Source organism: Genypterus blacodes, unplaced genomic scaffold, assembly GCF_046128005.1.
Source record: "Genypterus blacodes isolate CSIRO-AG114 ecotype Tasmania unplaced genomic scaffold, CSIRO-AGI_Gbla_v1 ptg000107l_1, whole genome shotgun sequence".
Lineage (NCBI taxonomy): Eukaryota > Metazoa > Chordata > Actinopteri > Ophidiiformes > Ophidiidae > Genypterus > Genypterus blacodes.
In genome coordinates this window covers 493,977-755,000 of record NW_027466911.1, presented here as the reverse complement: position 1 = coordinate 755,000, position 261,024 = coordinate 493,977, and the positions used below count along the sequence as shown (strand labels likewise).

The 261,024-nt window shown below is 44.9% G+C and overlaps 17 protein-coding genes and 1 long non-coding RNA gene across 31 annotated transcripts; 15 read left to right on the top strand and 3 right to left on the bottom strand.

Annotated features, from left to right (window-relative positions):
* The first annotated feature begins 2,305 nt into the window (after positions 1-2,305).
* fpr1 (formyl peptide receptor 1) lies at positions 2,306-5,546 on the top strand. Its single transcript, XM_076160756.1, has 2 exons — positions 2,306-2,367; positions 3,135-5,546. Exon 2 carries the CDS (start codon positions 3,145-3,147, stop codon positions 4,267-4,269), a length of 1,125 nt encoding a protein of 374 aa, XP_076016871.1. The 5' UTR covers positions 2,306-2,367; positions 3,135-3,144; the 3' UTR covers positions 4,270-5,546.
* A 311-nt stretch (positions 5,547-5,857) lies between these two features.
* Positions 5,858-13,635, top strand: LOC143008813 (uncharacterized). Its single transcript, XM_076160742.1, has 2 exons — positions 5,858-6,004; positions 10,410-13,635. Exon 2 carries the CDS (start codon positions 10,594-10,596, stop codon positions 12,508-12,510), a length of 1,917 nt encoding a protein of 638 aa, XP_076016857.1. The 5' UTR covers positions 5,858-6,004; positions 10,410-10,593; the 3' UTR covers positions 12,511-13,635.
* A 3,877-nt stretch (positions 13,636-17,512) lies between these two features.
* On the top strand, positions 17,513-33,330 carry znf1035 (zinc finger protein 1035). The gene is made up of 3 exons (XM_076160722.1): positions 17,513-17,870; positions 24,112-24,172; positions 24,275-33,330. Exon 3 carries the CDS (start codon positions 24,321-24,323, stop codon positions 32,784-32,786), a length of 8,466 nt encoding a protein of 2,821 aa, XP_076016837.1. The 5' UTR covers positions 17,513-17,870; positions 24,112-24,172; positions 24,275-24,320; the 3' UTR covers positions 32,787-33,330.
* Positions 33,331-34,596: 1,266 nt separating this feature from the next.
* LOC143008843 (uncharacterized) lies at positions 34,597-39,855 on the top strand. The gene is made up of 2 exons (XR_012964628.1): positions 34,597-35,071; positions 36,427-39,855. It is a non-coding gene; the product is annotated as an uncharacterized LOC143008843 (long non-coding RNA).
* Positions 39,856-41,102: 1,247 nt separating this feature from the next.
* LOC143008815 (uncharacterized) lies at positions 41,103-44,112 on the top strand. The gene is made up of 2 exons (XM_076160744.1): positions 41,103-41,261; positions 41,721-44,112. The coding sequence occupies exon 2, from the start codon at positions 41,764-41,766 to the stop codon at positions 43,348-43,350; it is 1,587 nt and encodes a 528-aa protein (XP_076016859.1). The 5' UTR covers positions 41,103-41,261; positions 41,721-41,763; the 3' UTR covers positions 43,351-44,112.
* A 256-nt stretch (positions 44,113-44,368) lies between these two features.
* Positions 44,369-51,851, top strand: LOC143008806 (uncharacterized). Of its 4 annotated transcripts, none has more exons than XM_076160728.1 (4): positions 44,369-44,861; positions 46,909-47,014; positions 47,372-47,494; positions 47,609-51,851. In XM_076160728.1, the coding sequence occupies exons 3-4, from the start codon at positions 47,381-47,383 to the stop codon at positions 51,029-51,031; spliced, it is 3,537 nt and encodes a 1,178-aa protein (XP_076016843.1). In that variant the 5' UTR covers positions 44,369-44,861; positions 46,909-47,014; positions 47,372-47,380; the 3' UTR covers positions 51,032-51,851. The 4 variants fall into 4 exon arrangements, with proteins under 4 accessions (XP_076016843.1, XP_076016845.1, XP_076016846.1 ...); XM_076160730.1 differs by having other exon boundaries at positions 44,369-45,194; XM_076160731.1 differs by having other exon boundaries at positions 44,370-44,861; positions 47,372-47,505.
* Positions 51,852-52,020: 169 nt separating this feature from the next.
* Positions 52,021-53,448, bottom strand: LOC143008829 (trypsin-3). Its single transcript, XM_076160764.1, has 5 exons — positions 53,264-53,448; positions 52,947-53,109; positions 52,569-52,822; positions 52,344-52,480; positions 52,021-52,239 (listed from the first exon to the last, which is right to left on the bottom strand). The coding sequence occupies exons 1-5, from the start codon at positions 53,301-53,303 to the stop codon at positions 52,090-52,092; spliced, it is 744 nt and encodes a 247-aa protein (XP_076016879.1). The 5' UTR covers positions 53,304-53,448; the 3' UTR covers positions 52,021-52,089.
* Positions 53,449-54,705: 1,257 nt separating this feature from the next.
* LOC143008838 (trypsin-3-like) lies at positions 54,706-55,471 on the bottom strand. Its single transcript, XM_076160779.1, has 3 exons — positions 55,230-55,471; positions 55,005-55,141; positions 54,706-54,900 (listed from the first exon to the last, which is right to left on the bottom strand). The coding sequence occupies exons 1-3, from the start codon at positions 55,357-55,359 to the stop codon at positions 54,751-54,753; spliced, it is 417 nt and encodes a 138-aa protein (XP_076016894.1). The 5' UTR covers positions 55,360-55,471; the 3' UTR covers positions 54,706-54,750.
* Positions 55,472-56,869: 1,398 nt separating this feature from the next.
* On the top strand, positions 56,870-61,263 carry LOC143008816 (uncharacterized). 2 transcript variants are annotated; one of them, XM_076160746.1, is made up of 4 exons: positions 56,878-56,979; positions 57,610-57,954; positions 58,889-59,314; positions 59,427-61,263. In XM_076160746.1, the coding sequence occupies exons 2-4, from the start codon at positions 57,699-57,701 to the stop codon at positions 60,296-60,298; spliced, it is 1,554 nt and encodes a 517-aa protein (XP_076016861.1). In that variant the 5' UTR covers positions 56,878-56,979; positions 57,610-57,698; the 3' UTR covers positions 60,299-61,263. The 2 variants fall into 2 exon arrangements, with proteins under 2 accessions (XP_076016860.1, XP_076016861.1); XM_076160745.1 differs by having other exon boundaries at positions 56,870-57,954.
* Positions 61,264-61,897: 634 nt separating this feature from the next.
* LOC143008805 (uncharacterized) lies at positions 61,898-67,447 on the top strand. The gene is made up of 2 exons (XM_076160726.1): positions 61,898-62,310; positions 62,586-67,447. Exons 1-2 carry the CDS (start codon positions 61,917-61,919, stop codon positions 66,029-66,031), a joined length of 3,840 nt encoding a protein of 1,279 aa, XP_076016841.1. The 5' UTR covers positions 61,898-61,916; the 3' UTR covers positions 66,032-67,447.
* A 1,119-nt stretch (positions 67,448-68,566) lies between these two features.
* Positions 68,567-77,513, top strand: LOC143008866 (uncharacterized). 2 transcript variants are annotated; one of them, XM_076160816.1, is made up of 3 exons: positions 68,567-68,942; positions 70,826-72,376; positions 76,172-77,513. In XM_076160816.1, the coding sequence occupies exons 1-3, from the start codon at positions 68,846-68,848 to the stop codon at positions 77,029-77,031; spliced, it is 2,508 nt and encodes an 835-aa protein (XP_076016931.1). In that variant the 5' UTR covers positions 68,567-68,845; the 3' UTR covers positions 77,032-77,513. The 2 variants fall into 2 exon arrangements, with proteins under 2 accessions (XP_076016931.1, XP_076016930.1); XM_076160815.1 differs by lacking the exon at positions 76,172-77,513 and having other exon boundaries at positions 68,568-68,942; positions 70,826-75,786.
* A 244-nt stretch (positions 77,514-77,757) lies between these two features.
* Positions 77,758-87,877, top strand: znf576.1 (zinc finger protein 576, tandem duplicate 1). Of its 2 annotated transcripts, none has more exons than XM_076160843.1 (10): positions 77,758-77,813; positions 78,376-78,864; positions 79,291-79,803; positions 79,957-83,645; positions 83,822-84,089; positions 84,253-84,432; positions 84,545-84,625; positions 84,742-84,925; positions 85,347-85,554; positions 85,632-87,877. In XM_076160843.1, the coding sequence occupies exons 2-10, from the start codon at positions 78,471-78,473 to the stop codon at positions 86,919-86,921; spliced, it is 6,807 nt and encodes a 2,268-aa protein (XP_076016958.1). In that variant the 5' UTR covers positions 77,758-77,813; positions 78,376-78,470; the 3' UTR covers positions 86,922-87,877. The 2 variants fall into 2 exon arrangements, with proteins under 2 accessions (XP_076016958.1, XP_076016957.1); XM_076160842.1 differs by having other exon boundaries at positions 84,739-84,925.
* Positions 87,878-88,929: 1,052 nt separating this feature from the next.
* Positions 88,930-92,646, top strand: znf576.2 (zinc finger protein 576, tandem duplicate 2). Its single transcript, XM_076160861.1, has 5 exons — positions 88,930-89,030; positions 89,721-89,895; positions 89,982-90,097; positions 90,517-90,660; positions 90,759-92,646. Exons 2-5 carry the CDS (start codon positions 89,769-89,771, stop codon positions 91,683-91,685), a joined length of 1,314 nt encoding a protein of 437 aa, XP_076016976.1. The 5' UTR covers positions 88,930-89,030; positions 89,721-89,768; the 3' UTR covers positions 91,686-92,646.
* A 680-nt stretch (positions 92,647-93,326) lies between these two features.
* Positions 93,327-97,226, top strand: LOC143008897 (uncharacterized). Its single transcript, XM_076160863.1, has 4 exons — positions 93,327-93,686; positions 93,772-94,306; positions 94,561-95,513; positions 95,869-97,226. The coding sequence occupies exons 2-4, from the start codon at positions 93,781-93,783 to the stop codon at positions 96,598-96,600; spliced, it is 2,211 nt and encodes a 736-aa protein (XP_076016978.1). The 5' UTR covers positions 93,327-93,686; positions 93,772-93,780; the 3' UTR covers positions 96,601-97,226.
* A 269-nt stretch (positions 97,227-97,495) lies between these two features.
* LOC143008787 (uncharacterized) lies at positions 97,496-101,624 on the top strand. The gene is made up of 3 exons (XM_076160696.1): positions 97,496-97,681; positions 97,873-98,122; positions 98,587-101,624. Exons 1-3 carry the CDS (start codon positions 97,655-97,657, stop codon positions 100,170-100,172), a joined length of 1,863 nt encoding a protein of 620 aa, XP_076016811.1. The 5' UTR covers positions 97,496-97,654; the 3' UTR covers positions 100,173-101,624.
* Positions 101,625-101,833: 209 nt separating this feature from the next.
* Positions 101,834-110,368, bottom strand: LOC143008786 (discoidin, CUB and LCCL domain-containing protein 1). Its single transcript, XM_076160694.1, has 15 exons — positions 110,178-110,368; positions 107,696-107,917; positions 107,174-107,311; positions 106,044-106,095; positions 105,876-105,948; positions 105,661-105,794; positions 105,470-105,507; positions 105,126-105,290; positions 104,880-104,992; positions 104,589-104,763; positions 104,248-104,337; positions 103,965-104,058; positions 103,784-103,821; positions 103,578-103,688; positions 101,834-102,389 (listed from the first exon to the last, which is right to left on the bottom strand). The coding sequence occupies exons 1-15, from the start codon at positions 110,281-110,283 to the stop codon at positions 101,947-101,949; spliced, it is 1,992 nt and encodes a 663-aa protein (XP_076016809.1). The 5' UTR covers positions 110,284-110,368; the 3' UTR covers positions 101,834-101,946.
* Positions 110,369-110,423: 55 nt separating this feature from the next.
* LOC143008788 (glucocorticoid modulatory element-binding protein 1-like) lies at positions 110,424-118,575 on the top strand. 8 transcript variants are annotated; one of them, XM_076160699.1, is made up of 12 exons: positions 110,424-110,503; positions 110,607-110,700; positions 112,301-112,382; positions 113,005-113,148; positions 113,496-113,554; positions 114,324-114,445; positions 114,617-114,720; positions 115,397-115,581; positions 115,810-115,959; positions 117,087-117,224; positions 117,306-117,419; positions 117,492-118,575. In XM_076160699.1, exons 4-12 carry the CDS (start codon positions 113,027-113,029, stop codon positions 117,965-117,967), a joined length of 1,470 nt encoding a protein of 489 aa, XP_076016814.1. In that variant the 5' UTR covers positions 110,424-110,503; positions 110,607-110,700; positions 112,301-112,382; positions 113,005-113,026; the 3' UTR covers positions 117,968-118,575. The 8 variants fall into 8 exon arrangements, with proteins under 8 accessions (XP_076016814.1, XP_076016816.1, XP_076016819.1 ...); XM_076160701.1 differs by lacking the exon at positions 112,301-112,382; XM_076160700.1 differs by lacking the exons at positions 110,424-110,503; positions 110,607-110,700 and adding an exon at positions 111,407-111,757 and having other exon boundaries at positions 112,306-112,382.
* Positions 118,576-122,502: 3,927 nt separating this feature from the next.
* ptprub (protein tyrosine phosphatase receptor type Ub) lies at positions 122,503-254,116 on the top strand. The gene is made up of 29 exons (XM_076160814.1): positions 122,503-122,698; positions 160,949-161,080; positions 191,442-191,713; positions 198,415-198,496; positions 200,585-200,700; positions 203,331-203,505; positions 205,967-206,260; positions 211,240-211,557; positions 212,752-212,861; positions 214,498-214,699; positions 216,764-216,866; positions 216,956-217,229; positions 222,607-222,643; positions 226,087-226,225; positions 227,485-227,639; positions 228,161-228,348; positions 233,038-233,113; positions 233,239-233,315; positions 237,675-237,711; positions 238,621-238,718; positions 239,733-239,849; positions 240,693-240,847; positions 241,255-241,390; positions 242,064-242,213; positions 244,496-244,810; positions 246,667-246,792; positions 248,911-249,068; positions 250,674-250,809; positions 250,917-254,116. Exons 1-29 carry the CDS (start codon positions 122,587-122,589, stop codon positions 250,977-250,979), a joined length of 4,353 nt encoding a protein of 1,450 aa, XP_076016929.1. The 5' UTR covers positions 122,503-122,586; the 3' UTR covers positions 250,980-254,116.
* The last annotated feature ends 6,908 nt before the right edge of the window (positions 254,117-261,024 follow it).

The following is a 261,024-nucleotide window of genomic DNA, read 5'->3' as shown; positions in this document are numbered from 1 at the left end:
AACAGTGCGAGCGATGCACTTCTGCAGATTGTTCTTCATGTTCTACACTTATTTCTGCAGCTTTGGCGTGTTTTTGTCTCTTTTGTTTGCTTATTTACTTAATCTGGTTCAGGTTCGTGATCATTTTGAGGTCTCAGATTACAGACTAATTTGAATTTGAGTGAATCTGAGCACATGATGGAGACAGATTTCAAGTACAAAACAAGCAAGGCAGCAGGAAAGTCTCGGCCATGTTTCTTAGAGACGGAACAGCTGGGAAACAGAGGAGATGTAGCCCCTCTAACTCAGTCATTTGTGTGTTTGTGTGGCTGTGTCTGTGTCTGTGTGTATGTGTGTGTTGTGTGATCTCTCCACACAAGTGCCATTTGTTTTTACCCTGAAACTTAAAACCTGCACATGAATATCCAGCATTTTATGAATGGTCCAATATCTTGCAGTCAATCCATGGGGCCTGAGAGTATTCAATCACATTCAGCAAGAAGACGAGGAAGACGAAACCAGTCGAGTAGAAGAGCAAACAACACACATTGAACACAAGGGAAAATACAGCTATCATTTCACAATCGCTTTTTCTATGTTTCATTAGAACAGGGGTGGTGAACCTCTGGCCCGCCCACCAAAACTGATGGTGCGACTGATGGGGAGTAACAGGGAGAAATAAGATCTATACAACTGACTGAGGTGGGACTTATTTTCAGCCCAGGAGTTTGGCTTGTGATGAACTTTTAATTAATCATTTTTTTAAGGCCAGTCTCTCTTATGATGGAGGAATCAGAATCAGGTAAACACGAATGAATGACAAGATGAAATAAGAAAATATTTTTTTTTTAAATTAGGTTTTTCAACATGGTTTGTGCCGCTGCATGATAAAATAAATTTTAGTTTAAATGTTGTGCTGTTTACATTTAAATCAACCAATTCAATGTCACTTCTCTACACAAACACTGTTAATCACATAACACGCCTGTTTCAATTAACAGGGACATTAACGTCACTACAACAACGTGGTTAACTTATTTGATGATACTCCCATGAGCCTTTGCACCTCATTAGCGTTGAACAATCAGTGACCAGAGCACTAATTATGTCTGTGATCAATTGATTGGAACGCAAACCTGGGCTCAACCAATTTTGAGATTTGGGAGGGGGGTGCTCTTGTCCCCCTGTCAGCATCTATGTTTTGGTACGAGCTGCAGCGGCTTTTCTGTGTGTGTGTATGTGTGTGTGTGTTCACATGTTTGATTTTAACAGTCAACACTGAGCAATTATGCTGAACCTCAAGCTAACATGAGCTCAACACACACGGAGACAAACACATGACGCAGTCTGCTGGATCCCTGGAGGCCCTGAGAAGCAGCTGCTCCGCCCGTTCACAGGTAGTCCACTCAGAAACCCACAATTGAGGGGTTTAGTTGTCTGGTGACTTGGTGTTTTTGCTTTCGGACTCGTCCGGGAGACAAATACTCGATTGTGTGTCTTCATGTGGAGAGAGGAACCTGTCACAGCCTGGTTCACACATACTTAGACTCAGCGTGCACATTAGTGGGTTTTAGAGACTCTGCAGTGTTGTATGTTGTATCTTAATTGCACCGTGTGACAAAAGAGTGTGGGCATGTGGCTTCACTGTGTAGCAAGCAGGTTCATCAAGGGTTGTTTTCTCTTCTTTAAATCCAATTAATTATGGGTCACTGAAAACAACTATATGATATGTGAAGTGGTGTTAATGTCATTTTTAAATAAGAGATTCATTTGAATTGTCCCAAAATTCTGCTGTTTTTTTTAATGTTATTATATAAGATTTCATTGAAGTCCATTATCTATCTTGATGGTTGTCTTGATAGTTTTCAAATGTTTTAGTTTGTACCGGCATCAACCAGCAGCCGACCTCACTGAGACTCTAGATCTGCTGCATGTTCTCCATCTCTGCTGCTCTGCTATAAAGTTAACACATCTGGTTAAGCTGACATGCAGAGAGCAGAGCCAGAGGAGGACGAAAGCACAACAAAGCAGCCAGGTTCAAACTCTAAAGGGGGCCGACTCCATAATATAGCCCTTAATGCTCTGCAACAGCATTTGAATGCAGCATGTCAATCTGTCCATAGAAGCTCAGTGGGAATGGCAGAAGTGCTTTTTTGTGCAAGTGCTCTTGCACAAAGCCTGAAGAGTAAAAATGGAATTTTGCAGAGAGGGTCATAGAAGGGGGAAGGAGGGGAGGGGTGTGGGGGTCCGAGTGGTTCCGCCTCGACGTGGGCAGTGACGTCACCCATTTGAGGAGTCAGCAGTCTGAGTCTCTGGGGCTCCAGTGAGCGTTCAGCCTCTGATCAGCGCGGCGCCTCTTCATCCAACCAGCCGGACCGAGACCCAAAGGTACCGAACCGCTTATACCGCCACAGTCTAACGTGTGTGTGGACTCTGACAAAGTTGTGGTGGGTTAATGAGGAGAAAGGCGCTTTAATTCCAGAGTTTAACGCTTTATTGGCTTAGAGACTAAACGCGTCCAGAGATGAAGACAGACTGAGAGTAGATAGAAGTAATGGATTTCATGTGTTTCATGTGTTTGCATCTCGACAGAACTTCTAATCATCAAATTAGGAGTGCTCGCGCGTGTGTGTGCGTTTGTGTGTCTGTGTGTGTGTGTGTGTGTGTGTGTGTGTGTGTGTGTGCGTGCGTGCGTGCGTGTGTGTGTGACTATTATCGTGCCTCAGTGCGCTGCTTGCATGCTTGTGTACGGGTCGGACTGTAAAAACTGCAACATTAACATAAAACGTTTAACGATTGAAAGAAATCTAAAATCTCAGCCAAGAGGTGTTTTCACTCAGACTGCTCATTATGATGGTCAAAGTCGAGACTCGCACAGAAAGATGAGAATCAGTTTTCATAATGTCTTTCAGCTTTGTCTCCACTTACAAGAGGATCCATGCAAGTTAACTCTTTATGCCTGTTATACATTTTAACGTATAGAATCCTGATTGTATTTTTATATCGCATACTTAACAGTAATTTCATTCTCGGAACATAAGATATAAATTAATTTCCAGTATGAGAACAATTGCATATTGACCTCTAGGTGAAGATAAAGACGATAATAAGTTATTTTAATGTGTTTTTCTTGTATTTATTTGTTATCATTGCAGGTCTGAAGACATGATGGAGTTTATGACCTCTACACCCGTCTATCCCCTTAATGCCACAACTGAGAAAAATGGCTCTTTGTACGACGAGTATGAAGAAGACGAGCACGCAGAGCTCCGTCAGTCACTCAACATCATGTCCCTCATCGTTTACTGCCTGGCCTTCGTGCTCGGCGTGCTTGGGAACGGGGTCGTCATCTGGGTAACAGGCTTCAAGATGAAGAAGACGGTGAACACAGTTTGGTTCCTCAATCTGGCAGTTGCTGACTTCCTCTTCACCGCCTTCCTTCCTCTCAGTGTGACCTACACAGCTATGGATTTCCACTGGCCTTTTGGCAAGTTCATGTGCAAGATCAACAGTACAGTCAGCTTTCTCAACATGTTTGCCAGTGTCTACATCCTGGTGGTCATAAGTGCAGATCGATGCGTGTCTGTGGTCTGGCCGATCTGGGCCCAGAACCACCGGAGTGTCCGTAAGGCGTCCTGTGTGAGTCTGTGTGTGTGGGTGCTTGCTCTGATCCTCAGCTCTCCATACTTCATCTTCAGGGACACCGGGCCGTCCTTTGACGATGAGGACATCATCAACTGCTTCAACAATTTTGCCTTTTCCGATGACTATGAAACACCAGCCATTTACGAGCTGCGTCAGTTTCGTCACCAGGCCATGACCATCACTCGCTTCCTCCTGGGCTTTGTGGTCCCCTTCACTATCATTGTCTCCTGTTATGCTATGATAATCAATCGTCTCAGTAGGAATCGTACCCTGGCCAGTCAATCAAGTCGCCCCTTCAAAATAATCGCCGCCGTCATCACCGCTTTCTTCCTGTGCTGGGCTCCGTATCATATCATGGCTCTGATTGAGATGGTGAATCATGTGGCTGTAGAAATGAGTGAAACATTAAATCACGTCACCACTATTGGGATCCCTATAGCCACCAGCCTGGCCTTCCTCAACAGTTGCCTCAATCCTCTGCTCTATGTCTTCATGGGTCAAGATTTCAAGGATAAGGTTCGCAAATCCATCCTGAATGTGCTGGAGTCTGCCTTCCAGGAGGAGGCGTCGCGTTCTTACACCTACACAAACTCCATGGTCACCAGCCGCAGCAAAGACAAATCATTTTCTGATGCTGAAGTGTAAGTCTGTCTGTGACACGGGTGCAAATGTCATGCATCTGTACAAAGCAAGGAACTTTCGTCAAATCGCAAATGTACTTTTGAGTCCAAGGGATTCCTGTGTACATTATCTGAGACTAGGAGTCATTATTTTGGGGCATTTCCATTATGAGTCACACACAAAGATCTGTGTTATGAATGCAGTATGTGGCAGAGCGGGTTTGTAATATAATACACAATGGACATTATCTTTGATTTTCTTGCAGTACTGTCTCCTTTACTGCTGTGAATTTGATGTTATGCCTCATTGCTGATCCTTTCTAATACACCTTTATTGTTATTTGTTGTTATTTGCTGTTATAGCCGATTGGACAGTTATGTAAACATGACATGGCATGTTTAACAGACTGGATCAGGGTTAGTGTCATGATGATGCTGTAAACAAAAGCAAGCAAAGGTGTCCTACTGGGCCATAATTGTAAACTACATTATAACAAAAGTTAAAAGTGTGGCACCATAGAGAGAAGGTCCTTGAAATCTACCCACACTCCTTTAAATGCCTATTGTCTCTGTTTATGTGTATCAGGTTCTCACGTTTAAGTTAATGCATGTATTGTTTATCATAAATTTTGTTGTAATGTGATAAAACCGCTGAGGTGCAATGGTTCATTCATTCTGGCTTTGGTTAAGGACAAGTGTTCATCAGTGTATATCATCATTTCATTAAATTAAATGAATCTTTGTACTTAGTACTAAGTTCACAAGCAGGAAGGATGATTATGATATGATGGTGATGATGATGATGATGAGTACAGTAATGTAGGTGTGTACTGTATGTATATGTGAGTGTAGTCTGTAGGTCTCTCTCTCTCACACACACTCACACACACAACTGACATAACAACTCATAACACCCGACAACAGGGTTTACTTCTAAACCAAAGCAATTATGATTAATCTTCCGTTGCCATCTATTGACCAGCAGAGGGAGCTGTTTTACACAATATAGTCAGTTGGATAGACAGATTTTCTACTAATGTAGTGGCTTTCCTATTATTCCCCACTGTTTTTGGTAACTCAAATGTGGTAACATACATTGTTTTTAAGGGTTTGATTATAATAATGCAATGTTTTAGTTATTATATACAGTTCTGGTAACTACTGCAATTAAAAACACATGTACAAATGTTTCAAAGCTTTTACTTTTAAGATAAGAAAATATTATATTGTGAAATATATAATTACCTGTTGTAAATGTAAAATATTTTTATACCAATGTTTGTAATTCCCTGTCCTTTTTTATCAGGTATGTAACATGTTGTCTCTATTTGATATAATATTTCAATAAAGACATTTGTGACAAAAATTCTGTGCGAATAAGATTTTGTATAGATTCATATTAACACATCATTTTAGGATATTCTGCTCCTAGCGAAATATAAACGCTCTTGTTTTAAGCATTGATTATTGTGGAGTGAGTTGGTGAATTAGTTCGCTGCAATATTAATTCTGCATATCAATATTCTCATTTATCGATAACATGGAAACACTATTTAGAGCAGAACGAAACCAGATAAACGTCAGTGACGTTATGGCGTGCGTGATGACGTCGTCGCTACGCCTCTATGTGCCGTTTCCATCTTGTACCGCTCCAAGATCCTTAGCAGGGGCCTACGGCACAGAGCGGTCACTACAGAGCGACGTCTGCTTTTATGCTGCACACCACACGCACCGGATTTTAACCTGCACTGCACTTCATGGTAAGACTCAGCCACGTTGATTGCTTGGGCTTACTGGCTGTCTGACAACAAAACTTCTGGTTTGGTAGAAATCGCGGTGCTTCTCTCTTCTTGTCGTGTAGCTATTAGCTAGCTAGCGCCCATTAAAGTTTAATGTTCGCATCTATGCACAGCGTCGCCAGAGCTGCCAGTTGTTCCAGGCGTCACATAAGAAAGCTCACAGAACAAATCTGTCTTGTTGCTCTTATTTGCTGTATTTGCTTTAGTCAATTTTGTAGGCTCGTGCTATTCAGCTACTCAACTACTCTAGCTGTCTGATGGGGACGGTTTAATGCGCCCTCTGTTGGCATTATGTTGTTATTATTATTATTATTATTATTATTGTTGTTGTTATCCTGTTCCCTTTCTGTTGGATTACATTTGAAAGTTTACTTTAATTTTTGTTATCGTGTCGTCAATCTTTCAAAGTACTATCGCCTTTGTAACTTAAGATGCATTGTTAAATTGACACATTTTGACTAAACACCACCGATTTCATTCACTCTGGGTGGCGTGGTAAGGTAGAGCAGTCGTCTTCCGGTTGTTGTTAACTCGGTGTATCAATGGAGGGTCATCCTGTTATGTTATTAGCACTTACTGAACTTGTGAGCTTGAACTTTGTGCTTCTCTGCTTTGTGTCGAAACTGTGAACCGTAAAAACAGTATTCCTATAGATATATTTTAGATTTTGATTTTGCTTGCTTGGATATGAGCACACTAGGGCTGGGGGATATTAATATAAAAAATATGAATCAAAATATTTTTCAACCCTTGGCAATTTTTTCAATATCTCAATGTTAATTGCTGACCCATGCAGCTTAATGCATTATTTGTACTGTAAGAGATGCTGTTTGATAATAGGATGCTGTTGAATAGATCGCTGTTGCTTCCAGATTTGTTGGCCGCCTTCTTTGTACATAGATTACAAGTTCATGGTTTGCTCTGAATCCATTAAAGAGTGTTGGAGCTCTTATATAACAGTATCTCGTACTGTTCTAGACAGCTGGACAGAGAGGAGCTCCATTATTTACACACCAGTCCAACAACAACAATACCACATTTCCAGCCAAAGTGAGGCGACCAGTCACCAAGTCTTATGATTGGTTCTTTCCCATCACACAACATCGTCTTTCACTTGAAGGGCATAAGTCTTTACGAGACCATGCAGACACGTTTCCTTACCAGCATTTTCCCAGCATTGTTACTTGGTCTTGAGGACAGACTAAGCTGTAACAGATATCCCAGCATATCAGTCATGTGCCCAACTGGAACTATCCAAACATTATGTTGGGATATACTGCATGTGTGAATGGGGCTTACTGTACAAAGTCTACATCTGTTGCACTGGTCTCATGCCCTATCTACACTATCTGTGGATAGGGCACTGTCTATTTTATTTCCATTGCTTGTTTGGCATTTCATTTAGCTTTATTAACAAACAAGCACAAAAGACAAATGTCTGGACGGACAGATGGACCTGTGTTTCTCTATACCGGTGCACGAGCGGTTATATAGGATGTGAAAAGATCGTTTGGACCATTGGACTTGTTTTTTTTGTCGATATAGTGACTTTGGATATAGTTTCTCAGTCTTCTTTACTTGCAACCTTTACTATTGACTATTATATCGGCCCGAAGACATCACTTTGCCATCTTGGCTAAGCTAACCTTTCCAGAATATGTTTCCAGTAAAAAAGATTAGGGTTATTCTATTCTTGAGTGGATACCTTGCAGGCTTGAATGGATACCTTGCAGGCTTATTATTGTGATAAAGATAGCTACATGGCAGCTAGTTGCTTCATCTTCACTCTGGCATTGCCCCAAATGACATGTTTTGTTTTCAAATGAAATAATGTGCTTTGATTTTAAATTGCATCCCAAAGTGTTCACAACCCATGGACCGGAATGCAGCCACCGTTGGCCAATCCCACATTTTTATGTTGTTGTGTTCAGGCTTTCCTTATCATCTTCAATGCAAACTTTCACACTGCTGACTGTCTTTCCCCTGAAGGCTGTGTAATTCAATTCAATTTATTTATATAGCACTATTTGTGCAATGTGAAATCAAAGAGGCATTAGTGTGCATCACATTTTGTTTTATGGTAAAAGACCCTTGAGGTTTGCCATATAAATGTAGCGGAATTCTTTTGTGATATGAGCCAGAAAGGTCCAAAAATTGACCTGTTTCCCCTAAAGTCCTGTGTTCTGTGTTGTGTAAGAAAGCAGACTTATTGATTAATTGGGTTGTGTTTATTACCCACTGCAGTCACCCAACCTAGGCACCTCAGTAAGTGCGGTGTGTCTGTGGCTTTGTTAGGCCAATGTGATGAACCATCAGGAAAAGTGCAGAAACTTTCATCGTGGGAATGGAGGTTCTGTGCCTTGTATGAGTTCATAGACTTCCAGTGGAATATTCCACAGACCCTAACACTGGGTGGAAAAGTGCAAGTCTCTGTACTTTGTGTATTCCTACACAACTTTATGTAGTGAAAAAGACACAAAATACCACATTCATGAAATGTTTCTGATGCATTGATTTTACCTTTCCCCGTTTGTCAGTACTTTGGATTTAAACCCAAAGAAAAGGGAGAGGAGGAGGACGTTGGTGGAGGTTGATTTTGTAATGTTTGCACTCTAAGGTCATCGTATTATTATGTCCAAAAGGACGTCCTCCATGTGCTTGTCTCCCATGAATTTGAAATGGGTGCTGCTCTTATAATGTAGATAAGTCTGTGTTCGCCTCTCTCCCCTAGCAACCTTTCTCTTATGTCCTGAATCCACACCTGAAGTTATTGCCATGAAGATTAACAGTCACAACTTAGGTTTTGGACCCAGAAACGTGAATTGGACCAAGCAAATTAATGTCTACATCCAGACCTTCAACTTTTTATTATATGCCAGCATCTTTACGGTTTACATCTAGTATACGTTGTTTTTGAAGTTCACAAGTTGAATATACTTAGAAATGTATGTCTCTGTCAATGATGTTTGAAACTAGACATAATAATACTACTACAATAATATACAAATTATAATACCATTTATTGGTGGGGGAAGAGGTTATGGTTGGGGCCTTTCTAAAACTTTCAAACTTATTTCCTGCAACTTCAATCTGTCAGGTAGGGTACCCTTTTCTCTGAAAATGATTACGCAGGGCCTTTCTAAAACTTTCAAACTTCTTTCCTGCAACTTCAATCTGTCAGGTAGGGTACCCTTTTCTCTGAAAATGATTACGCAGGGCCTTTCTAAAACTTTCAAACTTCTTTCCTGCAACTTCAATCTGTCAGGTAGGGTACCCTTTTCTCTGAAAATGATTACGCTTGAGCTTGACACTTAGACAGTATGGTAGGTTTAGAATATACTGTATATTTTAATGTGGGCACAGTGGCCCAGTGGTAAGAACTGCCTCACAACAAAAAAGGCCTTAAGATTGAATTGCAGACCTTGGTTCTTTCCTGTGTAGTGAGCATGGTTTACATGGTTTGTGTAGTTTCTTTTGCCACAGATGATCTCGACAAAGGCACTTTGCTGCAGGTCTGGAGTTGCTCCCCTGGTGTTGGACAGGGCTGGCTGTCCACTGCTCCTCATAGTTTAGATGGATTAAATGCAGAAAACACATTTCACTGTATAGCAATACAATGATAACTAAAGCGTCTTCTTCACTGCATGCTAGAATTGTGACAAGAATGAATGGGTGAATGTTCTGTTTGACTTGAACTGTTTCCCCAGCCCACACTGTTGGCTAATGACTAAGCTTTTAAGGTAGATTCAGAGTTTCTTAATATATTTACTCTCAGCAATTCCTGTATGTCTTTATGTAACTCCTGTGTAGAATCCCCACTGCAGCTTAGTTTTTCTCAAGAACCATACCTGCATTTTTAAATATTTTAGTTCATTTACTATAAACCACAAACTTCAAATTCCAACTCACCGGAATACCAAAGGAATCATTATGGCGGCAGTAGCTCAGTCCCTATGGACTCAGTCCATAGGGAAGGGTCTTCAGCGTCACTGGTATGGACCAAGAAAGTGGACTTGCAGCTGGAGAGTTGCCAGTATGCCTCCAGGGCATACTGGCAACTCTCCAGCTGCAAGTTGCTCGGCACTGTATCATGGCTGCCCTGCACTGACCCCTCTGTAATTCGTGTGTGTGTATGTAAGAGGGGCACGCAAGACAATTTTCAGATTGACATGTTTGCATGGTGACGTGTGAGCATGTGATCTGACCCAATAAAGTTTCTTCCTCTTCTTCTTTAATAGTGGCATTATTCACTTTTTCAGAATTTATGGAAAGCACTTTAACATTGTCAACATCATTATTCAATGGTTTGTGATATAAAGAACCATGGCCTAATTGGTTGCATAAAACACTTTCTTTATTCCCCCAGGTGCCGCAAAAGTCAGAAAAACCTCAGCAGTGCAGTGGACATGAAGATCACAAGGACATGCTTTAGAGATTATGTCTTCCAAAGTGAATCACATGGGAGTTACTTCATTTTGAACTCAGTCACATATTGAACCAAGCATTGAGGCTGTCTGAATGGAGACTTGGCCTTACTTCCAGATTGAAGAATGATGCCATCAGCACATGGAAAATACTGTTTCACCATGGAAAAACAAAAATCGATGAATGCTGTTGCTTTAAAACAATCTGAAGAATCAAGTACCTTCATCTGCACGGAATGTGGTGATGGGTTTATAACATATTCTAATTTGTTAATGCACATGGTTGTCCATGGACCTTTGGAGTCATTTCCTTTGGATGGTTCATCGAATGGATTTGAAGTCCCCCGAGAATATGTGTTACAGGAAAATGGTACGTTGGCTGTTTTAAATGGCTTTGCACAATCTCAGCCCTCCAGTGTCAAACCACTATCGCCTGGAGTCCTTCCATCACATTTTTCATCTCATGTCAAACCAGTATCTCCAACCTTACGACCACAGCCCACACCTCATAGAGATATCTTCAGGCCTAAGCAAGCACATACGGAATTGAACTCTGACAAGGCTCGTCAGGGCCATTACCGTTGTGAAACATGTAGCCGATCATTTAACAGCCTGCTGAGTTTACAACGTCACCAGCAGTATCGAAACACTGACCGTGGTTACAAATGTACTTTGTGCTGTAAAATATTTGAAGGTAGACAGGACCTTAAGACACACCTCCTAGACCATGCACAGGAAAGGTTTTACTGCTGTGGTCATTGTGGTAAGCGTTTTCTTAAAGTAGATGCACTGGACACACATCAAAAAGAAAATCATCAGTCCCCGAAATCTATAAACATTGGTAAAACAGAAAAGAAACAGGTGAAGAGGCTTGAGAAAACATATCCTTGTAAGAAGTGCAAGCTACAATTTTTCTGGATGTCAGATTTTCAGACCCATTCACTCTACCATTGTAAAGGAAAAGAGCCTGGTGCTACCTTTAAATCAGAAATTGAACTCACTTCTAATAACATAGAAAAGGCAACACAAGAACATTGCCACAGCAATGGCACATTGATTGATGTAAGGAATGCTGATAGTGAGACTCTCAAAAATGCTGACATCAAAGTTGATGTCAAATCTTCTTTTACACCGTACAGATGTGGCTTATGTGGGGATCGTTTCCAAAACCTGACTGCATTAAAAGAGCATCATCTCACACATCAAACTCAGGAAGAAATAGACCAGCTGAATCAAGACTCCCAAAAATCATTTAAGCGGAAAATGGGGCCTAAGGGCAGGCGAAGAAGAAGTAATCCAAATGGCAAGCTGCATCCTTGTAAACATTGCCATCGGGTCTTTAATCACTCTAGTAGTTTATCACGGCACATGAGATACCATAAAGGTACTATGCACACATGCGTTTTTTGTGGTAGACATTTTCCTCAACGCTGTGATATGAGAAGGCATATAGCCCTGTACCACAAACTTGAATCAGAAAATAAACCAGACTTAAACACCTCAGCAGTCAATACAATTGCCCAAAATGGATCTGCCCTTGACTCTGTTATTGAAGCAAAACTCAAGAGCTCTTCAGACAATGAACAAACCGCATTAGAAGAGCCTCAAAAGGGGAAGCAAACAGGAAAACCAGGCAGGGCAAATTATAGGTGTCAGGAGTGTGGAAAGAGATTTGGGCTGCTGTGCGTTTACCAAAGGCACTTGCGCTACCACAAAAAAGAACCAAGCGAAGTCCACAAGTGCCCCCAGTGTCCAGCTAAATTCAAAAACACCACAGCACTTTGGCTCCACCTTCAAAATCACCCAAACCATGAAGAAGCAGGTCTGGGACAAACAGCTCCCAGTGCTGCTGCCAGTGAAAATGCTGCCCTGCAAAAGACTAATGCAGAGTATGTAGAGGATGATGATATGGACCATATTCAAAATGATAAAGGACCTTCCGAAGAGGCTCTTTATGAATGCACTGAGTGCACTGAGACATTCTCATGCTTGGAGACTTTTCTTCAACACCAGACTTCTCACGGCTCAGAAAACACAGGGTAAATATACCGTTGGAGCTAATCCATTTTCAAACTTTACCCACTCTACATTGTCATTGCCAAGAATGACTCGTAATGTGTGCGCAAATGAAAATAATGAAACAGTTAACTGTATAGATATGGGTGTAACCGTTTTTTAATGTATCTAATTACACTTTTACCATGGCAATGAGAAGCAAAAGTGTGTTTCTTGTTGTATTCAAGACATTTCATGAGCAGGAAGTACAAGGTTGGAAGCATACCAAATCTTCTTGAATTTTTTTTTTTTTTAATGGTCAACTATGATATAGCAGTCTGTTGTGGATAAAACATTGTCAAATAAAAGGTGAAGCCCGGTATTCTTCCACAAGCTCTCAGGATTAATTACTTTTTTGAACACAAGATGGTTACCATAGATGGAATGACATGTTGATTTTGTCGCCGAAAAGGCTACCTATTGTTTTTTTTATACTGTTGCTGCCTATATACATGTTTTTAAGAACCTGCCAATACACTTTTTTTTGTTCCAATGTGTCCTACATTCAAAATAATTACCAGCTACAGTCATTACATAGTTTTTTAATTGTGCCATTAAAGTTGTGCATAGAAATTACTTTCTCTGCTTTCAGTGTTGTTTTGACTCCATTTTATCTGCTCAGGGGGCAATTACACCTGAATGAACATGAACTATCCTTTTACACATAATTACCATGTATTGTATATTTTGTTTCTTCCCCATTTTCTAGTTGGACCTTCTAGGACGGTCTAGGTCGCTGGCGACAACAAAACATCCCAGCGCTACAAAGTTAGCTGGTCCAGATTGGAAGTTTTAAGACTTCTTAATACTCCATACCTCTTGTGCTCCTTTTAAGAAGCTGTCAGTAATGGGTATTGACAAGGTTTTTATTTGGTACTTCTACTTTTGAATTATGGACTTCCAAAGGCACTAATCCTACTCAATTTATGCAAAGTTGTCAATGGGAAGCTAACAAGTTCAAGCTAAATTTGTACCCACATTTGTGCCCTAATTTCTTGATGCAGTGTCACTATCATAATACATAAATAAAAATGACATTAATGAAATTAAGCTGTTAATGGGCTTTGCCCCTTTACGCATGTTCATGTTCTTACATAAATGTGTCATCCTGCCTCACCATCTGGGATTTTATTTCATTTTCTTTCCTTGATATCTTACCACGCCTTTCTTATTCTTAAATTCTCTATCTTGGTTAAGTCTTGAGTACCATTGGAAAGGTTGTTCACCTACTCGGACCTCTTATAGGTAAATTCTGAAGCTGAGCTCCCAGTGGTCTGGAATGGTTTTTGCTCTTTGACGCCTCATTGGCGGACTGTCTGGTTACTTCAATATATGCTAAACAACCAACTATTTTAAAACATGCCATTCATGAAGTTCTGTTAGTTGAAATATGAAAATCTAATCCTGTTTACATTGAATCGAACTGATCTCACGCAGGTTAAATCTTAGGGATGTGTTTGCTATGACAAGTGTTTAGAAGAATTGAGTTATACTATCATCACAAATTGTCAATAAAATCCTGCCAATTTATTAATCCACGTACCAAGAACAGGCCTCTTGTTAGATAAATCCAGCAGGTATTCAGTTGTCCAGTAAGTGTTGAGCCAGAAAATCCAATGGTGTTGCCGGCTTAAGCCTGACCTAGTTGTCCAATCAGAGCAGAATAATCTTTTATGACAGGGAGACCTTAAAGAGACGGTTCCTAAATAGATCTATTTTCACGCTGTGTACGCTGCAATTATGTATTAATAGTGAATAGTGGTCAATCAACTTGTGGTACGCACATTAACACAGTTTTTTTAAAATAGGCCATCATTTAAAGAATAACTGGGGCTGCTCAAAAAAAGGTGAAATTCATTTTTCTTTTTTAAAATTCTCTGCTTCCGTCTGATGGCCTCCTCAATCTGCCCGGTATCAGTCACAACACATGCCATTTACATAAAGCATTACTCAATGAGTAATAGGTCATTCTATCCTGGTACAGAATGCAATAAAATATACTAACGGGAATGCCTTGTATCCCAAATAGTTGGTCCCATGTATCTCAGGAACAAAAACATAATTTAGACCCCTTCCTTTGCTTTGTAACAAGCTTAAAGGTTCCATTACAACATCTCCCATGTACCACATTGTTTCCCTATCTGTATAAATTGTTTCAGTGAATTATTACTACTATAACTATTAGCAATAACTATCTAACCATCTGCACTCTATGGGTAGGGGTAAACGGTTAGCATCAAGCTAAAGCTGTTTTTAGGGTGTCTCAAAGATAATATTGATATATCTGGAAAATAGGTTATGTAAGTAACGACAAAAATATGCATAAACACAGTAAACTGTTCCAAAATGGGTGTATTACATGTTAAGAAGTATGGTGGCTTCAGGAAAGGCTGATATCAGTATCTAGCTGAGGTCAAAAAAGTGGTGGCCAGGATGTGATGAGATGGTGACGATTTTCCTATTTCTATAGCACAGCCATCACTCTCTTCGTCATCGGTCCCTCTGTCTACTTTTCATTTTGTTTTCACATGCATAGAACAGTCCCCCAAGATGACAAACAAATATGGCTTAATTGATTCAACAGGATACAACGGGGTAACTCAATATCAGAAATTTTAGAATGGCAACTTTTAATGGTGTATTGAGTTGAATGGTGTATGCAACGTTCAGGGCCAGTGATGGTGGAGTTTTCTGTGTCCTATGGTGAAAAGTATTGAACTTTCATTTTTCCATCTACTGCACAGAATCAGCATATGGGTGCAAGTCCCACTAATCACCCATCCCATGGGTAAGCGGCAGAAGACAGAGAAGGAGCTGTGCCCCGCCTGCTTGTTCCTTACTTGTGACACAGGCATGTGATATTTAGACCAGATAAGGGCAGTGGAAGGTATCGTTTGTATAAAAGAAGACAGACTCAAGTTCGCTTTAGCGAGGCCTGCATGAAGAACACCGAAGAGCCTGAATCACTGCGTCTTGAAGGCTGCAGTATGCTTTAACCAACCTTGCTTTTCCAACCACGTTGGAGAGGCCAGGTTTAATGCAACCATGTTTATACCTTTTCAGATTGCCCACAATGGAAGGTGGGGCGATTAGTGAGGGTTGTCTGTCTTTGTGATCTCAATGTCATTGATCATATTAACAGGGATAACAGCACACGCTTTCACTTTTAACTCTCTCTTTGGAGTCACAAAGAAAAAACAGTATGAGAGACCAATTATGGGGTTCCTCTGTCACACATGAGCACACCCAGCCAATCATGAGCTAAGCAGGTGTGTGTAGAGCTGGGAGAGATGATGTTCGAGAAATTTAGCAGTGTTGTGGGTTCCAAAGGCCAGTATTGAAAAACTAAAAAAAATATTGAAAGGCTGAAACTCTAACATTGTATTATGTAAATGAGGTCAAATACCCACTCTTGCAATCTACATCAAAAATAACATTAGTAATACTTCTAAAATAATTAGCACACATGCATTATTACAAGATAATAAAGGAAACCCCAGCTTTGGAGGTGTTTTTTTTCTTAAGGCCACAGCATGCTCCATCCAACACTGGTCGGGCAGGTACAAACCCTTTAGCCAATTTGTGGTGGGGGCGGTGGTTCCTTCAACCAACTCTGCTAAGGACACAGGTATTGGGGTAATGAAATTTCACAAATTTTCACACCTCACCACATTCAACCACTCTGTCCACACTCCCTTGTGAGAGGGGAAACTCAAACTTTGCATTTATACCCATTATGATTGCTGATTATAAAAGTGTGGAAGGTACAAATACACACAGGAGACACATAATAACTGTCAACAGCCCCTCCCATATGTTAAAGTGAAACTTTGTGTCACTCCCCCCGATTAATAACATAGAGTTTACAGAGACAATGACCCCTCTCCCGTTGTAATGGCTTGCTTTTTGCTTCATGTTGCGGTGTGGGCATTTGGAAAAGGTATGAATCTGTTTTTTCCATCATACCTTCAACTGGGTCTCCAACCAAGTTGGCCCGGCTACCTTTAGTGTTGTTACGGAACTGACATAACACTTGACCAGCTAGGGTCACTCTTGCAGGTCCTGCTATTGCAGGCGCTGAAGCTATTTGAAAGTCATTTTTTTTTTGGGGGGGGGGGGGGGGGGCTACCGACTTGTCAGTGTGGCAATTTAATACTGATAACTCACAGACACAAGCCTTCATCTGGCTACAAAGCTACATATGCAAAGTTATTTCCCCTTTCAAGGCAGGATGTAACCAGCTCTTTTACATTAGTGATCCTTTTTATTTCTATTCATGTCCAGATTTAATGTGAGACATATTGAGGCTTGGTGTGAATTTGTATATGCATGCACACAAGGAAACATCTCCAGATTTCTGTATTACGAGAGGAAAGGGTCAAATCAGATGCTAACAGTATGGTACCAGTTATGAGATGTGAATTACAGTCTGGACTCACATCATATCCACCCATCTTGTCTAAAGAAACATCCAATATATTTTCTCTCAATAATTCGTCTTTTCCTGTGAGCCATAGATCCTTACAAGGGGCCACTTCAGCCACACAGGTTTTTATGGTGGATCAGTGCAGGAAGGTGATGCCATTTTGAGTGTGGAAGGGAACTGCACACAAAATGGTCGAACATGATTCCTTAACCCTTTAATGACCAACCAGGATGCAGCTGCAGCAGCAGCCCAGGGTGCAGGTATGGGTGACCGCCTCACTTACTGAAGATTTCCCTGCAACGTGAACAGAATGTTGTGGAAACACCTCGGGGCAGCACTCATGCACCACTGAGGACTTGACAGATCAGCACAGGGTCTGAGGGACCAAGCAGTACCACCTGGCAGCCACAGCACAGGGGCGCGCAGGAGCACAGGCAGCAACGAGGCGGCGCACTGCTGTCGTGCCGGAAGGAGTCGAACCGACCCGACCGACCCTGGCAGCCATAGAACGCAGAGGGGGGCGGGCTCTGCTGGGTCCGCGCACCTCCTCATTGGCTGCAATCACATGATTGTGTAACGCACGTACTGTTTCTGACGCATTGTCTGAAATTGCGCAAATAAACATTTTGATGGAGGAGGACCTGCAGCTACCGCCACCACCCGTAGCACAGCACGCTACGTAGGCAACAGCAGAACAGCCGCGGGCAACTTAAGGTACCGGACAGTGGTTCAACGAGTTTTTGACCAGAAAGAAAGGTTATTTTCCAAGGGAGACGGAAGTCGTCGATTTCGGGGAGACCGTCTCATTCTGCACACTGACAAAGAAAGCGGTGATTCATTGTCTTTGACCACCGTAGACCATGTAGCCGGCGGAGGAACCCAGCGTTTACAGCGAAGCACGCCAGAGGAACACGGAGTTCTGGTAAGAGTCTCGGTGCACATTAGCCACGAGTTCGTCCTCTTCGGTTGTAGCTAGCAATGTGCTAGTCACGACGCTAGCTAGCTGTCTTTTAAATAGCGCTATTAGATCCTAACATGGGATTGTCCCACATGTGTCCGCAGCGCTGCAATGGATGTGTGTTTTCCACATTGTAGATGTGAATTCGCTATCATTGTGTTCCTCTCTGTCCCGCTCGTCCCAGGCTGTCAGGTCTAGCCGGCTAAAGCTATCTCACAATAACAAAAGCGCCATACATACTGCGTCCAGAAATCAGACAAGCAAACGTCTTAGTGATTACGTTACAGCTATTGCAAAAATAATAACGAATTATGATTGTATTTTTATTCTATTTTATGGATAAATCACTCCTGGTCGCAGAACAAAGGATACGGTTTGATATTGTATGAAACATCTTATTGCACTGGAACTGTCCCCAAGTTTCTGGATTGTGATTCTTGATTGGTTGACTACTTTTAAGAATAGCATAAGCCATATGGATAATTGAACGAATGGGTGAATGCAATACTACTTTTTTGGAAAGAAAAATGTCTGTAGGATCACTGATCATGATGATGAAATTGAATCCTCGTTTTTTTGATAATCCTCATCCCTAAACTTGTTTCTGAATCATGGCTGATGGTCCTGTGACAGTTGGTAACCAACATCAACAAATTTCCGCTTTCCCAGTTGCTGTGTAAGCAGGGAGAAAGAACTTAAGAAAGACAAAACAAATGTGACAGCACATATCTAAATAAATTGAGTTAGAATGAAGTATATGTTGGGTTTTTTTTTGGCTTAGTGCTCACACGGACAATGCATCTGAATGCTGTTAATGCACAGTATTGTGGGAAGGGATGAAAACGTATGGAGGCAGAAGTGGAATTTTTCTTTATAAATTAGAAGAAGAAGAAGAGCTGGCTACTGTTTCCATACTGAGCTGCCACTCCAGCTTCATTTAACACCTGGATATATTTAGTTTGTTGGGTTTGCTTCAGTTTCCCCCACTGTACAAACATACACAGCCATGGTGAACCGGCAACTCTTGATTGCCTGTGAGTGTTCCCTCTCTGTAGTTCCATTTGCAACTTACATTATAATAATGGTAATGAGGTCACATGTTAATGCAGTATTTGACGTACTTGGAGGACAGGTCATGATAAGAATGCTATACGATCTGACCACATACATACGGTATATTATGATTTGTAATACTTTCTATATACACTGCAGTTGGGCTGGATGATATGGGCAAACAGCATTCATCCTGATATATTTCTCTCCTTGGGCAGTATTCGGCATATATCAAGATTAATTGACAATTACTAACACAGTAATATGCATATTGTACTCTATACTGCATAGACTTGCGATTCCGGCTTTGGTAGCTACTTGCTCTGAATCCATTGTTGTAAACCCAAAGAATCTCCTCTTTAGATTGTGTATTTTTCTTGGGTACAGTCTACATCTCTTGCTGCAGCGCTCTCATGCCCCATCCACACTAGCACGGATACATTTGAAAGCACATCTTTTTAAAATGACAGAACTTTTTCAAAATATACCTTCAGACTGCCACACGATTCACGCTCTAGCTGTTACACAACTAAACGAGGGTGGCATTGCTCAGGATGGTAGAATGGTCGTCTAAGAATCAGAACTCTAGCTGCTCCTGACGTGCAGGTTGGGTCCTTGCATGATATGCCACTGCCATCATGAATGGGTGAATGTAAGGTCATTGGAAAACCTTTTGGACCGTCAGCATTTCAACATTTGTGAAATAAGAAAACTTTGATCAAACCCAATGTACATCTACACTCTAATGTGTCCATTTCAAGTAATGCTTCACTTGGGCCCCTTGGGCCTCGTCACTTGTGGTAGATGTGTGACCATGCAAGACAACGTTGCAGAGGCTCAGGGCAACACTTCACACAGCTGGTCTGCACAGACCTGGCATGTTGGTTTAGAGAAATATCTTTAGTGTTGGCATTTAGTAAGTGCTTTATTGTCCCTGATTTAGCATTTTGCATACTGGCTTAAAGTGGGTAGGGTGGTAAAGAGAAAGAAGCATGATTTAATTCCCATGGAATAAAGAGTAGGGGCTGTGAATGTAATGTCCATTCCCCATAATAATCAGTGCTAGGATTTTTTTGATTGAACAGTTTAAATAATAATACAAATGAAAATGTCACGGACAACAGTATTTGCACCCTAAATTGTATATATCGTGGAACACCCCTTTGAGGCAATTGAGCGCTCTCTATAGCTCGGGACGTCTACACTTCATCTATGACAGTGGTTCCCAACATTTTTTGTCTTGTGTACCCCCTGAGCCTTTTGTCATACCATGAGTACCCCCTCACTCATACGTGCTGATGATCCTTCACAAGTAGAACGTAACTGATTATTGAATGAAAATAACTTTATTTCATCTCCTTAATTTGAACATCTAATTCTCAGACATTTTCTTAATGTTAACTTAAATCACTCAATACAAATAAATAAAAATGAATATGTTGCCTTGAAAATAAATAATATAATCAAATAAATACATATGAAATCAAAATAATCAACTTATCTTTGCTATATATATCTTGTAACATTTAGGCTTAAACCTGGAGCCCCTTTGAATAAGTCCCCTTTAAACAGGCATTTAAACTTTAATTCAGGAACAAAACACTTTGCAAAATAATATCCAGAATCAGTATAGGCCTAGCAGTTTCTTTTCACCAGTCATGTGAGCTTTAATGAGACACTTGAGCTTGCTTGTCTTTCATAAGCTTTGATAGTTCTGGAGGCAGTGTGGAAACGGCTGTGACCAGGCTGGTCTCCACATCCAGTCTGTTCCTCTGCTTGGTTTTGATGTGTGGTAAAGCTGAGTAGAAGTAGAACCAAAAGGCAAAAGTTCAATCAGTGCATGTTTTCCCAGTTCAGGATATTCCTTCTCCGCGTAACACCAAAACTCAGTCAATGTCTTCTCAGCATATGCCATCTTCAGACCACGGTCAGAAGATAATTCCATCAGAGGCTCCTGCAGCATTGCTGGAAGGCTGTTGCTGCTCTCACTCACAATGAATGGGTTCCTCACCCAATCCAGTCTTTTTGACTTATTTTCAATGTCCTGAAAAAAATGGCTGAAATCAGTGCAGAGTTTGGACAGGTGTGCTTGCACCAGTTTGACCACTGGACCCCTGGCAACAGCAGTGGTGGCAAGATGGGCATTGAGTAGTGGGAAACAGCTCACGTCTCCCTCATCACATTTCCTCTCCCATAGTTTGAGCTTTTTTATGAATCCTTGAACTTTGTCATACAATTTCAGGATATGTGACTCCTTGCCCTGAAGTGATAGGTTGAGCTCGTTGAGTTTGGTAAAAACATTAGCAAGATATGCCAGGCGCGCCACCCACTTGTCATCCTCAAGCTGCACAGCAAGAGGATGCAGATGCTCCGTCAACAACACAAAAACTTCATTGCGAAGTTCATAGAGTCTCAGTAGCGTTTTCCCACGAGACAGCCAGCGCACGTCTGTGTGAAGCAATAGCTGATCGTGCTCTGTGCCGTTCTCACGACAGAGTTTCAAACAGCCTGTGATTCAATGGCCGAGATTGGATGAAATTTATCATCTTCACAGCATCATCCATAACAGCACTTAAATCAGGGCTCATCCTCTTGCTAGCTAGTGCTTCACGATGAATAATACAATGCATCCATTTAATGTCGGGATTTACCTTTCTTACGTGCCCAAAAAGTCCCTTTACGCGCCCCGTCATCGCAGCTGCTCCATCAGTACAGATGTGGCTGCAGGTTTTCCACTGCAGATCATGTTCTCTGAAGAAGCTGTCGATAACCTGGAACAATTCTTCCCCAGTTGTCTTTCCTGGTAGCGTTTTGCAAAATAAAATATGCTCGTTTTGTCCGAAGCATCTTTGTAACGCACGAAGAACAGGAGCTGCGCTTCTCCACTCACATCTGTCATTTCATCCAGCTGCCAAGCGAACTGACCGGCTAGTTTTATTTTGTTCACCACTTGTCCAATTATATTAACAGACATATCATTGATCCGACGGGATACGGTGTTATTTGACAGGGGAACTTTCTTGAGTGCTTCGGCTGCTTTCTTATCTATCATAATTTCGGCCAACGCAGTCGCTACAGGGAGAATGAGCTCCTCAACAATAGAGTGAGGTTTTTTTGATTTAGCCACAAGCAGGGACATGGCATAAGATGCCTCGAGTGCTTTCATTGACACATTCGTGGCCTTCATCATTATTGTCTGGCTCGACTTAAATTCAGACAGCTTTCGTCGGTGAAATGCTTCACTTTTATCGACACTTCCCAAGTGTTTGGTGCTCTGGTGTCTCTGTAAATGCGCTGGCGTCATCGCACTATTAGCCAGGACTTCACCGCAAAAGAAGCACTGAGGCTGCGGTGGGTCTGCAGAAGTAGAAATGAATCCAAATAATATATATGTTTCACTGTACTGCCTTGATTTCAGTTTGGCCTCTTTCTTACGTTTCTCGGCGGGCTCCTCTGAACGCTGGCCTGAATCCAGAGCAAGCGGACGTTTCAGCCATTTATCCATAGCGCAGACAGTATTTTTCTGGCTGCAGGTAAGCAGCTGGTTTGATTTTGGCGTGGTTGTGCCACAGACTATTCTCTCCCCAGGGAAACTAATCGCGCACTATCATTTGTGACGGGTTTATTTTATTTTCTACTTGTCACCTTGGAATTCCACGTACCCCCTGGAGTTCCCTCGCGTACCACTAGGGGTACGCGTACCCCCGGTTGGGAAAGACTCCTTTAAGATGTAAGTTTTGGGTCATTATCGTGTTGTAGCCATGACCTGCTACTGAGACGGTGTGTGCATTTTCTGCCTTACTGTCGCTGCAAGTCTTCTTTCCAACAACAATAAAAACATGACCGGCACCTAAATGTATTTCTAATGGGAAGCATAAGAATGTTATGTCTCAATCCATAAAGTCATTTTTTACACAAACAGAAGCATTGGTCTTACAATCTTTGAACTTTGTGTAGGGCTCCAAATCAACTTTGCCCTCAGTGTCCCACAATTGCCCCAGACCCTACTCTCAACTGTCCCAAACTCAATCATAAATTTGTCCCAAAACTTCATCTTACACATTTTTTACATAAAAAGGGTACATTTACATTTCATTTATAATTCAACAGATCAGACATTATAATTAACAAATGATGATATTAACAAGCTCAACCAATGAGTCTTGCCCTTTCCCTGCCTAGCAGGGGCCCTTTTTTACTTACTCACTTTATTATGTACATTTTGTATGTCTTCAGTTTTAATGATTTGTGCGAGATATCTGGATATGCCTTCAAGACTTAAATTTCCACAATGTGTAACTAGCTAGCTAGCTTGCTTGCTTGGTAATTGGTCATCATTGCCAGGCATGTATGGATAACATTTGCTAGCCTAGGCTACAGCGTCTATTTTAGCTAGTTTAGCTAGTATAGCTAGTTAGACGAGATTAGAGAGATCCGTCTGTGTTCAAGTCTCCCTGTAAGTGAATGAATGAAAATATTGTGATCCGGAACTCATGTCTACTGATTGTTTTGGAAGTAGTGGAATAGTGCAGGGACATCTGAAGAAGGGTAAATCTTTAATGAATTTAATTAATAGGTTACATCCTGGGAATCCTTGTCAGTTAGTTCTGAAGATGCCAATCATACTTTTAGCAATTAGAAAATAGATATTGGTTTGACAAAGCGTATTTGGTGCAGATGCCATATAGTTAACTCCTGTTGTCATTCTGTAGAGAATATGCTGAGTCCGCAGCTTCTCAGACACAAGATTGCCATCCTACCTTGGTGAATACTACACCTTTTCACTCTACGTTTCTGTCTACTGCTCCTCTCTTACTGGCTGTTCTCTTCTGATATCATGCGAACTGTTGTTAACAGCCTTTTGCCAGAGTTCACCCTACTGACTGGACTGACTTCTTACAAAGTTAAAATTAAAGTGGGATCCCTGGTCTCACGTATCTCTTCCTCTGTGTAACCTCTATCCCAGGACCCTTACTAGACCTTTAGCTTTTTCCAATCACAAGGGTATACCTTGAGCGGTTTCCCTCTGACTCTGATCCTGGGCTTCAGGGTCATAGTTTCTCTGTCATTTTTGAACACTTGGTCTAGTTCTTATGACGCTTGCCTTGCACAAAATTCACAGTTACAAAATTGTTCCACTTTATTTCACCAGGTTGCCATCCAGATGTGACCAAACATCGTCCATGATCTAGTCCATGTACAACCAAGTGAAGGTTAGACCACTTTTTTCCCCGAGGATTGTGTTAATTTGATTTTGTACATTGTCACCATTATCGGTGGATATTTGTTTTACAATTTAATTCCTCTGTTTTCAGGATTGTGTGGGGAGACCTAAGCTCCAGCTTCCAGTCCTTACAGAGAATGGCCCATGGGTGGGATTCATATTTTCAAAGTCTTGAATCGCTACCATCAGATCCAACAGCGCTGAGGGGGTCGTCGGAGTCAGAAGGTAGTTTTCCCCAGCATATAGAGAACTTAATTGGAGATCATGACTTCTCCAATACAGCAGCTTCACAAGAGGCTCCTGCGAAAAACTCTGACTTCAACACACACTTTTACACAGATCCCACTGTTGGAAATGCAGATTGTGATTATCAAAGATACTATGGGGAAATGCCATGGCAGGCCACTGGAGAACAAATGATGAAAGACTGTTTGCCAAGATGTGCAAATAGCAACATCTCAGATTTTGCCCCAGATGGAATGTCCACAGCTGGATTTCATTCATCCTTTGCACCAGATTTTCAAGAACTTAAGCAAGACTGTGAAATGCTGACTCCATCTTTTCATGGTGACTACTCAGATGTCAACAGAGACTCAGATGCAGATGTTGGTGAAACAAGGCCCTCTTGTAAATTCATGACAAGTAACTCAGGCCAAAACCCTAAAACTGCTGATACTAAAACAATACCATTAAAACATACCTCTTCAGAATGGCCATTCACCTCTACAGAAAATACGCCATTCCCAAATGAGAGTCTGTGCCCTTATATGTCTGAGACCACTTCACTTTTGTCAAATACATCAGATGTTGAGGGGGAAAATATGGTTCAATGTTCACAAGGTGAAATGGAAAGTTTAGAGAAACCTTGTACACAAAGTGATCAGTTCCCAGCCATGTCTAATATTGTCACAAATACAGAGAATGAGATCTTTGAGGGAAGTAATGTGGATGGTGGTGGTCAAGAGCAATGTCAAGAGGATGCAGGGGAGGAAATGGCTGTCACTCAAGGAAAAGAGTCAGTTCCCCCAAAAAGCTGCCATGAAAATGTAACCAGTCAAAGAGTAAAGGAGAATCCAGATGACTGTGAAGATGACCATAATGTTGTAATTGCTACAAATGGTGGTGGTCAAGAGCAACAATTTCAGGAGGATGTGGGAGAGGAAACCGTTGTCACCCGAGGAAAAGAGTCGAATCCCATGAAAAGCGGCCATGAAAATGTAGCAAGTGAAAGAGAAGGAGAGTATCTGGATGGCAGTGTGGAAGGCCATATTGCTGGAATTGCTGCAAATGTTTGTGGTCATCAGCAACAATGTCAAAGGGATGTGGGGGAGGAAATGGCTTTCACTCAAGGAAAAGAGTCAGATACCCTAAACAGCAGCCATGAAAATTTAACCAGGGAAAGAATAAAGGAGTATCTAGATGATGGCGAAGAAAATCACAAAACTGTTATTGCAACAAAAAGCATGGCTATATCTGACGGTGTTGAACTGGATGATTTAAAAGTCCTCAGACCATCAAAGACAGACTCAAATAAACAAGGAAATGATGAGTTCAATAAGGAGCAAATCCGAAGTCTCAGCTCCACATACGGTCAAGATGGTGAGGATGAGAATGACGTTCAAGACAAAGAAATCAAGACACTTGCCTTTCAATGGGGTAACAGTGAGGAAGAGCAAGTTGGTGACATTTTTCAAAATAGCATGGATACATCTGAGAGTATTGAACAGGGTTGTAAAATCCCAAGAGATGGAAGGAAAGAATCAAATAAACAAGCAGATAAGGCATTTGATAAGCAAGAAACGCCACATCCCAATTCCACAGATGGTCAAGATTTAGATATGAGGAATGCTGAAGAGGACAAAACAATTCAGACACTTTTCCCTAAATCTTCCGACCTACACGGTGTCATGGTGTTGGCTTCCGAAAATACTGAGCATGAACTGAGTGAAAGCACAAGTGCATGGAAAAGCAGCAATCAAGATGTTGAATCTTGTTTGCAGCTGCCTAAGCATCAGTCCATGGAAAGTAAAGCTGTAAACAGTATTTGTCGCAATCCGGCCGATGGCAGTGACAGACATCCTGTAAATCCCAGTGACAAAGAGCTCAATTTCTCTGATCGTCTTCCGTGCTTACTCACAAATGCCTCAAGCATGGACACAAGGCCAAGCAGTGAAAGCAAAAATACTGCACACAAGACAAATATAACCTCTCATCAGTCATTGCAGCCAAGTCCAGTGGCAATAGAGACAGAATGTCTTTGTCGAGATGTTTCTGAAAATCCAACACAATCATTTCACCTGGATGCCCAAACTAAAGAGAAAGAACTGTTACCTAATGTGCTGCATGGTGAACATCTGCCAGAAGAAGAGACCTGTGAGGCTGATCAGTCTAAAACAAGGCAATTAAAAGAGTCATCTGATCCCAGACTTGAAGATGATAGCATGAGTCATGTGGAGAAACAAACATCTCATCTGAAATCCTCTGCACAAATGAGGAAACGCCTTCAGCCTATTGTAATTATGAAGACCCCAGAACCAACAAGCGCAACAAATACTTCATACCATTGTGCAGGTTGCCAGCACACAACCCACAGTGTAGATCATCTAATCAAACACTATCATTGTAGTCACTTGAAGCACAAATTTCAGTTTTGCCAAACTTGTAATATCTACATGATACGTAATGAACACACAGAACAACATTTGTGTGGTGTACCTAATGCAACCACTCAGCTCCCTTTTGATTCTCACTTGCAAAAAGGAAAAAAGCGACATGGCAGGTACACATGTAACAGCTGCATATTAGTGTTTGCGACAATTAATGATTATGTCAGGCATATGCGGGCTCACACTGGTCAAACCCCCTACAAGTGTAATCAGTGTGGTAGTTATTTTTCTCAGAGCTGTAGCCTTAACAAACACAAGCGTATACCTGGTCGATGCAATCGCAAGAGAAAAAAGAAAAGTCTTGTTACAGACTCTGATGCTGTTGTCAACCTAACAAAACCAAAAGAGATTGAAATTGAAACAACTGAGGACCTGTTTGAGAAAAGCCCGGTCCCAAGACTAAAAGAATGCTATGTAAAACTTGTTGACATTTACAAGCGTCATGTTTGTCATGTTTGTGGAAAACAATACTCAACCGCAAAACAGGCCAACAAACACTACTATAATTTACACAAGCACCCATGCTCCAAAGAGCATACCAAAAAAGTCACTATTGACGAAGCCACCCAGAAAAAGATGATTGGAAAATACAAATGTCCTCTCTGTCCACAGCTTTTCAAGTACTCACACAACAGGGCTCGTCATCTGCAACAATGTGTCAGACGGGTGATGTATGGAGGAAAGGGAAAATTTGGCACCAAATATAAGTGTCCATTGTGCCCCGCTTCCTTCACTTTATCATCCAACAGGTATAGACATGTCAAAAACTCTTGCATCAAAGAATGTCTTATTCAACTTGCAGTGCAGAGGGCAAAAGAAACTGCAATTCAAACAGCACTTCAAAAAAAGAAACACAATTGCAGTTTCTGTCCAGCTGTTTTTGCTCATAAATCTGGAAAGTACAGACATATGAAGAAACACAAGTTGTTTCAAACCACTGGTAAATTGTTCAGCAACAGGAAATTAATATTTTCTCCTGCCTCTATACCAGCGGCATCAACTGTGCCAGTGGCATCAACTACTGTGAAGACTGAAGAGTGTAATGAAACAAGTCTTTCCGTGAGCTGTCGCTTTTGCGGAAAAGGTTTCAGCACATCAGCATCACTAAAAAAACATCAGTACTATCACAAAGGTGAAAAACCATACCGCTGTTTAGAATGTGGAAAGAAATTCAAGAAACATGCGTACTTGATTAGTCACAAAATGGTTCACCAGCGAAGGATCCAATGCACCGTTTGCAGAAAGATTCTTCCAACTATTGGGGAACTGATCCAACACAGAAACTCCCATCTTAAAAAAGGAACGCTTCAGTGCCCTGACTGTCCAATGCAGTTCCAGTATCCTGCATGTCTGTTGAAACATTCAGCCTCCCACAAAAATGGAAAAGACCAGACGCAGCAAGCAGAAGAGAAACCACGTTTTCAAACAGAGCAGTCCTTGGCATCTTTGAAAGAGAACGATGAACTAAATCAGCACCAGTGTTCCTTATGCAAGAACGTATTTGATGACGCTCAAGCACTACGAGCTCATTGTTTGAAACATATATCTCAGTCCTCCTCATACAAGTGCCCATTTTGCAAAAGGGATTTCACTTGTCGTCACACTTTGCTGCGCCACATGACTATACATACTGGTGCAAAACCCTTGTCCTGTGGTACCTGTGGAAAACGATTTTTCCGCAACTGGAATTTTAAACTCCACCTCAAGAAGTGTTCACCCATTGAACTGAAGCACGTTGTCACCAGCGAGTCTAACAAGAAGTCTAAGGAATTTAACTGTTCCATTTGTCCACGGACATTTGGTAGACGGCATCGCTTGAGGAATCATCACAGAGGTCACAAGGAAAATTCATTGCTCTGCTGCTTAAACTGTGGGCGATTCTATGGATATACAAAATTAACTTCACATCAAAAAAGCTGTCTACAGACATCAGAGGGCAGTACTGGCTTTTCTAGAGATGAAGATGAGAAAACAAACAAACAAACAAACAAAGACCAATGCAGCCAATACTTGCAGTCCACTGCAACTGAGATGCTTAAGCATAAATGCCCTCACTGTCCACTGAGGTACAAATACAGATCAGTACTCTTAAGACATGTTGTTTCACATACTGGTCTTCAACCCTATTCGTGTATGCACTGTGGCCAAAGATATGCTTCTCAGACAATGTGTTTGCAGCATGAAGCTTTCTGTGATGGTGTTTATAGACAAGAGCAGACAATCGTCAAGAGTAATGCTGTAACACTTTTGCCAGCAATGTCCAGTTTTAGAGAAGCGCAGAAGCCACAAGCCGAAGGTGAATTCAAGTGCAAATTCTGCACCAAGACTTTCATGAAACCCCGATACCTGAGACGGCATATATTGACACATACCGAAGTCAAGCCCTATCACTGCAAAGCCTGTGATTGCTGTTTTTCGAGATACGATCACCTTAAAGTCCACCAGGCTCACTGTAAAGGGAAAAGACAGCGCTTACAAGTCTGTATACCCAAAATCAGCTTGGATGATGTTGGAAAGGGTTGGCAAAATACATTTGGTTCCCACTCTCTGGAAAAGCGACAGGCTTTTCAGTGCAATGTTTGTTCAAGAACATTCTCAGTTCAGTCTGAACTGTTGCGACATGTCACCATGTTTCATGCTACAAAGTCATTTCGGTGCACACACTGTGGCAAATCCTACTCTCACGAATCATCTCTGAAGAAACACAAGAAACAGAGAAGGTGTCGAAAACACTCCACTAAGAGAAAGGCTGCTGTTGATCCGCCAACTGAAGACGTGACAAAAGTGGTGACAAATCGAATACTACAGAGGATCCAGCCATCGTTTACCAAAAAGTATAAACATGTCTGTAGTTACTGCCCCCGAGCTTTTCACAACAGCTGGCAATTAAGAGTGCATACTCGCCTCCACACAGGTGAGAGGCCATATAGCTGTGATGATTGTGGTGAGAAATTTATACGAAATGATTATTTGCAGCGGCATTGGCCAAAATGTACTAAGCGAGTGGTGCAAACAACTCGTGTGCTCTGTGAACGGTGTGGAAGTCTGTTCTCAAAAGACGAGATTGAAAATCACAGGAAAATCTGCATTGCACCTGCAGTCTCAAAGCCCAAATCTTCCCAAATGAGTCACTCAACTCCACTAAAAGGCTATTCCTGTGCATACTGTTCCTCAAATTTTTTGCTGTTTTCTCAGCTCCAAGAACACTTTTTAAATACACATAAACTAGATACATTATCAAACCCAGCGGCGTCTGCTGTTCCTCTACAACAACATCTATCCACTCTAAGAAGAATCAAAGAAGAGCCTTTGGAGGAGAAATGTGACGAACACCACAGTGATGGTGCTAACGTCTTGTGTAATCTTGATCCCTGTCTTAAAGCTGAGATCCAGAAGTCATTTGTCTGCACACACTGCAATTTGAGATTTATAAATAAAGCTGGACTACATAGTCATCTGCGCACCCATTCAACGTCCAGGCATCATTATACCTGTACAACTTGTAAGAAAGGCTTCTGGAATAAATGTCTACTACGGAATCACTCCAGGAAATGTCTTACACTTGTAGCTCGTACTGGGACTACCTTAAAGCCAACCTCTCTGGACCTGAATGAGTCTTTTTTGGTTTTGAAAGAAGAGGCCCAAACAACTGGCACGGGACGTTTGCAGACAAATTCTTTATGCAACAACGACACGCCATCACAAAAGTCAAAAGGAGACCAGAACCAAAGCAACTCAAGTGTACAGAAAGTTGTGCAGTACCAATGTTCAGAATGTGAAAAGAGCTTCACAGATGGCTTATTGCTAATTAGTCACCTCGAAGACCATGGAAGACAGGAACAGGAGAAAAAGCGCAATACATGTTCAAAGTGCAGGCGGGTATGTTCCAGTCAAGCCAATCTTGAAAGACACATGAGGATGCATGGCATAAAAGAGAAATATTCTTGCCCTGACTGCTCTAAGAAGTTTGACACCCGAGTTCAGTTTGAAGCTCACAGAACATGTCATGACCCAAATAGATCATTTGCTTGCAGAGTATGCAACCAGAGATTTTTGACAAAACAAGAGTTACTGAGTCATTACAGTGAAGAACATCCAAATGAAATATTTAGTTGCCATATCTGTAAGAGGATCTATTCTGCCAAAGAAACGCTGTTAAAACACTACAGAATGTGGCATAAAGATGAACAGAAGGATGACAATATTGACAATACCGTACATGGGATGGGCAGCATTGATCATCAACCCAGCAGTCCAGACAGCACCACTGATGAAAGTGATGGAGATGGTCACGGTGAAAGTAGTGGTAGTGATGACAGTGACACGGCACCATACTTCCCATGCCATGTCTGTGGAAAGACATTTACAACATCAGAAAGCCTTGAGGATCATCAACGATGTCACCTCGGCGAAAAACCACATGAATGTGCAGAATGCGGTAGATGTTTTTACCAGGCATCCCAGTTGCAACAGCATCAACGAATGCACAAATCTGAACACCAGTGTCAGACATGTGGCCGGGGCTTCGTTTCTCTCTTTGCGTTGCGTAAACACAAGCACAGTCATGGCAAGAGTCGTCCACATCGTTGCCCCAAATGTCAGCTCAGTTTCACAGGACCAGCACAGTTGGCAGAACACATGTCTACCCACCGTGAAGAGACATTTCCTTGTGACATATGCGATCGCATATTTTCCTCTAAGAGTAGTCGAGCAGAGCACCGAAAAATGCATTCTAAGGCAGGTGGTCGTGTCCTATCTTTAGTGCCCCCACAAAAACAGGAAAAGTCAACTTCTCCATCTGGGAGTTCTTCAGTTTCAACAGAACTTAAATATCGCTGTGGAATTTGCAGTTCGCGTTTCAATGACCCAGAGGAGCTTTCTGAACATGGTTGCCTAGCAGCCAAAGAGCGATCATACTCATGTCTGGACTGTAAAAAACACTTTCTGCACGCATCTCACCTGAAAAAGCACCAAGCCACCCATCACTGCATCCCATCACACTCTGGTACATATCCGTGTAATCAGTGCAGCACTAGTTTTTCCTCCCATCAGCATTTTCTCAACCATTTGAAGAAGCATGATAATGCTGATGGAAACTTCACAAATTCAGAAAAGCATTCACGTGTGTTCAAATGTCCAGTTTGCCACCAGAATTTTGCCAAAACTACCGATTTGATGCGTCATTTCCCTGTGCATTCTCAAGGTGCCTTTGAATGCGAAATTTGCAAAACGACATTCTCCTCCAAAAGTAAGCTTGATGAACATGGTCAATGCCATCTGACTGCAGTCAGTCAATTTGAATGTACAGTGTGTGGCCAGAGCTTTTTGGGTAGGGATGCTTTCCGTCAGCACCACTGTTCCCATAAACACTCAAAAAATGAGCACTTGAACCCGTCAGCTAGGAAGTCACCTGTAGCTACAGATCAAACACCAGGAGAGGATGAGGAGATTGATGTTACTGGGTATGACCTGCATAACTGCCCTGTTTGCTCTAAGTGGTTCCCCTCCCAGAGTGGGCTCTTGGAGCATCAAAATAAATTTCATCCAAATGAAAAGCCATTTAAGTGCAAGCTTTGTGGAAAATCCTTTGCCTTGAAGCATTACCTCAAAGAACATGAGCAGAGGCATCGTCTGAAATTGCCAGCTCCAAACGAAGACCACCCAGAGCAGAGCAAGTTTGAATGTTCTTACTGCAGCAAAATGTTCAACACGGAACAAGATCTGTCTTTGCACATGCGGATGCATGCTGAAAAAGACGTTGGAGCATATCGTTGTGATATGTGCTACAAGTCTTTTACTCAGTGGTCTCGTCTTAAGCAGCACCAAGAAAGTCATGTTGGACAAGTTGTATATGAGTGCACAGAGTGTGACAAAGCCTTTGCTTTTCCTCACCTACTGGAGGAACATCAACATACTCACAGTCAGACTTCTGTGTAATGTGTTCCCTAGTTTAAGAAAGCTAAGATCTTGGACTTTGTCATTATAATAACCTTGTGTAAGGGTTTTTAGCGGTTGTATTAAAATTTGTATTCTAATAACCAGCCACATTGTTTCTTGATGGTGTTTGTAAATCTATGAGCTCATACACAGTGTAAATTTCAATAGTTCAATAGTCTGTGCGACAGATACAAATTTTGATGGTTCAAGCAATGTTTGGGGAAAAATAATTGTTTTGATCTGATGTCATGTTTGACACTTGTTTTGTCTTGTCATTTTGTTAATACTGTAAAATAAACACCAAGATGGTGATTTCAATTATTTGTATTTTCTATAGTATGACATTTACTGTAGATATCATTTTGCTGCTTCCAGCTTATTGGTTTCATAACTATAAAGACTCATTGAAGTTGCAGTTTTTGATTGAAAAGTCTCTTGACATTTAAAATGCGTTCTAAAGGAATATTCTTTTCACTTGAGTATTTCTTTCCTTAAGAAATATCAGTTGCTTTCTTTTATGTAATAAAAATGTTAACTGAATGAATACATTGTGTCCTTTATATGTTTTCTCTGCCATTACTATTCTAATTTGTAGAGGACAGTTTGTATTTTCCATAACATAACTTCTTGCATATCACTGTATATCAGTATATCCTATATTTAGCAGGAAAGAGGAAATGTTTTTGCTTTGTATATACTGTTTCTTTAAAATTGTGTTGGTAAGCCTCACAGTTTGGAGTAGTCATTCAGAAGTTACACAAGCACCCTGAATTCGTGAGATTTAGCATTGGTTCCACAAGAAAATTAATTTCAATCCATTTAAAACTTTATATGGGAGATATGTAGTTTGATGTATTTTAAGTACAAATGGCACAAAGATACAATTTAAGTAATTAACTTTGGTTGAACTATTAGTTTTTGGCTCCTGAGGCCGTCAGATGGTAAATTATACCACCCCTATGACACTTTGGCTTGGTTTGGGGATATTTGGCCTTCACCTAACAGGTCTGTAGGCCTATTAATGGATCCATATGGAACCCTGTGCTATTTCTTCATTGATACAAAATTAATCACAATCACAATAAAAGCAAAATGTATCTGGTGGATTCCTAAATAAAACTATGTTATGCTTGGCCATTTTGTTTGAGTGCAATTTTCCTTAGAACAACCTGTATGAAATTCTCTAATCTAATTTAGTTAGTGTTAGTTTTAGAGATGTTTCATCGTTAAATGTCATAGGGAAAACCCTTGAATCCCCACCAGTCTGCTAGAACTAAAGAAACCTTTCGGATGAGAGATGAAACGCCTTTAAGCCTTTTCCAGCAAGTCCAGTTACCTGATTTACTTTCCTTGGATACCATGACCTGGATGACTGAGAACCTTCACAGACAACGGTGAACATATTTGTATCAATGTGAACTTTTTATAGAAGATCTTGTACAGGCTTCCACAACAGACTTTTGAAAGGCATGAAGACCTGTTAAGTGAATGCCAAATATCCTTTAATGCTCCAACTTGCAAATAATACCAGTGACCTAGTTTGCATGTAAATAACCTGACAAATCATGCAAGCACAGGTTGCAAATTAACTCAACTCAACTAGTGCCAAATCACACATAAAGGTTCTCATGGCACTTAACATACAGAGCATTTAAATAAACCCAATGTCCTGATGTTGTGCATCTGTAAAGCCCTTTGAGACATTATTTTTGTGATATTGGGCCATACAAATAAATTGACTTGGCGTCAGTGGCAAGGAAAAACTCCCGTTAACCAGGAAGAAACCTCAGGCAGAACCGGGACCTAGTTGGGCGACAATCTGCCTTGACCAGTTGGGTTTAGGGCGGAATGGAAGAAAGAGAAAGGAGAAATACACATAGGGGCACAACAACAACAATTGAATGATTCTTATAGGAATAGAATGCCTGGGTCAATGACAGGATCTCGTCGTGGCCATGCGTTCTTCTTTATCAACACAGGATGTGACCTCTTCTCTTCCGTTTTCAAAGAAATGACAACAAACTTCGCAAAGTAGGCGGCAGGCGTCCGTCCATTGGAGCGGTTTGCGCATGCTCCGTGCAGACATGCGGAGTGTGTCCCCACTGCTGCTCCGCTCCTGCAGCTGCTCCTCCTGGTCGCGGACCAACTGAACGTCCGTGCGGCACGGAGCTACTTTTCCCTGACAGAGTGCAGGTCTCGCGGACAGATGTGGACTCAGACGACTGTTCGTGCCCCGCCAGTCCAGAGTGTCCCTTCTTCTTCGGAGCGCACTGCCGCTGTGGCCGGTGAGTGACTCCAAAACGTCGGATTATTGTGCAGGAGCCGCTTGGTTGTTCGTGCGGGGAGCAGCCTGCTAGCCGCCGCCGCTGTCTCGGCCCTGTGCTGGAGCGTGGCCGACTGCCGCCCCTCGGTTAGCATCGCTTAGCTTTCACTTGCCAACTCGCTGCGATATGAGTACGGCGCTCAGTCTGGAAGCTGCTATACGCCACCAAGGTCTGTAAATAGAAGAGAAAGCCAAGGTAGATAAAGATTCACGGATGCAAAATGAAGAGAGGTGTGTGTTTGGAAACAGAAATTCCCCTTTTTCGAGCGGATCGTCGCTAACAAGCTAACCTTGTTGTGCGGTGTTTTTGTATCGAGCGGCTTTTTATTAAGAAAGCGTTACTACCGCCGCTGTTTGCGTTGTTGTGTTTGTGACATCAACGTGGAGTTTGTTGCTTTGCTGTTTCCTCGCTGGACTCGTCATGTGCTGCCTGCTGAGCTAAGCGACGCTAAGTGCTAATGTGTCTCTCCATTGAATCGAGCAATGTTTTGCAAGTGTTGCATACCTGAAAACACACATCCTTAACTTTGTAATTCAGATATAAAGGCAAAACGATTCTAACGTATTTCCTTTAAATTGTGTTTTATTGTGCCTACTAGACTTCCTGTGCTTCATTACTTTGGGTCTTCTAAACCTCCACATTTACTAGGAAGCCCAAAGCATATATTTGGTATATTCAATTCTATAATTCTTCTTCAAAATTGTGTATTTTTGTGGTAAATGACATGCAATGTTAGACTAATGATTCCTCTCACTCATTGTGCAAAGAATCCCACAGGCATATGACACAATAACAGGAAGTCAACTTAGTGGTGAGCAGTGAATGCACCTCTGGACCAGAGCGCCAATGAGCCTCTGGACCTGCACTCCTGGGATGTTTTCTCATTTCTCAGCAGGCCTGATGAACATATTGCCATTCTGCTCATAGAGGAACATGTCTCCTGATGATCTGCACTGTTGGTGTTAGTTGAAAGAAAACACGTTCAGCCGAGTGCTAAGATGAAGCCTTTGTCCTACACCTCGCTGTACCTTAAAGGGTTTAGTTAAGGTGGACTGATTAGACATTGCTCCATAGAATGATTTTTGTGTGATTAGAAACTTGTCACATGTTTGTGTTTTTATTTGACTAGAAATGCTGCCTTTTCACACATATTTGCATTGGTTTTTAATATATTGTGCAGTCCCACACATGACATTTAGACAGAGTTAAAGAAACTGGACGGATGCCATCACAATGTATTGAGACTATTTAACTTGATGAACTTGTATCTTTGAATTTCAGTTGGTAACAGCATTTTGTTTTTGCGTCATTTACAGGAAGCTACCTTGCATGACCAACACACCTGGATTGGTTCGTATGTTTGGCTGCCATGATGCTTGGTTTGCAGGGAAACACCACATCGCCCAAAGTGTATCGTTGTGTGGCGTGTTCTGCCACCTTCAGCGGACTGGCCTCCTTGCTAGTTCATCAAGCAAGCCATGCAGGTACCCTCGCAAAGGTCACTGGTCCATCTCCAAGCCTGCCTTCCATCAACCCACAGGAAACACTGCGTCAAAGAATGGACTCATCCAGCCGGCACGCAGTTCCGCTCACACACGTCCCAGAGAGTCCAGCCACATCTTGTTATATTTGTGACTGTGGTGAGGAGTTTCAGGATTTCAGTCTTATGTGTGAGCATAAGCGTTCACATGTGTCTCCAATTCAGCTACAGCAAACCATGGATAGTGAAAGTGTTCCGGCTAGTAAAGCTGACTGTGATAAAGTTCTTCCCACCTTACATAAACCATTTAGTCCACGTGTGACCCAGCCAATTTTGGGTGGTCTTGGGTGTTCCTCTACCTCAAGAACGCCTGCCGTTGAACTACCCACTTTGACAGACCAGAAAGCAGATGCAAGCCTGGAGGATGGCGTTGACATAGCAACCACTCCTCAGGGTCAGTGCAAGCCCCACCAAGACCCCAAGGAGACAGAACTTGAGAAGATGACGTGTGTACAGCCATCGCCAGGAGCTGAGAAGGAGACGCCTCTCCAGCACAAAACCAATTCTGTCCTGGGCAGCACACAAGAAGAGGGAATACCCAAAAATAACACTCTAATGAAGCTGCTGGCATCTGCCTACATGAAAACATTGCCTTCTGCTAAAAAATCTTCTTCTTCTGATCAAAATAACAAAGCGGTCGTTCCTAAACAAGAATCCATACCAGTTGATATAACACCAGGAGCAAAAACTGAGGCGTTGCCTATCAAGGATATGTCTATTGTACAGTTAAGGCGGCTACTCACAAAACCCGGCATAAAGACAAAAGCTCCATCTATTGGTAGGATTCTTGAGTCCAGTAAGAAGAGGATTGTGTCGCTCACCAAGACATTTTCACCTGTTGTGATGCTTGAAACTCGTCAAAAGCTCATGGACCCGAACAGCGCTGGCAAAGAAGGGAGGTATCAGTGTGGTCGCTGCCGCAGGGTTTTTCAGAACTTGGACAGACTGACGGAGCATCATTTCCTGCACAAAAAAGAGAGAATTAAGTGCTGCCGTCGCTGCAAACAGCTGATAATTGGGAAGCTACCTTTTACAGACAATCACGTATGCCCTCAATCTGCAGGAAAGGCCAAGCTCAAATCCAGCTCATTATCAAGCAAGTTACCTTTTGCCAAAAAATTAGAGCCATTCCATAGTTTGAATTATACTAAAAAACTTTTTTTCTGTCCTTTGTGCAAGCACAGCTACTCACGGAGGTATAACCTCAAAACGCACAAGTGTCAGGGCCCGCAGTCATCTTTCACTCTGCATACTGATCCTTCTATTCAGAAAGTGCTATTTTTTAGATCAGACAGTAAAGCCAATGCTGACACGAATGTTACAGATGGACCTCAAATATCTAAAAATGTTGCTGTGGGCACTGACATTACCTGTCATGTCAAGGAAGAAGTGGCCCCACCAAATTCAGAGCAGTCCACAGTGTCAGAGTCGGTTTGGTGCACTGAGGCTCAGAGATTATTGCCTTTCTCCCCCCAAGCGTCTGCTGAGCAGCAAGGTGATCCTCCCACAAGTGCAACTTCACCACCACAGGACGATGATGGCAGTTGGGATACCACAGCAGATAATGATGAAGACAGTGATGAAGGGCAATGGACGATGCCCTTGGACGATGAAATGGCAATGCTTAGTTCTGCAGTGTGTGCTGACGATGACAAGGGGAAACCTATTAAAACTGAGAATACAGAGACGGCTCACACTAGTTTGCGCTTCTTCATCAGAGATGGTGTGAAGCGTTACCCTTGCAACAGGTGTCAGAAAACGTATAGTCGGCAATCTACCTTAAGGCGACATCTACGGCTCTGTGGGTTTAGGCCACATGGGTTAGGGACACTATCACAGAGTAGTAGAGTGGGAGCCATTCCACTGAACACCAACAATACCAGACCTATGTTTGATTGTTTTGTCTGTGGCAAAAGCTTCAATCGCAAAGATAATATGATGGTGCACAGAAAGAGATGCCAGTTACAAAGGACTGTCCAAGTAGGTATAGCGAGAGGGACTGTGGACAGAGGAACGTTACAACCAAGTTTGTCAGGCAGCGCAACAGAGAGTCAGACCCAGGAGGATGATGGAGGGAACTGGGGCATCATGTCACTGCCCTCTGTTCTTCCAAGGAGGGTGACGTGCGAGTGCGGGGTGGGATTTACATCTCCAAGGCTTCTCCTGGAGCATCTGCAGAAGCATGCACAGGAATCGTATACATGTCCAACTTGTGGAGAGACTGTAAACTCCTGGGCAGACTATGAAGTCCATCTGCAGATCCATATGCACCCGCATAATCAGCTATTGAAAGGGCTGCAACCGCAACGATCACAACCTCTGCTGCTAAGATTCCGACAGCAGCCGCCTCAACAGCAGCCAGCTCAGCCAGGACCTCAGTCGCCGCAGAAGCAGACAAGCTTGGCACAACTTCCAAACGCCGATAAAAACAAACAGCGGGTCACATGCATGCGATGTGGCAACTCCTTCTCTGGTCGCTGTTCACTGAGAAAGCATATATCTTTGAATCGTTGCAAAGGCGGACGGGTTACAAATTCACCAAAAACTTATCACTGTTCCCACTGCAATACTGACTTCCCAAACACAATCAGTCTGATTTTTCATCAAAGGAGTGGGGTTTGTAAGCCCGCCATCAAACCTGTGCGTTGCCATCTTTGTGTGCGCTGGTTTGGCACAGTGGATGATTTGCAGAAACACATGCTTACCCACAAACAGTCCTTTTGCTGTGATGTATGTCAAGGTACGTACCCAAACCTTAAATCCCTTAAAAACCACCGCAGAAGGATTCATCGCATCTTGGTTGGAAATTCTGTGCCAAAAGCAGAACCACTGACATCTTAATGGCAGTTGAGTTTTCCTGATACTTTTGTGAAATTTGTAAATATAACACAGGAGTGGCTGCATTTGTGTTAACTTGTCACTTGAATGATTTTTTTGTTTTTTACTGATTGGGACCGATTTTGACATTGCACAGCCACACAGTGCTAAAATACCCTTTGATTGTGTTGTAGATGCTGGCTTTGTAAAAACAAAAGTTTTCCAAAAAATGTTAAGTTAACCAAAATCACCCATATACTATGTAGGCTCTTTATCCTGTAAGTATTAACTAGTACTTGCTCATGATAGTTTAGGCTTTAATACAGGTAGTGGTGTCGGTTGTTTTTGTCCCTGATGGTAATAAAAAATAACTGCATTAATTATGTAATTTTCCTTTCATGTGGTCTTGATTCCTATAAATAAGATTCAACGCAAATCATCTTTTTGCTGCTGTTAAATTTTATTGATGATGCTAATGCAATAATTTTCATGTTTGACATTCTATACAGATCTAAAATGTTTTTTTATCGTGTATATATATATCGTACATATTTTTTCATATTTAAGTGTTGGCTGCAGATGTATCGAAAATCTATTTCAGTATAAAAAGTCAACACAATCACTGATTGACGTTTTTTGGAATGAGAAGCCTGAAGTAACTGAAAATCTGCTGTACTAAATGAGGGGGGTGGGGTGTAGAACATGAAGGATGCAGAACATCCCTTCAAAGTTGATGACAGCTGCAGGAACCGGTTTCTCCACGCATGGAAGAAAATCATACAAATTGCACATCTGGGTGGTTGGAAGGTTGGTACGATGAAAGACATTTCTTACAAAAAAATATACACAGAATGTCTTCTGGTGGGATGTCTTGAAGTGGCAAAAGTAAAATAGATAAGTTGTAGGAGTATGCATTATGTTGTTAATACTCTTAAATTTTTCACAAAAAGGGTCTGTAACCTTCACTGGTTTTATGTAGATTTATTTGATCAGGTGTAAGATGACAATAAATTACAATTACAAGTGAATACGTTTTGACCAGTTTAGCTTTCAGCAGCATGCTTCAAGTTAGAGAATGAAACAGATATTCATGTTAATTTTGGGTCTTAATATATTTTACAAATTACTGGTAAATTGCCACATAATAGTTTGAGAATTATGCGCTCCACCCAAATACATACTGAATTGACTTAGATGAGTGGATTGTGATTTGATTTTACAGTCAGAAACGTAATATAACGTAATAACGCAATCGCAATCGTGTTATCTATTTTTAACAAACATGTAAAAGTTCAGCTAAACGACTCGGACTGCAAACATCCACCAATGTTGTAGCCTCGCAATGACGATAACGGCACCCACACATGATGTTGTCAACATATGTTCAACTTCTCACATGAGAGAAACGCCTCTTTGAGTAAGTATGTAACGAAGCATCCACACAGTAATTATAAAAGCTGCGGTTTAAAGCAGAGCTGAGATCAATTAAATTAGACCTCATGTAACTCACCGGAATACGTGGAATTGCTTCGTGCCCTGCCCACTCCATTCCGGTAGAGGTCAGTATGGCACCACTAGAGCGAGATGGCCGGAAGAGGACTGTGTTCGGGCGCCACTCGTAGAAGAAGCAGAAGCGTTCGTCTTTATGTTTTTGCCGAGGCTAACTAACTGCAGCCCGCTCCCGCTGAGCGCCGGTGCGTAATAACGCGGTTATGAATCCTTCCCGCCGCGTCAGGCTTGGCGCAGAGACAGAGTAGCGCCTTCGGACGACGCTACTTTGGTTCCCGTGTGCAGGTAAGCAAATGTTATCATCAAAATTCTCTTCATCTGGCGAAACCTGTGAGTTAGCATGTCGGGCTTCTGCTTAGCTAGACGGGCGCGCGCTATACAAAACAGTTGAATGGTAGTTTGCCTTGAATTCGTGTTACAACAGTTAAAATATATGACGTGTTAATACTGCGTATGTTTGTGTTCAGGTTCCCTCAGTTGTTTTGCTTTGTCAGGAGCTGCTTTAGTAGCTTAGCCTGCAGGTTCAGATAACAAGTTTGAGAGTCGAGCTACCAACATAGACAATCCGACGAGTTGATGTTTTCACTCAGCGTGTGAATGGATGATGTTGTATTGATGTTGCCGTCATCCTCGTCAGCTTAAACACTGCGGGCTCCTTCCAGCTGTGCAGCATCAGTTGTAACTCATGACAAAAATGTATTCGAAATGCTACAACATTGACCACTTTTTTGTGTTTCTCATTAGAAATCGGGCTGCAAGCGGCTCTGCATCCACCGTGAATAGCTCAATGCCCAGCTTGATCATGCAGAGAGCACAACCCAAGCTGCCCGGGGTGCTGGCTACCAGCACCGGCTCAGCAGGTTCCCCCAAGGTGGACCCCCAGTTCTGCTTCAGCTGTGAGAAGGTCTTTCCAAACCAGGAGCGGTTGGAGGAGCACACGTGTCCTGCTGCCAGCCACATCTGCTCGTGTGGGACTGAGTTTCCTTTATACGTTGACATGTTGTTGCACAGCACGACACATGAACCGGGACATCAAATCCTCGATCATCGGATCATTAAGAAGCGACGGTTTGAGAAGTACCAAGAAGTGGAGGAGAAGCTAAGAAGACTGGAGTCGGTACGTCATGGTCTGACTAACGTGCCCAGATTGGGTGCAGTGCCAAAAGCCTCTTTCACCATGAATACTAATGTGCACGCACACATTGCATCACCAGTTGTACCACATGTTTCTAAACAGGCTGCTGACATTTCTAAATTGTCGAAGTTGCTCCCAAATCCTGCTAAATCAACAGCGGGCACGCGTGACAGCGTGTTTGACAGCACAGTCGCACCGACAGTGGACCTGTGGACGCTGTATCACCCTGTGGTGCTGGTGAAAGCTGGTAGTAATATTGCGTTGACGAGGCCGTACAGTTGTGGAAAATGCGGGGAATGTTTTGTAACAAAGAAGAGTCTGGTCGCCCACCACAGTCTCCATGCTGTAGATAAGGTTGCTGGTTGTGTGGGATGTGGTTTGCTCCTCTCCAGCAGGAAGATGGTGCCTCGTTTACATCAGTGCAACGTACTCAGCTCCTCCCCCAAACTCAGACTCATCACTGCTAAACCTCCCATCCAAGTGAACCTAACGAAAGCTGCGACAAACAGTCATCGGAGTCTCGGTGTGTTTGGGTCCCCCAGAATCAGTCGGGGGGGTCACTTCAGTCCGTCCAGTCGTGTTAGTGTTACCAACCGCAGTACACCTGATAGAAGCATCCACAGACTTCACGTTGCCTCCGCTCAGCAGTTGAAAAGCCACAATCCCGGTGCGTCCAATAAAAGCAGTCAGGGGTTCCATACCAGTGTGTCTCCGCAGTGGAGGAGGCCGTATCCGTCCCTGTTTGCTAAGAAAGATCTGGCTCTCCATATCGGTGCCCCCCAGCAAGTGAAGAAGTCCATAATCTCTGCACCAGACGCATGCAACAACCGTGCACTGGAGCCCGCTGGACCTAACGGGTTCACGTGTCGCGTCTGTCATATTTCATTTCTTACCTCTCAGCTGCTCCAGAGGCACAAATGTGTCAAAGCACAAGAGTTCATGGTAAAGCACAGACAAGCCAGCAAACAAGCAAACCGGTACAGAAAGGTGGCGCCGGCAAGCAGCCCTAATATTCATGTCAACGGCGAGAGGAAACTCGGGGCCCCGGCGTCCGGCAACATAAAGACAAACCAAGTGGCGGGCGTTGTTGTAGACAGAGAAAACGGCGTGTTTAATAACATCAACGGAAAACCAGGAGCGGATTTAGACGACGACGACTGCTTTATTGTTGAAAGCAACCCAGCAAAACCGGCCGAGATGATTTACCAGGTAACGTCTTCCCTTCCTGTCAAGACATGACGACACTATGAAGACACTAGACACTCACGCACGTCACACATACTGTAACTGCTGGACCAAGAGCATTTCGGTGTGTTGTCCTCCATTGTGGCAGGGACGGATCGGTTCCCACCTGTCTCTACTGTAAAAGGAGGCCAGTGATATTCATTGATGTTCTCAATCAACACAGCTGCCAAAATGTGGTCTCCTGCCCTAAAAAGAAGACTATCAGAAGTACCTGAAAGTGTAAATAAGTCGTTTCAGTCTCAAAATGTATTCTGCGTCGATTCACCAGGTTGGGATGAGATAACCAAGTAGTGTATTATAGCTTTTGATATAAAGTTTTTTAGTATATTCCAAATTTGTTGTGAGTCTGTGAGTTCTTTGCAATGCCTCGTGTGTCCTTACTAGCATTGTGAGACCTTCAGAATATGTTATATCACATTAAACTATATTTTCAAACTGACTGAGTATGTTCATGTTATAACTTTTATACAGCACTTTTCACACTGTTGATGGAGTTCAACGTGGTCTAATATGCACACAATGTACAGTATAAGAGAATGAAATAAAAGTGAAAGTTCAGTATTTCATTTTTGTAATGGATCAGTTTTGTGTTATCTCCTGGGTTTCACTAAATCAATTTACATGAGTCAGCATAGTACCTATTTTGTTAAGATAAAAAACATTTAACAGGATAGATATTTACCTTTTTTAAGTTTAATCCTGAAATGCAACTTATCTTATGTCATTTGCACTTTTTGAATACCTCTGAAATACATTAGGCAGATATTTGTTGCATGTATTGTGAAATTTTGATTAAATGTCAACTTTTATTTATTTGTACAGTTTCTGCATTATTCCTCTTCGAGTGTTTTTAAAATGTAAACACGTAAACAATCTCATGAAATCCAATTTAATCATGAATACTGAATTAGGTAGCTGCTTTGTCCAGCAGGGAGCGCACTCTACAGAAAACTGCGCTTTTTGGGGTCCATTTATGATCACGTAGTAGGGAGTGGAATCCACTTGTGCTGCTTTCAGTGACTCTCTGTAAATTTGCCTTTTTAAGTAACGTTTTGCTTTCCGATAGATAAAGCAAAACCACTCCAATGCTGTTTACGTAGCACGTTTGCTTATTCGATGTCTTAAAAGTCATCTCACCAACTCGGTAAACAAAAACATGCCGTGTTTGGCATTTAATCAGCTCTTTTTTTTACCAGTTGTTTCTGTGTGGCGGCTCTGGATTCCCACAGTTTTTATGTAGGCAGGATGAGCGCGCGGCGTGATTAGCATTGTTGCTGTTGCTTTGTACGTGGATACCGAGTGTGTAAGCGCCGCTAACCTGTCGAGTGAAGAAGCTGGACGAGGTGTTACCATGGTTAGCTTAGCTCCCGGGTGAACACACGCTGCGGGGGAAAGCCCGAGCAGTCGCTTTAACAACACTGCACGTTAGCTCCGAGCTAGCCAGCTAACCCGTCCATCAGCAACCAGTGCATGGCTACGAAGAGACCAGACTGACTCCCACACAGGCAAGCGCTTTGTGTTTACTAGCGTACCTCCTCCTATGTGCCCCTCATCTGCTACGCATCTGGCCAGGGTTAGGCGGCACGTTGACACCGGGTTACTTAAGTCTGTGTGGCCCGTAAAGAACCACAGCTAGCAGCGACCAGGGCCGATAGGTTAGAGCGACTCTGTGTGTTTGTTTGTTATGAGGGCATTTGGTGGTTGTTCAGGTGGAATGCGGTGCTCTGGTTGTGTTTACATGAAGTATGAAGTGTTACTTTGTCACTCTGGAGCCGGTTAGCGTAGTGGCTAATGGACGAGCTTTGTGTGTGGGACTGAGATGTGCATGGAGGATGAAGGTGAACAGATAAAGGGACGAGTTTATAGCTACATTCTTTTGATTCAAGAGCACAATTCTATGAAGTTTGTTTACACTGCCATGGAGGCTTCATCATCATTATTATTTCCCAAAAGTTCTGAACTCGATATTTTCTGTAACGTATATTCTCTCTCTCTCTCTCTCTCTCTCTCTCTCTCTCTCTCTCTCTCTCTCTCTCTCTCTCTCTCTCTCTATCTACATGTTGGAGTGTTTCAGTGTTCTCCTCATATGCTTACTCACTCGTGTTCAGCTAAAACATTTCACCTTTAATTTTTTAAATGTTCCCTGCAGTAATTCCCTGAATTGTGCGGCAAATAATTTCGATTGTCTTTCTCCATTAATCACAACTTTTACACTGCACAGTTGAAATAGATCTACATGACAAACAAACACAAAAATATGCAACCAACAACCTTCATTTTCTTGTGTCACCTGGACACATTATCAACATTCTAAAACCATCATCTCGTGTTACCATTAGGTGGTTTAGAAATGTAAGTAGATATATTGGTAGGACATTTTTACAAAAGCCAGACAGATTTAAACATTCCAGTACATCATCATAATCATCTTACACAACAGGGAGGGAACCCCCGGAATCGCCCTCCTGTGTGCGCCCCTGTTGCTATAAGTGCTCCCCCTTAGAAACAGCTGTTATGACACCATGCTCTCAACTCCACTGTCCCCATCCTCAACTACAGGCCTTACACAACAAACCAAACACAGTCAAGTTGCCAAGCTATATGTGATGACAGCTGTGTTTCTGCGCTGTTCTTTAAATCATTTGTATCATAAAGTAAAGCAAAAAAGTTTACCTTTTCTTTTTTCAACTTGTGTACGTCGGATTACATTGAAAGAGGAAATGCCCACTCGTCCCAAAGTCAGTTTAGTGAATCCTGAAGACAATGGTCCATTAGCGGGAAAACGATTGATCAGTCATGCATAAGTTTGACATCATTTCTGTGACGTGTTAGTTTGATGACATCACTATAGACATCTGTATAACACAGTTTTTTGAATATACACTGCCTGGCCAAAAAAAATTGACCACCTGGATTTAACTAAGTAAATAGGTAAGAGCCTCCTATTGGACAATTACTGCATGGGCAATTATCTTTCAGCTGGCAACAAGTTATTTAACCCCAACTGATGCAATGAGTAGCTTCTCATTTCTTAAACAACCATGTTGAAAGACACATCCCGTGGTCGTGGAAAAGATGTTAGTCTGTTTGAGAAGGGTCAAATCATTGGCATGCATCAAGCAGAGAAAACATCTAAGGAGATTGCAGTAATGACTAAAATTGGGTTAAGAACTGTCCAACGCATTATTAAAAACTGATAAGATAGTGGGGAAGCATCATCTTCGAGGAAGAAGTGGGGTCGGAAAAAAAATCCTAACTGATCGCGATAGGCGATCACTTAAACTTTGGTGAAATCAAATCGCAGAAAAACAACAGTAGAACTCAGGGCTATGTTTAATGGTGAAAGTCAGGGCATTTCCACACGCACAATGCGAAGGGAACTCAAGGGAGTGGGACTGAACAGCTGTGTAGCCCTAAGAAAACCACTAATCAGTGAGGCTAATCTGAAAAGAAGGCTTCAATTTGCTAGGGAGCATAAAGATTGGACTCTGGAGCAATGGAAGAAGGTCATTTGACTTTCTACTTCTGTGTTTTCTCATGAAACATTTAAAGGGAAGTTATGGAGTGTGGACTTATCGCCTGTGTGACAAAAGCTGTTTGCCATCTGTGCTGAAGAGGAAGCAAGACGTCCTGATACAACCACTTTAACTGACTGGGTGTGAGTAGAGACGGCAGAGATGGAAACTATGCAGCGCTGCACTCATGTTGGTGATAGAGTGGCGCCATGTGTTTGCTTACAACAGGCCTTCACACTGGTCACATGCACTGATAAATGAGTCTACACAACTATAAGCAGGAGTTATTCTAAGTTAATGGGCCAAATGGACATAATTAACTGTGTTTATAACTCCACAAATGTTTTGCTCTTGCATAAGGCCGATTTTTTTGACATTTTTATTCTGATATAATTTATGTAAGACAGTCTTATCGGAGGCATTGCCATCCAGTAGTATGTTCTTGACATTTGTGCAAATAATTTTCATGAATTGTAATCTTGTCACTGTACAATCCACAGGCTCTTGACATGGGGACTAAAATGTCCAGCAGCAGAAGCAATGACCCAAATGCTCTCTCTGAATTAACTTCTGGGCCGTCCCACACGCTCAGTCCCTCACACGATGCTATGGACGGCAAACAGGTAGACAACAGGCAAGCAAGACAAAATAGACCTTAGGCCCGTCACTATCGACTGTCTTGAAAATCAGCGAATCCGCTCATTAAATGTTGTGACAGTATTTTATTCCTTCCACAGATAACTGAAGACAAGCGATGCAGTGAGGAGGACAACAGTCTGCAGTCGAGGTGGGAGGAAGGTTTTGGAATGAAAAAGTCAGGATTAAATGAGCCTGTGTCTGAACCTCCTTCAACAGCCAATGTCAAGCCTGAAGACTTTGTTCAACCGGACACAGCAGGTGAAACAAATTCGCAACTGAGTAAATGCATCACATCACAAGTAAAAGAGGAAGAAAAGTGTCCGACACCTATGAGTCTGTGCAATTCTACTGCAGCTGTTCCACTAAAACGTGGACGTGGACGCCCGCCGAAGAAAAGAAAGATGTTGATCGATACAATAAATCAAGATTCTGCTGATCTGGGTGCTCTTAAACATAACAAGGACACTAATGTAGCACCCTGTATAGTTAGCATCGCACCTGTACCAGCATGCTTAGGAAATCCCAACAATGATGATGTGCCTGAAACTACCGACAGCTGCACAATCAGCGATCCACCTCATAATAACACATTGGTCACTCGAGTGGAGGGGAAAGCTGATGATAGTAAGCCGGAAGATAATGTCTGTGCGCCGCCAAAAAAGAGAAGAGGAAGAAAGAAAAAAGAAGTAGGTACAGATTTGAAAGAGGACGTTGCGAATGTCAGCTCTGCTAGAGCTGCTGCTGCTGCTGCTGCTAGTGCTCCTGTTGAGAATGCTGGTGGGCCTTCACGGAGACTGAGGAGCAGAGGAGAACTCCAGCCTTCGACGCCAGCCGAAAAGACAGATTTGGGTGTTAAGATAGACCTGAAGCCAAATGAGATGATCCCCAGAGTGCCTGCAACAAGTAAGAACAAATCCAACTGTCAAGGCGTTAAACGAGGCAGACCTAAGCTGGCTGATCAGCAAATTCCAGCTAAAGTGTCCAGACTTGATGTTCACCAAGTGGCCTTATCAGAACAGAGCAGTGACACAAGCTGTGCAAAGAGAGCGGAAGCAGATGAGCCCAGCAAAGCGGTAGCCGACAAAAGTGAGGTAGACGATAATGGTGATGAAGAGGAGAACCATCTCGTCCCTGAAGCTGGAGTGGCACAGGAACTGTCACAGTTGAAGGTAGAAGCATTTCCACTGGTGACATTGCATCCCCAGGCAGCAGCTCGTCCTCCTTCCATCAGTCAGAGCTCGGTCCACCCTGTAGGTGAATTTTTCGTCAAACCCAAGTTGTCGGCGGACCCAACCTGCAGCGAGAAGCTGAAGCCACATAGTTGTGTTGACACGCCAGAGAATATCATCATTCCAGACAAAACAGATCCATGTAGAAGGGATATTGTAACATCTTGCATAACTGAGCAACCACAGAAACCAGTCGTGGTCCTGCCTGTTATCAAAGATGAGGATGTGGAGAGAGAGTTGGATGATTTCCGTCACTTGTCAGAGTCACATTGTAACACGTCTGTACAGCGCAGCGATGAACATAAAGTAAAGGGTCGCAACCCCCCAGTGCGCAAGAGAGGCAGGAGGCGAAGACAAAAACGGAAGGCTTTATTACCAGCCGAGCACCCAGAGGAGCCCAACGCAAACGAGCACAAGAAGAAAGGCCTGCTGAGGTGTGACTACTGTGGTCGTACGTTCAAATATCTCTCTCAGTTTACCATCCATCAGCGCATTCACACAGGTGAGAGACCCTTCAAGTGCCCCGAATGTGATAAAGCCTTCACGAAAAATTCAAACTTAACGCTTCACCTCAAAGTACACAAAAAAAACAGCGGCTATCAGAAATGCCCTTATTGCAAAGTCAAGTTTTCCAGCAGCGAGTATCCATCTCACATGAAGGTTCACTTGGATGTAGTGATTCAAACCTCAGAACAGAACAGTGACTCTGTCGATCCGCCCAAAAGTCAGGTCCTGAATGCGTCACTCGCCCCAGTAAAGAAGGAAAGTAAAGTGTGCCAGTACTGTGGTAAGACGTTTGCCTTTCGCTCCGCTCTAATCAGACACGTACGTGTCCACACTGGAGAGAAGCCGTACAAATGTGACATCTGTGGGAAAGCATTTGGTCAGGCGTATTTCCTCCGTGTTCACGAGTTAACACACTGGTCTGTGAAGCGTTACAACTGCACCACCTGTAAGAAATCATTCACCCACTACAGCAACGCAAGAAATCACACGTGTAGAGTTTCTGGGGACGGAGAGGACAGTCAAAGTAACAGACGAGTGAAGGCCTCGCTCACCTACACGTGCCACATCTGCAAGAATATATTTGACAACCTGTACGAGTTCAACGGCCACATGAAGGCCCACACGGGTGCAAAGCTTTACCGCTGCCTGTTCTGTGACAAGCTGTTCGGCGTTCTGTCGGAATTCAACGCGCATCACAGCACCTGCAGCCAAATCAGAGGCGATTCGGAGGTCAAGGCAGAAGACAACATGACCCTGATACAGTACGCAGTGCCTCAGTACACGGAGAGGCCGGGGCGCAGGTCGTTTGCCAGATGTGAGATGCAGAACAAGAGCAGGGAGACGTCTGAGCCATTGCTGCCCACCCGCCGGAAGAAACGTAGCGCTAACATGAAGAAACCTTTCCAGTCAACAAAACCAGCTCCCTCTCACCTCGTGTCAACATTAAACAAACTAGATAACAGATCGGATCCCAGGAAATATTTGTGCCCAAGCTGTGGACGGTTGTTTCGCCACATCGGGCGCCTCCGAGCCCACATGCTCACTCATCCCCGTGGTCAAAGCTACATGTGTAGCTGCTGTGGTAAGACCCTTGAGAACTGGAAAAAACTCTGGCATCACCAGAGGGTTCATAGACACCGACATGGCCGCTTCACATGTCCTCAGTGTGGTCAAGGTTTCCGTTTTGTTGAGGCCTACAAAAGGCACATGACAGAGCATCCAGAGTTCCAGTGGATCGAGCAGAAGCCGAAGAAAGTGTTTCTGCCGTATCAGTGTGAGCAGTGTCGAGCTAGCTTTAAGACTCTTGATCTGCTGTTCAGTCACCAGATTTGTCATCCCTCAGACACGCACAAAGACTCTGATTTCGATTTATCCATAGAAGCTCATAGTTTACAACCTGCTGATAGGATCAACCATGTAGCAACTCCTGAGACAAACTTGTCACCTCTAGAAACAAGAAGCACTGTCGAGTACCTTCTGCCAGAGTCGCAGGAGACACCCGTCTTTGATCCACATCTTGACTCGTGCAAATCCGTCCAGCATCCCAGCAACACACTGCTGATCCAAGACGGAGACGCCACCTGTGACGGAATAGAGGAAAACGCTAGGAGAAAACCCATAACGCCTTCGAGAATTGCAAAAAGACACAAGGAGCAGCAGGGCAGCAGGTCCGACGAGTGTGAAGGCATTCAGGGCAGCACCAAGTGTGCCATCTGCGGAAATGCATATTTTGCCATCTCAAACCTTTATCAGCATTATTTGGAGCATGCGAGAGGACAGGTGTGATGAGCTTAATGAAGAGCGTCGGACCCTTCCTAATGGACACGTTTGCAAAAGATAAGTTATCACAGGGGCCCTGAAGTCCTACAGAATAAAGACAGAGTGGCTGGGAAGAGAAAGTCTCTGAACATTGAAAAACACTTTTTCGCCAACATAAAAAACACAATGGTATTAATCTTTGTTGCCTTACATCTTCATGGCTGCTTTATGATTTACACTGCATCGACAAGAATGTGTGAGGATGAGGTGACAGGCGTGTGTGTATTTCTTGAAATTAGGTCAACCTGAACACTGCAGCATTTTTCAACTTGTTTTGATGTTTATACTGTATTGATAACACTATGTACCATGTTTCTCCCCGTAAAAATCAAGACGGCAGAAGTATATTTTCTGTCCGTCACAGTCACTGTGTAAAATCAAAGTAAATTTTCTATCCAGATTTTTGTCCTTTGTCATACAGATGGAATCCTTTCAGAGGAAGCGTCACATTCTTTAAAATGTTAACTGTTCTTATGTCTGGTCTACAGCAGGAATTTATGTCTGCATTTTGTATTTTAACAAAATTCAGTTTCAACAGTTGGCATGCATGTATTCATCAAGAAATGTCCGATGGATTTGCACCGCTGTCGACTTAAAATGCTGAAACCCTCCTGCAGACGCACATTCCACGCCTTCAACGGCTTCAATCACGTTTGGTCCATTGGTATTGGCCTCAGTTTGAGTCCAGCTGGAAGAAAAGACTGTGAAAGATGTTGCCAAAATGGACGCTCTGTTGTGTATATAGCTTTACTTTGTCTTAAAACAATAAAAGTCACTTTTCTATTCATATGGAACTATTTTTGTGAACATTATTGTACATTTGTGCTTTGTTTTCACCTTCGCCTTTGCTCCACAGATAAATAACCATGTGGGGTTCACATTGCAATCCACACTATCAGATTCAAACTGCATGCTCTTTTTTAATGAATTAAAAGACAAGGAACCACCCTAACAAGGAGACTTTGATTCATGTTTTTATTTCATATCAATATTTCAGTTTGTAATCAAATGACAGTTTAGTGGCTTTAGTTGTTGGCCATGGTGCTTCGGATCCAGGAGTTGTAGTTGCAGACCTTGGCGTAGACACCAGGCTTGTTCCTCTGGGCGCAGCCGTAACCCCAGGACACGACGCCCTGCAGCTGACCGTTACACACCACGGGGCCACCAGAGTCACCCTGACAGGACACACACAGCACAGGGTGAGACCACATATAAGCTCACAAAGCTGATGGGAGGTTCTGCTGTAGATTTGGAAGAATTCAAAGCTTTGTGTTTGTACCTGGCAGGAGTCCTTGCCTCCCTCCAGGTATCCAGCACAGAACATGTTGGAGGTGATCTGTCCAGGGTAGGCGCTCCTGCAGCTGCTATCGCTCAGGATTGGAGCATTCAGGCACCTCAGGCGATCAGGGTAGCTGTCTGAAAGACAAGGAAAGACATTTCCTATACATTTTCCTACGGCTTATACCAAAGCTGTTCTACTTCAGACTGGCTGTGGTTTACTGACTGCCAGAGCCGCTGGTGTTTCCCCATCCAGAGATCAGACATGTGGTTCCTGATCCAGCACAGCTGGAGGGCAGGGACACGGTGCGGACGTAGCTGTTCAGGGTGGCGGGTTTGCTCAGCTTGATCAGCATGATGTCGTTGTCCAGGTTGCGGCTGCTGTACCTGGGGTGCTTGATGACCTTGGCAGAGTTGATGAACTGTTCTGTGCCCTCATTGACGGCAATGTTGTGCTCGCCAAGACGAACCTGAACACGGCTGAGGGGAAACACATCATGGTAAGATTATGGTTCCAATATAAAACAAAGGTTTTGGTTAAGTGTGGCTTCACTGTGAATGCAGAGCTAATCGGTCTGTCTATTTGTCAGGTGTGTGTACTTACGACTTGTAGCAGTGAGCAGCAGAAACCACCCAGGTGCTGGAGATCAGGGAGGCTCCACAGAAGTGGTATCCAGAGTTCAGAGAGACCTGGTAGGGCGCAGAGTTCTTTCTGCACTCATAGCCTCCAACAATCTTGTCTTCCTCATCCTCAATGGGAGCGGCATCTGATGAAAAGAATGCAACAAAACTTACTTTTTTTCCAGAAAAGAAAAAATCCAGACAAGGATATGAATTCTACCCACAGACAAAATGGTGAATATGACTGAGGAATAGTCAATTTGGAGGTTAACAGTAGACTTGTGAAGTGTTCACACTCACAAGCCACAGCCAACAGAGCCAGAAGAATGAAAGCCTTCATGATGTCTGAGCCTCAGTGTTGCCTTGTCCACACTTCAGCCCTTTATACTCACTCTGTCCCTTTGCTATCTGAGCTGCCAAGGACAGACATTTACATTTTCACCTTTTCAACCTGTAACGTGTGTGAAAACACATCTGGTAGCCAAGAGCCAACATATCGATGATGTGTACTTTAGTCACCCTCACTGCTGACATATACACAGATTATGACACATTTTTATTTGTTTTTACACAGAGTAATTTACTGACCCCAGTAGGAAATTGCAGTGTTACAGCAACCAAGTCACCTAAGGTTAACAAAAACCAAGTAACAAATAAGTAGGACACCAGTATTTACAAAGGAAAAAATATCTATAATGTAAAATGTAAAATATAAATACATGCCTCTGGTGCTGCAGCAATTATTTAGCATTTCACCAAAAAATCTCTTTATCCAAATGAAGTGCCCATAAGGGTTTATATATTGTTGGACTTAGTAGATGCTATAATTTGGATGGTGGATCATTCATTTCCACATCATCAGTCTACATGAATAATCCAGGTTTTCATCGCAGACTTGATTTCTTTTGTCTACACTCCTGGTTCAGTTATTTCAGTTTTTCTCTCATGTTTGTGTTCAAGCTCAAAATAGGTCAGACTCTGCTTAAAGATCTTAAAAGACAACTGATGGTAATAAACAGGCAAAGTTCATTTAAATGTCATGTTTTTCATTTACATATCAGCACTTTCTAAACATGTTTGTGTGTTTTTCCAGGGAGGGGGGGCATGGGACAGTCAATCTCTGAGGTTCGTACCAATATTACATCGTAATTTCGTGGCATTTCCTCAACGTATTCATGTTGTATTTGTAATGGTTGTTGTTCTGTAATGACTCATCACAGCCGCTGAGTCTTCAGGTGAACTTATCAGCGTTCATCTCGTGTTGTGTTATTTCCTCGAATGAAGCAAAATGAGCACAACGGCTACTTTGTGTCGTCAATATCCAATTAATGTTGATATAAAGAAAACATTGATCATCCACTGTGACAAGGATAGACATATGTTGAATTGTTTTACAGGATTGTATTGATTTTGGCAAAATTATATGTAATGCATTTATGAAACAAGAAAATGTTCCCTCTATTTTTTGGGGTGTAACTCTTTGTTTCATGAAGGAGCTTTTCTCAGATATTAGTGAATTTATTCTTTGGTAATAGTTTTGTATTTACTGCTTTAATTTAAAAAAAAGATGATCTTCAGCTTTATTTTGAAATTTCACATTCCATCGATTTCTCACTGAATAATCACATTTGCTGCTTCCTGTTTATTGTGTTCATGAATATATTTTTGTTTTATTCAACACTGGAGAAGAATACAAGGTAGAAACTGATTTTACTGTTAATATATTTATTGAAACCATTTTATGTTCGTGGTTGTTAAGAACAGGTGTTCCTTTCAGTAAAGTGGCTTTAGTTGTTGGCCATGGTGCTTCGGATCCAGGAGTTGTAGTTGCAGACCTTGGCGTAGACACCAGGCTTGTTCCTCTGGGCGCAGCCGTAACCCCAGGACACGACGCCCTGCAGCTGACCGTTACACACCACGGGGCCACCAGAGTCACCCTGACAGGACACACACAGCACAGGGTGAGACCACATATAAGCTCACAAAGCTGATGGGAGGTTCTGCTGTAGATTTGGAAGAATTCAAAGCTTTGTGTTTGTACCTGGCAGGAGTCCTTGCCTCCCTCCAGGTATCCAGCACAGAACATGTTGGAGGTGATCTGTCCAGGGTAGGCGCTCCTGCAGCTGCTATCGCTCAGGATTGGAGCATTCAGGCACCTCAGGCGATCAGGGTAGCTGTCTGAAAGACAAGGAAAGACATTTCCTATACATTTTCACACTGCTTATACCAAAGCTGTTCTACTTCAGACTGGCTGTGGTTTACTGACTGCCAGAGCCGCTGGTGTTTCCCCATCCAGAGATCAGACATGTGGTTCCTGATCCAGCACAGCTGGAGGGCAGGGACACGGTGCGGACGTAGCTGTTCAGGGTGGCGGGTTTGCTCAGCTTGATCAGCATGATGTCGTTGTCCAGGTTGCGGCTGCTGTACCTGGGGTGCTTGATGACCTTGGCAGAGTTGATGAACTGTTCTGTGCCCTCATTGACGGCAATGTTGTGCTCGCCAAGACGAACCTGAACACGGCTGAGGGGAAACACATCATGGTAAGATTATGGTTCCAATATAAAACAAAGGTTTTGGTTAAGTGTGGCTTCACTGTGAATGCAGAGCTAATCGGTCTGTCTATTTGTCAGGTGTGTGTACTTACGACTTGTAGCAGTGAGCAGCAGAAACCACCCAGGTGCTGGAGATCAGGGAGGCTCCACAGAAGTGGTATCCAGAGTTCAGAGAGACCTGGTAGGGCGCAGAGTTCTTTCTGCACTCATAGCCTCCAACAATCTTGTCCTCCTCATCCTCAATGGGAGCAGCAACTGTAATGTAAAAACAATTTTATCTACGTTATTTTGAGGGCTGAAAGTCCCACCAGAGCATAGCTATAACATGGAGGACAGCTTAAAGGGTGGATAAAAAGAGGAATGAAGAAAATCAGCTATGACGCATAAAGAGAAGACTAGAAGTGCTCACATGCTGCAGCGAACAGTGTCAGCAGAATGAAGTACTTCATGGTTGCGTCCTGAAACAATAGCTGCAATGGCAGTGGGTTTATATAGCCGAGCCAATGCTTCTTTATCTCACTCTTCCCAGGATTTGTACCTTTCCATGTACTTACATATTGATTTAACGTTTTCCCACCTGGGAAACAGCAGCATGTCCACAGAGAGCTGCACGTGGAGCCACACAACTCATATACATTATGTGAATTAAACGCTGATCCTTCATGGAAATGTAAAGATGCTTCTGCTCATGTCTTCGTTTGTTACAGTTTATGTTTCATACTGAATGTTGAAGGTATATAAAGACAACACACAGCCAAATCAAAAATATTTTTACTGTCTGTATGTATATATAACATTATTATTATTATTATAATTGTTATTAGTAGTAGTAGTAGTAGTAGTAGTAGTAGTAGTAGTAGTAGTAGTAGTACTAGTAGTAGAAGTAGTAGTAGTTTTGACCTTTTAGAGACTGTGGCATTACTATGAATGTAATGTGACCTAACCTCTTCCTTCTTCAAATTTGCTAAATTCACATTGTGGGGGATTGTATTATAGTAACAATAATTATAATAACAACAACAACAATAATATGTCGACATTGTTTTTTAATGTAATGAATAACTGCCATTTAATTATTTTTATTTTTATTATATATGTTATTGTTATCAGGTTTTTTGTATCATTGGTATTGTTTCTATTCTTACTATTGTTGATACTATTATTGTTATTCTTTTTCTTTTTATTATTCGTATTATTCTTATTCTTCTCTTTATTATAATTATCATTGTTATTGTTGTTATTGTTATTCTCTTCGCGCGTAACCACCTGTTATTGACTGTATCTATAACACCGTGTTATATTAATAGATAGGATTGACACTGGCAACATATCTGGACTCTGATTGGTTCTGACCCCTGACGTCAACAGAAAGCGACAGTCAGTAGGTTTGTGTATCGGTTGATGAGCAAAGAGCAGCAGCGACCATGTTTTGGTTGTTTCCCCCCTGTGTGTGTTTACCGTGAGGTAAGAAACGGACCGTGTCGCGTCTGTGTTCGTGTCCGCTCAGGTGTCGCTCATCTTCCACACACACCGCGTCCCTCCCAGCAGCCGTGTAGCCTCTTAGCTAGCTCCAGAGCAACATCAGCACCTAATGTATGCGGAATGCGCAACCATTGCGGATGTGGTGCAGACGAAAATGCGCATCGATGCGACAGAATACAGGAGTCTGCCCGGCCGCTAAGTAGGAGAGATGCGGACGTTCCGTAGTTAAATGTGGCGCAGCGTTAGACCCACGCGTGTGTTTTGTTGTGTGATTCGAGCTGTCGGGGCGATCCTGTCTGGACGAGCCGCCGGCCGCTTCAATGCAGCGCTCAGCCCGCTGTAGAGGCTCAGCGTGTGTGTGTGTTTGTGTGTGCTCTCACTTACATGTGCAACACCAATCAGTGATCAGGAATGTCTTTAAAGGTCTGCAGCTAGATGTCAGTGTGTTGTGATCTGGCAGAGGATCAACAGTGTTTGTGTCTGAGCTGCACAGATGACTGGGCCATCAAAACATCAGTTCACATCTGCGTTCAGCTGCATATTTCACATTGTTACCCTGTAGTCTATGCCAGCTTCACCCTCCACGTTGTTATCTGATCATCATGGACTTAGACAGGAGTCCAGTGGCACCGTGAGCTGGTGTGGATGGAGCAGAAGCTGGCCTGCAGTCACTTCTGTGGTCACCCAGCCCGTCCTGCCTCATGACTGAGTACTATGAAGAGGGGGGGCTGCTGTATGAGCAATCGCCTCCCATGCACATCAAAGTGGAGTCTCCTGAGGGACCTTTTGGAGGGGGGGCCTCAGAGAACGGCTTCCCCAGGGAGGACGATGACTCGGACGCCAGCTGCGACCAGAACCCGGGGCTGCCTGGAGGACTCCCCTTCAACGTGGTAGTGGTACATCCCAACATCATGGCACCTGGAATGTCCTCCGACGACCTCCTGTCCATCGAACAAAGTACGTTTGAACAAGGTTAAGACTTTGATATGTAAATGGTAAACTACTTTATTTGGGTACAAAGTCATATTATATGTAGTTTCGTGGAATTATATTATAGTATCATTGTTTTATTAATGTTCAATATGCTAACTTGCTGTTTCCGTGCTGAGTTATAAAATTATATAGCGTCTTGAATCACCACCGCTTTATTTGTTTCCGCTTCAGTCGCCTCTCACTCGTCTATAAGCTGCAGATATTTTACACAATCAATGTTGGTATCAGTTCCACTATTTATCAGATGAGTGTAGACTTTGGTTGCTTATTTTGTAGTCTGACGTGGTGCCAGAGCTCCAGCTGCTGCTGCTGCTGAGCGGTTTGCTTTGGTAGTTTTAAAACTATCTCCGTCATTCAGTTGTTGTGTTGTAATGTTGATGAGTGGCAGCGCAACACTTCATGTTTATATATAATATATTTACCCTTGCAGTATCCGTTAATGTAACTGCACTTAAATCACATTTGTGAGAGAGAGAGAGAGAGAGAGAGAGAGAGAGAGAGAGAGAGAGAGAGAGAGAGAGAGAGAGAGAGAGAGAGAGAGAGAGAGAGAGAGAGAGAGAGAGAGAGAGAGAGAAGATCTACACTAACTAAATTGCAGGAGCAGCTTCTGTGGGTGAATCACTCTTGGATCCTCATCAAACAAGCCTTTGACGTGTAAAGTTGCCTCTACATTAACAGAGTAAAGTGCTTTTGTGAGAGGAGCTTCAAAGTATATTTAGCGACAGTATGGCCACTTAAAGAAAGACTGAAGTGCTACTTTAGCTGAATTTAGGAGACCTGCTATGAATCCCTTCTTTCCAAAATGTGATACCTTGCTGTTTTTCCCTTAGCGTTAAAGCACATTTATTTGTTTACCTTCACTTTATCTTTCTGACCTGTCCTTGACTTTGCGTTGCAGACAGAGCCATGTCAGCTGCTTTGGCTGCTGGTGGTGCAGGAAAAAGAAAGAGTCGATTCAGTGGAGCCGAGCTGGAGGTGTTGGTGTCAGAAGTAACCCGGTGTGAAGGGGAACTCTTCGGTCCTGCGGGAAGACTCCGGAGGCGGGAGAGAGAGCGCATCTGGGCGGGGATCCTGGAGAGAGTCAACGCTGTGTCCAGAGTGCCACGGACCCTCCGAGAGGTTAAGAAACGCTGGGATGACCTGAAGAGACGCAATGGAGGTCGGCTAGCGGATGCACGCCACCGTAGCTGTTATCTGCCATCCAGCAGAGGGGCCTCGATACTCGGTCGGCCTTCGCAGGCAAGCCCGAGGCTTCAACAAGCCAGGCAAAAGCAAAGCACCAGACCAAAGCCCAGTTTCTCATGTTTCCCTGACTGTGATCCAGGTAAAAGGTCTTGCTAAGGAATCACCTGCATCTTTTCCCGCGTTCTTATGATCGCTCACAGCGCTATTCAATCATTTGTGTTTAAAATGTCTTCTCGTAATCCTTTTTACAGTTGGAGGTGAAGGATCAGAGAGGGATTGTTTGGAGAAAGATGATGACAATCCTGAACGTGAGCGAGAGGTGGGAGAACCTGATTGTGACCCGGCAGAGAACAGCATGGAAGACAAACTGGGATTAGGACTGGGTCTGGGAATAGGAGCACCGCCTCCGTCAGAGCGATGGCTGCCTCCTTCCCCCCTCTACAGTGCTCCTTTTCTCAATGGCAGCCCTCAGCCAAGCAGTCCTCAGCCATCACTTGGAGCGCAGCAGGGTCCCCTTGAGGCGCCACTACGCGGCTCCTGGCTTGAAGACGAGTTACGGGGGTTAGGTGAAGCAGCAATTCAACTTGGAAATCGTGTGGAGAATAGTCTGCGGGACTTCGGGGAGGGTTTCAGACAGGACATGAGAACACTTGTGGCTTCCCAAGAGGCATTAGCAGTCAGTCTGCAGCAAAACAACGTCCTCTTGCAAAGGCTTTTAGGAGTTCTCGAGGCACAGAATCAACCCCAACAACAGTCACAGCAACAACCTCGTGTTCAACAGGCACATCAGTCACAAACATCTCAACAGCACATACAGTCACAGCCAGCCCAGCAGCATCAGCTACAACAGATAGAACCACAACAGCAACAGCAGCAACACCAGCGCAGCGAACCACCACAGCAGCCACAGCTACAACATCAGCAGAAGACACAAACACAAATACAGCCGCCGCAGGTCAGCCAGCGTTCAAATAATCATTCAGTAACAGCTGCAGGACCAGCACCTTCACCTCCTGATGTTCATAGCTCTTTTGCACCCGATCCACACACAGACATGAATGCAAACGTGCAAAGGCCACGACGAGGAAGAGCTGTCGATCACAGGCGCAGAAGGCGGCGCTGACAGGAAATGACTTCATGAAAACTTGACTTTCATGTCTTGCATTTATTCGCTGGGACAGAATACTCGTTTTTTTCTAAAGACAGTTTTCTGTAAAAACAGATGGTTTGGAATGAAAGTCTAACTTTTCACTCCAGTTCAGTAAACCATCTGAGACAAGTTTTCCTAAGGAGAAGATGGATGTCATTGGGGGAGAAAATAAGACACATGGCACCACAGTGGTGAATTTCTGCTTGTCCCTTTACATAATGTGCTAAAAAACTTCCTTAAAAGCACTTATGAAGTGAAACTTCATATTTTATTGCCCAGACAATAACATGCTCTAGGTGCTGATGTTCAATATGCATGTCATAGTACATGCTTTGCAGCAGAGCTGCAGGGTTCATGATGCTCTTACTACGCCAGTACTGTCTAAAGACTATAGATACACTAGTTACATTGTCATAAAGTACTTGTAATCTGCAGTTATTACCATATATTGTAGACTTATATGGCTATAATAATTACATGCCAATGTATGCTTGTGCTTTTTAATCAGTTTAATGGTACATGTGTCACAGCTTTGAATGGACAATAAAGTAAGCCTGTCTTCTGTTCAGTGTGTTTTCAGAAAAACATGTGCGATTTTACAGATATACAATGTTTAAGTTATATGAACAACAAAGGACAATGATCCCCCTTCAGATCTAATGTGTTGCTTTTTGGCAGATGGGTCACAGTATACTTCAGGTTTCCATTCACACGTTTCTGGTGGAAAACAAACAGCATTCATCAATATGTAAGGCTACTATAATCTTGCATGTCATAAGGTGGACGTGTTTGTAGATAGTTGCAAAGAAGCAAACAGTAAATGAACATTATCGACCTAGTTTTGCACCAGCTCTATTTTGTAGATAGCCACTGTTCTGATGAACTGTCACTAAATTTTAATAAACGCCAGATATGGAATACAAATAAATCCAGTTTACTTGTGGATTTGTTTTATAGTTTTACATTATATACTATAATGTTTATATTATATATTAGTGGATGTGTCCATATGTTGATGAAGTGAAACAGTAACATACTTGAATGCAGCTTGAGCAGAGTTGATTTGATTTGAGTGCTATGTGTGCTGAACAACAAGGCATTTAGAAACAGTGGTTTTCTGTATTAGAAAAGCCTTGGGAAAACACAACACAGAAAGTTTAGGAAAGTCATGGAATTCAAATTGATATTGCTTATATTCTATTTTATAATTCCATGGGCAATAACTGGATGGAAATCAAGATATGGGCCTGGACCAAACACTGAATCGATGATTATGCCAACTATTTATATGAAAATGTCACATTATTTATTCACATAATATAAATGTTGACTATTACAAATCAAGCTATAATGAGGGTCATTTATGTTAAGTAAGGTTTATGTTAGAACACATTTTCCAATGTGTACAAATATTTGGACGCACCACAATGGAAGCTAACGTTTGGAGGTTTAGTTTAAATAAGTGGAATCAAAATGTGATGAAAGTTCCCGACATTATCTTATTTTGAAAGTCACACCGGAAGCCTCGACCCTCGCTCTGGTTGGCTCGCTCGCACTCAGTCTTCTGGGCAAGGGGGTGCATGGGTGAAACATGGCCGCCGTACACCCATCGGAGTCTCCTTTGCCGGAGAAATCCCCGGCGGAGGGGGTGGAAACACCGAGCGGGCGGACCGACGCGAGCCCCGCGGCCTGCAGCTCCACCCGGGCTCGTGCGATAACCCGCAGCGGAGGCACGCAGAGTCCCGGACGCGAGCACGGAGCCGCGGCGGGCAGCGACGGCGGATGTGTCTCCAGGCTTTCTGGGGCTCGAGTCGAGCCCGGAGCCGGAGCCGACACGGCGACAAACAAATCACCAGAGGAGCCGTCAGCGAAGCGGAGAACGGGCCGCGGCACGGGGGCGTCTCGAGGCAAACGGCGGGGCTACGACTCGTCTGAGGGCGACGATGAAGAGGAGAAAACACGCGAGGAAGAGGAGGCAGAGTGCGGTGAGCTAACGTTGTTTCCATATGCAGTTTTTGTTCTAGAATTAGCCTCCTAGCTAACATTAGCTGTAGCTTTCACTGCCAAGTCAACTGAGTGAAACCGTGGCTCGTTTATTTCCATGACACAAACGCACACAAACACAGAGACGCCTCAGTGTGTCTGCTTGTTGGCTGCTGTTCTGCTTCCTGCAGCTGTTGTTGAGTGAGCCGAGCTGCTTGCTTTGCAGCTGCTTGTTTTGATGCTTTCACTAAGTTGCTGCTCCGGTTTCTCCCCTCAGACCTCAGTGATGTCATGGAGCAAGCTGAGGACACTCATGAGGACATGCCTGAAGCCTCCGCCATCTCTGACACTGATGCACAAGAAATGAGCGACCATGAAGAAGGTGATGAACAGGCGGGAGAAGCTGACGGGCTGGAGGAGATGGAGGAAGACGACGAAAGGGCAGACGGAGGAGAGGAAGCCGATTCGCCGTCGAAATCGAGAAAGGCGATCTTGCAGTGCAAAGACTGTGGGGAGCGGTTCAGCCGGCGCGAGACCTTCAACCTTCACCGACACTTTCATGCACACGGGGACGAGCTCACCCAGCTGACCTGTAAAGAGTGCGACCTCACCTTTGAGCACCGCAGCAGCCTCATCAAACACAGGAATGAGCATAAAGGAAAAGAGGAGCCGGTTTTAACGCAGAAGATGGACGTTGGTGTGATGGCTGAAGGCGCTTTTAAATGTGCCGAATGTGAAAAGTTCTTCTCTACTGTGAAAAAGCTGAGGGAGCACAACTGCAACAACGTCCCAGAGAAGCCTTACCACTGCCCCCTGTGTCGGCAGGAGTTCCAGCATAAGGTGGCGGTCACGGCGCACATGAAGTACCACTCCCTGGGCAACATCTTCCCATGCCAGGAGTGCTACCGCATCTTCCCGGACAGCGTCACCCTGCGTGATCACCAGCGATGCCACGCCACTCTAAAACCCTATGAATGTCCCGAGTGCGGCATGGTTTTCAAACACTACTCTGTCATGGAAGACCACCGTCGTAAGCACACGGAGAACATGCCCTGTCACGTGTGCCACATCTGCGGGAAGTCCTTCAAGTACAGCAGCCTCCTACATCAGCATCAGTATCTGCACACGGGCCAGAAACCCTTCAGCTGTCCCGAATGTGGCAAAACGTTCGCCTTTGCTCAGAACATGAAGGCTCACTGCCGGCAGCACAGACTGCGAGAAACCAACTCGCTCTCCTCCGCCGATCAGCCCAGCAAGCAGCCCCCCGTGTGTGCGCCGGAGGCTGTGAGGCGACCGGGAAAGGAGAACACAAACGAGAGTGAGGAACAGAAACGCACACTCAGTTGCCCTGTTTGTCAGCAGAGCCACAACACACCAGCGAGCCTGAGAGCGCACATGCTCGTTCATGAGGCAGAGCACGAGACGGTAGACAGAACAATCAATGCGCAAAGTGAGGAAATCAACAAAGACTGGGAAAAGGGCCACGCTTGTCCACATTGCCCAAGTATTTATCGTGACGCTGCAGGTTATAGACATCATCTTATCCGCGCCCACTCACACTATATTAGAAAGTCTATGGTAGCGCCTATAAACCAATTAGCTCCTTTAAGCAGTGATAATGTGCAAGGGAAAAGGAGAAGCGATGGCACAAGTGTGAAGTCGTATAAGTGTTCAGAGTGTGGCAAAGTGTTTCGCCACCGCTCAGTGCTAGAGCTGCATATGCGTATACATTCCAAGGAGAGGCCTTACCAGTGTAAGGTATGTAAGAAGGGCTTTAGATTCAGCAGCTACTTACAGCAACATATGATCATACACACTGGCAAGAAGCCATACAAATGTCCTGACTGTGGGAAGGAGTTTGGCTTCTTGCAGAACATGAAGACGCATCAGAAGTTGCATCAGGAAAAACCATTCCGTTGCAGCAGCTGCCGCAAAGGCTACAGTGATGAGATCCAACTCCAACACCACATGCTTTCCCATAATGGAGAAAAACCTCATAAGTGTCACCTGTGCGACAAGAGCTTTGGATTAGCTTATCTGCTCCGCGATCACTTGAACACACACACAGGAGAAAGACCTCATCGTTGCAACGAGTGTCAAAAAAGCTTCTCCTGGTTTAGCAGCCTGCTCGTACACCAGAAGATTCATGCTCGCAAGCGCCAAAGTTTCAGCCAGCATACATCCCTTCTGTTGACTAGCAGGACAAGAGGCAGAGGGAGCAAGATGAAGAGAGGGGGGAGGCCCCAGTGGGGCTGGTCTAGATCAGGCTCAGGGACGGCTTCATCTCAGCTGCACCCTGTATATTCAGTTTCGTCACTGAGAGATGTTGAAGTGCAAGTAAGAGCTGCCCAGTCACTTTCCACCACCCCCTCCTCTCTCATGGAAGTACAAGGCAGAGAGCAGAAGGAGTCGGGGGTACCCGAGTTACACCATCCAGTCCAGTGGAGGGTGGACGATGGAGAGTTGATGCCTGTTCCATCATCGCAAAAAACACTTTTGACTCCACAGTTTGACGATCTGTCACAGCCCGCCCTGCATCAACACCATCAGAGGGGTCCGGGCTTGGCGGACGGCCCTTTGACATCTCAGCCAGGCTCCATTTCTGTTCATAGCTTAGAGTCGGCACATTTGAAGGAGGGTGCTGCTTCAGGTGTTGGCTCCCTTCCACAAGCAGTGCCAAACAAACCCAGTCCACCAGCAGTGGGCGAGATAGAGCAGCACAGGCAACCAAAGCCTCTGTATGATATTTCCCTCCCCGCTAACTACATTGATGGGGCGGCACTGTGGAGCATCAGACCTTCTGTGTTGGCACCTTCACAAAACTCCTCAAATAAGCTTGGTCAAGACCTTCAGCTGCTCAGAAGACCCAGTGGTGCAGCGTCGACACAAATGGAGCCATCGGCACCCCCTAAAGAGGAGGAGAGTGCAGCGTGGGACTTGAGTAACCATCAAGGAAATGTATCGACTGTTAGCCAGCCAGAGAAGCAGCGGGCTTCTGGGGCGTCCACCTCAGCTCAAATAGACCAAAGCAGTGCTAAGCCAATTTCATCCCTTGCATCACATGGGGTGGGTAGCACCTTGTGGGACCTCCAAACACCACCAGGAATTCCAAAGAATGTAAGTCCCGGGGAAAAAGTAGGTACAAATCAGCAAAAGCAGGTGTCAGCTGGCTGGGCCAGTGTACAAAGTCAGGCAGCCACACAGAAGCTTCCCATCGCCATACAATACGAGGCTGGAAGGGGTTTCACCCAGGGGATTGCAACACCAGTGTGGAGCTTCCAAAACAATCCTGTGGGTCCTCAAACCCTGATTGCTGGGCAACTCAAACCAGGAAGTGGACAGGAGCAACAAAAACCAATGGTAACAACCACTCAAATCATCATCAATCAGCCTTCTCCCTTCTTCTCACATTCACTTACTCCACTCACCCCCATTGCTCTGCCTGGCGCTCATCCTCTCCATTCTGTTACAGTAGGCGCACTCACAAGACCTCCACACCCAAATATCTTTTTCACACCGCAGGCGATCATGAGCGAGCGGCCACACTTGACACAGACCCTGTCCCTACCTCAGCTCACCCCACGGACAGAACCTCACAAACTGGGACCCCGTTTGCCTTTTCCCCCAGAGCGTCTTCTTCAGTGCATGATATGTGGCTGCTCTCTTCCCCGGGAGTTGGATCTACAGATGCATTACTTGCAACATGCACAAGGAGAGATTTGACTGTTTGCCACTTGCAAGAAGACATTTTCTTTTCTACTTCTGTTCAGTAGAACCTCATTTATAGAATCCTCGTATGCTATTTTGACCAGTTAACTAAATGGGTATTACATATGAAAAGATGGATATAGTTCGTGATTTAATTGGTTCTGCACACTTTATGGAGTTCTCTTGTTGTCTTACATCTCCATATTAGACTTCACAGTGTTGTTTGGGTGTATACGTGTGCCATCAAATTAGTTGTCAGTCTTTTTATTTAAATTATCCAAATATTTTACTGGTTTCAGTTTGAACAACTTCCGGGTGCAGATTTGTAATTTTTTTACTGTTTACATTTCATTTATTGCCAATTTCAAGTAGGTCTCAGTTAGGTCTTTTGTAGTTTACTTCAGACGTCATAAAGCTTTTGAATTGTGTTTCTTCATGTACAGTATACTGTGTGCCTTTGAGTACAGCCTGCATGTCTACTGTCCTGGTGTTTCTCTAAAGGTAGACTCAACAATGTGACCTCACTCCCAACTCACAGCAACTTTCTACCATACTGGAAAGAAACGTAAGTTAGCGTTTGCGTGAGAGGGGGTGTTGTGATCTGTATCGCATATTCTATGTCTCAGAATATAAATGTGACCGGGTATAATCCAGTTATAGGAGAGACGTCTGTCCAGAGCCACTAGCTGAGCCCTTCGTCCTGTTCAGTTCACCAATTATGAACCAGTCCCAACAATCATGTCCGTAAACTAAGTATGTCACAGTTAAAACTTAGAGCTCGTAGTAAGAGTTGTCTAGCAACATTGCATAATATTGCAGACACTGTTGTCAAGTACTGAATTTTGGAATATGTTATACTTGGATTTATGTTACATGTTGTTCAACATTTTCCACATTATCCAGCCAAACATGAAAGTGTATAAACATAAATTCTGGCAGTGTCACGGCTACTACATTCCATAGGAGGATTTAAAATGATAGTGTAGTATCTCATAGAGTCTACTGCAGAGTGCCATGTGCTATACTGTATATCTCTTAACCAGGTACTGGAATAGGAATTTTCACGGCCACAGAATGGAATGTACACCAGTAACTCCAGCTCACCTTCATCGTATCGTATCTTTGTGAAAACAGAATGAATGAATTAACTCCATAAGTGTAGATTTAGCTGGGTACAGATTCCAAACATTTCTGGTAATGGGGCATTTGGGTCTGATTTGTTTTTGTTTTTTTAAATGGGGAAGTAAGTGACTACATTACTGACTACTGTAAAATAAAACATGGTCTATTTGTACAGAGCTTTCTGTCCCTCAACACTGTCTTAAAACTGACAAATGTGCCCTACTACCTCTATCCATTGGTTTAGCATGGAAAATGAATCCCATGATGTCTACATATTTGATTTAATAAAACCAATTTGTTTGATTATAATGTGTTGTGCAATACTTCTTAAGAAATTTGTGTTGTGTTTTGAACATAAGTCAAAGTCTAAATGAATGAATACTGGATGACTCAATATTGATTCTGAAGTTGGGATATTTGTACTCTTACAAGTTATTTTTTTAAACAGAAATCTTTGCAAAGCTGCTCTCACTGTTCACATGGATCCATATACAGTTGTCTTTCTGATATTACTGGTTCATGTTCTGCAGGTCTTTGCACTGATCTCTGTTGTGCAAATTCACACGCACACACACACACACAATCTCTCACAACACTGCCACCAGGTGGTCAAGATATTGTAAAACCAAATCTGTATAGAATGAATAATAAATGTATCTTTAAATACTATTGCACCACAATTTTACGCTGGGAACCAACACCAAAATGTCTGTTTATGCATTAGATGCTTTAAAATTTTGTGGAAATTTTATTCAATCCAGCTATCCAGCTACATGAAGAAATACAACATCAGGTATTACGTCACACAGAATGGGTATTTTTGGTATTTACATTAGATTTTAGAAGGGTCAGATATGAAGCATTATTATCACAATTATTTCTTCTCAGGCACTTTCATCATCAGCTGTACTCAAAACGTTCACATTGTGGCTCTTTGCCCCAATGAAGGCCCAACACAGCCTGAGGAAGGTAGATGCAAACTGGCTCCTTTGCTTGACCCCTGACCTTTGTGAATGGTAGACACTGACGCTCCCTTTTTCTTTAGCGTGATTAAACCGTTAGCACTTTCGCGATGTTTTTCAATGGACACAATACAATCAGCAACTGTGACATCATCCATGCTGTCATTACAGGGGTGACATGCTCGGGTAGTCCCATTCATATCTCCCAATGCTATAATTTATCAATGCAAATAAAAATGACGTAAAAATGTAAATGAAATAAAATGATGTCGGTCCTCTGAACGATATTTCTGCCAAGTGTGGAGGCGATTAAAGGAATACTGCGCGTTATTAAAGTGCATTCACGCACACAATTGTGTATGATTATTATTATCATTATTATTATTATTATTATTATTATTATTATTATTATTGTTGTTGTTGTTATTGTCTGATTGTGGCTCATTCAGCCCTCACGGAAAGGAAGCAAACAGAAGAAGAAGAATCAACTTCCGTCATTGGAGGCGCCCAGGATGAACGTGCGTCAGCTAGCGTGGGAACTGTGGTGTCGATCATTCATGCCATCATAGGCTGAGGTACAGTTCCGCTGTAAGAAACTGCATAATACGCATCAGTGCTCCATCTTCACCTGGACTCTTCGCCGGCAGCGCAGAAGACAAAGGCGGCTTAACGCGCAGCTATTAGCGGCCAAAGCTGCTCTTCGTTAGCCACCGAGCAGCAGCGTTAGCTAAGCAGCTACATTAAGATGGACGAAGCTGCAGCCAGTGCGACCAGAGAGGACGGAGATCGGAACGAACCGGACCGCCCGGACCGCGGCACCGCTGCCCCCGGCGAGACCGACAGTAAGTATCAGCTGATAGTGAGCTTATATGACTGAGAGCAAGTGTGTTTACTTCAGCTCCGTGATGGGACAAACAGGATGTTGCACGATGCAGATCAGCAGCAGCAGCCTGTGTTTGTTTGTATTGGTTCGGTTATTGATTTAGCGATCAAAGTCGAGCCACAAGTCTGCGCCTCTTCGATGAACGTAAAGATCGAGACACAGCTGCATAACAACACAGAGTCTCATCCTCTGCCCGTCACGACACGAGGCTTTGATCTCATCTCATGCGTTTTATTTCATTATTATTATTCTGTGGGTTTTTTTTCCACCTTGTGTTGTGCATTTTACGTGTTCTATTCTCATCTTTATTTTGATCTTATTTGTATTAAATTTAAATACATTTTTTCCTTCTAGTGTATCAATATATATTTTTTCAATCTTTGCTTGCGTGCACAGAACTATTCAGCCGACGCCACAAGTCTTACATTTTGGCAGGTTTGCAAGTAAAGGAAGTCTTGCTCATCTGTGACTGGTCGTGAGTTTGACATCTGCATGAATGATTGTAGCAGATGCTGAAGCTGAACAGTGGCATTGCGTCCAGGTGTGTGTGTGCTATGATGTCAGATTAAGGGCTCAGTTAGCCAACTTCAAATTTTTCTATGTCATGAACCTGTGTCAGTTCTAATCGCACTAGTATGTCGCCATAGTAACTTGTGCTTGATGGCTTTACAAGTACAGAGCAGCGCTTTACAAGTACAGACTGTGATGATGATGATAATGATGATGATGTTTGCGATTAGTCGGGCTGAAGTCTACCATTCCTGCAGGATCCCATTGAGCTGAGTGCCCTTATCAGTAGGGTGTCATAGGATGTTCACATTCTGCTTTTGATGCTGCAGTGGTGTTGCCCTTTGCTGTTATAGGAGCTTTATATTCTCCATATTACTCTACTATAATCCTTTATTCCTCAGACAGGAAAACTGCCTCACTTGACCTCGCACATCTTGTTCCTGTAGACTCTGCCCCTTTTATGAGAGCATGCATTAAGAAAGCCGGTGTGTGTTAACTAAGTGTGTTGATTAGCAGCCTCATACCCATGAAGCCTAATTGCAATTTTTAGGTTTTGTCATATCGGGTAACCCAAACAAAGCCAAGGTCTGTTGAGCTTCCTTTGTAGTGCCAAGTGTCATTTGTTCACGTTGACACTTTGATGCCAGAAACAGTTGTTGTCAGTTGCTTAGCCTCAGCATTTCCATTCATTTAACTGCTTGAACTCAAAAGTATATTATGTGCTTCACTTGCTCCATGTCAGAAACATGAACTCACAAGTGCCACTAGAAGGCACCAGCAGATTAGCTGAAACGTTGTCAGGTGCCATCATGTTGACGTGGAGTGAAGATGTTCTCACTGGAGTTCAACTCCGCCTGAGCTGGTTCATTTTTTACTTCCATTTTATTTGTTATTTTAAAGTTTTAGGTATTGCATTGGATACGCAGGTGCTGGACTCTGGGCTGTAATCTAGTCGTGATGTCAGTTTAGAGCTTTGTGGCACATGAATGAACTGAAAATGTGAAGCATCATTTTCAAATTTGCACTACGAAGCATTGTTGTCATGGAAGCACTTATAATGCTTTGTGCACTGTCACTGACTGCTGGCTGCTCAGGTGTTACACACAACCACCCACCCAGCTATTCATATATATAAATTAGCCTTTACATCTCTTCTGGCATTTCCTGCTGTTGTGTCCAAGTGTACCTGCTGCCCCGCTGCCAATAATATTTATTTCACACACATACTGTGTATATAGTAAAATGTATATCTTACAAATATAGTAGCTGGCATGCATGAACTCTATATGAATCATTCTCATAATATAAATCATCATCCCTCTCTGTTTTTAGGGGTTGGGGCCTTCGTCTGTTGGGATTGTGGAGAAGCCTACAATGAGGAAGCAGCCTTCTTGGAGCATCGCCACCAGCACTCTCGAGAAGACTCCAAAGAGCATTTACATATCAAGTCCGACACTTTAGAAGACACTGAAAAAGACTGTGAAAGGACTAATTTCTGTGATCTGTGTTCACTCTCGTTTGCTGAATCGAGTGAATTACATTCGCACATGGAAAAACAGCATGGTCAAGCCCCTCAGAAAGGTTCTCTTAGTCAGGCAAATCCTGGGGCGACAAAGCAGCAAACGTATGTGTGTCCAGAATGTGGGAAGTGTTATGGTGTGTACGGACATTTTCTTAACCATGTGCGCGCACACACGCCAGCCCCTAAATCCAAATTTTTTTGTGATTTGGAAGACTTGAAAAAGAAGCCATTCGAGTGTGAGACGTGTGGACGGTGTTATTCTCGTGCATCGGCTCTCGACGCGCACCGCCGTTGTCATGAGGAAAAGTTAATAAAGCGGCAGTATAGGCGTTCGAGAGATGCGCCCGCCACTGAAGAATCAGCAGTGGACCCTCAGGATGGTGAGAAACATACTCCTGAAAAGAGCTTTACGTGCCCATGTGGGAAAGCCTTCGCCTCCCAGTCCAGTGTTAGAACACACCAGCGATTTAGCCACAACAGCCAATGCTCATCAGGAGAAACGCAGGAAAAAAAGAGGTACCCCCATAAGTGTACTGAGTGTCAAAAGGTTTTCCAAAGTAATGTTGCCTTGTTCAGCCATAAGCGTTGGCATTACTATCGTTCAGAGGGTTATAGACAAAAGGTTCCGTGTGAGGAATGTGGAAAAGAGTTTCAAACTTTGGCTTTCCTCTACAAGCATCAGCGCTCAGCACACAGGGAAGCGGAGGACAAGGAAACTGCAGCAAAGTCGTTCCTTCATGAAGTGTGTCAACTGCAGAAGAAGGCCTTTGAGTGTAAGGACTGTGGGTTGAAGTTCTCCAGGGCCTCTGCGCTTCAATCCCATCAGCTTCATCACACAGATGTTTTCCAAGAGGTAGAGGATGTTAAAAATCCACTACCTCAACAGAAGCTGTTGGTAAGCAAAACGGAAGTTCCTGAGATCCCGGAAGTAGAAGTTGATTTAGACAATGTCCTTCCTGCTGATTTGACTGAAGCTGATGTAAACGAGACTGATGAAGAGATGGACAGTTATGAACCTGGGGACTTTAATGTACAGGTGATTAGTGCAAGTGAATCGGAAGACGAAGCCCCCCAAGACCAGAATCCTGATCTTGAGCTGCTGTGTGAATCTGATCAGGATATAAAAGTTGAAGCTGAGAACCCCAGTGGCCTCATTTCGAAGCCAGAAATGGATCTGAAAATCGTCCAAATAGACTTGGAGCAAGCCGAGGACCTGCGTGCCCCAGCCGGACCCGAGGATCACGCCACAGACGTCAAACATGCTTGTCCCGACTGCTATCGTTGGTTTAGTACCTCGAAATCGTTGAGTGTTCATAGAAATTGGCATGACATTCAGAAAAGAAGACGAGAAGGTCAACCAGGTCAGTCGGCGTCCATTTTTACATGTGATATCTGTGGCCATGAAACCAGTAGCCATTCAACACACTGCAGTCACATAGAGAAACACAGGGAACATAACGCACACACCAATGTATTGTACCAAACAGATGGTTCAGAAAAGAAAAGTTTACAGTGTGATGATTGTGGGAAATGCTTCTCTCGTATGTCTGCCTTGATCTCCCATCAGATGCATCATCCTAAAAAGAAACCTTTCCAGTGCCCAGATTGTATGATGACATACTCGTACGCAAGTAGCTTATTTAACCACATGAAAAATTGCTCTGCACAAAAGAGAGATGATGCTTCAGTCCTTACGAAAGAGTTCAATCCAAAGAAAACCCTCCTAGGTCCGAAAAGTTACCATTGTGAACAGTGTGGAAAGGGTTTTTGGTCTTTAGGCGCTTACTCCCATCACAAGCAAAGTCAGAGTGAGTGTGCGGACATTAGGCAGAGGAAAGGGCTTACTGCGTCGTCGCATTCTGCTCCTGGACACCCGCGCTCCATTTTGAAGGTAGCGTGTCCAGTCTGTGGGAGGAAATTCCGCCACAAGGGCATTATGACTTTGCATATGCGGAAACATGAGAACGGAGATCATAAGTGTGAACTCTGTGACAGGTCTTTCCGTCTGTTCACGAGTCTCCTCAGACATCAGACGGTGCACAATGAGCAGCCACTGCCGCCGCCGATTAAGTCCTTTCAGCATCAGGTCGAGCAGTTGAAAAAGAACACGTACAGCTGTCCTGATTGTGGGAAGCTTTTCTCGCGGGCCAAAGCTCTTCAATTTCATATGAAAAGCCACGGCTACGAGACCGGGCATTCACCTTCAGGCTCCACTGTCGTGCTGGAGGGTCTCCAGTGTGCAACATGCCTCGCACATTTCAGCAACAAGTCCTCCTTGCGAGTTCATCAAAAGCTTTGCGTTAAAAAAGATGTTCAAGCCGTCGTTATTAAGGCCGAATCCTCAGAAAATCATACGAGACAATGTCAGGTGGTTGTTGACACACAAGGAGACTCTAAGCGAGGGACAGTGGACCGTGAAGTGAAGACTGAAATGGACACTGGTCGTGAGCTAATGATAGACAATCACACGGCAGCAAGCAGCTTAGAAAGCCCGAACACAAACGATTTGAAATATAAATGTCAAAAGTGTGAGAGAAGCTTTTCTGTGATTGGAGCTTTGAATTTACATAAAAGAATCCATGCCAGACGTTCCAGTTCTTTCACAAAAACAAAATTGGCTATGCCTGTAATCCTCAAGACGCCTAAACGGGAGGAGCAAGATAAAGGATCGTTTCATTGTTCAGACTGTGGGAGGCAGTTCATGTCTAAGTCCGCCCTCAGCTCTCACAGAAAAAGATGCAACTCAGAAAAGAAATATGTCAACGATAATCGGCAGAGGACAGAAGATGGAACCTTTCAGTGTAACAAATGTAGCAAAGCATTTTCTAATCAGTGCGATCTGCAGCAGCACCAGGTGTGTAATCCTCAGTGTCAGACGAACACGCCATCTGTGGACGATGTAAAGAAAACTCCAGGAAACAACAGCACATTGGCACATCCAGAGTTTTCATGTCCGGAATGTGACAAAATATTTTTGCAAGATTCATTCTTGGCGGCCCACTATGAAAGTGAGCACTGTGACACCCCCGAGTCTGCCCATCTTCAAGCAGACGGGTCCCAGATCACATCATCAGACCAGATCCCAGAACACGCTGATGTCACCGTCAGTGGGAGCGAGGTCTTCACCTCGTCAGTCCCATCAAAACGTCACCGGTGTCCCCTCTGCAGTATGACCTTCGTTAAAGAAAGAGGCCTGCGTGCTCACACATGGCAAGTCCACTCACAGACCGTGAAAGAACCTGTGAGTGCAGATGAATCGATTTCTGCGTGTGTTGAAGCAAAGACGGAGGAATTGTCAGATGTGAACAACACAAAAGTGTTTAACAGGGGCACAAATGCAACTGGAGGGAAGAAGAACGTGAAAGCAGACCTACCAGCTTTGAAATGCACGTCTGCAGATGCAGTTGTCAAACTGGAGCCTAAGCAGGAGATGCAAACTCCTGAAGCCTTGCCTGCGGTACTCCCCCCGCTGAGCCGCCTGTCGGAACACACTCCCAGATTCCTCTACAAGTGCAGAAAGTGTGGGAAAGCCTTTGAAACGGAGGAACACTTAGATGCTCATAAGACCAAGGCGAAGAGCCGACCGTACTGCTGCGCCCTCTGCTGTCACGGTTGTTGGACTGAGACCCAGCTGAAGCAGCACCTCGCCTGGCACGACGAAGTCCGCTGCCGTCTCCCCATCGAGGTTCGATACAGGCTCAGGGCGGCCATGACCTCCAAGCCCAACATCCCCGCTGCCGACAGAGCAAAGTCGCTTCCATCATCTCCCTCTGGCCGACCTGCGCTTAACGCAGACTCACAGTTGCAAAGCAGCCATAAGTGCCAGCACTGTGGCAAAGCCTTTCTCTCACCCACTGCATTACAAAACCACGAAGCTCAGCATGGAAACAATGACACGTACTGCTGCTCTATCTGCCCCAGGACCTTTAGTGAAATACAAGACCTGATCGATCACCACCAGGAATGTATGGGTGACTTCAAGTGCAGCAGTGATGCTCCTCCTCCAGTCACTTCAGGAGATACCAATGGCCTTACTTGCCATGAATGTGGAATTACTTTTTGCCATGAAACTGAGTTACACCAGCACTCTATGGAACATGGCTGTGTAGCTTATTAAACAGAGCGAACTCAACAGAACTAAAATGAAGTCGCATTAGATTGTGGAATTGTTTGTAGTTTGTAGTAACTCGCGCGTCGACATACAAATTTCTTTGATTGACCTCATGTAAGCTTAGTCGATCAGATCATGAAGGTTCTGTAGTTTGTCAGGCTCTTACTTAAAGCTTAGCTTGTTGTTCTCAGGCATTACTTTACACTGGCGTAGTATACAGTATGTGTAAAAGTTAGATTTATCAAATGTAACAACGGTCAGATATGATCATCACTGTTAATATTAACAGTTTGACGTTCATTCAAATCCCTCAGTGATCACTGGCTGATGTGCAGCAATTAGCTCTATTTTCTAAGTATATATGGTAATGCATGTACATGTCTGTGCTTATGAGTCAAAGTGTAACCTGAAAAATAAGTTAAGTCATCCAGTTAAGATTGTGAACAAAGAAATCTAATGAATGAGTTCTGCACAGAAAAAGTCATGCAGCTGCATTGCCTGAGGTTTGGGAGTATGAGGCCTTTATCTAATATATCAGTACAAATGTAAATATCCCAAAGCTAATGTTCACTTTCTCTATCATGTATGTAGGTTAAAAACTGCTGACCAATATGAGCAGACATTGTTGTCACTACTATTAAAGAAACGATCACATTAAAATAGATCCGTTGCAAGTCTGTTGCTTTATATGTTCTCATGTGAATGTAAAGTGCCTCAACACACTTATTACTACACTGGAACAAACATGAATACGTTTCATGGAAGAGGTTTTCATTTGTTTACTCTTGTTGCTGTGTAATGTATTTATTAACTATGCTGAAAGTAAGTTTCACAGTTGAATTCTTAAATTTTCCTTCATTCAAACTTTTTATGCATAGAGCTGCTGAAACATTATTGAATTATTATATATATTATTGCTGAATGAATATTATTAGCGTTAGAAAACACATATAGATAACTGGCCCGTGTAGTTGAACTGTCCACACATTCATATGAAAAGTGTCAAGTGTCTAAATTAATTCTGCTCAATTTTCTCCTTTTGCAGCCAAGACGCTCAAGATCACTTGTCTCAAATGTGGACTGAAGTTTGCATCTTGGAAAAGATTAAGGATTCACACACAAGACCATCACCCAAAAGAGAAGTGGGGGAATGAGACACCTCATACTTGTTCCATCTGTGATAAGAGTTATGTCTACCTAGAGTCGTATAGAAAACACCTTAAGGTGCATAGACTCCAGAGATTCAGACCTAAGCCCAAAAGTTATGAGTGCCCAGATTGTGGGATGTCATTTGTTCGGCATCACGCTCTGATTCGTCATCAGAAAAGTCACACAACAGTTGTTCCACGTAAACCGCAAAAAATGTTATACAAATGTAATCAGTGTCGCAGACAGTTCAGTACTGTAAGGACTTGGGGAAAACATGTCAAGTTCCATCAGGAGAACCAGTTTTGGTGTTTAAATTGTGCCAAAGGCTTCAGCGATGAGGAGGCACTAGATAGACACCTGTGGGTCCTTCATAAGAGTTATTACGTTCCAACTGGGATAAGTAAAGGATGGGACAAAGTCAATGGTGTGACAAGTGATAATGAAGGGGTGAGTGGGAATACTGACACAGGGGATCTTGAAAAGTCCGATTATGGAGAGTCAGAGCAGAACCTGAAGCCCTCGGAGCCTCTCAGCCAAGCCAGAGCCAGCTCACATGATGACTCCGAATCACTGAAGAAAGAGCCACAAAATGAAGAGGTGACGGTTGGTAGTGAGCTGAATGAAGAGCGGGAGCTTTGGGAATGGGAGTGTGTAGAGTGTGATATGGGTTTCGATGAAGAAGCAAAGCTGCATTTGCACTACATCAGACACGCCTCTGGAGAGCTGCCTATGAATCAGGATGACTGCATGGAATGAATCCTTTTTTACTTCTAGTAACGTTCCTGCCTTAAATAATGGGTCTTTTGCCACAGACACGTTAAGATTAATAGTTAATAGTTATGTAGATTAACGTTAGTCTGCATTTTGGGTTGATTGTTTTCCTAGTAGTCTGAGATGCTTGTGTATTTGCCAATCCTCATTGTGTTCTTTCCTTTCTTAATCACTATGGAACTACTACTACAATTAAAACTACCTCCTTGGTAAACAAAATGCTTATGAAAGTTTTTGAGTCGGTTCGAGTCAAGAAAGTGGACTGCAGCTGGAGAGTTGCCAGTTTTCCTCCAAGACACTACCGAGGTGCCCTTGAGCAAGGCACTGAACCCCCAAAGCTGCTCCAGGGGCACCGTATCTTGGCTGCCTTGCGCTGACCCCTCTGTCAAGCGTGTGTGTGTGTAAGTGGGGCACGCAAGACAAATTTCAGATTGTTGTGTTTGCATGGTGACGTGTTCGCTTGTGATTTGACCCAATAAAGTTTCTTCTTTTTCTGAAATGTTATTGCAGTGTTGAAACAAACGGTTAGCACAATTATAACTAAATGTTTAAATAATGTAATAAAACAAGCTCTACAAACGCATTTTGTTACCATTTCACACACATGTACATGTTTCTGCGTGAGAATAGAAAGACGGTGTTGAGTATTGTACCAACAACTCCAACTCCCAGGATTCCACGCGCCTATCATAGACGGTGACGTCACGATGTCTGCAGCTCGTGTGTTGCTTTGTGCGGAACGACGCGAAGATGTTTGGGCGGACTAGGTAACCTTACAACACCATCCTTCATACAGCTATGCAGCGTGTGTGTGTGTGTGTGTTTGTATTTGTGTGTGTATGTGACAGACAGAAATAGAGCGTCGGGTCGCAGTGAATAAACCAGTAATTTGCATCCTTGAATTGTAAAACACGTAGCCTCATAACAAGGAAAATCAGTGACTAAAAGCTAACGAGGCTACGTTAATCTTTAGTGTTATTATGGAGGGGTTGTTGGAGGAAACTGCTAGAGCGTTTATATCCAGCACAGCGTCTTATCACAAATCATGAAGTGTAACATTCTGGTTGTTGGGTTGTCCTCCTCACCAGACGCTGCTCCTTTGTAATTCAGTGGTTATAAGCTCATTCATTCTCTGCTCTGCCATCTGCCGCTGTGTGTGCATAACAAAGATCACGGCTTCCTATAAAACATCGTGTGTACAGTAAAGCCTGATATGACATAAAGAGAGGATGACTGGCTTATGTGTTTCAGTACATGTTGATGTATTTGTTGGTGTAGCTGAGTAAATCTGTGCTTGAGTATTATGTGTGTGAAACTTCTTCTTCAAAGGCTCCTGGTTCCATAGAGACCAAGAGGCAGGGGGCCATGCAGAGTCCAACCAGAACATCAGTGAGCCAAATCCAGTGACTGCAACCCCTGCAACCATGGAACAGCCACTGGAGAGCAACACTGGGACCCAGCCAGTGCAGAGTCAAACAAATGCACAAGTAATGGACAATATGCCAGATAAAATGGACACCACGACGCAGCAGAATGAAGCAGGAGTACAAACAGCAGAAACACCAACAACAGTGACAGTTACACAGTCTGTGGGAAAGGAACCTGCTCCTTCTCACCACATGGATCACACTGGAGAGACGGTGAAAGACTCCAGCGCCCCTGTTGAGTCTATTCCTGCAACAAATCCAAAACCTGGCTCTGGTGTGCAACAGGCAACAAAACAGGATAAAGGACTGAAGAAATATACTCCTTCAAAGAAGGCCATGATAGACCCGCTGAAGATAGACATGTCCAAGGCCGTGGTTATGCCCCTTACATGTGAGTATTTTAGCTTTTCTGTGCAAAATTCAGTTTGATCCTATTCTCATAAAACCGGTGGACAATTATAAGGTACATACTGTCTTGACTCAGAATTACCCACTTCATAATATAACAGCAGTGTTTGTCAATTTGCCTTTTTGAGAAAATAGATGTTCTTCACGTTGTCTTTGTTAATTGAAGAACACGGCGAATAACAAACAGCTAAATACAGTGCTTGAAGCTTCTGAACATACAAAGAGAGGGAGGAAAGAGGGGGAAGTGTGTGTGCACACGCAAGCTACATGTATGTTCTAAAGGATGGCTGGGTGTTTCTCAGCTTTAGTTTTAATGTCTCAAAATACTTGCCATGCAGACATCTTTTTTTAATATTCCTCACGGTAATTGGTGTGATACTTTCTCCCCTTGCTGTTCTTTTCCCTCCAGCATCTCAGCTTTCCCTGCAATGTATCGAGTGCCACATCATTTTCAGCGATCACAAGAGCAAAGAGCGTCACTTAAAGTTGAGTCATCCAGCAGAATATGAGCAGTGTATACTGAGGAATGCCCTTTTTGCCTGTTATGTTTGTGACCGGCACTTCACAAACTCCACAGAGCTCATGGCTCACCAGAAAGCCCACATAGAGAAGAAACCATTCAAGTGTCCCATATGTGGCCAAGCCTTCAAAAAGTCATCTGAGCTCACGCAGCACAAGAAAGTTCATTTTGGCCAAAATGGTTATGCCTGCACAGACTGTGGCAAACCTTGCAAAACATTGACCTTGCTCAAGTACCATCGCCGCACACACACCGGAGAGAGGCCTTATGTGTGTAAAGAGTGTGGAAAGAGGTTCAGCATGCCCAAGGCTCTCCAGAAACACGCAGTGTCCCATTTACCAGAGGGAGCTGAAGAAGATGGAGGAGACACCAATGTCAAAGCACAACCTAAGAAAAAAGATGGTAAGAAAAATAGTTTATATGTAAATCTTTGTCATAATGGAGTGCTTCTCCATATTGCATAATATAAGCACATTAATACTGTTATTTTCCATTTTTTTCCCTTTTTTACTGCATCATTGTATTATAATGTTCTTACTTTAATACCATTCATAGGTGTTTCTACAATAAAATATCCCTGCTCAATATGCAAGGCCATGTTCAAGACTACCAAGACACGACTACAACACATGAAAAACAAGCACAACATGGTGCCTGCAGGAGCCACCACCAACGCCATCCCAGCTGGGCAGCAACTGAAGCAAATTACACCTATCATAACTCCAATATCTATTTGCCAATCAGCGCTGCTACAGGTGGAGCCGAATGGACCTCTGCAAAAAGTTGATGCCAACATTGACACAGAGCAGATTCGCAAGCTAATTGAATCTTTGGGAAATGTACAGAAAGTCAATCAAGTTGTCATATTGGGCCAGGTGCCACTTCATGCCCCACCACTGGAAGTGCAGCGGGTTTCAGAACCAGCAGGACCACTTCATCTGAATCTCAATCCACAGCAATATGATTTTATAGAACTGAAACAGACAGAGTCTAAAATAGTGGGACTGGGACCCTCAGACGATCCAATGGAGCAAACAATTATACTGGAACCTATTACCCCAGATGGACAGTTGGAGAACCCTTCTTTTTCACAACTTGCTGCCCAGAGCAACATAACCACTGCTGAAAACATGGGGCTAACACCTGTTGAAATCGAGCAAACACAGAGACAGGAGGGACAGAAGGTGACACATCAGATTATCCAGCAACCTGAGATTAATACTTCAATAATTCAGCTCGAGCCTTTGGATCAAATGGTTTGTCAAAGTAAGCAAAACCTTGACCAAACAGTCATTTTAGAATTCACCTCTACACTGATGCCAACAATGGAGCTGGAGCAATCTCAGATTGTTTCTGAAAATGAAGTCCCTTCCTCCTCAATGGTGCCAGTCACTGGACTGGAGATTACCTCTGAAGAGACAGTAATAGCTGAGCGGGAGACCGGCCTGTCCGTTCCTCCACTCATGCCTATAGTAGAGATGGAATTGACACCTTTACAAACACATCAGCAGGACCTCCCTGCTTGCCCCTTTGTTCCACCAGAAACACTTACACAAACAGCTGATGGATGTGAAACCAATCCCAAAGGAGAGGGTGATTCACAGGTGGAAACAGTAAATCTAGATCAGGCAGATCGAGTCCATTCTGTGATAGATGGAGTTGTGAAGGAGTCAAATAAGAAGACCGAACAACCATCAGAGAAGTTACTAGTTGATATCGGAGAGACTTGGGAGCAGTTGGAGAAGTTGCCAGAAGCGGAGGGCTCATCTGCTAAACATTTAGAGACCAAGGAGTTGCAAGAGACCTCAGGTTTACCCATAAATGTAATGTCAGCACAAGAACTGGTGAAAGTACGGAAAAGAAAACCTGCCAGGACCTTCTTCTTTCAAGGACATATACAAGAGCTGGTAGGGACCCTAGAACAGGATGATTTCCAGATTGATGGCAAACCAGCTAAACGCCAAAGAACAAGAAAGTCCCACCTTGTTGTTAAATTTAGTCCGCAAAACAAAGAGAGGAAAAACAAAAAACAAAAACAACCATCACAGCAACACCAGTCAACGCAGGAGGAGGCGATAAGAGGTAAAACAGAAACCACAAATCTTTCAGAGAAAAAGATGTCACCACCAAAGAAGGGTAGAATGGGGAAAAAGGGCAAAAAAGTAGGTCAGCCACTATCTGTAGACAAACTCAAATCATCCTGCAGAAGCCAGGATCAACAGGTGCAACAAATCAAAGAGGATACAAAAAAAGCAAAAATGAAAAAGCAAAAAGATTTGGTTAGTGACAGTGTGAAGCCTGCGACTGAGGAAACGACTCAGACAGCAGGTTTATTTAAGAAGAAGAAACAGCCAAAACCTATTGAAAAAAAACAGACCAAGAAAGCAAAGGATGCAAAGATGACAATTAAAAACCAAGCGAAAGGTCTGGGAAAAGAGCAAAAACTCAGTACAAAAACAAAAACGACTTTTACAAACATAACACAAGAGACTCTCCTTCTACTGAAGGGTCATAAACAGCCTCTGCTGAAAGTTCACAAATTAGACCCAACAAAGGCATCTGGCCAGACACCAGAAGCTTCACCTGACAACAGCCCAACATCCATGAAACAGAATAAAGACGGCACACTTAAACAGAGAAAAGATTCGACAAAAAAGTCTGCAAACAATCGCAAAACAGAAGGTAAGAAAAAAGGAGGTAGACCTAAAAAGAACCAGAAAAGTCTTTCATTGTTGTCTTCTCTCCAAGTGTCACACCAACCTTCTGAAACACCCATCAAGCCAAAGACCACCAGAAAACGTAAAGCCCCTGCTAACGTGGAGACTGAGGGGGTGATCACCTCTGCTCATTCCAGGCGGGCGTTAGAGTGTAAGGACTGCGGCGAGAGATTTACTGAAGTTGCTTCGCTTCAGAAACACAAGGCACAAGTGCATATTGTGGAGAGTCCTGGACTGACGTACACCAATGGAAACATCTTTGAAGGTGTGTCTAGTTTAGATCTTTTCCAGCTTCCAAAACAGCACGAGAAGGTCACCGGGGTGATGAATGCTGCTGCAGATTGGGACACTGAACCTGAGATGGCAGAAATATCTTTAGAAGACAAAGAGCAGAGTGTCTCTTTTCCAGCTTTGAATCCATCCCCGTCCTTACCTGTTCCCCCATCTGATGTCGATAGAGGCTATGGAGATGTTGCTGGAAATAAAACAGTATCAGATGGTCAGTCTCTTAACTCCCCTGACATTGTTTTACCCTGTCAGCAAGTAAAAATACTCAAATCAAATAAGGAGTCTTCTACATGTGTCACATCTGAAAACCCTTTGAATACATCTACAGAGACAAAGAGTTCAGAAGAGGACGAGTCTTTGGCATCAGCTCAAGGCGAGACTTCCCAGCCTAGTATTAAAGATTTGTCTAAGACTCCTGCACTTGCCAGCATGCAATCTGAGGTTCAGGATACCGCAGATGAAGACATCAAGGAGGATTTGCTGCTTAAGATAGTCACTGTTGGGGAGCAAAGTGATAGAGATGATCCAACCTTGTCTCTGGACAATGTTTCAGAAAATGAAAGGAATGGAAGCACTAATCCAGAAGGTGAAAGTAATGATACGGCCATAGTTACTGTTCAGAATGATCATAAAAGAACTGAAGAAAGTCCATCTTTGCAGACGGTGTCATGCTCCACACATCAACAGGATATCAAAGAAGAAGAGGAGGAAACGGTGGTGCAGAAAAAAAAAGTAGTGAAAGGAACCGTAACAAGGTGGGCAACAAGAGGTAGGAGAGGAGGAGCGGGCCGCCAAAAGAGGAGTGCGTTATGTAAGAGTAACTCAGTTGAAGTTAACACCAGAGAAACAGTACAGGAGAAAGAACAGGGTGAATGTCAGGTTGTTCACCAAAAAGCAGCCTCTGATTCTGAAATGATCTTTGAGTGTGAGACCCACACGGATCGCCATGATAAACCCACATCCCAGAGCTCACCAGCGGAGAACACCACTGCTAAATTTGACGCCAATGAAGGGACCCTCTCAGACTCTCCTGTAGAGCGAGTTGTGTGTGAACTGGAGTCGGTCACAACCAGTGTCGAACAGGTAGCAAGGTCAGACGACAGTAGAATGGAGAGAGCAGAGGATCCCGAGAGAGAGACTGACCAGTCTCCAGGCATCATACTTGACAGGATCATCAGCTCTCAACGGAGAGACACTAACAAGGAGTTATCCCTGATACTTACAAGGAGTCCAAGACAGGTAAATTGCCAATCACAGAACTATCAAATGTAGATTAACTCTAATTGTACCTTTTACAGTGAGAAAAATCGTGTGACAATGTAAGTGTAACAATGAGATGAGGCCTTGTCACCTTAGCATTAATTTGGTACATTGGCCAGGTATTATTGCTCAACATTTGAATGTCTTCATTCCAGGGATTGGATGACACTGCAGAGAGTGAAGCAGAAGTCCAAGAGATCAAGGTGGAAGAGAATACTTTGGATCCACTGCATCTGCTAGTTACACTCGACTGTGAAAGCAGACAGGGCAGCAGCATTCAGCCGCAGCACCGTCACGGCATCAGGACTGTTCTTGTGAAGGACGAGAGCAGTCCAATGTCGGATGAGGCTGAAGCCACACAAGGCAACAGACATATCCGATGGAGTGTGGAGCAGATCAACACTGAAAACAGCTCCAGTCCATGTAAGTATTATAGCAAATGCATTCCGATTCATGTCGTCTTATGTCCAATGTTGTATGATGACAGAGCTGATCTGTGCTTTTATAGAGGATAGGTGATTATTTCATTGTGGATTACATTAATGACAATTGACAGTTCAAGCTTTATTGGGCCTTTCATTTTCAGTAATGGAGATTGGAGAGAACACGACAGACTCCAATATGGTTGCAGACTTCAATGCCAACCAATGTGTCTTCTACCCAGTGAAGGAGGAGGAGAGGGAGGTACTTCTGGGAGCCACTCCGAGTAACACCCTGCTACCAGATGGAATATCCAGTGACGCCCAGATTGGCCTTCAGAGCAATGGTGATTTACCTTATTGTGTTATCTAGATATGTTCTGGTATGGTAGTATGTCAGCAGTAGAGGAATACTTCAGAACACTTTGTATTATAATGTTGAATGTTGTGTCACAACAGATGAAGGGAGCTATGCCACACAAGACTACCAGGAAACTAGAGTGTCAGGAGAAGGGCACCAGGAGTTTGCAGAAGCACACGGTTTGTTTTTAATGTGATAATATCAAGAGCAATATTCATACAAACAGTATTATGTTCTTCAACTGCAGATTTAAAAAGCCCAAGATGATCACTTAAAATAACTTATCTTCCAGCAGAGGCAGACAGTGAGTGGCATCATGCAGCAGGCATACAGGACTTCCTCCTGCAGAGTTCTGATGAAGAGGACCTAAGTGGTTCTGAATTGCCTGATCCTCAGCTTGAGTCGGAAGCAGAAGTCATGGCTTATTTCTACAAGAACCAAACCAACTGCCCACAGCAGCCAGATGCAACATGTCACAAGTAGAGTACAGCTTTTTTCAGACCATAATTGTAATCTACTAAAAGCATGCAATTGAGTTTGTTAGAGACTGGTAGCTTTCTCACCTAGCAGGTGAAGTAATACATCCATGATTCTATTTTCTAAACGTCTTGTGGCAACTTAAAAGTTGGTCAGGTTTGTCCAATATTAAGTATTGTTACATTTGTGGCCCATCAACTTACATTTGGCTCTTTTAACCAACTGAACACACATGTACCACATTCTTCTTCTTCTCATCATCATTATAAATTAATACTATTATTATCCATACTCATTTTAAAGTGGGAGATTAGGGTGCATGGATCAATCTATGGTATAAAGCCCATAAATCTTGGTAACCTCTGGTCATTTTGCACATTATTATAATTTTTACTCTTGTGTTTTTTTTTTAATTTCTGTTAGCTTGCCGACATCAGCAAATGAGCTTCATTCCCAAATACCAAGCGAGGACAAGAGGAGCAGAGAACCCATTGATTACTTCTCAAATTATTTTGGCTGGGATACCTGGGTAGAAATTGCCCGGTGCACAAATAAACAGCCCAACACTCCTGTAGCAGCCAGAGTGGTTGCACAGTTTGTCGGAATCCACATTGCGATGGGAACTTTGAAGGTTTGTGTTTCTTTGTGACATGTTTTTTGATTCTGTTTGATTTTGAAGTCATTAATACCATATTTGTCACTTTTCAGTTTCCCAGTTTGAGGCTGTACTGGGAGGACTTGACTAAGGTACCCCTGATTGCTGAAGCCATGCCACTTTCCCAGTTCCTCCAGCTGTCTCGCGCTTTGAAATTTGCCTCTCCTACAGTGTGTCCAGGAAAAGATAACTCTAGGGAAGAAAGACAAGACTTTCAAAGTGTACAGGAAGCAACACCTGGCACAGTGAGCTTTTCTAACAGAAGCAGCTCTCTGATTAATGAAGCACAAAGGCAGGGGGACAAGTCAAATGATCAAAATTGTCCCAATGTACATACTGATCCCCTTTGGAAGGTTCAGCCATTGCTGTGCCGTTTCCGAGCAGGGTGCCAATCACTAAGACAAGATGCTGAATATGCTGTCGATCAGTATCCACTCCCTCTGACCGGTAAGACAAACAATAATAAGCGCTCCCTCTACTGCACTACATTAATTGGATTTGGTGGTCTGATGATGCATGTGGATCTTAAATTGAATCTCTTAGACAAAGAGGATGCTGTTGAGAAAATGGCCCCGCGAGGTAGCATGGTGTTTCTTTGCAGGCAGGAACTATCAACCCCTGCGATGCTGGAACGTCTGTTAGTTGCCGGGGTTCACGGTGCAGGTCGGGTGGGAGGGGCAAGAGGGCAGATTGGAGACGAGTTTGTAAGCTCAGACGGGAGATTGATGTTACGCAGATCGCAATGTGGCTTCATACTTTCTACAGCAGGAAACAGCCAGAAAAACATGCCATCTCTCATTGACAACTTTGAGAAGGCCCAGATGTTGACTCGCCTCAACAGAGACTTGCAAAATCTTTACCGTATCCCGCTCACTGCCTTAGCCCCAACCTGCTGGCCTCAGGCTGTTCTCTGGTACCTTACTGACACGGCTCTGGTGAACTCATGGCTACTGTACAGGCAGGATCATCAGTCAGTATCTGAACCTCTGACGCTCATGGCTTTCAGACTGGAGGTCTCCAAAGCTCTGATCCGCTGTAGTGGCTCAGATACCCAAGATTCAGTTCCCCCGCAACCCCCCACAGAAAAAGCTCATGTGACAAGTGAAACCCCCAATCCCAACGTGATACAGGAAAGTCCTCTCCCAGACGCAGCCACGCGGTACGACGGTTCTGGCCACTGGCCGGAGCAGCTTGCGGAGGGAGAAGGAGGCAGGTGCCGTTTTGGGGACTGTCAGAGAACATCTCGGGTGCTATGCCTAAAGTGCTGTGTCTTTCTTTGTATCTCACGCAACCACAACTGCTTCTTGAATTTCCATAATCAAGGGAGTTCGGGAAACATGTAGAGTTCATCACAGAGGTCCTCCGTTCATTGTGTCTAATTTAATCTGGTTTTCGGATTTAGAATGTAATGGTAACGACATGGATGACATGTTTGAGATCTATACAGATGTATAATGTACACGTCAATAGAATGTGCTCTAAACAGATAATAATGCCATTTGAAGGGGAGCAGTAATATTTATTTTTTGTTTTTTTCTTTTCTGTTTTTATTGTTAAAACCTGTTTACAGTGTTAATGGGAGTAAACAGCATACATTTTTGTAGAATTGTTGCAATCTAAAAACAAATGCTTTGTCTTGTGACTTGCAATGGTTTTCCTAATGTTTGTCAAATGTGAAATGATTTGCCTTCAGATTGAAATGTGAAAAGAGTTATTGCCACATTCAAAATGTGTTCTTAAAAAATTGCTATTTCCACAAATGTTTTTTACGGTTTGTATTAATTTGATTTTACATGTAACAAAGAGCTTGTTTTGCCTCTTTGTGCATTTTCATTTGTTTAACCTTCCGTTAGAGAAAAATAATTAAATATAACTATTAATAATTTATTTGAGGACTTTTGAGAGATCTCATATCCCAATCTACTACATTTCTTATTTAAATACAATAAAGTACAAAATTCTGAATCCATTTAAGTTATTTTTTATGTCTATTATTAAAACCATCAACAGAGAATGGCTAATGGGAACCAAATGAGATGTACATGGTTAAAACTAGAAGTGCGAGATTAATCCGAATGAGGATGAGATCAAAGGTGGGGGAGATCCGCTTAATGGTTTATGAATTTTTAATGACATATTGCCAACTGTAACTGATATGCACTTGTGAAAAGTACGCCTGCTGCGTTATACCTATTTTTCCTGTCTATGTAGGCGTTTTTGTTAATGCTTCTGTTTGCTTTGGGAAAGTCAAGAAAACAATTATATACTGTGAAGATTAAAATTAAATGAATCTCTTTCAGTTTGTTTATTTTTTACAACTTTGTCACACCTGGTTCCTGAATGAGGGTAGTGTAGCTGAAGAGTTGCTGGATTATCCACTCACAAACCATCAGAAGAATGGAGAAACAAATTACCTTTTCAAATAAAGTAGTGTCCAGTAGCGTTAAGAAAATGTATTGAAATTCCACAAAAATAAGTATTAACAAGAAAAAGAAATCTGGTTCTACATTTCCGGCTCATCTCTCTTACAGAATAACAGCTGAGGCCATTTTGTCAGGAGCTTATTTCATAGGTGCATGGCCCCTCTGCTATGTTGTCTATCAACTGAGACAATTAAACACAATATATTGCAAGTAAAGGCTTCTGAATGCAACATACAATCAAAAGAACATTCATGATAGATAAGCTATAATACTTCCATTAATAGTTGTGCTCATTACCATTCAGGCACTATACCCAAAACGGATAACTTCGCCAAACAAATCATATTGGATACAGCTGTGTGCCACACGGGTCCAGAGTGCAAAAACAACAGTGTGCTGAAACTTTGCATTATTCAAAATGTAATCAAATGTGTCCAATGAAGTGGGGAGTGCAAAGACAACAAAACACAACAGTTGAGTCAGAAAACCAAATGTAAGAGAGAAGTTCTTTATTTATTAGCATCAGTTTCTTCTAATATCGGTAAGTAGTATTTTCCAGTCACTCAGTAATGTCAAAGTGTGAACATGTGAAATTTGGGTTCCATATCTGGTGTGGAAACACACCAAAAAAATAAGGATGTCAACAAATTATTCCAGAGTTCATAATTGCATAACTTTAAATAAATACAATTAATTCCTGTTGGTGAATTGAAATCACAGAAACACTAATTTCCCCATTCAATAACAAAAACGACAAATATGAAGCACTTTGTGTAGTAGACTGTCCCTAAAATATTTGAACACTAAATACGTGTTTAATAATTAATGACATTACAATATCAAATTGATAAATTTGGTCCCGCTCTTTGTCAACAGCGCGCCTTGCAAACATGTATCAAACAAGACTCGGGAAAGTGGACGGCGGCCATCTTAGATGTACGAGTACCATCATGCACCAGGAAGTGTACGATCTATGTGTTTTACTTCTCTGTGGGGTCAACTCAAACTGCGTTCAAAAGACGCTTGGAGGTAACTGAATTCTATGTTTTCACGCGTGTGTTTGCACTGTAGGCCGATATTGATGCGCGTTATGCGGATCCGTGTGTACGTGCGAGCGGCAAACAGTGAGTTAAAACTTGGGAGAAGCAGGGAAACTCTGGGTTTGTTTGAATGGCAGCCGTGTGAGCCACTGTAGCTAGCCGTTAGCTGCTAGCTCCTTTAGCCTGCTCGGTAGCGGGTAGCGTTACTTTACGTTCACTTTGCCGAGCACACAGATTAATGAGTTATGTTTATATATTCGTAAACCGCTCCGGATTAATTACCGGATGAACCAGTGGGCTCGTTCTTATTTGTAAAGTGTAGCCCGGTTGTCTTGTGTGATACATGGAGCTAACAGGTGAGCTAGCGGCCTAATACGCAGCGGTAGCCGAGTTGAAACTTGCCAGATTCCCGAGGGGGGAACCGGGAAAAGAGTTTAACATTATTCCAGACGATTGTTTGTTTATGTGTACAGATACTGGGCCTATTTAGCAACGATGACTGTGCTATGCGGTTATCTGTGGCGCCAATCCGATCGGTTGTTTTATCAGTTCTTCTGGAATCATGAACTAAACTGAATGTCCAGATGTTAAATAGTCACTTTCCAAAACAGAAGATGAAGAAGAAGCTTGTGTCGTGTAATGTGTCGTGTAATGTGCTTCCTTTTTAAAAAAACCCCAGATACATCATAAGTATTGCAGCTACCTGCTGAGATCAACCAGTCCCAGGATGGACTCGAACATTCTGAACATAGAGGAGATAGTGATGGGACGGGCTCTGCCAGATCCACCTCCACAGGTTCCACCTGAGAAGCCCATCGCACGGAACGGTCCTCCTGCACCCTCCATTCAGCCCTGTAAGTGTGCTGATGCAGCCACTGCTTTGTTTGGTAACACAAACCCAAACACTGACCTCCCTCTCTCCACTCTCCTGTTGCTGCAGACCAGCATGAAAACCTGCAGTGTTTCCAGTGCTTCATCACGTTCTGCAGTGCCAAAGCCAAGGAGAGGCATATGAAGAAGAGCCACAGGGAGGAATACAAGCAGCAGCTCCAGCAGGTCTGGTTAAAAATGTATTGATGTAATATGCATTTTTCTTGATACTGTATGTGGTAAACATTCAACTGTTAATGATTTGTATGAGCCCGATGCTGGACTGTCCATCTTCTCCTTCCCTGGCCCTGTTAGTGTGTTTACCTGCTCTTTAAAACTGCAATTAACAGCAATTAAGACAAACCATTTTTTTAAGTTCTAAGTTTCAGAGGATATATTATGATGTATTATGCAAAATCAATCTCAAGACTTTAAAACATCTGTGCCTTTCCTTAGCTCATACTGGGGTTACTATTGAGTCCATCCATGTGTACAGCTTGATTACATTTTGTGCCTTTAATCACAGTAAAGACAACTTTGCTACATGGAGTATGCTGTGCTTGTAAATATACTGAGATTATGTTGGTCTTTTAATTTCTTCACAGGGAAACACTTTGTTTACCTGCTACGTGTGCGATCGCTCGTTTCCCTCGTCGGAGGAACTGACACTGCACCAGCCAACGCACAGCAAGGACGACAAACCCTTCAAATGTGTCCACTGCAAGGAGAGCTTTAAGATGTTCTCAGAAGTGAGTGAAATGGATTTGTCTCTAATTTTCTACCCTTTGAGCATGTTTTTAAATGACACTAACCTTTTTGCGGCTCCGGTTATTTCCGTTTCTCTCAGCTCACGTCCCATAGAAGACAGGTGTGTCCAGAGAGACAGTTTGTGTGTAAAGATTGCAATGAAACCTTCCGTAGTGTTGCACTGCTCCGTACTCACCGCCTGACTCAGCATCCGCGCCCAGAAGGGGAACCTGCAGAGCAGCCAGAGGACCTTACAAAGACCCATCGCTGTAAGAAGTGCAGTCAGGGCTTTGAAACAGAGTCAGAATTGATAGTACACCAAGAGAAATACCCAGAAGGTCAGCAGTGCAACGGCAACGCCTCACCTGTGAAGAAACGTGGACGACCATCTAAAACAGAAGATCCTGCCGGCGCTGAGAAAAAAGGAAAGCGGAAAAAGAAGGAAGAGGCGGAGGCGCCCGAGGAAGTCGTGAAGGCTGTCGCTGCATCCGAACCAGCAGAAGCCCCTGTTGAGGAGAAGGGGAAAGCAGGCGGAGCAAAGCGTGGACGCCCTCCAAAAGCAGCAGCAGCAGCAGCAGCAGCAGCAGCAGCAGCAGCAGCAGTAGCAGCAACAACAGCAGCAGCAGCAGCAACAGCAGCAAAGCAGGCAACAAAACCGACAACAGAAGAGAAGAAGAGCCCCACAGATGATGGCGAAGCCACCGGCAAGGAGAAAAAACCTAAAGCTTCTGCCGTTGCACCCCGCCAGCACGCCTGTCCTGACTGCGAGCTCACCTTCCTGGGCCTGGGTCAGCTCCGCGCCCACAAGAAGGAGAAGCACGCCCCTCGGAAAGCCCACCCCTGCAACGACTGTGAAGAGAGCTTCGCCCGGCCCGAGCAGCTGGAGGCCCACATGACGAGGGCCCACGCTGCCGGCCGCTTCATCTGCCCGACCTGCGGCAAGAGCTTCGGCCGGGAGCGCATCCTGAAAGCTCACCAGAAGAGCCACCCGGAGGAGAAGCCCGCAAACCCGGGCTCAGAGAGATAATTGACGCGTGGCCACATAACAAAGTTTATGGGTATTGAAGATTTTAGTCTTTTTTTTTTTTTTTTTTTTTTCTTTTAACGTCGGAGCGCTGATGCTCAAGATTGTGTTTCCAGATAAGTCTCAGAATGGTGTTGAGGTCATGACATTTTAGCAAGACAGATTGGATTTTAAGTTGTGGTTCTTAACTTCACATAATGGTGAATTTGGTTATGAAATGTTGAAATTTTGGACACAAGGACACATCTCCAGGACTTAACAACTGTTGTTACACTCATTTTGTCACAATACGCTATCTATTGTAAAAAAAAAACCTGTTTCCATTAACTTCTTTTTAAATGATTTGTTTTTTAAGTGTGACTTGCGTGTGATATTAATACTTTGTCTTCAGTTCTTAATCTCATTTACTGGTAAAGTTGTTTTTTTTCTTCAATTTATTTTTTCTTGTTTTTTTTCCAAAACATATTTGGCAAGTAAGTATTTGGAAGAAAAATAGATGCCTAGTAGAAATACTATGAATGTTTAGACTATTGTCAAAAGAAAAGTTATGTACAGCTTCTGGTTCATATGTGTATTTTTTACACTTAATATTTTGATGTTACTTTCTAAATTAAGTTGCATTGAATACAATATTAAGATTGCATCTCATTTGATTAATTATTTTGGCCAAATGCTTCAGAGTCACTGGTGTTTTTGGCAGGTGGACAGAAATTATCCACTAAAAATCACAATTTCTCTTGTGGTAAAAATTTACTACTTTATTTTTTCACTCATTAGAATAATTTGTCAAGACTTTCAAGGCATTTCCTGAATCCAACACATGGCTGTGTAAAGTCAGCGAGTCCTGTAAGGAACTGTGTACATCAAGTGTTATTCATTGACTGGAGTGTTTCTCTCCCCACTGATTCATGTCTGAACACTGCAACATGGTAATAAAAGCTACCGAGGGAGGCTGCTGTAGAAACATCTGCATTCTGTCTGTGTTCTCTGCTTCTACCCGCTCACAAGGAAACCGTAAGACACCAAGAAATATGGATCTCATGGTTATGACTTGTATTCTCTGGATTAGACATGCATTGATGAGGTAAGACTGATTCATCTGATACATATTGCATCAGAATTTAACAATGTCTTTAAAAGGTAAGAAACTGGTGATAGATGAGAGTTGCTTGTACACTTCATCAGGTTTGAGGTCCATGCAGGGTGTGCCCAGGTTCAGAAGCTCTAGTATGATGTGTTTACAACAGGGTGCTCCTATGGTGGTTGTATTTTATGCAAAAAACACTCATCTCCCCATAATGTTGTGCTATTGGTTTTACGGCATGGTGCTGTCTGTGACGCTTTACACCTAAGACCTATTATTTTTAACATTAAAGGGTGTGTTTGTAGAGGAACTTGAGTGGAAGAGCAGAGATCTTGGTGAATGCACTCATGTCGCTATATTTCTGCATTCAGTCTGCTGTCAGTCTTTCCCTAGTGTGGTTTGTTTCCTTAGTTAAGAACATTTCATGACCACCATGATTGGGAAGCAGTTAAACTTTGGCCTGTAGTACTTCTCCAGGACACTTGGTGCGCTCGAGTGCCCAGACGGTCTTTTTGTTCTCGCTCTGTACTTCCTTTGTTTTCGTTTATTCCTCTCTACTCTTCACGGATGTGTTGCAAGAGAGTTTGTCGTCCCGTAACAAAAAGACTCCTCACAGCCGCTCCACTCTCCTAACTTGTCACCGAATGATATTCTTCCATAAATCCCAACTCCACCTCTCTGCGGCAGGAGACGCTAACACGGAGGAGCGAAGCTTGAACCCGGCTCTCCGTTTAGGCTCCAGGTGTAGCAGCATCACTTGGCCCGCAGGTGAGCGAGCTAACCCGCAGAAGCACTTCCTGGGAAAACCACCCCGCTGCCTGTAATCAGTGTTTCGGGTCAGTCGAGGAGCTTCGCCGGGCAACTTAACCTGAGCCGAAGGTGCTGCGAGGTGACTTATTAACCTTCCATTGATGTGACAGGTAAACTGACTTGGATTATCCTGCTCCATTTATGATTTATGTTTGGGTGGGGTCCTCACACATTGACTCATAACGGTTTCTTTAGTCTGCAGCCATGTCTATAGAATACACCATTGACATCCAGCTGACAGAGTTGGGATTCCCTGACATCCTGCAGCCTCAGGGGACATCGTCTGCTGACCCGCTGTCACCTCGTCGCTCCCACGCTTCACTTTCAAAGAAACACAAAGAGAAGCTGCTGCTAAAACGCCAGCAGACCAACGCTGAAGTTCCACAGGTCGATGCCACCAAACAGGCCGCACATGTCCAGCAAACACCTGTGGTCTCTGTGTCGTCTCCCTGTGACCCTGTACAAGCCGCACAAAGCGTAGAAGATGATGACAAGGAGGCTGTTGGAGATGTGGCCACAGCTGGTGGTGAGGAAGAAGAGGCAGTGGTGCCTCCTCAGTCGACTGACCAACAGGATGAGGGTGCGGACGATGGACAGCAGGTGAAGGAGGACTCGCCAGAGGGTACGCTGGAGGTGGATGACGACTCAGAGGACAGCGATGTTTCAGTTGGGTATGAGGAAGAAGAAGAGGAGGGGGATGATGATGAAGATGTTCAGGAGGAAGAGGATGGTAGGATCTGTTTCTGTTGAAGCTCATAAGCATGTTTTGCTCTACTTCATCTTTGAAATACAATGTAAAGGTCAACATTTGCTTTCACGTAAGACTATTTTAGGGCCAATGATGGAAATTTCACAGTTTATGATCAGTAAATGTGATATGACGATACAAATATGGTTGTTTTTTGTCTGATAACCAAATATACTCTGATAAAAGAGGTTTGATGAGCATATACTCCATGAGAAACACCTTCTTTGTCTCTGCAGAGTGTGGTGACCATCACTGCAGCGTCTGTGGCCTCCATCTGTCCTCCAGCTTTAAGCTCCAGGAGCACATGAACCTGCACACGGGCGCTCGACCGCACTGCTGCGCTGAATGTGGCAAGCGCTTCTGCCAGATGTACAACTACCGCCTCCACCTACGCAAGCACGCTCAGACCAAAGTGGACCAGCTCATGTGCCGCGTCTGTCTGAGGCGCTTTCTGACAGAGGAAGACTTGAAGCTCCACCAGTCCTCCACCCACTTTGAGGACACCTTTTACGAGTGTGACCTGTGCAAGCTTGTTTTTACGTCTCTGGCGGCTTGTGAGAACCACGTGCAGTTCCACAAGAGTGTGGCCGACATTATATGTGAACTCTGTGGACGCAATTTCTCCTCTCCTAAGTCTCTGGCAAGGCACCGCAGCAAAATATGCAATCGTGTCTTCCAATGCACAGACTGTACAATGACCTTTTCCAAGATAAACGCTCTCCTCAAACACAGCTTCTCCCATCTCGGTTTGCTACCTTACACCTGCGTGCGGTGCCGCTGCCACTTCCGCCTGGCAAAGCTGTACCGCCAACACAAGTGTGAACCTCAGCGCATTCACTGCGTGGCTTGTCTCAGAGAGTTCCTCAGTCAGGAGGACTTCCAGCAGCACAAAAAGGACACAGGCTGCTGGGGCCAGCAGGAGTCCAAGAAAGATGAGATCCGGTGTTTGGAGTGTGGCAAGTGCTTCGACACCACAGAGGAGTTCAAGAAACACGCGGGGGCGCACCAGAGAGTGCTGAAATGTGCTGAGTGCGGAAAGGGGTTCCGGTCCGCCTTGTTGTTAATGTCCCACATGGGCGGACATGCCGGCCAGTCGCCCTGTCTGTGTCAGCGCTGCGGCCTGGGGTTCCCTCACCAGCAGAGCTACGACAGTCACCTGAAGACCTGTGGGACCACCCGCCCGCCTGTGGTGAGTTCAGGGTGACGGCTGAGTCTTACAGGAGGATTATTCCACTAAGCCTGAGTAGCATGAGACTTAACATTGGCATTTACATTTAGTCACCTGGATGATGCTTCTATTCAAAGCGACATAGCTACGAGATTTGAATACAACACAAGCACATATGGAGGTTCGGGAGTCTTAAGTTGCAGTCGTAAAAGTTGAGCTCATTTGTTATTGAGCTGGCAGAGATTTCCAAGTTGACCTTGTAAGTGTGGTCAGCTTCCTTTAGACTTGCATGGTTGTTATGTGGCAGGACAGGGGGGAGCAGATCAGGCACAAATCAAATCAAATCATTTGCTCATCCAAATGTTTTCCTTTTCAGAGCGCACCGAAGAAACAAAAGCCTTCAAAAGTACGGAAACCAGAAGCCATTGTGCCCACTGACAAACCTGCTGCACAAGTGGAGGCCTCTGCAAGTCCGGGACTTGTTGCTAAAGGTGTGCCCCCTGAGTCCGGCTCGGGTTCAGGAGAGGGCATGTGGAAGCTTACCCTACAGAAGCAGCCACCTCCTGGGGTCAGTCTGGTCCTCTTTGTCACCGCTGGTTCTGCTCTTGCCAACGGCCTGTCATTCCCTCAGGCAGCACCACATCCAGATTCTCAGGTCCAGCCTCAAGTGGCTCCCCCTCCTGTTTCCAGTGAAAAACACGGGATGAATGGGAATGGCTTGCAAGCTGGGTCCAGTACGCAGGGTCCAGATCACACTTCACCTCTGGATTTGTCTAACAGGTCCACAGATGTCCAGAGCAGCCTTCCTCATCTTCCTATTAAAAGTGAGCCGGAGGAATTGCAGATCTCGGTAGAGACTCACGGCGTCAAGAGACACGTAACGCACAGCAGCGAGAAAAGAGCAGGAGATACGAATACTGAGGTGAAACGAGTGAAATCAGATCCCCCTGTTCTCTCCAATCTGAGTGTTGGTCCGATATCCTCCGGGGTGGAGATGGATATTAAGAAAGAACCTCAGTCTCCTTGTTCTGAGGGTCATTCATGGCCGTCCAGCTCCTACCAGGACAAACCGATCAAGATGGAGGAGGACAGAGCTCAGGGAAGATGAACAGGAGGCTCAAGCTGTGGTCACATTCCATGGTTTTGCTGCACACACAAATCCAACATGTAGCAGAAACAGTACGGCTATTCTACTCATGAGTAGCGTGTGCATATTACTGTAAAATAGTCATATCTAGTTTTCAATCATGTCTCTCGTGTAAATACGTTCTTTGTGTTGATTGTGTGTTGGGAAAGTAAAGGGTTTGAATTCTGTAATTAATCTGTAATGTTTTCCGAAGCATTCCAAACATTTCAGTCACAGTTTGAACTGAAACTGTCACAGAGAGACAGTTTGACTTTATAACCTTTTCATTGGTTGAAGGTGTGTTCAGTGACATGTTCGGGCTACAGGGTGTCTGCTTCTGTAATAGTAATTAAACCTATGCAATAGAACATGTGTGTGTGGAAACTCTCTGTGTGTTGACTTTAAAGTTATCACTGGGTGAACACTTGAACGTTTGTGCAATTCTGGGCATCGACACTTTGTTAGAGTTTGTTAGGTATTTATGTTTGCAATTGATTGAACTGGTTAATAAGGACATTCTGTTGCTTTCATGATTCACTTTACTTAAAACACTTTGCTGGTATATTTGGGTGTTTTACTATAGGACTCAAATAAAAGAGTGTCCTTGATGCTGAATGAAACAATCTCCTTTCCTTCACTTATTTGTGTGTGCGTGTGTTTGTGTGTATATGTGTATATGTGTGTGTATTCCAGTATTTTCGACGTTGTGTTCAATTGATGAGTGCAGTTACCATGGAAACAGTAAGTGTATAGAAGATATTTTTGTCTTTTGGAACTGATTTCTATGTTATTTTTAATTGCTAGAAGAACCAGGTGCTCAGCTTGGACTAAAAAAGACTACAGCCTGATCACATGACAACGAACCCGGAAACACATCTCCGCCTGGTGTCGACTTGTTTTTACAGGAGCGACCACAGTAAACATGCAATAACCCAACGAACCGTATGTGCCGTTTTTATCTTCTGTCTTTGTTTTCATTCCAATTTAGACCCGTCGATAACCGGATGTCCTGTTTGCACGCAGAGCGGTTTAATTGATGGACCAAGACAACAGCGGCGACACTGTAAGTAGGCGAGTCCATGTGTTTGGTTCGACATCATTTACTCAGTCAGTGTAGTTGTAGTAGTAAAATAAAGCGCAATGTAACGCGGCGCCTGCGGCTATTGCCTGAGCAAACCGACCGGTGTGTGTGTGTCTGATTGTGCGCGTGTGTGCGGCTCTCATCAGTCTCATGCTGTGTGAATGTGCCCGCAGGGTCACTGCTCCTGGATGGATGTGCATCAGCTCATCGGTGACCTCATCACAGTCGGAAACGCCTCCAGCGGTCAGAGCCTGAAGGAGCAGCCGGATGTGGTGCAGGCTGCGTGGGGCGCAGCCGCAGGTGAGGCTCCGGGGCACAAAGGTGCACGACCACCGCGGCACAAAGCGCAGCCCGAGACCGGCCGGCAGACTGAGCCCGGGCAGAGCGCACCGGGGCGGGGAGCGGCCAGAGACACACGGGGAGGTGAGCGGCCAGAGCGGCTCTGTTTTCAAGCATGAAGTCTCCACGTTCTTTTAACCCAGAGCACATTTTTATTTAAATTTTATTATTTCATTTTATTTTTTTGACAGAAGTTTGACTGACCTAACAATAAACCAAGCATGTTAAAACTTGAAAGTAAACACATAAATAAATTATACAATTATGTGAATCTTTTCAAAAATTAAATAACGTAAACCTGTTCTAATATAACAAGTGGAAACTTGCATCATTTTCAGTCACTTGGTCTTTAAAAAAGTGAATTCTCAGACATTACTATTGTTTCTCTGTGATGATAGGTGATTATCTCCAAAGGTAACCTTGTTCTTTACAGTCTGGAATCATGTGTCCTTATGTAGGTGGGTATGGTTATCAGGATGAGGACCCGACATTAAAAAAAGATTAAGGCTCCAGTGGCATTAGTGTGTCCATTTTCCCTCCACACACAGATGTGCATCACGCCTGCTCGTGCCCCGGCTGCCCTTACTCCGGCTCTGCTCTGTCCTTTGAGACTTTAAAACCCAGGCGACCTTTGTCCTCGCTGCTGGGCCCTGATGGATCACACCACCTCAAAGACCCCAGCGGTGCTGCTCAGATGAGCCTGAACATGTGCTTCTCAGGAGCAAACGCCTCAGAACCCAGCAGCAGCACTGCATCGCACTTAGACTCTAGGCCATCCAGCCAGCGCCAAAGACAGGATGAAGACAGGGGGGGTCACAGTCCTGGACTAGCTTCAGACCACAGCTCGGAAAGTCCTCTATCCAGAGCGTCCCCAGGCTCCCTGTCCCAGCTTTCCATGTTTTCCTGTATGTGCTGCAATCGTGGCCTCCAGACCTGTGCCCAGATCCTGAGCCGCCAAGAAGATTCAGACGCCCCATTTTCTCACACCCACGCCCATCATCACTTCCATCACCACCACTGCCCTTTGACCTCATGTGTACCCTGTCCTCAGCTGCCTGGTGCGTTTCCTTGCCTGTCCTGCCAGCGTTCTGTTCATGCATGTTCTCACGTCTGCCACCACCAGCACAGCCAAACACACACTCAGCAGCAGGAAGACCATGGCAGGACGGCGGCGGCAGCCCTGTTGTCGCTGCACCCATGTATGCATTGCTCTGCCTCCTTCTCGCGACCTTCACAGCTGCTGCAGCACCAGCGCTCCGAGCACGCACACAAACCATCCGGCTTCATCTGCACAGAGTGTGGCCGGGCCTTCAACTCTCACAGCAACCTACGCATCCACCTCAATGTGCACACAGGCGCCCGGCCGTACACCTGCTCCGACTGTGGGAAGAGCTTCAGCCAGTCGGGGGCTCTGAAGATCCACAGGCGGATTCACACAGGGGAAAGACCTTATTCCTGCGGTTTCTGTGGCAGAGGGTTTCCCCATCTGGCAGGGGTCCGTGCCCACCAGAGGACTCACACAGGAGAGAAGCCCTACCGTTGCAGCCAGTGTGGAAAATGCTTCACCCAGTCTGGAGCTCTGAAGATTCATACTCGCATCCACACAGGAGAGAGGCCCTTTCTCTGTACTCTCTGTGGGAAAGGCTTCTCCAACCGCTCTGGGATTCGCTTCCACTACCGCACGGTCCATGGCCTGGCTCCTGAGCACGGCGCAGGAGCGGGGAGTGTTTATCGGGGACCAGCAGTGACTATAGGGCGTCCCAGGAGTGTCCCTTCTGCCAGCATTGGACTAAATACACCCAACAGCCCAGAAGGGAGCTCACGTAACACAGCAAGTTCCAGAGAATCCACTGCAAGGGTTGAAGCTCATCCTGGACCCCTTTTCCTTGGCAGACCCAAGTCTCAGTCTGAGGGGCCAAACCCAGGCAGCAGCCACATAGAACAGCTGCTGTATGCATGTGAAGACTGTGGCCTGCGGTTTAAGGACGCCCCGTCCAGGAACAGACACCAGAGCCTCGTGCACTACTGCACATCTGAGGGGAGAGAGGAGGACATGCAGGAGGACAGACAGAGGAAAGACATGAGCACCAGTGAGAGAGTGCAGGAGGACATTGGGATCGGAAAGGTGAATTGAGGTTGTCGGGAAGACGTGTGTAGCCCTGAAAGCGTGTGTGTGGAATGTTTTCCTTTACATGTGTACATTAAGTCTTGACACTAAGGATGAAGCACTTTTTAAGCTGTTGAGTGCACAGGAATCTTGATGTGAATACAAATCAAATCTGAGGCACCTTCAAGGATTTCAATGAGTCTGTGTAGCTCATGTGCATAATCAAAGAAATGTTATTTTGCATCTTAATCAGCATTTAGGTGTGACTTGTTTGTCACTGAGGTATGTGGGAGTCAGTTTGATTGATCACTGCTGCAGTTTGATTGATCACTGCTGCAGGCTTTGAGTCCACCTGAGGATAACCTGGAATGCCTTGCCAAGGAAAATCTCACCCCAGGCCAACTTCCAAAAGTATAACTTTTTGTTGAACCTTGTTTTATTGTGCCTTATTTTGCAGGGCAACAGGTTGCATTTCACTCAATGGTAAACTGTTAAGCTCCAAAGGTATTTACGGACAATTTGGGTCAAGGAAAATCTTATTTCCAGATATACAGCACATGACAACACTGTGTTTCTCATTCAGGTTGGAATGGAAAAAGTTCAAATGGAAGTAGGGTTGACTGTTACTCTTTTAGTGTTTCTTAGATGTGTGTGGGGGGGGAAATGTTTTAGAAGCCTAATAAGTACTTTATTAATTATTTAAACTAATGTCTGGCTGATTTTTAGATTGGCAACGTGTGTAGATGAATTTTACATTATACGTCTATTGTTAGTGAAAGATCACTGCAGTCATCTAAGATCATTTATTTAAAAATTGGCCCTTTACCTTTATAACTCACAAACGGACGCACATGGTGATGTCACTGTTGTTTATCAGTAGTTTGGAAGGGTCCAGTTGGTTTTGGGGGGTTGTGGCTGTGGCTGGTGTTGTGCTGATGGTGTGTGTGGAGGTATAAAGGCCACAACCTCAGTGCTCATCTCACAACCACAAACACTAATATAAAATGTGGCATCAACCACATCAGCTGGTGAGATGTGTCGGAATTTATATTTAAATTGACACAGACACAGAAGTAAACAAGATGAGGTTTACATTATAGATTAGAGGCATTTAAATTATTAAATTATTAATTAATGCTTCTTTATGATAAAACAGTAGTTTGTAGATACAGACAAACGTTGTAAACAGAAGTTACAACTGCAGTGGGACTGAAATGTTCAAAGCTCAACAGAACCACCTAGTGGTTACATACAGTAAATATAAAATAGCAGCATCATTCACTTTGTTACAGTGTACCGGCCTTTGTTTTTACATACAGTAACACGTTGGAATACAGTGTGAATTTATCACTTTCATATTATGAAAAGAAGTAACATGACATTCTGTATATTCAGTCCAATTGATCATGTTAACCTGTTAGACTGAAGCACATGTTGTTGTATTTGCATTTTTCCAAAGTGCATCCTGCAAATAAAAGACATTTGACCAAAAAAACAGTGTCTTTGTGCCCAGATCTGCTTTTTTTTTTATGCATCATAGAGTAAATCAAAGCAAGACCTGGAGGGAAATATTCCATAATAATGTCCATATGGCCCTTGTATCTTTCTGTGCCATGGACCCTTTCATGTGCAGAGGTCTTAATGACTCGTTACTCAATGGAGGGTTAGTCCATCAGCATTAGTACAATTTGGACGACTCTGTCCCAGATTAGTGCCCAGTTTAGATCCTAGATCAAGTGTCACACTGGTCCAAACATGCAACCAAGAGTCTTTCCTCTCTGTGTGTCCTTGCTTCCTGTGTTCACAAAGGCTCCTCATACGTGTGCTTCTGTAGTAAAGCGTCACAGGACTTGGGCTCAGCATAGACCACACTGGCTGGTCGCGGCCCATGGGCATGTAGGGCGGGGGTGCAGTAGCCATTGGATAGTACCCTGTGTGAGGGGCAGTCATACCGTGCGTGACGCAGTGCTGTCCTGGTGGCAGTGATGGGTGCTTGCATAGGAAGTCGATGTGTGTGGCCGTGAGCGCCCCCTGCTGCGCCTGCTAGGTTAGATTCTAAGGCCTGGTCACTGAATGGGGTGGCGTACTCGGGCTCTGGGGGAAGGGGCTCGGCGTACTCTGGCAGGTTTCCAGGGGTGTCATAATGGTTGAAGGTGAAGGGGGCTGTGTAGCCTTCATTTGATCCGGGCCTAAACGTCGATCCCACCTTCTGTCCAATTGCTGCAACACCAGGCTCAGCATAGTCTGGAAAGATGTAAGATGTCAATGAGAAACCACTCAGAATCAGTAATGTCTTAATGATCCACTCATCATTTCGATCTTTTAAGACACCTTTACTAATATCCATGTTGTTGTAACGTCTGTAACTTCATCTTTTATACTTAACAACACTCTCATACCACCACTGATAAACTGCCCGGCCACTAACACAGTGTCCTTTAATCACAGGGATGTGGGCTGACAGGGTAGGTGGCTGGGGGGGGGGGTTGTCTCAGACCCTGCCTGAGCACCCACAGGGACCCTGAGAGCCAGAGCTATTTTAATTAGACAGGCTTTAGTGAGGGCTTTAATTGTCTTGCCATTGACCCTCTGTCCTGTTTGCCACAGTGAAGGGCCCCCTCACTGGGGGAGGGGATGTGGGGGAGGCAGAGACGGGGGCTGGGTGGGGAGCAAAGCTGAGTGGCCTTTATCGAGGTCCAATTAAAGGGTCTCTTTCAGAGACGCTCTGTGGAGCAAAGAAAGGAATGTTTATACTGTGACTGGGTGATGGGCTGAGCCAAGGGGAAGAATGGACAACCCATGGAGAGAGAGAGAGAGAGAGAGTCAGGCCTGACATGAGCTCCATTGCCGCTCTAACAGGCTGTTAAAGAGGGAGAGACTGGAGGAAGCTCAGACTGTGAGATGATTTTGTCATCTGAACTCAAAATGAAACTTGGCACTGTGTTGCATCAAGAGACGAATCTTTCCACAGTGTTTGGTGCCCCAGGGACTGTACTTGTTTACTGTACTTAGATAGCTTTCCTCTTTACATTACATAACATTACTGTCATTTAGCAGATGCTTTTATCCAAAGCGACTTCCAATAAGTGCGTTCAATATAGGTAGGCAAAGACCTCACATTCATACACTGATGGCAGCAGCATCACCCTGACAGTTAGTTAGGTTATTGATTTTGTGGATTATGAGAATCTGTCCATTATGATTGTTAACTATACAAGGATACTACATCCTGTATCCTGACATCACAGCTGGGTGATGAAGCTCAGGGCGATGAGTTTCATTATGAGGCTTTAATGTCTGGACATATTTAGCAGTTGAGCACAACACGATTTCCTCCCCATCATCCCAGAAACATGATTCATCAGATGAACTTTGTAAACTGAGGGCAGACAAACAAACGGACCCCTGCAGTGTGCTCACATAAAGACTGACCGTTGAGAGGGGGGTTAGGTAGAGCGTCGTGCACGCTCCGCTCCAGAGGGTAGGAGATGAGCTCCGAGTGTGTGCAGGGTATGCTCTTTCCCGGGAAACTCTGACAGGCGACTAGAGAGAGACACACACACACACACACACGCACGTCACATGAGAGTCCAAATTACTGAGAAAAACACAAACCAACTTGATAGCAATGGACTTACTTGGAGGTAAGGAGCACTTCATCTGCAAATCTTTTTTCCTATATGGAGAATGAGAATAATCCATGAATGAAACACGTTTGTTACCATGACAGCCGTACTCATCATTATCATCATTATGTAGAGACCATCTTTACAACGGGACAAGAAGAGAGAGAGATCTGCAACTCTATAGATGGAATACCTTCGTTTCCACCAGACTCCAGCCATCAGACAGCTGATGCACATGATGAGGCCCAGGACCACGCCCACCGCCACCATCACCGCCTGGCTGGAGCCTGCAGGGCCACAAAGAGGAAGTGAGTGAGTCAATCATCCTTTAGCTGTGAGGGAGGAATGCAGTTTATTGCAATGTAAACACTGGTAAATGTGACAAAGGATGAAAACACAAAGTTGTTTAAATAAGGTATTCATTGCATTTGTACACATGTGATGTAGAGGATGATGATTGCGACACAAAGACGTACCGGGTCTCGTTTCCTTTACCACCACTGCGCTCTCTGTGGGGTTGGAAGTGGGGGGTGAAGTACCAAAATCAACCTTGATGGAGGGAGTTTCTGTTGGAACAATAGCAGAGTAAGAATTCATAACAGCAGGGATGGAAAGAAACGGGAAGGACTTTACCCGGCCTGCATTTAGCCGAAGTTAATACATTCTAAGGTTTACAGCGCGATTTATAAAAAAAAAGCTACATTTCTGTAAAACATTAAGAGAGGATGCAGGTCGAAAAAGTGCTTTAGGATATTACCAACCAGGAATAGTGATTTAAATTCGCAATGCTGAACTGTGACTTGAGGCTACTGCTCACCTCCAGCCTGGCGAGACCGCGGGGTGACCTTGGCGACGGCACAGCCCAGGACTTTGACCCGGGCTGCAGCCCTGCCGTGCCAGCTGAGTGGCTGCAGCCGCACAAACCGAGCCACGGCGGGAGGAGACAGGCTGTTGAGAACCCGGAGGTGGCCGTCAGAATGGGCCGCAAACACCTGGGAACCATTAAAAGAGGCGGTTACTCATTCACAGAGTCGCTGCAGAGTCACGTGGACTCACTATCAGCTCAGAACAATCAACAGAACATCTGTGAACACAATGAGACTCCCACCTTCTTCTCTCTGCTGAGCGGATCTTTGTAAAGCTTCCAGTTCTTTCTGTCCTTGCTGAAATGAAGAATGTAGCTTTCTGCATAGAACTCATTTGATCCCATTGTTATTATTCCTGAGAACAGAGAACATCCAGTTTAGCCAGATGAAACATTTACACAAGTACAGTACAGTACAGTACACATTGATTTTCATGTGATATTTTGACACAACATTCAGATTCCATTTGATTTTGTTTCCTTCTTTACCTGTGATTGTTCTTCTGTCACTCAGCTCCAACTCCAGCCAGGGATTGGGATCGTTCCTTTCTGTTTCCCAGTGCAGGAACTCATCAGCAGAGTCTCCGTTTCTGTCCTTTTCCCCGGAGAAGGACGAGGCATTGACACCAGAGACGACAAGGACGTTGTTGCATTCTGCTCGGGGGGACAAAAGGAAACGACGGGCTGTTTGAGGTGAGGTCGTGTGGCTCTTCACAGCTTTCACTTGGGAATGTTTTCATGGGAATAGTTTGTTGGAATAGACCAATTGCAAGAACACCAAAACACCAGTAACGTCCTCTTATAAACCTGCAGTGTGTCTGTGTTACTCGTACCTCGACTGAAGAGCAGCTTCTTTTCGGATAGCGACCCCCTGTAAACAGAGGAGGGAAGGTCAGTGCTCCTAACTGAATCTTCACCAGCTTTCATTACATTGATTCCGAGCTCACTTTATGGGAAATCTTCACGGTGGCACTGAGTCTGTCTCTGATTTTGCAAATTTAGAACAAAGTGACAGCAAACTCACATCTTGGACAGGATTCCGTTGGCGAAGGTGGATTCGTAGAGCGTCAGGCTTCTACCGCGGCTCACGGTGACGCGGCCTCCAAGACTGTCCGACGCTGCCCCGGCGTGGATCGCTGCCTTGCACAGCACCGACGTCTGTGGTCACGTAGAGACATGTTAGGTGTTTCTACCTCACTTCAGAATTGATTTAGCGTGACTGGGAGGTGATGTACTTACATCTCTGTAGCCCTGTTCAGAGTTCCCCCAGACGTCTCCTGCCACGTCCTTACATCCAGCCGGGCAGAACGCGCTGAGGAGCAGCAGAGGAGCCACACAATGACACTCACAGAGGGTCCTTCACTGTTCTAACTCAGACTGACTCCATAGCAGTGATCTGACACTTACCTGAACTGCTGCAACGTAAAATGAGATCCTCGATGTAAACAGGAAACCAGATCTGCAATGGACGAAACAACGAGTCACTATAAGCATTTCTGAGACCTTATATCAACTTTTGTACACGTGGAATCAGACCCAGGATTAGATAACACACTAACACAGACTCTCCCCATTCACTCACACTCACAAACACACACACAGGCCCGGCCCTGAGTGTACTATATTGGGGGACAAGTGCACAACACTGTTGATATGACTGAGCCCTTTGTTTCTGCCAGTTTGTCACAGTTCACGAGTACGGCGAATGTTCCTCGTATGACCGCCACTAACAGAGAGCGATTTGTAAGTCTGAACCTAGGCCGTCTCCAGACATCGCCAGATTTCATAAACAACTCTGCGGAAAAACAGGAAGCTAAGAGACACCATGTACTGTACAACAGGCACAGACAGAAAAGGGGAAATTAGTTCTAAATATAGCTCAGCGCTCAAGTCTGCTTATTACTGAGACGATACACACACAGAAGGTACAACAACTGGAAGAAATCTGACAGTTTCCATGCAGCGGCTATGACTGGATCTGATTGGTCACAAAGGACTCGTCACACCACTGAACTCCAACCATTCTGACAAAATCACAACCTTTACCATTCCATTGGTAAAGGGCGAGAAAGCAAAAGCACCTGGGTTCACACGAAGCCATAGTCAACAGGCAGTTGATGTTGGGAAGGAGGAAGAGGTGGAGCGAACCAGAACAGAGCGATCAGGCGCTCAGAGCTGCAGGCTGAAGCGTGAGGCCTCGATCCATTCAGCCTCTCTGAGCAAACACCCAGAGCAAAGATAGGGACGGAGGATGCATGCCAATAAGGAGTGACTCATGCAAGCACACACACACTCACTCACTCCCCCCCCTACACATACACGCTGGCCAGTGTTGAACACATCTCAGTGTAACTACATAAATGAGTAAACGCTCTAGACGTCCAGCTACAGTTTGACGTAATACAGTAATGAGTGTTTATGGACGTATTCCTGCTGAACAGAACAGAACAGACAGTGGAGATAAACACCAAACATACTCATCATAACTGGCACTTAAGCGCTTTACAAATAGCAGTTACACATCAGCGTGGACGTACCCGGGTTCAGGTCTGTGGTGTAGGACAGTAGGAAGCCTCGTCCGGAGCGATGCGACCCTGAGCTGAAGGCCACAGTCACTTCGTTGCTGGTAAATGTGACGTTTCTCAAAGACGCCTCGAGCTTCCCGCACACAGGACCTGACAAACCCACACAGAGAGACATACAGGGACCTGCATGAATTCAGTGGAGGATCACAACCAGACCTGGCAACCCCAAACCAGCTACTGTGTGAGAGAATATGCTTGGAAGAGGAAGGAGAGAGAGATAAAAATAATGAGCCAGACGCTTTGGAATTCCGATAATAAACACTATCATCAGCGTAGCTGAATATTCCTCTAGAATCTCTCGGCTCACTTTGAGAACATTTATGCCCTCCAGACATGACTTCATACACCTGGTTGGGAACGTGTGTGTGTCTGTTGATTGTCTGATGTCTACAGAATGGCATTCTCTGTGTAATGGCGTCAGAAAGCACGTGGGGGGGTAGAGAGGCGATGAGAGTCCAGGTATCCAACTCTTACCCAGGGAAGATGCGCCGTCGCTGGCTGTGATCATGAGCGAGCCGTTGCTGCATTCCGGACTCGTCTCTATGTCAATGTCTCCAAAGAGGAGACGCAGGGTCCGTCCCTCTGGCACACGGAGCCTCCACGTGCACCAGGCGTGACTCGGGTAGGTGCCCGGATAGTTCTGAGTGGCCAGAGTGCCCGACTCTGCGCCCAGCAGCGTGTGACCACAGCCATTACCTGGAAACAACACAAGCACAGTGAAGTCAGTGAGTCGGTAGATAGTAGTAGATCATAGTTATTCACATTTCATGGTCTTGCAATTTTGTGGGAATGTTTGTGTTTCATTTGGAGCGCAGGTGTGAGGAAAGCGTGAATGGCCTGAGCAGCAGATTTAACAGTAATATAATGAAGTGTTCTGGTCTTTCTTCATGCTTCCTGTCAGAGAGGATGAGTAACAAAGCAAGGCCTGTTCTCAACATGCACAGCAGAGCCGGACATGTTTCTACTCTTCAGATCATAACTGTGAGATGACACAACTCCGGTGGCTGCTATGGAGATGTTACAAAGGTCCCTTCAGGTAATCATTTAGATTAAATACACAATCTGTCGTGTTCTACCGTACAGCCTGTCTGCACAGTCTGTCTGTTCTGAATCTGGTTTACTTCTCATGTTCCATCCTCGCTTCCTCTGATATGTGGTTGCAGTGACTAACTACCATAACCAGTGACTGGAACACAAAAGCATAAATATTTAGCCACAGACCCTGAAACATCCCTGTGGGTCACAGCAGATGAATGAGTCAATTCCCACAGTGGTCACAGAGGTAAAGTGCTGCGGGGGAGGAAGTGCAAAACAGACGGAGAGTCAAACCCTGATCAGTTCCAAGAATGGTCAAAAGCTGAGTGACCAACGAAACCTCCACTTGGCCCCCGGTGCTTGTTCTCCATATATGGGAATGTGGACAGGGAGAGGATAACCTGCACTCACACAGGGTCACACATCCTGAATCACACCAGCCGCTTCCATACAGCCCCGACACTCTCCAACTGCAAATACCATAAACTTTTGGCTGTTGTTGCCCCTCCTCGAGTCCCCCAGGACTCCCTGGAAATGCCACAGCGACACACTGTAACCGCGGGCAACAGAGCATGGATCTGTCACCTTCCGGTGAGAGGCCACAAAGGCAGCATTCCTGTTATTGCCGGGGAAGTTGTGGGTGGGCGGTAATCTTCCCCTGCTCACTGATCCCTTCCACCTCCAGACTGCGTGCCGGTCAGACTGTTTGTCCCGGACGCTTCGGAAGATTAAGCTACATTACTGAATCTCACTGGAGTCCGGCAAGAAGATAGCAGACTGTCAATCCCAAGCACCTCGGCTCCATTGTTTTCCATTGGAGGCTTTGCTGGCAGGTCCTTACAGGTCCACACTAGCAGGCGGGATGTTCACCTGTACTACCTGTCACTACCGTGCCTTCTCGTGCTGAGTGTCATTCACCATGTTACAACACACCCCCTCAAGGCTGAAACGTTTCCCCCGTTCTCTGGCCCCACCAAAGCCCTTTGCTTATTTACCGGCTCGTACAAAGTGATTCAGAATAAGTAATTGACCTCCGACTTAATCATCTTCCTTCAAAACAGATCTGTGGTATGTCTGACTGTTGCAGTCAGAGTCTGATGGAACAAACGGCTGTTGCATCGGTCTGTGTGCCTGTATGGTCACTGTGACTCATACTCAGTGTCAACACAGTATGGACTTGAGAGTGTCGAAAGAATTAGTCGATTAGTCAGTTGACAGGAAAGTAAAGAGTGACTTTAACATTATATTAATCATTTTCTTTGTTTATCAAGTATAAAGACCAGATATTTTCTGTTCCAACGGCTCCTACTTATATCCCCTTATCTTTGAAAAATGTCTACTTTTATGTTGTTTTTAGCTGTTCTTCTGTTGACAAGACAAGCTATTTGAAGGCGTGTTATGTACTTAACCATTAAGTTTGACATCATACAATGCATAGGTGAAAATAATCATTAGGCTGCTGGGTGAGACGAGCTGTGGAAAGGTGAGCTGATGAGCTGATGGCTCAGCAGGTAAACACAGACAAGTCAGGAGTATGTGAAGAATGCTGCCATGACATCACATGCTCCACCTTTGCACACACTGCAGTTTCAAATGCAGGATTTTGGTAGTAAATACTTAACACTACACATAAAGTAGACTGGTGTATCAGTCTGTAAATATAAGTAATATGACTGTTGCACATAGCAGAGCTGCTTTTCATGATAGAATACAGACCTTCACCTATCTAAACTGAATGAGTTATATATTAAGTATTAACTATGTAATATAACACATAGGTTGGTGTATAACTGCCATTGCCTTTGGGCAGTAACACATTTCAATAAAGACATGTTAAGAAGTGTAAACTGCTTCTACAACGTTAGATATAAAGCCTCACTTCGAGATATTTGCCTTCAAGCTAAAGCGTAAACCATCTTACCGTCCTGGCCGCGGACACCCAGAGCGCAGGCACAAACTGTGATCCAGACTGCGGGAAGGATCAAGGATCTCACAGCATCGCCGCCGTGTCCACATTTTCCCAACATGATTTCCAAGGAGCCCTGAGCGGAAAAGTAAGGTGCAACTCCGAGTACTGGAGGTCGCTCGCTTCTGTAAAAACTTATCGCTCCGAACTGGATGTTTACTATTGGACATGGGACGTCAGCTCCACTTCCTATTGGTCCACGCGGAGGTCGATCAAAGAATTCCCAAGCATTCCATTCCCAAATAGGGCTGGGCTGAGCGGGATCACAATCCTGGTCTGAGGTCAGCTACTGGGCCATAGTCATGTATACATGCTCGGATATCCACATGTTATGTATTTACAACATGTTTTAGTAATATATTAACTCACTTCAATGTCTAATAGGTCGGAATGCTGTTGTAAATGAAGAGAAACATCCAGAAACATCTCAGTCTGTGTACTCGACACACCAACCACCGTCCAACACTGCCACCCTCTGGTGAGTACGAGTAACAACACAAACAGTACAACTGTTGTTATGAGCGATGTGACAAGAATAAAGATACGATAACTGAAGCCGCACAAATATGTTACAGATTTACTACAAACTTTGTAACGTGTGTGTGTGTGTGTGTGTGTGTGTGTGTGTGTGTGTGTGTGTGTGTGTGTGTGCGCGTGCGTGCGTGCGTGCGTGCGTGCGTGCGTGCGTGCGTGCGTGCGTGTGTGTGAGAGGGAGGCCTGCTTAACGTTCAGTCAGAGTGCAGCTCAGCCGTGAAATCCTCGCTCTTTTAATTGATTCGATTCTTTTGAGTCTGTTTAACTGTATAATTACGCTTTTCAACCGGTGAACAGACAACCGTCAACAGACTCGATATTTAAGAATTTAACACAAATAAAATATTTCAGCAGAACAAGTTTCTTAGTTTGTAATTTAAAACGTATTTGGCAGCATGCTAGGCTGGAAAGACAAGCTTCTCTAGTTTTTGACAGCAATAACCTACTCCCGTCCATATTTGTTCTTTGTCTCATTTCTCACGAAAAATGTTTGCTAGTGCAGTATTTTGCTGAACAATTAAAGTACAATGCGCACTCACACAGGTGTTTTTGGTTATTCTGGTTAGTTTGTCTCATCGTTGGTGAAACATGGGTGAGGATATGTTAAAGGAACTGCATCTAACAAGAGAAAAGTCAATCAAGCCATCAAAGTCTAATCAACAGTCATAATCGTCATGGAAACGGAAACAGCGGAACTGATCGTGTCGCTCAGTTTAAAAGACAAGAAAGAGCGACTCGTCCGGGAAACGAGTCCTCGGCTCGGCTCAGCGCGCGGCTCAGTAGTCGGAGCGAGCGAGCGGGCGAGCCGCGCGCGCTCACACGTCAGAGCAGCCTGACCGATTTACACACATCGCGTGCGAACGGACCGCTTGTCGTGACAGCGGGACAGATGCTTCTCAGGCAAATGCTGCTCGAGCGCAGGAAGTGTGAGGGCGCAGCACGGCGCATGCTCAGCGGCTCCCACAGCCGAGCGAGGATGAGCGGTCCGCTGCTGTGACACGGTAAGTCCCGAACCTGCGAACAACGACGCAAAGTAGCGCGGCGGGGCGTAATTTGGACTTGGTGGAGGTTGAGACCCGGGGTGCTTAGCGCGCGACCACCGTTTCCGCTCCGTCGCACCGTTGTTGTCGCTCCTTGCGTGTCTGTGTGTGTGTGTGTGTGTGTGTGTGTGTGTGTGTGTGTGTGTGTGTGTGTGTGTGTGTGTGTGCGTGTGTTTGCGTGTGTGCGTGCCGCCGCTCCAACGCGTCAGTTTGAGTGTGTGTGAAGGAGGCACGCAACTGCCCGTGCAGGAGTGAGTTATTTCGTGATCAACGGGGCTACTTGACTTTTATATAAGGAGATTGTTGATTATTGTATTTCCTACTGCCGTCATCGTTTCACCGGGAGGATGTTTGTTCGCTTCCCCTCACACCTGGACTGTTTGTGGACGCTTTGTGTCTTCCAGCCTCTGTGATTTAAAGTTGAAGGTGCGTTATGGACTCAGTCACGTTCAGCTGTTCTGTTCCTGTTTTTACCATTTTCTCTTCTTTTTCTTTCATTTCCAGTGCAGGTTGATCATTGAACCAGGCCAGTATAGGACAGCAGACAGTGTATTCATATTCAACCAACTTACTGCGCTTAAAATAAGTAAATTCCATTCTACAATTTATCTACAATCTTCTACAGTTGATGCGTAACCTTCTTCTTTTTTAAATTCTGACGGTTTTTGGATATTATGAAGCCCCATTACTAATATAACAGCAGGCACAAAGACTAAACACTCTTTTGGATAATCCTGTTGTGACCACACTTGGTAATATTATACTTATGTGAATAATTACATTTGTTCAACAAGTATGTAATTGCGCCCCATATGTTGGGAGAATAATACCCTACATGTCTAAAAGTATGTTATTGATCTGATATGATTGAAGGATTTTACTCTCTTAATGAGCTAAAGTCATTTATGAAAAGTAGCTTCACCTGTTACTGCACCTTCATTATTTCCCCCTGGTAGGTGTTGTGTTAAAGCTGTAGGTGTTGTCTGATAATCTGTCATATCCATGTGTATTCATGCAGCCCTGCCCAGTGCGGAGGATTATGCCACTGTAAGCCCAGTATGGATTCGCATGACAGTTGAATGTCAGAAACACACAGTGGGGGCTATCTTTCATTGACCTGTGTGTATGCACAGAGTAGCATGGCTGCATGCGTGTGTGTGAGCTGGCTGCTGATGTTAACATGCACGCTGGGCCCTCTGTGTGTGCAGCTCTGCTCTGTGGGGAGGGGTGATGGCGGCTGCTGAGGCCGCTGTGTCTGCAGGGGATCTCATGACCGTGAAGGAAGAAGAGGGGGAGTCCAGCGGCAAGCATAAGACTGAAGTCATCCTGCACCTGCAGCCCATCCTCCGAGGGTATCAGGGCACTTATCATTCAAGAGATATTTGATGTGTGACAAAAATAGCAGACTAGATTATGTAATACCACAGCAGTTTTGCACGATATGATTTTCAGCATGATAATATGTATTCCGCTCTCCTATAGGACAGAGGTCATATGAACATACAATGAATCCTTTTTCTGTACATCAAATCTGCCCATATTGTAATATATATACAACAAAAATCAAAACTGTGGAGATGAAAACAGATCAAATTCCTGAAAGATTAGAAATGTTGTGGATAATCAATAACTTTGCTGTAAAATGTAGAAATAGCTAAACTCTGAATAATATATGTTTTTATTTTGTCCCCCTCTGCAGGCTGAGTGAGGACACTGCTGACACCGGCACTACAGTCCTGGCCATAGAGACCCACCACGGTCAGTAACACACACATCTCACTTCAGTGACCTCACATCAGATCTCAGTCACAAATACACTTACAGTCTGTGGTAAAAGAGTGTGTGTGACAAATCACCTCATACGACGACGACGACGACTAAATGTGCACCAGTGATCAATATCATCAGTTCAGGAAATTAAATCTTCTCACTGTCAATAAAAGGGTCGTGCAAATCAAGATCATGTGATTGAAATCAGAAGCATTTTAAACTAGCACTTTCTAAAAAAACCTGAAATATGTGAAAATGCTGAAAACCCGCCCGAATGGTTGAAGGATGAAGGCTTAAAAATGTCTAAATGGTTTATGGTTTCTGTACCTGAAAGAATAAAGAAGTTACAAGCAGTTTGAGTGACAGCTAAAGCTCAAATCATTTGAAGCTGTCGGTTTGTTTATAAACAACAAGTGCAGCCAATTAAGCAGACGCACAGAGCTGTACAAGTTAGAGGGACCTGAAGAAAATGAGATGGAGGGATGCCTCAGCTGAAAAATGCTGAATATTTTCGGAAAATATGAAAGATACAAACACTTTTTAGTTATAGCAAGAATTGCTATAACGAGGCAACGCTGCACCGTAGCCGCAATATGCAGATGCCTGTATATTCAGAACATTTTAATGTTTGAATGGTGACTGTATGTTTAAGTATGTGGAAGTAGTTAACTGCCAAAAAAACCTACGGAGGAAAACAGAACAATACCTCCACTCCATTATGTATTAATAACAAATATCCTTGGCCTTACATCTTTAGATGACAGTGAAGCGGAAGGAGAGGAGGTGGAGTACGGATACCCCATCACGTGTGGGGAGAGCAGAGCCGTCCTACTGTTCAAGAAGTTTGTGTGCCCCGGAATCAACGTCAGATGTGTTAAAGTGAGTCCGATCAAAGATTGAATGTGATCAATAACTGTGATCAGCACCCTCAGCGGATCTCATCATGATGGGTAACAGTCAGGTACACATACATGAGAGTCTTCAGATGTGAACAGCCCTCTGTAACATTTGATCTGAAGCAGACGCCATTGTGCCTTCTCTCTTTAACAGTTCAACCAGCAGCTCATCAGCCCCAAGCAGTTTGTGCACCTGGCTGGGAAAGCCACGCTGAAGGACTGGAAAAGGGCCATTAGAGTGGGCGGGGTCATGCTCAGGTAGGCCTTTGAGAGGAGAAAGAGAGTGTTTGAGCAGTATTTCCTACACTGGTCCTACACTTTCCTACACACATCTGTTCTTCCTCATATCCGATGGGTAAACTGGATTAATTCCTCCCTGGTACTCAGTTTGGGCTCAACCCCAGTAAAAACCTATTGCAGCGTAGCTCAGCGATGTAATGTGCTTTTGCCCCGAGTCAGTCGTGTGTTGGAGTTTGCCGGTGCATTCCAGAGGGAGAGTCATGAAGCGGCATCATTGTGGCAGCAGGATCAAATAACACGCCAAGCAACGTGCTGATGGACGCCTCTCGCCCCTGTATCATGTTTGCACTTGTTCTCGCCGTTAATAGGAGTGAGCAACAACAAAGTCCATAAGCAACAGCTGTTCTTCACCCGGGGTTCTTCTAAAAATAAAAATCGTGAGAACCTCGGAACCTAGGGCCGCTCTCGCCGTGCGCAACACAAAAAGGAATACTACAGTGTGTAGGGACGTGTCGTTCATCACAGAAAAACACCCCAAATTCACCAAGTAACACAAACAGAGACGTGTAAAGCAAATACAAAATGGCTGGCGTGTGTGTGTACAGGGCATGCAAAGGTAAAAGCAACAGGACGGAATCAAATATCTACGTTTGGGCTGATACTCTGTGGTTTTCACCCGCTTCTCTCCACGCAGGAAAATGATGGACTCTGGCCAGATAGATTTCTACCAGCACGACATCGTGTGCAGCAACACCTGCCGCAGCACCAAATTCGACGTGCTGATCAACAGCTCGCGGGTGCCGCCAGGGAGCGCGGTGCAGCCCAGCCCTCCGCCTGTGCCCGGCGACCCTCTTGGAGGACAGCTGCCTCCTCTGACAGGTAGATATCAGCTGGCGTTTATCCTCCTCTCTCACATATGCTCAGGCAGCTGTGTTCTGTCAAAGCGCCAAGCATGTTCAAAAAAACTTTAGAAGTCAATGAAACCGAGCAAAAGGGCGATTTCTGACGTAAACCTGTCGGGGGGTCAACAAACACCGAGCATTAATTATGACCAGATGGCTCAAATAATCCCTTCTAAATGCTTTCAAACTATTTTGTCTGTTCCAGGGGAGATCATGCACGACGCAGCAGAGGTAGAGGACCCGTTTGAAGACAGGTTTGGCGCAGCGGCTGAGTGGAGCCCCGGTCCCGTCTTGCCCCTAAGCCCCGCAACAGCCAACGGACACGGCGTGAAGAGAAAGAGGGCCGACACGGCTGGTAAATACTGGAGACTGGCTACAGGATAAATTGCCCAAATTTTAAATCTTTGTAGTGGTGAAGTGGTCTGAGCCCAGGTGCTCAGTCATTTCACTAATGCAAAGCGAGATGTAAATTCAGTATAGTGGTATTTACTGCTTTGTCAGCTGCTTCAGAGAGGAGAGGACTTACTCTCTCGATTTGACTGCCGAGGCACAACGCTCGTCACGATCTCTGCGGAGTCCGAGGTGGGAAGCAGAGTCCTCTGTCGACCGCATCGGCATGTCCTCGTATGGGGACGCGGACCCAGATTGGTCACCGCAGTCGGGTTGTGCCGCTGTAGCAGATATCAGAGATGACAGTCGCCCCCCCCCCACATTGTCAGGGGTTGCTGCTGTTGATCTGAAATTGCAACCTTTAGTGCATAAATACCAGAAAGAAGAAACAGTAGTTGGAGAATAAATCTGTATCAGTGTGACACTCTCTTGTTCCTGCTAAAGAGTCGCTGGGCGTTGGCAGGCAGAGTGTTGCGAGAAGTGTGATGTGGCGGAGCAAAGCGCCCAGCAGCACACAGAGAGACTATGAAAGTGGCTTTTTGAAGCTCTGAATGAAGCAGCTTGAGCGGTGAAATGACGAGGGGAACAAACTTTTGCGTGAAGCAAACTGGAAAGCGGACAGAATACTTTTGACACTTTATGATCACTTTAAATACTCTCATCTCCTGTTTTTGCCTCTTCTGTCTGTACAGATCTGAAGTCATCTCCCTGCACCTCGCCTCACGTTCTCTTTCCTTCTTCCTCTCTTTCATTCGCTCTCCAAGCGCTGCACCGCTCCCCGCATCTCTTTTCATGTGACTTTTCCTTTATTCGTCCAGCTTCTCCTCCCTCCTCACATCATTTCTTCCTCTTTCAGTCCTCTGACTCTCTCTGGAACTCACCACTGCAGACATTTCCTCCATCTCCTTCATCTCACATTTCTCCTTTATACTTCTTTCCTCTCCATTCTGTCCAATTTCTTCAACATCCACCAACACAACATATACAAATTCTAGCTTTGCACACACAGAAATCGCCGCCGCTCTTCGTGGCTTTAACCCCCCTGCCACACAGAATTTGCCTCCAAACACAATAACGATTCACTCTCTGTAGACGGGGCGCTGAGCCTGTGGAAGGGCGTGGCAGACATCGGGCTGATGGGGGAGGTGCTGTCCAGCATCCAAGCCAAACTCCTCGCCACCCTTCAAGGGGTGGAGGTCCGCAGTGAGAAGGCCAACCTGCAGGAGGCCGGTGAGTTGGCGAGGCGACGCTGCACCGTAGCCGCAATATGCAGATGTGCTCGGCGTAACGCGGGCGGTTTTGTTTCATCAGATGCCGCCATGCTGAACTCCCTGTGTGAGACGTTCGGCCTGCTGGACTCGGTGAAGAACGCTCTGGAGCTGAAGCGCTGCCTCAGTGAGAGCAAGATCCATAACACACTTTATGGTGAGGGAGATGTGAAAGCCAGCAAACAGTGCACTCAGGTTTATGTTACATGTCTGTTCTCTTTTGCCTCAGTGCTGGGCGAGACCTTAGATGAGCACAGGAGGCAGGGTTACAAATCCACGCGGCCGCACCATCACGCCCCGTCTCTCCTCCTGACCCACCCGGCCATCCAGCCCCTCTCCGTCGCCGCTCTGTCCGCGTCGTCTCTCGCTCAGCTCACCACCATCCCGCCGCACTTCGCCCATTTCTCTCCGTCCGTCCCCGGCCGGCGCCACCGCGGAACAGGCGTGGTCACGCCGGAGAGGGAGGCCGAGCTGGGCGAGAGAGAGGACGACGCCTCGGGGATGTGCAGGAACGCCACGCCGAGGGCTGTGAAGCTCGGCAAGGACCTCCGCCTCATAGGGGAGGACTTTGAGGAGACGGGGAGCTTCCACGACATTGAGAAGCTGGTCGCAGGAAGGAAGGGATCAAAGAAACATCGAAGTAAGAGAGAGGGAGGGAGTGTACGCAGAGGAACGCTGTGGCAGGAAGTGAAGGAACGTGCCTGAGGTTGCTCCTATCTTCTGAAAGAGAAGATAAGAGTGACATTTCTTTTTCCTTGTCTCTCTCTCTGTAGGCTCATGTGTCCTGTGATTACTTTGCGTGGTTTTGCTCTCTCAGATTGGTTCTGGCATCAGGGTTCATAATGGGGAAATACTGAAATACACTTTTAGAACATTTCAGCAGAGTTGCACAGCTGTAGGTCGGACCGACTGTGAACACGCAGGGTGCTTTTACTCACGGTCTTTAGTGAGATTCTTTATCTTCTTTGTCTCGATTTAGCAGCAGCAGACCTATCAGGTATTTGTGAGTAAAACATTTCCCCATATTCTTATAATTACGTCTTTTACTGTAATCGGTTGAATCTCTTGTTATTGTACTTTCTCTGTAGTTGCTTTGGGTTTCAGGAGGTAATTCACTCAGGCTGACTTCACCTATGCACCGCTCGCTGTCTGACGTCTGTAGGTTCAGTTTCATGTTTAACACTGTGGCTGTTTCATGTGCTGTTGTTTTAAACAGGGTAGTTTGTAATATGTCCTCCCCCAAATAAATCATCTGTAACTTTACTTGTAAGAAAGTGAGTCATTTTTAAATAAAACGCTTGAAGAAGTTTTAACTGTGGCGTTTTAATGTTTCATATCGCCTCGATGGATTCATACATTAATTCCGCCGTATTTCACGTTGTTCACTCCGATGGCACAGGCACATTTATGGCGGAAACAGCAGCGGCTCACTGCAGTGCATTAAAATATTTCACACACACACACACACACACACACACACACACAGAGAGAGAGAGGTTTTATTTTAAATTCTCTTTTTGTTTCACTATTGAGACACTTATTATTAATTGAAGTAGGTTCATCCATTGCATCTCCTGTGACGGCACCATGAAAGCTCACTGCTGCAGGGGGGGAAACATTGATCTGATGCTTTTTTAGCTCCATCCATGAAAGTGAAGTGAGGCCGGCTAACAATTAAAAGTGAACCTAGCCTTGGCCAACAGAGCGGCAAAGAGCTGCTGCTGCTGCCGCTCTGTGGGTTCAAACTTTACACAATTTTCGGTTCCCCCCAACGTTCTAATTGACAGCCGATGTGAGATTTGTGCTGTTAATGTGACATTTCTGCTGCTGTTTGGTCAAATATGCTACGTGTTCAGAGGTTTGGACCCACAGGAAGCAGAGCGGCGGCGGCGACGGTGTGACGCCCAGAGCGGCTTGCCTCACCTCACATGACCCCCGGCTCTGTCAGGGACGCTTTGATGCTTCTGTCACCTTCCCTCAGAACTATAATCATATACTATTACAAATTCTGCTTGTGCTTGTGCAGATGTGAGGGTGTCATGATGGAATGACTCTCATCAGACGCTGCGGAGCTACGAGCATCTGCTGACACGTGTCCTGCTGTTGGATTTGTGTGGCGTTGCGCAAAATTCTGTTATTATTGATTGCAAATTTGATGCAGCTCAGTGGGCTCGCAACAAAAGTCTCCCTAGTTTAAATAAATTGCTACTCTGTCCTGTCAAATACCAGAGCACCAAATGTCTGCCACGGATCAAACAGGTGTGATTACAGGTGTTTGCTTGACATATGCTGAGCTCCTCCGGTCTAATTAAATAATTTCCTGAGCCATCCATCGTTCATCTGTCAGTCAGGGCTAACAGCATTAGGGGCAGGGATGAGCGTGCGTTCATGTTGGAAGTCTTAGATGTCTCGCTGCAGGGGCATACGTCTGTCGGCCCCCTTTAATTTAATCCACAGCCTCAATGTTCGCATGAGACCGCAAAATGAGCGATGAACAGCCTCCATAATGGGGCCTTGATCCAATTGGGCTTTCTGGAGCCGGCGCTGAACCAGCTTGGGACACGTCGGGACTTGGCTGCAACATCGGCACTCGTGCAAGATGCTCACAAAAGGAGAAGTGATACGAGGGGACATCTTGAAACGTTTGCCCTACAATCCATAATCAAATACACACATTGAATTCTCTTACATGTGTTCTGTGGCGCCACACGCCAAAGAAGTGACAGTGCCTTAGTATGTAGTTACCCATATGTTTACATTTTTGTATGTTATATAGAAGTAAACATGTGTAGCTGTGAGTCTAGAAGCATTTTGTCTCATCAAGATGCAAATTTAATGTCTTATTTATGAAGAAATGTGTTTTGTAACTGTCAGGAAGCAACGTGGAAGCATGTTTACAAGTCCGTCCATGAATAGAAGCAGGAAATACAATCTCACCAGCTAAACAAGAGCGAAAGGCTACGACTAACAGTAATATATGAGCTTTAAGATGAAGAAAACTTTGGATTTGGAGGTCAGAGAATTGACTCGGTATGGAACTTTTCAACTGACCTGAAAGCACAAAAACAGGTTCGCACAGTTTGGGATGAAAACGTTGAAATGTGTGCCGCTCGCACTTTTCCACCTTCATCGTTCTTAACTCCCCAAAATAGGAACTTCAAGGTTGTTTGCAGTCTCTCTAATTTTGAGTATAACTCATATTGAGCATGTAGCAGGTAAAGTAACACCATCATTCACACTGAGCACTATCGATCCTCTCATTTACTTTTACCTTAGTGGAATGTGGGACTTTTACTTGAAACGTGACGCATTCCCCTCTTATACTTTAACACTAAATAATGAGTGTGTGCTGGATATTTGGACTCGTCACACACAGGTTTAACTAATCACATTCACTTGGCCGCGAGCCCGACGTCGCCACGGCTCACGGGCACTCCTGAGTAGAAGGGGCGCCATCATTAATGTTATCAGTTACACCGCCGCTTCTCCTGCTCTGGCAAGTAAAAAGGACGGCCTGCATCTTCCCACTGAGTGTCCTCTTCATCACTGATGGCACGATTACACAGAGGTCATCTGATCCAAGCTGCTTCTGTTACATCCCACAAGGGTTATGCTTGGGTAAAAGGAACAACAACGTGCAGCCGCCTTCAATGAAGCTTAAGTCCCATCCTTGCCGACAGAGCTGAGGGGCAGCGAAGAATCAACAATTCCTCATTAGAATTCCACCCAAATGCTGTTTAAATGCCACTTCTGATCTTACAGAAGAGAGGGGAAAACACTGAATACTAATCATGATTATAAGAAATACATTTATGTTACAAGGATAAATCACTCACAACATTTAAGTTATTCCTTGATCAGCTTTCCCAATGACAATACAGGACTGTGGCTGTATTAAGGGTTTATTCTTGTGCCTCTGGAGGTTTGCGGAAGTGAAATGTTGCCCTTTGTCTTTTGCTTACTATGATTTCTGGTATAAGCTAAATATAAAGCAGCAGTGTGTGAGGCGGAAGAGTCCCTCACCCCTCTGCACCCTAGTTCTGCCTCCACCTGAGAACATGACACGACATGATTAATGGCGTCAGCACCAGTTCTTCTTCTGGTAAATTAGGGGGGCGCTACAGAGACATGATTTTATTCACACAATGTTCAATTTATGGATTCCTACCAGGATGTAAAACCAATTTCATAAAGAGCATTTACTTGCTGCAGCTTAAGTGCTTATTTCTGTTTTGAATCTGGTTTGATTATGATAGAAAAAAGAAAAAAACAGGACTGGGTTGTATGGATGCTGGGTTGTGTGACTTCGGGGTTGGGTTGGGTGTCTGGGTGGGATGTCCTCTCTTTGTTTTTGTTTTTTTGGATTTCTTTCTTTCTCTCTTCTCTCCTTCTCTTCACCACAGCCTATGATGCGTTTTGTAGTAGGCTACATTGCGGTTTGACACCATCCTGTAAAAGCTGTGTTTACCCTATGAGATCATCGCATCAATATCAGTGATGCCATCCTGGACTCTGCGCCCACACTACAGTGCCATGTTCTCAAACCTGCAACAGCCGTGGCTTCCGACTGTTTCAATTTCAATCTACTCATATTGCCTATTTTACCTCAGGGTCTATGTATAAAGTTTTACAACATTAATACCAATAATTGTACAACCTTCCTTCTTTCTTTCTTTCTCTCTCTCTCTTTCTCTCTCTCTCTCTCTCTCTCTCTCTCTCTCTCTCTCTCTCCCTCTCTCTCTCCTTTCCCCCTCTTTCTGTATAAAAAATTATCTCCAAAATATCCTATAATTGTATGCACAATGTCATGTAAAATGTTTGTTTCAATAAAAACAAATAGTAAGAAAAAGAATAAGAACAGAATAAGAACATAAAAAAGTGAAGTAAAAAGTGATGGTATTTTAGAACAAGTTTTCAAAAAACGACAAAACACACACACGTTTTCTAAATGGAATTACTAACTCCTTTATCTCCGCGCGCGCGCGCACACACACACGCGCGCACACACGTACACACACACACACACACACGCGCGCGCACACGCACGCACGCACGCACGCGCACACGCACGCGCACACGCACATCAATCTCGGTCTTGCTCGGCCGCTGTTTGAACACCACGGCACAGTTGCGGCGCTGGGCCGCTTGGGGGCGCCCTGTCCTCGCCATGTGCAGGGGAGGAAGGCGAGACTCGAAGCTGGACTGTTTACCGTGACGTCAGTGTGCGGGACTGGCGGTGCCCGGGCTCCTGCACTCACTCTGAAACTCCTCTCAGCACAGCGGAGGATACATCGAGTCCCTCGCAGCTCCGCGGAGTGACTGAGATGGTTCCTGCGCCCGTCAAAGTGGACTACAACTACCGCGTCATGAACACCTGCGCCTTCCTGCTCATTCTGACGGTTCAGATCTACGCCGACGGCATCGAGGGGCCAACAGGTAAGAAACAAGCCTCATCTGCTGCTGGAACTTTGGTGTGTGTGAGAGAGAGAGTGTGTGGTGTCAGCGGTGCCAACTTTGTGCCACTGCACGTCTCCAACACATCGCTGCGCTTCCTCCTCTTTGCAGTCGCAAGTGTGGGACAGGATGGATCCGTGTGTGTGTGTAGTAACTTTGACGGGAGGATTATTAAGTTTCCTCCGCCTGTGAAACACTTTCTCTGGGTTATTTGTGGAGGATCGAGCCTCTTCGTTTCCCTAAACACTCCGCTGTCCCTGATGTTGCTCCACACCTAAAGGCGCCAGGGAGACAAACACATGTGTGACATTTGTAATCCCAAAGTTTAGAAAGCAGTTCAGTGAAAAAGGACAGATCTCCACACACACAAACACACACACGCCTGTGACCTTTTGACAATTGGATCAATGTTTTGTCTGTATTGTAGCAGCGATGGATTCACTTGTTCACCTTTTAAGTTTACATCCTAATGGAGGGATGAGTCATTGGAATGCAAACAGCGTTAAAAACAGTTTCATAATCACGGACTGTGGGTGAAACACTGTTATATCAACTGAGCAGCGCAGTAACGGATCTTTCTCACGGTTTGACCATGAAACCACCTCTGGATCTTTACTGAGGGGGGGGCGAATTTACATTTTTTAAATTTATATCCTGGTTTTGTTACAACGTAAAGGATGTTCGACAGCGAATTTGTATTATAGCAGATATTGATATTGTATTAGAACAGAATTGCTCCTTTCAGCTTTGAATTCTGGCCGCAGTGTTTCATGGGGATAAATAAATATCCCTCAGCGAGGATATGGAGAGAGATGTTGAAAAATAGAAGTCAGTAAACTATATACAAAATCTGTCATTATTTTACTTCAATTTAACCACTAATGTATGCATTTAGCTGCTTCTTACCCCTCTCTCTCTCTCTCTCTCTCTCTCTCTCTCTCTCTCTCTCTCTCTCTCTCTCTCTCTCTCTCTCTCACACACACACCTAAGGTCATAGGAATCATGTTGTGCTGTTGGTCACATTTCCGAGAAGCTTCTTTCAATGCCTCATAATGTGACACAGTGTCAGTCACATGCCAGATTATAAATTATTTAATATATATTATATTATTATTTTTTTGGTGATAACACTTTGGCCAAGTGACTTCATAGAAATTACTGGCATTTCTGGCATTCGTTTGAAAGGCTGGAGATTTGGCTGATGCTTGTGTTTTTCTGGCTGAGAGAGAGAGAGAGAGAGAGAGAGAGAGAGAGAGAGAACGAGAGAGAGAGAGAGAGAGAGAGAGAGAGAGAGAGAGAGAGAGAGAGAGAGGGACTACAGTAGTGTATGACCCGGCAGAACAACAGCAAAACAACAAATCCATGCAGGCAGAATGTGTCTTGTCTGGAGCCGAATGGAGCAGATCATTAAGAGGAATGTGCTGCGACGTAAGAAGGATTAGATTGCAGGTAATTAAAAGAACTGAGTGGAACAGCGACGCTCCACTAAGGATGTGTGAGAGTGTCGACCAGAATTTACATGATGCCGCCCTTTTCTGTTTGTTAACTGGAGCATTTCAACCTATTTTTTATTTAAAGCTTCCCATCAGCCTCGAACTGTTTCCTCTATCCGACGCGCCTTTGATTCCCATCATGCCTCTTGGAGTGTGTTTACTGCGGAGGAGAAATTAAGGGACGTCTCTGCGGCCTCGACTCCATCAAAATTCCCCCACGTTTCCTTTGATTAACCGTCTGCGTTTATGGCTGTGATTGTGTGAAGAAGACCGTATCTTAACCTTGAAACTTAATAGCAGTTAATGCTCTGCCCGCTCAATCTTCCCAGCTGGAGATTTCTTTGCCCTTTTCCCACCAAAGCAAATCCATATTTTCTATATTTTATGCTGATGCCACGGTCAGCCGTGACTGTCAGTTCAGGGGAAGAGGAATTGTTAGAGGCGATGAAATATGGAGAGCTCTCTGCTGCGCTGGACCCACTGTGCGGTTGATAAGAGGAAATAAAATCACATCCACATCAGTTTTGCCCAGGAAACACAAAGGGGCCGTGGACTTGAAAGACCACTGTGGCACGGAGCGATTTAATGTGATTTTCATGGTGTGAAGCCCCCTCTGACACTTCAACTTGTCTGTTCTCTCTTATGGGAAGGGAATGGATGCTCACTTACCATCTGTCCCTTCCATTAGCCGAGGATGTTGTTCAACTGAGTGGTGCCATGTGAGCCAATTATCCCGCGTCACATGACTCATTTCCCAGTTTGATCTTAAGTTAAGACAGAATACCCGTTTGCCGGAGTCGCCGCTTAATGAGACGGCGCTTGGATGGAGATGAGAGAGACGACGCGGCCCAGAATGCCGAGCGAAAGCGTGGCGAGGAATTCATAGAGCGCAACATCAGCTGCAGCATTTAGAGATACATTAAAGAAAAGCATGAAGGTATAAATATAATAATAAAGACGGTACAGTGACAGGCAGCACATGAGAGGGAGCGCTTCTTTACGTGACATATAAAAATTAGAATTCAATTACGTGATTACACTTCATATGAAATAATATGTTGAAAAAAGCATTGTTTTGATACACGTAAAAGCACTTGAAGCACCGACTGAAATGTTGTATTCCAAAGGTTGACGGTACGTTGCACTTTCATGTCAGGGCTCCTATTTGTTGCTGTTAACATTTTGGTTCTTGAAAGCCCATTAGATGTGTTTGTGCTGCCTGTAATAGGTACCTGACTGAATGGACAAAAGTACCGGAGATGCATTTGTGAATTATTGCAGGTAGGAAAAAAAAACTACTCCCCGTCACATTAAAATGTTGCCTTTGACCACAGAATACTGGAAATGTCCCCATCGCCCCCCCCACCCCCCACCCCCCACCCCCCACCCCCTCCGCTGCAGGAGCCGGGCCACCATCTGTGGATACAGGGCGAGGGGGGAGGGGGGAGGGGGGTGAGGCAGGAATTGGGCCTAAATCAGACAGTCGCCTCCTGAAAAGATTGGTTGATTTCCATGTCTGTGGGATCATGGGCAGTAATTCAGGGAGCAGATGGAAAACTTTGCAGTGAGGCGAGTGGGGATGGGGGCTGAAAGGGGGGGGGGGGGGGTACTGAGGAGTGAGAGGAAAGCTGAGAATGACGGCGGGATTTATTCCGAGCGAATGTTTTGTTTCCAGACAGGTCGTTGCCGCCTCGCAATGGTGCCGTCCATTCTGCATTCTTCAGCGCTGGCGAGTGATTAAACTCTTATGAGACCAGGCCTTTGCTCTGCAGACGGCCTCTTTCCGTTTCTGTCTCTGATCTATTGTAATGTGCGGCGGTGTGGAGGGGAGCCAGGCCACAACTGGCTCACTCGTTTCAGAAAGCTCGAAATTAAATCTACTGTATGTGGCTGGATGCTCGGGGGCCCTGATAATGCAGTCATCCTCGCTGAGCTCATGTCCAGCCTGGAGCCTTCTCCCGTATGTCTGACTCTCATTTTCCTGTCACATCTCACTGTGGGCTGTGCTGTGGGAGTATTCTGTGCATTCTTTATAGAGCACTGCAGCTTCTTACTACCAGTATGCGTAATTATCCCTGCTTAACATATCCTAATAATCTGTGTGAGTCGTGGTCTTCTCAGATGCAGGGTTGTTTTTCTTTCGCTCCTCACAAAAAGGTCAAGCAGAGGTTGGGAGCCATGTTCCCTCCGAGTCAGACGAAGAGCAGGTTGCTGCCTCTGAGAGCAGACCTGTGCCAAAAATCAGGATTGTTTCTGCAGTGTGTCTCCGGTGCCATTTAGCCCGGCCCTCCTCTGTGCGCCTGTGCTCAATCATATCAAAGCCCACTGACCGATTCTGCAGCCCACCAGAGAGCTTTGAAAGGAACCATTCGAAGGGAGAGCCAGGCAGGCGAGAGATAATTATTCACGGCACTTATTAGCCCGTCGAGGTCTTCTTTTTTATTGTAAGTGTATTATTAAAGGGTCGGGAATCAAGAACAGTCCATTGGACCAACAAGTGGGGAATCAAAAAACTAATTTTCTTCCTTGGAAAAGAGTTAAGTGACCATGAGATATTAGTGAATGAGACACTTGAGAATTAGCATGACAAAGGCTCGCTGACATTGGCCTGGCGTGTCCCTAGAATGTTTGCAAAGGGGATAAAGACACAGGATCCTGGATTAAGTGGTCACACCATTGTTCTCCCAAACTAGTCCATGGCAAAGATTTATTTCAGTTTTTCATCTACTGTCAGTCATTTTCTGCATTGCATTGTTTTGTCCAATTTGTATTCTGTGCTCTGAAGGTTTTAGCATATTGATGAAAATACTGCATGCACGTGTGTGTGTGTGTGTGTGTGTGAGTGGATGTACAGTTGAGAGTGTGTGTTAAACAGCAGCAGCCTTGTTCATTAGTGTGTTTGCATGCACTGTGGAGTAAACAGAGGAATCGTGCATTGGAGTGTTGCCATGCAGAAAGATCCTATGGCGCTCCGTGATTCACTCGCTGGCTTCGTTTACAAGCACACAGTAGTCAAACTAAGAAACAACATTAAACCAGGATGTTTACCTGAGCTGTGTTCATAATATACTGCAGCGTATCCGTTCCCTGCTCTGTATTCTTTGCATTACAGCGTGTTTGACCATATGCATATTTCATGATATTCCTAGATCTTTATCATTCAGAAGTTTGCCTCTTTCCTCCTTAATTCTTTCCAGCAGAGATGGATGTTTATGCTGTTAATGTTTATGTTGGATGTCATCATCTAACATCTGGTGTCAGAAAGTGCTGCAACTTGGCTTGAAAACTCCAGATTGTGTCCGTTCACAGCCCGGATAGTCTGTTTGATATCAGCCTGGACCACCTTTTAGTCGGACTAAGCTTAGTCAATCAGACTGTTGCATGCGTTTACATGACCGTATCTTGGTCTGACTAATGTGTAACCATTCCTGTGTAAGCAAAGCTGCTGATGCTGGCAGGAGCTGGAGCCGGTGCCGCATTGTGACTCCTCAGGGCCGCTGTAACTCCTCGTAGTTCCCTGGAAAAGAGGCCAAGCCTGAGATTTAAACCTGGTGGCCCAGCTTAGCCCGTCCCTTCCTGCTCCTCATTCCACAGCAACAGCCAGAGCGCCGTCCTCAGTTCCCCAGACAGGTGTTATTAATGTGTTATCGATCCTTCAAGCTCCACCAAGTCCATTTTACTTAGATTTGATCAAAGTGGCATCTTGCCTGTAGCCTGTGAGTTTGATGCGGGGGTGTGAATTAATCACCCACACAGGACTTGCATGACTTCAGCGCATATGCTGTCTGCTGGGCTTGCAGTGGTGGAATGGTACTTGCATTGTACTGAGCAAAGAAGTAGAAAGCCTGTAAAACATGAAAGAGCCAGCCAGAGAGATTCATTTCCATAAGAAGGCTGAATATTACAACAAAAGCTTTTCTGCACTGGAATATCCCGGTGATGTTCCGGCCAAAAAATGATGGCACTATTATGGTCATTATCACTTGGAAGCATATGTTTTAGCTGTATAATTGACATGGAAATTTATCTTTCAGTAAAGATAGGCCAGGGTTTATAGTTTGGATATGAAGGAACTGCGTAGCATCAACACACACACACACACACACACACACACACACACACACACACAAACACAAACACAAACACACACACACACACATTTCCCAACAAAGACATGAGCTCCGGTGTGAGTTGTTGCCGTTTCAGTCGCAGCGTTTTCCTCCCCGAGGTAGCGAGCTCCAGTCTGCAAAAAGTGGGTCTGCAAGACTGATGCCTCAAGCTCCGCTCCCCGTCCCCACCCAGAGGAGAGAGAGAGAGAGAGAGAGAGAGAGACAGAGAGAGAGAGAGAGTCTCCCGAGCAGTTTATATTTAGCTCCCCGGCTTTGTTTCTCTTCTTTACCTTTCCCCATATCAACAAAATCCACAGCCAGATTCCTCCTCCTGGTGCTCTGTAGCGCTCATTTTGAAATTCCCAGGTCAGTCATGTCAGAGTTCGGGGAGAGGCTGGATTGCTGGATTGCTGTGTCGAGCTGTGACCTGTTGTTAAGCTGCCTGTAGTTCTCTGCAGGTGATACCCTGAGTGAAATCTGAGCTGCTCACACTCCGTCTAAAGTCAAAACAGTCTCTCCAGGCCATTTGTCTCCCTGTCACAGATGCAGGTCGCATTTGTCTTCCTGGCATGAATCTGGCTCTCTGAGAATAAGTGGTATTTCTTGTCTGACCAGTCTCTTTTGGCAAATGTCCTCCCATAGACCCAATTCAGAACTCTGCATTCAGTCACTTTACACACAAACCTCACACTCATTACAGACACACACACACACACACTTTCTTCTAAACTTTATGAAAATGAAAGGCACTGAAGTGTAGCAGAGCATGGATATCTCCTCTAATACGCTGACTTAAAGCAGCAGCGTGTAAGATTGCGGCGTAGCTTTAATCACAGAGAAAATTTTAACAACCTCCTCCTCCCCTTTCCCCCCCGCCAAGCCCTGGCCTCGCCTCCACAACTCCCGACAGCCGACAACACCAGCGCTTCTGCAAGGACTTTTATGACCTGCATTTGACCCTGGACTATCTTATCAGTGTGTGAATACGGCCATATATTTGTAAATTCTGCCCACTTAAACCAAACCCTTTTCATAACCATAACCATAACCCATAACCTGAAGATGTGATAACGTTTTAAAGATGAATGTAGGTTGGAAAAGGCTGTTAAGATTCTCCCCAACATGAGACATGACAATTTACGTAGTGTAACGTTTTGGGCTCAAAGGTTTTCCCCAAATTCCCATCAGTAGGAGGTGCTAAAGAGGCATGATGATGATTTTCGGGTGATTCCTGCCTAGATTTAGTGCAAACCATTCTACAAAGACTTTCTTAAAAGTTACACAAAATCACTTTAAGACATCAGTGTTAACAGTTTAAAATCTTAGTAGTTAAAACTCCTTAAATCGGTGTGACATTATGCTGGTGTTCAATTTCAGCGTTGCTTGAGTCCATCCCTGTTTGTTCTTTATTACTCATTCTGAAGTGGACCCGTGGGACTGCCAGTTTGTCACGGCACAGTGCTGATGCTCAGCGCTGACAGCTGCTGTTGCTGGTGGATTATGGGTAGGTCATGTGAGAGCACAGGTGCCAGCTGGCATCACATCAGTCACTTGACCAATTCCAGACCTGTGGAGCAGAGAAAACTTAACTCATACCAAACACAACGGCAGAATGATTTGAATTTTCTACGAGCGACTTTGTATGTAAATTGTTGACAAGGTGTTTTTGACGTTAACGGCTTTTAATGAGTTTGTTTGGAATGTTATGAAATCATGCAACGCCTCAGTGAAAATGCAAACATCCAAATCACACCAACTGGAGTTTTTCCACAACAGTGATACGGAAGTTGCTCGGAGTTTCATCACAGTTTCATGCAGGGGAAATTACACAGATGTCTGATGGGTTTTCTGGAAAAAACTGTTGCAATGTTTGATGTTATTGCAAAATGCATGCAGTCTTTAATCCCTATTCAAGACTACAGTGACTTTATGTCCACACTTCATTGAAATCTAAATAAAACCTTTAAAATGCAGAGTTGTGTAGTGCGCTGTGATTCGCTGGCACGCTGCCTTCTGACCTCTAGTTGAAGAACAAAGCCTTTCTTGAGCGACTTTTGTAAACAAAGTTGGACCCAGGCTTGGTTTCTTTGTTCTGACTCAGGTGTTGAAGTGAGACAGAACAAAGGCAGCGTTTATTGATTTCTCAACACAGCTTGTCACGGTCAGCTTATTGTCTTCTTCCTTTTCAAACTTAACTTTAGATCCTACATGACCTGCCGTTACAATCCTGCCTCACTCTGACATCCCTCAATTTCAACAGGAGCATCAGAACCTTTCCATGAAAACACACATTTTCTTGCCTGGTTCATGTTTGGTTGTGTGGCTGAATGTCGCTCAGAGTTGTCCCTGTTATCCTCAGGTCACACTGTGCACTGACACAAGCACTGCCATCACTCATTATGAGCTGATTCATTGAAAATGGTGTATGTTATTTATATTTTTTGACAAGGTGGCATGGCCGCCTGAGAGATGAATCTTTATTTGTTTCCAAATGCATTTTAGACAGAGTGAATCAGCTCTGCTGTGACATTAATGAAGAGAGATCACCTGTGACCGGGAAAATATGTGCTCTTTATCTTCAGATGTCCTCCACCACAATATTATCTTGTTGCTCAGGTATAACATCATCACAATTCCTCATCGTCTCCTTATGTCATATTGAAATGTAGGCCCAGACAGAGAGGCACTCTTCTCACCTGAAGGCGGGAGTGTGTGGCTTTGACAGAGCTTCAGAGCACCCTGACCACCAGAGGTTGACTTGGTCAGCTGCCTGGCGTTCCTAAGAGACAGCTCGTCACAGAGTTTCAAAGATTGTTTGTTCAGGAGGGCTGGGAATAGGGAGCTGATTGGGGTTTATGGGGCCGACGTGTCCCAGACCTTCAGTGTCAGGGGCCTTTCCTTTTCCTTTCCATAGTAGGAATTAAGTCCCACTAATGTGTGTAAGTTTGCCAAACTCATCTATTTTTCCACATTTTGCGCTGGGTTGGCACTGGAAATTGATTTTTCTGAACATGCTTTCCCAAGTGGATGATTTTTGGAAATGCTGGTCTCACACTGTCTTGTGAACAGGGAAGAGAGAGCTTTTCAAAAACGCTGATGCATGAGTGTGATGTGATCTACCGTAAAGCTGCAGGCTCAAGTGGCCAAGCATGCCCAGAACAGATAAAAGTGCTTCTCTGTTATTTTGGCATTTCGATGTAGAAGGCAAACTGGAATATAGGCGGAAAAGTTTCATCATACTGTACAAATGTTTCTTTTCAGAGCGCGCGGTCATGGCTAAAGGCAGAGTACGATCTGTGTGTCTCACATTAGTGCTTAACCAAAGTTATGCAAGAATGTCCAGAGAGCCCACGGGGTGTTGTTAACAAAGAGCTTAATTCAGAACCACAAAAAGGAGATTAGAGTCATTACACTGCCCTGCTGTGTGTAAGTGTGTGTGGGTGAATGTCTGCATGCACACTGGCGAGTGTGTATACTTTCTGTATGTGAAAGGGGCAGATGCTGAATGTTCCCACCCGGTTATATGTAAATATTTGCATAACACCTTTAGCCATTTTGAACTTACATAAATCACAGCCATGTGGATTATGAGCTTTGTTTGTTGTCTTCCACAGTGTGAAAATGCTAATAAAAAATTACCATATGGTCCTTATAACATATTCTCTTGAGGAGGAATTCTTCCCCCTGTAAGGATCAAACACACGGGGCTTTGGTATAGAAACGAGCCCAGAATGAAGAGCCTTTGTGTTCTTAGGGAGTAGGAGGAGTATACAGTGCAGTGGGCATGCGTGAGTGCATGCGTGCGTGCATGCGTGTGTGCATGCGTGCGTGCATGAATGTGTGCGTTTCTGTATTTGTGTGTGTGTGTGAGGGACGTCGGAGCAGGTCCTTTGTGGCCTTTGTCTGTCCGGTCAGCTAGGGTAATTAGGAATCAGTTTAAACTGGGATTATGGATGGAAAGAGGCTCATGTCTGCGGCCAGGAAAGGAGAGAAGAATGCTGGCTAATGTGGCTTTACTGCTGCTTTCATATGACAATAAGACGAGTGACTGCAGCCCTGTTGATGCTGTCTGTGCTAATAGGCTTTGCTGCAGATAGCTTTGTTTACACAGCGCTCGCCACCGTCCCGTATTATCTCCCCTCTTCTCACTTTCAAACTTTCATAATTTGTCTCCATCTAATTAGAGCAGGGTAATGTTTTGCAGCGCTCTTCCCCGAGGTATGTTCAGGAGTGTTTGCCTTACACCAGCACCTTTGAAAGGGAACACGCGTGATTGTTCATCTCTCCTGTGAACGCGTCCGCACACACACACACTCACACACACGAGCTACTTTGGAGACGTTTTTTGCGGGATGTAATTAATGTTCTCATTAATTAAGTGAATGAGCTGTAAGGCAGAACTAAAAGCCTGGTACCCTGGGGTGCCAGCCCTCCTCCATGTTCGGAATATGTGATTGCTGAAATAGATAGCCTGTTGTGTATAGCCATAGAGACACAAGCGCTTTTTTCTTGTTACAGCGGCTCTTTATTGTGAGGTAACCTGATGCTCGTGGCCTCCATAAGCCATTCCTTTCTTGCCCTTTAGAAAGGATGTGGAAGCAGGCTAGCGTGGATAATAACAATGCAGGGAGAGGGATTATCCGGACACAAAAAGGTTACACCAAATGGCTCCCTAATCCATGCCGTTACTCCTGTTTACAACAAACCTTCACATTTATCATTTCTGATGTATTTTAAAGTGTATCAGCGATGAAAAACCTTGCTGTGATGCAGCAATGCCTCATTTTGACCTCATTTAGAGGGATTGGTGGGGTTTGTTTTCAGGACCAGCGGCACACAGGAATGTGTTTGTCTGGCTAACTTGGATTTATTTACTGCCAGATTGCCTGGAAAAGCGAAAATGGGGGGAAAATTTCTCCCAGACAACTTGACTTCCTAATTCCCCCTTTCTGACCTGGGATAAGCAGCAAGGGTTTGATGCTGTGTGCCGCCGTGAGTCAGCGAGAGCAGGAGAGAACTTTGTGATTGGGATTCAGTGGTGGTTTTTGGGGGAGTTTTGCTAGCTGAGACTGTCATTATAGCGGATGAATTAAGTAGTTTTTACCTCTCAGAGGAGGGTTCCTCGCTTCACTGGGTGTCTGTTGGCTTGGTCAGGCATATGTCCTCCTGGGGGAATGGGCTCATTCACTGCTGAGGCCATGGATCGCAGGATTTATCCCAGTCCAATGAGTCCCTGTGGCGCCGTGAGCTCCAGCTGAAGGGTTTGAGATTGCTCTGTCTGTTTGTCCTTCTCTCTCCACAAAGATCGGGATGAGGGATTTATCTTCCATTTTTTTTGTCATTTCTCTGCGGCTTCACCCCACGGTTGACGCCGTTGTGGTGGGTGAAAGGTGAGGGTGAGAAGGGAAGCGATGGAGAAGAAAATGTGGCTTTCATTTGTGGTGATGGAGACGGTTTCAAATCTCTGATGTTCTGTTCCAGACTCCACAACATCGTTTACAATGCTGCTCTTGTCTCACTTCTGCACAATGGGGTTCAATCCAACTGCAATAGAAGTACAGCTGTATTGTACAACTGTAATTTATACGATTGAAATGATTTGCTAAAATATGGATTTGCAATTATTATCCCCAATTTGTTATTTTAGTTAAACTTCTTCTGATTTTTCTTGTTGAGGTTTGACACGGCACAGCTTCTCTGTCGTTTGCTCTCTCATGTCTTCCCTTATTAAAAAACTCACTTTTAAATCTGTCTCCACTCCCTCTGTGTCTTCCTCTTGTCTCTGTGTCTCCTCTCTGTGTCTCCTCTGCCTCTTTCGTCAGATATTTCAGGTAGACTCAGATATTTCAGGCTCCACAGTGTTTCAAGTAAGAGTGCTTTCGGAAGGAGCTCAATGCAGACATCTCCCTCTGTCTCTATCTGTGTGTGTGTGTGTGTGCCTTCCTCCCCAGGCTCTCATTAAGCTGGTGTGTGAAGGTGTGTGTTTCTGGAGGCTGGGGGGGGGAACACGTGCTCTTGTGGAGGTTAAGAGGCTCCCGACAGAGACATAATTTCCCAGCCTGAGGTGACGGGAGACGCTAACTTCATTAGCCAGTTCCCGCTTTACAGATTAACTCGATTATATTAACCAAGACTGTGTGGATGGACAGACCACACACCTGCAGCAGAAATATCTGCATGTTACTGCCTTGTCTTTGGTGTGTATGTCTGCGTGTGTGCTGTTGTTACCTGTGTGTGTGTGTGTGTGTGTGTGTGTGTGTTTGTGTTTGTGTGTGAGGGAAGGAGGGTCAATTGATCCACCTGGGACGTTTGACTGCTCTGTAATTTGCAAAATGACTCATCTTCACATAATGAGCAGTTACAGTGGCAGAAACGCCTCCCTGTAATTTGAATTAAGTCTCACTCTTGCCTGTGCATGTACAAACAAACACACACACACACAGAACACACAGGATTGACCCGTTACTCATTTTACATTTTATTGCTGTAATTGCTTCCATCTTTCTCTACCCGCTGTTTCTTTGTTATCTTCCGGTCTTTTTGGACCATGATACATCCCTACGTTCAGGAAGTTCTCCTTGTTCTCACAGTCCAACACGTTTTCAGAAAGCAGTTACAGTTTTTGTGTGAGAGCCAGTTGATCCACATGTGGTTTTCAGTCATCTCCTGCCTTCAGACTGACTCGGCTCCTTGTCTGCTTAATTGGCGGCACCTGTTGTGTAGAAAGAATCGGCAGCCTCAAGGGATTTAACCTTTAGCTGTCACTCAAACTGCTTCTAACTTCTTCATTCTTTCAGGTAGAGAAACCATTCAAACATTGTTCAGGGCTTCAGGCTTCAATCTTTCAGGCACTTCGTCAGCATTCGGCAAAACCTTTCAGCAATTGCACATTTTCTTCAGGAATTTCATTTGTAGTTTCATTCTTATTTTATTTAATTTTATATCATTCTCTCGGTGTCACCACAGAACAGAACGTCAACAGTCAGTGCTTTACATTTGGACCCAAATGGCGGATCAATCTTTTCACAACAAACAAGCATTTCCTTTTGTCTGGTGTATAGTAACACATTGCCCTTTTAGTCCACAGAGGACAAACAGCATTAACCTCTTTTAACCCTGAATTGATCCGTGGCACCTCCAGACTTTCTCCTCTACATTATGTGATGGGTTTGCTGATATGTTTGTGCCCTCTGAGCCCCACGAGGCCCAATGTGAGCAGGGGAATTAGTCAGATAAGCTTGAATCATTAAGGGAAAGCAGTTCACTCAAACAATGGGTCACTTATTATATCTTCCTGACCGTTCTACAGTCCCGCGCTCTCACTCTTTAAGATTTTACTGACCAGAAAATAGTCAAATTTCATCTCCTCTGGCCGGTTAGAAAAGATTTGTCCAAAGCCTTCTGCGTGAATCTGGGTGCTTAAGATTAATGGCTTTAAATCTTGACGGCGAATTACGTGCGGTAATGACTGTCTGTGTCCTCACTTACCTGTGTCATATTTTTGCTGTGTGTGTGTAGGAGTGTGTGTGACATATTCTTCCCCCAGACAGAGTGCCAAAGTATAGAATTCACAGACGAGGCTTTAGTGCCTGACCCGACTAGAAAGTATTCCTAAGCTCCTGTCAGATGTCTGCTGAAGCAATTTTTCTGACCTACAAATACATTGGCAACACACACACACACACACACACACACACACACACACACACACACACACACACACACACACACACCCTCTTGTCAGCCCAGCAGTCATGTATCCCGGTCAAGGTGAAGACATGTGAGTGGGTGAAGTTGGCGCAATGCAGACACATGGAGATGAGCGCAGGGAGCGAGGGATAGAAACGCACCACTCACATGTTCCTGCCCACTGTGCTGTCTGGGATTGTCAATCTGCAGATTCACCAGATTGCCGGGGTCATGTGGCGCCGCCGCCGTTCCATTGATAAAGCACTTTGAGGAAATGAAGAATGAGCCGATGCTACCTCTGGCTTTAAAGAGAAGAGAGAAATGTGACGCTTGTGAAAATGAATTTGTCCGGGCAATGATTGGGCAGGGCTGTTCAATTTCCTGGGTGTTTTGCAGCTCATATTACTTTCATCAGTCAGGAAACACATTGTGACGCTTGATAAAGCCTTGCAGTGTTGTAAATTAGCAGAATGACTCCTATGTGATTACAAGTGCAGAATGTCATTTTCAGAAAATTACAGTTTTTCCGTAATAGTATATAATTCCATATACGTTATCGTGCCGTCGTGTGTGGCACAGGTTTGCAGTGGAGGCAGACAAAGCACGACTCCCAGGCATATTGTTGGCGCTCGTATCAACATGAAAGCATAATGCACTGTGTTGTGTTGTTATTATCTCTGCGGTCTGTGTTTCTGGCCTCCGGCAGGGCGGAGGAGCTTCCTGCAGGCACGTCCACGCCTGTTTTCCGAGCACCCCCCATGTTACAGATGCGATCAGCCGGCTGTGTGGTGAAGTCGCCTGCCTGCCCTCACGCCGCGCCCTTTGATAAAATCACCCGCATCATGAAGAAATAACCGCGCTCTGATGGAAAACAGAGCCGTCACCTGACCAGGAGTGGCGGGAGCATGGGTCACGTTATGAGAGCGGGGCAGGGACGCATAGCGGAGTGGACAAATGGACTTGACTTGCAACAGGGATATGGGGAATAGAACAATATGGACACAGAGCGTTAGCGGCTTAGGGTGACACAGAGGTCAGGAGTGTGTTAGTGCCTCAATGTCTTAAATTTAAACTGCTAGATTCCTGGTATAGCCTTGAACACATAAAAGAAAACTGCCTGTATGGAGTTACACCACAACACACACAGCAGACACACATACACACTTACACCATTGTGAAGCAGAAGGCTGTTTCTTTCATCTGTGCTTGGATTATTAAGAGGAATTGGAGTTTCTTTTCACTTTTCAAAGCGAAAGTCGCTCTTACCTTGAGGAGGAATAAGTTGGGAGGGATGGAGAAGCTGTTCTGACTCATCGAGTTTGTGTAAATCGTACGTTTTTACACAGTTCATCAGTCATATCTTCACCTACGCCATCCCCCTGCTCCTCTGTGGCCTCAGGCTGCGTGTTAACAGGGGTCTTCTCTTTCGACGACCGCCTCCTTTTTTCAGTGGGAAAACGGTGTGTGTGTGTGTGTGTGTGTGTGTGTGTGTGTGTGTGTGTGTGTGTGTGTGTGTGTGTGTGTGTGTGTGTGTGTGTGTGTGTGTGTGTGTGTGTGTGTGTGTGTGTGTATATGTGTGTTCTTGGCAGCAGGGGAGCGTTTTGAATGACTCTAGCGTCCGCAGCACAAAGCTGGAGAAGTTGAAAATGATTCTTTTTTCTGCAGAGCAGCAACACGCCTCAGATGACTGCTCTCTCTGTTCTTGTAGTGGTGGCAGCACTTTCCATGGCTGCATCTTCTTTATCCATCCCTCCTCCTGTCCACAACCTCCCTCTGCCTCTCTTCTCCGTCCCTTTCTTGTCCGCCTCCTCTCATCCTTTCAGTTTATTTCCTGCCTCTGCTCCGTGCGGGACCTCTTGGCGTCCTGCGCGGAGCCTCAAATCAACACCAGCGGCAAGACCGAGCAGAGCCGGCGTCAGTCCCACAGCAGCGTGAGACTGACGGGCTGTGCAGGCAGATGCGTTCAGCTTCACTGCCTGCCCGTGTGGTGTGTGTATCTCTGTGTGAGTGTGTGTCTGCGGGGTGGATGCAGAGAATGAGAAATAGAGGAGGGGAATAGATAGATGGATAGGATAGAGGAGGAAAAGAGGAGAGGGGGACTCGCTTTGCTTTTGTTGAGTTTACATAATTAATGTTTTGTTAAACAGAGCTGTGTCTACACAAAGTATCCGCTCTAATCACAAATGTAAATATTGTCTAGAGAGTGTGCAAGTAAAAGTGTGAATGTGTAGTGGAGGTGTAAAGGAAGCCTCCAACTCATTCCTCTGGTGGATACAAGTAATTAAATTCAAGGTAATAAGAAACTGGAAACTCTCATTACCTCCTCTCATTCAGATGCGTCTGAAGCTGAATTCATAATGGATCTACTCGATGAGTTGTGATACAGTAAATAATCAAAAAGGCTTTTGTTATTCTCTCTGCCTCCTTGTGAGGGAACCAGTTTGCCCAAAGCATTCCTGCGGCGACTTCTGAATCTGATCGTTACCGTTAGAGACGGAATTCAAACCAGTGTGATGAGAGCGGCGTGTTGGTTGATGGCATCGTGGGGTCACGGCTGTTTGTCATGTGGTGGCAGACGGACTCCAGAGGAACCACAGTGATTAGCCTCCAGCCCAGGGGAGCGTGCTGCTGTGCAGGACCTGCTCGCTCAGCAACACACAGGACATTCATCACACACACCTCACACACCTCACTGCAGCCAACGCCCACTCTATCTATCTATCTATCTATCTATCTATCTATCTATCTATCTATCTATCTATCTATCTATCTATCTATCTATCTATCTATCTATCTATCTATCTATCTATCTATCTATCTGTCTGTCTGTCTGTCTGTCTGTCTGTCTGTCTGTCATAATGAATATTGATCATTAAATAGACTTGCCTGAGCCGAGTGCAGCAGTTTTGTTGACCTACACACACACACACACACACACACACACACACACACACACACACACACACACACACACACACACCTGCCATTGCCGAGTGTTTCAAGCTCACATGCTGCTTTTGCTGTAATTCCCATTTGTTTTGGAAACCCTAACACTGTATTTATTATTATCTTAAAGGCCGCCATGCTGGCACTCTATCTCTTTCTTACGCCTCGTACATTTTACAAAGCAGAACTGTAAACTAAATTAATTTCACAATCAAGCTGAGCCGACTCTGCAGTTTTCTATTTAGGGTGAACAGACTTCAGAACACATTGAAGGCAGTGATGCTGAAAGGAGAGTGACAGTCTATACTGCACTGTACTGTGTTTTCCTGCTTAATTAGATGTACACACACACACACACACACACACACACACACACACACACACACACACACACACACACACACACACACACACAGGTGAAGAACAGCCAGGCGGATGCAGTCTAACTCAGTAGACTATAATTCTGTCTCAGCGCTCCATAAGTCATATCCATAATGCACAACATGTAACTGTATGGCAGTACAGTTATCACCGAAGCACTGTGATGAATAACTGTAGATGAAACAGCTTAAATATGCTGCTGACATATTGTTGGCACTCAATGGATGCACAGCACCGCGCCGCCCACTGAGTAATACACTGTCTGCAGCCGGCCTGTTAATAAAGTCATTAAGAATCTTTATAAAACTACAATGTGACTTATAAATCTCCTGTGGCATTCAACTCATTACTTTTTATTGGTTCTTATTTCAATATATTTTCTTTTTCAAATGTTGTTTCATTTTCAGTTTTGGTGCCAGTTTAGCTTCACGCTTTTCTTCCTTTTAAAGAAAATTTCGATTTCATTTGAGCTTTGAAAAAGAAATGAAGAAACTCACACACACACACACACACACACACACACACACACACACACACACACACACACACACATTCATTGTCATTTAGTTTCTAGTTGCATTTTTGCGGCTATCAGATGCGCCTTGTTTCTATGCGTGTGTGTATGTGTGTGTCCATGTTCTGGTGGTCACACACAGCTGTCGGTTGCTGTGTGTTCTTGCTCATCTTCGTCCGGAGGCTCTGAGCAGGACTGGTTGGGCAACAGTTAAACCCTCTGCAGCAATCATTCACGTCAGACTTTTTCTTCCTCTCTCTCACACACACACAGTTTGGCTGCTTAAGCCTGTGTGATGTCAATAACACATTTGTTAAAGGCCGGCTGGGCCCACGATGGGGACCACTCCAGCTTCATCGGGGGCTTATTAGACATCTGTGTGTCTCCTATCGACCTGTTAGGTGTGCTGCAGCGTCCGCACCTCTTCCTCGCCGCGCTCTCCTGGCTTTTGCTTTTTTTTTTTTTACATCTGGCGCCGTCCTGCTGACAGCTCGCTGTTCATACATAAAAGCAACACAGCGGCTGACAGCAAATTTGTCTCGCTGAGGTTTTGGCTGTAATTGTGCCTGCAGATATGATGACCTAGTTTGAGGCAATGAAGTGATAACTGACTCAATACAACTCTGAATGGATTTGTGATGCAGCTGTTGTCCTTCTCCTTCACGTCCCCTCTGAAGCAGTGGACCTGTCACTCCTGCTGCCTTCAGCCTCTTTAAGTCCAGTCCCACATTCTTCACCGTCCCAAGTGTCACTCCTTTTGCACCATGGGAACTTTTTAAGGAACTTTGCACAATTTTGTTCCTGCTCCAGCGTGGACCCTCCTTAGTGGTTCAGGGTGAACCAAGTAACACTGATTGGTTGTGCAAGACTGCCAGTTTGCAGGTATAGCTTGTTTTTGGACAGTAAAATGTTTGGTGCTATTCTAGGACATCAAAGCGTTTAATAGAATTGATCTGCTTGTATATTTCCTCGCCTAATTGGGCTTGAATGCTTTTTTTCACTGCTTCACTGCTTCTTCATTCATCTTCTTCTTCTTCTTCTTCTTCATGCTTAGATGACTGGCAAAGATTCTAGAAGGCTTTGTCAAAATATATTTATTAAAACGTGTTTAGAGGATCTATTTGGAAGTCTTTCTTGGCTGCTTTGGAGAACTGATGAGCCATTAATGACCAAATGGTATCGTCTTCAATTATGAGACCGCTGTCAAGACTGTCTGCATAAATGCCTCAAAGTGGAGCAGAGGAAGAGCTTTAATGTGAGAACAAAAATAAAAAATAATGGAGATTTGGCTGTTATATTTTACACAAAACACTGACTAAACCACTTGTGCAATAATTCTCCAGGCTTGTGTAATTTTGATGGTTGTTCCTAAGCTGGCAGGCAGAGAGAGGACGGACATGTTGTTCAGCACTAATGGCTCCCTCTCATGTGTGCAGTCCTCCACGCTGTTATGGGCTCTATAGGCCTGTGATGGGCTCAGGTCTTTTGTCAGTAACAGGAAGTGTGGATTAACCTCTGTCTGTCTGTGGTGGCAGGGTCACATGTCCAGGGGTCGGCGCTCTTGACCCCGTTAGAGTTCCTCCAACCTTTACCTTGTTTGATAATGAATGTAAAAAGAGGGAAAGAGCCTGAGCCGTCAGTCCAGTGTGCGGCGGCTGCTCGAAGTAAAATTTACATTTGTGAGGAATTCACTCTCACAACGTACGAGCACTGCCAAGTGTTCGTATTTATAGTGAACTAAAAGTGCCAAAGGCAAGATTGTAGCTCTTATTTATGTTCAAAGACATCGACTGTGATTGAAAAGGCACATTGCTCTTTGATTTAGCGGGCAGTATCAATCAATCAATCATCAGTGTGCATGCGTGTGTGTGTGAATGTGTGTGAGCGAGCTCGCCTCAGGCTGCTGTGCTTCATCATCTCCACAGTTGCATATGGGCAGAGATGGGCCTTAAGGGAAGCAGCCCGGCTCAGATTCCCCTCAGTGACGTGGTGGTCGACTCTAAATGCTGCCAATGTGATCAGATGCTGCAGGATCACGTAGCAGCCAGCTGCCTCTCGTCATGGCTAACACAGTTTGACATTTGTTTAATTGTATACATTGAATGGACCTCCTCCAGTCGTCACAGCAGTTTTCCAAGAGAAATGTTGTTATATTTTAATTGCATTTATTGCGTTGGCTGACAGATGGAATGTGCTCAGGCTGGTGTGTATAAAGGAGATATTGTCGTCTGAAAAGCAGAAATGTTTCCCATCAGACGGCTCCCTGTTTAAATGAAAACCTTCACCGTGCAGCCGTTTAAAATCTCAAATACAAATTTTACAAAACCAAGAAAGACGCTTTGATTTATATTCTGTGTCTCTCCTCACTTCAGTCATTTGGATTTTGCTCTGAATCTCTGCCACACTGCTGGAGAAACGTGTGAAATGAAAAACACGCTCAAATGTGAATATCTGTCGGTTGTATTTGAAAGTTTTGTGCGTTTTCCTCACCACGTTTCACCCCCACATTCCCACCCGAGCTCGTGGTTATCATCGCTCTTCAGCCTTAGCGCTTACAGGCAAGCTTGTGCTCGCTCATAACTGACATGCGTCCCCTCTCCCTTCCCCACAGGGCCCCGGCTGAGTTAAGAATAGAATAACTCCTAAGGACACATTTTCTCCACATCTGAATATAGTCGTGGGTATTTGCTTTGATCTTGATAACAAACCAGTGGCTCAGTTTTCAAAAAGTGCAGTGTTAACAATAATCTGAAGTGAAGTTTTGGACAAGGCCCGATAATGAAGTGTGGTTATCATCATACGAGTGTTGTGGAGGGACTGAGTTTTGCCAGATGAACCGGCTGACCAGGAATGCTAAGCAGGGTGCGACAAGACCGTAACCTTCTAGAAGACAAAGATTCAAAGCACTGAGCAAACTGATTGCCCTTGTGTTCACCTTGTCATCTGATAGCTCTGTGTGTGTGTGTGTGTGTGTGTGTGTGTGTGTGAGAGACAGAGAGAGAGAGACAGAGACAGAGAGAGACCGAGTCAGTTATCTCCGATGAAAGATACTTTCTATGCAGATGAGATGCCGAGTATTTTTAACCATGCGAACTACGCTGGATAACAAATTGTTTGTTTTGGGACTTTGACAGAGTGTTTGAATATGTAAATAATACAGACAGGAGAGGAGGAGGTGGGCGTATGTGGGGGGGTGTAGACAGAGATAACGCTGCTCATTTGCAGTCATGTTCAGCCGTGAGATGATGTCGTTCTTCATGGTGACATTGCCATACTGGACTCAGAGTGGATGTTAATGGTGGAGTCCTGGAGTCCCATAGCTCTACATCATGTCCGTCTCTCTCTGCTCCATCGATCAGATCGTGATCCTGATTAAGGTCATCAGGTGTGTGCATATGCATTGTTAGTTGCGAGATCCAAAACAAAAGAGCATTTTCTGTTATGAATGGACTTGTTTCCCATAAATTATGTTGTGTGATTAAGGCTCCCATCGACCAGATCCAGAAGAATGCATGGAGCCTTTAAATGACCTCGTAGCTCTTGGTAATCATTATTTCATTGTTTCAAATGGTAGTAGTAGTAGTTTCCACATTTCCTCATGCTAACGTATCATCTTACAGCTCTCTGTAACTTCTCGTTCTCTGATTCATGCTACTGTAGACAAGAAATCATCACATCAAACCTGGCAATAAACCACAAAGTCTGTTTCCATTACGGTTTTGTGAATTAATTCTTAAACCAAACAAGTCATCTTTCCCATATTTGAGGCTTTTTTCCTTCATAATTCGAACCTTTCCATCATTTTTGAACTCCCACCGCAGGTCAGTGGAAACCCCTCGATTAAGAACGAGTGGTTTAGCATATTTAGGCCGTAAAGCCTGAATGAAATCAAAGGCTGCTTAGTCGTGGTCTATTCCTGGCCAGCTCCAATTAAGTCTTAGCCGAGGTGAAGCACATCCACCCCCTGATCTCCTCCCCACACATCCACCTCTCCCCTGTGTGTTCATGGTCTAAAATCAGCCTAATTTTGGAGGTGACCTGCTGCTCCGGAGATTAAGTTATGTATCATTCCCCTAATTCTTGCTGACAAGTGTGTGTGAGTGGTGAAGCCAACTTCAGCAGCATGTCACCCACTAACAGATGGCATAAATCATTCTCTTAAACGCTGCATTAAGTATTAATCATTCTCCGCGCTGTCACTGTCACACTGCTCGGTGGGCCACAGGCGTGCAAAGTGTGATTAATGGAGGGCGAGATTTAAGGAGCCACTTTGGAGCCCCCTCCCCCTTTTACCTTGCATCCCCTACTGGCTGCGGCAGATGGGGCATCTGCACCTCCGCAACGATGACCTCCGAGACGAGGCCGGGCGGATCATGGAGGATAATGTGGATGTGGTCTCATCGGGGGGGAAGGAGAGGGCAGCCAAACGGATGAACCCTCATTATTGGCCAGGATTGCTGTGATGAAATGGTTCATTTGGCTTTTCCATGTGTGTGTGTGTGTGTGTGTTTCGTTTCTGCAGAGGTGCACAGACCAGGAGAGAAGTTGTCATGGGACCCACACTATTATCTAAGAGAGAGAGAGAGAGAGACTCGCCCTCTGCACCAACACACACCATGAGTTTGTCCTTCTGATGGGAAAAAGTCACAATTTGCTTGAGAAGATTCAGTGTGAAAGAACACGATCACACACATTTGTTAGCAAATAACAAACACTTTGTTTGCCCAGCTGACGCTCTGATGTAACTGTTGTGCATTTTGCCGCATTTTTATTGTTCAGATTCATTGTTTGCTTTCTCTCTAATATTGTTTGCTTGATCGGTCGACAGATGATCAGTGGGAAGTTGAAGCACAACATTTTTGAAGAAGGAAAGAACCGATCAAACACTTGGTTTCCATGGTAATTCAGGTTTCTCCATGCTCCGTAGGCGTGAATCTGAAGAATGTTTAAAACATATATCACGACATCAGAAAGGATGAAACCCTTCAAGGTTTAATAAGTTCAGGTTTAATTATTAATACGATTTTTGATGTTAATCGGATTTTCTGTGGGATCTTATATTTCCATCCAATGACGGCGTTTGCAGCATTTTACAGTAAATAACTTCATCTAGCAGCAGCAGCAAAAGTTAGCAGAGAAACGGACAGAGAACACAAATTAGCGCATGACATCAAAATATCTTATATATAGTATATATATGTATACTTTTTCTGAAAACATGGGTTAAAATAATAATAATAATAATAATAATAATAATAATAATAATGGACTGCATGCTAGCCTCTTCTTCTTAAATTGGTAACTCACGAGAGACAATTCACAGTCCAAACAATAACCGAACAAAAAACATCCAATTATTCAGCGTATTCACTGCATCTCACTCCTCATTACATCATTAGAGCCTTCAGGTTTCCACTTATATTCTTGGTAAACTCTAATAAATTCAGCTCTGTTCTGCGTTTTTGCCAATAATCGATCAATCAATGTCCTCCTGGGGTCAGTGAGTGAGTCCTACGTTGGCACGGCGATGTGTTTTTAGCAGTGATTCATGGTCGTGGTTCATGATGCTGGTTTGAATCTAAGCTTCCTTTATCTGCAGTGGCGGCGATGGCGGCGCCGTCCCGTTGCTTAACACTCTCTGCTCGTTGCTCCACACACCCTTGCCCCCCCATTGCCCCCTCGGTCCCTGGCGCCTGCTCTTCTTGCCAGTGCCCTTAATCTGATGTTGATGCAAAGTGAAAGCCCACTGGCGCTCCTGCGACATCGCCTCGCAGCCCCCTGAGCCTACTCGGCAATCAACTGCCTTTGCGTTCCATTTCCTTTGCTCCGGGCTCCAAATCTCCCCCATCGCTCCACTCCACCCCCTCCTCCGTCCCCCCCTTCACCGCTGCTGGGAAGCTGGACTCGGAGCTGCAGCTGATGTGGTTTGGCGAGCCGTGCAAAGTGAGATACAATGTGTAATTATGTTGTCAGAGGAAATCATGACGGAAGGATCTCAGTCTTTGATGCAGCAATGGGATCCTATCATTCTGCACCATCCCTCTTTGTTTAGCGCTAATGAAATGGAGGCCCCAGCGTGTCCATGGAGTCGTGCTCTCAGCTAACGGAAGCTTAAGAAACCCAGTCGGTGCTCGTTGTCACCAATCTGAACTGTTGTCTCCTCAAAAAAGCTTGTTAAAGAGACGCAAACACGATGCCTCACCACTGCACTAACAAAGGGCCTTTTGGGTGAGCGGCTGTGTAATATGCAGCCTTCATTATTATTACAAACCTCACACACACGTCCATGCAAATTAATGAGTGATGTGTAGTGGAGCTCTGCTAGACGTCCTCCCACTGTTGCTTTTGCAATTAACCTTGAAAGATAACCTTTGAGAAGTTATTGCACGTTTTTTTCTTAATCCCCAGTGTCTCATTGTGTACATGTAAGCAATTAGGCCATAAAGATGTATCAGAGTCTCGTTGAGATTAAATTCTGTTGATTTACAAGTTTCACCTGAAAGAAATAGAGTGAATTGGGAGAAAACGCAATTCTTCTAGGATCTGACGCTATGAGCTTGTTCCCAGATTTTTCTCTTCCTCTCTCTCTCTCTTACACACACACACACACCCACACACACGCACACACACACACACACACACACACACATAAACACACACACACACACTTATGAAAGCCATACAAGATTCCATCAACACCTGCATTCGCCGCTGGAGTGAAATTGCAATTTCTCAGACGAGAACCATTGCCAGACACAACAAAAGCCGTCCAAATCCCACATAATCTGATTTTGTAATGAGAGCACCAATGTATCTCTCTGAACATCTTCCTGAACACAAGCTACACACACACACACACATTTCCTCAGTGTGTGTAGTGTGCCAGCAGCGGCCCTCCACCAGTATGGAGGTGAGGATATCAGCGGGAGACGGCGGTTTCAGCCTTATGCCAGATTCCTCCCGCTTTTTGCCACTTTGAATCTTCTCAGCAGGTCTAAAACTACTTGATCTCTGATTAAGACCCTTAACACTTCTTACTTTGCCTCTGTAATGAGGCTGTAAAAGGCCCAGTGTGAACACTCGTAGCAAAGCGGCTCATTAGAAGCTGTCGGTACATTGTGTTTATGTAGTTATTTATGGGCACACTCGTGGGTAGATTTCATAATTGTAATGATGCTTTGAGAAAATTCAGTTACATGGTGGGAAAGGACAATTTGGCGTTATTATTATTGTTATTATTATGATAAGGGAAAGTTGTACTTCTGAAAGGGTAGGAAGGTGTGAGCAGACATCTCATGAGAGGATTGGATTTTTTCTGACCTTTAACTAAATCACAGTGGTCTTTCAAATCAGCTAAGACCTTTCACGATATGTCACCGTGAAAATGTATCTGAGGTGCGTTCGTGGTCTGTGATCCGTCTGTTAAGCCGAGGTGGAATAAACAAGGTGATAAATTATTTTTGCTCTCAGAGAGCTCAACAGATGATTGGCCTTTTTTTTTTTTAACTCAATTGCTCCCTGATGGAAAATACATTTTCAAATGGAGTCAATACAAAAAACATTGCTTTTGTACAGGATTGGCCCTCAAAGATAGGAGTGTTTTAGTTATGTTTTAGTTATTTTTGATTATGGTTAATATATATGTAATTTAGTGTTCTACACCCACATCTTAGATGTAAAGGTGAATAGTTAAGTAAGGAGCCTTGCATGCTTTACGTCAGCTGGTGCAGGTGAAGCTGCTGAGAATGTGTCTCAGTTTTGAAGTTAGCAGACAGCTGCAGTCTCACTTCTTCTGTCCGTCTAAGCTCACAGCCATCTGTGGCTCTGTAACCTCTCGTCCCCTCTGTGCCGCTCCCACAACCCGACCCGACATGTGAGGAGGAGGCAGCCTGAGCGGCCTGAAGCTCCACCAGCCAGGCTGAGCAACACAGCAGAACGCTGATAAAGCTGAAGCCTCTGGATGCTTCCAAGTTGGCTTTGGTCATGTTCACAGTGACTACATCTGAATTTCTGCTGATGCAGTGTTAGTTAATTCCAATGCTTAGTCATCATGCATTTTTTTAAGAATAAGAATTTTTGGGCAAAAAGGTCCTTAAGATCTCAAAGGATTTTATTGTTGTTGTTGTTTATCTTTATATCTGCTATTTGCTTTGAAGTTATTGAAGAGCTTCAATAGAAATATTAATTATCAATAATGAGGCACAAGTGGATGCTTTTCATGTGTCTGCCACTTACATGCTACTGTGAGCAGGAAGGCGGCAAACATCCAGGAGTGTGTATGGGTCTCATTATTTTGGTAGCAGCTGCATCTAACAAGTGAAGCCTTCGCTCACCTTCATTCAGCACAAACTCTGTGCTGGATTTCTGAAAGAAATGCAGTGAAAAGTTAACCAAACCCTTGCAGGGTCCAAAGGGACCATTTTCTGTATTCTTGAGATGTTTTTATGTTGAATTGGATTTTGTGTAGGAAGATCTGGCAAAAGCACAGAGCTCCTGGCTGTGGAGCTCCTCCTGAACGGCTGTGAGTGTCCATAACAGAAGCTCCACATGGCTAAATACATCAAACATCAAAGCCAGATCAAATAAGCAGGCCAATTAATCAAGTACCTGACGGGTCATTTTTATTTTGTAGTGGACACAGAAGAAACGTCTCCAAGTGGCTGTGTCACCTGTTTAAATGCAGACAGCTGCTCCTGTCATTCACAGTCTGCTGCACTCCCCCACTTTCATAGTCCAATAAAGCCCAGTATGGAAAACAGATGCCTGAGACTGACAATGTGCCGGTCGTCAGTGCACGTTAAGCACGACCGCTGAATTTGTATGGAATTTCTTGCACGGCGCTGCGTTCTGCTTTCTACACATAAGGAACTCATCAGCGCTCAAAGTGGCTGAAGCTCTGCATCCTAGAATCGTTTTTTCGCGGTGAATTCCTAAGCGTGGTTAAAGAAGAGCAGCAATCAGCAGAGACGGAGGCTAATGATCGAAAGGTCATCGCTCCTCTGTTTGTCAGACTCAGTGGAAAAATCAGCCTCAGTGTGTGCGGTGCGTCTGAAGGTTCTTCCTGCGGTGAGCTTGGGCCCATTTTTCAACCCTCACCTCCCTCACAATGGGCCAATAGTTTAATTAGCTTGGAGTCTTGGCAGCCGCCCCGCTCTCCGTTCCCCACAGGACCTTCACCTCAAACACTGCCCCCTGCTGGTGGGACCTGGTCCAATAAACAGTGCAGCTCCCATGCTCTCTTGCTCTCTTGCTCTCTTGCTCTCTTGCTCTTTTTAGCTCTCGCTCTCCAGCCTTAACTGTAAACTATTCACTCCCTTTTCATATTTGCACACCGCTGCATATTTATGAAGTATTGCCTCGTCGCTTTGAACTTCTGCACGACCTCACCTGAGATCAAGATTACCGTGTTTATAACCTTTACCTTGAAACTCACTAAATTGAAGTGGAAAAACTGAAAGATCCCCTTGCATTAATGTGTAATGTATATGATAATGGGACTCTAGAAGTTATTGTGTTCAATGGCACCATGTTCACAGGTAATTACCATGCAGCTGCCTTTAATTAAAGCGATTGTGATCTGAAATGATGAACGGTGGGGTTTCCATTTTAAATGCATCCTATTGTAGATCGCTGTGGTCTGCAGAGAGCTTACAGAACATTGATGGGATCTCATTATTCAATGGTTTGGTTCAGAAAAGGAATATGAGAGAATTTCAAAGGCATCACGTTCCCGGGGCTTGAGTGTGAAGCCTGCTGTTAACGTGTGGAGAAAGATCAGGATAGGAGCAGAAAGGACCAACAACACGATTTAAGGAGCTGCAGGAGGTTCTGTTAGGACCTGGTGAGTCCATCCTGTGTTCTGCATGTGACTCACAGTTGTGGGCAAAAGTGGCAAGATGGAAGCCATTTCTTACAAAAAGGAACAATCAAGCCCTAATGAAGGGCTTTCTGTGTGGAATTTTGTCTCCTGTGGCTTTAATGTGTAGGTTGTTCATTTTCTATTACATTTCATGACTTTCCTGACTGTGATATCAATGGATTTCTGTATTGGCAAATCTATTCTACTGTCTTGTTTTCATGTTCTGGTGATTTCTACTCAGACACAGTAACAGTATTTAATTGTATTAACCGGTAAGTAGGATTACTGTGTGATGAAGCTCCTAAATACAGTTTTTCTAGGTCATTGAATGTCCCCCAGGTGTGAGTTGGCTCGTCATGGCTTTTTGTTAAAGTCTGGAGTGAATGTCTCCAAATTATGTGGACAGAATAGAATGGTGGATTTGTTCAAAAAGGGCACTTCTTCTCCCAGGGTGCTTTGAAAATGTCTTCAAAGTGCGACGCCTGAAGCATGTCTAATCACTTTAAACAAGCTTTCTGTTCCTGTCTGCCGTCTTCACGCGGCCTAACATGGCTGAGGCATGGTCCCCGTCCTCGTCTCTCTCGTCTCCCCTCTCTTCACTGACACAACCGGCTCTTCACTCCGATCCTCTCCCTTCCACACACACACACACACACACGCACACACGCACACACACACACTCACACTCGCTCTGTCAGAATCTCACTGATTAGTCCCAGAGAGACCGGCGTGTGCAGACGCACTCGCATTTTTCTTATTGTGTTTGAGAACATACAGCAAAGTCCAAAATCAGCTCAGGCTTCTATATTATCCTACTGTTTTTCTCATCTTGTCTGGAACTGATCACGACTTTACAAAAAATAAAATAAAAATAAAACCGTAGATTGATGTGGTCTGTCAGTCTGCAATGTGGCAAATACTGGAGTTAGATCTGATTTTACACGTTCCCGCCTGGGCTACAGGCACCAGCTGAGCTAACAGAGTGTTGTGTTGCTTTCAGTCCCTCAGTCTGGATCCCTGCACCACAACGCAGGAGCTCCGGGTTTTGGCAGCAGTTGAGGTCCCTGCAAGCTGAAGCAAGAACCAGTTCAAAGCATTAGAGGCAGGCAGCATTTAACTGGACCCTCTTCAGACTTGAGGTCGGCTCAGTCGTCGCCTCCTTAGTTCTGTCCTTACTCTCTCAGTCACTGCTTTCCTCTTAAGCAGGGACGGAGAAGAATTCAGAGTGAGAGTCTGTGTCATGAGGCTTATTTAGTCTCCATGTGCGACTGCTGGATGTCCACTCACATCTCTCTGTGAGTCCGTCTCATCTATCCAGCAGCATCACACACACAAATGAGTGCTTACGGGGGCGGGGGAGTTGGGGGTGCTGTGTGTGTGGACTGACTGACTGGTTCAGCCACTTGGCTCGGGCTACAGTGAGATTGATGCAAAGCACCAAGCGACTGGGCAGGTGGCAGCTGCACCAGGAAGTTGCGTCCACAGCGCGGGCCGACGGATCGCGGGTGCACAAGGGCTGCCCTGATACGAGGGGAGGAGATGGTCAGGTGGGCTGTGACTGCTGCCTGGGTGTGAGCCCAGAGAGAGAGGGCGGCGGAGCAGGTGGAGGCTGGAACGACAGGAGGAACATACCAGAAGGTAAATGAGCCCGCCTGCCTCTTCAGCTGAGTTTGACTTATTAAGAATCGGGAGCGTTTGTTGTTATTCCCGTTTCCATTGTGGTGCTTTGCTGCTTGGAATCGCCATCAGTCACTGTGTTATTGTTTAGATGTTGCCCCCTAGGATAGTGACTTAATGATGGAGCCATCTGGACTAACAGGTTGCCTCTTTTTACAAGTACAATACTGATAACTGAAGCTGTTTGCCCCGGTCTGTTCCCACTTACATACATAGATGTGGTAGTATTTAGTGGAAAATTAGTGGAAGGTCTATTCTATTCTATTCTATCTACAAAGCGCTTAGTTCCTCGGCTCCAAAAGAAGTTATTGTGCATTTTTTTAAACCAACACAGTGGATTGTCTCCTGGTGCTTCGGCGTCTGTTTTTGCCCTGAGGAAGTGTCCCAGGCAGCGGGAGACGCTGAACCCAGACGCTCCCGAAAACATCCTAGGACACGGCGTCTGTCAGCAGGAACGGGAAGCGGCTGTCACCTGGAATGACACGGGAGAGGAGTTGTCAGTGTGATCAGTCGCACCACTCGATGATTAAGACTCAAACACACACAAACACCAGGCAGCACTTAGCAGCTGTTATGGCCTCGGCGGCGGCGTGTCGGCTCTGCATGGTGATGCGGCGCGCTGTGAAAATGTCAGCCGCCTTAACAGAAGCTTCAGAGTGCCTTCAAGTATCATTTTTACCTTCACAGGCACGTCAACACCAATGTGGAGTCTCATTACTGTAATTATCGTCAATGTTTTTGTGACTCGGCGTCTCATATTTGTGGTGTTTGCTGTCGTGCAGATTTGTTAATTTCCTTGTAAACCGGATCTGTTTTCATTTGATTTAACTCGGCTTTGGTTGAGGATGAACGAGCTCGTGGTTTAGCATAGAGCTGCATGTCGAGTTTAATGTGATTTCTCTGTCAAAACATGCACGCTTTGCACTGACCTGCAGCCGCTCTGGAAGCTCTGTGCAGCTACCTGAAGAACTGGATAGAAACACATTTGAAAGGAGCTCGTCTCCTCTCTTAATTGTCTTATTTACCTGATTCCCTGCAGCAAAATGGGAAAACTAGTTTTTTGACTTGATGTAGAAATTAATTACAAGAGTGTGTGTGTGTGTATGTGTGTATGTGTGTATTTGCGTATGTGTGTGAGTGTGTGTGTGTGTGTGTGTGGGGGGTGGGGGGGGTGGAGTATGTGTGTGTGCATGTGTGTGCGTATATATATGTGTGTTTGTGTGTCTGTGTGTGGGTATGTGTGTGTGTGGGTATCTGTGTGTGTGTGTGTGGGTATGTGTGTGTTTTTGTGTGTTGGGGAGTATGTGTGCTTGTATTTGTGTGTGCGCGCGTGTTTGTGTGTGTGGGGGGGGGTGGGGGGTATGTGTGTGTGTGCATGTGTGTGCGTATATAGATGTGTGTGGGTATGTGTGTGTGGGTGTGGGTATGTGTGTGTTGGGGGGGTATGTGTGTGTGTGTGTGTGTGTGTGTGTGTGTGTGGGTATGCATGTGTGTGTGGGTATGCGTGTGTGTGTGTGTGTGTGGGGGGGGGGGGGATGTGTGTGTGTGTGTGTGTGTGTGTGTGTGTGTGTGTGTCCTGTTACCTCTGTACAGATTTGCTGACCTGTCCGGTGTGACGTCGCCCCTCCACTGACCCTGAAATGAAACACAGCATATTGTGTGGACATAAATAACAGTTGGAGCCATGAGATGTTTTTTATTTACTTATTTACTCACTACATAAAATTCAACTCCTCATTTCATGGTTTCTCTTAATGATTCAAACATTCACGGACACAGTGAAGCTTCTCAGGTCTTTGTTTCTGAAGTGCTCACTGGTAAAAGTTGCCAAACTGAAGGGAAGTTACTCTGTAAACTCACTTAAAGGGCTCCAGATCACACAGTGGATATGTGCCTCCCGCAAACCATTCCAGCTTCCTCCACATCTCTCTGCCGGTAAGCCATTCCCTTTGAAACTACAAATTCATTTCACCTAAACATCACTTTAAGGTATGTTTCCCAGACATGAAACGGCAGAACACTGATCTCTCTGTGAGGAGGGGATGTGCGGCGGCTCAGCGTACAGCCTTTTGATTTCTGCTCCGTATTGTTTTGAAGTGAGAATCAGATGCCGTGACTTTGATTCCCCCCCGGTTTGAGAGCAGAGCCCAGAGCAGTGAAAAGATTTTGCCTTTTGCGAAACATGAAAGTAGCTTAAATTGGATTTTATCCCTGAAATGGGTGAGATTGTGTGTTTTGTTACATGTAGAAGAAAAAAAAAGAAAGACAAAACACGCTTTATGCTACAGCAGCAACAATACGCGTTGGAGGAGAAAGACAGAGACAGAGAGCCATTGTGAACTCTGAGGCTCAGTGCGGCGCGGCGCTCGCTCCCTGTGATCCCCTATGTGGGCGAGTTGAATGGAAAGGCTGCAGGTTGTGCACACAGCAGTCGGCTCCCTTTGTGTTAGCTGGATTGACGAGCGGCGGCTGAAGCTGCTAGGGGCCGTGTGGTTTAGCACACTTGATAGACGGTCGGGATGCTACGGGCGGTTTCCATTCGATTAGGACGCACAGTCACGTGGCGTCGGAGCAGCCGGTACACGGGCTGCCACATGATTGGCTGAGGAAGGCCGAGCCGAAGCCGGGAAACCCTCAGACGTGTGCAGTTGTTTTTGTATGCGGTGTGTGTCTGTGTGTGTGTTAGTGTGTGTGGGAGAGTGTTTGTCTATTCTCGTAATTATGGACATTAAATGGAGACGCGGCGCTGCTGCCATTTAAAGATCCCTCGGGTCCGTCTGTTGAAAATGTTGATGGTGATGAGTCACAGCGTGTGTGTGTGTGTGTGTGCTCGCAAAAAAACACACAAGCCAGTCCTGCGATGTTCTGCTGTGGCTCAGATGAAACACAAGCTCAGTGTTTTTTCCAGCTCTTCTTCTTCTTCTCCGTGTGAACAGGTGGAAACTTTCAACTCAGAGCAATCGCTTATGAATCATTTTCCGCCCATCTCCAAGGAGGACAGAGAGAGTTCAGCTCCATTTCATTTTATAACACCAATCATGACTCGTTACGATCAGGGTCTGGTGTGTGTGTGTGTGTAGCATTAGTTCAAGTCAATCCCCTGCATCACAGGCAGGAATGTCATATTTAACAAGCTTTCCTTGTCTTCTTCTCCTCTAGAATAACCAATAACTCTGTCTCCTGATTCAAGATAACTTTATTAATGAGTGTGAGTGGAGCCTGGAGGACGAGGCAGGGTGACATTTCCAACTTGTGGACGGGGTCTTACTCATGAATGTGTCCCAGCTGTACTCTACCTGTGTAATCCCATCACCATATGTCGTCGGGCAGATTGCGTTTTGACCACAAAGCTTCCCGTGCAGGCGTTCTCTTCTCTTCTTGCGTAAACATGCATTTCCCCCTCTCATGTCCTTGTTCTGATGCACAGTCTGTTCCCGCAGTGACTTTCCCAGAGTTATTGAGATCGCAGGGAATGAGAAGAATGTTTGGATAAAAGCTAAATTGCAAGTCTGAGTGAATGTTCCCTAAATATTTTAAGAGCTCCCCTGCTGCAGTTTCTGCCTCAGTCTCTCATTAGAGTAAGAGGCAGAAATGTGCTTCAGCCAGGGTTAAACAGAGACATATGTCCCAGGGTCCTTCACTCAGTCAAGGGCCGTCATCACATTATGCAGACACGCCGTGGACAGTATTCCCTCGCTTTGAATATTGCAAATTAGCTTCTTTTTATAGTCGCTCCGCATTTTTCTCTGTTCGCTCGTCTCCACAGAGCACGCGTGAAGCTAAACGCTGAGAAAGTGGAGCAGATGCGTGAAAGTGAGACACCAAACGCTAGATTTCCCCTCAATAATTGAACCCGGTGTCGTATACGAGCCGCATCATTTCGCTTTGCCGTTGCCGCGTTCCTCCTCAAAGCGTCTCCATGTGTTTTGACGGATTCCAGGTACCAGAGGAGGCGGCGCCGTACTTCACCTTAAAATAGACCTGCGTGGAAACATTGGGGGGAGAAAGTCTGATAATTAACACCAACGTTCTTTCACCCACAGGATCTGGAAATGTGACGCTTTCCTGTACGAGACAGGGAACGTGAATCTCTTCCTCGTGTCCTTGTTTTCCCTTTATGTCGCCCTGAGACTAGCAGAGAAAAGGAGGAATCAGGTTTTTTTGCCGCTTTTTTCCTGGAGAAGTGAGGTACTTTTATCAGCCCGCTCTCTCAGATGACAAATTGTGCGGCTTTTGAAGAGAGGGCAGAATTAATTGCATGATAAATTGCCGCTCGGTGTATCTCCGGATTCGTTATGAGGAGAGCCGCTGCGTGTGCTGGATTGGCGTTATTGTTCCCAGGGCGGCGTGCTTCATTTGTGTTTCTATCATGTTCCAGTGCTGAAGCTGAGCCTGACCGTACTGTAACGGACCCACACACCGGCCCCACCCCCACCCGGGTCCATCCGGTCCACGAGTGGGGGTGTTGAGTTATTAATGCCCGAGGAGGCAGACAGATGATTTCATTGCGTATTCAGGTGTAAGGGATGGATGGCTGTGCCGGGGAGGAGAGAGACTCTGTAGAGAATAAATATACCTGTCTCCCCGCTGATGCATCGGGCCGCACTCGCCGCCATGCAAATCAGCAGCTCTTCCTCCTCTAACTGCCTCCCTGTATTACTCACCCAGGCCCACCTGGATCCGCGCAGACACTCCGTCACCCCCTGAGCCAGAGGAGGAGTGGAGCTCTCAGCAGGGTCGGAGTCTTTATGGTTTCACTTCCCAGTCTGTGATAATACGATGAGCTGCATCTCCCAGGCGACTCCAAGGCTCCTGGTGTTTACGGTCACATCATTAGGATCCGGATGTGGGGTTAATATTGAGGCAAAGCTCGCAGACGACTTCCCGTATCGTACATATCTGGTTTTATGACATACGAGTGAGCAGGTTTGACGTGTTTTGATGAAGGACTTGGCTGTTTCCTCTTTGTTTCAGTCTCAGTGTCACCTTGTTCCTTCAGCACCTTGTTTGACTTTTAAGTTGTACCTTTTTATCTTAAATTCCCCTCGTGACTGAATGTAAAGCTTCCATAGAGTAAAGCAAACCAGTGTGAGGTTCAACATCATACCTGCTTTGTTGCAAAACAACGTCTAACATTCCTGCAGAGAGAGAGGGAAAGATAAAACACAAACACTCCGTCAGTCTCGCCTTCCAACATTACCAAAATATTAAATCAAAGAATAATTCCAATTATTTTCAAATGCCATCCCTTCCTTTAGCGTGATGGATTTTTAATGTAGCTGGCAGCGCCTGGTGTACTCTCACGGATGATTTGGCAACGTCGGAGCGTATTGAAACATGTTCCTCTAACGCAGCAACACACTGAAATGGGACTTAATTCAATTAAAACTCTTATTATCTGCAGGCTGTAGCTTCCAACTTGTAAAAAAGAAAAATCACTTTATTTTATTATATCAGTCAACAAACATAATTTAGAACAACAATACTGAGATGCTGCGTTCACTGCAAATTCAATGTTGTAACTTTAAGTTGCTAATTGGGACAAACACTCATATCGCTCCATTTGTACCGATACTTCAGTACATTGTAGAGCGGTTATGTAAATGCTGCAGCTTGTAATACATTAAATCAAAATGACATTGTGTTGTTATTGTGTTTACAAGGGTTTTAACATTTTAATACTGCGCATATCTGGCAGTTTTACAGCCAGACTGTAATATTCATGTTGTTTTCAGTGTTTTATCTTATAGGCGCTGAGTGATTCAGGGCCGGCGTAATGTGACAGGTGTTATAGATGTTTCTTACTCCCCCATGTGAGATGCAATCAAGGGGCCCAGACTTTGTTAGCGTCTAAATCCAAATTCTAACCCTTAAAATAATTGACACCTTTACTCTCGCCCACCTCTTAGCTGAGTGGCTGATATGACCATTTTCTACTCAAAACCTGTACTGCTACTTTGCAATCAACAGTAGAATAGCAGGCCTGTAAGTGTTTGATTCTAACCCACTTTACTGTTCTGGACTCCCTCAGTCAGGCGGCTGCATGAAAACAATCTGGTCTTTCTTATATCGCCTCTTATCATCAATTCCTTTGAGAAGTTTGAAAAGAAAATGTAAAATGTGAGGCCTCGCTTTGACAGCAAGTGGCCTTAAGTACAGATCTACTGCACGACGACGACGACAACAACAACAACATTCTTTATGCTGATATGCAGAAGGCCTTCAGCCGCCACTTTGATTCCTCCTTTCTATTTTGTTTTGCCGTATTTTATTCACCGGAGTGGAACGTTGTTGAAGTGGAATCACCTTAAGTAAGCTCAGGGCCAAGATGTCTTATGTCACAAACATGCAGAAGTAAATGGATAAACAGAGGCTTTGTGTCACCGCTGACACGCCAATTAGAGGGCAAGACAGGCGATCACACAGACAGCAGAGGTGGCGCGTCCAATCAGAAAGGCTACATGTGACACTAACAACCAATATGAGCGAGGAGAGACTCACACCCCTGATTAAACGCTTATATCAAAGTAACGTGCACTTTTATGTAGCCACGCCAATATGCATGCAAATTGGACTGTCTGGTAAACAAGTTGCTCTGCCCTGCAAGAAGCGCCGCCGCATCAATTCCCTCATAGCCTTTTGGTTCTCTGCGCTTCATCTCCTCCACCGAGTGTGTGTGTGTGTGTGTGTATGTGTGTGTGTTTTAGTCGGGTTGAAGTTGCAGATGTTGTGTATTTATTTATAGAGGGATCATTGTTAGTGTGGTGAAGCTCAGGTGGAAAGTCGCAGCACAGATAGTTAAGACAAAAGTGAATCTCTCTCTCTCTGCATCCTCATTCTGTCCGCTTCCCTCCCTGCAGTGAAGCCTTATGTAGCGTACGTAAGCAAGCAAGCACACCGAGCGCCGCTTCTGCAGCTTCTACATGCTTCCTAATGGTATTTGGCTTCTAGAAATTGGTGTTCCCAGGTAGAGTTTCAATAGTTTGATGTTACTAAACTAAAGATCCCTTCCTCTCAAGCAAAATAGTGAATTTCTTCCCATTTCCTCCTTTGGAAGTTTGACTTTTCGTCTCCTCCATCCTGACGTCCGAGTCGGTGGCCTGCAATCTCAGTTGGCGGCTGTTGTTGTGCGGTCAGAATCTGCCGGATGTCGTCTTTTCAGGGGTGTGTGTGTGTGGGCAGACTGTTTCTGGTAGGCGGAGCCAAATATACATATTTATTAGCCATCGTTGAAATCTGATTGAGCGAGGATGAAAGTGAGAAAAACCACCGCGTCTCAGTTTCTTCCTGACGCTTCTTGTTTAAATGCCTGAAAGGAGCCTCAGTAGTTGCACGTATTTTGTTGATTTGAGCAAAGTGATTCACTTTAATTACTTGTATTAATTGTAATTATCCTCATTAAACAAACTAGCTCTTTTGTAAATGAGCTACAGCAAATCAGCATAATTACAGGAACACAATGAAGGTTGATTTGTAAGGAAATGCAAAGCACGGCGTGAAACGCGCTTCAGCCAGGAAATCACCTCGGCTCTGAACCCTTCGCAGTATCAGGTCAGTGCACTAAATTACGCTGTAATTATTCAGGTGAAAATGTCCGCTGACACCAGACACACACCCACCGGCCCTGCAGGAGGAGCCGGGGAGGAATTGTGTTTGTGGTGATGGATGAGCTGGATGTGCCCGCTGCTTCCTGAGGAGGAGATGACATTCCCGGTCATCCCTGGCTGCGGTTCCCTGCTTCCTGCCCGCCTGCGTGCGTGCCCGTGATGAGACTTTTGTAAGGAGAAGTCTGCAGGCTTCATTTACTGAAGCAGCAGGGAATAATATAGTGCCGGCGTTTGGATGTGTCAGGTCCCATATCTCTGGCTGTTCTATTAGAAATAGACCCGAGTGCGGGACAATTAACCCCTGGCCCGGGTAGCAGATCTGTGCAGTAACGGCCCGGCGCGGGGCAATAAATCACGCCTGGAGGGAGAAACTCACATCCCCTCCCCTGTCGGGCCGGCAGCGACTATCACCCGACGGGCCACGCTCTCCTACAATGGCTGCAGATATGAGCCGCTGTTATCACATCATCACAGAAGGTATAAGTGTGATGTAATGAAGCTGCAGGCAAGGGCACCCTGAGTGACTTTGTGCTCTAATGAATCCATCATGTAGACGAGCTTGAACATCTCTGACCAGTTACGCCATTTTAAACCCAAAAACCACCAAACATAGCGACAGTCAAAAGGAGAAATCTGCATTCCTGAGCGATGGATGTTTGATGTGCTGCTGTTCTGGTCCAATTATCACTGAGAGGCTCTGCGCTGGTGCGACTGGGACATTGAAACTGCCCACTGCTAGCCTGTCATTCTCACACCGACAGGCTAATGTGAAATATGGCAGCAGATGCAGAGAGCAATGACTGAAGCACATTATTTCGGACCCAAGGGCCATTAAAGCCACAGCTATTAAATATCATTTGAAAAAATTAGCTTTTTGGCGCGTAGAATAGCAGGTTGTGAGGTATTATGATAATCACCACACTCCCAGGGGCCCTGCTTCCTCCAAATGTTAGGGCTGTTTGTATACGGAGGCATGTGAATGTGATGTGATGTGTGTGTGTGTGTCGTCTGCTGTGTGTATGTTTCATAGGAGCTGAATTCTCTACAAATGCAATTTTTGTAATTATTGTTTTTTTGTGGGGGGATTTGTGTTCTTTTGTGAGTCTGTGAGTGATTATATGTAATTATAGCTGCAATGCTTGATTTGATTGGGGTGTTTTGAGTGTTGGTGCACATATAGAAGGACAGAGCAGCTTTCAGTAACAAACTCTGTGCATGACCGACTCACATCTGACCCTCATGTCTGACCGTTTGCTTGTCGGGGGCAGGGGAGGAGGAGGAGGAGGAGGAGGAGGAGGAGACTGTGAGCGCCAGTTTGCAGCGTCGATTCAAAATGGCTCCCATGTTGATTCAGAAGGTCGTTGATTGATTATTTATTCACTCATCCAACAGCTCACTGTGCGGTCATGATGCCGCAGCCCTGATACAGCTGGAACAGTTTCATGAAAGCGTCTGCACTCATAAGCAGCTCTGTGATCGACGTCTGTGTTTGATCTCTGTTTCTCTCTGACTTCTACGTATCAAAGTTAAAAATCTCCCACAGGGGGGACATGAAAAGAAAGGGGCATAATATTTTAACTGGAGCCGGTTTAAGCATTAACGCTCAAATGAAATAAATACAAGCCGAACGCCAGACACGCCTGAGACAAACCAAACGAAACAAATTAGTCGACACTAATGAACCAGGAGCTGCTGCAGGAGAGAAGGAAAAGATGAACACGGCAATTAGTGTCAAAGCACACCGGCAGCTTTTGCTTGGGTAAAAATGACTAATTAAAAGGGCCAATACTCTAAAAACATGTTCACAAACAGGTGCTGCCAGTGTTGCCAAGGCAGAAATACAAGAGTCATTAAAAAATGTGGGAATAGAAAGGGGAAAGATTCAGCTCCTTTCTCTCAAAGCAAAGAGTCAAAGTTTCCCCTCAGTGATCTCCGTTGTTCTCTGTCTTTGTTTCAGCTGCCGGCTGCACGTTTGAAGAAGATTCCGACCCAAATCTGTGCGACTTCACCCAGGGGGAGGACGACGACTTCGACTGGCAGCTGTTCCGGACGTACGCCGCGCCTCATGCCAGCTCGGACCTCCTGCGGGGTGAGTCCTCCCTCCGCTCTCCATTTTCCCACAATGCCACTCACCGCCGCCTTCCAGTCGGATAATTACATGTCTTCGAGCAGGCCGAGCTCCAATTTGAACAGAAACTGACCCGCATTTTGACTCGCGGAGGCAATTTTTTGTGTGTGATCTCTCTGGTGTTTTGTGTTCTTCCCTTCATGTTGAGATCTGAAGCTTTGGGTAAATAAGAGGATTTACGCTTTGTGCACACCAGCCAGTAAATTAGCAGCGCTGGAGCGTCGACCTTAATGAAGCAATCCCCTTCACTTCTGTTCGCCTGTCGCCAACCCAGGGGATGATTTTATATTAACCAGCCTCACAGGGCTAATGGGAAATCAAGCATTTTTCCCCTGGCTTGTGTTTGCCGCTGGGAAACGTCCATGCATAGTTTATAAGATCTTCCTCCGTCGCTGCATTGAGACATACGTACAGAAGCACGTGAGCGAGGGAGGAGTGAGGCTTCACTTTCCCTAGCCGGCGTCTCTGCTAAAGCGATTTTACAACTTGTAGAGCGATTAGGAAACCGACTTGCCTCTCCTACACCCAGTTAATCAATCGCTTAATTATTTTGGTAATGAGAGTTGGAGCTTTTCACGAGACAATCGCTCGTTGAACTGTTCATTGTACATAACAGAGGGAGAGAAAGAGAGAGAGAGGGAGAGAGAAGTTATCATTCCATATTTAATAGCAGCAGGGATATTATAGCTGTAGAGAAAGGACAGATGCATAATTAGAGGACAGAGCAGACACAGTTAATGTGGCAGATACAAAGAGATAAGTTAAGAGGACCAGTTGTAAAGATGACAAGATACAGTTCAATCAAGATGATACGGTTTAAGTCATTTTAAAGTGAAATAATTGCGTGACCAGAGTGGCGCTCCGTCTCCACAGGACGTATCGACTCCAGCAGCCTATGAGAGCGGTTAGCAACATCCTGCAGGGAGGAAATCTGAGCTATGTGTGATTTTGATAAAAAAAAAAAAAAAGGGACTAAATTCCCGTCCTCCTCCAGGCTTCCGGACAAATACGATTCTGAAGTTTGAGAAGTGCGGAATTTAATCTGAAACTCTTCTCCACTGCACCTCGCTCACCTCCGCATCATCAGCATGCGGCTGCCAATCCGCCCGCAGCCCCAGCAGACAATCCAGAGCCGGCCGCCGCCATAATTAATATTTTTCCCTTCGGGTTTAATTAAAACTTCCTGGCCGTGGCATTTGCAGTGACGGGGGCCCCTCGGAGGGGACAGACAGAGTAGCAGCACAGGTCGAATGAAGCAGGTAGCGTATCCTGCGACAGGCTCAGGCTCAGCCGAGTCTCCATCGACCGGCGCTCTAAAGAACACAGAGTCATATTCAATTTAATCCCTCAGTCGACTCTGGGAAACAGAGCAGCTCCATCGCTCATGTTCGTCATCTGATTGGCATCGCGGTGCGGTGGCGGCTGCGCTCCTCCGCTCGGTACATTTTGACATTTGGCTGTGTTATTTAAGGCAGATAACAGTACCGCGAGTGCTGGCGTCGGAAATGTTTCTCTTTCTCTCTCTCCCGCTTAATCCCTCCTTGGCTGACTTCTTTCCTACGCTGCAAAGCGGGAGCCTGACTATCCATGTGGGAAAGCAAGGTGGGAGGATAACAAGAGTTTATGCGATAAGGCTATTTACATTGGGCCAGTATTAACTTTCTGGGGCTCAGAAAATTGGTGTCGAGGGAAGATTAGTAAACACAGCTGAGATAGCAGCCGCTTGTGGCTCCCTGGAGAAATTAGAAGCTATCGTTCCCATGAAACAGAGAGTCGTCACAGAGAGAAAAAAAAGGAAAAAGAAGATAGATTGCTGTGAGATCTTAATAAGAACGGCCCGATTTATCGCATTCGCCCCCTTATTCTTGAATTGGATCTGAGATGTCTGCTTGCTATTGATAATCCTCAGTTCGTTTTCTATTTTAATGAAGCGAGTCAAGCTCCTCGGAAGATGACCTTGTAAAGAAGAATGTGTCTGCATGTCAAGTGTTCATCGTTTTCTGAGAGGCGCATTCATTAGTGCGAAAAGTTATGAGTTTGCTGCAATATTCATTAGCGTGAAGCCGAGCGGCCGCAAGGGAGAAGTCCACCTTTTAACACTTTAACACTGCTGAAAAATAGCTTTTGGCAAGTTTCTTCGATTTAGTGTTCATTTAGGTTTTTGCTATGTATTTTTTGCAAAACCCGAAAAGATGTCCAGAACCACTTCAACGGGTTCTTTGACAGCAGACTGGCATCAGATTCTTACCGCTGATGTGAGACGACAGGCGGGTGTCAGCTCAGCAAAGACGCAACCCAGATTCGGCTGCGAGAAGCGAGAAATGCTGGAGGAAGAGGCAGAGACTCGGCTGTACGTCTGCAGCTCTACACGCTGTGCAACCTGCAACCCTGCATCATACGTCTCGTGTGTGTGTGTCTGTTATTCTTGACTGGAACAGGAACATCACGTCTCCATCACCTCCCCACCTAAAGCAATGAGCTCTTGATTCTTTGGAGCTTCTCATAACTCAAGAAATGTGAGTAACAGACCTCGGTAACGGGATTGTACATGGCTTCAGAGTCCTGCTTCACCGGTCCAGGTGTGCAGTTTGATTGGATTCTTGCTTTAATCACATCATCAGAGAGTCGAGTGCAGTGTAAACGTAGCGACGAACCCAAACAGAAGCGGTTAACCAAAGTGTGTTAACCGAAACGCTGCTAGACTTTCAAAGAAAACACAACGATTCAATCTATTCCCAATCTAACAATGTCACACAGATTTGGATTTTTGTTCCGTTTCAGTCTTAAGTATTGAACTAAGGTTGCCGGCCGTTCGTACGCTCGTTCCTGAAAGTGTTGACAGATATTTAAGGCTTATTGCTTTGTGATAAAAAAAAACTAATTTTCACCGAAGAATGTGAGAGAGAAACTGGTTCCACCTTGGACCTTGTTGTCCTCTGGTACTTTGCTCTGTCACGGTTGGCTGCAGTTTAATAAAGGAGGTCACAGCGGCGTGGAGCTGTGGTGAGAAAGTGAACAGAGGAGTAATGAGACAATGCAAAAGAGCCGCTAATTAAATTACAAAAGGTCCAACAGTTAAACGGTTTATAATCCAAAATTCACTCACATTTTCTATGGTTTTTTTTCATATCGCATCTCGTTTTTCATTTTCATTTAATTTGTTTATGCTAATTGCTGTTTTTTATCACTCCCGCCTTTCGTCCCTGGAAATGCGACGGGACTGCTTTGAAGCGAGTCCTGCTGCAGCCTGGGATGCAGTCGCCCCGGCGATGCAGCGGCTGCTCATCTGTCAGCCACGGCCGTAATAGATCCTCACACAAGCAGCCGCAGACATTCTGAATGGAGCGCGCAGTTAAGTGGTAGACTCAGGGTAAGGTTGAGGGTTCAGTGATGCATGGCGGTGAGCCTCTTCTCTCCCTGCGGGGGTCAGAGGCGGGTCAGCCGGGACGTTCCGCGGCCTTAACGGCGACCTAATGCAGTTAAACACACACACGCCGTCCTCCATCTGGACCTGCAGCACACTCTACCAGTGGGCTGTGGAGGACGATGTCATATCCGCTGGCCTTTATTATCCCTCACCTCTCACCTCTCTACCCGGCCTCGCTCGCCCGCTCCCTCTCTCCCTCGGTGTGTGTGTGTGTGTGTGTGTGTGTGTGTGTGTGTGTGTCACTGATGGCGAGCAGAGATTCATGTGCTCCCGTGAAAGGATGAGGCCGACCAAGGAGACGGATTCATCTGCTGCAGGAGTAGTGTCGTTATCGGAGCTGACCAGCCGCCCTCTCGGCTTTAATACTCCATTACGTGGCCCCGTGCCAGCAGACATACAGTACGCCGCAGACCTGCACGTGTGATTCCATCCTGTCCATACGCTCCTGCAGTGAGACCGCAGGTGTTAATTGTGCAACGGCTACATTTGCGTGTGCCTTGTGTTTAGATCCCTGAGCGGTTATGGCTCCTGCACATCAGTAGGTAACATGGAGGACAGTATAGGACTCAGTGGTTCAGATGTGCAGCATGATAAACGTGACGTTCCAACACCAACTCCATATTTCCCACATCTCTCTCTCTCTCTTCGCTTTCCTGTTTTCCATCAAGTGAAAAAACGCCCCCAAACGCAGAAATAATACCAAGCAAAGCAAATATATTTAATATATATATTTAATCAGATGTTTCCATCATCGCCCCTAAAAGGAAAGAACAATAATTGTAATACCAGCAGACTGGACACAACAAAACCGTCCCTGCTGTCTGGTAATGCTGCAACAACAACAACAAACCCCAACATCACACTGAGTGAAAACGGTATAAATATATTGTTCACATTTTCTAGCAGCGCACACTACATATCTGACATTCTGTCATCATCAGGGAGCTTGAAGAGGGCACATACCTCCTCCAAGGTAGAGTAGTCCAAATATGACTCTTAAGGATGGATCTTACAGCACCACCAACAGGCTGAGTCATCCGGCTGCCAGACAGACTGAAGCACATCCTCCCTGTCATTCAGCGACATTAACGATCGTTGTATTTGACACTTACTTACTTAATTTGACATCAAACAAGCGTCCCTGTGGGAACCAGATACCTGTTGTTGGCCCGTCGGCACCTGTTGTTGGAGGAAGACAGCGTTTCCCTGAGAGAGAGCGATGAAATATCTCCCCGCGGCTCATATCCAAGGAGTCGTGTTTTCAGTCCTGAAGGGGCGAGTAAATATATGGAGCCTGAAGTCACGGCCGAGTAAATCTTCATAAAAAAAAGGCGGCTAATGGCTTCAGCAACATATCAGCTTTATGGGGAAGCTCGGGCCTCAGCTTCCAGGCTTAAACCCCTGTAATGATAAATTAAATTAGAGATAAGATGAAGCGCCCTGTTGTTCATTCTCAGCCATGACAGTGCGTCTTTTGTTTGCCCGGAGGAACAGCGGCGTTAGATCTTCCTGTGGAGAAAAGGGCGTATTCATCACGCTGCCTCGCTCGGTCCGGTGCCAGGCTTACACTCCAACCAGCCTCTGATTCCACTAATCACTTCCTCCCTATGTTGAAGGTGTGTTAATCACTCACATCAGTAAGGGTGTAGTACTGGGCTGAAATGAAATCCTGGACTGGACCGGACCGGACCAGACCGGACCCCGTCAGCTCTCTGGGGTCATTACTTACTTACTTACTCATTAACTTTAAGCAAAGGAAGATAATACGTATCGATTAGCAATTTATTACATAAACGTCTGAGAGCAAAGTTTCCTGTTAAGGCTCCTCCAGATATGCCAGCCGAGCTTTTAGGAATATAGCAAATTAATTAATAACATTTTCATTCAAAGGAGCAAACACCAAACTCCTTTAATGCCTTTTCAATGAGGTAAAGGAGGAATCATTAGAGTGAATGATGGAGAGCAGGAGGAGCTGTGGAGCCAAACGAAGCCTGCAGTCAGTCTCAGGTCTCTGTCTCTCTCTCTCTCTCTCTCTCTCTCTCTCTCTCTCTCTCTCTCTCTCTCTCTGCCCCTCTCACACACACACACACACATCGAGAGGATGAGTTGGTATGGTAATGCGGCCTCCTTTTAGCTGCATTCTGTCTAATTAGCATCGCTTTAGAGGGACGAGTGGAGCTTTTATATGTATGGATGTCGGCTTAACAACATAATTGAGGCTCAGGAATCGCACTCGGATGACCGTCACACACACTTTGTAGCCAAAACAGCTGAGCTCAGGTGAGATGGAGGAGGAACAGAGGGTCAGGGCGGTGACTACAGGAATCAATCAGGAGCGCAGAGTAAATTGGGAATTTTTAAGATTGCATCGGCACATAATTGGCCCCCTGTTTAACAAACCGCCTGAAGATTTATTGTGGCGGCTGCAGTGTTTGTGTGTGTGTGTATGTGTGTGTGTGTGTGTGTGTGTGTGTTGCTCTTTGAGTCCTTCCCGCACAGTTTGACACGCACCTGAGGTAGCAGAGCCAACGCTTACGCAAGCAGAGCTGCAGGGGTTTTAACATTTGCATACAAGCGCTGCTCTTTATTTCGTATTTGCTGTTTGGAGAAATTTCCGTGACTCCATTTTAATAGATTTTCATATTTTTGCTTGGATTCCTCTTATTCATATTCACATGTTCACATTCTAAAGTGTGCGAAAACTATTTAGTGTTGACAGATTGGAGGATATGAACTCCAGCAAAGTGCTTCCATATGATTCTGCATTTGTTGTGATCTTCATTCTACTTGTGATCTGAATCCAGAGCGACGACGTGATCCGATGTTTGTGTGTTTAAATAATGTACTCGGATGTAAATGGAGCTTTTAGTCTCAATTTCAGGGTTTCATCGCAACTAATTATGATCCAAAATAATGCAGCGAGTTTCTAAAGTGCGCACTTCTATTGATTTAAGCACTAAGAACACTTTGGTAAAACTCTGAATGAAACTTCCTCTTACTTGCTAAACGAGCAAAAGCGTCTTTGTGAATCAAACCTGAACGTGCTCTTCCTCCTCCTCCTCTCGCCTCCTGCTGTCTTTGAACATGTTTTCTCTCTTCCTCCTGCGAGCCACAAACTCCCTCCCTGGTGAGATGGAGATCTTTGCGTGCGGCTGTTGGAGTCTTTTTGTCTCTGGGTCGTTCCCGACCTCCCGCTCCGGCTCTCACAGATCTCAGACACCCCGCCGTCGGCATCATGTTTGAAACAAGAACACACTCCAAAGCGGTTAGCAACGTACAAGAAAATACACAAAAGACGCTCTACGTTTATTTCTACAACAAGATGACACGAGCACAAATTGCCGGGCTGAGATGTATTCGGTTACTTATGCATTTTTAACTGTTTGTCTCATTACTTCTATTGGCTCGGAGCGAAAGCGTGAAGGATTCTAACTCTGATCTTCACATAAATGATTTGCATGGTGCCATCGTACCATCTGTTTTTGTATTGTTATGATCCCATTTCTGCATAATTGAAGAGAGAAATATACCCCCAAGGTCACCGTAATTATTTACAAAGCAATAACAAATCAATGTTTGCTGTATTTGGTTCACAACGTGAGGGAAAGCGCTCAGTTTATGCTTTATTGAATTCGGTTTCATTGACAACTGGAATATAAATGTCAACAGTCAGAAATCAACCCAGGTCAGAGGTTTGTCTCAATAATGCATCACGGTTGTGCCGATGGTATCAATATTCCACCTCTGTGTGATAATGTATTGATATTTCTCCTCTGTTTGCTTCACCATTGACCTGCAGTTTGGTGATGGAGTGGAAAATCAAACCAACAAATAGCGGCCCTGTGGGGTTATTTAGTGGTGTTGTATTTTGGATGAAGGTAGCAGTGACAGACAGGATGAGGGTTCATCAGCAAGGAAACCTGATGACTTGGAGAATTCTCTGCGATTCTTCTCAGGGTTCAAAAAGCTTCACTACCACTGAACCAAGAGCGGCTAATGAGGATCAACTGCTGCACTATGAAACTGAACCAGAGCCTGAGTCAGCTCTCTCTCTCTCTCTCTCTCTCTCTCTCTCTCTCTCTCTCTCTCTCTCTCTCTCTCCCCCTCTCTCCCTCTCTCTCCCCCTTTCTCTTCCTTTCTCTCTTGCTCCCTCTCTCTCTCTCTCTCTCTCTCTCTCTCTCTCTCTCTCTCTCACTCCCTCCCTCCACCCCTCCACCCCTCTCTCACTCTCCCTTTTGCTCCCTCGCTCTCTCTTACTCCCTCTCTCTCTCTCTCCCCCTCTCTCCCTCTCTCTCCCCCTTTCTCTTCCTTTCTCTCTTGCTCCCTCTCTCTCTCTCTCTCTCTCACTCCCTCCCTCCACCCCTCTCTCACTCTCTCTCGCTCCCTCGCTCTCTCTTACTCCCTCTCTCTCTCTCTCCCCCCCCCCCTCTCCCTCTCTCTCCCTCCTCGTCTCTCTCCCTCCCTCTCTCTGCCTGATCAAAGCACCTTTCAATTAGCACCCACAAACTCTACACCTGCTCTCTCCGGGTGTTAAAAACACACGCAGCATTCTCCCGTCTGCAGTGATGAATGTGATGAGTCACTGCTGCCGTGTTCTTTGTATTTGAATGAATCTCCTTCCCGTCTCTCATATTTCTCTGGTCCTTGACACGACATCACGCATTCACCCGAACACGCTGTTTCAGCCGCTCACACAACAGCAGTGGTGACGCGTGAATCGGAGCTGAGTAACTGAAGCACATCTGCCACCAGCTCCTTCTTCAGGTTGATGAGTTAATGTGCCGTATGGAGCCTTGATCATAATTGATTGTAGGTCCCTGTGTATGTATGACAGCTACGATGACAACAACTTTCATTCCGTAGCGTCGCTGTCCCCCCCCGGTTGCTTTTCACGCGTCACAATATGTCACCACCTTCACCACCTTCACCTTCTGTGGAGCAGTAAACAAATTACAGCGCCCAGTCATAGCTGTTTATTGTACTCACAACACTGCACTTATTATAACAAAACTGCTGACTTGCCACTACACAGGCATTATTCTCTTGTGGATGCTGTGTTTTCATTGTAAGCCTGACTGCTTTTCTGAGGGGAAATAAAATGCTGCGGCATTTTCCTGTGGGAGTGTGAAGCCACAACCGTCTGCTTCTAAACGCGGGGCCCCAAGGTCCTCAGGGAGAACAGTTCACACCTCAGACGGGCCTCAGGGAGAACTACCTGCCTTTATAAAGGATTCACAAAATAACTTCAGCTGCATCACAACACTTGCAAAACTCCCTAAATATATATATATATAGAGAGAGAGTATGTACCCTTAAGTCAGGTATTGCACAAACATAGAGTGTGTGATAACAACTAAAGGGAGTCGAAATGTTCCTGGCAATGTTTAAAAAGAGGTTTCTCCATGTTAAAGCCTCACAGATACAATTGTTCCCTTCGCTCCAGACTGACATCTGTTTGTATACGAGCGCGGCAGCTGAGCAGGTGAGAGAGTAGCTCACATCTGGACGATACATCATTTGGGGAACAATTTGCTTTATGTGTCCTTACCATAATAGGGGTGAAAAGAGCTTGATAATGGTGATGAGATGATGTTTCCCTGCATATGGCTCCAGCAGCATTTGTGTGCCTTTCATTGATCCTCCGCTGTGAGATTTAATGACTTCAGTGTATTTTATCCGCGCAGACGTGGCGGGTGGCAATCAAGTTGCCAGGAGGGCTTCCGAGTGTGGCTTATTTCATCTTCATTTGTTGGAATAACATTGATTTGGGATGTAGGATCCTCTCGAGTCGGCATCTGGTTAGAGGCTCGCCAAATGCCAAGAGGCTCCTTCAGAAAATAAAGGAGCCGGAATTAAACATTTAGCTCCTCTTCCTGCTATCCGCCGCTCTCTCCATCATTCCTCCCTATGATTCTCATCCACATACGTCCTCTCAGGTGCAATTTAATTCAGCGGTATTACCATAATAACTCATGTCGCGCGCGGCCCCTCTGTCAGTAATTGATATGTAGGCGCCGCTTCTGGGTGGAGCCATTTGCATTTAATCGTGTTAACTGATATGATAATGAATGTGAAAGGCCTGATGCAAGCAGAATGACTAACTGGAGATGGATGGCTATTTAAATTATACACAATAAGTCATATATTATATCAGGTCTCAGTGCTGTGCCACGCTCCCCGCTGCATTTGTTGCCCGTCGTTACTCAGGCTGAGCTGCTTGGATATCAAACATTCTGTATCACATCAGGCTCATCTTGCCTCTCCTCCCTTACCGGCCTTGACGTGAGCACTTACTTGGCTTTCATCTGATAAAGAGGGAAGCAGGAATATGAGTGACAATGTAATACAACATATCCAGGGAGGTACAGGAAGTGTTAGGGCGGATCTATTTCTGGGTTTATTAACGCGGCAGGCAACGTGTGAGAATGTTCCGAACGACAAAATGTCTCTTTTCTTTCATGCGGTAAACTGTTCAGTATGCCGTCCTTCCCTCCACGTCTAACCAAACTGTCGGTAATGAGCTTCTCAGGCTTCACCAAACTTTATTATTCTCCATTAACACATATGAAAAGCTTATTGCCTTCAAAATGAGTTATTAAGACGCGCTGGGAAAAGGATCGGGCATCGCTAAAACACAAACCTCACCAACTAAAAATACAGTTTGGGTTGAAGGAACAGAGACGGTTTGTTTATATCTGTCACGTCCTGATGATAACACTGATATATTCATTTTTTATCAAGGTCATACCAAGGTGAGCCGCTGTTGGTTGTGAACCGAGCTGCTAAATAATGAGTTCAGCCGGGTGATTGGCCATTAAAACACAGAGTTGCACATTTCTTTTTTCCGTTTTCAGTCGAGCTGTTTTTTGGAGCGCTTTTGTGTAAATAAATTTGTGAGTGAAAAGCAGCGCTGGTGTATTCACCCATGGGTGGCCGCTCTCACTCGCAATTATGAATTCACAGCCACACAAAAGAAGAACCGGGGCAAATTTGTCATGGACGGATGATATTCCGAGTCTGGATTTGTTGGGATGTGATTGAACATTCGGCCGCCGAAACATGAAGAAAAGTATCACAGAGCACAAAACAGAGCCAATCACTTTGATTCAACATCTCAGGTGATATCAATCAACTGACGCTGGGCAAACAAATGAGCTAAATATAATACATTTAATATATATAGATAGATATATAGATTTATGGATAAAAGGAGCATCCAGTTTGGTTGATGTTATAGTGGCGGCAGTAGCTCAGTCCACAGGGATTCAGCTTGGGAACCGGAAAGTCGCCGGTTCGAGTCCCGTATGGACCAAGTAAGCAGTCTGGTAGCTGGTGAGTTGCCAGTTTGCCTCCAGAGCACTGCCGAGGTGCACGTGAGCAAGGCACTGAACCCCCAACTGCTCCATGGGCGCCGTATAATGGCTGCCCTGCACCCCCTCTGTAATGCATGTGTTTGTGTGTGTGTGATATGAGGGGGTGCAAGATAAATTTCAATTGCATGCGATTTGCCTTGAATTGCATGCAAAATAATGAAGTATCTTAAATCTTAAACAGTAAACTATTAGAGTATATATTAGAGAGTAAATTTGACTCCAGACTCAAAGTTTCATCAGATAAAGATTAGTAATTGGTCAGATAATCCAAAGCCTCAGTCGTCTGCGAGCAGGTTTTACTTTTAGAAAAAATAGGAGAGCAATCTTCCTCTCGGCTCCGGTGATTTCCTCCCCGCCGTGCCATATTTTGACAAGCTCTCCCTGACATGTAGCCTCGTCTCCTCTTCTTCATCCTCTCCTAAACCGCAGAGCAGGAGGAGGAGAATAGAGGAGGAGGCTCGGCTTACGTGGGGATTCTTGGCTGTCATTGCCGAAGCGGAGGAGAGTCTGAGGAGATTAGATGAGTGAGAAACAAAGGAGCCTGCTTGACACTGGATGTGGCCCAGATAGAACATCTCCTCAGCTATGACCGTAAATGTCAAGCTAGACGAGCGTTTGGGAATAAAGCGGATCGAGGTTACAGGAGGCGTCGGAATGGAAGATTTTAAATAGTGCTTTGTGTCCTTTTTATGGCGTCTGTAGTATTCCTACTGTACATCCGTCTCCTCTGTCACGCTCTCATCATTACTGTTTTTACTGCCTCCATCAAATCTGCTCTCTGCCTCCCACCTTCCGAAATATAGGCTGCAATTATAGACTGTGAAAGACATTAAAACAGCAACTGTCTTTCATGGTTATAATCAAGATTTAGCTGCAGATGTCTGAACTCGCCAGAGCTTGAAACATAACAAGTGCTTTGGGGGGGTGGGGGGGGGGGGGGGGGGGGGGGGCAGGGAAAAGAGCACAAAAGAAAACACAAAGTAGAATAACAAAGACATCAGAGCTGCGCCGTGTCGTCCCAGTGGCTCGTCTGCCCGCTCGCTGTTTGTAATGGCAGGGAGCGGCGTGTCCCTCTGAGCAACACTCCCAGGTTGTTACCACTAATGACTGCCGGGCTTCTGCTGGAGGAGCCGTCCCACCGAGTTTGCAGGGAAATTAATATCAGACGGTAGGACTCTGGCCGATGAAGAGGGCGGGAGAGGGAGAGACGGCACAGGCTGTAAACACGGGTACGGGAATGCTCGTGTGTGGGTGGGTGGGTGTGTGTGGGTGTGTGTACAGTAAGCGAGAGAGAAAGAAAATGTGCTCATGTTCTCCTGGAATGGAAAGATACTCCGACGCAACGGCAAAAATGTGCTTAAATTAAAAGGAATGGAAATGCAATAAAGTTTATGAAGCAAAAAATGACACTAACAAAGAAGAGAGGAAGAGGAGTTTAGTGGTGCTGTCTGCTGAAAACCTCGTATGTGAGGCTGTCGTGCTCTTAAATGAAGGAGGGAACACATGAATGAACAAAACAATTAACAATGGAAGGAAGGAAGGAAGGAGGGAAGGAAGGAAGGAAGGAAGGAAGGAAGGAAGGAAGGAAGAAGAGACAAAGGAGGGGGAGGAGAGATAGAAAGATAACATCTCTTCAACATGAAGAGCGCTTCAATTCAAGTCATAGAGGTGTTTATTTGTGTTGTGTGTATGAGGAAGAGGAAGAGGAGGAAGAAGAAAGAAGAAAATATGAAAGAAGGACAGCAAGATTCTGTTTGTTATCATTTTCCTAATGTTGAATATCAGTCTGCAAACTGTCACGACACGATGACCTGAAGTGTTTGGCTGCTGCTGCTGCTGCTGCTGCTGCTGCTGCGGTGGAGCGGCGGCGGCCATGTTGACAGTTTATTGTGAGTTTTGAGCCAAAGCCATAAACAGAAATCTGGAAGCTCTGCATCAGTTTTATTGTGACAGTACAATTATGAAGTCTCAGGTTGTACTGCAGTGTGGGCTGCTTCCTTGTCACCTTGCTAAGGGCCCTGCACTCTGAAGGGAGCAATAGAAAAGGCCATAATCATAACTTCAGAGGAAACTCATATCCTTTTATACGCTTGCTTATAATGTTTTTCATTGCAGCAAAAACAGGGAACTTCAAGATCCAACTTGTGGGAAACATAACGTTTGAAAATGGTTCTCATGAACGTCACTCCAGCAGGGAGGCCCGAGCGTCTCCTTCTTCACCTTCTTCTTCTCCTCCTCCTCCTCCTCCTCCTCCTCCTCCTCCTCCTCTGGCCGTCTGATGTGTTCTCTTTGAGGTGGCAGGCAGAGTCGCAGACGTGCAGCTGGATTCCACAAACGCTGCCACAAACAGCTGCGGGATTTGCACATCGCTTAACCTTATTTGTCTGAGGCCTCTTTGGGAGCAGATGAGGATCACATGCACCTATTTTTACACACACACACACACACACACACACACACACACACACACACACACACACACACACACACACACACACACACACATTTCACTGGCTGTACTCCCACTGCATATTTGCACCTGGACCTCCGGAGCTCTTCTGCAGCTCATCCAGCAGTGTGATATTGAGAATGAAACCACATTTCTGTTCCGTTCCGTTCCGTTCCATTCTGCACCCGAGCTCCGGCTGCTGCATTGTGCCGTGGATCCCGAACCACAGAGACACGCGGCATCAGACTTTGACTCAGATCCCGACTGCGGCTCTCTGGAGACGGAAGCTGTCTGTTCCGGGGGCAGGAGCAGCTGAAACCTATGCTGTCCTGCCCAGTGTGCTCATGGCTGCAGGCAGAGACGCCTCAGGGTGCCAGGATGATTCCTCTCCATCACATGTCTGTCAGGATGTCAGACTCTTACATTAGTGTACCACTAATGTGCCACAGGGAGCACATCCCTTAAAGTCAAAGCGGTAACATCCCCGAGGAAAGAGCCTTTTGAAAATCTTTGTATCAGTGAATCAAAGGTAGAAACACACAATTCTCCTCTACAGTGAAAACGCCCCAAACTTTCATTGAAATCCTGAAAATTCGGCTCTGATTTAAAGAGAATCTCTAATATTGAGGCTGAAATCAAATAAATAGATGACAAAAGCAATCGAACTGAACCAAATAAATACAGTGAAGTGCAAAGTATGACAGAAATATGGAGGAAAAGTAAAGTCTCACAAAATGGAACCTCAGAATTGCAATACTTGTGTAGATGTACCACACAACCTTTACTCCAAGTCTAAGTCTCAGTTTCAGTCTCATACTGGAAAAAAGAAGTTATTTATAGTTCTACAAAAGCACCTAAACACCACAGAGAGCACAGTCGGCCAATTAAAGCCTAATCTGAGGACGCTCTAGACTTTCTGCTATGAAACGCACTGTGCTGTCTATTTTAATTGAATTAGATGAGGAGCAAAGTAAAGCAGATATTCTCTCTACATTTCTGGGAGCCTGATTACACAAAGACTGTTCGAAAATTCCAGCAGGCGAGTCCAGAGCGAGGCTGCGATTAGAGGAACAGATAACCAAGATTTATTAGCCCAACATCCCCACAATTAATTAGGAAGCCGGGCCGGACTAATCCTGTTTCCACGGCTTGCGGCGCTCTCACCTCCTCACGCCAACGAGAGGAGCGGAGCGACGCGGCTTTGACTTCAGACTGCATTTGTATTCGAGCATATTTGAATAGTGCACTGCGGTGTGTGTGTGTTCGTGTGTGTGTGAGCTGTTTGTGTACACACAGACAGAGCAGACATGGCTGTTTACAGTGGCGGTTTGCAGCTGTAAATCCTCCCTGTGACGTCTTGAGCGTGAAGGTTTATCCCTCTCACCAGTTCAAAGGCTCAACTCTAAAGCTGCCGGCTGCCAGTTTCTGCTCTCCCTCATTCCCGCAGCTTCCGCTTGTGTCCACTTTACACCCCGGGGTGCGCTGCAGGGTCGCAGCACGGCAGCGTACAGTTTACACTCTCCTTTCTCTGTTCCTGGGATGTTTGAGAACCTCCAGTTCTCACTTACACAGCATGCACCAGCAGGCAGGAGGCCGGAGAGCTTTGTTTTGGTTCCCTGCCGTGCGTCTGCGATGATATTGATACCACTTTTCATTGATTGAAAAGACTGAAACATGCAGAATTGTTCATTAAGAGCTGTTATAGCTGAGGGATGTCATTTATGAGCTGGCGGTATCTTACCATGCGCTAAAACTGAACATATGCGGTGAGATCCTTCAACAAATATCAATCTGCTGTGTTATGACCTGCAAATGTCGGGCAAATCACAGGCACATGTGTGAAGAAAAAGAATCTAACGAGGTGTGTTTGTGTGTGTGTGAGAGAGAGAGGGAGAGAGAGAGCAAGAGAAAGACAGAGAGAGAGAGAGACCGAAAGAGAGAAAGACACAGGGAGAGAGAGTGAGAGAGAAATAGAGCGAGAGAGAGAGAGAGAGGTAGAGAGTGAGAGAGAGAGAGAGAGAAGCCTTGACATACCAACAGCATTGCAAATTGTCAGTTTCTTCTTAACTGCAGTAAACACTTGCAGATTGACACGGTCTGATTGATTAAAGTTGAAGTCTCATTCGATCCGGCTCATCTTTGTTTACATATAAAATAATCCTTCTGTCCGAGAGAGACGCCGGAATGAATTCATTATTTATTCAAGAGATTATATATTTAAGATGTATTGATGCGTGACCAAGAGGTTTCCAAGGAAGTATAGACGAAGACATAACAACATTTAACTTGTGTGTTTATTTCTCTGATCATGGCGACGCCCCCATCATGGCGACGCCCCCCTGACACGATCGCTGCCCTCTAAATCCCTTAAACTGGCTCAGGCATTCAAGGAATGCAACAATACTCTGTCCAGGTTCCCTCAAGCAAGGCACATAATCCCCTTCGTTGGTCGGTCCAGTTGAGCTTCTCGGTGGCCGGCGGGTGGAGCGCTGTGTGCAAACTGGGTCACGACGTGGATCTGAAGAAGCACGAAGAAGCAAACCCTCCTTTTGGGTAGAAATGTCTTCAAAACAAAGCCAAACTTCTCAGCTGCTCTGAACTGTGGAGTCCATTACTCTTAACCACGTTATTGCTGGACGCCGTACTTCCCTCTCTCTGTCCATTTTGGCTTATTTGTCGATTGCAGACATACAGGCTGATGAGTGCAGCCTGGATGGAAGAAGCAGAAATGGGGCCCCGAGCTTAACCGGAGCTCCTTCAGATTGGGGCTTGGCAGGGCTTTGCACAGCCGCTCGCTCGCTCGCTCGCTCACAAAACGAGCGCGTCAGTCTCTGCGGCTGCCTAATGGCCACGCTGCTGCTGCTGCGGCTGCTCTTCAACACTTGGCAGTTGACAGTTTCTGATCCTTTTATTTTTTTGGGGGGGGGAGGGAGAAAGGTGCAGATAAAAGTAGCGGCACACACAGACGAGAAGCCGAGCCTGAGTTTCCCCCTTTTTAAAAAGTAGATGTTTGAAGAACAAAACGTCTCATGTGATGAAGATTTATTGATTATTTTTAAGTGAACGTCCCAAAACAACAGTGGCACAGATTGTGTTGAGGGCTTCACTGACATTCTGTAAATAATATCACTTTGCAGACTTTCCCCCTCACGGCTCGCTGACAACCTACACAGATCCATAGAATACTGGCATCGCTCACACAGCTTTTTTATTTCTCAGCGGACTGTGTCTGTGTGGACGTAAGATCTGCATGCAGACGAAGTAAGAAACACAATTTGTTTGACCCTGAGCTGAATATTGCGAGCGTGGCTGCGAGTTATTGTTGTATCAGTGCTGCCCGAGCGTCGAGGATGAAACCAAAGCTGGACCGCCTGCGAGAGAAGAAGAGAGAGACGCGACGGAGGAGCAGAAGCATGTTAGCAAAGAAGAGAATCTGCTGCTCCTCCGTCTATTTTAATCATTTTTCAAAGTATTTTAGCGTGCGGCGTAGTGCACCCGAGGCCGTGTGTGTGAAAACATGCGAGCCTGCTTTAGTGCCTCGTGTGCTCTTCCTTCTCTTCTTCTCTGCTCCTCTGTCAGCACGAGGATGTCACACTGCAGACAGCCACCGCCGAGGGGAGGGGAAGGGGGTGCAGAGGAAAAATCCACTCCGCCGTCGTCCAGCAGAGGTTGTAATCGATCGCAAAGGTTAAATAAAAGCCTGAAGCAGAAAAGCTGCATCCCTGCCAGACAGATCGTAAAAACAGAAAAAAGCTTTTCACGAGGAGAAACTTCATTTTTTTCCACTAACACTGCTTCATCTGCCAACCATGGCGACCAACAGATGATGTCCTCTGAGTCTGTACCCAGGCTCCATCTCCATTTATGTTCCTATCAGTGTTTTAGGGAGGCAGTGGCTCAGTTGGTAGAGCTTCTGCTTGGGAACAGGAGGGTTGCCGGTTCGAGGCCCTGCCGAGGCGCCCCTGAGCAAGGCACCGGACCCTCAATTGCTCCCCCCTCTGCGAAGGGTGGTAATGTAATGTAAGTCGCTTTGGATAAAAGCGTCTGCCAAATGATCGTAATGTAATGTAATGTTTTAAAGGGCCTCTATCAGGAAAGCTCAACCCTTTTTTTTTTTCTTTTTTTTTCCAAACAAGGTTGTGTAATTAGGAGTCACAGTTTTGGGGGTGATTATGTTGTCACACAAGCACACAGCCGGAGTTTGTTTTCAAACATGGTGAATTTCTCATCAAGCCAATTTACAATCAGCCACTGAGCAGAGCCTACGGCGCTTTGCTGGCTCCCATCATTTGCATGACAACCCTGAACATAATATGGATGTTGAATTCCTCTGGTTTGTGTGAGAATCTATGTGTGTGTGTGTGTGTGTGTGTGTGTGTGTCTGTGTGCTTAAACAGTGTGTGTCTCTGTGCGTGGAGGCGTGATCGTTCTGTCACAACCGCGGCTCAGAAGAAAGTTGAAACACCAAGTTAAAGTTAAAGAGGATGTATCTTATATCTATTTATCTGATAAAACGTCCCGCTTGGTGCCAGACGTCTCGGTTCTTGTGCTCCATTCCCGACATGTTTTCCCACCTCCTGCTTAATACAGTGGAATGGCTCTTGAAGTCAGAGATCCTACAGGGAAACTCGTCCAGAAACATCGACCCAGACTTCACCAGGAAGCAGAGCCCATGGAATCAAATCAAAGTGTGTTAAATTAATAAGAAGATCCAGAAAAATGTGTCATTATATATAGTTTGGTGTGTAATTTCTCATTCTTGCTTGGTGTATTTGAAGGCTCATGTTTAGTTGAGCTTTTGTGTGTCAGCCACGTTTCTCTTATTGGTTTGCTGTGTTTTAAAAGACTTTAGTAGCTTCCAAATGCAGAGCGGCTGTTTTTGATTTCCAGTGTTTGTGCCTGCAGCTCCCGTCGACCCAAACTCACCCGTTCATCAGTGAAACGGTTTCGTGGTTGACACGGACGACACCAGAGCACCTGTTGCTCTGAGCTTCTGTCTCAGACTTAAACTTTAAATCTGTGAACTCAAGCTCATCTCTAACGACGCCGCTCATTAAATGTCTACCTACCTGCTAATTCCGTTACACCGATCGGTCTCTGCAGAGGCCAAGGTCAGAGCCGCTGCCGCCGCCGCCGCCACCACCGTGACGAGCGGCTTTCACCGAGACAGAGCGTCTGCCCAGCGAACAGAGGGGATTGACAGTTAATCACAAGCACATTACACCTCTGGGATGGGCGGAACTGCAGCCTCTTGCCTGCAGCTCCAGCCTGCCTGTCATTATGATGACTCGCCAGCCTATCAGTGTCTGCCTCAGATTTATCTATTTGGCACCAGACTGTGGCCTCGTCTTCGGGATGAGCCTGGCACCTGTCCATCCATCAGCCGCTAAAGTCCTGCTGTGATGCCGCCGACACCACCGCTTTTTCTTCACCGCCGGTGAAGCTCAGGCGGCTTCATTCGCGGAGTGAAAAATAAATGCGGCGTCGCTGCTCCGGCAGTCAAAAATCTGCAGAGATGCTTTGTCCCTTCTGGCATGTTGAAGCCGTGTTAACATCCACTGAGGGAAACGCTGACTTTTTATTGGGACTTAAGTGTTTAGGGATGGTGTGGGTGGACAACTTTGCTGATGGCGCTGGTGAAGGCTCCTTCAAACAAGCCTGGTAATTACTGAAACCGTGCTGAAGGCCATAGGAAGTGCATGTGTTGACACCACTCTAACACGAGTTTGGAGTTCGAGGCGTGTGAACGGAGAGCGTGTGTGTGAAGAGGGTAGCAGAGAGAAAATGAGCAGATTGTATATAGGGCTGTTTTGGTTGAATGGCTTAATATGCTGATTTATCACTGTTGAACGTAATATGCTGGGATGTCGAGCGCCTGGAGTCATGCAATTAAATCACTGCGATGTTGACGCAGAGTGGAGCATTGGAAACTACAACTATCTTTCAAGTGCACGTGGGGAGAGAACGACGTTTTCGGGGGAATAAATAATTCCCACTTCAGTGTTTGGAAACAGATTTCCACGGGCAAGAATGTCAGCGTTAGCCAACTGCCATGCATTTCCTGTGGTAACTAGCTCATTAGGTTGGTGTCAGACAGATGACCAAACGGGCGGCTCGGGGTGATTATGTGGCTGCACCCTCCATCCCCTGCACGCCTCTCGCTGTACCGCAGGGCCACGCCGCCACGCTGACGTGCTAATGGGATCAGTCATTGATAACAAGCAGCTAATGAAAATCTAATCACAACACCAGCCTGTCAGTGGCTCGTCTGCTGTCCTCGGCTCTGCTGGGTATAATTCGCCGTGTCCTTCTGGGGGAAAATAGGCACTTTCAACACAGAAAGTTTTGTGAAGTAAATTAGGGAGTAAAGGAGCGTCGTGATTCCCTCTGTGAAGCTTCAAGCACAGTGAAGATTATGCAAATGAGAGCAAAATGACTTCCTCACTCCCTCGGCAGCGGTGGCGGCGTCGTCTGTTCAACAAAGCCAGCGCACATCTCGCCCCTCCGCTGCTGATGAATCCCTCGGGTGTGTTTCTCAGCGCCGCGTCACGTTTGTTAAGTCACTACCGGGCTGTGATCTTTCTTTGTTTCGCAGTGTCCAATAACTAAAGCTTAGATGCCTGTGTGTTTAAAAAACTCTGCTCGTCCTCTTGGGGAAGCTTGTGTGTGACCAATCAGTGATGCGAGCTGCGCTTTGCAGCCCCTGAATCATCAGAGAGTAATTACCCTCCCTGGAGCGAGGAGCTAAAATTGCTTCCTAGGTCCAATGGTGCGAAAATGCCTGAATTCCCTACAAAGAAAAAAGTTCTTGCAATGCGAAACGGGCTCACGCCAAATTCATTCATTCATTGATTCATTCTCTTTATTTATTTAATCCTCGTCTGAGCTTTTGAGGCTGGAACATGATGATGGCTGTTCGGTTTCAATACATCAGTCTGCTCCAAATAAAATTAGAGAAGAATTTGGAATAAGAGTGCAGCGTACTATTATTGTTTCCTCCTGTTCAGGCTGGAAAGTCTCCCAGAATAACAGCAGAGGAAAGATTTCGACCCGCTTCTCTTCCAATGTTAAATTTAGCTTTTGGGCTCGCGGAGGCACACAGGAAATGAACCGATGGAGCCCCCATTTATTTGCTACCTCTTCCTCCTGTGGTGATGAGAGGGTCAGGACATCTCAGGCCATGGCGATGCTTTATGTATCCAAGCAGGAAAGGTCACCCGCTGGATTAAAAGTAGATCGGAACACGGGGAAATGCACAGAATTCAGTCTGTGGCTGTAGGAGGCTGAGTGTTTTCAGGTGTTTTGGGAGCAGCTAACTGGACTGAAGCCCCCCAAGGCCCCGGTGCTGCAGTGAATCTAAAGGGTCAGGTTGTACGCTGGAGTGTGAAAGCCCGGGGGAGAGGAAATGTAGGGCGGTAGATGCAAAACCCATATGTGAACCGTCTCCAGCTGTTATATTGAAGAATTGTATCCGAGTTTCTATATCAGACCTGAAACACGTTCGCCAAGGCAGATTACATTCATGAAAATTTGATTTCATAGATAACAAAGTATGTATGATGTAATATAAGGCCGGGATGCTTTTATAGTCGAGCCTCAGTGGCAGATATATGCAAATACCGTATTTCACTTTCGTAATTGAGAACTATATTTCATTTATCCATCTTGATTGATGACGATATGGAAAGAAGCATGAAGCCATAGTGAAGCTCGGCACTTTTCAATATTGTATTTGCTTCTTTGTGAGCTCTTGGTAAATGGTACCATGGGGAGAGCGTGCGCCTGTTAGGTAGGGAGAGAGAGAGAGAGAGAGAGAGAGAGAGAGAGAGAGAGAGAGAGAGAGAGAGAGAAAGAGAAAGAGAGCGATAATGGCATTTCTGAAGAGTCGGCATGGAACACAGCAGAAGCTCCCAGATTGTCCCTGCGTATGTTGGGGCTGTGGCTGCTCTCAGCCTCCTGACCGCCATTTCTCAGAACGACAGCCGAGCGCTCCGGCACATCGCGGCCATCCGTCAGTGGCGCCCTCGCAAATACGCTGGGTGGCATCATCACGCTTACACCACAATCGATCAAGCTCTCATATAGAACACACAGCAAATGGATCATAAAAAAAAAAAAGGATGTGAAGGTGATTGTTGTCCTGCGAAATGTCACAGGAGCAATAAATGGGATCGTCAGGCTGAGACCTCCAGTGTTTCCATATCTCAACATATCTCATTTTCTAATTCTGTCTGCGTGCAATTAATTCGCAGTGCCACTCTCAATCTCCTGAATGCAGTTTCCTGCAGGTCTGAACCGTGACGTCTTCATCCTGCCCAGCAGCGGCGCAGGCTCGCACTCTGTCCAGCCTGCTAATGGTGATGCATGGCTCATTGGCGAGCACCTTGTTCACCGACTGCACAGAGACCAAATTAATCCGGTCTTTGCGGGTAACTAGTTTGTCGCTGGGTGATGGGGGTCCGACCACATGGCTGATGACATCCGGCACACATCTTGAGAGCCCCCAGGTTGAACTTATTCTCTCTCGCTCTGGCGCACTGCACATTGTGCCGTTCTCTGTACACACCTCAGGGTCGCTCATGGAAAACAAATATCTACTCCCCGATGTTCATTAAACCTTAAGCTACACACCTGCGTACTCTTTATCAGTCACATTTTGCTCTAACGCTGATACGCTCTGTTTCATCAGCTGTTACCACATGTGTCGTATGGTTTGTTGCATTGCCGTGTCGCTCCTCTGCTGCCCCTGCAGGCTACTCTGAGGGCCCAGCGGCAGACCTGCTGTTCCACTTCACCAGCAGCTAACAGCTCATTTTGAAAGGATCCTTTGAGTTTTAACAGTCCATAAAGCATTACACAAAAGGCAGATTCACAATTGTTCCATTCATTTCCATTTCTGGCAGTTGAAGCTGAATTAATCTCTTTTAATGAGTTACTAATTTCAGTCATATGGGCAATATCTGGGCAAGCATATGAGGGATTTGGTCTTGGTTTTGCAGAATGGCAGCAGACAGGCACCTCTGTCTGCTCGCTTGGCTCAGTCCAACGCTTCCACAGTGAAAGACCTTGTGCTAATTCTCAGTAACCCGCGGCAACATAGTCTGGAAAATCAGTTATTTTAGTATTATTGCAGAAATGCTTTATCATTAGTAAAGTGTGCAGTTGAATGATAACAACACGACACCAGAAGAGTTTGTGGGATTGCAGTCAGTTATTTTGTTGATTAGGCCTTTGAAGCAGAGAATGGAAAAGATCAGTAAAACCAGGACGCAACTAGAAATGCATTTCATGAAGAAAATGAGCTGTGATTGCAATTGCTGAAAAATGTTGCCGAATGCTGAAGAGCCTGAAAGAATGAAGCCTGAAGGCCTGAAAAATGTTGATATGGTTTCTGTACCTGAAAGGATGAAGAAGTAACAAGCAGTTTGAGTGACAGCTGAGGCTCAAATCCTTTGTGAGAAATAGATATTCGAATGGATTTTTCAGCTGTAAAAGGCTGAATACTTCGGAAAATGTGAAAGGTATGAACACTAAAAGTTATAGCAATAATGCCCTGAATGTTCTGAACATTTTGATCTTTGAATGGTGTCTGTAGGTTGAAGTATGCAGAACTAGTTGAGTGCCAAACAAACCTATGGCAGAAAACAGAAGAACAATACTGTGAATGCTGGAATCGATCGCAGCAATAAACGTCTGAGTACCACTGATGTCAAATGTCACATAGTCTTTAACAAATAAGCACAACTTGCCATTATCCTGCCTGTCTGCCTTCAAGTGGCCCCTAGAAAGCCTCGAGTCCACGGAGCTTTGAAGGTCTCAGTGTGCTCCAGGCTATGAGGCTGGAAGCCATGTTGGGGAAAACAACTGTATGCCTGTTTACACTCCATAGAGAGGTGAGGCCTGCCTGTCACAGTGAGAGGAGCCTGTGATTAGCAGGGATAGTGGTGCACACTTTCACTTTCACTATTTGTGGTGAAGCACAGGGTTGAAAAGGCTTGAGAGAGAAAACCAAACTTACTCTCACACCTCAGCACACCTGGACATTGCTGGTGTCATATTTCACCTGTGTGTGTGTGTGTGTGTGTGTGTGTGTGTGTGTGTGTATCAGTGATATGGGGTCAACTTCAAGGCCATTTTTAGGTGCAAACGAGTCAAATACTGCTTCTATGACTGCAACAATATAGGCGGAGATTCATTCAAATACAGGCAGGGACCACTGTTGTTTATCACCTGGGAGACGCAGGAGTGAACGGTGCAGTGTTCATTGAAGACAGATTGATCACACAGGGAGAGAGAGGAAGAGAAACAGAGCAAGGGAGGGGGAGAGAAACAGAGGAAAGCAGAGATAGAGAGAGAGGAAGAGAAACAGAGCGAGGGAGGGAGAGCGAGAGAGACAGAGGAAAGCAGAGAGAGATTAAACTGTGGCAGTTTTTATTATGACACCTACATTAAAGCCTGGGTAGCTGCAATATCGCATTAAATTAAATAATACATAGTTCACACAACATCTTTCCTTCCGTTGCCCTCTCCCACTCGTTTATTAGTTTGCAGGTATTTTGCAGTTCAACACAATCCTGCATTGCGTGGAAACCTTTCGTCTATGAATGTATCACAGATTGATTTTTTATTGTTGCTGTTAATGAACCTAATTCTCCCTGTTATCTTCTATAATTACAGAAAGTCTTAAATGTCTGACTTTTGTGTTGATCTGTGTGGTGCAGAAGAGACACTGGTGCACTGTGCTGCCTCCTTCATATGCATGGCGTCGTCTTTAAAGCGTGCAGCAGCCGCTCCCTATTAGCACTTGCAATCAACCGTCTTAGGGAATACACACACGACATTTCACATCCACGGTGGTGATTTGCAGTGAGTTTGGGTAAATACGCCCCCATGTGTCCAACCTCCGCCTCTCCCTCTTGTAAACACAGATTTTTTGGTATTTGTAGGGCATTTAGTAAACATGCAAGTGCGTGAATGATAGACATTTGCCTGACCAAGCGTGCAGATTTCCCCTCCGTCCTGTTTTCCTCATCTGTCGTCTCATCTGCCCGTCTCCTGGGCCCATCCTTCGCTGCCTGGAGGACAATTCCAAAGGTCAGCGCGGGCAGATTGTTGAGAAAACTCACCTCTCCTCTCCGCCTCTCTCCTCCAAACGAAGACAACACCACTTGCTGATGTAGTTCTTATCTCTCAAATGCTGGAAGGCACAGACTCCTTTCAAAATAGCGCCACATGTATTTCATTCAATTTTCTGCTCCAACACCATCCTCAGGTATACCTGACCCACGCTCTCACTCTCCATTTCCAGCGTTTCTGCGGATCAGGCCGTCCCCAGAGGTTCAGGTAATGGTCTGCTAGCCCTCTACTTTAGGTGATAAAGACCTGGAGGGGAGCCAGTCCGAGCTCACGCTTTGAATAAGAGGACGGGATGGAGTTAAGAGCAGAAATGGATGGAGGACGAGTTGTTAAGAGAACCGACAAAAAGAAAGTACCGGAAGAAAAGGTTAAGAATGCCCAGCGGCTCCATATTGTCTAATTCGATGCTTTCATTTTGTCACCTTCTGGTCGGTTTTTCATTTTAAATGAGCACTTAGAAAGTTGTAATATGAGTGCACTGGACAAGATGTCTTAAAACCCTTTAAAGAGGAGATTGAGCCCAGATGAAAAAATGAGAAGCTGAAGTGAATATTGTTCCATTATTAACATTTAGAAATGGTTGATAGCAGAGGTGTCATTTGGAATCGATCTCTCGCCAATGAAAAGGACTGCAGCCAGAGGGGCAGATTGTCTCAGAGAACAGAGAACGTCAATACGACCTGACCCACTTTAAATATTTCAAACTTGTAAGCGAGGGACGCAGTTTGATGGCTGAGAGGCGGCGATAAAGAAAAATGATACGAGGGAGAGAGGGAGCTTAAACAGATGGGGAGCCGTGAAGGATGGAATGAGCGAGAGGGGAAAATGAGACCGGGTTCATTTCAGGTGGTCGCGTCTCGGCCGCGGGGAGAGAAAAAGAAACTGGTCCGTCGCTTCTGGGGCACGATGCAAACGCGGCAGTGCTGCTGTATCGATCCAGCTGCATTACAGACGAATACAGCAGACGTGAGGGAGAATAGAGTGGAATCTGCTGCAGCCTCTGAATAAAAAAGACACAGTTAACATTTGATTCATCGCCTGTGTGCAAAAGGCTTTTATAACATCTGCTGCAAAATGATAGGATATGGAAGGATTCGCTTCAGCATGACGTAAATTAGACTCAGACACTTAAGGATGCTGAGAAATAGAAAATGACAAACAAACAGAAGATAACATACAGTATGTTCTCACTGTTTGTGTTTTTAACAGATTTAACTGATGAATGGGGGAGGCATTGATCAAACTGTTATTTCCCTCGATTTTATGTCCTCCAAAAAAATCTATTTGTCTTTGTATTTGTTGCTTTCAGAGAATCGCTGCTCATTGCATTTGGCAGCCACTCTGGATGCTTCCCTGCTATTTCAAAGTGAAAAGAAAAATGGCCAAACAACACAAATAATTATGTGTCAGAGATTCCCAAATCTGCAATAACAATCTAAAAATAAATAAAGTAAATGACTAAGCTTCGAAGAATCTTTGTCGCAAACACTTTGAGGTTTTTTTTTGTAATCATTTTTGCCCAGACCTTGATGAGCTAAAAATCTAAAATGACAAAGCAGCGACGGCTTCTATACAAACGTAGATCACAGATAATGAAAGAAGTAAAAAGCCTCTGTGCTGCAGAGTTAAGCACAAATTGTCGTCCTCATCTGAACAGAATCGGCTTCAGTCCTGCCCGTACCGATGCTGTCATTGTATTAAGTGGATTTAAGTCTGTGTGATGTCTTATTATTGCTTCGTCCCCGTATGAGATGTTCCATTAACAAGTCAACTTGTCCATCCTCTCGGCGGGTTCCCTTTTATCAAAGCTCTCATCACTGTTGCTTTTACATAACGCCGCACTCAAACTGAATTATCCCTTTGGTCGGAGGGGCTGAAATGCAGAGGGAGCGGGGAGAATAAAGTGTTTGTCATTTAGTTTGCACAGTGGCGGCATTAACACCACTGCAGTTTGTGACGTGTGAAGACTTTGATTAGAGTGATTACAGTATTACTGAAAGCTCCTATTGTCACTGTGGCATAAGGAGAGTTAACATATGTGTGCTGCTTGAATGATGACAGCAGTGTGCCGTCCCCCCCCCCCCACTCAGTTGAACACTCTATTCTTCACTTATTGATGTTGAAGGTTATTTCAGACAGAGGACTGAGAGAGCACCCTAGCAGATTAAGGCTGAAATCCCGCTTGACCTTCTGAGAAAGAAGGATGAGGCAGAGTGAAGACCCGAGCATGAAGGCCAGAGTGTTTTGTGTTTAAAGCTCGGGCTAACATGCAGTTCACAAGCAGGAAACAATATCAGGGAGGCGTCGTGAAGCAGCCCCTTCTTATGCGTCGGCCTGCAGTTTTGGATGCAGAGAGGAGCAGAGCAGATCGCAGAGTGACTCACATAGACAGAGGTTCTGTGCACCGAACGTAGGAGGAGAAAGAATGTTTAAATATCCCTTTAGTCTGTCTGTCCTGCTTTCATCTCTCTCCTCCTGCCTTGTTTCTGTTTTGAGCCTTCGTCTCCTCACACCTCAACCGCCCCAGACCTGTTTCTCCTCCTCTCTCCCCCTTGCGTCTCCCGCGGCGCCTCAGACGGCGTCACCTATATAGCTCGTGACCGCAGAGCATCCCAGTGGTGCCCTATATGAATTATGATGTTCTGAATCACTCCTAATCTTGTTATGGATGTTCCCGTGCCCTTGGGAGGGGGCATCAGTGGATGGATGGAACTTTTATCAGATTTCACGGTGCATTGGGGCATAATTCATGAAAGGAGCTGTCTTGTCTTTCCTGGTGTCTCAGGCATGCACGGGGGCGTTAAACGCTGCGATCTGATGAGGACTTTATTTAAAAAGCAGTTATTATTTACTGTATTTCCTCTTGAATAAAATATAAAGGTGACAGCTGAGGGCTCAATGTAACGAACGCCGCATCTGGGGGAAGTGATAAAAGCACAGCCATACCTTATGAGGCCCAGACAGAATTACAGTCTTACAATAAAGAGCGGTCAGGGCTGCCAGGTTTCTTGAGGCGACCGAATTGAAGTGCATTCGCTTTTAAGAAACGCTTTCTTCTTCCGTGTATGGCAGCAGTCATCAGGTCAATTTGGAACAAGGCCGACAGTTTGATGTCGACGATGACAACACATTTCTTATACCGAACCCTGAAAAGCAGAGAGAAGGACAAAACTTCTGAGCACAAATGTCCTCAATTCTGTTCAATAGAAGCCAGTTCATTGCATAATATTTAGAAATACACAAGAATTAAGAATGGAGTTTGTAAAAAGAGATAACCGCAGTGCTTATCTCAAATTTCCTGGTTATATTAATTATATATTCTTACATGACATGATGCAGATTCACTCAGCTTACATGATGTGTTACAGTTGTATAGGAAATTGAAGCTCACACAACATTCTAAGCCGGTACATCCCGTCAGATTTCATATATTAAGTCATTTGCTATCAGAATGTGTCTCACTTCCTTAATACAGTGAGACACCAAATGAACACAGACAGGTTTTTTTATACTTAAGTACAAACAGCATCGACGGCGGCTGAAATGGCTTCAAAACACAGTCGATGAGCAAACGCAAGAGACTTACTTGGAGATGACATATTGAAGGTTACAGGGAAAGTGTACAATCATGGCGTTGAGGACAATGAAGGCAGACAACTTCCATTTGAGCAGCACTTCCTTTCAGATAAATGGCCCATGGATTTCTCTGCCTAGTACGGGGGCCTTCATCATTACTGTGTCTGGGCTGCCCTGACCCCTTCACTTCTCTCCTTTTGATGGTTTGGTGAGAGGTGACAAGGTTTGCATGGCTTTGTGTAGACGTTATTCCCATCTGAACATAAAAGTACATTGGTTAAAATAAACTCACTCATGTCTAACACCTCATCCTGCCGTGCTGGAACGTCTCACATGCCGCCTTGTTTGTTGTTTGTGGGGGTTTTTTTCAATCAAAAGAAAATCGATTGAGTTCTCTTCCTCGCCATTCCGTCCTTGCCAATTGCTGTGCTTAAAAATTGGACACGTGAAGCAGGGAGGAGGCGCTGCTGAAAGTTTGCCTCCCATCCTCGGGCCATTTTCTGTGAAAGCATGGAAACAGTTACAGAAGGAATGTGATGGAATCGCTCAAAGCGCAGAGGGATTCTTCCTCGCTCTCATGCTTGCATGTCGCTATTTATGGCTGTATTTCTATCTCATCTCCGGCTAATACATACAAACGTTCGTCATAAGAGTCATCCTGTTGGCGCCGCAATTTAGCATAATGGCCCATCTGCGTTTAGTGATGCCGTGGATCATCTATACCATGGACAGAATGTGTCTAGGGTCTCAATTTAATTTGACCCAATGTTTAATTCATGGACACAATTTTCCTACATGCACATGCACATATAGCATATTGATCACTTGACTTCACCTACCTTTGATTAGAATCCCTGAGGTGCTTAGAGGGCAGCGTGGGGACTAGCTCATGTGCACTAACAGTACAGTTATAGTAGCGTGCAGAGTCAACAGAGGCGTATTAATAATGTCTATATATAAAACAGGGAGCAGACTTCCTCGCCGGAGCCAGCAGCCAGGACGGTTATTTTACGAGTCCCCTGAGGGCCCTGGGCAGCAGCAGAGGAGCGGGGTTTCTGAAAGATCTAATTAAGCAAAGCGGAATGAGGGTGTAGAGATCCTCGTGTTGACCGGGAGGAGACACAAATCAGGGCGCCGCTGACGGTGGACTGCAGGGCAATGGGGCCTGGCGGTGAGGCAGCGTCGTCATCCGGCCTCCAGATAACGGCCGCCTCCTTGCCTCCGCGCTCTTCGGTTTAACTTTCTGTTACCGCCGCGGGCGAGGAAGGAACCAAATCTCAGGCTCATTATGTCAAACATTAGCCCGCTAACGTCAACGTAGTTTGTCCCATTTGCGCTTAAAAGGGAGCCGGTTAGTGTTTCCTCAGCCGCCAGGGGAGGGGAAAGCAGGCGACCCCCAGGCGTCCATGAAGACAGAGAGAGAGAGAGACAGGGAGAGAGAGAGAGGGAGACAGAGAGAGGACAAATCAGAGTGTTGTGCTCATAAACAATGAGGCTAATGTTGCTCAAGCTGTGTGACATCATTACGGAGAATCGCTCGTGTGCCCTTTTGTCTTTTTTTCCCCGGCGATAATTCCCAATTTAGAGGTACCGACTGTTGGACAGGGAGATTTCTTTGTTTGGGGTGTTATTTACCCCCTCTGAGTGGGAAATAAATGTCTGCGGGACAATGAGGACGGCCAGGCTGCGTCTGTCTGGCCTCTGGGGATCATTTGTGACTGGGACACACAGAGACCTTGGGAGCACAAAGACAACAGGCCTGATTATGTGAGTACACAGGAAGGTCTCCAACACTGTGGGGCTAATCACGTTAGCGGGCACAGGCTCCGGGCGGGGTCTCTGTCTCTCTCGCTCTGTCTCTCTCTGTCTTACTCTCTCTCTCTCTGTGTCTATCGCTCTGTCTCTCTGTCTCTCTCTCTCTGTCTCTCTCTCTCTCTCTGTCTCACTCTCTCTCGTGGCTCATTTTCCCAAGAACGAGCCGCTCGCCTGCCGCTGATTGTGTGGCTTTATTCTGCGGTGAACAATTCCTTTCCCTGTTATCAACTGCCTACACACTAAGCAGTGAAATGCCGGTGAATACTTTCATTTGTCATCTCGCGGCCGCAATAAAAATGATTCAAAGCATTTTTGTTCCTTTTTTCTTTTAGCCTTGATTCATATCTGTGTCCCAACTGTAACTGCGGCTCATATGTGTCCAGTAGAAGCTTCAGATTTGAGACGCAGTTTGGCAAAATTGTGCTACAGACACACAGAATCAATCAGAATGAATGTATGTAAGTGCTTCGTACTCATTTAATGCTGCTCCTGACACACAACTGGTTACTGAACCTGCTAACCTGCGCTCCATCATCTCTCCCGCAGGATCCTACATGCTGGTGAACTCCTCCCAGCATGCCGTGGGGCACCGCGCCCAGCTCCTCCTGCAGACGCTGAGCGAGAATGACACGCACTGCGTCCAGTTCAGCTACTTCCTGTACAGCCGTGACGGCCACAGCCCCGGGTCGCTGCGGGCCTACGTGCGGGTCAACGGCGGCCCCCTGGGCAGCCCCGTGTGGAACGTCACGGGGTCCCACAGCAAGCAGTGGCACCCGGTGGAGCTGGCGGTCAGCACCTTCTGGCCCAACGAGTACCAGGTAGGAACTTAGATACACTGAGACTTACAGAAGCTGTAAATAACACTGATGATGAAGATCTGCAGTCCCATTGGCCGTCATGGTTCCGCTGATCACTGCTCATTTTAGCCTTAAGGTGAATCTGGTGTTAATTACCTGCATTTGCAATTTAATTAGCTTGGACTCCCTTGTGATTCCTCTCGGTGCTTCAGGGCCCCAACAAGGCTCTGTTTCCCTCTGAGGCCCGTTTTCCCAGCCTTCCCTCCACTTTACCTTTGCGTATCATCTCCTACTTACACCATCATTGACTGTTGCCTGACACCTCGTGTGTGTGTGTGTGTGTGTGTGTGTGTCTATGTGCCATGCAGGCTCGAGGGCCTCGCCAATAATAATCCACTTTCTTTCCAGTCTTTTTTTCCTGCAAACTCTGCAGAGCTGTCAGAAAGCAATTAATGTGAGTAGCGGAGGTTTTATCAAGAACTGTCAATCCCTCTAACTTAATTAAATTCCGTTCGGCCATGCAAGATCTGACCTTCCCTGTGTAAATAATAGGCCCGGTGTACTCGCAGTACAGCGGCGGTGTAGGACGACACTGTTCCACCAGCATCAGAAGATCAGACGACGAGGCTGCGGCTGTAAATTGACGTCCGCAAATGTTATTAGACGGAGAAAGTACTCAAATACTCAAATTGATATTGATATTGACAGAGATCCCCAGAACATCAACACTCCCTCGTCTTCATCCTCTCAGCAGGGGGGGGAGGCTGGATCGGTTCATAGCAGCACCATTGGCTCCCACTAATCAATGTCATTTCCAGTCCTGAGCTCCGCCACTAATGAGCAGAAGCCGATGGGACGCGTTCATCAACTCGCTCTCACAACACAACAAATAATGAGTTTAGGACCGTTGCTGGATTCTGCTTTTGGTGGCATTTCTGTCCTGAATCATTCCCTTTAAAACGGAAGACCTTTTTTCTTCTTCTTCTGCTTCCGTTTTTCCATTATTTATCTGCGGCCCTCACAGTGACTGAGCTGGGGATGGGTTTAGGGTTGATGGACACACAGAGAGGTGAGGCAGACGAGATCAATTCTACAGTAAATACATGAATGAAACGCATTGTTCTGTCCTTTAACGTCTCTGAGTTGCTTTGCTGAAGTTCTATCGATGTTGGCTGTGAATTGAAGTGCTTGTGTTTGTACTTTACTGCACAGTTTTCTTTGTCTGCCACATTCTAATTCTGTCATTTTTTTCTTCCACTACATTTATCTGAAACTATTTTTTACTTAGAGATTGATATCAGAAGTGACACAGATCAGGAGAGGGAATTCTTTCAACCGGAACCGAAACTGGAGACAATTGGAGATGTTTGGATTTTCTGTGTCATTATTTCTTTGGACCCTTTGATCCGTGTTTATTTACACCTTTCAGTGAAAAAGCTACCGCCTCCATTTTTAGGTTTGTTCATTACTGGTGCATTAACACGAACAATTAACATGTACCGCTTACATATGAATGCACACTTCACATTGACTAGTTAAACCCTTCATACCTGAGCTAATAAACATTATGTCACTCCATTGCCACTCTTAAAGCAGGACTTTCTCTTTTCATATATGAGTACTTTGTCCTTCTATGGCAGATCTGTGAGTAAACGGCTCGTTCTGGAGTGAGTCAGTTGTTGTGCAGCTGCCAATGAGAAGCTTCTGTCAGGAGAGGAAGACGTGTTTATAACGGGCTTGATGAGGAGGAGGAGATGAGTCTAATGACAGGCGAAGCAGCACAGGAGAAGGAGATTGGAACCAACATTAAAATTGGCTTGGGCAGCAGAGCCTTTTTATAGAGCTGCTCAGACAGCAAATGGGCTGAGTTTCATCTAACGTGGAGGAAAACACAGTATTAGTGTTTAATTTTGGGTTTGAATTTGCCTCTAATTTAGGAGATTTAGTCACCGGGTAGAAAAAATGTCTCATATGTCTAATTGCTGAAGTCAGTGATGCTACTTCGCTTGAATCTTTCATCCAACTGAACAAACTGACTTACACACACACCACAACTTACATCTCTAATCCCTCTGCAGTCAAACGTCCCGTCAGCGCTGAATGACAGGCGGCGGCGTATCGCAACACGTCACTGCTCTCTTTTACCCAGGAAAGAACAGAGACGGGGGGGGCGGATGGGGAGTTGTTGAGCTGAATGTTTCCAACAATAACACCGTCTTAAACAAGGCTGGATGCCCTCTGTGGTTAACCAGCGACGGTGCAATGACAAGAGCAAGATAAACACCAGAGACGAGAGCAGAGAAGGGAAAAGAGAACAGGAAGCGTTGGTGCTGCAGCAGATCTCTCTCAGTATTCTTCAGGGACTCTTGGCTCTTAAGCGTGTTACCTCCTGCGTGTGGGACTTTAAATATGAGAGGCTTTTGGTTCTATCAGCTCTGTAGCCGGTTTAATACAATCAGAGTGGATTTGAAGCGATAGGCAGGCAGATTTACATTGGACTGGTAAAGCACTCGTTTGAAGCCGAGGTTGTACGAGAGGCCTTCTTCCTCTTCATTGTCTCTGAGTGAAATAAATCTCAGGAGGACACACAGATCGTTTAATAGGCACTTTTCAAATCCGCAGGTTTTTCTGCCTTATTAGTTTTCAGGTCATATTGGAGCGCTCGGCTCCTTTCCTGCTGCACTGTGATCATAAAATCACTACCAGCTTTTGACTGTGCTCATAAAAATGTGAGAATACTCGTTGTTTTTTTAATGTTTTTGCAGTGAAATGAACGCCAAGTGTACCAAACATGCTGTGAGTGTGGAGGTTATGTTATTGTGGAATGTAATTAAAACTCAGAGGCTGAGAGGAAAAACTAAATCACCCCCATCTTATTTATCTTATTTGTGTGCACCTCTGGTCATTTATATAATTTTCTCAATTCCTTAGTACTTGGCACAATTTAATTCTGAAGGATTTTATTTTTTTGTTTTTGTAAATGTAAAGATTAGGATGAGGTCAAAATATTGAATGTCACAGGCTGCACACACACACGCACACACACACACACACGCACACATTTCTTCCTCCTGCAGAGTGGAAGAGGAGGGAAATGGAAGGTAGTGTGATCACACAGAGACGTGCGTTTGGGTGAACATGGTCGTATACCTCTCTCTCTCACTCCCTGTGTGTGTGTGTGTGTGTTATTGGTAGACATGTTTGCTCTTGCCCGACAGACTTGTTATCAAATATTAAAGATGTTATCAGATCCTCTTAGACTTCCAACTAAACCTGTAGATATGTGTCCTCTCTCTCTCTCTCTCTCTCTCTCTCTCTCTCTCTCTCTCTCTCTCTCTCTCTCTCTCTCTCTCCCTCTCCCTTTCTCTCGCCCTCGCCCTCTCCCTCTCTTTCCCGTCTGAATCTGATCTGATCAGATTCCTCCGGCTTGTGTTTGTATTTTTCTTCCTTCCTTCTCCGTGTGTTGGTGTGGCTTGTATTCTTCATTACTTCTTCCATTGTCATCCTCCCTGTGGCAGGTTTTGTAGTGTGGATCCAGCTGAGCCACATGTGGCCCCATAGGGACTGCAGGTGCTGTCGTCTCTGTTGTATCATTAATAGAACACAACCACCAAATCAAAAAGGGATTAAGCTTTTCTTTTGTATTACACTTTGGTGTGTGTTTGTTTGTTGGTATTTGGTGTTCAAATCAATAGGAAGATGACAGGAAATATCCCATACTGATCAAATATCAAGGACCAAAATGAGCAGATTCCCATTGAAATGTCTCTTCATCTCTGTTAAGACCATGAGCTGTGCCAGAACAACAGCTCCTCTATTATGAAAGAGCGTACATCATTATTTAGTCCCGTTCCAAGGACAGGTCCATGTTAGAGCACGTGCATATGCACAGTGCTCATGTGAGACAGAATTACATACAGTTGAGAAAAATGGGGGAAGAAAGCGTGCCAATGTTTCCAATAACAGAAAACATGAAGAGAAAATCCCTTTTTTTGCTCATCTCAAGGCTTGTACCAAATCTCGATCTGTACCAAAGCACTCCACTCCACGCCCATAATAAAGCCACCATGGCAACAATATGTTAGTGTTATTGCCTTCTTGTTCATTTGTAAGACTCGTTTATTTAAAAGGGGCAAGTTCACAGAGGAGAGGCACATCAAAGACTCGCTAATGAGAATTTTATGTCTCAGCTTTTTTGCTAATTTCTCCGATTTCCCCACTCGTAGCCTAATGAGAGACCTGCCAGACCCGCCCGGGGCCGTCCAGAGGGACTTTATGAAGTCGAGGACAAATTGAGATTCCTGACACACGTTTTAACGGCGCTGTCAGACGCAGACTTCTGTCCTTTGGCATTTTCCACCTGGGCTGATTTACTTTAGCATGTGACCTTTTGTCTGTGAATAGTTAAGGAGTTATCTGTCCCTGACTGTGGCTAATGGTGAGTGAAAGGCTCTCTGTCTAGTGGCTCCTCCTTACTACAGTGGAAAGGGTGAAGACTTGTCGTTTACAGACCTTGAAAAATGGGCTTTTGAATTGTATACATTACAACCTCCCTCTAAAAGCCGATATTACAGGGTAATTTAATATGATCTTATAATGTGCTTTTTATTCCTCACATAAATCACTGTGTGTGCTGCCCCTCTTTTTATTTTTTCCTCTACAAAGGATAATTTCTGCATATTTTCTTTTGAACGTAAAGTAACCACTCATTAAAATTAAGTGCAGGCACAGGGAAGGTTTCAGTGGCAAAGTGGCTTTCAGTGAAATGTGGGAGGCTTGTTTATTGAAACAAATGCTCTGAACGTCTCACTGTCCAGGCAAATGGCCGAGACAACTGAGAATCAAGCAGCGATCAATCTCCCATCCAGCACTTTCGCACCAGCAGAGTAATAACACCTTCACTTATCCATTCCAAATATTAAGCTTCATCTGTTTTTTTAATGTCCTGGCTAATTCTGATGGCGCGGCGACACGGTGAGATCTACACTTCTGGCTCGCACGATACGAAGAGAGGAAAGGGTAAGGGAAGCGAACAAGAGATGGACGGCCAAAGAAATAAAAGAAGACAAGCTCAAATTGAGTGCGGGAGGGAGAGAGAGAGAGGGGAAGAGAGAGAGGATGTTAATATAAACCTAAGCTCAGAAAAAGCTGTTGCATCTTACAGCTCCAGGTTGCAACTCTGACTGGAGGAGGAGGAGGAAGAGGGGGGAGGAGGGGGAGGGAGAGGGGGAGGAGGAGGAGGGGGAGGGGGAGGAGAATTGACACTGGCAGAAGGAGATTAGCCCGAGTCTTCCTCAGGAGAGCAGCCAGCAATAGACTGAGCGAGGTCACCGTCCAAGTCCAAGGCAGCCAGCACCTTTCCTCCAGCTCTCCCTTCACCCCTCTTCCCAGCTCCACCTCTCCTTCTGTCATCTTCTACCCTTTCCAACTTCCCCGCCCCTTACACTTTTTTATCCACAGATTTTTGTCTTCACTCCCATCATGCTGCTCTGTGTGTGTGTATGTGTGTGTGTGTGTGTTGATAGGGTTTGTTGCTGTAATCAAACTCGCTCTCCCTTCCAGAACTGTTTCTCTTCTCCCTGTGGAAGCTTGGAATGTTCTCCAGAGGTCCTTGAAGTGTTGTTGTGACTCTTGAATCGTCTCTGCAAACACACACACGCGCACACACACACACACACACACACACACACACACACACACACACACACACACGCACACATTCTGCTGAGGAAGACCATGTCCATGTACACAGCAGAAACAAATTGCTACAAGGTTCTAATATATTCTTATATGACTTTGCCAAAATGATAAAGGCATTCCAGCCGGCTGCTTACACACATTTAAATGTCAGACGAAGGCATAAAAAGTGGCCGGCGGTGAATCGAAGCTCGTTTGTGTGGCCTCAGTAAAAATCAAGAGCCGGTGATTGGAACCATGTTGTAATCATTTGGCCGGGAGATTATGAGGAACAATAACTCAGCGGCGTCCCTTCGCTCAAACGTGCGGATGGAGAGCGTCCTTGGCTCTGAAGAAAACAAACGTCACCCCGGTGTCTCATAACTCTCTCACCATTACTGAGGATGTGATTTGATATTGATCAGATTTCACGAGAGTCGACGCCCACATCACCCCTCTCCTCTCCCCCCCCTCTCCTCTTCCCCCTCCCCCCATCTTCCCCATCCGGCTTATTGTTCCATAGCAAAGTGGCGTTTGTCCTCCCTCGGGTCCTTCTGGCCTCTTGCACCTGTTATGTCTCCACAGCAGCTCCGCGTCCAGAATGTAGAATGGAGCTCAAGGCTGAGACTCACTGTGCGTCCTGATGAAGACATTATTTCTCCCTCTCGGCCCTGCGGACTGAAAGCAAAACATATCTGTCTCTCTATTCTCTGTTGTTTTTTTTCTCTCTGCATTTCTGTCGCCTGCTCCCCCCGCTGGCTCGTGTTTTGGGTCAGCAGATGTGCGAAAACGTGACGATGTTGTGCTCGTTTATAATTAATGCGTCTGTCGCCAACAAGGGACAAGAGCCATAGAATTCACGCAGCTCTTAATGTCCTTTCGAAAAATGCTCCTACGCTTGAGTTTGGAGAGCGGTGAGGTTAGACACAAGTGTCTACTTTAGTTGTTATGCTTATAAATTAAAAGTGTTACTCATCTGCACGCGCTCTCTCTCCCTCTTACCTCTCTCTCTCTCTCTCTCTCTCTCTCTCTCTCTCTCGGTTCAGGTGCTGATTGAGGCGACCGTTTCCAGGGAGCGACGAGGCTACATTGCCATAGATGACATCATGGTGCTCAACTATCCCTGCTGTAAGTGCCTCTTCTCTCCATAAATTGCAATTACAGGAAGTGCCAGAGGAAAAAAAGGTTTAGTGGTTTTTGGAGAAGATGTATTTCTGAGCCGGTGTGAGAAATAAATCGACTGGGGGGGGGGGGAGTGTTAGAGTTACGGTAGAGCGGCCGGTTTGTCCCCAAGCATTCTGCAATCGTGCTTGTTGACCTCCACACTCTGCCACATCCTCTTTTTTTTTATCATACAAACTGATAAATTCTTTAGGAAAGTTTCCCATCATGCTGGAGTGTTGTGCTTGGCGGCTGTGTGGAGATGTTTTCCCCTCAGGCTGAACCTTGGGGGGGGGAGGGTTTGTCATCTGCGAGTCTCTGCTGTGGGCGGTTCTTCTCATATCAGCAGTGGATGAGTGAGGGCAGGAGATGCGTTTGCTTTCAGCCCCATGAGGAGCTTGTGTCAAACATTCACTGAGACCCCCCCCCGAGCTTAATACCTGGACAAGCTCTCACACAGTCATACACACACACACACACATAAATAAACACTCCGTCTCCAAAGGACTGATTCAACAGCTCCGTTCTGCTTTTAAGTGGCTTTTACATAAGCGACATGAGCTGGAGGAGAGCGTTTCCTCTCATGGGGGAGTTTGTCGTGTTTCTGTCCGTTGTTTCCTGTCTTGCTCGAGTTGAACTTTCTGGGTTGCGGCGTAGCAGAGGAGGCCGAGTCATGTCATCCGACGAAGCGACGGGCTGAGAGTTACTTAACCCTGCGATGTGTAAACCACCCAACGAGCCCGGCCCTTTTCTCCCCGAGACAGCAGATGGCATCTCCTGCACGCTCCCACGACAGCCATTAAATAATTAAGACTCTCATCAAGACCTGAGCGCGCCGCGTGATGTGGCTCGCAGCCAGCCGGCGTCACTTGGCAAAGGGAGAGGGAGAATCAAAGTCAAGCCAAAGAAAAGGGAAAAAAAATGTGATAAACCTCCGTAAATCCCTCCGTGTGAATCCTGGTTAAACCACGGCTGACATTTCTGCCCGGCTCGGCTTTCCACTCTGAAACCGATGAAATGAAATATGAATCATGTTAAAGAGGCCCGGGGACGCGATCTGACACATTTAGCTGAAAAGCGACGCCGATCTTGCCAACTGCAGTCTGTTTTTCCCTCCTCATTCACACTCGTCTCTGTGTGTGTGTTTGCGTTCGGGGTCTCGAGCATGAATTATGAAACAACACGACCACCTGCGGGGACACAAACACAAGCGCTCCTCCCTTTCATACTCACACATGTATGAAAGCCTCAACCTCAACAAATTGTCACCGCACCGAAAGCAGCGACCAAACAGACCCCAACGCTCGCTCGCTTGCTCGTTTGCTCGCCTGTCAGTCATTTTGTCCTGACAGGTCGGGTCAGGGGCCCTTACCTCTCTTGTCAGAAGGCAGACTGCAGTAATCAGGCTCCGGCTCGGTGATTTGGCTCAGCGGGGGTTTCAGTGCTCGCTGCTCCATTGTTAATCATAGAATTGAGAGGGTGACACAGCGGCGGGTCCACGTTATTACTCAATATGTGGAGGGCTGATGAGTTTCTGTAGGTTTATAGAAACAGGATAAACTAATACACAGATGATCTCTTATAAGCACCCAATACATTTAATATTATGAAACAGTATATATAATTAAGCATTTCATATCCACTTTTATATGCAATTCCTTCAAAGAATTAAATGCTACATATTTTCTATCAGAAGCTGCATTTGCTGTTATGTCTAATGACTAACAGGGGGGAAGGCACTTTGCACAGTCGCTGCTCGTTAGTCAGTAAAGCTTCTATTAAAAAGCAAGTATTTCTAACTTTCCACTGAGAAAATCTTTGTTGAAGTTCGACGATATCCAATGAATAATTCAGAGCGATCGGACCGTTTCTGCACCCAGTCGTTCACTAGAAATGCCTGGAATTCCTGTTTGTGTTTTTGAAGAACAAAAGGCTGTGATAAAAAATGTGGCTTATGTGGCTGACAGGCATTGTGAGCAGTTGAAAGGTAATAGAGTCTTTTGATCCATTCCTGCCTCTCGCTATGTGTGCGTATGTGTGTGTGTGTTTGTTTAGATAAGGCGCCCCACTTCTCCAGGCTGGGAGACGAGGAGGTCAACGCTGGGCAGAACGCCTCCTTCCAGTGTGTTGCTGCTGGAAGGGCATCAGAGACGGAGAAGTTCCTGCTGGAGGTAAGTAGGTTTAATGGAGGAATTTAATGGCCCCCAAACACCAAACACCTGCGCCTCTGACCCCGACGTGTTGTGTTTGTTGTAAATGCTTTTATTTTCTTCTTTTCCACCCTAAAGTTAGATATTACCCACCATAAATAACTCACCGTACACTTGGAAAACAGCTTGTTAAAATAAGACTTTGGCTGGATGGATCCATCGTGATTCAGAGGCAGCAGAGAGGGGCTCATACCTCTGACAAGGCCGAATAGCCACCATACACAAGTCTTTTCTACATATTGACATTATTTCAAATCTATGAATTTTCTATACAACCATAAAAGAGTTTTGGCAGGATATTGACTCCAAACAAACAAGCTTCACCAGGATTTGTCTTGTCTTGACAATGAGAACATGACTAGGAATAGAACTTGACTTTACCTGTCATAATAAGAAAATCGTAAACCTATATCTGCGTATTTTATGGGTTCTTTCTTGGTTCGAGTCCCCAACCTTCCACTGAATTCTGTCAAAAACGATTGGAATCACCTAACTGGCGTACAGAGGTAAAAAACATAAATTCTTTGACTAAGGCGACGAATAACTGTGATAAAAGACTTGTAAAATGCGACAGGATGTATCTGAACTCCTTTTCTCCAATCTGAAAGTCCCAGACATCTCTAAACTGAAAGTAAAGATTGTTGTGGCGTTGTGGTGCTGTGAAGGACACAAGGGCCTTGGTGCCACATCGCATCGCGTCACCATACTTTGACTTACAAAAGCACCTTTTTCCTGCCTTTCTTCTTCTTCTCTCCCCCTCAACTCGCCCCGATTTTATTGTAATCATGTATTTCTGTCTTAGATCATTGCTTCACCTACACACGTATGCTCGTTCTTCACCTCCGCTGTGGCTCCGAGGCTTCCAGTTCTTTTCCCTCCTTCCGCAATTACGCCGCCGCACATTCAAACGCCTTCGCCAACTCTTCCCACCTACTGCAGCCGGTGTTAATCATGGTTAACCTTTGGCACGCCGGCTGTAGTGTTTGTAACCGGGCGATGTGTGATTTATGTAAGCGGGATGGAGACGAATGCTTTCGGTAATTAGCTGGCATAACCACACTAGCGCCTGCAATAACAAGGGCTCCAAGCCGCCGGAATGGTCTCTGTCTGCCTCCCTCCCATATTGACATCTCTGGAAATACGGTCCCAGCGTGTCTCTCGGAGCCTATTGTGACTGCACGACCAGCTGCAGCGCCGTCTTGGTTGCACACGCCTGCCAGATTAACAGATCGTTTTGTCGTTTCCTCGCCAATTATCTTCAGCCAGATTGTTTACGTAACATGAAGTGCTCTCAAGCTTATTTGATTTATCCTCATCTCCTCCCTCGTCTCCTCGCTCTAATCAACGCACTGGGTGGGCGTCAGGGGGAGATGAGGGTTCTAGATAAGGAAAACGTCGATGCTCAAGAGTTTTATTGTTCTTTTTTTCCGGCTGCGAAGATTTGACGCCTGCTTGACCTTAAACAGCGGGTTTGTGTTTGTGTGTTAGCGCATGAAGACTGCGCCTGAGGTCTGAGTGGTCTGTGGCTTTCTGAAGGCCCCAAATCACAGAATTGGAACAGAAGCAGCAACACCGGTCTCCTTGTGAGGCTGAGGATGTTTCGGATTCTGTTAGACAAAGAGGATGTGCGGCTCCGTCCCACGTCTTCTATTTAGACTACAAGGACGATGGTGGCGGTAATGGTGTGGAACAGCCAGAGAAATGCCTCAGTGCACCGTGCATACAACATAAATTTGGATTCCTGTCTCTACCTCCTGTTGCTTCGCCGTCTTTGTCTCGCTTTTTCCATATTTTTATCACCACCTCCCTCCCCCCCCCCCCCCTCCTCCTCGTTCTCTCTCCTCTTTCTCCCTTTGTGCCCCAACTTCACTTTTGTTGATGTTTTTATCTCTCAGCTGCGCCGCCGTCGCTTCGTTCCAAAGATATCTGCTTTTAAATAGAGCAGTTGTGTCGCAGCCATTCCCATTGTTCCCCCCCCACCCCCCCCCCCCCCCGCCCCCCCTCTCGGTGTTACACCATAACACCTAAGCCTCTGCGCTGCTATTCATCAGAGATTATGTGCTAAACTGACAAAACCCTAAAATCCATTAAAAAACCATCTTGCTCCCAGTTCATTCTGCTGGGATTGGGAGGCTGCAGAGAGTGGAGGGTGAGGACGGCCTGACACACTTTACTCCCATAATCACTTTTATTCTAACAAGATTTCATTTGTTTATATTAAAGCAAGCTGGATTGTCATATTGTGTGATTAAATCCGATTGATGTTCCCTCCCTTCTAATTAAATTGCACACAAGTGGACAATCGTCCTTTTTAATCACACAGTTCCGCTAAGAGCTGACCCACATAACAGTAATGATATTGTGTTTGGTTACATTATTAGCTTAGTGTCCTCTCTGTGCAATGGTTTGTGTGTGTGTGTGTGTGTGTGTGTGTGTGTGTGTGTGTGTGTGTGTGTGTGTGTGTGTGTGTGTGTGTGTGTGTGTATAATGAAGCAAATGGGAAAGCAAGAGTTAGTAAGAGTAAGTTGTGTTTGTGTATTTGAGAGACAGATGTCCTGTTGTCTCATGCTGCGTCCATTCCTGCCTTCCAGAGACACAACGGGGAGCTCACATCAACGGCGTCAGTCAAGCACCTGAGTCATCGGCGCTTTGTGGTGTCCTTCCAGCTAGACAGTGTGCAGCGAGCGGATCAAGACCTTTACCGCTGCGTCACGCAGTCGCCCAAGGGTGCTGGAGTGTCTAACTTTGCAGAGCTTATTGTTAAAGGTAAACGCTCGCTGCTCTTTTGTCATTTCTTCTCTTTCTGTTTCTGCCTCCACAAACATAATATTTCCTCCTCCTTCTCCAGCTCCAGTGTTGCTCTACACTTGTTGACTCAGCACCTCTTTATCTAGCGCCACCAGCAGGTCGAAATGTCCCGCTGCTGGCCAAGTGGTGTTAATCCATCAGTGTGTAAACATTTGCTGCAGAAAAGCATCACAGACCGAAAAGTGAATGTTTGCGACCACAGACCTCCATTGGAAGTTCAGACGGACCACACAGTTGAAACTTTGCCGAGCTGATTTGTGGAAACAAAACCAGGCTCTGTGTTTTTAATGTGTTGGCTGCGGACTTTTGTTCAACATCAACATTGTTAGTGCTGACAGCCGTCACCTGAGTGTGACAAAAAGTTGCAAGCAGCCCAAACTTGTCAACATGTCATGTGTTGGTAACTTAACAGCCTCTTTTGGTCTTGTTGTGCTCGTGTATGACTCAACACTTTCAGGTCTGAGCGACGACTGAGGATGAGTCAAAGAATTAAAAATAACATCGATCACAACCAGCAATTACAGCCAATAGACATTTTAAATATAGGATACATTTCATGGTAGAAAACTGATACAGGAAACGTTTCTTTGTGTGCATGACATCAACTTGAAATTTAAAGTGTTTCTTTCTTTGATTTGTGGTGTTTGCTGTCTCGCCCCGTCAAACACATGCATGTGTAGTTCTCCATGTTCCGTCAAAGAGAAGCTGTTGACTTGACTTAAACTCCCGCAGCCCGATCACGTCATGTCGCTCTGACACTGACCTCACACCCATTACTCACTCCAGCCCCACAGCCTGATAACACCCTGACAGCTTCATAATGATATGACAGTGGGATGGTTTGATGGCGCGACGGCAAACTCCATCCCTCAGCTAAGGGAAGATGAGAGAGGGAAATTTGGACGTGGAGGAATCTCATTCTCCTTGTCGTCTCCTCCTCCCAACGCAAACAGACACGGGGGGGATTTCTTTTTAGAGCGTAAATCACTGACAGATGTGAAGGTGTGTGTTGCTTTTGACGGTTTATGACAATGCAACACTTTTGACCCCAAAACATTCCAAAAACCCGATCACCAGCTGCTCCCTGTGAACCAGGAGTCAGCCAATGCAATGGTAGAAAGCCATGAAATCCTATTTTAATGTGATCATGTGTATTATTGTTGGCCTAAGTCAGCTGACAGTGGTTCTATATATAATTCTCTCTCATGACAAAGTGCTTAAGGAGACTTTCATAAATCCTCCCTCCCCGCTGACCGTCCACGGCCTTAATGAGACGGCTTCACTCATTTCAGGAGAGCAGATTGGATGCAGATGCAATTTTTTAAGTGTTTTCTGTAATGAATAAAACATTTTCCTCCTCCTGTTTTAAGGTTTGTCGCTGGCGTTATCCTGCATTGGTATCCTGAGCATATTTGAGGATATTTTCAGGCATTTTACAGCCTTTTGAAATACAAGTCTCAGTGCAGACAAGTCCTTAATTAGTCTGAAAACGAGCAGCGTTTAGTTAAGAATAGCTCGGCTCACAGAGGGAAAACAGCAATAATACTAACTATTCCGAAATAAAAACTAATTAAATGAACAAAAGCTGTCTAGAGTGGTTGCTATGGTTACCTGGGGGGGCATTTTGTAAGACTTCAGCCAGTGGATCCTGCCTGTAGCCTTAGTTTAGCTTGTCATTATTGACCCGGGCATTGAAAACCCAAACTTGAGCTACTTCAGGCTTCGTCAGGTCAGAGGAGAAGAGGTGAGGGGCTCGTGAAGCTCAGAGCCTTGACAGAGGAGAGGAGAGGAGAGGAGAGGCTGTAAGAGACACAGACCTCTGCAGGAGTGAAGGATTAGCCACGGTCAGAGATCTCACTCTGCTCTTTTCTCTCACGCTTTGTCCTCATTTCTTTTGCATTCCGCTCCTTCCCTCGCACCGCTGCCCGTGTAATTGTTCAATGGTTCGGATCTGCCGTTAAGTGATATTTGACCGATGGGGCACTGAAATTAATCCTTACTTTGGTCGTCTTTACCTTAACTCCTTTCATGGCGCTGACCAGCTGTTGGGACAGAACAGAAGAAAAAAAACACGCTTTAACACATCAATCCTCCGCTAACAAATGGCTGGCATTCAAAGCTCATACGTGCTCGTCGCTCCGTACCTGTAGCTGCCACTTCACTCTGCTGCTCTGCTAAAAATGCACACAAGGCTCAGAAGGCCTTGTTAATAGGTGTGACTAAGCTGCCATTTGAAGTTTGGCCTACACATCCTGCACCACAGGGGGCTCATTTAGGACTCAATGAGCTTTAGCACAGTGAGGAATTAAACCTTTACGAGCTTTACCTCCCTAGACCAGCAGTTTCATGGGTCCTCCAGGGAATATAATGTCATGCATATGTGTTCAAACAGGTAAAAACCTTTCGTTTCTTTTTGCAGTGCCCCCGTCTCCCATCGCACCGCCCCAGCTGCTGCGTGCAGGCTCCACTTACCTGATCATCCAGCTTAATACAAACTCCATCTTGGGGGACGGCCCCATCATCAGGAAGGAGATCGAGTACCGAGCCAGCCAGTCCCCGTGGTCAGAGGTGCACGGGGTCAACATGGTCACATATAAACTTTGGCATCTGGATCCAGACACGGAGTATCACATCAGTGTGCTGCTGACCCGACCCGGGGAAGGGGGCACGGGACCGCCCGGGCCGCCCCTGGTGAGCAGGACCAAGTGTGCAGGTGAGATTCCTGGTCCACACATCAACGCAGTACTTAGATACATGTCTGTCTGCAAACATCACGGTAACACTCTGTTGCTGTTATTCGTTGTATTTTCCTTATTATTCCCCTGCTGTATCAGAAATCTCTTCCCTCTCATTTCTGTGTATTTGCTCTGGTTCCAGTCATGTTGTCTGTTGTCAAAAGTGCCCAGATGACATTGATCCACCGTGTTTTTCCTCAGGTCAGGTCACTCTATTCCATCATGGGGTTTTGTGTTTGCTTTGCCAAATACGTAATAGAATTCTGTTTTGGCAGCAGAGCCACTCTGAGAGGAATCATTACGCCAATGTCAGCCGCATTTGCAATAATGGTAATCTATGATGATAATGCTGTAGCCTGAACTGCCATTTTTCAAACAGAGCTGCATTTGTTGTTTTGGCCATTTGTTTGGTTGGGCCTGATTAGCGTTACGGAGCGGAAGGTACTCTGTCTAAACCAGCACTTTGTGACTAACGCAGTTTTGCATGTGTAGTGCTTAGAGTGTGTTTACTGTTACGGAAATGCGATGTCCCACAGTCTGAATGGGGGAAGGGCACAGTACACAGAGCACCTGAACACCTGGCTGGAGCCAAAGCAGCAGAGTCCTTAGTGCAGCACTGCCACAATCAATCCCCGGAAACATTTTGTTCAGTATTTCAGCCGGTTTGTTTCTCTCTCCACCCACTACAGTGATGCATATCCCTCACCCCTCCTCTAACCCGGAGGAGCAATTTCTCCCGATTAAGGAGCCATCAACACAATATCAACAACTGGTATTTGTCAATGTGAGGCTCCATGGGGATTGCCTGTATGTATTTGTCAGATTTTGACACATATCTCCCGTTTTTGCCCTTAGTAAAGTCATCTTACGAAAAATTCAGAATCCTGCCACTCCATCTCCTGTTTTAATTATACTTCTGGTCTTGAGTTGACAGACACGCTCAGTCACAGCCTATACTTATCTCTGAAGAAAGGAGCATTTTATCTGAACGGCTCAGATAAAAGATAGCAGCTGAATGGCTGGCATGTAGCTGACTGCTTTGAAATTGACTGAAAAAGAAAATTATATATTTTGTGGACATAACGACTTTATCAAGCGACACTTATATTGTTTTATAATCTGTTCTCTTGGCTTGACCCAAAGCACTACATAATGATTTTGAGTCTGAATCTTGTCCGACACAGAGTTTTCAATATGAACCTGTCTTGATTCTATTTGCCGCCGAGCCCAACCAGTCTCATCATATTCTGTGAACAAAATCACAACAGTCCACCACTTGAGTCTTCATAATAACTTTAAGTGCCTTTTTCTCTCTAACTGTAAATGGACTGAGAGGTGTGGAGGCTTCAGTGATGCTCATCCCGCGGCAGTGAGGATCCTCGCTGTAATCACTTCTTACTTCAACGATGAAGACACAGATGGCTGCTACACACTGATTCATTAACAATAACGTGATACACTCCACTCATACCTGCAAGGCAGCGAAATACACACAGTCGCTTACTTGCAGTAACTGATGTAGATATGCAGACAGAAAGAAACTGCCTCCTACTGGCGCGGGGGTGATATTACGCTTTAGCGCTTATCCAGTGTACGACACTACTACGTCTGTGTCAGGCATCAACATGTCAAGATCATGTCAAGTACAAGTATAGAGCACAAACACAGTGAGCACGAGTTCAGGGAGGTATTCCTTCTGCTTCTATCTGGAGTATGAGCATACACAGTCATGGGTGTACACACACACAGACAGACACACACACACACAAAATGGAGGGCTCTGCCTGTACCCATAGGCATTTGGTGGCTCTGTGTCTTCCATGGTCATCACTCTTTTCTATGCCCAACGGTCTCCTTCCTGCCGCACACACACCATCCCTCACATATCTCTCCACCCTGCTCCACTAGAGCCTCGCCAGCCTTTTCTCAGATGACATATTAAAGCTGCTCTCCTCTCCCAACAGCCGGAGACGCACCCTCATTCATCAGGCGCCGTGAGCGAAACTCGCCACCTCCCCAAATACCAAATCCCCCCCCCACCTCGCTCAACGCACACACACAAAAAACACAAGAAAAAGTGGAAGAAAGGATGAAGGAAAAGAGGAAGGAAACGTAGGTAGAGGAAGGTGGTGAATGGTTGTAGACAGGAGGTGAAGGGTGTTTGAGAAATGAAATGAAGGTGCATTTGTGAAGCACCGGATGTGTTTTGCAGTTTGTGAAAGTCACTAATCTTAGCCTTTAAAGACTCATTAATATTTATGTCTGTCTTTTGCAGCCACATGTGATATAAGTAACGCTGTCACAGTGCCTGAGCTGTTAGATCAGGGCGTTTAGATGCAGCATGACTCCAAATTTGAGAATGATTTTGTTATTTTTGGATCATTTGGTGTCTTTACTTGGCCCGCTTTAATGCTCTTCACAGTAAGCTGCTGTAATATAAACTTCCTCCCTTCCTCCACCTGCTGTATCTCACCTTCTTAACCTCTGGAGGAGAATGTCTTAAGCTCCCCCAACACCCACCTCCTAACCATCTGGTCAACACCACCCCAGCTGACCCCGATACATCCCGCCACTGAATCCCGTTAGGCCCCTTTCTCTCTCCAGTGAGGCTTAAACACGAGGAATTAGTTGTAGCGATGATTTCAGGGAGGTGATAATTATCGTGGAGAGCAGAAGGGATATTTGGAAGCTCTGCGTATGTACGGGGGAAGTGAGTTTCCTCTTCAGAAGCTGTGCCTGGCCACCATGACTAATCTGCCGCGCTGAACGCTCCCCTCTTTCGCAGACATGTAGCATTGCTGACCACGTCACACACAGGGCAGACGTCTGCGTGGAACCCGAGTCCGTGCACTTGCTCGGGTGAGCGCTGTAAAACTAATGGCCGTGAATGTGAACATGGCCTCCGCCTGGCTCTGATGGCCATCCAGGTGTGCTTGATGAGCCATTGCTGTGATTATCAGCACGGTGCGTTAACACAGCTTGAAATCCCTCAAGTAAATCACAAAGGAGAGGCGAGCATTTTGCACTGCAGGTGGTCCACAAACTATGTTAATGGGCCTCCACCTGCTGCTGGGTCACTGATCTTTCTGGAAAGCCCCTGACCATGATTCTCTTGTCTGTCTGTACGAGAGAGCCAACAGGGGTGCTCGGCTAAAATTAGGAACATTAGGAGCACAAGTGCATTGTTCTTCTCTTGGCATGTCATTCATCACGTCCTCCATTGCGAGCCAGAATTCCCCACATGTGTTCATTTGTATCTTTGCATTTATGTGCGGTGGTGTTTTCTTGCTGGCACACGTAGATCCAGCATATCTGCATATCAGTCCGGATCCTCTGCACGGTGACCTTCTCAGTCCAAACCACTTTTTGCTGCTGTCCCGCATCACCATTTTTCCTGGAGATAATAAACCTGAAATTGCTTCATCCACTCTGACTTCCAAACTCCTCTGTGGATCAACATGGCAGTCTGGGCTCTGGGCCACGTCAGGGCAACTGCAGGGTGCCAGGGAACGGGCGCCCATGGCATACGGACAGATAAGACCAGGCAGGGGGAAGGGGTTGGCACAAATCTCCAGTTTGAGGAAAACCTACAATGAGCACACTGTGGTCTCTTTGGCGGCGTTTTCATCAACCCAGCAGTTAAATGCTTCTCTTTATTTGGCCCTCAGACTGCGCAGACTATCAATTCCATCATTAAGACAATCCTCGCCCACACTGGACAATGGAACATTAACAGTTCTGGCCCGGTGCAGTCATTGGCCTCGGCGATGAGCTTGTGCTCGGGTTTAGAATGAGACACATGACAGAAAATATTGGTGAAACTCTGGGGACTGCGGAGGCCTTCAGAGTAGACGAATGTGTCGGAAAGTTCTATAGGCCTAGGTTATAAGAAGAGCTAATAACCGGAAGAAAGACATGATAAGACATAGGAGAAGAAGCATTTCAAAGAGCAGGTGTGTGCGTCTTTGTGTTCAAGTGCCCTTGCACAGCTAAAGAACACCTTTCAAATCCATTTTCTCTGATCACACTTATTTTAGTGCATTAGGCCTGCTCAGTGATGCATTAGCGGCCTTATTTAAGCTCTGCGCACTAATCTGAGAATCCCTTTGAGCGCGAGAGGCAGTAAAGGAAAGCGGAAGACCTTGGCCGGTAACCTCAAACTCCGCTGATCCCTCCCTGTACCCCATAACTCTCCTGTCAGTCCCTGCCTCCCCGGCTCATTACTCACCTGGAGCTATTAAAAGAATAAAGCAATACAATATGTTATGTAGAATATCGCCTGACAAAATGGCATCGATTGTGTTAATAAGGGCCATTGATAAATGCCTCCATTGATGGCACTGCGAGGATGTCCTTGGCTTAACTATGGGCTCTTTAGCGCCGACATCCTCCTGAACACTGGCCGGTCTGTGCCTGGCTGTATAGAGGCGCTCTGTGTCTCTAGGAGGATAAAAAAGGCAGAGTTGTCCGTTCAAACCGGACAGGTTTAACCCAGCGATGACCAGAAGTAACTGTGTCTAAAAATATACACCACACCATGGTGATGACCCAGCACCCAGCAGTAAAAGTCACCAGTGGAGATCTAACGCCTTTGTTTGACTTTGCCACGTTTTCTCCGCGGTGTGGATTAGGCCTCAAGAGAAACAACTGTGACCACCGGATGGGCGCTTTGCTGGGCGGTGTGGAGGCTTGGACAGGCAGGAGCGTGACAGTTACCCGCAGTCTGTCCGATTAATTAGCGTAATTGGCATGCGTTCCTGCTCTGCTGTAGGGGATGTGGGCGTGTTCTGCTGGCAGCTAACAGTTGACCTCCACGTCCTGGTAGAGTCACATGGCGCCATCTAGGTGGAACGAACAACTGCCAGGGCCGGCCCCGTTTGAAAACGTCTTCATCTGATTGATTTACTTTTCATTACTTTCTCTTTCCCTCTTTCCCTCTTCTCTTCCTCCCATGCAGAGCCCATGCGTTCCTTGCGGGGCCTCACCTCTACAGATCTCCAGTCCAGGCAGTTGTCCCTGCAGTGGGAGAACTTGGCATTTAACCTGACACGCTGCCACACCTACTCAGTGTCTCTGTGCTACCGCTACACCACGGCGGGCGGCGGTGGAGGCCATAACACCACGGTGCGCGAGTGCCTGGCAGTGGAGCACAACGCGTCCCGCTTCACACTGCGTGACCTGCCGCCCTACCACAGCGTCCATGTCCGTCTGTCACTGGCCAACCCAGAGGGGAAGAAGGAGGGCAGAGAGGTCACCTTCCAGACCGAAGAAGACAGTAAGTCTAAGAGCTTTGTGTCACGATGTGTCATTTTTTTCACATTGTCAACCCTCGACAACGCAGGATCTGCACGATGAGGAATCCCAGGTGGCGTAAACATTGCCAGTACAGCATGTTCTGGAGTTTATTCTACTTCCTCAACCATTTATTTACCAACCCAAATCCCCATCTACAGTCCTAAGCAATGGCGAGCCCTTGGATTACTTACAATACAATGCAATGTTTCGAAGTGTATGACATGTAGTGGAGTGCTCAGTTCAAACGCTCCATAAATGGTTCAAATATGACACAATATTTCGGTCATGTTTCAGTGAGGACGCTCTGATTTTTGCACAGTTCCTCTTTCTTATTCTGACCGCCAAGACTTCAACCAAGCGCCACAAAAGAAAAATACTATACATTTTCAGTTGGAAACAAAAGAAAGAAAAGGAAGTCATTTCAGCCAAGACTCCAAGCACCGAGGGAGGATTGTGATCTTATTTCTGCTCTTCTGTTACACCGCCGCAGATTGTCTGCATGTCCGACTGAGAATCAATTCGCCTGTGAACCAAAAAATCTAAGCAAACGAGATTGTTCAGTGAAGAGACATAAAGAAACACAGAGGGGAGTGTAAAGCTGTGTGTATGTGTATGTACAGACACATCAATGAACGTTTTTCCAAAAGCCTTAATAAGCAACTCTGTCCTCTAGACTCGCTCAATAGAAAAATAAAAGTCAACTCAGCTGTTTGGCTTCGCTTTCGCCTCGGGCCTGAATATCACATAACACACTCATCCTCTCTCCAGCGCTTACTCACACACACATGCACGCTCACACACACCGCTGGGACCCGAGCTACAATTGAAAGCCCCGAAAAACTGTTATCACAGTGTATCGCCCAATGATCTGCCGTTCACCGTCCTCCCACTGCAGTTTCAAAGAGACGCTCCTCAACAAAGTATCTGACACATTTGTCAATGTGTTTAAACTTTTACACAAAAAAGATATAAAATAATTATATTATACTTTTGTCTCCTCTCTTGTCTGTCTTATGGCTCCATTATTAATGCCGCTCATGAATTAACAGTGTTCCTTTGTGGTGTTCACTGCCTGTGTGTGTGTGTACATCATGCGGCGCTCTGTGATACCTCATAGAGCGCCTCAGTGTGAGATTAGCACTTTCAGTTTTTCACAACCAATGTCTTCTCGCAGTCCCGGGAGGCATCGCGCCCGAGTCGCTCACCTTCACCCCGCTGGATGACATGATCTTCTTGAAGTGGGAGGAGCCTGTGGAGCCCAATGGCCTCATTACCCAGTATGAGGTGAGCATGAAGGACGCTTCATCTGTCCTGTCCCTTTAAATTATGATGCTCCAAAAGTGCCACAGTGAAGAGAAATGACTGAATGAAGGATTTTGTTGCTTGGAAAACTAAATCAAAAATTAATTGTGATGGAAATTGGATTATTTGTACTTTCGCTTCATTTTAGGAGTTAATGTCCTTCATTTTCAAAGTCCTGAAACAGCAAATGAAGCTGAACACCCCCCCCCCCCCTAAAATAAACTTAATTTAGATCTAGAACTGCATTTCCTGATGAATATGTGCTGTGATTGCAAACGCTGAAAATTTTGCCAAAGGCTGAACAAGTGCCTGAAAGATTGAAGCCTGAATGCCTGAGCAATGTTTACGTACCTGAAAGAATGCAGAAGTTACAAGCAGTTTGAGTGACAGCTAAAGCTCAAATCCTTTGAGGCTTCTATGTGTTTATGAACAACAAGTGCAGCCAATTAAGACACCCAATTAAGAGCCGGTCAGAATATTGCAATTCTGATCACAGCAATGGAACAGGAGGACCGAAGAGGAAAGACAAGAGACAACTTGGATCTATCACAAAACAACTTGTTAAAATCTTTGCAATGCCAATAAATTATAGAAAAATAAACCTACACAGCCTTCCGGTGTGAGTCACTGGTAAACACTGCATAAATAGCATATGCTGTAACATTAAATCAGGGCTACAGAAGAAAGAGCTGTACAAAATCCTCCTCATTCCTCCCAGATTAAACCATTGACCACTCTGTCGGAGACCATCGACCGCAACGCCGTCCTGCAAGGCCCCGGCTCTGCTCTGTACCGCTCTGCGCCGCGCCGGGGGCTCTTTTATGTTGGCCATTGTGGGGGAAGCACAGGGGTCTGGCTGTTACGTTCCAAAGACGGCTCATAATGTTAGGCAAGGCCTTTTTCAGGGGCAAATTCCTGGAATATACAGTGCATAGTTTCTGTGTGTGTGTGTGTGTGTTAGGTCTCATCCACCTGAAAAAGTGCAAAGAGAAATTCACAGCAGAATACAAGACAGGCTGCAAACTTTACACAATGGCTCTTCTCATCTAAGGTTGTTTTTGAAAATGCATAATATTTAAATTGGACTCAAAGCGTTATTGATTTCAGCGAGACAGTTTCATGGAGCGGCTCCCTCATTCTTCACCCTTTACAATGCAGGGCTTTAGTTAGAAAATCATTTTCCAATTACTGTGCTTTCTGAATAACGTTAGATGCAGGAAATAGTTTGAATTAACAATAACCAATGCCAATCAAGTGCTATTCATCCAAACACAAACCGAAAACACAAGCAATTAGGGCACGTATTCAGAGAATCAAAATCATATCAATCAAACAGCATAATTATAAATCTGACAAAGGCATTTTTACAAAAACGCTAATGACTTTGGCAGGGGAACTGCAAGAAAATCATACGAGACTCGATTTTTTTTTCTATTTGCTGAATATTTTCATTGGAGAAAGCATCTGACATAACAATGAGCGTGTGATTGTGACACATATTGGAGATTGCTTTATATACAGAGAAGGGAAGAAAACATAAAAAGGAAGAAAAGACAATATTTTGATGTTTTCTAAATAAATTCAAAAACTTTCGGACCTCCGCCTTGTCTCTCTCCAGATAAGTTACCAGAGCATCGAGTCATCCGATCCAGGCATCAACGTCCCCGGACCCAGAAGAACCGTGTCCAAGCTGAAGAACGAGACCTACCACATGTTCTCCAACCTGCACCCCGGAACCACCTACCTTATCTCCGTCCGGGCCCGTACGGCCAAGGGCTTTGGCCAGACGGCCCTGACGGAAATCACAACAAACATCTCAGGTAGAGAGGCACATGCGCTGGCTCTGTGAGCGTGTGTGTGTGTGTGTGTGTGTGTGTGTGTGGGTGTGGGTGTGGGTGGGTGGGTGGCTGGGTTTGTGTGTGTGTGTGTGTGTGTGTGAGGGGGTGTGAAAGCTGCCGCAAGATTTTCGCAAAACTTTAAAAAGACCATATACTGTTTAAGTCGATAGTTTGGAGGAAATAGGTAGAGTGAACCAAGTGCAGCTCGCTCTCTCTCTCACACACACACACACACACACCCCCACACATACTCATTCTCCCTTTCTGTGCCATTGCAGGCACACACAGGTACAACACTCGAGTCACCCACTGCGTGCTATAATTAGGATTCCAGCTTCCTCTCTTTTGACCTCAGTATCTTTCTTCTTCTCTTGCATCTTGCATAGGCAAAACTACTGCTCCCCGAGTGTAGGAAGCGTTTTTTTTGTTTTTTTCTCCTCCCCCAACTTCTTCTCCAAACCGGTGACACGCTGTCATCTCACAGCGCTCCAGACATAAATTAACTCTTAGGCGGCAGAGGAACACCACAGAGGACACAGCGCTGTGGTGTTATGTACTAAGAAGGATGCGGGAACATGGCCGGGACCGGGACGTCTCCACCGAGAGTCTCCTGGCTTATTACTGGTGACGGCAGCCCAGCCTTGGTGTGTCTGTGCTCCTCTTAATGATGTATATTGTGTTAAGGGAAGCGATCACACCTCTCAGGACCACAGCCACACACGCTCCATCACTTCCTCTGCTCCTCGGTCGCGTACGGCCAGCATGGGGATTTTGTTTTCACCTGCATTTGTCTGTTTATCAGCAGGAAACCTCAATAAGTCACTTCTGATGAATTTGCTAGATTGGGACCATCTGACCAAGGCATAGTGACTTTAATCTAGACTATGATTCAAATACAGGATTGGCTAATATTGGGTTAGCTCTGACAGGTCACATTTATGCTGCGGCTGTCTATTAATAAAGAAGGACAGAAACATGCAACTATTGCCAGTGTGTTGTTACGGCAACGCTGATTCAGCTGTGTGAAATAGTTCGGACACATTTTCTACACATGCAGGCAAACATCCAGAAGAATATCGCACAATACCAACACTTACAATACAATGATTTTGCATTACAAATGTTTGTACACAGAAAGGTAAAATCTGGCTTCATATTGGAAAGGAAGCAGTGTCGTGTGCAGATACGCATCTTCTCAGGGCCGTCCGGTCTAATCATAGATTTACGGCGAGATCACTCCCTGCTTGCTGTCAGAGAGGAATCTGGAGCGGAGCCAGACCACAGATGGAGTTCAAAAGTCTTCGCCGATCATCCTCAACCTCGTCCGCTGGCCCACAGTGCTGAACATTCACTTACACTGAGCGTCTCTCAAATCTGCACTGACAGCCAACACACACTGAACACCTTCAACACCAACTACTGTCAGCATCTTCAAGCAGTACTTACCGCACAGCATCCTGCTACACACATCCTCCCGTTTGCATAGATGTAAACACACACCCGCATACACTCGGGCATGCATTAGCTTCAGAAGGATTTGTACACAATCACCGTTCAAACACACTTATCTGCTAGCCGGCATCAAACCCTGTGCGTGTTCTGCAAACCACAACAGACCTTTAATGTCAACAAATGCACACTCAGCGTTTAATATCCCTGCCAAACTGAAGTTGGCCCTTTGAAAAAAAAAAACGTTTTAATAAGATAATTAAAGATTCCTCATGATCAGTTTGCTTCCCTCCTCCTTGTTATTGAGCACTGATATTAAAAAGAAACTTGCTGCCTCATTTCCAGGGAGTTGTAAGACTTTGGCCAAATCCTGTTAAATGAGAAGCTCGTTCAGTTTAACTTCACTTTTAATTGAACTTCAGTCCAACGCAGCTAGAAGGGAAATCTACACTATTAACTATATATGAGGATGTGAATCAGACATATCAACCCTGTGTGTGTGTCTGCAGGATTGACTGAGGTCTTAGTATACATGCTTCAATATGTTTGGCATTTTAAGTCAATTGTATCCCTCTGTGTGTGTGTGTGTGTCCTCAGCTCCTACGTTTGATTACGGAGACATGCCGTCCCCCCTGAGTGAGACAGAGAGCACCATCACCGTCCTGCTGCGCCCGGCCCAGGGGAGAGGAGCGCCGGTCAGGTGAGAACGACCACCTCACGTTCACTCAAGCTGTAGTTTGACTCTGAGCTGTCCCTCCTTGTTAAAGATGTACGCCTCTGTGTCTCCAGCACTTACCAGGTGGTGGTGGAGGAGGAGATGGGGAAGAAAGTGAAGAGGGAGCTGGGCCTTCAGGAGTGTTTCCCGCTGCCCATGTCCCACGGCGAGGCTCAGGCCCGAGGCACGCCGCACTACTACACGGCCGAGCTGCCGCCCAGCAGCCTGCCGGAGGCCAGTCCCTTCACTGTGGGGGACAATCACACATACAACGGCTACTGGAACAGCCCGCTGGACCCGCGCAAGAGCTACCTCATCTACTTCCAGGCTATGAGCAACTTCAGAGGGGTGAGCGACCGCACACAGTTTAGTCTCGTAGCCGCGGAGCAGAATATTCACAGTAATTCTGTGCCACTGATGAGTAAGTTCAACGAGTAGATGTATTTACGAATTAGCTGCATTTGACACTCCAGGACATTTGGCATCAACTGGGCTTGAAATTGTTTGTTGGGAGTAAAATGCCTCCCACTGTAAACACTCCAAATATGCCCCACTGCTTTATGTCTGTCCAAACAAAGCCTGCCTGAAACGGAAGAGTGCTTGCACGCTTTGCTTACGGAGCGCATAATCTGGGCTGAGCTGCTGAGGACTTCAAATCCACAATGTTGCAGATGCATTAATTCTCTTCACATCTGTCTTTCATTTTCACTCATTTTCATATTCCAACTCTGCTTTTGATGTTTTTTCTTCTTCTCTCTTTCCGCCTGAGTATCAATGGAACAGAGAGAATGAATCTGTTTGAGAGCTGAATCAGGTCAGCGGTGTAATGAGGTCTTTCCCGTGTCGCCCAGCTGCCCTCCTTTTAGAGCCCCTATGCTGCACACACACCAGGAGCCCCGGGTCAAAATGTCAAAACATCTGGCAGCATTGCGTCTGCTCCCTTGCAGAAGCGCCCAAATTACAATAAAATGTAGAATCCTGTAGACTGGCTTTCTTCTTCTTCCCGTGATGAGCACATCAAAGCTTGTTGATCGTAGTTATGTTCATGTCACGGAGGCACAAATGAGAAATTATTCAAGCAGGGCTGTGGTGAGATCGACCAGACATTCTTCTCCTCAAGCTCTTTTATGTCCTCTGTCACACTGTCTGCGGTTTCTGCGGTAGCTTTGGCAGCAGAAACGCATTATTTAACTGTTAGAATATTCTATATTACGTAGGTTTGTTCCTGGGGGTTATGATGTCTTTGATGAAACCTGGTGTACAAGTAGGGCATCATCCAGGGAAGAAACCAGTCAATACTGGTACTGGTCGGCCTGATGGTGGCGCTGCAATTGCCACTTTTACATTTTGGCCCATGACTTCTTGAACCGTAAGTCAAGGAATCACTTAAATACCTTTTCTCGTGATTCTTTGGGTCTATGTGCATCCACATAGGCCACGCCCACTCCTAACTTTGAATCTTACAAATAGAATGTCTGGACCAAGCTGGACAACTGTTCCACTTTTCTTTTCTTGTATTCTTTATGTCACAAAGTGCTGCATGAATCAGTCGACTTGTTACTCCACAAATAAACATGAGTCGACCTGTTGGTGGCGTTTCAACAACATCTTTGGAACCAGACGTGGTAGAATCACAAGTGTGTTGTTCCGTGTGTGTGTGTGTGTGTGTGTGTGTTGGGAGGAATCATGCTGTAGTCAATAACCTGTTAGATTTCATCACAGTGAGGTAATTGCCGCACTACTTGCTTCTCTTATCTCGATCTTTTATGAAGCGCAAATGACTTGGTTTCTTAAATGATCCCCACGGTGACCTGATGTCTCCATTCACTCTCCCCTCATATTAAATGTGCTGCTCTTGATCTGCTGATGATTCCAATTTGGCTCATTATTACAAGCCGCACCTCCATGGTGTGGACACGCTCTTAGGTGATTGGAAAGCGGCGGGTAAATGGAGTCCATTGTCAACCAGCTTTGCGGCGGATGTTTATCCAGGATGAGCTCTGTTGGGCTTAGTGAAGTGAGGCTGCACGTGCTCACTGTGTTTCTTGCCGTCTCGCTGCTATTCGGCACAGGAATACCCTGATGTCACCGGTCACACCCAGAGGACGCCACATTACCATTTCAGATTCTATTACAGCGAGGGGCTGATACCTGGGTGAAGCAATTACTTATGATAATTGGACACAGGTGCAGCTGATCAGAGGTGGAATTCGGCTGTAATTTTCATGGAATTGGAGCTGTGGAATTTCATCCCAGCAAACAGTCCTCTGTGATCATCATTTGGGATGAATCTGGGTCACTTTTGAGTGGTGTCAGTTGTGATTACAGCAGGTTCTTCTACATTGGAAGTCTCTCAATTACGAGGCCCATACACAGTACATCATCCCCGCCACAAGCGTCTATTTTTCCGAGCCAGTGGAGAAACACACGGCGAGAGTGCAGTGCGAGCACTTCACACACCCGGGCTACAAAGCACAGGATTAGGCAGGGGAGGCCTGGTTTTACCGGCGGATGGGATTAGGTTTTGTTTTGTCTGTAACGGCGCCAGCATCCACGACCCACAACCAGCACGCTGCCAAATCACACACCCGACAATTCCCTTTGTCTGGAGATAGAGCAGCAGTGACTTTGCAAGCCGCCACATTGTGCTTCGGTCCAGCATTTACAGACTTTTCAAGACTCCAATTCAGTTTAATTCAATTCAGTTTAATTTGAATAGAATTTCATTTCAATTCTCTTCAGTTCAGTTGAGGGGAAATTAGCTGCTGTGCATACAGTCAATCAACAGCAGGTCACAGACGAAGTATCGCCGGAGGATTCCAGCAGCAAAAACTGGCACCAGAGCTGCAGACGCTGCAGCAAGAAGAATATGCGTATAAATTCATTAAGACATTATGACATCAATAAATTAACGTTGTAATTGTAGGCTAACAAAACTGCGAAACCCATTTTCTCTTTTGGCTCATGCACCATGCAGCAGGATAACCTTTGGGTTAAAGCTGTTTGCATTTGTCTTTGTAATTCAAATTCGGGTTTATCCACCACAAGCTTCTGATATCTGTTTCAGCCCATTTAAAATTCAGTTCAATCCTTAGATTTCAGCTCAAATGGGAATATTAGTTTTCAAAATTGGATTTTGTGCTCAAGCATTCTGTAGATACAGTATATCAGTGTGTGCTGCGTTCAGTGTGCCCACGTACAAATAAGCACAAGAACAGTCACACATTTACATACATTGATTGATTTTTTTCACGTTTGAACTGCCTGTCAATCATTTCAAACTTTGAATGTCAACAGTATGCAGCTCTTTGAATTATTGCCAGTGTGGTCTCGTGTGTGTGTTTGTGCCTGAATCTTTTAGTGTTGTCGAACCATTGCACCTAATTCTCCACACCGGAGGCAGTAACGGGAATAGTTTGAATGGAACCCATAACATTTGGCACTGAGCTGTTATTCAGTAATTGCGCTGATCCATCTAAAAAGCAACTTTCAAGAATTAAAATTTCAGACTGTGGCTTTGTAGGTCTTTGTATATCCCAAACAATCCATCTATCAGCTACACGCACACACTAAAGACAGAAAACAGTGGGTGGGAGCCATAGCAGTGGAAATGCTCTACACACAAAGCATTTCTGCTTTGTGTGTAGAGCTGCCAGGAAGCACCAGGACCTCTGGAGTCGCTGGTGCCCACACGTGTGATGCTGTCCCACAAGCTCAAGCCTGCCAATTAACTCTGTTGAACCTGCGCACAATCATTCACACCTGCAGTGATGTGCTCCTGCTCATTTTACTCTCCTACACCAAACACAAATACTTTTAGTCTGTTGATTTGATGAAGACTGTCTTGATCAAAGGATTTCTGTTAAGAAGGTGATTTTTTTTGTAGAAATGCAGAATGTTTACTGTGATTGAGTCGGACAGAACAAACCTCAAAGGCGGCCATCATCAGTCAGCGTTTCTATAGACACACACACAGACACACACGCTAGGTATTGACATTTGTGTTGTTTATCCATTCTTCCTCAGACTTACAGTGACAGTAACTCTTTTGTAGAATTCTCTGAAATCCTCATAACATCCTGACAAGATTCCGTAAATTGAATGACCTGTGAAAAACGCCTCGTAATGATGAAATGTGATTTGGGAAAAACTTTTGAGCCAAATAATTAATAAATAAAAATAAAGAATCTCGGGCTCGGGCTCGAGCTCGGGTCCTAGTATTTCTTGATACGGCTGTTAAATTTGTTTTGATTGTTAATCTTGGTTTGTATGAAAAGAGAATAATACATCATTGATTTATTGTGTGTCCCTGAAATTGACATTGTCAAGCAAATATATGAACAGCAGATAAATCAAGAGGACAAAATGATTTTGTAATGCGATTTTCTGCAGGGAAATGTGCATCTTGCGTGTGTGTAGGTGTGCTGCGTCTGATAATGTTTTTATTTATGTTCTCCTCAGCATTTTCAGATCAAATCACAGGGTTAAGAACTTGTTTAAGAGTCTGTGAGCTTGAAATGGATTTTCAATTAAAAAGGTAATTTGGCTGCAGTTTGAGGACAGCACTTTTCTCATTTTGGAATGAGCTAATTTGCATAATTGTCCCATAATACCCTGAATTAGCATCTGTAAATCTTAATTTGATAGGCCAACTCCAGCTAGAGGTGTCAGGATTGAATTGGAATACAACCTTGGATCTCAGTGGTGATGCCTGAAAAAGGTCCTTTTCATAAAATCGAGATGTCATCAACTAGGATCTGAATAAAATGAATCTCTTTTCATACTATTGCATGAGTCTGAAGCCCTTCACTTAATTATGCTCCCCTTTCAGCTCTCATCTTTTCTCCTTCATCAATAACCTCTTATCTTTTTCTCAAATGCCTCACCACAGCGCTTCGATTACACCTATTTGGTCATCTTCAGGACTCCTAACTGAAGGACTTTTGTTCTCTTTGCTCAGTGCGTTCGGTTTTGGTTTGGCCATTTGGTCCTGTAATCAGAGAGGAGAGCAGAGTGGAGTAAGTGGAGATTGAAATCAGAATTGAAAAAAATGTGTGTGGCCTTTTTGAGGAAATTTGGTTGAAGATGTTCACCCATCTCTGCTGTGTATCTGGGCAGGGAACATTGAAACATCCATCTCACCACAGTGGTTATGTGATTTAAAAACGTCTGTTGCTTGGTTTGCTGGTTTGGATGTTTGTAAACTCAAAAGGATGTGAACCGAGAGAGGCCTAGCCCAGAGAAGAACACACCAACTTGAGTGCATTTCTTATATTTCAATATTGATACACCAATCGCAATGAAAATATATGATAGACAATCAATACCTGCAATTTGCTCCACATTCTTGCACATTTTATGAAGAATAAAGCTTGTAAGTCCTTTGATGATGATGATGATGATAATGATGATAATGATGATTATTATTTGACTTGTCTCTTTTTATGGCTTTACTTTAATCTCTTTAATTTGTTAGAATGTGTCAAAAATGGAAGTGTGGGATCAATATGACAAAAACGTTGAATGACAATGTAATGGGTTCCCTCTTGTGCAGAATATGTTTTCACTCTTCCAGGGCCTGTTTCTTCTATATATATATATATATATACTGTGTATATATTTAAATATATGAGTCTCACCTTCCACCCTCTCTTCTTTTATCAAATCGCGCCAAATGCAAGGTGACACTCTCCCTCCTGATCAATTTGCTTTCTTTCTCTTTCAGGAATCCAGAATAAACTGCATCCGCATTGCTCGCAAAGGTAATTCAACAGGAGTATTTATTCTCTTACGTTCATTGTGACATTGAATGTATTTCCCTGTGTCATCTCACTGCTTTTTTTAACGTTTTTAAGCTTCTTAGATTTGAAAAATAGAAAAGGAAGGTGTTTGGTTTCTGCTGCGCTGTTGTTCAGCTCTCACACTCAAATCCAGAGGTGTGGGTTTGGGGCAAATGTGTGATGGTCCAGGCTGTTTAGCAGTGGAGGCCTCAGAGGAAAGGCCAACAAGCAGGGAGGGATTAGAGGTCAGGCTTTCATCCTGTTTGTTTGGGGCAGATGCTGGAACACACAATATCAAAGGCTTCTCTTTGTTCTCGTCAGCAACAAACTACACAGATTCGTGTGAGTGCTTTGACCTCTGTGGGGTCCGGAAGGGTCCTCCACATCAAAAAACGTCCAGATGGAGCTACCTTGGTCTTTGAGAATGAAACGGAACTCGTCTGTAGCTCAGCTTTGGGATAGAAAGGGACATGAAAAGGGCATGGAAATTGACTCTAAATCCATATGGCAGGAGAGCCTCTGTCTCTGCTACAGCACTCTGTCAGATCACGCTGAATAAAAGTCATGTATTTATAGTTTTCATAGTGGCGCAACGGTAAACAGAGCCTTGTAAGTAAATGGAACTGGCGGGGTGTCCTTTTTTGGTGAAGGCCTCTTTTTTGTGAGTGAAAAAACAAAATGAGAAGAGATGAGGCTCTTCTCATGCATAAAGCCAAAAGGCAAGGCCAGCCATTTCAGCTCAGTGTCTCACTCCATCTGCCCCTCGCACACCCGCTTAGGCAATGATTAATTATGCCCCTTACAGCCGAGAGCACTGCGCCGCCGCTCGGCTCGGCTCTGCTCGCCTCTTTCCTCTCCCGCTAAGCAACTAAAGGGAGAAAGAAAGGAGAAAATACAGAGAGAAGTGAGTAATGAAAGAGAAAGTGGAATGGAAGATACCATATAAAATATATATTTATGATATATACATAACTAACTAAATCAGCTTTAGATTTTGCAATGAAATGATGGTGTAGCTGTGAAAAAGACATGAAAGCTAAACTAATAGGAGGAGAATCTATCAGGATGATTTTCAATTTCAAGGTTCGAGAGGTCAGGGGGTTTTCTTGTTCCAGTTTGTGATCTCTGTGATCTGCTTCTGCCGTTAACGTCGCCTCTGCGTCGCCGGTGCCCTAAGCCGTTACGATCAACTGAACCCATCTCAAGCAAAGTGGAGGCAAATGATTGTGGCTTGGATAACAAAGCTGGAGATTACATTTCAACTTCCAGGTGACAGTTTAATTAAGGATTCTCTGGTGGGCTCAGCACAACAATAGACTTCCCATTTCTCCCCTAAGTGCCAATTTCCACCATCGCGCCACCATCGGGTTGGCGGCTTCGTGGGGCGAAATCTATTTCACGCTCGTGTTTGGCTTAATAGAATTTTCTACACTAAATGTGGCAAAACAACGTATCTGTCCGTAACGTCAGGAAACTGAAATTGATGCTCTCCTTCTCATCTGCATTTAACTGTAAAGTACACCTGCGCTCCATCTGAGGGTGTTATTTTAAATCAAGTTGCAGTGTAACGCAAATAGCCGAGGTTATGGACCTAGAGACAGATTATATATTTGAAAGCACCCTCAGATGGTAGTTTAAACTCACAAAACCCACAAAAATCCCCCCAAAAATACATTCATTAAACAGAACCTCAGAAGCCAGTGAACACTCATAACATGACGTGTTCTCTACGCAGACATCAGAGCCGTCATTGATTCTAGACCCGACCAAAGAAGGAAATGATGTTGTCCTACTTTGAGGGTAGAGAAGCTTCCATAATGTGCCCAGGGCTGCAGATAGTTGGACTGAAGCGTGGCTCTGTTTTCCACTCGTCTGCCCCAGATCTGATCGCTCCTCGGCACGCCAGCGTGCTGGAGCTCTATCCCCGGGCCTGCTCTGACTTTCTGCGGCTCTGGAGATACTTTGCATGTTCCAGTAGGCTCAGAACAGCTCGTTTCAGGGCTGGAGGACAGGCTAGCACACACTCAGGAGAGCTACATCAGTGGGCTGCTAGAACGTGACAGAGAAAGACCCGCACTCTCCTGCACCATTTACATAAGTATGAAGATTTATGCCAGAGAAATGAATAACCTGCTATTATTAAAATGACCTTTGCAGTAGCTCACACACGCGAGGGCACCTTGAGATTACACTGTAGAGCCTGCAGTGACTTATGACTCAAAAAAGATGTATACAATTTCATTCTTTAGGAAAGAAATGCATATATAATGTGTAATGACAGCATCTCATTGTATGTGTCATTGTAACATTTAGAAACAAGGTGAGCAGATTTACTCACTCAGGTGTTTTTAAAGCTGCACTAAGAAACGTCCCTTTATTGTGACTTGGTGTTTGTGTTTCTGCTGATCTTTGTTCCTCGTCAGCACATTTACATGCACATTATACATTCAAAGCACACTCACGCTTTTTTTTCTGTTTGGATTGGGGAGAAAAATGTGCAGTAAGGTTATACACAATGGAAATTAAAGGACTCCATCCCTCGCCAAGTAATACATTACTCGCTAATTGATGGGTGTATTTGGGAAAGTGTGCCAGGTGAGGAAATGTTTACACACGTGTTAAGACCTTGATTCTTAATAATCCAGGTCCGTGTACAGACTCGGAATATGCAATAAATCAATCCCCTCCAACACAGGATTGTCTTCCCATCTGTGTATCAATCTCAGCCTGCACCATCTCAGAGTTAAGCGCCGAGTCGTGTCTACTCAGCGGACAACTGAGTCGCATTTATTCCATCCAATAGATAGATAGAAATGGAAATAGATTCATTGCTTCATATGGAGTCGAGTCAAGGTTTTCTAAGTGCCTGTAAAGTGCTGACTGAGAACCAGAGGAGTTAAGGTGCTTCTGTCAAGTGACGACAAGTAAAGATGTCCAATGACAGCCTTTCAAGCCAAACCTTCAATCTGTCTGCAGCCAGACGTTTTATTGTCAAGCACAATGTGTTATTATATGCGATATCCCTGAGGACCCTATGTAGTGTTGGCTTGGCAACACACGCAAATCCTCTCCTACTGTCTCTCTCTCTCACTCCTTTATCCTCTAATATATCATAGTGACTTTTTGAAAATATTATATGAAAACATCTATTGAAATGTAGCTATCCATAAAAGTTCGCCATGAAGAAATCCATCACAATTCCGCACATCTCCCCACAGTTGTCAGTTTGAATTGAATGACAGCATTGTCTAGACTTCCAGCAGAGCGAGAGCGAGAGCGAGAGAGAGAGAGCGAGAGAGAGGGAGAGGTGCATTTCCATTTCCTTCCTCTCTATGTACATATCTTTTGTTTTGCTTCACCATCCTTCTTCTTCTCTTCTTTGCTTCTCCGTCCAACTCCTTTTGTCTTTCTGTATCTTACACTAGCGGCGTGCAAAGACCACCGCAAGGCCCTGGAGGTGTCCCAGCACTCTGAGGACATGGGGCTCATACTGGGAGTGTGCGCCGGGGGCCTCATCGTCCTCATCCTCCTGCTGGGCGCCGTCATCATCATCATCAAGAAAGGGTAAAAAAAAACTCCCCGCCGCAAACTGTTGACTACAAATTTGCCTCCTCATGCAAAACATTTGCGTCACGCCACATCTTCTTTCCTTTCCTCTCCTTTAATTTTTTATTATTTTGAGCAAGAGTTTAGTGTCACGTCTCATACTTGCTGAACTTTGTTAAAGGTCATGGCTGTTCAGGGAAGATACCGGAGCCTAGAGTCAGAGCGGCATTGTTTTCACTCCTGTATGGCAAACCAAAGGGACCAAACAACTCTCATCTGCAGAGCTTATCTGCGTGTGGAGTATTTAATTAAAGGCGGATGCAATTCAATTAGTCACTTAATTACGCATGCCAAGCAGAGGCCTGACCCTTAAATGAGATGCTAATTGAGAGGGAAAGGTGGGCTTTTGGAGATTATTAGCCAATGATCCCACAGGTCTACAGTAGATCACTTCCACCACTGGGCTCAGCAGTTTATTTAGCTGTGATTGTAGTCCAGCCCCCGGGCCTAAACCGCCATTTAACTCAAATATTCAGCATTGAACATGGAAATGCTAACCGTGGCAAACAGGGAGTTATTTAGAGCTGCATGCAGTCATGATTAAATGGCTGACACAGCTGTTATTGTCACGTTGAAAGTCACCGGCAGTCTGCGTGTTAGTTCAGGTCGATCTCCACCGTGAAGCCAGCTCGCAGGGAAATCGATCGCGAAATTCACTGTGACAGGAAGCCACGTGGTTTACCCCTTCATGTGTAACGGCGAGATGTATTCAATGGAAGGAAAGACGCATTCTCTCCTTTGCTGTGGTTTGGGTCCGTCAGCGTCTGCTCGGTACATACGCATTTGTCACATGGCTGCCTGCATAGCCCAGCTCACGAGAGGACGGCTCTCATTTCACTGTGATCAATGCATCCTGCTCTCCGCTGACATTGCTTGCATCTTACATCTCTTCTTTCTCCTTCTCCTGCACTCTTGCCAGAAGGGACTACAACTCTTACTCTTACTATCCGTAAGTGACTCCACCTCCTTTCTTTCCCATCATTTTGTGCTCCATCCTTCACATGCTTGTGTTCTGCCAATCAATCCTCAGTTTTTAAGAGGCAAAATTGTAAAGCAGTTGATCCACTTGAACCCCTCTCTCTCTCTCTCTCTCTCTCTCTCTCTCTCTCTCTCTCTCTCTCTCTCTCTCTCTCTCTCTCTCTCTCTCTCTCTCTCTCTCTGTGTTATTGCATATCTCTATAACCCTCTTTCCCACCATTTTCTCAATCCATTAATAGGAAACCAGTGAACATGAATAAGACGCCCATTACCTACCGGCAGGAGAAGAGCCATATGGGCTCTATGGAGCGGAGTTTTACAGATCAGAGCACCCTACAGGATGATGAAAGAATGGCCCTCTCTTTCATGGATACACACACCTGCGGCACACGCAGTAAGACCTACGCATCAAAACACACATACATACATATACCATACCTACCGCAATGCAATCTCATGCTTGATGTACATCTGAAGCTATGGTTTACGTACAAATGACCCCCAGCACCAACCAACGCTGCATGAAAGCAAAATACACGAGTGAAGTTAGACGTTTGAAATAAGATATAGATTTGTGATTATCTGTCATTTCATCATCGGTATTTCCTTCTGTAACTCCTTTTTATGGCGTCTTTAAAGGTGGTTTGGCTTTTTGCTCTACTTTACTCTGCCAATCCATTGCTGTAATATTTACATGAGCTCTTCTATTAAACCATCATTTCCTAGAGAGATGCTATGTGACACACACTGCTGTTAATCTGATTTCACCTCACCAGTGTTATATTACAAGAGAGATCTTTTATTAGCGTTGTGATTATGTTTTGTCACATTATCTGTCTGGGTATTACATTAAAATTGCAAATGGCCTGTGTGTGTGTGTCTGTGCGTGTGTGTGTGTGTGTGTGTGTGGCGCAGGTGATGCTCGTAGTTCGGTGAACGAGGCCAGCAGCCTGTTGGGAGGCTCCCCCAGGCACCAGTGTGGGCGTAAAGGCTCACCTTACCACACGGGGCAGCTCCACCCGGCTGTGCGAGTGGCCGACCTGCTTCAGCACATCAACCAAATGAAGACTGCCGAGGGCTACGGCTTTAAACAGGAGTATGAGGTGAAAGAGAGTTAAAACACTACCCTGGTACATTCTGACAGCATCAGACGCATATCAGTACACAGGTGGAGATCCATGAGGGAAAAAGGTTAGAGGACATTGTTTACAGGTGAACCTCTGTCTAGCGATCCAGCCAGATAGATTCAAAAGCACCCAACGACCTTTAATTCCATACCTAGTTCACCTGATTTGTACCCTTGTTTGGTGTTTAGCCATCTCATAAATAACAGAGATGTAGTGGAAATTGGATAATCCTCGAGGTGGACTCACAAGGACAACATCTGAGCTACAGTATGTTGTTGGAGCTTCTGTTTGTATACTGTATGTGCTGCCAGGGTTACTGCTGTGGGCTTATGTACAAAAACCAGAGCTTTGCTTGCATTCTTGGCATTCCGTCTGGCTTCCTCAAGGATGTGTCTTGTCCACTCGCCAGTTTTCGATTTCCATGGACAAGAATACAAAGACTGTCGAGTTCTGCTTTTTGGAGAGTGTGACGTTCACGTGGTTCTATTTACACTCAGCAGCATCCACTTCGTCAAATGGTGGTACCCAAAGTGTGTTGGAGGGATGGAACGAGGTGGATTGTGGATTTGCCTTGGATCTTGAAGCAGCCAGTGGATTTGGACTGCAAACCGCTAACTTAGACACGATTTTTCTCCTGTATGCTGCCACAAAGAGGCGTGGGAGGCTATCAATCCTCCGCTGACATCACCACATATCATCACCCACTGAAATTAATTAGCAGGGTTAAAAAGTCATCTAGATCCCACTGTCGGCCAGAGTATGAATTAATCATCCTCATCTGGGTCTAAAGAAGACCTCTGTCCTGACAGTAGGTCTGACGAGGTTACGCCACCCCCGAGGTGCTGCGGGTAGCGAATCTCTAGTCCACTGGCAACAGATTGTAGGGCAGCCAGCAGAGAGATGAGGGTGAAGACCGCAATGCTCAAGTGGGAGTCGGAAAAAGACAAAAGAGTACAAAGGGCGAATGAGCTCTAATAACCTCTAAATAACCGAGAAGCTTATACTTCAATTTTCATGTGCGCGTCTGATTCCCATGCTTTCAACACGCAATTTAATTGTAACCTTGTTGACTTGGTGACGAATCCCACCTCGTTCTAGTCGATGGTGATTAGCTTAAGGAAATGGCCCAAAGAAAATCCATAAAAGGCAGCACTTTACTTGAAATAAAGAAGTTACACAGAATGTATTGCTGGATAGAAGCCACACCAACAAGAAGGCTGAACTGAAGTTGAGTTGAGTTTTGCTTGAAGGTCCAGTGAAGAGAATAAATGTTTATAATGTTTATGATGCAGCAGAAAGTAGTGGTTTGACCTCAAAGCAGAATCAAAACAGCGTGTCCTTAATAATAATCCCAACTGTTTTGAAGTACAAACATTTTTAATGAGCCCTGCAAATGTTGGAGGACATCTCACCTTAACCAGCCTGATTCTCCCGTAGCTACACAATATAGACATAGAGCGACATTTCTGGGAGTGCAACCTCTCGCACCGGAATAGTTTTAGAGGCTTGTTTGATAATGATGGGATGTCCCAGGCGAGCCCGGTGGGATTTGTAGGAGAGGGCAATTAAACTCCTGACCCTGGCACAGCAGGGGAGCAACAAGTATCCATAATGAGCCGCCTGATGCTCAGATCCTGAACGCTCATCTGGGACGGCAAAATTAGCTGTGCTGCCATATCCCGCGCACTTTGCCTTAGCGACAACACATTTAAGCAGATGGAATCACACCTATCACACTTATCTTTAGATTGAATCATAAACAGAGGCACAGCGTACTGTTTTTACCTCTCCTGCTCTTGAATGGTTCTATCTGTAGCCGTGTGGTTGAGGACACATAATAAAGGAGTCAGTACATTGAGTACGTCTCACCAAGTGGAACAGCTGTGGCTGAGGTCACGCCCTGGACCGAGGACCACCTCTGTCGCCGATGGCCGGGGACGTTCAAGAAGAAGAGAAAACATATTTTGTCTCTGGTTGGTGGTTTTTCCCTCTGGACGTCCGCTTGTAGACTCATTAAAGTGTCCCTCTCGGGCAAAACAACCTCCTCTCAAAAAGAAATCAATACGCCCCTCCTTGTGTGTTGGTCTCTCCGCTGTGTGAGAGTGTGTGTTTTGATGGAGTGTCCCTCTCTATTATGAGGGAAAATGATGAGGAGTATCATATTACACTCCCCTGGCAGGTATAGCTTTTTATTTCCCTGAAGACTACCAATGTTCTGTAAAGACATTGATCATGAATTTACAGTGAAGTGTAAAGGGACGAGCGTGTGTGTGTGTGTGTCTGGCAGCTGGTGTTGTTACAGTTGTATTCCCAACGCAGAGACGTCCAAGTAAACACAGAACAACAAAGATGTAGTAGACGACTCAAACTTTCATTATGGCGCTTTGCACTGCAACCCCTGAGGCTGAGGTTACCGAGGATTATGTAGTCAATAATTCACCGTATAGATGCAGCAGTGGCACGTTTACACGAGTACTTGTTGAAAGAAAGACTTGTTTTCTCTACTTCTGTCAAGAAGTTTTATTTTCCTAACACATCCGTTAGTGTGTTTGTTTGTTGGGTCATGGCCAAGCGAAGACCCCAATAGCAATGTTACTTGGAGCTGCTCTGTATTCAGGGTTTGATCCAGGAATCTTTGGCATGTTGTTCATGTTTTCAGTCAACATTTCACCAGCCTCAATGAAAAACAATCGATCATATTTATCCCATGATCAGTGGGTGCAATTTGGTCAAAATCCAGTTCAGCATCCAGATGGAGCCAAAAAATGTTTATTTTTGTATTTTGTTCCTCTTGAGGCTCAGATATGTACAAAAAGAGTCATTTTATCCAGGCTGGCTCAACCTCGGTGCACTGTAATGCTGCTTTTCTACATCTGTAATGTGTGTCGGCCTCGTTGATTCTGGTGCATAAGTTCATTACTCATTAATACATTATGAGTCACCCACGGTTAAATTCTGACAAATGCCGTGAAATGGCGAAAAAATGATGAATCTCCCTGCAACTTTTGGCTTTTTGGCATTTTCAAAATAATGAACTTGTGGGTAATAAAATTGCACATTCAAGCAAATTAGTTATTAGACATATAGGTTTCACAGTGATCCTCAGCATGTAGAGTGGTGCCTCGTCGATGGGAATTAAATAATAATTAGAATCCTTTCTTTGATGTAATGTTAAAAACACTCCACAAACCGCAAGGGTGTTGATGTCATGACAGAGAGACGTGCGCAGTGCCACTGGAGTATAATGGCTCTGAAACGCTCTTCGCTGTCTTAGTATTCCTTTCATCTCATTTTACTTTCCATTTTATGTGATCCCCTTAACCAGCCTACTCCACTAATCCCTGTTGATGTGGGTTTCTAATCAATCTTCCACAGGTCTGCGTTTCTTTCATTTTTTTCTCCAATACAGACACGCTCACACACTCTCTACGTTTCTGCTTTCCTCGCATCTCTCCTCTCTCTCAAGGGCTGAGCATAAGACTTCTGGGAGCAGATAATACAGCACAGAGGTATAGGATAAAATATATATATATATATGAGGGAGGAAGGGAAGAGTGGACAGAAAGAGATAGACTGAGTGATTCAGAGAGCAATAAAGACCCCAAGAGAGAGAAAAGTGAGGAGGAGGCGGGCGTAATACCAGGCAGGATTTGGCTGGTTCCTGTCTCTCTGTGGGGAGAAGTGTGTTGTAATCCCCTGCTCAGCATGCAGACTTAGCCGTAGTTTCACCAAGTTCCCTGGTGGCTCAGCAAGCACAGGGGGTTGGCCAGTATAGGAATGTGTAGGTGTGTCTGTGTCTGTCTGTGTGTCTGTGTGTCTGTGTGTGTCTGTGTGTGTGTGTGTCTGTGTGTGTGTCTGTGGGCTTTTGGACTTTTATTCATGGGTCTGAAGAGACTGTTTCAGGCTTAATTTAGCCCTGCAGTGGACACACAAGAGTTGCTGGTGAGAGTAAATCCTCCCCATGCAGACAGGTGGATGATATGAAATGGTGGTTGAGTACAGTGTGTTATAACTCAGCCGAGCAGCCCAGCAGCTGGCAGGCTCTTTTTTTATCTGCCTTCACTCTAATTAACAGAAGGTTTGATTGACTGTCGTCTTATAACTCGGTAATTTGGTTTATATTGAGTAGCAGTCACTAAGTTACACATCAGCAAACATTTACAGTATCTGAACTCATTTATTGATGTTTCTCATCTTTCCTGCATTTTGGGGAGTTGTGTAACCGACATTTGCACCTTCCATGACCCCACTGTGAGCCTAGTAAATCCTAGCATAGATTTATTTGTTTCTGTCGATCATAGACTATTTTATCACATATAATTAGTAGATTAATTACAGATGATCATTAAGCGGAGGTGCATCTGGGGTCCATCAGTCATGAAGACTACTGAGGCTCCCGATGCTGTTACTTTGTTAATTATTGCTTATCGCTCTTTGTCTTAACATTTAGTGTGGCCACACATTGGATCAGCTGAGCTTGAGGAGATGAGCCGAAACATAAATGTGTCTTTATCATGTTGAGCACAAAAGACAATTTTCCTTGTCATACATCAAACAAGAGAAAAGATCATGAAGTGGTGTTGTGATGGGTTTATCTGCGTTGGTTAATGTAGGAGGGCCCCCCTGCTCTTGAAATTGACAGTAATGGCCTCTTTATCTCTACAGAGCTTCTTTGACGGCTGGGACTGCACCACGAAGAAGAAGGACAAAACCAAAGGGAGGCAGGATACTTTACTGGGATGTAAGTAATCGTAAAACGGATGCACGTAAAAATAACTCCACATAGCAAGGAAATGCATTGAAGACTTGAAATATGCAAAGCGAAATTTCTGCCTCCTGACTTTCTCTTCATTCCATTGATCTCAGACGATCGCCACAGAGTGAAGCTCCATCCCCTCTTGGGAGACCCCAACTCAGACTACATTAACGCCAACTACATCGATGTAAGTCAAGTCTTTCTTTACTGTGTGACACTTGATTCAAATAGTCAGCCTCTACTTAGCCACGGTCCATCTCTCTCATTCCTGTAACCAATCTGCTGGCCCACTTTCACCCGGAAGCCGTCATTCAATCAAACACTCTTCCTGTGCTGTTATGCCAGATCCCATAATTGTCAATAGCTATGCCCCCGACCTAGATTAAACTGCTACCTCTCTTGCTCAAACAAATTGGAATAAATGCACTTAATACCTTTCTGTAAAATGTCCCAAATCCCCCCAGAATTAAATAGAAATGATTGATGTTTTTCAATCTCTGAATGAGCCGGGAGAAGATGATCCTTTCCACCGTTCACCTTATCTGTCCGCCACACTACACAGCAACATTCTCACTGATCATATGAAATACATGTATATGTTGCTAATGTGTTTCACACAGTCTCATTCATACGTGTTCTCATTCATTTTAACCAGAGGAGGTCGCGTGTATTCAGAACGTGCACGTGTAGGCGGTGACATTGGGTCATATAGATATCACCCAAAGCGCAATTTTTGCTCCCAAACTTAGAAGGGATTTGTATTTTGTCTTTCACTGAGCTCAGGTGTTGCTGTTCATAGCTGTGTCAAGGGAAGTCTTACAATCTGCTGTGATTTATTTACCTTCTTGTCTTGATTTCCCATGGATCACTGCAGGCCTGTCATTGAGACTGCTGTAGAATATATAGTATATGCTCCTTTGTGTTAGTAAGCTGAGGCAAGCTGATGTACTTGCACTCATACTTAAGGTTCATGTAAAGTAAGGATGCTCTGTTCTCCCGAGAAATCCTTATAATGCCTGAGATTGGGGGAGTTTTCCCTAAAGTACATCAAAACACTTAACAAGCTACTCTTTCCTGTCTTATTCCTGCATAGAATGGCCATATGTGGAATGCTTTTAGAGAGTTCATTACAATGAGGGGGCTTTAAAACCTGCCCTGCTGCTAGGACTCTGCTCATAGTGTGGGTGTCCATTAGTGTGTGTGGCACAGGAAGGTAGGCATCACTGGGTAAACACATCAGCCACTACAGTGTCAGTATCAGTGATATGTCTAACCTGACAGGGCTGACCCTACAGCTGAATACCATTTTCAAAACAGAGGCGAGGAAGTGCTAGTTCGTAGTTGTGTATCTACAGAACAACAGTAGAAAGACGTGACAGAATGAAAAGGAAGAAAGCAGCAACTCCCCGTCGCCAGCTGCTATAGATCATATGGACACACCTGGTGCCAATCAGCCATCACCAATATGCAAAGTGTTTTTTTTCTATTTCCAAGGCATTTTTTACATATTCAGGTATACAGTTTACATGCTTGGTAGCTTCCTTTGGTGAGCTTTAAATGTAACGCATTCCAGTGTGTCATTGCTAATTTACAGATCTACTGCTTGTAACACATGACAGGATCCCAAAACACTAACAGACAATGTAATGTAGGCGCGCGCACACACACACACACACACACACACACACACACACACACACACACACACACACACACACACACACACACACACACACACACACACACACACACACACACACACACACACACACACACACAACGTCACAGGACAATGGAACACCCAGGTCATGAACATGCAATGGCTATTGAAGTGTTGTTTTGCCTCTTCTAAAGCCACACTGTGCTCTTCAAATTCATACTGCCTGGTTCCACTTGTTCAGTCTGACCAAACTTTCATGAAACAGTGAGCATCCGCAGTACTCACTAACCACCAGAGACCTGATGTTCTGAACAGAGTGGCCAGTGAGGTACAGATGAGGTACACACCTGGAGCACCTAGTGTTCCTAATCTAGTGGCAGTGTACAGGTGCACCCTAATGTCCCTAATGAAATGGCACCAGGTGTTCCTAATAGAGTGGCACCAGGTGTTCCTAATAAAGTGGCACAAGCTGTTCCTAATCCAGTGGCATTAGGTGTTCCTAATGAAATGGAACCAGGTGTTCCTAATAAAATGGCACCAGGTGTTCCTAATAAGATTGCACCAGGTGTTCCTAATCCAGTGACATCAGGTGCTCATACAAAATGGAACCAAGTGTCCCTAATAAAATGGCACCAGGTGTTCCTAATAAAGTGGCACCAGCTGTTCCTAATCCAGTGGCATTAGGTGTTCCTAATGAAATGGAACCAGGTGTTCCTAATGAAATGGCACCAGGTGTTCCTAATAAAATGGCACCAGGTGTTCCTAATCCAGTGGCACCAGGTGTTCCTAATAAAATAGCACCAGATGTCCCTAATGCAGTGGTACCAGGTGTCCCTAATCCAGTGGCATCAGGTGCTCATACAAAATGGAACCAGGTGTCCCTAATATAGTAGTACCAGGTGCCTCCAATAAATTGGCACCAGGTGTTTCTTATAAAATGGCACATGTCCTTAACAAAGTGGCAGCATGTAGAAGATTTTCACTTCTAAAATCTATCAAATATACCACATAATTAATTATTTATCACAAAAACAATGGCATTGAAATCAGGTGAGCACAAAAAGAAGTATTCTACCATATATAATTCCCAATCCCTCTGTCCACAAACGTACACCAAACTCAAACACACACACACCCTCTCTCTCTCTCTTGCTCTCTCTCTCTCTCTACTCTCTCTCTCTCCCTCTCCTTCCACCTGTCTGTCTGTAACCACAACTCCCTGCTTACCAGAAGCTTATTTCATTAACTAGCCTTTATGTCTTCTCTTTTTACCCCCTTCCTCACTTCTTCATCTTTGGACCCTGTAGATTCGGATTAACAGGGAAGTAAGTACTTCAGTGCTCTTACACATCTGCTTGCCATCGCTGTATTTTTTGCTCTTTACCCCTTTTCTCTTCCCAGTTCCTTTCCACTCTCCTCTATCCACAAATGCTCAAAGGTCAGAGTGTTTCGAAATCTGCACATTTAACAGAATATGCCCTTTCAGTGGATTATGTTAAATGACCACAGAGAGGTGTGTCCTCTCTGGACAGAGGACCCTGCTGTCTTCCTTAGTCTCCGGAGTAGGCAAGACTCAGTCTCATTTGAGTTGCTATGGTGACCGTCTGAAGTGGAGGAGTTGTAGTATCCATGCCGACAGCGTTGTTCAGGGCCGGAGGAATTGTGGATAGCAGGCCTCACAGCACGGATCATCCATCTCCATTTCAAACATGTCCCCGTTTATCTGACTGGACACAATTCAGTTTAGCAATCCATCAGCAACGTGAACAGGCTTGACATATTAATAAGATCCTCTGTGCAAAAGATAAAAGCTATACTGACCGACTGATTCATTTTGAGCTGGGGTTTATTACTGACCCAGCCTCTTTATTCCAACAACGTGTACGGTTATTGGGGTTGCTGATAGATACAAGTGTTTCAACGCAGAAAAATGACAGCAAACAATGAAACGCAGCAACTAAGTTCAGGATTCAGGATGTTTAACTTTATCTTTTAGCAATATCTCAGAAAAAGTTTCATTTGTCTTGCAAGGTTAGCTCATTCTTAGCTCATTCTTAAAAGTGACCATGCTTCAAAGCCTCTGTGTTGTGTTTCAGTCATAGACGTGACATTACATTTCTCATTCATATTCACCCCATACACTCCATATCAAAATGTCTCCCTGTCTATATGCAGTATCAAAGGCGTTCAAATCCTTTGATGTAAAGTATCTCAGAACATACCCAATGGTGTATGTCGCTAATAATATTGGTGTGGATATTTTGTGAAACCTGTGTAAGAAGCCGCTGACGTATTGGCAAGATCTTTTTGATGAGATCGGAAAGAGCGCAAACATTTCATAATGACTTAATTTATCTGGAAAATGAATCCCAGGCACAGTGCATATTGCATCTTATAAGAGAATGGATTGGTTTTTATGGAAAACCGAGTGCTAAGAAAGAGATTGATAAATAAATTGGATGCACCAAAAAAAAACTCAGCCCCTATCGTGTCTTCATCATGCTGTTTTAGTCGCTCTTGCAGGGGGAAAAACAAATTTTTCAGGTTTCTCGTAGCTGTTTTTACAAATGCACTATTAACCATGTCCTGCCTGGACCACAGCCTCTCCTAACCCTCTGTGGAGTCACAGGCAAGGCGGGGCCAAAGGTCAAAGACGTGGTCCGGAAGACTTGAAAATTTAGACAGGAAAAGAAGGTAGTTGAAGAGCGTGGGTCAGAGAGAGAGCCGGATGAAGAGGAGATTGAACTCAAAGTGTGATGTAGGGAGAGAGAGAGAGAGAGAGAGGGAGAGGGAGAGGGAGAGAGAGAGGGAGAGCGACACCCCCATGCAGCTGTGCCTGTGGCGCAGATGGCTTACTCAGCATGCCATCCCTCTTTTCTTTTTCAGGGCTACCATCGATCCAACCACTTCATCGCCACTCAGGGTGAGTATCCCTGCAAGACTGTATGTGTGTGTGTGTGTGTGTATGCGTGTGCGTGCGTGTGACTGGGAGTGTGTGTGAGTATTTGTGCATGTGAATCCAGGATGGTGAGTAATAAATTTGAAGATGATCCAACGAATAGGCCTACTCGTATGGAGTCCCACGCCAAATATAACCCCTGTGGCAAATCTAAAGGTGATGGAATATGTGGTCGCCAACCCGTGAGGGTTTTGTGAGTGATGTCATTGAATTAATCATGAGAAGAAGAAGTGAATAATTGAACACATTAATTATACCTCCTCACCCTTTATGACATGTTGAGCGATATGTTCATTGTGTGCGAGAGGCTTAAGTTCAGCCTCTGTTGCTCAAATACAAAGCCACTTTTGATGGACAGTCAGTCAGTATGAGTGTGTGTGTGTGTGTCATGGTTTCCTTGTGCTGTTTCTAAAAACTGAGGAACGTCAGTTTCTAGGGAGTTCCCGTCACAAAGTCATTCAAGGTCTGCGCATCTTCTTATCTTTCACCAACACCTCTTCTTCGCCACTCAGGAGCGCAAGATGATATTTCAGAGAGAGAGAAAAAGAGACGGCCATTTTTTCATCTCTGAGCAGGTCTTACGTGCTTCTCCTTTCAAAGTTAGAGTGTGTACAAGTCTAAATGTCTTCTCCACAAATGACAATAAGTGACTGATGGTCCATGTTTGGGCTTATATCACAAGCCACAAATCTGCCGTCTGCCTGGAATCCCCAATAAGTTTATTGACGGCGCCATCTTGAGAGATCAGTATTCCGCCATCTGAGGAAGGACGCTTAGGTCACAGCAATACGTGCTTTCACAACAGCCTGAACCCTGAAAAAGCAGCCTTTGACGCTGCCGTCTCTGTATCTCTGCCCTCCCTCTCCTTCCCAGGACCCAAGCAGGAGACGCTGTATGACTTTTGGAGGATGGTGTGGCAGGAAAACTGCTTCAGCATCGTCATGATCACCAAGCTGGTGGAGGTGGGCAGGGTAAGTGACGAGGCCACGAGGGAATGTCTGTCGTACACCCTGCGTCCATGTCAAAATCACATTCAGAAGTCGTTATTCCTGTGGAGAGCTCAGCTCTTATTTGCATTAGACGTGCTTCACATGTGTTTATCCCCTGAGCACATGCATTAAATCACTTATATCTCATCTGTGTGCTATGGCAACATTATATAAGTGTGCTGGATATACTGAAACCCCGGTTGTGGGCTAGGAGTCGTTTTTCCTTTCTTATTTTCCACAATGCAAGACGACACTGCTTTAAATTATGTGGCTATGTTATTTTACTCCTTACATAAATGATGTTTTGAATTTGGCTGTAAGCGTCCCATTATTTTCAGGAACACACTGATGTTATATTACCTCAGTAGTTGGTTAGAAGGACACCATTTATTCAGGACAAGCCCTACATCCAATTTGGAACAATTCTCAATAATTCTGTGTCTGCTACCAAATAAAGCATATTAAAAAATCATCTCTATTGTTCCTGAGCTTGGTGGAAAAGATTGGTGCCGCCCTGTTCTCTCTACCATCCCCATTATGTGATTATTGCCCTTTTTTCGCGTGTGTGCCCTCCGAGATGAAATATCTGCTAAAGAACAGGTTGTTTTGTTCTCGCCCCCCTTTTCCCATCATTTCAAAAGCAATCTCCGTGTAAATTTTCAGCATATTAAAAGTGGCGCTTGCTCACACGCTCCAGATAAACCAACAACCGGGCTCAAAAAATGGAATGAATATATTTATTTTACACGTTTTGGTTTTGATGGGAAAGCGTGTTAGGTTTTCCTTTCATCAGGCAACATACAAACTCCTGTGAGATGCTCTTTATTCACAGGATAAAGCATCGTTTCTTATTTTACTTTGCATCACCCTTTTGATTCGATGTGTAACTCCATGTTGGTCGAATGAACAAATCTCACACTGGATCATAACTTCTATAAAGCTCACAAACGCAATGAAAATGGTAAAGTGAATATAGTGTTTTGGGTTTTCGAGCAGGTGAAGTGCTGTAAGTACTGGCCCGATGACAGCGAGATGTACGGCGACATCAAAATCACTCTGCTCAAGACGGAAACGCTGGCTGAATACACCGTTCGCACATTTGCCTTGGAGAGGGTAAGTTTGTCTTTTCACTTGATAATTTGATTACATTTTGACTTGGTTTGCTTAATTTATCCAAACAAATGCTAATCACTGTTTGCAGATACTGATGCTGTATTATTCTTAATTATGCCTCCCTTTGTTTCACCTGCATCACAGTTTTTCTCTTACTTGTGAGAGAATTGGAATTTGAAATAGAGGGGGATTATTAAAATTGTCGACGATTAACTTAACAAGACAAACAGAGAGGAATTAACATGAGCAGCTCTTTGAATGCTCTCACCCAGTTTCCTCGCACAGCTTTCGCTCCTCGATGGCCTCCTCGCTGTCAATCTCCCGAGGAATCTGTCGCTGGAAAGGCTCAGAGTGACAGCGACACAACCACAGCATTATCACCTCACTGTCACAGCTGCTTATTCACATCGCAGGCGAATTTTTTGGGAAGCCAGTGACAGCTTGTTTTTCATGGCTTTTTCCTCTCTTTTCGAATATCTGTCTTGCGAGGAATCTTTGCCGTGCGTCATTTGATTTTGTCATCTATGTACAGAGGGGACAAATTGCCGTACCACTGCAGCAGAACCCTCCCAGCCGTCTCCAAGCATAAAATCCAGCCTAATTCCACTCCGTGTGTCTATCACGCTGCAGCCGCTGCCAGCACTGAGCCCAGAGGCATAACTGTCCTAGAAGACTTTACACCCCACACATATAATGTAGCCGATGCCCTCACGCTGAACCGACAGTCTGTCACATCCACAACCAAGGAGAAATATCCCTGGAAGTGTGTGAATGGGAGATGGAGAGGGTGTGTGATATACAGCAGCACAGGTGATACGAACATACTTTGTGTTTCTCCGGCAGAGGGGATACTCGACCAAACACGAGGTGCGTCAGTTCCACTTCACATCCTGGCCCGAGCACGGCGTCCCGTATCACGCCACCGGCCTGCTGGCCTTCATACGGCGAGTGAAAGCCTCTACCCCTCCTGATGCCGGACCTGTGGTGGTCCACTGCAGGTAGCCTGATGCTCATCCACAGCTGAGAGAGAGAGAGAGGGAGAGAGAGAGATATTTATGTATTAATATATGTTTTTTGCAGTTGAGGAATAAACTTTATTAAAGAAAGAAAATGGAAAAATTAAGGACACAATTGATCAGCGAATGAAAGATCAGTAAGATGCATTTGTTTTGTGCTTTTTAAGTTTTAGGAAAAAGTGTTTTTAGCGATGCATGATTAACAATTCATTATGCAATATAAATAGATCAATTTGGATCAATTTGGATAGATAGATAGATAGATAGACAGACAGACAGACAGACAGACAGACAGACAGACAGACAGACAGACAGACAGATAGATAGATAGATAGATAGATAGATGTATTCTGGCTGTGTAGGACTCCCTCATGTCCCTTGTGTTCCAGTGTCGGGGCGGGGCGCACAGGCTGCTACATCGTGCTGGACGTCATGTTGGACATGGCCGAGTGCGAGGGCGTGGTCGACATCTACAACTGCGTGAAAACCCTCTGCTCCCGACGCATCAACATGATCCAGACAGAGGTGAGGTCAGACGCTCAGACGGGAAGCCGTATCTCGCTCAGATGTGTCAAGTGTGAGGTCACATTGCTGGACGTCACACTGTCACCTTTGTCCAACGGAAACGTGTTGAATTGGCCTTTCAAATATTTGTTCCCCCCCGTTCCCCCTTCCGTTGTTTGGAAAATTCAGAGAGAAAGGAAATGTTATTATCCTGCTCCCCTCTGTATTTATGTAAAGGTCAACGCAATAGTTTCAGACCAAAGACTCACATCGTGTCTCAGTGTGCTGCAGAGGCGCGTGCTGTTCTTCAGATGTGAAGATAATTTTAATTTTCATCCCTTATTATGTAAATCCAATATTGACATAGCTGTTTATTACATTTGTTGTTATTTCCAGGGGTGCTCTAATTAAATGCACAATGCACATGTTTGTTTGCTCAGAAATTATTTATCCTCTCCCAGCTTTGATACAGTGAGATCATTATATCACATGTTTAATTCAGAACAATGAAGGTTATTAAAGTCCTCTGGCATTCTGTACTTTGTTTACTTTTGAGATTCTAACCTGCTTCTGTCTGATTTGTCACTGTCTTTCTACTGCACCTGTTTCTACCCTCTCACATGTTAACACTCACACACACACACACCCACACACATGCGTTTACTCTCTCATCTTGCTTTGATTCTTTGTTCAGGAGCAGTACATCTTCATCCACGATGCCATTTTGGAAGCGTGTCTGTGCGGAGAGACTGCCATCTTGGTGAACGAGTTTGCCGTCACTTACAAAGAGATGCTTCGTGTGGACTCGCAGAGCAACTCATCGCAGCTACGAGAGGAGTTCCAGGTCAGATGTTTGCGAAACCTCAATTTTCAGACTTCTTCATTACTTCCAGTATTTAGTTGGAAGGTTTTTGCTCTTTTTGCCTTCAAGCAACAACTGGCCCTGAATTTTCCCCATATGCCCCAATGTTACATTTTCAGAGGAGGAAATAGATGTAGGTCTTTTTCAACTCGCTGGTTCTTCTTTATCTTCTCGCCATTTTGGACCATAATACATCCCTACATTCAGGAAGTTCTTCTACTTCTCACGGTTAAATTCATTTTCAGATAGCAGTTACAGTTTTTGTGTGAGGGCCAGTTGTGCCACATGTGGTTTCAGTCATTTTCTGCATTCAGACTGACTCAGCTCTTCGTCTCTGCAAATTGGCTGCACCAAACAATCAACAGCTTCAAAAGATGAAATGCTTTAGCTGTCACTCAAACCGCTTCATTCATATGTCTTAACTTCTTCATTCACTCAGGTACAGAAACCATTCAAATATGTTTCAGGCCGTCAGGCTTAATTCTTTCAGGGTTTTGAAAAAGTGCTTTCAGAAAGTGAACTCTTTCCATTTTAAAGGATTTTTTTTAGCCATTCCCTATTAAAATACATGCAAATTTCCTTCAGGCCTTCATCCTTTCAACACAGCACATTTTCTTCAGGAAATGCATTTGTAGTTTTAATTCAAATACAAAGCCACGCCTCCGGTGCGGCGTGCACAGAAATCCTGGTCTGTACTCCCGGAGTGAAGTCCCCTGCTTCACCGTTTGCTCCCAAATCCCTCTGTGTTGACTACATTATTATTCGGTCGTCTTATAACGAATATTAAGACATTTAACAACATTTAACCATCCCAGGTGAGCTCTTAATGTTGGGAAGTCTCTCTCAAAGCTCACATGTTACATTATGATAATACTAATACTCTTCATACCACTATTGCTACCAGGAATAATAATAATAATAATACCTGGGTGCAAACATTAGTTCTGTATATCTGCCAGCCAAGCGTGAAATGTCTCCACATTAACTCTGCGTCAATGTCTGCAAAAGTTATGTCACACACACCTTGTTTATTTATCATTCATCTATGCAAACGTATACAACCTATGAGAATATCATCTTTGCATAACTGTTTACTCAGCTGTGCATATTTGTTCAGTTGAAACCACGCCTAGTAATCACAGTGTTAGCAAACAATGGGCTCTTATTGCAGCTGCTTGCTGGCAGAAAGGTACACACGTTTTAAAAGTGAAGGCACACCGAAGAGTATCATAAAATTCAGTGTGTGTGCGTGTGCGTGTGCGTGTGCGTGTGCGAGTGCAGATATTAGTTCTCTTTCCCTTCTTATACTGTGTGACTGTCATGAGATCCTCTGCCTGGTTCATATGAACGTGGCACCAGAACATTTTATTGGATGCTAATTAGAGGAGAGGGGAGCGTGCACACGTGTGTCACCTGCCTCATCCTCACCCCCCCACCCCTCCTCCTCCTCTCCCTCCTCCTCCCCTTCCTCCTCCTCCTCCTGCTCCTTCTCCTCCTGCTCCTTCTCCTCCTCCTCCTCCCTCTGCAGCATCAATTCTGGGTTTAGCATTTCAAAGTAATTGTCGAAAATGGGCTCATGCTTCACCTTTAATTTTCCACTGTTATTCCACTGTTATCCTTATACCCCACAGAGAAATGATGAAGGATTTATTGCTCGGCTTAGGTACAGGCAGGTGGTGCCTCACTCTGATTACAAACTGATATTCCTCATAAAGTAAAATGTCATGTGTCCTGCTTTGATCTTGTAAACTTATCCAACATAGTTGAAAGCCTCTCTGCCGCCCACTAAGCTTTGTGTTTGCCTTGTACTGTATCATGATGCAGACAGCACACAGCCCATCGCTGGTACAGAGATCATCCAGTCACAGATCTATTATTGATGCTGTGTATTAATCATTCAAATATTATCCTCTTTTCGTCAAATTTAATTATGGCTAAACGAGCAGAGTGCCCATCAAAGAATATTGCTTTGCAATGTTTCCGCAGGAATTTTTCTCCCCTTCTGAAACTTCATTAAATTCCTGTTAATTATGCAGTCGGTTTAATTTAACCTTTATTCTTTTATTAAAGATTCTACCATTTTGCATTGTTGGATTCTTTGTGTTCTCAGTCTCTCCTCTTCCTGTCTGATCTTTCTCTGCCCTCTCTAAGGTCTTTTGCTTTGCATCTTTCTCACGCTTGTATCTGTCTTGATATTTTAAGAACGCTCTCTGCAGTTGTTTGCTCTCAACCCCCCACCCCCTTTTTGCATTTCATTTTTGCAGACACTAAACTCGGTCACCCCCCACCTGGACATGGAAGAATGCAGCATCGCTCTGTTGCCCAGAAACCGAGAGAAGAACCGCAGCATGGATGTTCTGCCGCCTGACCGTGCTCTGGCCTTCCTGGTCACCACGGAAGGCGAGAGCAACAATTACATCAACGCGGCGCTGGCTGACAGCTTTTACCGCCAGGCGGCTTTTATCGTGACCCCTCATCCTCTGCCCGGCACCACGGCCGACTTCTGGAGACTGGTGTTTGACTACGGCTGCACGGCAGTGGTCATGCTCAACCAACTCAACCAGTCAAACTCCGCCTGGGTAAGGTCACGGGGTCATATACTGTTTTATTGCCATTGATGTGTTGACAGTGAGGAAAAGTTGTGGCAGTGAATTCCCTCACAGGAGGCTTCTGTTCATTGTACAAGCTTTGACTTTTTCATCTCGAGGTTATCCAAACTCTACTCCACCCTGCCCGTCTTCACTGTATCTCCAACAGATACGCTTCTTCGTGCCATTTTGCGGGGCTTTGATCCCTGACCACGCTCATCTCTAGGCATGACGAGATAACAGTTGCCCCAGTTTTCCATTCCCACCCACACCCCCTTCCATCTCTGGAGAATAGACCAGCGTTACCCTCGGGCCACGTTTCAGAGCTGATTTTGCTGCGGTTCCACTCTTCCCGTGTTGGTGTGTGGGTGTCTCTCTGCGTTGCGCCTTAACAACTCCTTAGCACTGGGCCATTTTTGGATGTCTGCTGTGTATATTACATCTATAAGAAACATAAAGATAAGTCCTTAACCACACAAATCATCTTGAAAGCTGATATGGAAGGATTCCAGGGACCTTGGAGATAATAGCTTATACACAGACTGGGTTCTGGCTTTTATGCATACACACACACTCACTCCATAAATACAAGATTTAGATGCTGTGCAAAATCAAGCCTTGAATAAAAATAGTTAAAGAAGTGTGAGATATTGAACCACATTCCTAAAAAGTCGGCACTTGGCTTTGAACAAATAATCTATATTTTTCCTAGTACAAGGTCTGGCTCCTTTTGGTTGAATCATTTGTAATAAAGAGATGAAAATCCATTCAGAATCTCTCTTTTGCAACCCAGATTCTCAATTCTCAAAAGATAATGCACACAGGCCTAGCATTCATACAAACAATTATTGATCACCAACAGTCCTAATCAACCCTCTGTGTGCTGCGTTCGACCGCCGCATCTGTTTTCATTGAAGTTGTGTCGTACGGCTTTGTTGCTCACTGTCCAAACAGAAAATAACGTTGTTTCCAGTTTTCTCTGTTATTATTTTCTGACGTCGTGAGTCTTATCTGTTCAAAAGACAACTGTCGAAATCAATCAACACCACCGTGACCTTTAAGGCCTCTTTATCAGCCTCCGGGATGTACTAATCATACAGAAAAGTCTGTGTTCCTCTTGTCGGCTTCACTGCCCAATGTTTCACAACAACGGCACGCAAGAGGGGGGGGAGAGGGTGGGAGAAAAAGAAAAATGTATTTACCCATCACTCCCACTTTTCATCCACTCCCCTCGAAAAACCTCGTTTGGTGTAGCACGACGTGTTGCAGTGCTTTTGAGTCAAGCCTGAAAATTGAGTTATTACCACTTAAAGTTGTTCATTGCAAGATCTTGTTATGAACTCTGTAATAGAGTTCATTCGTGGCACTGGAGTACTCTGTCTCCCTCTTTTTGCAATCTTTCAAAGCACGTTACACACACCCTCACACACATTCATGCACGCGCGCACACACACACACACACATCGAATACACTGCCTCCACTGGTTTCTGTAACAACTCTGAGACAGCTTCTGTTCTTGGTCAACACAAACTAACACTGCTTTGGTATATGATGTTTTTATACCAGTGTGTTTGTCTCTCTCTTCTTCTTCTCCGTTACACAAATTGTACTTGCATTCAGCCCCAGAAGTGCATTTCTCAATTATCCACTTAACACCCTTTGTTTTCTTCTTAACGTAATCTCTTGATTCCCACGCACTTGTCACATCCATTACAGCCAAACAAGTTCTCGTACTTTGGGCTTGTCATTGGGCTTCTAGGGAAGTAGTTTGTTTTTACATGCTACAGTTCATCTGTGATAAACATAATGTTCTCTCACGTCTCTTTGTTCTCCTCTTTACCTGCAGCCGTGCGTTCAGTACTGGCCCGAGCCTGGTTTACAGCAGTACGGACCCATGGAAGTGGAGTTTCTGTCCATGTCCGCTGACGAGGATGTCATTACCCGCCTGTTTCGGGTCAAGAATGTCACAAGGGTGAGTTATCATGGTGCAGAAGCCTGAGCAGGGATGCTGACTTGACTGATGCCTCTTCAAATAGCTTGAACACAATGAGGGGTGCATTAGATCCTTGATGTTATTTCAGGTAGACCTGTAATTTGAAGGTCGCTTGCTTTTAAGCAAGAAAAGAGGTTTGAATGCTAAATGTCTTTGTCCAATGAGTCAAGGCTCAGACGCACACATAACCACGGGAACACGAACATCACAAGGGCAGAGTGCTCCCCTCAACAACCCATTCTGAGGTCGCAGCTCTGCGTGCAGAGGTGAATGGACTGGTTCTCTCCCAAATATGCGAAGGATTCCTCACAGTTTGGACCTCGGGAACATATAAAGCTGCTGATCCTCTAGATTTGACTTTGAGACTTAAAGCACACATCTTATCTCCAAAGACCTGGTGGCAGTTTCTGATCACAGAGCGTTCTGGCAATGATGGATGTCCTCACCGGGGCATCGAGGTCCAAACTGTTGATTCTATTTTGGAGATCAAAGGTGTGTTAGTCTTATTTGTGTCATCATTGTTCCAGTTGCTTTTCAAATCGTCCATGTTTGTGGATGAAATTCCACAGTGGCCATACACTTTCTCATCTGTGTTTGTTGCTTTCTTACACATTCGGCTCTTCTCTATTCTCTGTCCCACAGTTAGAAGCTGTCAAAAAGACACGTTCTGAAATATAAGCCATAGATTTGGCCTGAGGACGTTGCCAGATCGTTACATAACTTATTCGTAGTCCATTTTACACAAACTACAAAGGACAATGTAGTGATATTCGGCAGTCCGGAAAATTGAACCCGAATCAGCAGTGTTTCCATAAGATTTTCTCATAAGAGGCATACGTATAGTATCATAATGACTCCCTGCACTGTGGAAAACATGCGAGAGAAGCCAATTGACATGCATGCAATAAAAGTCGGGCCTTTTTCAATTTCTTCTTGTCATTTTAAAGATATGCGTATTTCATCTCTGGTGTGCCTGTTGGCATATTAAAGAGGGGACTTTAATCATCACACTGCACGCCTTTTTTTGTGCTGCACACTAGACACTCTCCCCTTTTGATTTGTTCATAAACCACCCTGCACTGTTTTTTTCCAACAAAGTATCTGACATGCTGAGAATTAGGCAGAACTTGTGAAAGACTGCAGACGGCAAAATCCAAATGAAGCCAATGACAGCTCTGTCATGCTACAGGGAGCACAGGAGGGAAGCTTTTCGCCTCTGATGCCATGCATACACATGAAGGAGCCGTTTCTGACTTTACGTGCTTTGTTTTGTTGATTGTGCGCGTGCAGATATGTGTTTATGCTCAGAAATTAGCATAAGCACATGCACACGTTCTGCACGGGATCTCTGTCAACCAATTATTGTTTGCATCTGTATGCGTGGTGGCCCACCGCTGCTCTAATAAGCAGCGCGACAAGCGGAGCGTCCAGAACTTTGATTGGCATCCTCTCCTCCTCTGCTGACCGCCCTTGTCGTTCCCCTCTGCGCCGCATTTTTTACCTCAAGGAGAGAACAACTCGCACCGCTTGAAAGGAGTCAAATCACACAGAAATAAAGCACATTTCTACCTCTCGCTCCCTCTGTTAGTGCATTTGTGCGCATGTTTTCCTATGTGTGTCACCGATATACAAGGGTAGTGAGTAAAAGTCAAAGGAAGTGCATTGTAAGCATATGTGTGTGTGTGTGTGTGTGTGTAAGAGTTGTCGGAAAAAAAGACACCTTGTGCAAATCCCATAACCACAGAGGCAATTCCTCCATGCATCGTTGGTGTCTTTGCCGGCCCAATTTGCATGACTTACAGTCCTGGGCTGGTCCTTAAGTATTAGGTGAGATTCTACGGGACAAGGTTATGAACACACAGGGACCTCTCTGCTCGGAGCTCAGGTCCTGTTCACGCCTGCAGACCCATATATCTCAGAACCACACTGCTGAGCGAGCACTGCAGAGACCGCCAGCAGGCAGCCGGGGGAGCACTCATATACTGGCGTTAGCGCGCAAAAATACTGAAACTCAAGCACACGGAAAATACACACAATCACACTCACACACACACACAATACACAATGCTTACAGGTTTTTCTGTCTTGCATGTTTAGCTCCAGGAGGGCCAGCTGGTGGTGTGTCAGTTCCAGTTCCTGCGTTGGTCGGCGTATCGCGACGTGCCCGACTCCAAGAAGGCTTTCCTCAACCTGCTCGCCCAGGTGCACAAGTGGCAACGGGAGTGCGGAGAAGGACGCACCGTGGTCCACTGCCTGTGAGTACGATCGACTCACGAGCTGGAAATGTGGGAAACAAGGAGATGCCAAACCGCAGCGCACCTGAGATCTCTCTCAGCGAGGACGTTTAAAACAAAGGGTTATTCAGAGAGGCAAGCAGGATGAAAATATCTACTGAGTCATTTCCTCTGCTGCCAGATGCCCAACAGAAGAGGATCAAAGGGAGCACATCACTCCAGCTTTTAGCTCGACTCTACTGGCTATCAGCTTGTGTGCTTTTATTGGTGTAGAAGGCTTTAATAGAGGGGGAGAAGAAGACTCCATCACGCGTCCCCCATGTGCCTCCACCCTCATCCAGACCCTTCGATTTTCCAAGACAAAGTCAGAATAAAATAGAGAATGCAGCCTTTTGCTCATAAACTTGACAACGCTTCCCAAAAGCATAATGAGAGTGAGCTCACAGAGCATATTTAAGAAACAGCTGAAAACTACTTTATTTCTGCTGTTTCATTGTCTAAACACGAGTTGTGAATCATTCTCCAATTCTGCTCTTTCGCATTCATGGTATTATTTAGTATTTTAACAAAGCAGCAAAGCAAGAGTGTGACACGGCTTGGAGCGGTGCAGTGTGCCGCCGTGTGCTCTCACTCGTCTGTTGTCATAAGACACACACACACACACACACACACACCTCATGAATATGAATAGGATCCGTCCAACTCATCGCCAACACAACACACGTTCACCCTCGCAGCCCCGCTCCCCCCTCCCCCCCCACCGTCTCTCCCCCCCCCCCCCCCCCCCCCTCCCTCCCCCCAATCCGAAAGCACATCACTCAGTGCTGTCACACAGTGTTACCCACGACAACCAGAAAAGAGATTATGGAGATGAAATCAATTATGGCTTTATACCGAATGCGCTCGTTCTCACTGCAGTAAATCCAGGACTGCCAAAACACTGACGACGATTGATTACTTTAATATTTGCGTTGTATCGGCAGCAGAGGCTCGCGTTCACACCTCTGCTGGTTTGTCCCAAGAGGCAGGAAGTGAGCTGTCCTTCAGCAAGTTCATTGATAGAGCCTTTCATTTATGATGACCAACACAATATCTCTGAAGAAATGCCACAAAATGTGCTTATTACTCCAATTTCCTTTCCTGGCAGACTCTTCTTAGGTCGCTGTTTATGGACACGTAGACTTTATCAAACCCGTGTTTATATGAGGCTGCAGCAGCACTAAAAACAGGGTTATCACATTACACATCTGCACTGTTTGAGTTTATTATTTTATTACAGTTAAAACACATTGGGAGGCTCATTGTCACCGGAGCGGGAGCTGTTTTGCTGGTGTGTGTGTGTGTATTGCATAATGCATATATACAGCATCTGCTCGTCTTCAAATGCAGCCTAGGAAAGGAGCCGGATTGCGTCACACTGACACTCAAGTGCACCCGACATTTATGTGAAGTATTTATTTGAGAAAAGAAAAAAAATAAAGTTAAGACAAAACTGCTGATTTAGTCAGATTTGTTGAAATAAAAAATGTACCTTCACAAAACATGAGACTAATAATTAATGTTAAATCTTAAAGCCAGATCTATGTGAATCCGTCTGTCATGTTTATTTAATGACACATTTTGCAGCAATGGAGGCGGTCGCAGTGGAACCTTCTGTGCCTGCAACATCCTACTGGAGATGATCCAGTACCAGAACATGGTGGACATCTTTTACGCCGTCAAGACGCTACGCAACTGCAAACCCAACATGATAGAATCTTTGGTAAGGCAGATCATTTACCTACGCACTTATGTGTTCTACTGTAAGTAAATGACGTCCTCAGTCTGTTTCACATCTCAATCTGCTTGGTTTGTGGTGTTTTTCATCAGGACCAGTATCGATTTTGTTATGACCTCATCCTGGAGTACTTGGACTGCTTTGAAGGGAGATAGCAACATGTTTACCACAGATGATGGATCCCCTGCACTGGAGGCTGGATATGAGGCCGCTCAGTCATTGCTCTTTATTAACGTTTGGACCTGTGGACTTGAACAATGGACGGACAGCAACGGAGGGAGAGGAAGAGAAAAAAATAACACAAGCTTCTAACTTTTATCCTTTAATGTACAGCTCTGATTTCCTCCTTGTTTGTGATGTTTATCTCTTTTGATATTTTTCTCGTGCTTTTTCGGTTTTCCTGTTTGCCTCTGGACGCTCTGGACTTCTGCTTTGGGGTTACTGTAGCAGCACAACAATATTGCGAGCTACAAAATGGACCTGTCTATGCCGAACAAAGGCCACCCAGGCTGCGTTTAATCATTACATTCGGACAGGAAAGCGGCTGGATTCATTTCTGGAGTAACAGCACTATTAACTATAACTGGGAGTATTTTCTTCTCTGTAAGAGCTACACACAACAGCAGTCCACTGTGGCTGTGGCATGACCTATCTGCCATACCATAAACTGCCTTATCCCCTGCTGACCGGGCAGAGTTAACCACATCATCACACACATGCAAAAGGGTTTTCAACACCTTGTGTACAAAATTAGGACGAGCCAGCCCAGCCGTCACCGGTGTGGGAGCTGAACATGTACAGTAGTGCAGCGTGTTGTGTTTTGCCATATTGTTTGTGCTGGATTACCTTGTGTGCTATAGACGGGTGTTCCCAGGAACCTTAGCACTGGACTGGACCGCACCGGACCGGACCATGGGAGATTCCTGTTTCATTTACTGTCACAGTGCCAAACACCCCCTTTGACAGAACGGAATCCCTTCTTTACTGTACCGCTGCTTGGTCTCCATAAACGTGTTCTCGCTCCAAAGCAAATACAAACGATTTTGCATTTTATACCCAGCGAGAAAAGAAAGAAAAGGAGCAGAGAACATGTTAGGAAATGTACTGACCTGCCGTAGTGGTGGCGAGAAAAACTATCTTTCATTATGTTGTGGTGAAGTGTCTAAACCAGTGTGGCGTTGCAGGTTTAACGATGCTTTTAATCTTTTTGTTGTCTCCATTTGTAAATTATGGACGCAGTGTTATAAAGACCCTTTTACATGGGCGGCTAGTTGTGAAAGTTTTGACCCAAAAAGGTGCAGTAGATGTTGTTCCTAGTGGCATATGTAAAATAAGAATTCTTAAGTAAAAAGGGGCATTAGCGATTGTGCAAAGATGAAACAAGGCTACCGTTCATTAACACACACTCCTTGTTGAACATGCTGTTTTTTAGACGTCAGCCATTTCTAATCTTCAAGGGGGGGGGGACGAAGGCAAAATATATCACGATGAAGAAAGAAAAACACTGCCCAAAAACCCCGCTGTTAGGTATCAGTGTCTGCACAAACAAATCACACTCTGAGAAGTCTATTTTTCAGACACAACGCCTGGAGCCTGGGACCGTTAATGCCTGAATCAGTTTTATGTGATACAACATAACGATCTGTGTCAGCGTTGAAAACAACCGTAAAATGACCCCCCGACGCGGTGACGGGAAGCAGTTCTTTGTGTCCTGTCAACCTTTTCGTTTCACAACCAACAAAATGTGTAATACACACCCCATTATTCCACACCATATCTTTCAGAGAACACTTTTATCTGCAGAGTTTTTAAAGGTATATACCCAGCAGTTAAGGCGTCGCCCCCGGGGTTCTGCCCCCGACAAACAAGGAGAGAGAGAGAGAGAGAGAGAGAGAGGGAGATGCCTGGAAACCGAGAAATGGCAGCTTGGTGGACCTCTGGTTCATCAGTCACGATCTGGAGGTAGCGGGAGTACCAGGATGTGAGGAATCTGACAGGGTAACAACGCCCACAAAACCCTGAGTGGTTCGTTATTATGAGTCAATAAAGAATACTTAACTATTACCTTCTCAAATAACTCACGGCCTGTATATGGGTGATAACGGTGTCAGTAACGGAACAGCAGACTTGATTAGCTGTGATATTATGAATCCGCAACTTATTTATAGCCACAAACTCCCATCTCGATGTAAACAGAAGGGTTGGCCACAAAAATCATCAATACTGCTTGACGCGGCTGTAAAACGTTTATATTTTCAATTATGATGAGTAACCGAATGCACAAATGCTTCAGTTATATTTTTGAATGGAGCTCATATTACTGAAGTCATTGCTTCCCTCATTCACATTATTTGCAATTATGTGGCTGGCCTATGTAGCGTATCATTATATACAATATACAACTATACTTTATTCATATCCACTGATTAGTTTCACACTTGTTCCTTGGTAACCACTCAGGACTTTGAGTACGGCGTTGAACTGTTACCTCTCACCGTATTCGTGTATCACCTTGACTCCCTCTTTTCCCCCTGATTAGCAAGTGCAGCTCGTTTTTTTTTTTTCCGATGAAGATGAAGATGAGATATAGCGCAGCTGGTGATCTGTCACAGAATTGCCAGACTGCAACAGGAAGTGCCTGGATACTTTAGTTTTCTGGAGGGTGGAGGGAATGTGTATATAAAGATGTATATTATGTGAATAGTATGTGAATAATATACTATATGTTTGAGACGTAAAGACGTACAGTAAGTAACCACTGCATAACCACAAAGCTGAATGTGCTGTAAATGACCATATTGTGAGTTTATTGACAGAATTTAACAAACGTATGGACGTCCCCTTGATTATCGATCACAGCGCTCTATGTGAAAGAGGTTCTGAGTGTCCCAGCATGTATAAATCCATAGTCTGCTTCGCATTTTGTACTTCATTTACTTCATTATGATATATCCCAAACCATGTCGCTCACTCCCAGCTTCCTCCCCGACAACCAGAACCAGAATTGTCCGAGTGTGCGTTTGTACTTTTGCCATTCCAAAGCTTTTTATTACGACAGCTCTCTGAGCCCCGAGAGTGCCATTGTTTTCATCTTGAGTGTTTCTGTATGATGTTCAACCAATGGAACGAGACTACTGTGTTTTTGACCATTGTATTTGTGGGGAAAGGTGTGTGTATTTAATTCGAGGAGGGAAGATGATGGATGTATTTTGGGTTCAGGGGGAAGGGGACTTTGTCTCGGGGGAATAACGATGATCTACAATAAAAGAAAATGTTCTAGAGGGTAAAAACACCAATGTGGTTGTGTTGTTGTGTGGTCAGTCATTGAAGCTTCGCCGATAGGTCACTGGGTCTCGCCCATGATCAAAAAATGATTACAGTAGTGTGGTTTGATGATGACAGCAGGTCCTGGACTTCCCGTCTCATGATCTTCTGACCCTACTGTGGTTTCTCACACGGATGCGGTGTGGTAGACGTTCCCTTTGCCGTGAACCACATACACCATTTGATCCGCACCTCCTCTTCCCTCATCTCCTTCCCTTTCACCCTCTCTGTTCTATGTCCCCTCTTTTTTACCTCCACCCCCACCCTTCCGCTGCATTCATTCCCTCCCCCATCTCACCCGTTCTCCCCTTTTCTCCTTCCCAAGGGGACTCCAGACTCCAGACCACAGACTTCCTATCTCACCCACAGCTATGTTTAATAATGCAGCAGGCCTGGAAAGTGAGCCAGTGTTTAGCAGGGGGACAAGCCGGATTAATTAGAGGACAAGACCTCCTACTGCGGAGCTGAGGACAATATAATTCACATTCAGAGTGTTTGGAGAACTGCTGTGAAACCCTAATTAGTCTTAAAAAACCTAACTGTCAAATCTGGTGAAGCAGGATTTGATCTCCCCCCTAAAATTGCATTCAAGATACAGCTTGACTTTGATGAGCGGCGTTTTGATTGAAGCCAGGTCATTTACACTCCCTCATGTAATGTCTACACATTTCCTCACTCTCATTTTCACCTGCGGAAAGCTATTACATCATGAAATCCTTTGTGGCAGACTCCCATCATCCCTCGCTACTCATATTTGACTGGTGCTTTAAATTAGCAGATAATTGGAATCTTATCATTTAATTCTGATGGTGTAGTAACTGTCTTGTGTGGAGCAACTTATCAAATCCAGCTGGGTTTGTGTCTATTCTCCCCGGGTTTCCTGTCTTGTGCTCTTTCGCAGCCAGGCACGATGGATGTCAGCCCCTCCCTAGTCTCCCCGATGAGTCTCACCCTCGATACGCTCTCGCCCTCCGTTTCTGCAAATGGCAGTTGGGGTCCAGCAGGTAACGGCTGACGCGGGGGGAGGGAGGGAGGGAGGGAGGGGGAGATAAAGCCGATAAGCGCTTTGAGATATGCGCTTAAATGTTGCCAAATAGCTACAGAGACTTGATCCAAAGCATGAATGTCCTTGAGAAATCTGTAAATGGCAGAATGTTAAGCCCCAAAGCACAGCAGTGTCTCTCGCCAAGTGTTTGTTCTTCCCATTCTTAAATGCTTTGCTGAGAGATGGAGGTAAAATGCAGTATTCTCCCGGCAAATATTGTCACAAACGCCACATAATAGCTTTTGCGGCCGATCTAGCCTGAGCTTCAGTCAATACCTGGAGCAAAAATTGCATATCCTTTAACATAGCAGCCTGAGAGGCTCGGGAGAAGAAGAACAGGGAGATCATATTGTGCAATTATATGATGTACTTCAGCACTTCCATTTTGTGCTAATAGTGCTCCATTTCACAGGGTGGGACATAAATAGATGGTGTGTGCACAGGGGAAGTTGGATTGATTTTCAACAACAATTCTTTATGAAGAGATAGAATAATCAAACTTTTAACTCTCTAAAGCCGTTTTGTGAGAGAGCAACTTTCCACAAATCAAATTCAATTCTATCCAAATGTCCATAGATTTCCATTGTTTTGATTCTCTGCAGAAAACTAAAGGATTTGAGCACTTATTTAATCAATACAGACCTGTAAGCACAATACTATTATGAGAGTTTTCCTCTGACCAGCCCATTTCTTTCCTCAGAATACATGCACACACACACACTTACACACACACACCTACTCATCCCTGTGGTATTCAACTTCTGCTGGATAGTAAAGCAGACAAGACAGGTGGCTGCCGCTTCATGCTCAGTGGAGCGAGGACAGAGGAAGAGCTGGCCAGATGGCTCCTTGTCCACCATGTTTCCTCTCTGGTTCTGTTGCCACTCTTGCTCTTGCTGGAGCCCTTATCTCAGTGCTGCTCTCTCAGTTCACTGGAAGTCATGGTTCAGATGAGAGAGAGCGAGAGAAAGCACCTCATGGTTTCCAGTCTGGCTCATCCAAGCAAACAGGAAGCCCGAGACAGATAACCAGATTCAGTGGACACACGAGCGACTCAACCATCCCGCTGCTCTTTATCACACTCACCCCTTGCTGTTACGAGCCCCGGCGGCTTGCTTCTGCCACAAACACTAACCACCTTAAACTCAGAGATGCTTTGACCTGTATCGTTTTGTAGCCTTGAATTAAGCCAACTCTCTCTAGGAGGCAAACAAAATGGTTTCCACGAAATGGCCCCCATAAAGTAAAACAGGCCAGAGGGGAGCTGTGAAATCCAGCCAAAGTTAGGAATAAAGTTTGGAAACTTTTAGTGCTGAAGCGTCGAGATTTTATACGCAAGTATGGTCTGTGGTCTCTCTCCTGATAACAACACAAACTAAGGTAAAATAAAAAGTGCAGTCATTTCCTTCCAAGGATAATCCCACGTTGTTGTTGTTAATACACACGTTGAGATGTCGAGCCTTCAGGGCTGTGGGGGATGCTTGTAAATGATCTAGTGTCAACAACGGCCATCTCTAGGTTGTAGCAATAAAGCATCTCCAAGCTGCCATGATTTTGAGAGATGGGCTTATCAAAAGGTCAGGCCTTTGAGGGACCGACTCAGCTATCGGATTTATCCATCAGTTTATTTAGAGCAGAAAAAATGGGCCACAAGCTATGACCAACATCAATCACACTTCATTGTGATCCTTGACAAACTTCAACAAAAGCGAGGACTTCCTGAAAGCTCAGCAGGGGACTAAAAAAAATAGACTTGGGCAAAGTATTGTAGTGACTAAGTGGATGTCAAATCAGCAGGTGTTTTGCCCAGATGTTTCTTCCGTATCTATGGAAACGGGAGCTCAAGCTTCTCTTGTGAGCCACAAGAAGTCAGAGTCTTTGTGTAATTATGCATCTGTGCTGAAGTCTAGAGATGAGATCCATTTGCGGTGCTCATTACAACACAAATTGAGATGTCCAGCAAAATCCTTTAGTGAAGACTGTCGCACCGGCTATTTTCTTTTTGTGATCGCTCTCCCATACTCTCTTTTTACCCTTTTACTCTCCCCTCATTCACCTCTACTGCCCGTCTCTACCTCCCCCATCCCCTCCGCTTCTCCCTTTTCTCCTCCAGCGGTTGTTGAAATAGAAGCTGGCCACAAGAGGACGGTTGAGCATCTGATACTACATTAACCTCGGGGAGAACATCAGCCCTCCTCTCCTCCCCTCATCCTTCTTCCACGGCAGAGACCCCGGAGTGCAGGATGCTGAAAGCTCACTCCTGGTCCCCTCTTTGCATCCCTTGAGTCCTGCATCCTTGCGCCTCATGCAGCCCCGCAGCAGCAGCCTCGCCTCCCTCTGCCATGGCTGAGTAATGCTGGCGTCTTTGATGAAACTGTTCCCTGCATCCTTTACAAAATTGTTGTTTACACGCTACATAATTCAACACATTCTCCCTTTCACACGTATCTCTTGTCATTTTCCAAGCTCGCGTATCCTCAGTTCGTTTCACTACATCAGTCACAATTTGCCGCTGTTCTCTGGCGTTCATCCAATCATCTTTGCTTGTTCAATTGACAAACTCACTTGGGCAAAGGAAACAAAAGAGGCGAAAAAACAAAAGACAAACCCAGCCAGACGTTAATCAGAAAATGTACAACTCTGAATTATGTCTCTGTGTTGTCGAGGAAAGCCGGAGTGCAAATTTCCCACAAAGGGACAAAAGAAAAGGCATCAAATCAGTTTAATGCGTTGTGATAAAAGTAAAACCTCACTCACACCACTGAGTCGTCTAATGCAAATAAGAGCATGTAATTACCCCGCTGATGCTACATTTATTTCATATACCTGTATTAAAATTGCACTTATCCTTATTAGAGATGGAACCAAATACATAAACATTATCCAGATAACAACAGATATATAAAAACATAAAACACCGAGGCTCATGACAGCAAACACCTCCGCCGAGACGGAACAAGCGCAGAAAAATGATTATACTGTGTGATGTGTAATGTGCCCTTTACTGCGCCAAACAAGGAGGGAAAGATTAAAATCATCGACATATTTTCTTAGATGTATGTGTCCATTATTTAAGATACATAAAGAATTTAACAGCATCATCTAGGCTGTGAATTAATGTTGCATGTTTCTTTCTCTATTTGGAATTTGGGAACTTTTTGAGTAACCATGGCGACGAGCAAACCAGGAGCATCACCTCCTCACCTGGGCTCAAGCAGTGATATCAGTTTCTTTGCTCAAACCTTCCCAACAATGTTTAATGTATGTTCAATCAATATTTAATCTAAACTTATTTTGCAGATTTGCCTTGTATCTCTGATTCTAGTCCAGTCTGGAGCTGTCAAATTCTCTGCCTCTCAAGTTCCAAACGTCTCCAGGTCAGACAGCCAGAGTGACTCAGCAAAAAGTGTTTTCCCAACTCTTGACTCTTGGAATCTCGGTCAGTCTCACAGTCTGATCTTTGGCAACCTTCAAACCTAATTAGAGGAGATAAAACCCTTTCTTCCTCTCCTCCTCCTGCATCTCTGGGATTACGCCGCCGTGTCGTGTAGGCCGGGCCTGCAGATCGACACGCTCCGCAGATGTATAACTCTTCAATATTTCATTCTGCAGGTCAGACGATTCGACTGTGCTGGAGGAGAACCCGGTTGTGAAAACATCTTCTGAGGCTGCTGTCAGGCAGAGAAACACAAAATAATTCGTAGCCATGTTTTCCTCATGTTTGACTGTCTGTGCTTCACTTTGTTTTATTCTTTGCCTCCTTTTATCAATTTCAGTCCAGCTGCAGTGATTTCCTCACTTTGCCCTCTGTGACTCTGTTTTCATCTCCTAAACTTCCTCCTTCTTTCTCCCTCCCTCAAAATTCATCGTCCTCTCCCGGCTTGCCCTCTCTGTCCTTCTCCTTTCTCAGACTGCCGTCTCCATTACGTGGCAGGTGAGAGGAAGGTTTTGCCGCTGGCGGAGGTGGGAGCCTCAGACAGCTGCCGGAGTGTCGGTGGAGTGCAGATCCTGCCTGACCTCTCGTCAGCTGTCTGCGGCGCCGCAGCGCGGGGGCGGCTGGGTCACGACACGCTTTGTGGAAGCATGTTTTTGATGTTGTTGTGTCACTCAAGAGTAGAGTGGACGGCATCTTCTGTGGAAGCTGCCTTCACACACACACACACACACACATATGCAGACAGCAGGCTCTGCATCTGGAGGAGCATCACATCGACCAGCAGGAAATGCAGAAACTGAAGCAATAAGGCACAAAGCGACAGTGGAGGGTGGCCGGTTCAAGTCCCGTGTGGAGTCCTTAGGGGACTCAGCTTGGGAACCGGAGGGTGGCCGGTTCGAGTCCCCCCCGAAAGAACTGGCAGCCAAAGACTTGCCGCAGTGTCACTGTGGCAGCAGATGAGGACGAAATATAATAATTCCAAATAAGTTCTGCAGTGTAAAATTCCACTCAAGCAGAAATTGGCACGTTTTAGCAATGAAGATGTCAAGAGGACTGTGAGCGTGTCTGCTTCTGGATTGCTCGATTACTTATGACAGCATTATGAGGAAAATCCTGCAAATTGGACAAGCAAAGTGTACAGCAGTCAGGATGAACTAAGGCAGGAAAAGAGGAAATAAGGAAGGAATTAAGGCAAGAATTAGGAATAGAAAGAAGAGAAGAGGGAAGGAAGGAGCATACGAGGAAGTAATGAAGAAGAGAAGAAAGAAGAGAGGAGGGGAAGGAAGGATGGGAATAAGTCAATGTAAAAATGAATGGGGCATATTAGCGTGTGTTACTGACCCACAGCAGCAGAGCCACGTCCTTGCAGGTGTGAGCGCTAAGCCAACCTGCAGCCGCTGCTTGTTGTAATGAGGCGGCTCACTGATGCACTATGGCATCCCCACTCCGTGTCTGATGTTAATGTGCCCGATGTGTGGGAAGTATTTTTTTTATTTAAAACACTGACGCACGCCGCATTCTGTGTCGAGCTTGACATGTGTCTCTAAAGTGGCAACAACCGACTATAATTACCATGAATGGGCCGAGCGCAGGCATGCATAATGGAGGAAAGAATGGCTGCTTAAGTGACCCTCTAATCGTCGCTCCCTGATGGAAGCTGTTATAATTGCTCATTTTCCGTCTGTGGTAGTTTATTCTCGTGGTTATTGTACTTATGAAGGAATCGCCACGTCCTCCCGCCATCCCGTCGGGAGCGGAAACCTGGAGCACTGTACCCGGAAAACAAGCAAGAGAGGAGGAAAGACGACGCGCGTACATTGGGATTTATTTGCTAGTTCATCACTGATGTTTATCTTGGTGTAGTTCTGCCATTGTAATAGTCACCGATGGGCCGCAGATGACACACAGACAAATGAGGAGAGAGAGAGTGAGAGAGAAAGAGAGCAGCTACACAAACACACTCAAGCCTGTTAGACAAGAGACACAGGATGACTCTCTACATCTCTCTCTCTCCTTCATTCATCTGTAGTTTAACCCCTCATGATTGCCTGTCCACATCCCCACGCTGTGTTCCAGCTCTCATCGGTTGACAGGGGAGGATGCTGATAGGTTACTCCATATGACCCGATTTAACTCCCCCCCCCCCCCATTCCCCCAAAGCTATCACACACATTGACCATGGATGAGACGTGAGCCGGCGAGGAGAGGAGATGGAGTTGGGATGAGAGCACAGGGTCGTGCGAGGACGCGGCTTCTCGCTCGACATGACGCCTCATCTCCTGGCAGACATGCACCATTAGGGGTGAAGCAGCGGGGGGCCTCGTCTGATCTCCTCACAGCAAACACACAGAGTTGGGGCCATTAACGAAGGGCATTTGTCTCGTCGAATTGGGAA

What these genes read in the sequence shown, in the direction of transcription:
- ptprub (XM_076160814.1), top strand. Translation starts at nt 122,587, where the DNA reads ATGGTTCCTGCGCCCGTCAAAGTGGACTACAACTACCGCGTCATGAAC. An exon ending in CAGCTCGGACCTCCTGCGGG is followed by an intron (nt 161,081 to 191,441) that starts GTGAGTCCTCCC and finishes TCTCTCCCGCAG; the next exon opens with GATCCTACATGCTGGTGAAC. An exon ending in GGTGCTCAACTATCCCTGCT is followed by an intron (nt 198,497 to 200,584) that starts GTAAGTGCCTCT and finishes GTGTTTGTTTAG; the next exon opens with ATAAGGCGCCCCACTTCTCC.
- LOC143008813 (XM_076160742.1), top strand. Translation starts at nt 10,594, where the DNA reads ATGATGCCATCAGCACATGGAAAATACTGTTTCACCATGGAAAAACAA.
- LOC143008897 (XM_076160863.1), top strand. Translation starts at nt 93,781, where the DNA reads ATGTCTATAGAATACACCATTGACATCCAGCTGACAGAGTTGGGATTC. An exon ending in TGTTCAGGAGGAAGAGGATG is followed by an intron (nt 94,307 to 94,560) that starts GTAGGATCTGTT and finishes TTGTCTCTGCAG; the next exon opens with AGTGTGGTGACCATCACTGC. An exon ending in GGACCACCCGCCCGCCTGTG is followed by an intron (nt 95,514 to 95,868) that starts GTGAGTTCAGGG and finishes TTTCCTTTTCAG; the next exon opens with AGCGCACCGAAGAAACAAAA.
- LOC143008787 (XM_076160696.1), top strand. Translation starts at nt 97,655, where the DNA reads ATGGACCAAGACAACAGCGGCGACACT. An exon ending in AAGACAACAGCGGCGACACT is followed by an intron (nt 97,682 to 97,872) that starts GTAAGTAGGCGA and finishes ATGTGCCCGCAG; the next exon opens with GGTCACTGCTCCTGGATGGA. An exon ending in GGCCAGAGACACACGGGGAG is followed by an intron (nt 98,123 to 98,586) that starts GTGAGCGGCCAG and finishes CTCCACACACAG; the next exon opens with ATGTGCATCACGCCTGCTCG.
- znf576.2 (XM_076160861.1), top strand. Translation starts at nt 89,769, where the DNA reads ATGGACTCGAACATTCTGAACATAGAGGAGATAGTGATGGGACGGGCT. An exon ending in ACAAGCAGCAGCTCCAGCAG is followed by an intron (nt 90,098 to 90,516) that starts GTCTGGTTAAAA and finishes ATTTCTTCACAG; the next exon opens with GGAAACACTTTGTTTACCTG. An exon ending in GCTTTAAGATGTTCTCAGAA is followed by an intron (nt 90,661 to 90,758) that starts GTGAGTGAAATG and finishes CGTTTCTCTCAG; the next exon opens with CTCACGTCCCATAGAAGACA.
- LOC143008838 (XM_076160779.1), bottom strand. Translation starts at nt 55,359, where the DNA reads ATGCTGATCAAGCTGAGCAAACCCGCCACCCTGAACAGCTACGTCCGC. An exon ending in AAACACCAGCGGCTCTGGCA is followed by an intron (nt 55,142 to 55,229) that starts GTCAGTAAACCA and finishes CTTGTCTTTCAG; the next exon opens with ACAGCTACCCTGATCGCCTG. An exon ending in GAGGCAAGGACTCCTGCCAG is followed by an intron (nt 54,901 to 55,004) that starts GTACAAACACAA and finishes GTGTCCTGTCAG; the next exon opens with GGTGACTCTGGTGGCCCCGT.
- LOC143008866 (XM_076160815.1), top strand. Translation starts at nt 68,846, where the DNA reads ATGGACGAAGCTGCAGCCAGTGCGACCAGAGAGGACGGAGATCGGAAC. An exon ending in TGCCCCCGGCGAGACCGACA is followed by an intron (nt 68,943 to 70,825) that starts GTAAGTATCAGC and finishes CTCTGTTTTTAG; the next exon opens with GGGTTGGGGCCTTCGTCTGT.
- LOC143008806 (XM_076160728.1), top strand. Translation starts at nt 47,381, where the DNA reads ATGGGGACTAAAATGTCCAGCAGCAGAAGCAATGACCCAAATGCTCTC. An exon ending in ATGCTATGGACGGCAAACAG is followed by an intron (nt 47,495 to 47,608) that starts GTAGACAACAGG and finishes TTCCTTCCACAG; the next exon opens with ATAACTGAAGACAAGCGATG.
- znf1035 (XM_076160722.1), top strand. Translation starts at nt 24,321, where the DNA reads ATGGCCCATGGGTGGGATTCATATTTTCAAAGTCTTGAATCGCTACCA.
- LOC143008786 (XM_076160694.1), bottom strand. Translation starts at nt 110,283, where the DNA reads ATGTTGGGAAAATGTGGACACGGCGGCGATGCTGTGAGATCCTTGATC. An exon ending in GGGTGTCCGCGGCCAGGACG is followed by an intron (nt 107,918 to 110,177) that starts GTAAGATGGTTT and finishes TGTTGTTTCCAG; the next exon opens with GTAATGGCTGTGGTCACACG. An exon ending in TGACAGAAGAACAATCACAG is followed by an intron (nt 104,993 to 105,125) that starts GTAAAGAAGGAA and finishes CTCTGTTCTCAG; the next exon opens with GAATAATAACAATGGGATCA.
- LOC143008815 (XM_076160744.1), top strand. Translation starts at nt 41,764, where the DNA reads ATGCCCAGCTTGATCATGCAGAGAGCACAACCCAAGCTGCCCGGGGTG.
- fpr1 (XM_076160756.1), top strand. Translation starts at nt 3,145, where the DNA reads ATGATGGAGTTTATGACCTCTACACCCGTCTATCCCCTTAATGCCACA.
- LOC143008788 (XM_076160701.1), top strand. Translation starts at nt 113,027, where the DNA reads ATGGCGGCTGCTGAGGCCGCTGTGTCTGCAGGGGATCTCATGACCGTG. An exon ending in GTGGGCGGGGTCATGCTCAG is followed by an intron (nt 114,721 to 115,396) that starts GTAGGCCTTTGA and finishes CTCTCCACGCAG; the next exon opens with GAAAATGATGGACTCTGGCC. An exon ending in GGCCAACCTGCAGGAGGCCG is followed by an intron (nt 117,225 to 117,305) that starts GTGAGTTGGCGA and finishes TTGTTTCATCAG; the next exon opens with ATGCCGCCATGCTGAACTCC.
- znf576.1 (XM_076160842.1), top strand. Translation starts at nt 78,471, where the DNA reads ATGGAACAGCCACTGGAGAGCAACACTGGGACCCAGCCAGTGCAGAGT. An exon ending in TTACAAGGAGTCCAAGACAG is followed by an intron (nt 83,646 to 83,821) that starts GTAAATTGCCAA and finishes TCTTCATTCCAG; the next exon opens with GGATTGGATGACACTGCAGA. An exon ending in TTGCGATGGGAACTTTGAAG is followed by an intron (nt 85,555 to 85,631) that starts GTTTGTGTTTCT and finishes GTCACTTTTCAG; the next exon opens with TTTCCCAGTTTGAGGCTGTA.
- LOC143008805 (XM_076160726.1), top strand. Translation starts at nt 61,917, where the DNA reads ATGGCCGCCGTACACCCATCGGAGTCTCCTTTGCCGGAGAAATCCCCG. An exon ending in GGAAGAGGAGGCAGAGTGCG is followed by an intron (nt 62,311 to 62,585) that starts GTGAGCTAACGT and finishes TTCTCCCCTCAG; the next exon opens with ACCTCAGTGATGTCATGGAG.
- LOC143008829 (XM_076160764.1), bottom strand. Translation starts at nt 53,303, where the DNA reads ATGAAGGCTTTCATTCTTCTGGCTCTGTTGGCTGTGGCTT. An exon ending in GGCTCTGTTGGCTGTGGCTT is followed by an intron (nt 53,110 to 53,263) that starts GTGAGTGTGAAC and finishes TCTTTTCATCAG; the next exon opens with ATGCCGCTCCCATTGAGGAT. An exon ending in GAGGCAAGGACTCCTGCCAG is followed by an intron (nt 52,240 to 52,343) that starts GTACAAACACAA and finishes GTGTCCTGTCAG; the next exon opens with GGTGACTCTGGTGGCCCCGT.
- LOC143008816 (XM_076160745.1), top strand. Translation starts at nt 57,699, where the DNA reads ATGACTGAGTACTATGAAGAGGGGGGGCTGCTGTATGAGCAATCGCCT. An exon ending in CCTCCTGTCCATCGAACAAA is followed by an intron (nt 57,955 to 58,888) that starts GTACGTTTGAAC and finishes TTTGCGTTGCAG; the next exon opens with ACAGAGCCATGTCAGCTGCT. An exon ending in TTTCCCTGACTGTGATCCAG is followed by an intron (nt 59,315 to 59,426) that starts GTAAAAGGTCTT and finishes TCCTTTTTACAG; the next exon opens with TTGGAGGTGAAGGATCAGAG.